The sequence below is a fragment of the Aquarana catesbeiana genome, linkage group LG02 (genome assembly GCF_042186555.1).
Source record: "Aquarana catesbeiana isolate 2022-GZ linkage group LG02, ASM4218655v1, whole genome shotgun sequence".
Classification (NCBI taxonomy): domain Eukaryota; kingdom Metazoa; phylum Chordata; class Amphibia; order Anura; family Ranidae; genus Aquarana; species Aquarana catesbeiana.
In genome coordinates, this window is record NC_133325.1 from 763706904 (window position 1) to 763995261 (window position 288358).

Sequence of the window (288358 nt, forward strand, 5' to 3'; positions counted from 1 at the left end):
TACAAGACAAACAATGAATTTAATCCTACAGAGGCTGAATCCTTCTTCTCAAAAATAACCTTACCTGAGTTATCTCAGAATCAAAAAAGCAGTTTGGATGAGCCTATAACTATAGATGAAGTTGCTAACGCCATAAAAGACCTAAAACTTAACAAAAGACCAGGCCCAGACGGCTACTCGGCTTTATACTATAAAACATTCTCAGAAATACTCTCTCCCATTCTCACTGAAACTTTTAACAAACTTCTAGATGGACATTCTTTTCGGCAAGAAACACTAATGGCAATTGTTTGTATGATCCCAAAACCCCTTTCTGATGATACTTCCTGTGTGAATTATCGGCCTATCTCTCTGTTAAACCTCAATATTAAATTATTAGCAAAAATAATAGCAAAACGCCTCAATAGCATTATAGGAAAATTAATACATAGAGATCAAGTAGGCTTCATGCCAAATAGACAGGCAGGCGATAATATATGCAGGGCAGTGTTATTGGCACATATTGCTAAAAAACGGAAAATCCCTTTATGTTTTCTATCTCTCGACATTAAGAGGGCATTTGACACAGTATCCTGGCAATATATGCAATATTCATTACAAAAATGGGGTTTTGGAGCCCACTTTTTAACATGGATCAAAGCATTATATAATAAACCCAAAGCCTATATAAAATATGCTGGATACAAATCTGAAGCCTTTAATATCGAAAGAGGTACCCGACAGGGTTGCCCATTATCTCCCTTATTATTTGCCCTTATACTCGAACCCATGGCCCAATACATCAGAACAAACCAAACTATAACTGGCATTGAAGTAGGAGGTATTACACACAAATTATGTATATTTGCAGACGATATACTACTTTTTCTATCATCACCACAGGTCTCTGGTCCTATCTTAATACCAGCTCTTGATGGATTTGCAGCCCTATCCGGCCTTATGATTAATCCTAAGAAATGCCTAGTGCTTAATATTTCACTCACAAACATGGAATTGATCCCGGCTAGGGCTGCACTCCCATTCACATGGGCAGAAAAATCAATCCCATATCTTGGAATTCATTTAACAGCATCTCATTCTGACTTATTCTCAACCAATTATCCTCCTGTATTAAGACAGATCACAAATCTAATAAAACAATGGTCGCAACTTCCTTTATCCTGGATAGGGAAGATTAATGCAATCAAAATGACTATTCTACCCAAATTGCTTTATCTATTCAGAGTCCTCCCTATTCCAATTCCTTCCTATTTTTTGAGAATAGTACAAAAAAGAGCAACTTCGTTTATATGGGGCTCTTCTAAACCACGTATACCTATACACACACTACATCTTCCCAAAAATAAAGGAGGCCTGGGATACCCTAATTTTACTAACTACTACAGAGCAGCACATTTGGCCAGTCTGTCCAAATACCATGCAAAACAGGAAATCCCATTATGGGTATTTATAGAGGCTTCAGAAAATGACCCTCTATTAATATCAAATTTATTATGGCTTGATCCTAAAGACCGCTTTAAAATTCATAATCCCATAACTAAACACTTCTTATCTCTCTGGGATAAACTAAAAACCAAATATCAGTTACAATCTCCACACAATCCTCTCCTTTCTTTTATCAGAAATCCGGCCTTTTATCCGGCATGGATCTACCCAAATTCTTTTAAAGCTTGGACAACATCAGGCATTCAGACACTAAATGACTTCATAGCATCTAAATCATTCCTTTCATTCCCATCGCTTAAAGAAAAATATGATCTACCAAACTCTGAGATATTTAGATATCTCCAAATCAAAAATTTCTATACACCATTCCTAAAGGGGGATACACCATTATCCCAATTATCCATTTTTGAATCAATCTGTACAAAAGATCCATTTGCTAAAGGTACAATTTCATCACTTTATAATCAATTATATGGAGTACCAAATCTTAATAGACCCTCTTACGTTCAGAGGTGGGAGGAGGACCTGGGACGAACTTTAGAAGACACGGACTGGTCTAACATATGGCTCACATCTAAGTCATCTTCACCCAACATCTTAGCACTGGAGACAAATTATAAAGTCCTAACTCGCTGGTACCTTGTACCCGCTAGAGTGGCAAAATATTCACCTAATACCTCAGCTCTTTGTTTTCGAGGATGCCCAGAAATAGGCACATATTTACACATATGGTGGACGTGCCCAGTAATCCAAACCTTCTGGAAGGAAGTCTTCGTGATTGCATCTAAAATATTTTAAAAAATAATACAACCAGATCCATATTTAACTTTACTTAATCTAAAACCGGAATGGTTAACACTCTCTCAATTCAAACTTATGATCCAACTAATAACGGCTGCAAAACAAACAGTGGCCAAGGCATGGAAATCTCCTACATTGGTACTAGCAGAAACAATTCACAGAATGAATAATACAATGTCCCATGCTAAGATGGTAGCCATCGATCAAAATCAAATTCCAAAATTTGAAAAACTTTGGCATCCTTGGATAAAACAACAGTTCCTGTCAAACTTCAATGACTCTGTCCTGTTGCCATGGTAACAGATTAAATGACTTACAGAGACACCCATTCTAAGGCTTCAAAGAGAACTAAAAAGAATAATAAACTGACGAGCGGGACAACCTTGTGGACCATACCTCTACCTTTCAACCCTTTTTCTTCTTTCTCTTTCCTTTTCTCCACCTTACGATTAAAGCTCATTATCAGAATTTATTTGACCTATATACACTCTACTTGTAAACAATATGTATAGTAGGTATAAATCATTTAAATACCTGCAAAAGTAACTAAGGAAATGATATATATCTTTAATTTAGGTTTACGTGAACCCGATGTTTAATATTTGAAATTTCATGATATTTACCTATATAAACCCTACTGTAAAACAATGAGCTTACTTTATAGATCCTTGTAAACTTACTTTATGTATCTTTATAACATTGTATACTCAATAAACTTCTTTTGACAAGGAAAAAAAAAAAAGAAAAAAAAAAAAAAATTGCATATCTGAAAAGCAAGCATGATAAAACATAACAACAATAAAACATTGCAGAATAGAATACAGTAAAAAAGAGCAGAACAATAGAGAGAGAATAGAGAGAGAACAATAAAACGACAACTATTTTTTTTTTATTTTATATTTTTGTTTGTGTTTTTTTTTTTTTTTTTTTACACTTTTTTTTGTAACTAACTTTTATAACTGTAACCGGTTCCAGGTTCGGGTCTCTCAAAATGCGATGGCATCTTGGGAGACCCTGTGAAAGTGCGCCTAGTCTGTGCAATGCTGTACCCTACGCTAATACTCAACTAATGAATGGTAGCGTTCAAAACATTCACCAATGCAAAGACCAGGATTGTCAGGACAGGAGGGACAATAATAGCGGGTGTCACGCCTATATCCGCGCTTGCTGCAGACACAACATCTTTTTTGGGGGGGTTCGTTGGGTAGGGGTACTCGGGATGACATAAAGAAAATGCCTCTCATGCAGCCGACTGCATTTGGTTGGGGATGTGAATGGGGGAAGTACGGGCGCTGCAGAAGTGGTGGGTTCCCAATTAGGATTGGCGAATGCAGCAGGAAGGGCACTATGGACACGACGGGCCTGTGTTTGTCTTCTTGGTGGCAGCGGGACACTACTTGTGCTTGCCACCTCACCAGCTTGAACTGCATTTATGGGACTCGCCACGTCACCAAGTGTTACTGCAGTGCTGGTTTGACTATGACCGGGGTGTACTAGGCTGCTGGTGCTTGCCAGTTCACCAAAACGCTACCAAAAAAACTGTTAGCGATCGCAGGGATCAGGCCTGACTCTGCGAACGCTGCAGTTATGCGTTTAGTGTTTTGTAAGTGTCAGTGATCGATCGATACTGCACTTGGGTGGGCTGGGCTGGGCCGGGCGGAGGGGCAAAACGCAGGTGCTAGCAGGTATCTGGGCTGATCCCGCTAACACTGCGTTTGTGGGAACCCTAAACTGCTGGGGACGCTAGTATAGATCTGATCAGATCAGATATTGATCCGATCAGATACTATACCACTAAGGGAGGTGTACGGTGCGTGCGTGGGTGTTAGCGGTACTGGCGCTAACCTGACGCTGCCTGGGGCTGGTGCTTGCCAGTTCACCAAAACGCTACCAAGAAAACTGTTAGCGATCGCAGGGATCAGGCCTGACTCTGTGAACGCTGCAGTTATGCGTTTAGTGTTTTGTAAGTGACAGTGATCGATCGATACTGCACTTGGGCTGGGCCGGGCGGAGGGGAAGAACGCATGTGCTAGCGGGTATCTGGGCTGATCCCGCTAACACTGCGTTTTTGGGAACCCTAAACTGCTGGGGACACTAGTATAGATCTGATCGGATCAGATATTGATCCGTACAGATACTCTACCACTAAGGGAGGCGTATGCTGCGTGCGTGGGTGTTAGCGGTACTGGCGCTAATCTGACGCTGCCTGGGGTGACGCATATCACCGCCGGGCGATCAGGGGGCTAAACCTTTATTAGGTAATAAACGGCGGGTCCCCTGACACTATAAAAAATAAACGAACTAACCAGCGTCACCCGTAACGGTTATACGGTGATCAGTGGTGAAAGGGTTAACTAGGGGGCAATCAAGGGGTTAAAACATTTATTAGGTAGTATATGGGGGTCCCTGTCACTATAAAACGCTGACGGGGAGCCTAAATATTTACGTTCCTAACTAGCGTCACCAGCGACACTAATACAGCGATCAGAAAAATGATCGCTTAGTGACACTGGTGACAGGGGGTGATCAAGGGGTTAAAACTTTATTAGGGGGGGTTAGGGGGGTATCCTAGACCTAAAGGGGGGTAATATTCACTGCCCTAACACTGTAACTGTCACAAACTGACACCATGCAGTAATCAGAAAAAAAAAAAAAAAATACTGCTTGCTGTCAGTTTGTGACGGGGGGGGGGGGGGGGTGATTGGGGGGGGATCGGGGGGCGATCGGGGGGGGATCGGGGGTGTAAAGTATGCCTGGCATGTTCTACTGTGTGTGTTTGTGTTGTGTGCACTTACATGTCTTCTCTCCTCGGCGCTGGGACGGAAACTGGCAAGCCGAGGAGAGATGACATCACATCCTCTGCCTGTGTGAAACTACACACAGGCAGGGGAGGATTCCGATTGGCTGGGAGCGATCGCGAGGGGGGGACCACGATCGGATGGTCTCCCCCTCGCCTCCCGATGCTCCCAGTCAAATGCCGACCGCCGCTGGCACCGGGGGGGTCCGATCGGACCCCCCGCCCGCGGGAGGCAGATCACGTACAGGTACGTGATTCTGCCTGCCCATGCCATTCTGCCGCCGTATATGTGCGTTAGGCGGTCGGCAAGTGGTTAAGAAGAACAAAAATTGACGCAAGTTCTGTGCAATATTATTTTTTTATTCATTAGGAAACATAGAAACCAGTGCTTATTACAAAACATACAGCAACAAAAGAAAATTATACACAGTTTATAAATTTATTTAAAGAAGAACTATAGGCAATTTTGGATAGAGAAAGGGAGCATTATAACAGCTCAGGTTTTTTTGTTTTTTTTGCCATCTGTGTCCTATTGGGGAGATTTACCTTCACTTCTTGTCCTACAATCAAAACAGGAAGTGGGGAATTCCCTGCAAATTAAGAGAATTCTTTGGGGACCCCCAGGTCTCCAGAACTAGTGTCCCCATTGGAAGATTTCCCTTCTATTACTTTTCTGGAGGCAACCCAAAACTTGGGATATTCTTTTACTTTCACTTTCAATGATAATAGTAACCATCACAAATAGTGAATCTCACTAACAGGGGCACAGACAGCAATGAAAACTGACAAGGGTTTTAATCTATCTCCAAAAACATTTTTTTTTTTAAAGAGTGACATGTTAGGTATCTATTTACTCGGCGTAACATCATCTTTCACATTTTACCAAAAATTGGGGTATATATATATATATATATATATATATATATATATATATATATATAGTGTTTTTTTTTTAATTAAAAAAATTGCATTTGAAAAACTGCTGCGCAAATACTGTGTGGTGTAAAAAATTGGAACAATCGCCATTTTATTCCTTAGGGTCTCTACTAAAAAAATGTATAATGTTTGGGGGTTTTAGGTAATATTTTAGCAAAAAATAAACAAATAGTGCCAGAAAAAGCCTGGTCAGCAAGTGGTTAATGCTCCTAGAGGACTTCTCCCGGCAGCAGCATTTTGGTAAAAAAAAAAAAAAATGCCTAACGCTTGTAAAAGTGTGTAATGCGGATAACCGTGTCAAGCGTCTGGGCAATTAATGCATTTCATTGTATAATGAAATAAATAAATAATGCATTCTGGCCATTGAAATACATTAACACTCAAGCGCTAAACGCGTCTAGCGTTAAAGTGTGTTTACACTAAAAGCTGCTAAAAGTTTATGTGTGCATGGACACCTAGGTTAACATGCAGGGGAGTTTAACCACTTGCCGACCAGCCGCCATCATTATACTGCAGCAGGTCGGCTCGTTCCCGCAAATCACTGTAGCTGTACATTGGCCCTCTCTCTACCCTCTGTCAGGATAGTAGAGAAAGAGATCTGCTGTTCCTAGTGATTAGGAACAGCGATCTCTCTCCTCCTCCAGTCAGTACACTCCCCCCATGCAGTACAAAAACACCTCCCAGGGGACACATTTAACCCCTTGATCGCCCCCTAGTGTTAACCCCTTCCCTGCCAGTGACATTTATACAGTAATCAGTGCAGTTTTATAGCACTGATCGCTGTATAAATGTCAATGGTCCCAAAAAAAGTATCAAAAGTGTCCGATCTGTCCACCGCAATCCCGCTAAAAAACGCTGATCGCCGCCATTACTAGTTAAAAAAAAAAAATAATAATATTAAAAATGCCATAAATCTATCCCCTATTTTGTAGACGCTATAACTTTTGCGCAAACCAATCCATATACGCTTATTGCGATTTTTTTTAATCAAAAATATGTAGAAGAATAGAAGTGAAATAGAATGTGGTGCTGCGCTAATCCCAATGAGATAGGCGTGTATTGGCTCTGTACTCGTGAGTATCTTATAGTGCACCCAAATTCAATCTTTGCAACTGTAACAGAGCAGTGGAAAGATGACCTAATGTGACAGTTGTATAAATTATGTGCTGATGGTGTATATGATCAAATAGTCGTAGTATAGATACACAATAAATACTAGTAAATATACCGTGCAAAGTGATTAGTGCTTGAACATCATGATAGCAAACATAAATATATGGGTGAATAAATATAACATGAATAAAAATAGCAGCTGGCTCAAACTATCAACAGTCGCCAACTAGCTTAATTAAATATAAATCAACACATTCATAAGTGCATATATAACCAAAGTGCATCCAGTGCAAATTAAATGTGGCTAAGTGCTAAAAGTTCATTAGTATGCATGCAATTGCAAAATATTATCAGGTGCAGTGCTCCTTGAAAACCAATTAATCAAAAGTCCATAGAACGTGTAATGACTTCCGTGCTAAACATGGCTGACAATGGTGGTCAGTCTTCATGCAACAGTGTGCACATTGGCGGGCAGTGGCCCCTTACCTGAGGGTAATGGGGTAATAGCCACTCAGAGGCATGGCGGCCTTTGTAGAGACCATGGGTATAATCTGCTATGGAGGATGGTAGAAATATGGTCCTATCCTGATCACTTCTCTTGTAGGGGCATCTGGTCCTATTCACAAGGCAGATATTTATGTACCAGCAAAACAAATCTTGGATCCAATTCAAAGTGGAGTAAATTTCAGATTATATTCACATTGCCGTTCTCTAAGGCCCCATTCACACTAGCGCGTTTTTTGATGCATTTTGCATTTTGCAGAAATGCATGGGAATTTTTTAACATGGGTTCCTATGGAACATGTTCACATCAATGCTTTTTTGTATCTCCGCGTTTTTGGAAAGGGTCGGGGACTTTTTCTCATGCAAAATGCAGCGTTTTGCATGTAATGGTTTTCAATGGACAAGCATCAAAAACGCAAGTGCACCTTTTTTGCAGCGTTTTTGATGCGTTTTTGATGCGTTTTTGGTGCGTTTTTGCCGGTTTTTTTTTTTTTTTTTTGTAATTTTTTTGTAAGACTGTAAAAAAAAATGAAAAAAAAAAAAAAAAAAAAAAACGCAAAACGCAAATCGCGGCAAAATCGCGGCAAAATCGCGGCAAAAACGCGGCTCAAAAACGCGGCAAGCATGAAAAAAAAACCTCCAAAAACGCTCAAAAGCAACATGCATAGGAGGTTTTTTTTTCATGCTTGCCGCGTTTTTGAGCCGCGTTTTTGCCGCGATTTTGCCGCGATTTTGCCGCGATTTGCGTTTTGCGTTTTTTTTTTTTTTTTTTTTTTTTTTCATTTTTTTTTACAGTCTTACAAAAAAATTACAAAAAAAAAAAAAAAATAAAAAAAAAAAATAAAAAACGGCAAAAACGCACCAAAAACGCATCAAAAACGCATCAAAAACGCTGCAAAAAAGGTGCACTTGCGTTTTTGATGCTTGTCCATTGAAAACCATTACATGCAAAACGCTGCATTTTGCATGAGAAAAAGTCCCCGACCCTTTCCAAAAACGCGGAGATACAAAAAAGCATTGATGTGAACATGTTCCATAGGAACCCATGTTAAAAAATTCCCGTGCATTTCTGCAAAATGCAAAATGCATCAAAAAACGCGCTAGTGTGAATGGGGCCTTAGAGAACGGCAATGTGAATATAATCTGAAATTTACTCCACTTTGAATTGGATCCAAGATTTGTTTTGCTGGTACATAAATATCTGCCTTGTGAATAGGACCAGATGCCCCTACAAGAGAAGTGATCAGGATAGGACCATATTTCTACCATCCTCCATAGCAGATTATACCCATGGTCTCTACAAAGGCCGCCATGCCTCTGAGTGGCTATTACCCCATTACCCTCAGGTAAGGGGCCACTGCCCGCCAATGTGCACACTGTTGCATGAAGACTGACCACCATTGTCAGCCATGTTTAGCACGGAAGTCATTACACGTTCTATGGACTTTTGATTAATTGGTTTTCAAGGAGCACTGCACCTGATAATATTTTGCAATTGCATGCATACTAATGAACTTTTAGCACTTAGCCACATTTAATTTGCACTGGATGCACTTTGGTTATATATGCACTTATGAATGTGTTGATTTATATTTAATTAACCACTTCCCGCCCGCCCTATAGCGGATTGACGTCCGGGAAGTGGTTGTGTTATCCTGACTGGACGTCATATGACGTCCAGCAGGATAACATGCCGCAGCGCACCCCCGGGGGCGCGCATCGCGGCGATCGGTGGAGGGGTGTGTCAGTCTGACACACCGCTACACTGATCTTGGTAAAAAGCCTCCGGCGGAGGCTCTTTACCACGTGATCAGCCGTGTCCAATCACGGCTGATCACGCTGTCAATAGGAAGAGCCGTTGATCGGCTCTTCCTCACTCGCGTCTGACAGACGCGAGTAGAGGAGAGCCGATCGGCGGCTCTCCTGGCAGGGGGGGTCTGCGCTGATTGTTTATCAGCGCAGCCCCCTCTCAGATCACCACACTGGACCACCAGGGATCGCCACTAGGACCATCAGGGAAGGGGCAACATGTGGATGGCCAGGTATGTACCCCATGGCCATCCACATGTGCCCAGTGTGCCAAATCTGTGCCAATCAGTGCCCACAAATGGGCACTGATTGGCACAATTATGTTGCAGTGATGCCCAGCAATGCCACCCTTAGGGGCATCACTGCAAACAAGCAATGCCATCAGTGCCACCCATCAGTGTCCGTTCATGCCACCTGTCAGTGCCCATCCGTGCCCATCAGTGCCCATCTATCAGTGCCCATCCGTGCCCATCTGTGCCAACTATCAGTGCCACCCATAAGTAACCATCAATGCCACCTACGAGTGCCCATCAATGCCACCTATGAGTGCCCATCAGTGCCGCCTATAAGTGCCCATCCGTGCCACCTATGAGTGCCCATCAGTGCCTCATACCAGTGCCACCTATCAGTGCCCATCAGTGCCACCTATCAGTGCCCATCATCAGTGCCCGTCAGTGCCACCTCATCAGTGCCACCTCATTGGTGCCACCTTATCGGTGCCCATCAGTGCCGCCGTATCAGTGCCCGTCAGTGCAGCCATATCAGTGCCCGTCATTGAAGAAGAAAACGTACTTATTTACAAAAAGTTTTAACAGAAACAAAGAAAAACTTTTTTTTTTTCAAAATTTTCGGTCTTTTTTTATTTGTTGCGCAAAAAATAAAAACCGCAGAGGTGATCAAATACCACCAAAAGAAAGCTCTATTTGTGGGAACAAAATGATAAAAAATTTGTTTGGGTACAGTGTAGCATGACCGCGCAATTGTCATTCAAATTGCGACAGCGCTGAAAGCTGAAAATTGGTCTGGGCGGGAAGGTGTCTAAGTGCCTGGTATTGAAGTGGTTAAGCTAGTTGGCGACTGTTGATAGTTTGAGCCAGCTGCTATTTTTATTCATGTTATATTTATTCACTCATATATTTATGTTTGCTATCATGATGTTCAAGCACTAATCACTTTGCACGGTATATTTACTAGTATTTATTGTGTATCTATACTACGACTATTTGATCATATACACCATCAGCACATAATTTATACAACTGTCACATTAGGTCATCTTTCCACTGCTCTGTTACAGTTGCAAAGATTGAATTTGGGTGCACTATAAGATACTCACGAGTACAGAGCCAATACACGCCTATCTCATTGGGATTAGCGCAGCACCACATTCTATTTCACTTCTTTTTAACTGGGGACAGGCTGTACCCCATTCGGTGTAGGCTGCTTTTCCTTGTTTATTGAGATTGGGTTCCCCTCCTCCTTTCTCCCTAACCCCGTTCACGATAGCGCAGGAATACCCCATAACTATTTTATATGTAGAAGAATAGATATCATCGGCCTAAACTGATGAAGAATTTTACATTTTTGGGGGGGGATATTTGTTATAGCAAAAAGTAAAAAATGTTGTTTTTTTTTTAAAATTGTCGCTATTTTTTTTGTTTATAGTGCAAAAAATAAAAACTGCAGAGGTGATCAAATACCACCAAAAGAAAGCTCTATATGTGGGAAAAAAAGGTTGTCAATTTTGTTTGGGTGCAACGTCGCATGACCGCGCAATTGTCAGTTAAAATGACGCAGTGACGTATCGCAAAAAATGGTGTGGTCATTAAGGGGGAAAATCTTCCGGTCCTTAAGTGGTAAAGGCAGAGAAAAAAATTAAAAACATCAGACGTCCCTAGGAGCAGCTGTAAAAATATCCTGTGTGCAGGAGATCTAAAGGAATTTTTTTTCTTTTTATATTAGTAGTATGTTCAGTACCAACAAATAAACATTCAAAACATATTTTATTATTTTTGTCATGTACATATGAATTCTTACAGATGAATTTTTCACATTGACCACATACAGTAAGAAAGTGGTGCGCTCCAAACAAGAGCTGCATTTAATTTTATAGCCATGTATAACAGACCTGAATGTCAGGGAGATCAGATTACACAGACGTCAAGGTGTGTCTCACAGGATGGTCGCACTCTCTTCCTTTCACCAAGCAGGGATAGGGCCAGCTGGATTGGTTAGTTTAAGGCTCCATTCACTTGTATGACTCCAAAGTTGCGCTGACTTTGGAGTGCGACGTACGACTTTGGTTTTGACCATTGATAAAGGACAACTGTTGAATTGAAGTCTATGGCCCTCAAGTTGCATGAACTGCTTTGAAGTCGCTGCAACTTTAAGTCGCACATACACTATATTGCTAAAAGTATTGGGACGCCTGCCTTCACACACACATGAACTTTAATGGCATCCCAGTCTTAGTCTATAGGGTTCGCTCATTCATCCATGTCCTTATGGACCTTGCTTAGTGCACTGGTGTGCAGTCATGTTGGAACAGGAAGGGGCCATCCCCAAACTGTTCCCACAAAGTTGGGAGCATGAAATTGTACAAAATGTCTTGGTATGCTGACGCCTTAAAACGGAGGTCCGCCCACCGCTGCAAAAATTAAAAGCCAGCAACTGCACATACTGCAGCTGCTGACTTTTAATGATCAGACACTTACCTGTCCTGGAGTCCAGCAATGTCGGCACCACAGTTGATGTTTCCATGTCGGGTGCATGCCGCCTCCATGGCCAGTAAGGGAACCCAACAGTGTAGTCTTTCGGCTTCACGCCAGGAACCCTACTGCGCATGCACGAGGCTCTGCTCCTCTCTCCTACTGGCCCGGCCACAGGGGGAGGAGGAGGGGTAAGGAGCGAGCCCCAGCCGTGGCGTCAATACCCGCGGCTGAGGCTCCCGGAAGTGGGAAAAGCATACCTGTGAAAGAAAGGTATGCTGCCCCCCCCCCCCCCCGAAAGGTGCCAAATGTGGCACCGGTGGGGGGGAGGAGTACAATGAGCGGATGTTCCACTTTTGGGTGGAACTCCGCTTTAAGAGTTCCCTTCACTTGAACTAAGGGGCCAAGCCCAACACCTGAAAAACAAGCCCACACTATAATCGCCCCCCCACCCCCTCCTCCACCAAATGATTTGGACCAGTGCACAAAGCAAGGTCCATAAAGACATGGATGAGTGAGGTTGGGGTGGAGGAACTTGACTGGTTCTAACCTCAACCCAAAAGAAAACCTTTGGGATGAATTAGAGTGGAGACTGCAAGCCAGGCCTTCTCGTCCAACATCAGTGCCTGACCTCACAAATGCTCTTCTGGAAGAATGGTCAAACATTCCCATAGACACATTCCTGAACCTTGTGGACAGCCTTGCCAGAAGAGTTGAAGCTGTTATAGCTGCAAAGGGTGGGCCAACTCAATGTTGAACCCTACAGACTAAGACTGGGATGCCATTAAAATCAATGTGAGTGTAAAGGCAGGGGTCCTAAAACTTTTCACAATATAGTGTATATGAATGGTTATCATTGGAGAACATGGGGAACGACTTGTCATTGTCATGTGAACTTGATGTCCAAAGTTGCATGACAAGTCCCACAAGCGTGAATGGAGCCTTACAGAAAGTGCTTTTACGCATGAAGACAGTGCTGATCTTGAGCCTAAGTATGCTTTACAAAGTGAACATTGTGGACGCAATGAGTACAAAAGTTTTTTAAAAAAAAGATTATAAACACATATAAAAGTACATCCAACATCAGCATTTAAGCTTAGTAAAGGAAGTAAATTCCAGGTAAACTTTCTGTCGATCATTTCACTGTGATGTATGATGGATAGTTGATTCTTTGATGCTGAATTGGACCAGGACCACATTTTACAGTCTCCTGATAAGTAATTTGTAGCTTTCAGTTACTGTGTGTTTGCACATGTATGCATCTGAGATCTCTATTTTTTTTAACTGTTAGAGACAGGTTATAAATAACAGTGCTGCATAAAAAAATGAAGATTCATTTGTTTGTAAGATGCATTTGCATGTGATTGCTTAACTGGAAGTAACCTTAGCACGTTTTGATGTGTTAATGTTAATTGAAACCCAAATCCACTTAAAACCCTTTTTTATGGGATAGAGTGGAAACATCTTTTGTGATGCTGGCTCTGTCCCTGCTAGGGAGATTTCTCTTAATTTCCTGTTGTGTCTGACACCCATCACCTTGATAGGACGTGAAGCGAAATCTCCCCAATGGGGACACAAAATAGAAAAAAAACATGAAGAGGTTCTCACTCTTCCCTTTTTTAAAGCCCAACTGAACTGAGTTTAAATCAGCCAAATATATCCAATGTGCATCAAAACAACAAGCTTTAACTCAACAGGTGGACTGTTGGTCCAATACCAGGCAACACAGTGGTTAACACATCCACTGAGCAGCACTAGAGGTGTCAGTTCAAATCCCAATCAGGACACTACCTGCCTGGAGTTTGCATGTTCTCCCTGTGCCTGCGTGGGTTTCCCCTGGGTACTCCAGTTTCCTCCCACACTCTAAAGACATGCTGGGAGGGTAATTGGCCCTAGTACTGTATATGTAAGTATGAATATGAGTTAGGGCGTTTAGATTGTAAGCTCCTTGAAGGCAGGGTGTGTATGTGTGAATGTAAAAAATATATGTAAAAAATTGTATAAATTGTCAGTGCTATATAAGTACCTGTATAAATAAGTAAACTAAAAAAACCCAGCATTAGTGCCAGTGGACAGAATAATAACCCCCAGCATTAGTGCCAGTGGATAGAGTAATAACCCCCAGCATTAATGCCAGTGGACAGAGTAATAACCCCCAGCATTAATGCCAGCGGACAGAGTAATAACCCCCAGCATTAGTGCCAGTGGACAGAATAATAACCCCCAGCATTAGTACCGGTAGACAGAATAATAACCCCCAGCATTAGTGCCAGTGGACAGAATAATAACCCCCAGCATTAGTGCCGGTAGACAGAATAATAACCCCCAGCATTAGTGCCAGTGGACAGAATAATAACCCCCAGCATTAGTGCCAGTGGACAGAATAATAACCCCCAGCATTAGTGCCAGTGGTCAGAATAATAACCCCCAGCATTAGTGCCGTTAGACAGAATAATAGTCCCAAGTATTAGTACCGGTAGACAGAATAATAACCCCCAGCATTAGTGCCAGTGGACAGAATAATAACCCCCAGCATTAGTGCCAGTGGATAGAGTAATAACCCCCAGCATTAATGCCAGTGGACAGAGTAATAACCCCCAGCATTAATGCCAGCGGACAGAGTAATAACCCCCAGCATTAGTGCCAGTGGACAGAGTAATAACCCCCAGCATTAGTGCCAGTGATCAGAATAATAACCCCCAGCATTAGTGCCGGTAGACAGAATAATAGCCCCCAGCATTAGTGCCAGTGGACAGAATAATAACCCCCAGCATCAGTGCCGGTAGACAGAATAATAACCCCCAGCATTAGTACCGGTAGACAGAATAATAACCCCCAGCATTAGTGCCAGTGGACAGAATAATAACCCCCAGCATTAGTGCCGGTAGACAGAATAATAGCCCCCAGCATTAGTGCCAGTGGACAGAATAATAACCCCCAGCATTAGTGCCAGTGGACAGAATAATAACCCCCAGCATTAGTGCCAGTGGTCAGAATAATAACCCCCAGCATTAGTGCCGGTAGACAGAATAATAGTCCCAAGTATTAGTACCGGTAGACAGAATAATAACCCCCAGCATTAGTGCCAGTGGACAGAATAATAACCCCCAGCATTAGTGCCCATGGACAGAATAATAACTCCCAGCATTAGTGCTGGTAGACAGAATAATAACCCCCAGCATTAGTGCCAGTGGACAGAATAATAACCCCCAGCATTAGTGCTGGTAGACAGAATAATAACCCCCAGCATTAGTGCCAGTGGACAGAATAATAACCCCCAGCATTAGTGCTGGTAGACAGAATAATAACCCCCAGCATTAGTGCCAGTGGACAGAATAATAACCCCCAGCATTAGTGCTGGTAGACAGAATAATAACCCCCAGCATTAGTGCCAGTGGACAGAATAATAACCCCCAGCATTAGTGCCAGTGGACAGAATAATAACCCCCAGCATTAGTGCCAGTGGACAGAATAATAACCCCCAGCACTAATGCTGGTAGACAGAATAATAACCCCCAGCATTAGTGCCAGTGGACAGAATAATAACTCCCAGCATTAATGTCAATAGATGCAATAATAATCTCCAGCACTGGTATGATTGTCCACAACATACACCCCCAGCACTGATGTCAGTAAAAACTAAAATAAAATCTTCCTGTGGCAGTAACATCAACCCCATACCTGGAGGTTAATGACAGTCATATTTACCCCCTTTGATTGGCGTCAGTGGAAGGAATATCAACCCCCCCCTTTAACTGGTGGCCAGTGGCACTGACATTAAATCCCCCTTCAATAGTGGTCAGTGTGACCTAAATAAATTCCCCTGATCTGCATTGCCAGTTAATTTAAACCCCTCCTTTCAGTGGTGTTCACTGTTGCTTACAAGGTCCTGGCTTCTTCTCTCTCCAATGACCCCAGGCCAGGACTATACTAACATCACTGGGCAGAGGTCAGGACAGTATTAGATTTTAGTGCTGGGTCTTGGAATGCAGAGAGCCCTCTAGCATCCAGCAAGTTCAATAACACATGGCAACTATGAAAGACATGTGCCTTCAAAATAATTCAAACCTGAATATGAAAAAAAAAAAAACTAACACCATGGTAAAAAAAAGAAATATCAAATATGTAAGAATATAAATATCAGGTTGAATTAAAAATAAAATCTAAATTACTACCCCAAATCAGTAATGAGAAAAAAAAATATTGTTTCAATGCTATATCATAATTGGCCACAAGAGGGCAATGAAACTGCAGTCTCCAATTTCAGTGTCAAAGCTGTAAATGTAATATCTGAATAATACTTGCTTAGTGCAAATTTTTAGACAGCAAATACAACTTTTTCACTACCCTAGGGTGTATTTAGGCTTTTTAGAACAGTCAATGTTTGCTCAGTTTTTGCTTTGCTTTTATTCCTCTATAAAAGTCAATAAGAATACATGGTAAACACAATGTAAATGCGTGGCAAATGCATGTTAGGAGCCAATGTACACTGGTGCTTAAAGCAAATCTTGCACCTCAGTGACACGGTCTGCTTATTCACTATGCTCCCTTCCCCCTAAACTGCTGGATGTAAGTGCTAAAAAAAGTTACATAGGGAAGAGGGGGGCTAAACCGAACGCCTAAAGTCTAAAGCCTACTTTACGATTGTCACAAGTCAAAGGGAGCAGTAACAGATCTGACTCCCCCCTTCCATTGACAGCTATAATATGTCCACACAGTTGAAGAAGTCAAGGTCTCTGTTACATTGTAGCATGGGATGCTTCCCAGACTCACACAAGAGGATTTGGATTTTCGTGGAAGCACATTTGGGAGTATCATTGATTTGAAGCTTGAACTATGGATTATTCAAAAATTAGACTTATGTCAGTAGTGTTGGTGGGAAAAAGAAAAAGAAACAGAAGGGATGAAATATTTTCTTTCCCTGGAGAATAATGTTGCTCCAGGCTCCTTCTGAGGCTGGTGGCATGGCTAAAACCCTTTGCAGTTTGTCACATGACCTTTGGTGCTGTCAGATTTCAAATGGGCCAATCCTCCCCTGTGGCAGAGATCACATAACCAAGCACCTAGGCATTTGCAGCTATGATCAGCACTGGAAGGAGCATGGAACAGCAATTCCTCCAGAAGAGGTATTTACACCCTTCACATACCAGATAAGTACCCCACAATTGTAATTGCTCAGTAGAGGTCCACTCTTCCCAGCTATGATCACCACTGGAAGGAGCATGGAACTGCATTTCCTCCAGGAAAGGTATTTACACTCTTGAGATTCCAGATAAGTACCCAATGAAAATGCAATTGGAATTGCTCAGTAGAGGTCCACTGTTCGCCCCTATGACCAGCACTGGAAAGGAGCATGGAACAGCATTTCTTCCAAGAAACGTATTTACACCTTTCAGATACCACGCAAGTACCCAACGAAATCTGCAATTGTAATTGCTCAGTAGAGGTACTGTATATTCTTCCCACCTATGACCAACTGACCAGCACTAGAAGGAGCATAGACCAGCAATTCCTCCAGGAAAGGTAGTTACATCTTTTAGATACCACGTAACTACCCAACAAAATTGCAATTGTAATTGCTCAGTAGAGGTCCACTCTTCGCACCTTTGACCAGCACTGGAAAGGAGCATGGATCAGCACTTCCTCCAAAAAAGGTATTTGCACCCTTTAGATACCAGATAAGTACCTAACGAAAATGCAATTGTAATTTCTCAGTAGAGGTCCACTCTTCACACCTACGACCAGCAATAGAAGTAGCATGGATCAGAATTTCCTGCAGGAAAGGTATTTACACCCTTCAATACCAGATAAATACCCAACAAAATTGCAATTGTAATTACTCAGTAGAGGACCACTCCTCCCACCTATGACCAGCACTAGAAGGAGCATGGATCAGAATTTCCCCTTAGGAAAGGTATTTACACCCTTTAGATAACAGATAAGTACCCAACGAAAATGCAATTGTAATTGCTCAGTAGAGCTCTACTTTTCGCACCCACTGACCAGCACTAGATCAGCATTTAATTGCTCGGTAGAGGTTCACTCTAAAATGTCGACAGGTTTGCTGTAAGACTGACTTTATTTGAAAACTTTTGGAAAGGTTGCAGAAACAAAAAACCCCTCTCAAGGCATTGTCATGGCAGTCTTTTGGGATACAAAAAGCATTTAGAAGAGCCTTCCTAAAGAGTCTTTATGAGTACAGGAGAGGGCCTTCACAATATCTGATGGGGTCTCATAGCGAAACCAGCCTCAGTCTCTTTAATCTGATGGGGTCTCATAGCGAAACCATCCTCAGTCTCTTTAATCTCCATCTCAAAAGTAACTTCTCATAATGATCGTACAGAGTTTCCAAAACGTCATTTAATTCTAATGTATTTGCCTAGTGCTGTTGCAGCTACCTGTATAAGTCACTGTGTAGGCAGACAGCTCTGGCAGTTACATGGTTTGCTTTGCTATAGCTACACTCTTGACACAGGATAACAAATGTAAAAAAAAAATGTGCTTGCTATACATGCCCATCAGGTGACATCTGCTTAAAAAAAAAATTCAGAGTATAGTTTTACAATAACATATCTCAATGAACTGTATTCTAATCAACAGATTTCTTAGATTTGTCTGGTATAGGATGGGTTTCGATTTCCTCACTGAACATATACAAATAACTACAGCTGCTATTGACGTGCCACATCCATAAATTGTACAAAAACAAAACCCAGGTAATGATTGGAATCTACCGATGCAGAGAGGAAGAACACATAAGTTAATAAAAAGTTTACATAAAGTTTATTACAAATTTTAAAACATCACAGATTAAAATATTCAAAATGGTGGACCCTTGTGAACCACATACAGTGCCTTGAAAAAGTATTCATATTCTAGGCTATGTTTGGGCAAAATAACAATAGTTGAAAAGCATACAGTGCGTTGAAAAAATATTCATACCCCTTGACATTTTCCACATTTTGTCATGTTACAACCAAAAACGTAAATGTATTTTATTGGGATTTTATGTGATAGACCAACACAAAGTGGCACATAATTGTGAAGTGGAAGGAAAATGATAAATGGTTTTCAACATTTTTAACAAATAAATATGTGAAAAGTGTGGGGTACGTTTGTATTCAGCCCCCCTGAGTCAATACTTTGTAGAACCAGCTTTCACTGCAATCACAGCTGAAAGTCTTTTTGGGGATGTCTCTACCAGTTTTGCACATCTAGAGAGGGACATTTTTGCCCATTCTTCTTTGCAAAATAGCTCAAGCTCTTTCAGATTGGATGGAGAGTGTCTGTGAACAGCAATTTTCAAGTCTTGCCACAGATTCTCAATTGGATTTAGGTCTGGACTTTTCTAACACATGAATATGCTTTGATCTAAATAATTTTATTGTAGCTCTGGCTGTATGTTTAGGGTCATTGTCCTGCTGGAAGGTGAACCTCCGCCCCAGTCTCAAGTCTTTTGCAGACTCTTAACAGTTTTTCTTCTAAGATTGTCCTGTATTTGGCTCCATCCTTCTTTCCATCAACTCTAACCAGCCTCCCTGTCCCTGCTGAAGAAAAGCATCCCCACAAAATGATGCTGCCACCACCATGTTTCACGGTGGGGCTGGTGTGTTCAGGATGATGTACAGTGTTAGTTTTCTGCCACACATAGTGTTTTGCTTTTAGGCCAAAATGTTCAATTTTGACTTCATCTGACCAGAGCACCTTCTTCCACATGTTTGCTGTGTCCCCCACATGGCTTCTCACAAACTGCAAACGGGACTTCTTATGGCTTTCTTTCAACAATGTCTTTCTTCTTGTCACTCTTCCATAAAGGCCAGATTTGTGGAGAGCACAACTAATAGTTGTCCTGTGGACAGATTCTCCCACCTGAGCTGTGGATCTCTGCAGCTCCTCCAGAGTTACCATGGGCCTCTTGGCTGCTTCTCTGATTAATGCTCTCCTTGGCCTGTCAGTTTAGGTGGACGGCCATGTCTGGGTAGGTTTGCAGTTGTGCCATACTCTTTCCATTTTCGGGTGATGGATTGAACAGTGCTCCGTGAGATGGTCAAAGCTTGGGATATTTTCTTTATAACCTAACCCTGCATGTCCACAACTTTATCCCTGACCTGTCTGGTGTGTTCTTGGCCTTCATGATGCTGTTTGCTCACTAAGGTTCTCTAACAAACCTCTGAGGGCTTCACAAAATAGCTGAATTTATACTGAGATTAAATTACACACAGGTGGACTCTATTTACTAATTAGGTGACTTCTGAAGGCAATTAGTTCCAGCAGATTTTAGTTAGGGGTATCAGAGTAAACGGGGCTGAATACAAATGCACGCCACACTTTTCAGATATTTATTTGTAAAAAATTTTGAAAATCATTTATCATTTCCCTTCCACTTCACAATTATGTGCCACTTTGTGTTGGTCTATCACATAACATCCTAATAAAATACATTTACGTTTTTGGTTGTAACATGACAAAATGTGGAAAATGTCAAGGGGTATGAATACTTTTTCAATGCACTGTATGCTATTCAACTATTGTTATTTTGCCCAAACATAGCCCAAGAGGTTGACGCATTTCACGTTATTTGCTTCTTCCGGACTTTGTATTCTTGGAGGCAAAAAGGAATATCCTAATTTCAAAAACAAAGATATAATCAATACATATATTTATGGAAAAATATTTTTCTAAGGCAGCAAAATCAATGTATATGTAAAAAACTCATTGTAATTGCACCACATCAGTGAGAACCTAGCCTTAATGTACCAATAAACATGTAGCACTAGTACTAGGTAGAGCACATAAGACCTTTCCCCAAGTTATTTTCTCACTGGTGTTGAAACAAAACACAGTTCCCTGGCCCGATCGATCCTGGTTGCTAGGGGCAACAGCTGGCAGGTTAACTGTGACAGGTGATCGCAGACGATGCCCCCAAATGTAGCCATGTCCCCGTAGGGGTTGCTGAAAGTTGTGGTTCACCCGTCACTCTGCCCTGCCCGATGTCCATCTTACAGTCATTCAGTAACACAGACCAGTCCATAGCTTGTTTTGTTTTGTTTTATTGAGGGGATTCATCTTGGATGGGTATTAGGGAATTATGGGATGCCCAGGATTTTAGAACAAACAATTGTGAATTGTAGCTCAATCAGTTGTGGATTGCAGAACAATCAATTGGGACTACTATTTACACTCCCTGTACATACACCTTAATCTTCTCTCCAGCACTTCCCTTGCTGCACACTGTTCCTCCTCCAGAACTTCATTTGCTGCAGACTATCACTCCTCCAGACCAGCTAGCACCACATGGGTAGGCCTGACACTGCCCCAGCCAGGCCTCAATGAACTGCCTTTTGCAGGCAGGGGCCACGGGCCCCTGTGGTGTAAAATAGTTCAGGTGCTAGCTGTCCTCTAAGCTCTTACCTAAAACCAGCTAGGTTGACTAGGGCTGGCTTTAAGGGTAGGCATTGCCGTAGACATTCACCAAACAGAACAATAATCTATTGCATTATCTTTCAAAACAATAGGTCTGTCTATGGACAGCTTATATTATCAAGGGCTCAAGGTTTCACACTATCCTTGATCCTAAGGTCAAAGTGAATGAGTTGTCTGTAAATCGTTGAACTGTCCACCTATTTAGATGGAAACATTTCACAGTTTCCCTGCAAAATATTTCAAGTACGGAACAGCTGGAAACATCTCTGTAGGTTCCTCAACATTGTTCATCTTGTGCATTGTGTAAGGCTTCCCAGTAGAGGACTATTTCCTGTGGTTTGACTTCATGAGATGTCACAAGGTTCTGAAAAGTACACAAAGAGAATGATAGCTTAGAAGCAAAAAATATAGGCTTAGTGTGTAGCTCCTGTAATGAGATCTTCAACCTCTCCAGACACATTCCTATGTACACATCCTCAAGTTTAAAAAATGGTATAGAAGATGAGATGTTGAAAATCCTTTGGGCAACATCTACTGAGAGCACATAGCCTGTACCTGAACAAAAGGGGGGGTATTTCTCACCATCATACTCCTTTCTACTTATGTACCACTTGCTAAAGGCATTACGTATAGGGGCGTCTTCTGGCTTTAGGAACCCTGTGAAGAAGTTTGAAGTCTGATTTTTACGCAGCAGAAGTTCTACAAGGTAATAGGTATTGACAAACATGTCTGCATCCGTTTTCATTACATAGTGGGTCTGAGGGCAATGATTCGCAATCCAGTCTAAACCCATTAAAGTTTTTATGGTCAAGTTGTAATACGTGTCTACAAAATCTTTTTGAATAATGTCTTTGTAGGTGTTCAACTCTTCGGATAAACTGTCGAGTTTACTGGGGTTCGTACCAAGAAGAAAGAAGGTCACCACTCGCTTTCCCTGAATGAGTTGCTCTTTCCCCCACGTTTTGCGGATTGCCATTCGCGCCTCTATCTGTTCATGTGCTGTAGTCACCAGGAGCACCAGAAATGGAGGGTTTTGTTTGCAGTTTGATTCAGGCAACTTCATGAAGTGGTTCTTTTTATAGTCAGTTTTAATGGAAAAACTGTTTTCAGGTTTGTGGAAGCAATAAAGGCACAAGTCAGACTCATAGTTCGTGATGAAGAACCCAAACATACCCAAACAAGGAAAAAACAGGAGTGCCACAAAAACCACCCTTTTCCGAGGCATCTGGGGAAAAAATTGAGAAATGGTGTCAATAACATTATTAATTATACAATAAGAACTAATCATTAATATAGTGCATAGAAAAAAAATGGAATCCAATACACTTAAAGTGTGAAAATATTAAAAATATTTATACAGGTCTATGCTTAAAGCATATCCAAACCCCGAACCAATTATATACTGTGTATATATAAATATATAGATATATACAGTGGGAACGGAAAGTATTCAGACCCCCTTAAATTTTTCACTCTTTGTTATATTGCAGCCATTTGCTAAAATCATTTAAGTTCATTTTTTTCCTCATTAATGTACACACAGAACCCCATATTGACAGAAAAAGACAGAATTGTTGACATTTTTGCAGATTTTTAAAAAAAGAAAAACTGAAATATCACATGGTCCTAAGTATTCAGACCCTTTGCTGTGACACTCATATATTTAACTCAGGTGCTGTCCATTTCTTCTGATCATCCTTGAGATGGTTCTACACCTTCATTTCAGTTTTCAGTTTTTCTTTTTTAATAAATCTGCAAAAATATCAACAATTCTGTGTTTTTCTGTCAATATGGGGTGCTGTGTGTACATTAATGAAGAAAAAAATGAACTTAAATGATTTTAGCAAATGGCTGCAATATAACAAAGAGTGAAAAATGTAAGGGGGTCTGAATACTTTCCGTCCCCACTGTATATATATATATATTGCAGCTTTCCAGTCTTTAGACATGGTGACTGCATTCATTTTTAAGCGTTTTATCCTTTAATCTTACCCGGTCATCCTGCCACACTTCTAGCCCTTGTATTTTTTTTTGGAAGGGCGCATGTGAGCGGCACAAGGCCAATCAGCACTGTCCAGATGAAAAGTCAGTGGCCATGCAACCTCATAGGACAGTTAGAGGAGAATGAAAACTCCTGGACACTGATAGAAGTCACAAGACTGCTATATACTGCTGATGAGAAAAGGTATTTAGCAGTTTATATTTACTAAAATAATTGCATGTCCATGCTCTGTGTAATTGTCAGGATCACTTAAGTGCTCCTGCTCCTCATTCCAGTATTCGGGTTTTGGCTGTTGCATTCTCCCTGTCTGTGTCCACCTGCAAGGTGATTGATGAGGTCAGTCACCTGTTATAAGCAAGCCAAACGCTCAGTCCCTTGCTTGTGATACCTGTGTTGTTCCTGATCAAGCTCCCTGTCTGTCTGCCCTGCTTTGCTAGTTTGGATTTCACTGTGTACGACTTTGGACCGGATTATTGGACTATTCCTTGAACTCAGCCTGCCATTTTACCTGGACTGTCATAGAACCACACTATCTGTCTGCTAACTGCAAGTATCTCTTTTCTTTGCTCAGTTTGCATCTGCCCTGATGTGGTGGCCAGGCATTATAGCATTGTGTATAATTCCTGGGGGTAACCAAGCACCGGTAGGTCTGCTTGCCTTAAGGGAAAGGGGGCTGCTATAGGTGAAGCACACAGTAGCTAGATATAGTGTCTGATCACCTGTGTTGGGATAGACGTGACATTATCACAAGCCTTTAACAAAAAAAAAATTCAGTGACATGCCAAGTCCAGGAACTGTCCATGCGTGTAAACAGACCTCCAGCTGTAACGCAGGAGCCAGAGCCCAAAGTAAACCGGACTGATCCTTTTTCTGGTGACCCCCATGTGTTTTCCAACTTTAAAAATAGTTGTATGCTATACTTTAAGCTTAAGCCACACTCCTCTGGTTCTTAAGCACAGCGGATCATCCTGATTATTACAGGGTTGTAGGGGGACCCCCAGTCTTGGGCGTTTAGCCTCCCTGCAGATGACCCAGTCAGGGGTTCAGTTGAAGCTTTTTTTCAAGGCCTTAGGTTTACTGCATGATGATCCTGACCATGCCCATTCAGCTGAAGCTAACTTTAGGTTATTACGTGAGGCTAAACGCACCGCTGAACAATACTGTTCTGATTTCCGCCGCTGGGCACCCGACTCAGGGTGGAATGACACAGCTCTCAGAAGTCAGTTCAGGTTAGGCTTATCAGACTCCATCAAAGACTCCTTAGTACACTACCCTGAGCCAAAGTCAGTGAATGAAGCCATGCAAGTAGCCATCCGTATAGACAGGCGTTTACGGGAAAGGCGCAATGAGAGGTTTGTTTCTTTGCCCCCTAGTACGCTGTCCACCTTTTCTTCATTTCCTGAGCCCTCTCAACTTCTCCAGGAGGATGAGCCCATGCAAATTGGAGCTACCCATTTATCCCATTTAAGGCTAGAAGGAGATCTCAGGGACTCTGCTTATACTGTGGCAACCACAGCCACTTTGTCGCCAGCTGCCCTAATAAGCCAAGAAACGCCAAGAGTCTAGTGCGGGTGGGGTCTGCTTCTATAGACAATACTGTGTCAGTTTCCCTCAGAGATAAACTATTTGTTCCTGCACAACTTAGTTCTGCCAAGTTTTCTCATCACCTCTCAGCTTTCATAGATTCTGGTGCTGCTAGCAACTTCATTGATAGGGACTTAGCACACCATCTACAGATTTCTGTGACAAAGGTGCACAGACCCTTTTCAGTCTTAGCTGTTGAAAACTCTCCCTTGTCCATGGGCCTGGTCACCTTGTGCACTGTACCTATTACTCTGACCATTGGGGATTTTCATTGGCAAACAATCATCTCCTGCCTATCCCCTTATCTTAGGGTATCCCTGGCTTAAACTTCACAACCCGCACATAGACTGGGCTGCAGAGGAGATTGGGTCCTGGTCCCAGAACTGCATTAAAACTGCTGACCAATTGCCCATTTATACCTCTTGTGTGGCTAATACCAGTCATATGCCTTTATTACAGTCTAATTTGGATCCTGATCACGACAATGTTTCCTAATGTGACTCCAGTTTGCATAACCATGTGTCCTTATATGACTGTTATAGCAAAAGACGCTGACAAGTCTATTAAATTCTCTACAAGCCACCTCTCCTGCCAATTATCACAACCTGAATCTTCTCCTCCTAGAAGCCAAACGTATCCGCTGTCTTGAAGCCTTGAGCCCTGTTTGGAAACTTCCTCTAAGTCCTCAGAAGTCAAACCCCCTGGAATACCCCTACCTTTGCCTGTCACTAAACTCCCTTGGACGCACAGCCAGGCTAACTTTCTGCAAGTTCCACAGTCGCTACACCTGGCAATGCGATTCAGGCAGTCGCTACACCTGGTGATGCGATTCAGACAGTCGCTATGCCTGGCGATGTGGCCCAGGCGGCACTGCACCAGGTATGCCAGTCTAGCCCATACCCATTAAGCCTACTGCTTTTTTTTATTCAGGACCTTCTGTAACCTGGCCTCACCCTACTTCTACTACATTCAAACCTGTCTAAGAGGTTCAATCCATCCTTTGGATAGACTGCTTCATTCGTGGTCGGCAACTTTGTTAAGGAAACTCAGCCTGGCTTGACCAGGATCCCGTAGCTTATCAGACCCTGAGCCTATTGGTAGGGACACCACATCCCCGCACAGGAAAGTTCCAGGGGAAGTTCCCGTTAGTTAGGATCAAAGCAATGTCCACGCCGGCACATTTTGTTTACATTGCTTTACTGAACAGTTAAAATAAACAAGGTTCTGTACATTCAGACACTCCTCAGATGTTGGCACAATAGCTCAGTAATGTATCGCAAGCAAAATTGCAACAAAGTCTTTAGAGAGAGAAGGGCTACTGAAAGCCTGAAGTGTCCTGGCCTCCGGGGGATAAAGTCCCAGCATCTGCAAGAATGGGGTATGCCCTTTGTCTTTACACCATGCAGGGAGAAGTCCCCAGGCTTCCCCCAGGAGAAGAAACATCCATTTATCACTGTAGGTTGCATCTCTTCTGTCTGCAGCCTAGCTCTTCCCACAGACTGGGCTGGCCATGCTACACCCAGGGGCGCATTTGCACATTTTCAGAGGATGCAGGGAGAAGCCCCTAGGCTTCCCCCAGGAGGGGAAACATCCATTTATCACTGTAGGTTGCATCTCGTCTTTTTGCAGGCTAGCTCTTCCCACATACCTCCCAACTTTTTGAGATGGGAATGAGGGACACCTATCAGCAAAAGTATGCAGTAATATGGCACACCCCTTGTCATGCCCCCTTAAAGGAGAATTGTACTAAAAAACAAGATTAGTTAAACCCACAAGTGCTTTTTTTTTACCACTACTATTCCTTTATATTGGCTTTTGGAATTTACAAATGCAGGAATTTAGAAGTCAGATGAAAGGGTTAGCACTGGGAAACACTTTTTGATAGATAAAAAGTGGATTTTATATACAACTATATAGATCAGACCAAAATGAGGGACAAATGAGGAGGAATGTGGGACAGAGGGACATTGCTCCAAATCAGGGACAGTCCCTCAAAATCGGGGACAGTTGGGAGCTTCCCACACTTATAAAAATGATTCTGTTGGCTTGTAATTTTAACATGACAATTTTTATAATTTTTAACATAAAAATAAATATTAATTAATTTACTTTGAAATTTTAAGTACCTTACTTAATTTTCATTAGTTCTTAAAACACACCTTTTACATTTACAAAAATAATGTATAATATTGAGTAATCTAGACAAAACTTTTAAGGTATGTGCATTTCCATATTCTAATTGAGTTACATTTACTTAAAAAAAAGTATCTTTTCATTTGACTGAAATTGTGGGACACATATGTGTGCCAAACGTTTGACGTCTTTTGGAACTTTGAAAGCCTGCACAAGGCAGTTCCCATACGTCTGAGACCCATCAGGACAAAAGAGCACCACCAGTGACAAGAATTTTTGCAAGTCACTAAGAAAGCTGATACTTTTTTTATTTGCACTAACATACAATTTTTCAGGATAAGTTTTCGGGGTATGTCCCCTTCTTCAAGGTCCAAGCAGTACTTATTGCACTAATACGGCTACAATCACTCCAAGTCACTTCAAAGCCATGCACTGCCATTGAAAGATAAGAGTGAACATTGAACAAATTATCGTTCACATGCTTTAATGTTGCTTAATATACCATCCAAGATGTTTATTTTATTTGCAGATTAATATATTTATAATAAATGGACATGCATCCGTTGTATACACCTATTAAGACAACTCACTTGTGCACACGCAAAATTTGCGCTTAATGCATGCGGCAGAACGCAACCAAGATGCAGGGTGAGGGACCGCCAGCTGTCAAGCTTCAAAACTATTTTGTGCCACAAAAATGAATGTTTCAGCCGGTTCAGTTTTTAAGCTATTGGAATTCATATTCAGATTATGTAACGACAAGCCCCACCCACTTTGCACCCAATGTTATTCAAATTTAAAAACAAAGATAGCATTCGTTTGCACTGCATCTGTGCCGATTTGTGCTGCAAAAACGAACGTATGTGCTGGTTTGGTTTCAGAGATATTGCGCATTATAGTTGATGAAACCTCTCCCAAGTTGCACTACATATTATTAGATTTTAAAAACAATTATACAATTTGTTTCTGCTGTGTTCGTGCTGATTTTTACCACGAAAACAAAATTTCTGTTTGGTTTTTGAGATATTGGACATTCACTGTTAGATTATGTAACCTAAGGCCCCGCCCACTTTGCACTATGTTATTACATTTCAGAAACAAATATACCATATTTATGCTGCATTGGCAGGAAAAACAAGCATATTGATATTGGGTTTTTTTTGCATATAGTACTCTCATTTTGTATCAGAAAGAATGATTATGGGACTCATTTATGCTTTTAGCCTGAGCTACCCTGAAAACCTAAAATGTACCTTTGAAGTTTTTCAGAAGATCTTTTTAGATCTAGATGTGGGGACTCTATCTCCAAAAGTTCACACTTTAACCGCTTGCCAACCAGCCACCGTCATTATACTGTGGCAGGTCGGCTCTCCTGCGCAAACAGCCATAGGTGCACATTGCTCTTTGCACAGGAGATAGAGGGAGTGCGTGCCCGCCGCGTGCCGCGAAAGGGGATTGCCTGCGGGTCCGGAGACCCACGATCGCGCTGTATAGAGGCAGAATGGGGATCTGCCTATGTAAACAAGGCGATTCCCCGTTCTGCAAGATGACATGTCAGATCTTCTGTTCCCAGTGATCGGGAACAGCTAGCTCTGTCATGTCCCTGGTAGCCCATCCACCCTACAGTTAGAACACACCCAGGGAACACATTTAACCCTTTGATCGCCCCCTAGTGTTAACCCCTTCCCTGCCAGTGTCATTTATACATGAGAGTATTTTTATAGCACTGATCAATGTAATAATGTCACTGGTCCCCAAAAAAAGTGTTATTTGGGGTCAGATTTGTCTGCCGCAATGTTGCAGCCCCGCTAAAAACCGCAGATCGCCACCATTATCAGTAAAAACAATAAAAAAGTCCCTAAATCTATCCCATAGTTTGGAGACGCGATAAATTTTGCACAAACCAATCAATATAGGCCTATTGCGATTTTTTTTTTTTTTTTACCAAAAATATGTACAAGAATATATCGGCCTACACAATTAATAAATTTGTTTTTTATATATTTTTTTCTGGATATGTATTATAGCAGAAAGTTAAAAAAAAATTTTTTTTTTTCAAAATTGTCTGTCTTTTTTTGTTTATAGCGCAAAAAATAAAAACTGCAGAGGTGATCAAATACCACCAAAAGAAAGCTCTATTTGTGGGAAAAAAAGGACGTCAATTTTGTTTGGGTACAGCATTGCACGACCGCACAGTTGTCAGTAAAAGCGACGCAGTACTGTATTGCAAAAAATTGCCTGCTCATTAAGGGGGTAAATCCTTCCGGGGCTGAAGTGGTAAAAGGCTTAAAAAAAAAGGTAATACATTCTGTAGTCTATGTTGTTTACAGATATACTGTGTATACATGTGTGTGCTTCAGTTTGATTTGTTAGCTGAGAAAGAGGCATTTTTTTCTTTTTTTTTTTTAAATGTTTACATTTACATTTAATGCTGCTTTAATAATATTACATTTGTGACACTTTATAAATAATAAATGTTAATTTGTTCTGAAAGCCTGTCTCATGAGACTATTTCTTTTTTTTTTAAATATTATTGTATTATTTTTATATAAAAAACCTTCAAATATATATCAAATACATTTGGAAAATAAGTTTTGCCAACTTAAAAAAATTGAGTAAGTTACAAGTTAATATCACTTGTAACTAAGTAATAGGACAGCACAGTGGTGTAGTGGTTAGCACTTTCACCTAGCAGCAAAAAGGCCCCGGTTCAAAATCCCAACCATGACACTACCTGCCTGGAGTTTACATGTTGTACCCTGTGCCTGCGTAGGTTTCCTCCCACACTCCACAGACATGCTGGTAGGGTAATTGGCTCCTGTGTAAATTGGCACTAGTATGTGTATGTATGAATGTGAGTTAGGGATCTTAGCTTGAAAGCTCCTTGAGAGCAGGGACTGATGTGAATGTACAATGAATATTTAAAGCACTCCTTAAATTAACAGTGCTATATACTGTAAGTTCTTGAAATAAATAAGTTAATGTATGTGTTCCTAACTTAAACTTTTCTATAAACTGGAAAAATTGAGTTAGCTTTACTTGAACCTATAGTCTATAAACTGGAAAATTGAGTTGGCTCATAGGCGTGCGCACAGGGTGTGCCGGGTGTGCCCAGGCACACCCTAATCCCCCCATACGCATTATTGTTATCGTTCTGTGTAGCAACAGGAACATGGGAAAGATCTCCCTCTTACCGGCTCTGCCATAAGAGAAGTGTTTATCCTTTTCTCTTTCACTGTGCCAGCAGGGAGATCAATGTGACGGGGTCAAATATATGTAGCTACATACACATGCATGTAGGCTTGAGCTTAAGGGTGCACACCCTAATGCATTAGGCTGCGCACACCTATGAGTTGGCTTCACTTAAACCTATGGTCTATAAACTGGAAAAATGTATTTGGCATTACTTAAACCTATGGTCTATTAACTGGAAAAATTAAGTTGGCTTTATTTAAACCTATGGTCTATAAACTGGAAAAAATTAGTTGTCTTTACTTAACCTATGGTCTATAAACTGGAAAAATTTAGTTGGCTTTACTTAAACCTATGGTCTATAAACTGGAAAAAATTAGTTGGCTTTACTTAAACCTATGGTCTATTAACTGGAAAAATTTAGTTGGCTTTACTTAAACCTATGGTCTATAAACTGGAAAAATTTAGTTGGCTTTACTTAAAACTATAGTTCCAGACAAGTTAAGGTATGTGTTCCTAACTTAAAACACTATGGTCTATAAAATGAAAAAAATTGAGCTGGCTTTACTTAACCGCTTGCCGACCAACTGCCGCAGTTTTACTGCGGCAGGATGGCACGGCTGGGCGAAACGAAGTTATCCTACGTCGCTTCAGCTTTTGGCCACTAGGGGCGTGGAGCTGATGCGATTGCCCAGCAGGCGCGATGACCGCTGGACTCCCGCGATCTATCGTGACAGAGCGAGAACCTGGGATCTGTGTGTGTGCAAACACGCACATTCCGGTTTTCAGGGGAGAGGAGAGAGATTGTGTGTTCATACTATGTATGAACACTGATCTCTCTCCTCCTAGACAGTCCCATCCCCCCCACAGTTAGAAACACACATAGGGAACACAGTTAATATCTTGAACGCCCCCTAGTGTTAACCCCTTCCCTGCCTGTGACATTTATACAGTAATCAGTGCATTTTTATAGCACTGATCGCTAATTGTCAAAGGTTATAAAAATGTGTCAAAAGTGTCCGATGTGTCCGCCATAATGTTGCAGTCCCGATAAAAATTGCAGATCGCCGCCATTACTAGTAAAAAAAAAATATATAATAAAAATGCCATAGATCTATCCCCTATTTTGTAGACACTATAACTTGTGCGCAAACCAATCAATATACAATTATGGCAATTTTTTTTTACTAAAAATATGTAGAAGAATACATATCAGCCTAAATTAGGGAAAAAATTTGATTTTTTGATTAAAAATGTGGGATATTTATTATAGCAAAAAGTAAAAGATATTGTGTTTTTTTCAAAATTGTCGCTCTTCTTTTGTTCATAGCGCAAAAAATAAAAACCGCAGAAGTGATCAAATTCTACCAAAAGAAAGATCTATTTGTGGGGAAAAGAGGACATCAATTTTGTTTGGGTACAGCGTCGCATGACTGCTCAATTGTCAGTTAAAGTGACACAGTGCCGAATCGCAAAAAATGGCCTTGTCATTGAGCATGACAATATTTTTTTACAGTGCATAGACTGGACTGGCAATGCTATACCCAGAGGCGCATTTTTGCATGTTCAGAGGATGCAGAGAGAAGTTCCAAAGCTTCCCCCAGGAGAGGAAACATGCATTTATCACTGTAGGTCACATATCTTCTGTCTGAAGCCTAGCTCTTCTCATAGACTGGACTGGCTATGCTACACCCTCCTAACCTTTTATGTGCCTCCTGCAGAAATAAAGTGGAAGCTGAAAGGGACCAGAGGTTCATTTTCACATGTTCAGAGTTCAGAGAATCTTCTGTGCATGAAAACAAATGCCACCTGGTGGATGGGCAATATAGCGTCCAGCAGCACTTAAAGCGGTTGTATACCTTTATTTTTAACTTTTACCTACAGGTAAGCCTATAATAAGGCTTACCTGTAGGTAAAAAAAATATCTCCTAAACCTGTAAGGTTTAGGAGATATTCCCCTCGCAATGAGCCGCTGACTGCAGCGGCGCATGCGCACAGGGGATTCTCGGCTGACAGCCCGGCAAACTCCGGAGCTTGCCGGGCAGAAGTCTCCCGCGCGAACATCGCGGCTCCGGCCACTCACAGCGCCGGAGCCGCGATACCCGGAAGACACGCCGAGGGGAGATGTCAGCTCCCTCGGCGTTGACCAGGTGAGATGCCGGCACCTTGTTCTAAGGTAAGTATCTCATAATGAGCTAGTATGCAGTGCATACTAGCTCATTATGCCTTTTCCCTTGCAGGTGTAGAAAAAAAAAAAAAAAGACAGCGGGTATACAACCGCTTTAAATACTGTAGCTGTGATGTAGCAATCCCAGGATGCAATAGGTCTGACCTAGGTTGGTCACCAAAAAGTGCTGCCTTGCAGCACAAAAAGCAACTAAATGGTAAAAATTTGAGTACATTTTGTTTGAATTTGTGTATAATCAATAATAAACCAATATTCAATAGTTGTTTGAGTTAGTTTAGCTCCACTTTAATGAAGCAGTGAGAATGGCAAGCACTCTGGGGGTGGAATAAACTAATAAAGGGCTGCTACCTCAACAATAGAGGTGTCACACACTGTTAGACTATTAAACCAAAAAGGTGTTGCGCTGTTCCATAAACAATTACAATAATAAAATATAAAAAACCATACAAATCATTATTGATGTAGCCAGTGGCGTATCTAAGGTATGGCAGCCATGGCAAGTGCCATGGGCGCCATGGCGGGAAGGGGCGGCAAAAAGCCGCCCTCTGCATGAATAAAAACCCCCCACCTATCCTCCCAGACTAATATAGCCCCCGGCGCCGCGGCCAGCCTGCAGGATCGTGGCGCTGGTGTTCTATCAGATGGCTGTCGGGCTCGGTTTAGGCTGAGGGAGGCTCTGTCAGCAGGGAGGGGCGGGGCAGGGAGCTCCACTGACGCTCTGACCCTGCCCTGCCCCGCCCCATGTACTCTGTATGTGCTCGGAGCACTGACATCGCCTCTCCTGGACCACGAATATTCCCGCCCCCTACCGCCGTAAGCCCCGCCCCTTCCATGGAAAGCTCCGCCCCCGGACCTCTGAGAGGTGAGCCCAGCTGGTCAGGTAGGTCTTTCTACCTATAGACTCAGTGTTACTAAACCCTCCCTGACAATGTTCTTTATCCTCCTGTATAGCTGTGCATTGCTGAAAGCTTAAATTTTAAAACTGGCTACTTGGTCATCTGCTGTAGTATGTCGCATTCGCAGTCTGGTCATCTCCTGTAGTATGTCACATTCGCAGTCTGGTCATCTGCTGTAGTCGCATTCGCAGTCTGGTCATCTGCTGTAGTCGCATTCGCAGTCTGGTCATCTGCTGTAGTCGCATTCGCAGTCTGGTCATCTGCTGTAGTCGCATTCGCAGTCTGGTCATCTCCTGTAGTATGTCGCATTCGCAGTCTGGTCATCTGCTGTAGTCACATTCGCAGTCTGGTCATCTGCTGTAGTCACATTCGCAGTCTGGTCATCTCCTGTAGTCACATATGCAGTCTGGTCATCTGCTGTAGTCGCATTCGCAGTCTGGTCATCTCCTGTAGTCACATTCGCAGTCTGGTCATCTGCTGTAGTCGCATTCGCAGTCTGGTCATCTCCTGTAGTCGCATTCGCAGTCTGGTCATCTGCTGAAGTCGCATTCGCAGTCTGGTCATCTCCTGTAGTCGCATTCGCAGTCTGGTCATCTCCTGTAGTCACATTCGCAGTCTGGTCATCTCTTATAGTCACATTCGCAATCTGGTCATCTCCTGTAGTATGTCACATTCGCAATCTGGTCATCTCCTGTAGTATGTCACATTCGCAATCTGGTCATCTCCTGTAGTATGTTGCATTCTCAATCTGGTCATCTCCTGTAGTATGTCACATTCGCAATCTGGTCATCTCCTTTAGCATTTTGCATTCGCAGTCTGGTCATCTCCTGTAGTATGTCGCATTCGCAATCTGGTCATCTCCTGTAGTATGTCGCATTCGCAGTCTGGTCATCTCCTGTAGTATGTCGCATTCGCAGTCTGGTCATCTCCTGTAGTATGTCGCATTCACAGTCTGGTCATCTCCTGTAGTATGTCGCATTCGCAGTCTGGTCATCTCCTGTAGTATGTCGCATTCGTAGTCTGGTCATCTCCTGTAGTATGTCGCATTCGCAGTCTGGTCATCTCCTGTAGTATGTCGCATTCGCAGTCTGGTCATCTCCTGTAGTATGTCACATTCGCAGTCTGGTCATCTCCTGTATTCGCAGTCTAGTCCTCTTCTGTAGTCACATTCGCAGTCTGGTCATCTCTTATAGTCGCATTCACAGTCTAGTCATCTCTTGTAGTCACATTCACAGTCTGGTCATCTCTTATAGTCGCATTCGCAGTCTAGTCATCTCCTGTAGTCACATTCGCAGTCTGGTCATCTCTTATAGTCGCATTCGTAGTCTGGTCATCTCCTGTATTTGCAGTCTGGTCATCAGCTGTAGTCACATTCGCAGTCTGGCCATCTCCTGTAGTCACATTCGCAGTCTATTTAAAAGTAGTACCTGCTGTTGCAGAAATCACTTTATTACACTTTTATTTCTGATATTTATGGCTATGCATATTAATTTAAACCATATTGAGCACCATATTTGATTGTGTGTATATGCCAAGCAGAAGCAGCCAATCAAATAGTGCTCAATATGGATTAAATAAATAGATATCATAAAGTTTAATAAAGTGATTTGTGCAACAAGCTCCTTAAACAGTCCACATCCAGTGAAAGTTTATGCAGTGCAAACTTTGCAGTACATGAACTTTCACTGAATGTAGAATGTTTAATAACCAGGGGCGAACTGATCCATTGGGCAGTTTATGTAGTACTAATCCATAATTTGTTAATAGAAAGATTAAAGAGCTTGACTTGTAGTTTTGTTAGCTGTTTTTTTTTGTTTTTTTTTTGACAGGGGCGCAGTTTTAGTGCTTGCCATAGGCGCCATTTTCACTAGATACGCCTCTGGATGTAGCAATCAAATATTAACAGTTCCGAATAAAAAGTCCCGAAAAGTGAGAGTCCACCAAGAAGTGAATATGTTGGGGTTGATTTATCAAAACTGGAGTGTGCAAAATCTGGTGTAGCTCTGCATAGAAACCAATCAGCTTCCAGGTTTTATTGTCAAAGCTTAATTGAACAAGCTGAAGTTAGAAGCTGATTGGTTTCTATGCACAGCTGCACCAGATTTTGCACTCTCCACTTTTAGTAAATCAACCCCATTACATCTTTGTGAATAAACGCCTCTCTTGTGCACCAGCTACCATTAATAAACAAAGCTGCTTACCAGAGATGCAGACCTCAAAAATGCAAGTGTGACAGAGCTTGAGGGACAAAACCCAGATCCCAAATGGAAGAATGGCTTCAGTATTCAATCATCAGTTGCATTAATTGCATAGTACACAATAACTTCTAGGAAGCTCTGCTTGGGTCTCCAGTGAAGGATGTCTCCAGTGAAGGATGTCTCCAGTGAAGGATGTCTCTCACTCTCACACCACACAATGCTTCCCACACATAGAGCAAGGAGAATCCACATAATGAAGTACATCCCAAATTAAATGTATTAAGAAATCAGCATAAACTCACAAGCAGAGACAAGTACAAGCGTGTGTAGGGATGGTGGACTACAGTTATAATATTGTGCAATTTCCCCGTCATTCTTTATCTATAGTTATATCCCTCTAGAGCTGGGCGTCAGTGACTGTCATCATATCTGTGAACCCAACCAAAAGGATTGCGGGACTAGTAGTCTTTAAGACTGGCAATTCCGTTGCGTGACATTACATCTGGACTACACATCCAAAGGATCCTTGCTACAACCTGAGGAGACTTCTGGGAGGAACTATAAAAGAGTCAGGAGATCCTCCCGTGCTCTCTTCTTCCTGGGCATTGCCAAGTGCACATCTCTCTGTGGCAGAGACAGAGAGGCTGCAGCCTACCACGCGGTGATCGAGTGATTCCATCCCAGCCCTGGAGGGCCTAACTCTGTTTGCTGTTCGTCAGACATCTATGCGGCACCAATCCAGAAGATCGACACTAGAAACGTCTGCACTGGTTCATCGCTGGTCGCTTTACTGAAGTACGTATCTTCCCAGGTCGCTGTCTGCAAGGCGCCTTGCCAGCCCAGTGGTGAGAGGGCAATTGCCCATCTTTTGCAATCCTTCCCTGGTTACTTTATTTGAACACTGTGTACGGACACCTTTACCTTGGGAACACTTTACTGCACTTCTATTTGAACACTGTACATAGACACCTTTACCTAAAACCACTTCAAGGAATACCACTAGCCTGTTTAAGCCATTCAGCTTGCTATTAAATCACTGTGCCTTATTGGATATAATCAACTGCCGGTGAAGACCTGCATCTTGGACATTGCTGTTGTTACTATTTAAATGTCCCTATCCTATCCCTATTCTGTCTGATCTCTCATTAGGATATAAAGGTTGAATAGCCTGGCCTGGGGTTCCCCTTTAGTGTGTGACTGCCTACATTAAATAGCTAACCCTTTACTGTCTTTACAGGTCACGCACCAGGTGGTGTTTCATTGTACATATATGTATATTGTACTCTTGTGCTGTTGAACTGTTTCTAAGCTGTTTTGTTGGGGAATTCTTCTCCCGAGTTTGGGCTGTTTTCCGGAGCTCGGTTGACCAATTACCCTCCTTTGTATATAAATACCACATTGTTTACTGTAGTAAAAGCTGAGATAATATAAACATATTTGACTTGTGTGACATGTCATTTAAAGGTGCTGTAAAAGATGTCTAAACCCAGAGTGTCAGGTGGGTTGGAATGTTCACAGGGTCATAGAAATGCAGATGAACAGGTAAATCAAAGCAGTCCCCAAGGGGGGCCGGGCTACACGTGGAACAAAGAAACCTCCAGTGCTATGGGTGGGCGTGCACCCGAGGACTGGTGATGTGTCCGTTGCACGCCTGTACTTGTCTCTGCTTGTGAGTTTATGATGACTTTTTAACCACTTCCGGACCTGCCGATATACGTCCTAACTTTGACAGGGGATATTGTTGTTATGGCAGCACCTAGCTGCCATAACCCCGGTATCCTCTTGTTCGGTCGGCGGTCCGGATCCTGATAAGAGTGGTCTCTGAGGTGGACTCACCGCAAGATCACTTTTATTGGCGCTACAGTGCCCTCCGCCGCTTACCGGATCCATCAACAGCAGTGGAGGTGATCGGATCTTCACCCTGGCTGGGCATGGAGACGAGTGAGGGGAAGATGGCCCCTACCCATCTCCATAATAATGCAGGGCGGAAGCAACGTCAAAACGTCACTTCCGCCAACAGCTCTTAATGGGCCATTTTTTTTAAATAATTTTTTTAAATGTCAATTTTTATTTTATTTTTAATTGCATTTAAGTGTAAATATGAGATCTGAGGTCTTTTTGACCCCAGATCTCATATTTAAGAGGTCTTGTCATGTTTTTTTTCTATTACAAGGGATGTGTACATTCCTTGTAATAGGAATAAAAGTGACACATTTTTTTTAAAAAAACAAAACAGTGTAAAAATAAAAAATAAAAGGTAAAATAAATAAGAAAAAAAAATTTCTAAACGCGCCCGTCCCGCCGAGCTCGCGTGCAGAAGCGAACGCATACGTGAGCAGCGCCCGTATATAAAAACGGAGTTCAAACCACACATGTGAGGTATCGCCGCGATCGGTAGAGCGAGAGCAATAATTATAGCCCTAGACCTCATCTGTAATTTAAAACATGCAACCTGTAGAATTTTTTAAACGTCGCCTATAGAGATTTTTAAGGGTAAAAGTTTGTCGCCATTCCACGCTCAATTTTGAAGCGTGACATGTTGGTAATCAATTTACTTGGCGTAACATTATCTTTCACAATATAATAAGAAATTGGGCTAACTTTACTGTTGTCTTATCTTTTTATTAAAAAAGTGTGTTTTTTCCAAAAAAGTGCACTTGTAAGACCGCTGCGCAAATACGGTGTGACAGAAAGTATTCCAACGACCACCATTTTATTCTCTAGGGTGTTAGGAAAAAAAATGGATAATGTTTGGGGGTTCTAAGTAATTTTCTAGCAAAAAAAACCCTGTTTTTAACTTGTAAACAACACATCTCAAAAAGGGGCTCGGTCCTTAAGTGATTAATAAATGTATTTTGGGATGTACTTCACTATGTGTATTCTCCTCGCTTTTCTCTATGTGTGAGAAGCATTGCGAGCTCTAAGAGCAAGAGCCATCCTTCACTGGAGACCTAAAGAGGAGTTCCCATTTAAAAAATAAAAAAAATTAAAAGTCAGCAGCTACAAATACTGCAGCTGCTGACTTTTAATTGGACACTTACCTGTCCCAGGGTCCAGCGATGCGGGGGATCGAAGCCCCGCTTGTCTCCCCCTCCATTTGGTGGTGACAGCATTGCAACTATGGGCGCCGGGCTGTGGCTTCACAGCTGGGCACCCACTGCGCATTCGCGAACGGCGCCGCGCGCCGTGATTGGCTGCTCAGTCATCTAGGACCTGTAATGGGTCCCAGATGATTGACAAGAGGGAGGGAGCAGAGCTGAGCCCTTCCTGTGCCAAGTGGAAGTGATGTCACCAGCCCAGGCACTGAAAGAGGCAGACTACGAGGGACCCCCTAGCAACAGGCATTTAGAGGTAAGTTAAAAAAAAAAATTTCCAAATGTTTTTTTTTATTTATTTTTTTAGGCACATTCATGCATTTTTTTTTTTAGGGTGGAACACCACTTTAAGTAGAGCTTCCTAGGAGTTATTGTGTATTATGCCATTTGGGATCTGGATTGTGTGATATACATAACAAATGCAAACATCAATAAATAAACATCCAACAGAGAGACACTAAAGGTCTGATCAATAATGTGCAATAAGTGACTTAGTGAAAAAAAGTGTCTGGTGCCTTTTCCTTCCCATTGTGGTGACACCTCTGTGCTCACAAGCCTCTCACCTTACTGCTGTAAGGTAACAGCATAGGATGGCTCTCTCTTTAAGATCCATGCGTCTTCACTTGTTTCAAAGGGTCCTACAGAAGTGTAGCCACCTTATACATGTTGACTATTGTATAACAGATGATCCATACACCCACCTGCTTTGCCCGGCCAACCCCATCTCGTAGCAGCCCCTTTATTAACAACTCACATCAAATTAAACATAACTGTTTAAAAACACATCTGTTACACCACCACCTGCCAGTCAAATAGTCGCGTTGGTCTTTGCAGGAACTCCCCCAGGATTGCCATATGATCATAACAATGCACTGCGGTACCTTTAACTGAAATAGGCCTCCAGCTGACATATTAGCTCGGAGACAACCGAACCATTGACCGCAGTGCACCTTTTAACCAAATTCCAGCTAAACCAACGTTAGCTGGAATACCACCAGCGGGCCCATACCATCGATGGGTCCCGCACTCATCCTTATCTGAGGTTTCCTCCTTCACCCGCAAAGACCAACACCCACCAACTGCCACGACATCAAAGGATCCAACCGCTCTGTGAAAGAAAATTGGTTACGAGAGACAACCCCAATACCTACTAGGGAGGGTGGGTGGGAAGCTCTCTACTCCGGCTAACACTGACGCTGGGGAGGGACCTTCGTTCTCCTAACTCCCTGCTGACTCCTGTTCTTCCTCCTTTTCCCACCCATCAAGGGATTTCTAACAACCCCTGCTCCTGTCCCCTGTTTACCCAGTCACGTAAGCCCTTCGTTCTATTGTCTTCTTTTATTTACTCCGGGCTTCTCTTGACTATTGTATAACAGATGATCCATACACCCACCTGCTTTACCCAGCCAACCCTAACTCCGTTATCCTTACCATTTTCTCATTAAATGGAGACCACAACATTCTGGAGTAAAATATTGGCCGTAGCAGCCCCTTTATTAACAACTCACATAGAATTAAACATAACTGTTTAAAAACACATCTGTTACACCACCACCTGCCAGTCAAATAGTCGCGTTGGTCTTTGCAGGAACTCCCCCAGGATTGCCATACAATCATAACAATGCACTGGGGTACCTTTAACTGAAATAGACCTCCAGCTGACATACTAGCTCAGAGACAACCAAACCACTGACCGCAGTGCACCTTTTAACCAAAATCCAGCTAAACCAACCTTAGCTGGAATACCACCAGCCGACCCATACCACCGATGGGTCCCGCACTCTTCCTTATCTGAGGTTTCTTCCTTCACGCGCAAAGACCAACACCCGCCACAGCACACAAGGGGAAAACTTTACCCTTGAGTGCTTCTCCAAACCATCAATGCTCACTTTATACCATCTTGTAATCCAAACGCCCACATGTCAATCCCCACCGCATTGAGGTGCACCCCATGCCCCCGAAGGAAAATGCCAGGTATCAACCTTCAGCTCCAAATGTCTGATAGCCAGCCCCCCCATTTCTGACCACAAACTTGCTGACATCCCTGTTAACCTTTTTCCTGGCCTTATTGAGCTAATCTACCAATCTAGTCAATCTCCACGTAGTCCGAGCAATTATGTCAAACCACACAATCAGCATCCCTGATCCCTGAAAGGCAATGCGGAGACGCAGGAAATCAAACTTAATATCCCACGTAATATCCAACATGGACGTCAGGCCTAAATCATTGCCACCCAAATGTAGCACTAAAATGTCGGGCGGCCTATCCAACCGTGCAAAACGATGCACTTCCGGAACAGTCCTGCTCCATAACATCCCTGGTACCCCCAACCACCGAATACAGGCTTCCTATCTAGAAATGCCCAACTGTCTACCCTCTGGCCTCCCATCTGCCCTCCTTGCACCCCAAAAGACATATGAATAGCCCAATATCCAGACCAGGCCCTGTGTTCCATCTGAAAGAAAAGAAAAACAACCCAAATAACAGCAAATCAGCACACCAAAACATACATTTCCCATGTCAACATCCCCCTTTAGATCCTGCTACACCGCCCACAGGTGGGGACGAATATATGACCTGAAGCGCATCGACTCCCACCTACCAATGAGTTTCACCGCCCCCTCATCCAACCCCCATCTAACCACTTCCGTAGCCGCCCCGATACAAAATGAATGAGAGGAAAATTTTGGGTCCCCTAAACCCAAAGCTGTCTAACTTTTCCGGAAAACCAAAATGAATTGAAATCTTGATAATGATACACCATCCTCATGCACTAAAAAGGATCCCGCCACATCCGGGCGAATCGCAAGGAAACCCTTAACCGCCACCACCGGGCATAAGGGCGAACCCAGTATCGCAAAAACCTGTACTTTTTTAGCCCGGCCCTCCTGATCAGTTTTAGACCTGCACACCAGCATGGATAACCTATCTTCCCCACAGCTGACCTCCGTAGCCCCTATCCCCCCTTTTACCTTCTTAGAAGGGCTGACCAACTCGCCAATTCGAAATGCCCCAAAAAAAGCCAAGGCAAACGTCGTTCTGAACAACACCACCTCATATCCCGATGAACAGATATCAACCAACTAAGCAAAGAGCCTGCCCAGTAGATCAAACGACACTGGGCGCCTGGCGTCCCTGCTGAGCTGAGAGCGCCGGTACCCTACATCACTTGCTGAGCCCAAAAATCCTTTGTGAAGTGCTGGTAACTGTGCAATTTGAACCAAGATGCTAGCCCCGGCAACACCGACACCCAGTCCTCCAGATTGTGGGGTACAAAGTACAAAACCAGCAACCTAAGATCCTGCCCCCCATCTGCACACCCCACCTGTTGCAACAGCAAACCCCATTCGCGCCATACCCTGCTATAGGCAGACCACGTTGCAGCGCTCACTGATCCGGAGACACTCCCAAGGCAATCCTCCACAGCCCCACGGGACAAAGGACCCCCGTGGATGTCCGCCGTCGGTGCCAACTCCCGGAACTTGTCCCACTGAAAGCGAGACAAAGCGTCAGCAATGACATTCTCCACTCGCGGAAGTTGCACAGCATATACAAAAACATTCAACTGCATATAGCGCAACACCAAGGGGGTTAATTACGAAAGGCAAATCCACTTTGCACTACAAGTTCAAACTACAAGTGCAAAGTACACTTGAAATTGCACTGAAAGTGCACTTGGAAGTGCAGTCGCCGTAGATCCGAGGGGGACATGTAAGGAAAATAAAAAACAGCATTTTATCTTGCACATGACTGGATGATAAAATCAGCAGAGCTTCCCCTCATTTCAGATCTACCCCTCAGATTTACAGCGACTGCACTTCCAAGTACACTTTCAGTGCAAATTCAAGTGCACTTTGCACTTGTAGTTTGCACTTGTAGTGCAAAGTGGATTTGCCTTTCGTAAATAACCCCCCAAGTGTCTTAGCAACCGCACCACCGGTGGGGATGACACCGACACCTTGTTGATGACCTGTACCACCCCCATATTATTCCCATGAAAGCGCACTTTCAGGTTCCTGAAGGATTCCCCCCATAACTCTACTGCCAGCACCACCAGAAACAATTCCAGCAATACCATGTTCTTCAAAAGACCTGCTGCTTTCCACGAATCCGGCCACAGCCCTGCACTCCACTTACCCTGAAAGAAGGCACCAAAGCCCATTGCGCTGGCCGCATCCGTGTAAAGCTCTAAGTCAAGTTACTAACAGGCCCAGACATCCACAACGCCCTCCCGTTAAAACCTGCCAGGAACGTGTGCATATCCTCCCTGTGTTCCTCTACCAGACACACAAAATGATTGGGTGACCTGCGCCATACATGCAGCCCGCCCCTGCAGAATACCCTCCCCATTGGTATAATGCGACACGCAAAGTTCAACCTCCCTAACAACGACTGGACAGTACGAATTTGCACCTTGCGCAATCCAATTAGCCCCTGAATCTCCACCTGAAGCGCTCCCAGTTTTTCCTCGGGCAGGCGACACTCCATGGCATCGGAATCCAAGATGATGCCCAGGAAGCTAATCACTTTAGTCGGCCCCTCCGTTTTTCCGGAGCCAAGGGAATGCCAAATCGAGCCGCAATGTGTTCCAACGTCGACAAGAGCACCGCTCAGATGTCGGACGAGGCCGGTCCCACACAAAGAAAATCATCCAAGTAGTGGATGATGGAATTCACTCCCGCAACGTCACGTACTACCGATTCCATGAAAGAAATGAATCGCTCAAACAAAGCACATATGGTAGAACAGCCCATGGGCAGGCAGCGATCCACATAGAATTCCTCTTGCCAATGACAACCCCCCTCCCCCCTTCCCCCCCCCTTCCCCATTCCCCCCCTTCTTCCATCCTCCCCGTCCGTCCCCCCCTCCCTCCCCCTCTTCCCCTTTTCCTTCCTTTCCCTCTTTCCACTTCACTCTTACCTGTTCATGCAGCCCATACCCCATATCTACTTTAACCCATCTTGTTATTATCATTTTTTATTATGTTACATACGTCCCCACATTGTCTGTTTTTTGCCGGGCCCCTGTAGGGTAGACACGTGTCCTTGAGTCTAGGGGATAGCCTCTTCCATTATTTCACTACATGGTTTGTCTATTTAATCTTATTTAAACACATTATACCAGGATGAATTATTTACCGTAAATGTATTGTTCATTACAGTATTCAATTCTGTGCTCCTGAAGAAGCGCATGTGGCGCGCAACATGTCGAGCCTATACAGAATCTGATTATCACCACTGCATAGCTTCTGGTTCAACGAAATGTAACTATACTGATCAAGATTTCTTGACTTCGAACACTGCTCTAACTACCAATTTAACCATTTAGCTATGTATGGAGTGTATAATTTGTAAAACTGTCTAACTATAAATTGAACTCTATTTGTCTTTTTGTTTTATACTCTTTTTTAATATTTTCTAAATAAACTAGAATTTTAATTATATATCTAGTAATTACTGTGCCTAAAAAGTCTTGCGCCCACAATTTTTCCATGTCCTCTAACCTAGTAAATGGAAACTTTCCGGATGAACGGGAAGCAGCCTGAATGCCGACTCAATATCGGATTTGGCCATCCTAGCCCCTTGTCCATATCGCAGTACCCAGAAAACTACCGAATTGAAGGAAGTGTATGAAACCGCGCACATCCCTGGGTCAATCGCATTATTGACCGACCCCCCCCTTCGGGAAGGAAAGGTGGTGAATCAGCCTAAATTTATTGGGCTCTTTTTTGGGCACAACCCCCAAGGAGGAGACCCCCTAATCTGCTTTGGGCAAAGAAGGGAAGTGGCTCCCCATGCGTCCCAACACCACTTCCTTCCGTAGTTTCTCCGAAACAACTTCTGGATGTCGCAAAGCCGATCACAAGTTCCGGGACACAGGGGGGGCAGTAACTAGGTTGGACGGGATCCGAAACCCCTCCAAAAATACCTTGTCCTAACAACCACGCCGAATCCCTATCCGGGTACCTATCTAGGAAAGGCTGCATCCTTTCCACCTTCACCGGCATTGTCCCTCAGGCTCGCCGGCACAACCTTTTCCTTGTTTAAAACAACGGGACAAGGGATGAGCCCCCCCACAGGCGGAGCATTCGTGCTTGTATCGGCAAGACTCCCCAAATTTGCAGGAACCTTCACTGTACTGCCAACAAACCCCCTTTTTCCTTGTGGCCGATTGTCCGAGGGTGGATAAGCCACCGGTCCCCCTGGAAAAAACTGACTCGGTGCCCTCGCCGACGTCATCAGGTGCATCCACAGGCTACCAACCTTTTGTATACCAATTAGTTGCCAAAGTTTTGTGAAAAGCTTTCCAATCTTTTAGAGGATGTCCCTATGGGTGCTTGGCCCCTGTTTGATGACATAGGAGGATGTTTAGTATAGTATACAAGATGATCTCTTACATATGCAAGTGGTACATTATCCCTGAAGAAGATAGATGAATGTAACAAATTCAAAACGCCTTGTATTTCTCAGCACATGGACTAACGGTTACTCAGAAAGTGTATGGTTGTACTGTAGAAACCAGTTCTGGGAGTACTTTTCAGGAAGTGAAAGACAGCTTAGCTAATTCAGATAAAGGGAGATGGCGTTGTTGGTGAAGAACAGGAAGAAGCTGAGTGTCTGGCTTCCATGAGACTTTCTAAGCTACACAATCAGCTAGCCAGAAAATGAATAATATCCAGCCGATTAAAAAAGTGGGCAAAAGCTAGTAGTATTGATCCAACCCACCCAGGTTACAGTGTGTTTGTCCCATTGCCATCAGGGAAAAGAGATAGGACACATAAAACGCACACAAATCGCTTAAAGTATAGTTTTTTCCCTAGGGCTGTATTGTCCCTAACCCCATTATAGGCTTACCTGTAGGTAAAAGTGGTAGTACAGGGTTTACAACCACTTTAAGTATCGTAATAAAATTACAAATATATACAGTATTTAAAATAAAAATAATATTTTAAAATAAAAACTCATAAAAAGTCTTCTGGTTGCCCTTAAAGTCCCATTAGAGGAATATAAAGGTTGATTTACTAAAGGTAAATAGACTGTGCACTTTGCAGTTGCTCCAGAGTATAGCCACTTGCCGACCAGCCACCGTACTGCGGCAGAATGAGCACGGCTGGGCGAAACGACGTTATGTAACATCGCTTCGCCCTGTGGCCACTAGGGGGCGCGCATGAAGCCGATGCGAGTGCCCGGCGGTCTCGATCACCGCCGGCCTCCCGCGATCGCCGCTTAGACAAGGAGAACCCGGAACTGTGTGTGTAAACACACAGTTTCTGGTTCTCTGAGGGGAGAAGTGACAGATCGTCTGTTCATAAAGAGTATGAACAGCGATCTGTTATCAACCCTGCACAGTCCCCACCCCCCTTCAGTTAGAACACACACTAGGACACACTTAACCCCTTCACTGCCCCCTAGTTTTAACCCCTTCACTGCCAGTGACATTTTTACAGTAATCAATGCGTTTTTATTTTTAATTAATGCCGATGGTCCCAAAAATGTGTCAAAATTGCTTATCGCCGCCATTACTAGTAAAATAAAAATGAATAATAAAAATGCTATAAATCTATTCCCTATTTTGTAGACGCTGTAACTTTTGCGCAAACCAAACAATATGCGCTTATTGTGAATTTTTTTTACCAAAAATATGTAGACGAATACATATCGGCCTAAACTGAGGAAAAAACATTTTTTTATTTATATATTTTTTGGGGATATTTATTATAGCAAAAAATTGCGTTTTTTTCAAAATTGTCGCTCTTTTTTTGTTTATAGCGCAAAAAATAAAAACCGCAGAGGTGATCAAATACCACCAAAAGAAAGCTCTATTTGTGGGAAAAAAAGGACGTCAATTTTATTTGGGTGCAACGTCGCACGGCCGCGCAATTGTCAGTTAAAGCGACGCAGTGCCGAATCGTAAAAAGTGCTCTGGTCAGGAAGGGGGTAAAATAGTAAATGAGGTACTTCACTTTGCAAAGAATACCCAATCATGTGCAGGGAAAATAAAATAAACAGCATTTTTGCTTGCACGTGATTGGATGATGGAAGTTAGCAGAGCTTCCGCTCATTTACTAAGCTCTGGAGCAACTGTTCTTGCGGAGTGCAACTACAGTTTACAAAGTGCACAGTCTATATGCCGTTAGTAAATCAACACTATAGTATTGGTTTATCTTTAATAGTAATAGTTAATTCTGTATTTGGCACAGTGCAATAGCTTCTTTTCATGAGATCTGGGGTGCAGCACATTCCCTGGGATCTCTCCAGAAATTATAGCCATGTGACCCTCACTTGGGCACCACAGATAGAAGCCACGGTAAAGAAGGTGTATTAACACATTGCCTACAGCAACTTATTGCCTAGACTTTCATTTTTATATTTTGCTGCAGCAATTTGGGATGGGGGGGGGGTGAAACAAAAAAGGTCTGCTTGAACCACTTGCCGACCGCCCCATAGTAGGCTTGCTGCTCCAGGGTGGCCGCGCTATGCAAGATCACGTTTATATATACGTGATCCTGCATATCCAGATATCGGACGTGCATGCGCGCTGCCGGAGGCTCGCTCCTGCTGTGCTTGTGCACAGTGCGAGCCAATCAGCGAGTCCTGCGGACTCAATGTCCGCCAGCACCCCGCGATCATTCATTACACAGGCAGAACAGCAGAGCTCCCAACAGTCCCTGATCTCGAGGGACTGTCCCTGATTTGGAGCAATGTCCCTCTGTCCCTCATTACTCCTCATTTGTTCCTTCATTTTGGTCTGATCAATACAGATGTGTATAAAATGCACTTTTTATTTATCAAAAAGTGTTTTCCAGCGCTAAACCTTTCATCTGATTTCTAAATTGCTGCATTTGTAAATTCCAAAAGTCAAAATAAAGGAATAGTAGTGGTAAAAAAAAGCAATTGTGGGTTTAACCCACCTTCTTTTTTTTTACAATTCTCCTTTAAGGGGGCGTGGCCAGGGGTGTGTCCTGTGCCTGCCTACTTTTGGTGATAGGTGTAAACATGGCAGATTTACATTCTGTCAGTGTGGAAGGCATTGCAAAGCAGGAACATGGATCATTGCCTTCCATGAGTAAAATCACCTACCCCACAGTAGTAAAACACTGGTCAGGCACACAGTTTACCCTCTGATCGCCCCTGATGTTAACCCTTTCCTAGCCAGTGACTTAACCCCTTCCTAGTACAGTGACAGTGCTTTTTTTTTTTAGCACTGATCGCTGTATTGGTGTCGTTGGTTCCCAAAAAAGTGTCAAAAGGGTCACCAATGCCTCGTACACACGTTCCGAATATCGTACGACTGTTCTCGCTTAATAGTCGCAAGTAGAAATTGAATAGCTAAATAAAGTCACCAAAATTCTCGTACGACAGACAAAAAAAATTGGAAGTGATGTCATGTGTTGTAATGTATTTGTGTTGTATTTTCGGACGACAACTGTACTGACTAAACGGAAATCGTACGATCTGGAAAATTTTCATGTATGTCCGATCTAATAATATCGGATTAACGTTCGTGACCGGCTGTCGAAAGTAGTGTACGCACGATCTGAATATCGTACGATCCTTCCTCGGATGACTGTTTTCGTACGATATTCGGTGTGTACGGGCCATTAGTGTCCGATTTGTCCGCTGCAATATCACAGTCCCTGCCATTACTAATAAAAAATATAAAATAAATAAAAATTCCATAAATCTATCCCATAGTTTGTAGATGCTATAACTTTTGCGAAAAAAAGAAAAACAATCAATATACGCTTATTGGGATTTTTTTTTTTTTACCAAAAATATGTAGCAGAATACATATAGGTTTAAATTGATGAAGAAATTAGATTTTTTTTAAATTTTTTTTACTGGATGTGTTTTATAGCAGAAAGTAAAAAAACATTTTTTTTTTTTTTAATTGTCGTTTTTGTTTGTTTATAATGCAAGAAACCGCAGTGGTGATCAAATACCACCAAAAGAAAGCTCTATTTGTGGGAACAAAACATATACATTTTATTTGGGTACAGCGCCGCATGACCGCGCAATTGTCAGTTAAAGTAACGAAGTGCCGTATAACAAAAAATGGTCTGGTCATGAAGGGGGGTAAATCTTCCGGAGTTGAATTGTTTTAAAAAATTTAATAATTGCAAGCAAAATCAAGAGCACTGCATGCAAATATTAAGCCTTCTATAATCACCTACAGACAGACGCATAGGACGGTGATCCAATTTTTACTAGTAAATAATTGTTCAGATAGATTTTTGTCATTCAGAGCCCTTGGCTTCTAATCATAGTGTAACCAGCTATGTAGATTCTAAGCCAACCATAGCAAAACACAAAAGAGATTTGTTTTCCTTTTTGTTTGCTCTCCTCGTTATCGCTGTTAGCTGTACCCTTCATACGACCGTCATTAATGGACTTTGGCAAGGAACAAAGGAGCAGCCTGTTAAAAAATGAATTCATTGTCAGTCCAAGCGCCTCCCCCCCCCCCCTGTTCCTCTATGGTTCACTTTCTGAATGCCATCAACTTCATTTACATGCAGATCATTCCCATGAAAGATCGCTGCGGACAATGGTGCGCCAACAGGGAGGTCCGTCCTTAGGGCCATAATACAGTTAGAAACCCGCTTACACACATACATGACCATTTTGTATTTAACCACTTCAGCCCCGGAAGGATTTGCCCCCTTCCTGACCAGGCCATTTTTTTTTTTTGATACGGCACTGCGTCGATTTAACCGACAATTGCGCGGTCGTGCGGCATTGTACCCAAACAAAATTTATGTCCTTTTTTTTCCCCACAAATAGAGCTCTCTTTTGGTGGTATTTGAACACCTCTGCAGTTTTTATTTTTTGCGCTATAAACAAAAAAAGAGCGTCAATTTACAAAATATTTTATTTTTTGCAAGTTTATACCGATACGTATTCTTCTACATATTTTTGGTTAAAAAAAATCGCAATAAGCGTATATTGATCGGTTTGCGCAAAAGTTATAGCGTCTACAAAATAGGGGATAGATTTATGTCATTTTTATTAATATTTTTTTTACTAGTAATGGCGGCAAGCTGCAATTATCAAGACTGCGACATTGCGGCGGGCAGATCGGACACTTTTGACACTATTTTGGGACCATTGACATTTATACAGGGATCAGAGCTAAAAATAGCCACTGATTACTGCATAAATGACACTGGCAGGGAAGGGGTTAACACTAGGGGGCAATCAAGGGGTTAACTGTGTTCCCTGGGTGTGTTCTAAGTGTGGGGGGGATGGGACTGACTAGGGAAGGAGAGAAATCGATGTTCATACTTAGTATGAACACACGATCTGTCTCCTCTTCCCTAAGAGAACCAGGATTTGTGTGTTTACACACACAGATCCCGGTTCTCGCTCTGTCACGAGCGATCGTGGGTGCCCGGCGGTCATCGCGCCTGCCGGGCACGCGCATCGGATCCGGGGACACGCGGCGGGCATGTAAGCGTTCTAGCTACGGTGATTTGCCCAGCCGAGGCAACCTGCCACAATATAACTGCGGCGGCTGGTCGGCTAGTGGTTAACCACTTCAGCTCTGGAAGATTTACCCCCCCTCCTGACCAGGCCATTTTTTACGATACGGCACTGCATTACTTTAACTGACAAATGCGCAGTCGTGCAACGTTGTCCCCAAATACAATTTATATCCATTTTTTCCCACAAACAGAGCTTTCTTTTGGTGGTATTTGATCGCCTCTGCAGTTTTTATTTTTTGCGCTATAAAGGAAAAAAATGCCAACAATTTTGAAAAAAAAAAAAATATTTTTTACAATCTGCTATAAAACATATCAAATTTTTAAAAAATGAACAAAAATCTAATTTCTACATAAATTTAGGCCAATATGAATTTTTCTACAAATTTTTGGTCCAAAAAATCCCAATAAGCGTATATTGATTGGTTTGTGCAAAAGTTATAGGGGTTGATTTACTAAAGGCAAATAGACTGTGCACTTTGCAAAGTGCAGTTACTCCAGTACTTAGTAAATGAGCAGAAGTACTGCTGACTTCCATCATCAAATCACAAGCAAGCAAATATGCAGTTTTTTTTATTTTCCTTGCTTGTGATTGGATATTCTTTGGTGGGCTATGCTTTGATTCAGCTCAAAGTGGAATAGTCCACAATACTTACTTTACTCCAATGCTCCGATGCCCACCCCGGTACCTTCTCCCTGGACTCTTCCAGGTACTGGTCTTTGGTCATCTTGATTGGCTGGCACTGGGATGATGTAAAAGAGATCGGTCATCCCGGCACACGGGCACCACACCGGAATATATACTGAGCTGCGCATGTGCAGATCAGTGTACATTTTAAAGAAGACTACAAATAGGCAGGTAGGGTTATTTTATTGCAGAAGAGACATTGGGGTTGATTTACTTATTTTTCCTTGCATGTGATTGGGTATTTTTTGTAAAGTGAAGTTTTACCTCATTTACTAAGTTCTGGAGCAACTGCACTTGCAAAGTGTACAGTCTATTAGCCTTTAGTAAATTGTCAGTAATGGAATGGGGTTGATTTACTAAAGGCAGTAGACTGTAAACTTTGCAAGTGCAGTTGCTCCAGAGCTTAGTAAATGAGCAGAAGCTCTGCTGACTTCCATCATCCAATCATACGCAAGCAAAAATGCTGTTTTTTTTGGCACTGGATTGGATGATAAAAGTCAGCAGAGCTTCCCCTCGTTTACTAAGCTCTGAAGCAACTGTACTTGCTAAGTTCACAGTCTATTTGCCTTTAGTAAATCCTAGTCAATGTCACTTCTACAATAAACAGCCTGCCTGCTCGCAATTTCATAAGGAACTCTAGTTCCGCTTTAATCACTTGCCGACCATATAACTTACATATACGGCGGAAAGGTGGTACTGCTGAGCCAGATCACGTACCTAGTATGTGATCTGACACTTCCGGGTAGGGGGCGTACATGCACACTGCCCGTGGCCCGCTCTCCCTGTGATTATACACAGCAGGAACTGATCTGCGGGTACCAAGGACTTGATGTCCGCCAGCACCAGCCAATCGTTTGGTACGGAGGCAGAATGACAGTCTGCCTATGTAAACAATAGGGACGGTGCCGATGTTCGAATCGAACGTAAGTTGGACTCGAACATCGGTTGTTCGTTTGTCCACAAACAAACTGAACATATGGGGCTTTCGTGGCAAATTCGAGCGCCGCAGCCCGCCCTATTATGTACTGCGAGGTCGCAGTGCATTGACAGCTGCTGAATGGCCAAAGCAGGCACCTGACGTGCATGATGCTTTGGCTAATCACAGCCTGATCTGCTAGGAGAGCCATGGTTGGCCAAAGGCAGGGTGCTTTTGGCCAATCATGGCTCAGGGGGCTAAGTCCACGCCCCACACTATATAAGGCTGCTTACACGGCGGCCGTATGTAGTGTGATAAGTTGGAGAGAACTTGAGTCAGATTAGGCAGGTTAGTGGTGTGCAGGCAGTTTAGTATATATATATATATATATATATATATATATATATATATATAGTGCAGTCAGTGTAGAATACAGTGCTTTCAATGTAGACTATATACAGTGCAGGCAGTCTAGTAATTATATATATATATATACAGTGCAGTCAGTGCAGAGTATATAATACAGTGCATTGCAGTGGTTAAGGGTGAAAGGAAATAGTAGGTATTCTGGAGGACCACCCGGTGACATAAACGGGTGACTCTGCCCCCTCTGACGCCTTCGGGAAGCCATCGTGTGTCAGGGGGGGGCGGGGTCACCTGGTTATGTCACCGGCCCCGCCCTCAGTTATATAAGAGCTGTCACAGCGAAGACGCGTCAGAGGACGGGAGCCTCCCATGGAGGCGGGTCTGTTGCGTTTTTTTTTTTCTCTTTTTCGGTCTTTCAGGCAGCGTGAACTTACACCGTGGGACATTTTTATTTTTTATTTTTTAATAAAGGGCTTGTCCCAAGCTGTTTCTTGACTTTTTTACGATTTTGACACTTTTTTTTGTGAAATGGTAGGGGTACATTTGTACCCTGTTACCAATTCACACAGGGGGGTGAGATCTGGGGGTCCCCTTGTTAAAGGGGGCTTCCAGATTCCGATAAACCCCCCGCCCGCAGACCCCCACAACTACTGGCCAAGGGTTGTGGGGATGAGGCCCTTGTCCCCATCAATATGGGGACAAGGTGCTGTAGGGGGCTACCCCACAGCACCCTCCCCATGTTAAGGGCATGTGGCCTGGTACAGTTCAGAAGGGGGGGCGCTCTTTCGCCCCACTTTTTCCTGCGGCCTGCCAGGTTGCGTGCTCGGATAAGGGTCTGGTATGGATTTTGGGGGGGACCCCTACGCCATTTTTCTTTTAAATTTTGGTTCGGGGTTCCCCTTAATATTCATACCAGACTGAAAGGGCCTGGTAATGGACTGAGGGGGGATCCCATGCTCTTTTTTTCAATGAGTTTTATCTAAATTGCCGAGACCCAACAATTCATTACAGCTGCGATCAGTTTTAAATACACAGGAAAAATGCGCCACTTTACAGGCATACTATAGACACCCCCCAGGCACGATATGTAAACTTTTGATTATTCATGTTCGTGTCCCTTAGACTTTAATGGTGTTCGTGTGTTCTGTTGAATTTTTTGCCTGTTCGCATGTTCTGCTGCGAACCGAGGGAGGGTGTTTGACTCATCCCTAGCATCGTCAATTACAATTAAAACAGTCCTTAAAGTCAGACTCTAACTGAAATAATCAAAATACCCTATACATAAATTGAAATGCTACCTTTAAAAATTTGTATCTGATCAGATTCCTCAAAAAAAAAAAGTGGTCTCTGCGGCGGATTCGCCGCGAGATCACTTTTATCTGTGGCGGGAGAAGGGCCCCCCTCCTGCCGCGATCCAGGGCCCTCCGCCGCTTACTGGAGCCGTCGGCAGCGGCGGAGGCGATCGCGTCTGTCCCCTGGGCTGACATGGAGACGAGTGAGGGAAAGATGGCCCCCACCTGTCTCCATGACACTGCAGGGCGGAAGCGACGTCATAACGTCACTTCAGCCCATAGCTCTTAAAGGGGCATTTTATTTATTTTATTTTTTTTTAAATGACAATTTTTTTTTTTTTTTAATTGCATTTTAGTGTAAATATGAGATCTGAGGTCTTTTTGACCCCAGAGCTCATATTTAAGAGGTCCTGTCATGCTTTTTTTCTATTCCAAGGGATGTTTACATTCCTTGTAATAGGAATAAAAGTGACAGATTTTTTTTAAAAAAAAAACAGTATAAAAATAAAAAGTAAAAGTTAAAATAAATTAGAAAAAGAAAAGAAATTTTAAACGCGCCCCGTCCCGACGAGCTCGCGTGCAAAAGCGAACACATACGTGAGTAGCGTCCGCATATGAAAACGGTGTTCAAACCACACATGTGAGGTATCGATGCGATCGGTAGAGCGAGAGCAATAATTCTAAACCTAGACCTCCTCTGTAGTGCAAAACATGCAACCGGTAGAATTTTTTAAATTTTCGCCTTTGGAATATTTTTAAGGGTAAAAGTTTGTCGCCATTCCACAAGCGGGCGCAATTTTGAAGCGTGACATGTTGGGTATCAATTTACTCAGCGTAACATTATCGTTCACAATATTAAAAAAAAATGGTCTAACTTTACTGTTGTCTTATTTTTTAATTCAAAAAAGTGTATTTTTTTTTTCAAAAGTGCGCAAATACGGTGTGACAGAAAGTATTGCAACGACCGCCATTTTATTCTCTTGGATGTTAGAAAAAAAATGTATAATGTTTGGGGGTTCTAAGTAATTTTCTAGCTAAAAAAATGTTTTTAACTTGTAAACACCACATCTAAAAAAGAGGCCAGGTCTTAAAGTGGTTAACATTCACTCTCCACCTCAGCAAGTCTCTCGGACTCGCTGAATATGTAATGAAAAAGCGGTGGCGAAGGAATGGTCGGCGGTTTGATCCCCTTTTTTCACCTGAAGCAACATAGTGCAAGCGGATATGTACCTCTGTGTATTGTGCTAAATAATACTTTGGGATAGGAGGAATCACTCAAGTAGTAACTTGTCCTTGTCCAAATCCGTGATTCAGTCCTCTTAAAGCACTACATACAGATGAGTACCCTACTCTGTCCCTCTCACCTGCCCACTTTAGCAACACTCTCCGTCTTGGCAGGATCATAGGACACATATCAACTACCTAACAATCCATTTGCATTCAGAAGAAAAAACAACTTATACTCTAAATTGGAATTCCAAGACAAGACGAAAATTCACATACACATAAAATTAAGTATTTCTCTCTATTAACTTTCCCTTACCTAATAACCAGTAATTCACAAGCTTCAAAAAATGCTACCAGTGATACCACTCGTGTGTTCCCTGCACACATACACACTCCAAAGCTCTGCTCTACAATACTTATACATTTAAGCTATGTTCGGGTTAACCTCTTAACACTTACCTTTCTCCAACCTTTATTATTGAATTATCAGAACACAAATGGCAATGTTATATGTGTTAAAACACTTGGTCTGTATTTGGCTAATCATTTAAAACAAGTAACAATTACTGAATGGCAAGTTCCCCCTTTTTTTTTTTTTCAGGCTGCAAAAAAAAAGAACTTCCTCATATTAAACTAGCTATCAGTCTAGACAGTCTTGACAGTTTCATGTAAGTCCTGACCATCCTTTGGTTCAAATATTTTTCATAATCAATAAATGCATGAAAATGAATTTTCCCACGATGCTTCAGCAAACATGGACACTTTGCCAGGATTGGTAGGCTTCACCAGTAATGCTCTACACTGTCCCTTTAACCGCTTGCTGACTAGCCGAGCCACACGGCAACATTGCTCGGCTGCGCGAATCGCCGTTATGTTACGTCATTACCTCTATGTGGCCACTAGCCCCCGGAGCCGATGTGTGTGCCCGGCAGTTTTGCTGACCGCCGGGCTCCCGTGATCGCTCGTAACACAGAGGTCCCGGTTCTCTGAGGGGAGAAGTGACAGATCGTCTGTTCATACAAAGTATGAACCGCGATCTGTCATCTCCCCTAGTCAGTCCCCTCCCCCCTTAACTTGCTTTACCCTCTACAGTCTATTTTGTTCTCTTAAGATATTTGTTGACAGTCAGCAAAAATATAAATATCCGTTCCAAATTGAAATCGCATAGCCAAACCCCCCTTTTTTCCATATGCACCACGGCGTATTCCTCTCTATATGGATTGAGGTTGATTATACGTATATATCTTACAGGATTATTACGCATCTGATGAGTGGACAAAATCATCCACGAAATGCGTCGAGCTACATTTGATGCCAGAACTTTATCCATTATACCTTGATGTCATTTTTTTAATAATATCATGATTATATCATTTTGTTATGTAAATTTATTATCAGTTACCGGATATGCCACCTCTGGCACCTATAGGCTATATGGTATTCTGTACCAACACTACTTTGATCACTATCTATTCAGTGTAACTATATATTCAACTGCTTGTACCTTTCCATCTAATACGCCTATAATTTTGTGATATATGTATGTGTATATATATATATATATGAAATTCTTTTACTATATACTTACTATTATTAATAAATTTACAATTTTAACCCTCCGCATTTCAAATCGCTTCATTTTAAGTCCCAAATCCCTTTTATATATATGCACCACGGCAACAACATTTCTTCATTTATTTTTAACACCTTAACCACTTCAATACGGCACGCCGTCATATGACGTCCTTGATTTGTGCGGGGATATCTGAATGATGCCTGCAGCTACAGGCATCATTCAGTTATCATTATTTGCAGGCGGCGATTCTGTGCACGATAAGAATGATCAAATCGGCAGTTCCGCTGCTTCTCCCCCCCCCCGCCGCCATCCGGTGCTTCTCCGGGCTCTCCCGTGCCATTGGGGGCCTGGAGAAAGAATCGGATGCTGCCGGATGACGACCATAGAGATTTTCAGTCACCAGATGTTCACCAGTCATCTCTATGACCGTCGGAGGACCGGGCACGATGTTATGATGTCACACCCGGACCTCGCATGAAAACAAAGCCGCGATCGTTGCTGTCAGCATGAGATCGGTGATTTTTTTTTTTCCGATCTCATGCTTTACAGCCTGGAGGAGAGATGTGGGGTCTTATGAACCCGCATCTCTCCATAAAGAGGACCTGTCACAGTAGATTTCTATTACAAGGGATGTTTACAGTTAAAAGTGATCAAAAAAAATTAAATGTAAAAAAAGTGTAAAAATAAAAAAAATTAAAAAAAATTAAAAATAAGTAAAAAATAAAATTTTTAAAATTCCCCTGTCCCCGGTAGCTCGCGCTTAGAAGTGAACGCACATGTAAGTCCCGCCCACATATGTAAACGCCGTTCAAACCACACATGTGAGGTATCGCCGCATGCGTTAGACCAAGAGCAACAATTCTAGTACTAGACCTCCTCTGTAACTCTAAACTGGTAACCTGTAAAAATTTTTAAAGCGTCGCCTATGGAGATTTTTAAGTACCGAAGTTTGGCGCCATTCCATGAGTGTGCGCAATTTTAAAGTGTGACATGTTGAGTATTTACTCGGCATAACATTATCTTTCACATTATACAAACAAATTGGGCTAACTTTACTGTTTTGTTATTTTTTAATTCATGAAACAGTTTTTTTTTCCAAAAAAAAAGGCGTTTAAAAAATGATTGTGCAAATACCGTGCTAGATAAAAAGTTGCAATGACCGCCATTTTATTCCCTAGGGTGTCTGCTAAATAAAAACATATATAATGTTTGGGGGTTCTGAGTAATTTTCTAGCAAAAAAAATCTGATTTTTACATGTAGGAGAGGAGTGCCAGAATAGGCCCAGTATTGTAATGACATACACACATTTGAATTTTCCCCATACCTTCTTTCATTCTTTAAAGAAAATTTAGCAGATTATATGAATCATACATACAAAAGCACTCACCACTCTCATGATATTTGGATATAAGCAAGGGAAATTTCTAATTTATTTTGTCCGTATTTCTGACTAAAATTCCTACCTACCTGATCAATCACCTTTATTCCCACGAGCCCCAAGCTTCCAATGGGTGTGTACACTTTTCCACAGCGTTCCCAAAACGCTTAAAGCCAACCTGGGCATAACATTATAGAAACCCCAAGCTGCTACAACAAAAAAATATCAGCAATCACAAGTTATCTTATTACTTCTATGCAACAGAAAGAGAAGCAAAGATTTAGCGGGCACTGTTGGTTACCTAAATACCCTTCCCAAAAGGATACTGAACAGAGTCTTAAATAAAGACTCGGGTCTCCCAGAGACCCTCCAATGTTACACTCCTGTGAGGGTGTCTATTAAGGTGTGGTCCGTCTTTCCTTTCCCTTTAATTTAAAAGGCTGATGCCGCGTACACACGAGCGGACTTTACGGCAGACTTTGCCCGGCGGACGGGATTTCGTCGGACAATTCGATCGTGTGTGGGCTCCAGCGGACTTTGCTCAAAAGTTGGACGGACTTAGATTTGAAACATGTTTTAAATCTTTCCGTCGAACTCGAGTCCGGTCGAAAAGTCCGCTCGTCTGTATGCTAGTTCGACGGACAAAAACCCACGCTAGGGCAGCTATTGGCTACTGACTATGAACTTCCTTGTTTTAGTCCGGTCATACGTCATCACATACGAATTCGACGGACTTTGGTGGATTGTGTGTAGGCGAGTCTGTTCATTCATAAAGTCTGTCGAAAAGTCCGCCGGGCAAAGTCTGCCGTAAAGTCCGCTCGTGTGTACGGGGCATAAGACTTTATTAGAGCCAGGGTAAGGAAGAATTCGTCAAAATAGACAAAGGTCTAACCAACATGGATGATTGTCTTACCCGGAAACGAGCCCCCATCTAAAAGGAGATAGTAGGCTGGATGACCACCAAAAGCACCCTCAGATATCTGGAGACACCATAAAACGAGAAGCAAGTTGTGCATTCGTAAAATGTCTGCCTTTATTTAGGTGCGTTGCAGCTTATGTATGGTTCAACATACCAATAGAAAGAGGGGAGGGGGGAGATGTTAGTAAATGATGTATTTGTAAAGAAATATATAGATATATGGTTATACAAGTCAGTAACCCCTTAACCACTTACCGACCGGCTCCTGTACATATACGTCGGCACTTTGAAGATGGATATCTCGGTAACGGCAGCAGCTGCTGCCACAACCGAGGTATCCATCTTTTCAGGAGCCGGTGGTGTTTACAATAATGGTGGTCTCTGTGGCAGATTTGCCACGAGATCACCGTTATTGGCTCTCCCGTGCCCTCCGCCGCTTACCGGAGCCGTCGGTAGCGGCGGAGGCGATCAGGACCTGTCATGTCTGTGGTATGGAGACAAGTGAGGGGAAGATGGCCCCCACCCGTCTCCATACCATAGGAGGGCGGAAGCGACGTCCATACGTCTTAAAGGGCCATTTTTTTGTTGTCATTTTTTCAAATGACAAGATTTTTTTTTTTTTTTCTGCATTTAAGTCCAAATATGAGATCTGAGGACTTTTTGACCCCAGATCTCATATTTAAGAGGACCTGTCATGCTTTTTTCTATTACAAGGGATGTTTACATTCCTTGTAATAGGAATAAAAGTGATCCAATTTTTTTTTTTTTTTTTAAACTGAAAAAATAAGTAAATTTTTTTAAAGCACCCCGTCCCGACGATCTCGCGCGCAGAAGCGAATGGATACGTGAGTAAACGGTGGTCAAACCACACATGTGAGGTATCATCGCGATCGGTAGAGCGAGAGCAATAATTCTAGCCCTAGACCTCCTCTGTAACTCAAAACATGCAACCTGTAGAATTTTTTAAACGTCGCCTATTGAGATTCTTGAGGGTAAAAGTTTGACGCCATTCCACGAGCGGGCGCAATTTTGAAGTGTGACATGTTGGGTATCAATTTACTTGGGGTAACATTATCTTTCACAATATAAAAAAAATTGGGCTAACTTTACTGTGGTCTTATTTTTTTATTCAAAAAAGTGTTTTTTTTTCAAAAAAAAGTGCGCTTGTAAGACCGCTGCGCAAATACGTTGCGAAAAAAAGTATTGCAATGACCGCCATTTTATTCTCTAGGGTGTTAGAAAAAAACAATATATAATGTTTGGGGGTTCTAAGTAATTTTCTAGCAAAAAAAAAATGTTTTTAACTCGTAAACACCCAATCCTCAAAATGAGGATACATTATTATGAGTTAACACGGGTCAACAGGCTATCTGGTTGAGCCATAAATCATGCATCCTGTCCCAGACAAACCAACCCACAATCATATATATCAGTGCTTGTGCAAATCATCTTTCTAAACATTGTTTTATAGTTGCAGATTTAAGCTATCTTGTATACTGGAATGGCAGAGCATATCAAAGCATATCGATCACAATGGTTAGGGCATATTACAACACAGCAGTGCGGCAGATGTGTAGAGGGGTGCAGAAGAGAAAGGAGGTAGATCGGTGGAACACATGAGCAGGGGGTTACAGTGGTGGGGCAGAAGAGAAAAGGGGGTTGCAGTGGTGGGGAAAACGAGCAGATAAGTTCAGTGTTAGGACAGATGAGAAGATGGTTCATTGGTGGAGCAGATGTGCATGGAGGTACAGTGGTGGGGCAGATCAGAAAGGTGGAACATTGGTGGGGCAGATGAGCAGGGGGTTACAGTGGTGGGGCAGATGAGCAGGTGTGTACAGAGGTGGGGCAGATGTGCGGGGTAGTTCAGTGGGGGGGCAGATGTGCAGGGGATTACAGTGGTGGGGCAGAAGTGCAGGGGGTTACAGTGGTGGGGCAGATGAGAAAGGGGGGATATTGGTGGGGCAGATGAGAAAGGGGGTAATTTGGTTGGGCAGATGAGCAGGGTTGTACAGTGGTGGGGCAGATGTATAGGGGGTTACAGTGGTGGGGCAGATGAGCAGGGGGGTTCAGTGTTGGGGCAGAAAAGCAGGGGGGTAGAGCAGTGGCACAGATGTGAAAGGAGGTGTATTGGTGGGGCAGATGAGCAGGGGGTTACATTAGTGGGACAGATGAGCAGGTGGGTACAGAGGTGGAGCAGATGTGCAGGGGGTTACAGTGGTGGGGCAGATGTGCAGGGGGTTACAGTGGTGGGGCAGATGAGCAGGGGGTACAGTGGTGGGGCAGATGAGCAGGGGGTACAGTGGTGGGGCAGATGAGCAGGGGGTACAGTGAGTGGGGAAGATGTGCAGGGGGGTACAGTGAGTGGTGGGGCAGATGAGCAGGGGGGTAAAGTGGGGGGGGCCAGATGAGCAGGGGGGTACAGTGATCCTGCGGTGCAAAGGTGCAAGGTGCATGAATTGGGGCTGATCTGAGGCGTGGGAGTGCAGGATGTTAATTTCTCACTACTAAAGTAGTTTACAGCATTTACTTTATAAAAAAATCCTTTTCGTGATTGAGAGTGTGAAGTTGACATTTTTTTGTTATCAAATCGGCACGCTCAATTTCTTTGAAAAAAAAATATGGCACACTGTGCTCAAAAGGTTGCCTACCCCTGATCTATCATGTTGTAAGTGTTTTTTTTAACCTTATCCTATTAAAGTCATCATTTTAATACTACACTTAAGTCGGCGCCTCTCCCTCCCTGTTTTTTCCTTACATGTCTTGCAGAGTTCTGGACACACTCTGAAGGATGGGTGCCTTCCTTTTTAACCCTTAATACCCCAGATTCCGATAAGACCCCGACAACCAATGGCCAGGGTTGTCGGGATGAGGTCCTTGTGCCCATTTACATGGGGACAAGGTGCTTTGGGGGGACCCCAAAGCACCCTCTCCATGTTGAGGGCATGTGGCCTGGAATAGTTCGCTCGCCCCCCGCATCCTGTCCTCCAGGCTGCATGCTTGGATAAGGGTCTGTGGAGTTTCCCTAAAGACTGGGGGGGGGGAAGGGGCATGCCGATTTTCTTCCCTTTTTTCCCATCTATATTGCCGTGAGCCGGCAATACATGACAGCCGCGAGCAAGTTTAAATGACATTTTTTCCTTTAGAAATGTCATTTTGCTGCAGCACTGTTCTACACATCACACAGATGTGCCACTTTACAGGCAGACTAGGGGGACACCCCAGGGAGGATATTTAAAGGAATATTTAATTTTTATTGTTTCACTTTAAGTATTATTAAAATCACTGCTCCTGAAAAAACTCTCATTTTAAAAGCTTTTTTTGCATTGATACATGCCCCTTACGGCAGTTCCCGGGTCCCCATACACTTTTTATGGCAATAACTTGCATATAAGCCTTTAAAATGAGCACTTTTGATTTTTCATGTTCTTGTCCCATAGACCGTGATAGGGTTCGCATGCATGTTCGCTCAATCTTTGTGCCTGTTCGCATGTCCTGGTGCGAACCGAACCGGGGGGGGGGGGTCTGGCTCATCCCCAGTAAACAAGGCAGATTGGCATTCTGTCAGTAGGGAAAGCATGGATACTGTGTTCCTGCTAAGCACCAGTGGCAGCTGGTCAGCCCGTGGCCCCCAGCCAGCCACCTCCCCCAGCCAGCCAGCCAAACAACCACCCCCTAATTGCTTTAATGCCACTTCGCTCGCCCCCGTCGTCTGCCAGGCCCCCCGCCAGCCCTGCACTTACCCAATCCAGGTAGTGGTTTGGGCGGCCTCCCACCTGCATCTCCTCCCGAGTCTTGGTGGTCGCTTCTCCTCCTGGCCAATCAGGACTTAGGACTTGCAGTCAATCGGGTCTCAGGACCCGCTCCCTGATTGACCGGGAGGAGACATTAGCGAATATTAATTTTTTTAAGCCAATTAGAGCCTCAGGCTCTAATCACGTGATTCACAAAAAAAAACCATTGAAATCCATGCGTCCGGCACCCTGCATGTAGATTAGGGGCCAGGCGAATGGATTAGGGGGGGCGGCGCCCCTGCGCCCTGCATGAGCGTCCGCCACTGCTAGGCACACAGTTAACCCTTTGATCGGCCCTGATGTTAACCCCTTACCAGCCAGTATCATTAGTACAGTGACAGTGCATATTTTTAGCAGTGATCACTGTATTAGTGTCACTGGTCCCCAAAAGAGTGTCAGTTAGCCTCCTGACTGTCCGCCGCAATATCACAGTCCCGCTAGAAGTCACTAATCGCCGCCATTACTAATAATAAATAAATACAAATTCCATAAATCTATCCTATAGTTTGTAGACGTTATGGGGCTGATTTACTAAAGGCAAATAAACTGTGCACTTTACGTGACCACGTCCTGTTGTGACGAAACGGCGTAGGGAGGAGGAGCTACGTCCCGACGACACCGCTATTCACATACCCGGAAGACACGGGTTACCTTGGAGCCGGCCGGCTTTCGCATATACGCTTTTTAACTACAATGGTTTTGTAAGTGCAACCTTTATTTTTACACTCAATAAAACGTTGGATTTTATGCTATGTGGAGCAATTTGTTTTTTACATGGGGATATTTCCATTTATGCTGATGTGAGTTGGAGAGAGTCCCTGGATTTGGACGCCAAGCGCCTGTTTTAAAGATCCCTGGCTGGGGTTGCAGCCATCCGCCCTTTAGGTCTCCTGTTAGTAAGAGACCAATTCCATCTGGTAAGAGGCAGCATTTTTATTAAGAGGTGGAGGTCTATCTGCGCACTCTACTGTCATCACAGCAAGTTTATGTTCCATTTTCACAGAGCACTTGGAGACAAACTTGGTTTCATGCATGTCATCTAGCATGGATGGACTTTAATCATTATTTTTTCATTTGAGTTATGGACTTTTTTTGGGTTTATTTTTCTTCATCTCTATATTGTTTTTATATATGAATTATGGTATAGTTTCCATAGATGTGTCACATTATCACTTTTTCTGTTATTTTGAGATATTCATCTGTTAGTGATTGTGTCACTTATTATTGATTACTCTTTTCGGACATAGTGGTCAATATCTGTGTCCCATCAACTAATTGTCATTTTCAGATTTATCTTTTATTTTCACAGTGTTTAATTACATTGATAAGCACAAAATTTTCTATTATTCACTCAGTGATCATCACTCACCCTCATATTTTTATGAGATTTTTTTGACACCTCCTGTTGTCACCCTCAGTTTCTAGCGCGACTTTTTGATTTTTATATGATTTATGGTTTACTACTTTCTAGTCGCAGCTTATGCCAATTAGTGTAAGCGCAGTATTTATTTTTAACTTTACAAAGTGCAGTCTATTTGTCTTTAGTAAATCAACCCCAATGTCACAATTAGGGATGAGCCGAAAACCCCCCGGTTTGGTTTGCAGCAGAACATGCGAACAGGCAAAAAATTAATTCGAACACGTGAAAAGTGCCAATTTTAAAGGCTTATATGCAAGTTATTGCCATAAAAAGTGTTTGGGGACCTGGGTCCTGCCCCTGGGGACATATATCAATGCAAAAAAAAGTTTTAAAAGCTGCCATTTTTTCGGGTGCAGTGATTTTAATAATGCTTAAAGTGAAACAATAAAAATTAAATATTCAAAAATAAATAAATACATTAAATATTCCTTTAAATATCGTGCCTGGGGGGTGTCCTTAGTATGCATGTAAAGTAGCGCATTTTTCCCATGTTTATAACAGTGCCACAGCAAAAATGACATTTCCAAAGAAAAAAATGTCATTTAAAAATGCTCGCGGCTATAATGTATTGTTGGATCCCGGCATAAAAATACCAAATAAAAAATGGCGTGGATGTCCCCCCCAAAATCCATACCAGGCCCTTCAGGTCTGGTATGGAAATTAAGGGGAACCCCAACCCAAATTTTAAAAAAAATGACGTGGGGGTCCCCCAGGCACTATATACTCTGAACAGCAGTATATATACTATATGGCCTGCCCTATATATAGTCTGCAGAAAATTGGGCCTTAGGTGTTGGTGGTACCAGAACACAGTAAGTCCTCACAGTTACTCTTGTTGGGCGCAGGAACGGGCCCTGCTGTGAAATACTATATCAAAAATTGTAATTACATGCCCCTGTTAAACAGGGGCAGAAAAATTGGGCCTTGGGTGGTGGTGGTGGTGGTGCCACAATACTGTAACCCCTAACAGATACTTGTGTTGGGCGATGGAATGAGCCCTGCTGTGAAATATAGTATGAAAAGTTGTAATTACATGCTCCTGTTAAACAGGGGCAGATAGATTGGGCCTTGGGTGGTGGTGGTGCTACAACACTGTAACCCCTCACAGATGCTCTTGTTGGGCGCAGGAACGGGCTCTGCTGTGAAACATGACTGTCCTTTCTTGTCCTTCTGTGGCACCCCCTCTCTCTAGGCTCAAGTTACCCCCTTCCTCAACCTGGGAACCAACATCCACCGTGCTGCAGCTCAGTTTCAGGGTCTTGGCAATCTTCTTATAGCCTAGGCCATCTTTATGTAGAGCAACAATTCTTTTTTTCAGATCCTCAGAGAGTTCTTTGCCATGAGGTGCCATGTTGAACTTCCAGTGACCAGTATGAGAGAGTGAGAGTGATAACACCAAATTTAACATACCTGCTCCCCAGTCACATCTGAGACCTTGTAACACTAACGAGTCACATGACACCAGGGAGGGAAAATGGATAATTGGGCCCAATTTGGACATTGTCCCCTAGGGGTATACTCACTTTTGTTGCCAGCGCTTTAGACATTAATGGCTGTGTGTTGAGCTATTTTGAGGGGATAGAAAATTTACACTGTTATACAAGCTGTACACTCACTACTTTACATTGTAGCAAAGTGTCATTTCTTCAGTGTTGTAACATGAAAAGAATAAAATATTTACAAAAATGTGAGGGGTGTACTCACTTTTGTGAGATACTGTATATATATATATGTATATATATATATATATATATATATATATATATATATATATATATATATATATATATATATATATATATATATATACACCACTTGAAGTGCATTAGAAACAGTACACCACAGAATGCACTGTAGATATAGGCTGCACTGGATGCACAGTATATATATATATATATATATATATATTTATATATATCAAATACACTGCCACCAACTGAATAACCTGCCTGCCTAATCCAACTCAAGCTATCTCTCTGTCCACGCCAACAACACTACACACCGCCGCTCTGTAAGCAGCCTTATATAGTTTTGGGCGTGGACTTAGTCCACCTGAGCCATGATTGACCAAAGGCACCCTGCCTTTGGCCAATTATGGCTCTCTCAGCAGAGCGTGCTGTGATTGTGAGGTGCATGCTTTGGCCAATCATCATACAGCAATGCACCACGATCTCGCAGTGCATCATGGGGCGTTCCGGAGCGCTCACATTTTCTGCAAATGCCCCATATGTTCGTTTCATTTTAGAACAAACGAACACTGATGTTCAACTCGAACCGTGGGCTCATCCCTAGTCACAATTAACAGTGCCAGCTGCTATAACGTGAGTTAGCCAGGGGTTCAGTTTAAAATTTTGCTATGTGGCCCCATAAATTCCTAGTTACCCCCTCAGTCTTACTTTTCTCTCCCAATTATAGCTTGCGAACATGTAAAATTTAATTGGTGTAAGCTTCTTTTTGCTGTTTGTGTCTATGTGCAGATATTCCCTCATGTCCTGTGAAGTGAAACCAACGCCATGATGACAGGAAGTGAGGGGAAATCTCCCTTGAGAGCATCAACAACCCAACAGAGGTGCTCATCTTTCCCCATTCTGTCCAAAAACTATAAAAAAAAAACATTTAGCTGGACTTACACCTTAACAGTATCTCCGATCCTCTGTGGATAACAGATCAGTATAAAGCATTTACTATGAAATTGTTACCAGGTATGACTGGAAGTTTATTGATAGTGAAAAAGGCTCCTGAGAGTTTGTACGCAAAGTTCATTTCAGGTACGGAGACCTGTCACCTAGGAGTTCAAGATTAACGGTATCAAGAGGACGACCATAGGGACCAAAAACCAGAGATGGCGTCTTAGCGTCTACTATGTCAGCCAGAAACTGCCAGATAGACTGAGGAGCTCAGCTCTGGAAATAAGGGAATCCATGCGAGATCTGTCCTGGATTCAGTCAGGTTTGCTCCACCATTGGTAAGGCTCATGATCCCTTAAAGGATAATTAACAATTTAAATTTAACAAAAAATATATATATATACATATTAACATATCGGGTATGGTGGCTGCATTTGTTTTATTTTTTTTTCAGGCATTTTTAGCTTAGAAACACAGAATAAACATTAGAATAACAACGACAAAAAACGACTAAGTGGTCAATCAAATCTGCCCCTTTTCTCCTTTTTTTTAAAAACCTTTTTTATCTGAGTATAGATCTATGTTTTTCTTAAGGTAAAATCTGGCTGGTTTAGTAAAACCTTAAAACACAGTAATGGCCATTTTCTAGGCTTATAGGTATGGGATTGTCAAACAAATGGCACGGGGGGCTGGGCACCGCCCCGGGGAACATGTACCAAAAGCAATGTACCTCCTACCTAGTGCTGTCTTAAAGGGGTTGTAAACCCTCAAGGTTTTTCACCTTAATGCATTCTATGAATTAAGGTGAAAAACCTCCTGTGATGCAACACGCCCCCAGAGCCCCCCTTTTACTTACCTGAACCCGACCTTTCCAGCGACGGAGACAAGCACACCAGCTCCAGCCGGTGACTCGGGTCCTGATTGGATAGATTGATATCAGCATAGCCATTGGCTCCCGTTGCTGTCAATTAAATCCAACGACGCGGGAACTGGGGGCGGGGACGAGTCCTGCTGTCTGTGTCAATGGAAGCAGCAGCAGGACACGAGGGCGCTCCCGCACGGTTGCCCCGAGTGAGGGTGGCTCTCCAGCAGGGCACTCAAGAAGAGGAGGAGCGCCGCTGAGGGACCCCAGAAGAGGAGGATCGGGGTCACTCTGTGCAAAACCAACTGCACAGAGGAGGTAAGTATGACATTTTTTTTGTTTTGTTTTTTTGTTTTTTTAAACAAACCTTTACATATCCTTTAATGAATAGGCACACCTGGGCACTGCCTAGGGGCCCCAGGTACATGAGGGGTCCATGATTAGGACCAGGAAAAGGGGGGGCAGGGGAGAGGAACGCTGGCGATTTGGCCGCTTGTGCTGCTCTTCTTTCACAGGAGTAACTGCAGTGTCACTCCTGTCAGAAGGAGCAGTGGCTAGCTTCTGCTAGAGAAAGGATTCACCTTTCTCCCTCTACTGCAGAGGGCGAAAGAGAGATGACAATGAGAATGAGAACTTACCTCAGTCTCAGCACAGGAGAGGAAGGACGAGCTGCCTTCATTGCAAGTGGGAACACCATTTGTGGCCTGTAAGTACAAGGGGGAGGACGAGGGGGGCACAACTCTGGTGTAAGGGGGCACTGTGAAGGGGGGACTCTACTGTATGGGGACACCTGCTGTATGGAGGCACAGAGATAGGGGACACCTGACGTATGGGGACACTTTGATGGAGGAAGCTGTTGTATGGGGACACAGTGATGGAGGAACCTGATGTAAAGGGACACTATGATGGGGACACTTGATGTATGTAGACACTCTGATGGAGGACCCTAATGTATGGGGACACTGTGATGGAGCCACCTGATGTATGGGGACACTTTGATGGGGAACCTAATGTATGGGGACAGTGTGATGGAGGAACCTGATGTATGGGGACACTGTTATAGGGACACTGTGATGGAGACGCCTAATGCATGGGGACACTGTGATGGGGACACCTGATGTATGGGAACACTGTGATGGAGGAACCTGATGTATGGGGACACTGTGATGGAGGAACCTGATGCATAGGGACACTCTTATAGGGACACTGTGATGGAGGAACCTGATGTAAGGGGACACTGTGATGGGCACACCTGATGTATGGGAACACTGTGATGCAGGAAACTGATGTATGGAGACACTGTGATGGAGACACCTGATGTATGGAGACACTGTGATGGGGACACCTGGTGTATGAGGACACTGTGATGGAGGAACTTGATGTATGGGGACACTGTTATGGGGACACTGTGATGGAAACACCTGATGTATGGGGACACTGTGATGGAGGAACCTGATGTATAGGGACACTGTAATGGGGACACTGTGATGGGAACACCTGATATATGGGGACACTGTGATTGGGATACCTGATGTATGGGAACACTGTGATGAAGGAACCTGATGTATAGGGACACTGCAATGGGGAAACTGTGATGGGGACACTGTGACTGGGATACCTGATGTATGGGGACACTGTGATGAAAACACCTGATGTATGGGGACACTGTTACATAGTTACATAGTAGGTGAAAAAAGACACAAGTCCATCAAGTCCAACCTATGTGTGTGATTATATGTTAGTATTACATTGTATATCCCTGTATGTTGTGCTCGTTCAGGTGCTTACCTAAAAGTTTTTTAAATTATTGATGCTTCCTGCTAAAACCACTGCCTGTGGAAGAGAATTCCACATCCTTACCGCTCTTACAGTAAAGAACCCTCTACACTAGTGGTTCCTAACTCCTGTCCTCAGGACCCACAAACAGGCCAGATTTGCAAGATAACTGAAATACATCACAGGTGATATAATTTGCTGCTTAGTGATTGTAGTATTCTAGTCTGCATTTCCCTAAGATAATACTTAAAATCTGGCCTGTTAGTGGGTCCCAAGGGCAGGAGTTGAGAACCTCTGCTCTACACAGTTTAAGGTTAAAACGCTTCTCTTCTAATTTTAGTGAATGGCTGGGTGTCTTTTGAAATTTGCAGAAAAGTTTTATCCCTATTGTGGGGTCACCAGTACGGTATTTGTACATTGAAGTCATATCTCTCTCAAGCGTCTCTTCTCCAGAGAGAATAAGTTCAGTGCTCGTAACCTTTCCTCATAACTCATGTCCTCCAGACCCTTTATTAGCTATGTTGCCCTTCTATGGACCCTCTCCAGTTCCAGCACATCCTTCCGGAGGACTGGTGCCCAGAACTGGATAGCATACTCCAGGTGCGGCTGGACCAGAGTCTTGTAGAGTGGGGGAATAGCTTCATCCCTGGAGTTAATCGCTATTTTAATGCATGACAATATTCTGTTTGCTTTGCTTGCAGCTTGCATGCCATTGCTGAGTCTATCATCTACTAGGACCCCCAGGTCCTTCTCCATCCTAGATTCCCCCAGAGGTTCTCCCCCCAGTGTATAGAGCGCATTCATATTTTTGTCACCCAAATGCATTATTTTACATTTTTCTACATTAAACCTCATTTGCCATGTAGTTGCCCACCCCATTAATTTGTTCAGTTCTTCTTGAAAGGTTTCCACATCCTGCGAAGAAGTTATTGCCCTGCTTAGCTTAGTATCATCCGCAAATACCGAGATTGAGCTGTTTATCCCATCCTCCAGATCGTTTATGAATAAATTAAATAGGATTGGTCCCAGTACAGAACCCTGGGGGACCCCACTACCCACCCCTGACCATTCAGAGTACTCCCTATTTATTACTAGCCTCTGAACTCATCCTTGTAGCCAGTTTTCAATCCATGTACTCACCCTATGGTCCATGCCAACAGACCTTACTTTGTACAGTAAACGTTTATGGTGAACTGTGTCAAATGCCCCTGTATCCAGTTTTCAATCCATGTACTCACATGGATGTCGGATTCTCTTTGTAATAAAAGTGCATCTTGAGGGGGGTCACACAATATCTGGTAAGTGGTGCATGAGAGTGAAGGGTGTCACCAGGCTTTCTCTAAGGATTCCTTTTCCATTACGGTTGTGGAATCACCAAAGCTGGAATATCCAGGCTATTTTAGGACTTTGTTGAACCCTTATCTTAGATGAGGGTTTGATATAGATGTTGATAGGGGACCTCCATATAAAAAAGAAAATATGGTGTTGGGATCCCCTAAAATGACATTACAGAGATGCATCCCTGATAACGGTCTGATATGGATGTAAAACATTTTTAAAAAATCATCGGGGACCCTATTTAAAAATCCATATCAGACCGTAATCCAAGCATACAACCTAGCAGTCTAGGAACGGTGGTGGTGGTGGGGGGGGCATATTACCCCAGTTTCTGAACTGTGTCAGGCCACATGACTAACATGAGGAGGAGAACACCTTGCCAGGAGGAATCCCATGTCCGCATTTTCATGCAGACAAGGGCATCTTCCCCACAACCCAGGCTTGGTGGTTGTGGGGGTCTGCAAGTGGAGGGATTATTTGATTCTGAACCCCTCTTTAACAATAAGGAGTTCCCCAGATACCAACTTCCCTCCCATGTGAATGAGGAAAGGGTACAAAACACACCCCTAAAAAGTTCCACAATTCGAATCTACCATCAATTATGTTGTCCAGTGATGCAGGTCCACGTCAATCATGATGAACTTTTCCTGACAACCCCTCCACAAGAAAAAAACCTGGTGACCACCAACAAAATCCATTCCCATTGCTTCACTCGAATGACATCTCCCAGTCACCAAAGCTGGGGTGAACAAAGAGGTACAATCGATCAGGTGACGTCATTGACCAAATATGGACAAATTTAGTTCAGTTATTTGTAGAACCTCAGAACCAAGAAAATTCAGTCCCTCCTGTGCTGGAAGTCTATGTCAATCAAGCACCAACTCCTCTTTCGGTAAATTAATACTTTCTAAGGTTAGTTCCTTCTGTAAGTTTGAGGTCCCTGTGTTCTTGAGCTCAGCTCCATATTGAAAGTACTAACCTCCTGAACCTTGATCAGACCCTTCATGTAAAGTTTCAATCATGTTCCTGCTTTTCTCAAGACTGTACATATTAGGTACCTGGACTCAACGAGTACAGAGACCTGTTGATCTTACCAGAAACTCTGTGTCCTTGTCATTTCTGTGTGCTGAACTAAAAGCAGGAACAATCTTATCTTTTTTCTGCAATCTACTTACCTCCCCACACCCCATGTAATGGAGAAGAACAAAGGCGGACATGTTTGAAGTGCAAATATAAGTAATACCCAGCACTCCCTAAACACTGTTGGGTGTACATATATGAAAGAAAAAAAAATCATGTAGCTCTGTTTTTAATACTTAGGTGTGTATTTGTAAGGCAGTTGCATAGGTGTTTATTGAACATAGATGGAAATTTGTTCTGTGCCAATGAGGGAAAATCCAATATCAAGGCAAATAGCTCTCGGGCTATATTCTTTGCAGATCGATTGTGTGAATGCAGAAAATACTGCATTATGGCCACTAGATGGTGCTGACTATCAGAGGAAATAAGTATACTCCTGAGCTCCATCTAGTGGCCATGATGTTGTATTTTCAACATTTACACGTTTAAACTGAAAAGAATATAGCCTGGGAACATTCCGTTTTGCCCATTCTCATGGGACAAATATTCATGCAGTTTTGATGAATGGACAGCTTTGCAAATTTGTTATAAATACAACCCTAAGTATTAAAAACAGTGGTGTAATTATCATCTAAGTGAAAGCCACACAGTCTCATCAAGGCCCCTGTGTATGCCTTGGTCCCTGCTCTGAGCTAACAGAGCCTTCATCCTGGGGCATAAATAGCATTAAACAGATTAACCACTTGCCTACTGAGCACTTTTACCCCCTTCCTGCCCAGGCCAATTTTCAGCACTGTCACACAATTGTTGACAACTGTGCGGTCATGCAACACTGTACCCATATGACATTTTTTATCATCTTTTTCACACAAATAGAGCTTTATTTTGGTGGTATGTAATCATTTATTTGTTTATTTTTTTGCTAAACAAACGAAAAAAAGACCGAACATTTTGAAGAAAAACAAAAACATTTTTCATAGTTTGTTATAAAATTTTGCAAACAGGCAACATTTCTTCTTCGCTGATGTGTGCTGATGAGGCTGCACTGATGGGCACTAATAGGTGGCACTGATGGGCACTGTTAGGCTGCACTGATAAGGTAGCACTGATGGGCACTGATAGGTGGAACTGATGGGCACTGATGAGACAGCACTGGTGGGCACTGATGAGGAGGCACTGATAGGCGGCACAAAAAAGGCACTGAGAGGTGGCACTCATAGGCGGCACTGATAGGCACTGGTGGGCAGCACTGTTGGGCACTGATAGGTGGCACTGATAGGCACTGGTAGGCAGCACTGATGGGCACTGATAGGTGGTACTGATGGGCCGCACTGATGGGCACTGATAGGAACTGGTAGGTAGCACTGATGGGCATTGATAGGTGGAACTGATGGGCACTGATAGGTGGAACTGATGGGCACTAATGAGGCAGCACTGGTGGGCACTGATGAGGAGGCACTGATAGGCGGCAAAAAAAGCCACTGAGAGGTGGCACTGATAAAGGGCACTGATAGGCACTGGTAGGCAGCACTGATGGGCAATGATAGGTGGCACTGATAGGCACTGGTAGGCAGCACTGATGGGCACTGATAGGCAGCACTGATAGGTGACACTGATGAAGAGGCTCTGATGGGCACTGATTGGCAGCACTGGTGGGACTGCACAGATAATCAGGGCACCAATAATCACTGATAATCAGTGCATCAGAACTGGACCACGGAGCAATGGAAGAAGGAGGCCTGGTCTGGTGAATTCAAGAATGGTTTTAGGAATGAGTTTGGTGTTGAGTTGGTCTCCAAATTCTCCAGACCTCAATCCAGTTGAGCATCTGTGGGATGTCCTGGAAAAATTAGAGCTCCAGTCATTTTTGTGTTAATTAGAAGTCACCAACTACAAAATGTGTAGATGCTGACTTTTAATAAACATGCACTCACCTGTCCCAGGATCCAACGATGTGCTCACCTGAACCGTCGCTTGTCTCCCTCTCCTCTCCCCGGCATTTCAACAGTGGGCACCCGGCTGTGACAGCTTGTGGCTTTACAGCCGGGTGCGCACTGTGCATGCACGAGTGGCGCTGTGCTACTTCCGTTTGAAACGCCTAGGTGATCCCAGCGAAAATGGAAGCAGGTACCTGTCAAAACTCTGTGTCCGCTCCCCCCTCCCCCCCCCCAAAAAATGACGTTCCAAATGTGGCAAGGGAGGAGGGGAGGGATACTTAAAGCGGAACTTCCCCTTTTGGGTGGAGCTCCGCTTTAACCACTTGCTAACTAAGCATTTTCTGGAACATTTTGTTTGCAGGTTGAAATCAGTATTTTTGCTAGAAAATTACTTAGAGCCCTCAAACATTATACATTTTTTTTTTTAGCAGAGACCCTAGAGAACAAAAATGAAGATCATTGCGCTATTTTATTTCATACTGTATTTGGGCAGCGGTCTTTCAAAAACAATTTTTTGGGGAAAAAATACACTTTCATGAATTAAAAAAAAAGCCCATTTTTTTATGTATGTCATGAACGATGTTACACCGAGTAAATAGATACCTAACATGTCATGCTTTAAAATTGCACATGGTCGTGGAATGGAGACAAACTACGGTACTTAAAAATCTCCATAGGTGACACTTTAAACATTTTTACAGGTTACATGTTTAGAGTTACAGAGGAGATCTAGTGCTAGAATTATTTCTCTTGTTCTAACGATCGTGGCAATACCTCACATGTGTGGTTTGAACACCATTTACCAGTGGTGGCCAATGGTAATTTTTTTTGGGGGGGCGGCAAACAGTGCCACCACCATCCCCCCTTGGTCGGTCAGTCGGGTCCGGAGCACTTACCCCATCTATTGGTGGGCAGCGCTACTCCTGGGCTTCACCGACGGCTTTCCCTGCTCTCCGTGGGCATCACGGTGGTGGCGGCAGCTTCCCCTTCCCCTGCTCTCCACGGCTTCCGTTTCCTCCCTCCTCCTCCTCGGCAGCCAATCGGGACACTTCTCTTTTCAGCCAATCGTGAAACAAGTCTCATACCCGCTTCTTGATTGGCTGGGAGGAGGATCAAATATTAATTTGCTTTTCTAACACACCTGGGTGGGCTGGTAGTGCAATGTTCTGCGTCCCGAGCCCACCCTATTTTGATGCCTATTAGAGCCTATGGCCCCGCCGCTGTAATTCATGCATCCGGCATCCTGAAAGGGGCCAGATGCATGAATAGATGGGGTAGCTGAGGATAGGGGGGGCGGCGCCCGGGCGCTCCTAATGGACGGGCCACCACTGACGTTTACATATGTGGGCACGACTTAAGTATGAGTTCACTTCTGATGGCGAGCTCGGAGGGATAGGGCGCTTTAAAAAAAAAAAAATGTATTATTTTTTTTTTTTACATTTTATTTTTCATTTTTACACTGTCCCTTTATTATTTATTTATTTTTTTTAATCACTTTTATTCCTATTACAAGGAATGTAAACATCCCTTTGTAATAGAAATAAGGATGACAGATCCTCTTTATTGAGAGATCTGGGGTCAAAAATACCCAAGATCTCTCATAAAAAAAAAAGAAGAAAAATCTTTTCTTCATGCCTGAGAACTGAAAGTGACATCAAAGGTCGCTCCGGTCCTCCAAGGGCATAGAGCACGACTTCCTGCCTAGCCATTGGCCGCATTGGATCGCTTCCAGATTTACCTACGGCTCCAGTAACGGGGGGAGGGGTTATGTTCTTTCTATTCCATTCTATTCTATTTTTTTTCTATTCTATTATTTTCTATTATATTCTATTCTTTTCTCTTCTATTCAAATTTATTCTAATCAAAATTTGAATTTCGGAAATATATTGTTATATTCTTTCTATTCTATTGTTTATTCTATTCAATTTTTTTATTTTCTATTCTTTTCTATTCTATTCAAATTCAAATTTATTTTATTCGAAATTCAAATTTCAGAAGATGGTTATAGAAGATGGTTATAGAATTTTATTCTATTCTATTCTTTTCTATTCTAGTCAGTTCTATTCTTTTATTTCCTATTCTATCCTAATCTATTATTTTCTATTCTATTCAAATTGATTTTATTAAAATTTCAGAAGATGGTTATACCCTTTCTATTTTATTCTATTCCATTGTTTTTTTTCTATTTTACTCTATTCTATTATTTTCTATTCTAGTCAATTCTATTCTTTTATTTTCTATTCTATCCTAATCTATTCTTTTCTATTCTATTCAAATTTATTTTATTCAAATTTCAGAAGATGGCTATACCCTTTCTATTTTATTCTAGTCTATTTTTTTATTCTATTTTCATCTGTTCTTTATTTTCTAGTCTATTTTGTTCTGTTTTACTCTATTCTTTTATTTTCTATGCCATCCCTATGCTATTTCTATTCTATTTTCTTGTATGCTTTTTTTTCTATTCTGTTCTGTTTTACTCTATTCTATTCTACTCTATTCTATTCTATTCTATTCTATTGTTTTTTATTCTATTCCTTTATTTTCTATTCTATTTTATTCTCTTCAGAAATTGGAATTTGATTAGAAAACGATTAGAATTGGAATAAAAAATGATTCAAATTCAAATCGAAAACCATTCGAGTCTCACCGAAAATTTGCTTTTGTTATTTCCGATTTGTTTATCTTCAGAGGTTCAGAGTTCAAATTGGCGCAAATCGCACTGCAAAGAATCGCATGCGATTTTAACAGGAATGCGATTCCTGTCTGAATTGCATGCGTTCTCCCCCACTACTCCTGTGTGTGTATAGAAAGGGAAAAGCACCATCTAGTGGGCAGTTTAAAAAAAAATGTTAGAACTCACAGTACATATCTGGCCACATGCAAAATAATCTGCATATGTGTATGCATTGACCGGTCCAGCCAATGATAGCAAATCAGAGCAGCTGGAGGTGTTCACAGAGCTGGAGGAGAAGTTGCGGGACCCCTTGGGTATAGGGCGGAAGCAATGTCAGCTTGGGGGCGGATTGCCTCTACATCTCCTCCAGCCCTGTGAGCATCTCCACCAGCCATGATTTGCTATCGTCGGCTGGACCGTACACCTATGCAGATTATTTTGCATGTGGCCAAGATATCTACTGTGAGTTCCAACATTTTTTAAACTGCCCACTAGATGGCGCTTTTCCTATTCTACACACACACACACAGGAGCAGTGGAAGAAATCGCCAGCGATTCGGACAGGAATCGCACGGCTTTCCTGTTCAAATTACATGCAATTTTTTTGCAGTGTTATTTATGCCCATTCAGTTTGTATTGACGCAAATCGCACTGCAAAGTATCGGTTTTGGCATCGGGAGCATTTGGGCTAGTACAAATACTCGTGCAAATGCTTGGTATTGGCGCCATTACCAGTAACGGTATCGGTGCATCCCTACTCTTATCCAATAAATTTAGGGGAGAGCTTGTTCTGTTGAAAAACTTACTGGCTGGATCACCAGGTAAAAGTAAAGAAAAGAAAGCCTAAAAAAGAAAATTAATGCAGAGACTGTGCATTCGGATTCGTGCACCCGCTCCTGCCTGCATGCCAGACTTTGACATGCAACTGTGTCTATGCAGCCTCTGCATCTACTTCTCATTGCCCCTGTGAATGAGCCTTATAGCTGCAAAGGCAGTGGACGGGGGGGGGGGGGGGGGGGGTCACATGCTGCAGTTGTGATGGTTTGCTTCACATCCACTGCAAATATTATTACTCCTCTCCAGTTTGGCATGCGGTATTTCCACCAAATGTGACCCATTCAAAAGAATGGAGATGCGCCCCAAGGGATCCGCAACTGCATGCAATGCACATGGTTGCGGTGCATTGGTGCTGCATTTATGGGGTTAAAACAGGTTCTGAAGAGACATCATAATCACCTCCTGTCAAAAGTCTCTGAAAGGGCCCTTTCACACGGACTTTCCGATCAGGTCCCCCTGTCAGTTTTTCAGGCGGACCTGATCGTTGACGCTTCATTCAGCCCTATGGAGTGGCAGATGTCAGCGGTGACGTGTCTGTTGACATCCACCGATATCCGATCTGATCCTGTCCGTGAAATCCCTATTTTCCATCCGTCTGGAGAATCGGATCAGATAATATTGGATGAGAACGGATAGGCAGTCCGTTTTCATCTGATCTCCATAGAGGACAGCGGGGCTTTGACAGGTACTTCTCTGCATAGTGAGCGTAGATGGACCTGTCATCCGCCAGCTCAGCGGGGATGAGCAGATCGATTCCTGCTGAGCAAAGCAGAGTCTGTACATGGACAAGCCAGTGTGAAGGACCCAAAAGCAATCTGAACACCATGCTCAGATATAGAGCAAAGAGTACCCCCCAGTACTATTGGGACTTTAACAGCAACATTCAAGACAATATTTAAAATATATACAGTATCTCACAAAAGTGAGTACACCCCTCACATTTTTGTAAATATTTTATTCTATCTTTTCATATGACAACACTGAAGAAATGACACTTTGCTACAATGTAAAGTAGTGAGTGTACAGCTTGTATAACAGTGTAAATTTGCTGTCCCCTCAAAATAACTCAACACACAGCCATTAATGTCTAAACCGCTGGCAACAAAAATGAGTGCACTACACTAGCCATTTCCCCTCCCTGGTGTCATGTGACTCGTTAGTGTTACAAGGTCACAGGTTTGAATGGGCAGGTGTGTTAAATTTGGTGCTCTCACTCTCTCATACTGGTCACTGGAAGTTCAGCATGGCACCTCATGGCAAAGAACTCTCTGAGGATCTAAAAAAAAGAATTGTTGCTCTACATATAGATGACCTAGGCTAAAAGAAGAGTGCCAAGACCCTGAAACTGAGCTGCAGCACGGTGGCCAAGACCATACAGTGGTTTAACAGGACAGGTTCGACTCAGAACAGGCCTCGCCATGGTCAACCAAAGAAGTTGAGTGCACGTGCTCAGCATCATATCCAGAGGTTGTCTTTGGGAAATAGATGTATGAGTGCTGCCAGCATTGCTGCAGAGGTTGAAGGGGTGGGGGGGGTCAGCCTGTCAGTGCTCAGACCATACGCCGCACACTGCATCAATCTGGTCTACATGGCTGTTGTCCCAGAAGGAAGCCTCTTCTAAAGATGATGCTCAAGAAAGCCTGCAAACAGTTTGCTGAAGACAAGCAGACTAAGGACATGGATTACTGGAACCATGTCCTGTGGTCTGAAGAGACCAAGATAAACTTATTTGGTTCAGATGGTGTCAAACATGTGTGGTGGCAACCAGGTGAGGAGTACAAAGACAAGTGTGTCTTGCCTACAGTCAAGCATGGTGGTGGGAGTGTCATGGTCGGGGCTACATGAGTGCTGCCGGCACTGGGGATCTACAGTTCATTGAGGGAACCATGAATGCCAATATGTACTGTGGCATACTGAAGCAGAGCATGATCTCCTCCCTTCAGAGACTGGCCTGCAGGGCAGTCTTCCAACATGATAACGACCCCAAACACACCTCCAAGACGACCACTGCCTTGCTGAAGAAGCTGAGGGTAAAGGTGATGGACTGGCCAAGCAGGTCTGCAGACCTAAACCCTATTGAGAATCTGTGGGGCATCCTCAAACGGAAGGTGGAGGAGCGCAAGGTCTCTAACATCCACCAGCTCCGTGATGTCATCATGGAGGAGTGGAAGAGGACTCCAGTGGCAACCTGTGAAGCTCTGGTGAACTCCATGCCCAAGAGGGTTAAGGCAGTGCTGGAAAATAATGGTGGCCACACAAAATATTGACACTTTGGGCCCAATTTGGACATTTTCACTTAGGGGTGTACTCACTTTTGTTGCCAGCAGTTTAGACATTAATGGCTGAGTGTTGAGTTATTTTGAGGGGACAGCATATTCACACTGTTATACAAGCTGTACACTCACTACTTTACATTGTAGCAAAGTGTCATTTCTTCAGTGTTGTCACATGAAAAGATAGAATAAAATATTTACGAAAATGTGAAGGGTGTACTCACTTTTGTGAGATACTGTAGGTTTATTTAGACATAGGAAAACAAGAAAAATGGTGTATAACAACATCACCAAACCAAAAAACAGCATTTGTAACAGACTGTAGTTGGTTCCGTGTAGTGTTCCAATGGGCCCAACGCGTTGTTGGATTTTTTTTACCACCAGGGTTGGAACGGACCCCAGACACATTAATTCACAATCTCATGTTACCAACCACGCCAACACTATTAACATTATCAATTTATCATACACTCTCCACTGAAAAAGAGGCTCTGCTTTCCAAGGGACTCAATTTTTGCCCCGATTTAAATGTTGACATCTTTGAGATGATTAAGGACCTCAACTTATTTGCTAGGAAACTCCTGTTCAAAGGTCTCTACTATAAGAATGCAGCAAAACAAACTACAACAAACATACAGTCTGATGAAGATCTAGATTATCTGCTATCACTACTGGAGGAACAAGATCCATCTAACTTGATTGATACCATAGATCTGGAAACACTTTTGCAAGAACATGTCACAACTGAAGCAACACCCCCACCTCAGATAGTAAAATTTAAAAATAAATCTGACAAATTCCACTCCCTGAATACTAACTCGAACCTGACTCTTGTAACAGCAGAGATCAAAAGATTTAAAACACATAAATCAGAGGGCAACCTCACCAGATTGGAATGACTTGCTCTTGAGAATTTGAAGAAATGTCACTCCCTTACGATTTAACCAGCGGATAAGGGAGGGAACATTGTCATTATGTCTAACGAACAGTACAAGGCTATGTGCAATAAGATATTGTCTAACAAGGAATGGTATAAATCTCAAGAGCAAGTATTTCCAAGTTTGATGCAGATTTCTGTGCACTAATAGATGGTGCCTTCTCGCAGGGTGTCATAGACCAGGATACATGGGAATTCCTGCATATTAAACATCCCAAAATTCCTACTTTTTACAGTTTACTGAAGGCTCACAAGAACCTCCACACACCGCCAAGGAGACCGATAGAGGATCAATTACAGAAAATCTTAGCAGATTTTTGGATGCACACTTAAGACCATTTGTCACTAATCGTCCATCTTATGTCAGAGATACCATCCATCTTCTGCAAAACTTGGAGGGTCTACACATATCTCAACAGACATTACTAGTGGCCATTAACATAGAAGCATTATATAGCTCAATCCCCCCCATCAGTTGGGGATGGCAGCTATCAGACATGTCATATCACAGACACACAAAGATGACCGTAAACTGAATGAATTCATTATCATGGCTTTGGAATTTGTACTGTGCCATAAGGTTTTTATTCTTTCGATGGCTCCCACTTCCTCCAGGTGCAGGGGGTGGCGATGGGGACATCTTGTGCCCTGTCGTATGCCAACCTGTACCTGGGGGAGTGGGAGCAGTCATTTGTGGCCGACGAATCGGCTATGCCCTTCACGCATCATGTAACTGCATGGTTCCATTACATTGATGATATTTTCTTGTTGTGGGAGGGCTCAGCAACAGAGTTGCAGCAATGCATTTCCTTCATGAATCAAAATACATTCAATCTAAAATTCACAATGACATACAGCGAGACAAACATTACGTTTCTAGAAGTCTCAATAACCAAAAACAACAATGGTAGCCTCTCAAGTGGACTATACCGTAAGTCCACAGCAGGCAGCACAATTCTGCATGCCTCCAGTTTACACCCACAGCCTTTTATACCTTCAATTCCATATAGTCAATACCTTAGAATTAAACCCAACTGTTCGAATCAAGAATTCTTTCTCCGGGTGGCTGGTGAGTTAAGGAGGAGACTCCTCATGAGAGGATATTCCCACACCTGCCTGAAGAAGGCATTCAAACGTGCTAACAACCAGGCAAGACGGGACCTATTATTCAGCAAGAAAAAAGCAGATGACCCCCATGTCATCAGAATCATCACAAAATATAATAAACAACACAAATTCATCAGAAAAATCACTGAAAAGTTCCGGCACCTCTTATGCATAGACCCCTACCTAAATAAACATATACCAGAAATTCCAGCAATCACATATCGGAGAGCAATGTCGCTAAAGGACCAGTTTCTCCAAAGTGAATTTGTGGGCAAGTATACGAATGACCCTTGTAAAAGATTAGGCACTTTTACATGTGGCGGTTGCTCTATCTGTCAATACACGAACGCCCGGCAGAATACCATACTCCCCTAGGGAAGGACACACAAACCTCAACACTTTTCCAATTGCAAAATTGAAGGGGTAGTTTACCTCCTGACATGTCAATGTAATTGCTTTTATGTTGGCAAGACAAAATTAGAGTTTTACAAAAGAGCATCTAGACATGTGACTTTTATGAAACTGGCCAATCCTGATCTCCCTCTGGGTAGACATGTTATTCACTGTCACCAGAGTAGATTTCCTAAAATACAATTTCTCATCTTAGACAGGATTCATCCAAGTCCCAGGGGTGGAGATTAGAACAAGATCCTGCTACTGCGTGAAGCACGCTGGATTGCGGATCTTGGGGCGACTTCACCCTTCACGGCCTTAATGAAAAGATGAGCTTCATGTTTTGCCTTGGGGGGCTGTGAAAAAGAGTAAGCCTTATAATTTCTCCTTACTATAACCCCTCATTGGTATATTCTCGTTATTATCATTATCACTCTCTGTATTTTGGTGCGTCCATATTTCCAGCAATGTTGAAGTATTATTTCTACAGTTGTTGTCATCGTGTGTTTGTATAAAACCCCCCGGTTCGATTCGCACCAGAACCTGCGAACGGACCGAAAGTTCGCGCAAACTTTAGAACCCCATTAAACTGTATGGGGCTCGAACGTTCAAAATCAAAAGTGCTAATTTTAAAGGCTAATATGCAAGTTATTGTCCTAAAAAGGGTTTGGGGACTCAGGTCCTGCCCCAGGGGACATGTATCAATGCAAAAAAAAGTTTTAAAAATGGCTGTTTTTTTGGAAACAGTGATTTTAATGATGCTAAAAGTGAAAAAAAAGTGAATATCGTACCTGGGGGGTGTCTATAGTATGCCTGTAAAGTGGCGCGTGTTTCCCGTGCTTAGAACAGTCCCTGCACAAAATTACATTTTTGAAGGAATAAAAGTCATTTAAAACTGCTTGTGGCTTTAATGTAACGTCGGGTTACGGCAATATGGATGAAAATCAGTGAGACAAACGGCATGGGTACCCCCCAGTCCATTACCAGGCCCTTTGGGTCTTGTATGGATATTAAGGGGAACCCCGCACCCAAATTAAAAAAAGGAAAGGCGTGGGGCCCCCAAGCCCTATATACTCTGAACAGCAGTATACAGGCGGTGCAAACAAGACAGGGACTGTAGGTTTGTTGTTAAGTAGAATCTGTTTGTAATTTTGAACTGGTACATTTTTAAAGTGTAGCTCCAGCCAAAAAAATCTATTTTTAGGCTTTTTGGAAAACATAGGGAAGGGTTATCATCCCTGTGACATTTGTTTTGCTGTCTGTGCACTTCTTCAGAATATTTCACCTCACTTTTTGTCCCAATGACAAATGTTTTTTGAAAATTTGAGGTTTTTAGTGAAACAAGGATTGGTGATAAAGCATCAGTGAAGGGGAAACACGTTTTTCCCATATTAACTCTTACAGGAGAGAATTTCCCTTCTTAGGGGTAGATTTCATCTCACTTCCTGTTGTCTCCTTCTGTTTGCAAGTAGGACTCGTTTGTAAGTTGGATGTTTGAAAGTAGGGGCCTGCCCTATATACTCTGCAGAAATTGGGGCCTTAGTTGTTTATGTTGCCACAACACTGTAAGCCCTCACAGTTACTCTTGGCGGGCGCAGGAATGGGCCATGCTGTGAAATAGTAGATCAAGAATTGTAATTACATGCCATTGTGGTAGAAAAATTGGGCCTTTGGTTGTGGTGGTGGTGGTGCTGGTGCCACAACACTGTAAGTCCTCACAGTTACTCTTGGTGGGCACTGGAACGGGCCCAGCTGTGAAATATTATATCAAGAATTGTAATTACATGCATTCGGTCCAGAGTCCTCTGAGTCACTAAGGATGACATGATTCGCAGCCACCTCCTCCCAGCCATGTACAAGTCCATGGATTTCTTCGGACTGTAAATGATCCCTTGAAGACTGCTGCTGATGCTGAGTGCCAGGCTCCACCTCCATGCTGACACAATCCTCCTCTTCCTCCTCGTCCTCTTCCTGTGTGATCGGCAGGCACGCAGGAACACTGTCTGGATAAAGGGGGCCTTGAGAGGTAAGGAAGTCCTCCTCTTCCTCCCTCTGTTCTGTCTCAAGTGCCCTGTCCATTATTCCATGCAGCGTGTGCTCCAACAGGTGGACAAGAGGGACAATGTCACTGATGCATGCACTGTCACTGCTCACCATCCTCGTGGCCTCCTCAAATGGTGACAGGTCAGTGCATGCATCCCTGAGCATAGCCCATTGGCGTGGGGAAAAAAACCCAAGGTCCCCTAACCCTGTCCTGGTGCCATAGTCGCATAGGTACTCATTGATGGCCCCTTGCTGTGTGTGCAGCCGCTGCAGCATGGCCAACGTTGAGTTCCACCTGGTGGGCATCTCACAGATTAGGCGGTTCTTGGGCAGGTTAAATTCCTTTTGGAGGTCAGCCAGCCGAGCACTGGCATTATATGACCTGCGGAAATGCACACAGACTTTCCTGGCCTGCCTCAGGACATCCTGTAAGCCCGGGTACCTGCCCAAGAACCACTGTACCACCAAGTTAAGGACGTGAGCCAAACAAGGCACATGGGTCAGTTGTCCCTGTCGGAGGGCGGAGAGGAGGTTGGTGCCATTGTCGCAAACCACCATACCTGGCTTAAGCTGGCGTGACGTCAACCGCCTCTGAACCTGCACCTGCAGAGCTGACAGAATCTCTGCCCCAGCGTGGCTTCTGTCCCCCAAGCACACCAGCTCAAGCACCGCATGGCATCTTTTTGCCTGCGTGCTTGCGTAGCCCCTTGAACACCTATGGAGCACCGCTGGTTCCAAGGACAAATCAGCACAGAAGGAGGCCATGGAGGAAGAAGAAGTGGAGGGGTGGAGGAGAGAGGTGTGGCAGAATCACCACTAGTAGAATTTTGGAGGCATGGTGGCAGAACAACCTCCAACACTACTGCCCCCTGTCCTGCATCCTTCCCAGCTGCCAGAAGAGTCACCCAGTGCGCGGTGAAAGATAGGTAACGTCCCTGTCCATGCCTGTTGGACCATGAGTCAGCAGTTATATGCACCTTACCGCTGACCGCCCTGTCCAGTGAGGCCAAGACATTGCCTTCCACATGCCGGTAGAGAGCCGGAATCGCCTTCCGTGAGAAAAAATTGCGTTTGGGAACCTGCCACTGAGGAACCGCACATTCCACAAACTCACGGAAGGGGGCAGAGTCTACCAACTGAAAATGCAGCAGTTGAAGTGCTAGCAATTTAGCCAAGCTAGCATTCAACCACTGGGCATGTGGATGGCTGGGAGCGAACTTCTTTCGGCGGTGCAGCAGCTGGGGCAGGGAAATTTGCGTCGGTGTACCGATAGCAGATTGCCCGCAAGTACTTGGCTGTGATACACCTAATTCTACACCTTCATTCCTCTCAGTACAGGTCTCAGACAGGACTGAAGGTATAGTGGGGTTGGAGATCCCAGCTGATGAGGAGCAAGGAGAGGTCCTCTTTGTTCTTTGGTGTGGGTCTTTTAGGTACGCTTGCCAATGAACTGCATGGCAGGTCAACATATGTCTGGTCAAGCATGTGGTGCCCAAGCAGGTGATGTTTTGGCCACGCAAGATACGCTTGAGACATATGTTGCAAATAGCAGTGGTGGGATCTGATTCACTCGTCTCAAAAAAGGCCCACACCAAAGAACTTTTGGAATAACGAGCAGAGACAGCAGCGCCCTGCACATGGGGAGCTCTGCAGTGTGATGCAGTCGGTATGCTGCCCTTAAGCTGGCCCCTGGAGGGCATCCTGTTTCGTTGGAGATGTGCCTCCTCCTCTCTGCTATCAGGCACCCACGTGAAGTCAGTGACCTCATCATCCCCTCCCTCCTCATCACTGGAGCAAACCTGGCAGTATGCTGCAGCTGGGGGAACAGGACTGCCAGACTGCTGTCCTTCTTGGGCACCCCCTCTCTCAGGGCTCCCGTTACTGCCTTCCTCTAGCTGGGTACCATCATCAGAGCCTTCAAAACGATGGGCATCCTCCTGGAGCATGTACCCAACACTGGGAAGAGGCTGCGTTGGCAGCTGCTTTGCCAGACAAAGTACTCTGAGCCTGGGTGAGAGAGGATGAGGAGGATGAGGACGGCTTGGTCATCCACTCTACCAAGTCTTTCGCATGTTGCGGCTCAACACGACCAGCTGCCGAAAAAAAGGACAAGCGTGTCCCACGGCCACGTGCTGATGAGGATGCACCATCTCCACAACCAGCACTGTTGCCTCTAGACACAGAGTCTGCTTGCCCTCTTTTATTGGCTTGTGACTGTCTGCCTCTCCTTGTTGGCCTTCCAGACATACTAATGGCCTGCAGTGAGATGTAGCTGCACAAAGCTGTGATGTATATATATACTGATACTGCAGCTAGCAGAATCAACTGCCTGCCTGTAGTATTATTAGTATGAGAACACCAGCAATTTTCTTCAGGTAGCCTTAGGCGCACACTGTGCAGAGGACACAGTACACTAACTGTAAATACTGCAGCTGCCTGCCTGTGGTATTAATAGGATAAGAACAACAGCAATTGTCTTCAGGTAGCTTCAGGTGCACACTGTGCAGAGGATGCACTACACTAACTGTAATACTGCAGCTGACTGCCTGTGGTACTAATAGGATCAGAAGAACACCGCCAATTTTCTTCAGGTAGCTTTAGGTGCACACTGTGCAGAGGACACAGTACACTAACTGTAAATACTGCAACTGCCTGCCTGTGGTATTTATAGGATCAGAACAGCAGCAATTGTCTTCAGGTAGCTTTAGGTGCCCACTGTGCAGAGGACGCACTACACTAACTGTATATACTGCAGCTGCCTGCCTGTGGTACTAATAGGATCAGAACAACAGCAATTGTCTTCAGGTAGCTTTAGGTGCACACTGTGCAGAGGACACAGTACACTAACTGTAAATACTGCAGCTGCCTGCCTGTGGTATTAATATGATCATAACAACAGCAATTGTCTTCAGGTAGCTTTAGGTGTACACTGTGCAGAGGACGCACTACACTAACTGTAAATACTGCAGCTGCCTGCCTGTGGTATTAATAGGATCATAACAACAGCAATTGTCTCCAGGTAGCTTTAGGTGCACACTGTGTAGAGGACGCACTACACTAACTGTAAATACTGTAGCTGCCTGCCTGTGGTACTAATAGGTTCAGAAGAACACCACCAATTTTCTTCAGGTAGCTTTAAGTGCACACTGTGCAGAGGACACAGTACACTAACTGTAAATACTGTAGCTGCCTGACTGTGGTACTAATAGGATCAGAAGAACACCAGCAATTTTCTTCAGGTAGCTGTAAATACTGTAAAAACACCTGCCTGTCAGTAGGAAGAGAATAACAGGAACGGATCTAGCTAAACTGAATACAGTGTATATATATATATATATATATATATATATATATATATATATATATATATATATACACATATATATATATATATATATACATATATATATATATATATATACACATACAACACCTAGGATGCATATATATATATATATATATATATATATATATATATACATACATAATACACTATAAGTGCAGCTGACTCGCCTGCCTACTCTAATGTAAATCAAATGACACTGTCTCTCTGTCTATCTCTCTGCCGCCGCAACACACTACACAAGGCCGCTACTCAGGTGTGTGGGGCGTGTACTAAACCCCCTGAGCCAGGGGGTTTAAATTCGAGTGGCGCGAAGGGCCCATAACGTTTGCAATTCAACGAACGGTCGAACAGGCGATGTTCGAGTCGAACATGGGTTCGACTCAAACTCAAAGCTCATCCCTACCTACCAGTGCCGATCAGTGCCCATCACTGCCACCCATCAGTGCCAGCTATCAGTGTCACCTATTAGTGCCCTTCAGTGTCGCCCATCAGTGCCACCCATCAGTGCCACCTCTCAGTGCCCACCAATGCCACCTATCAGTGCCCATCAGTGCCGCCTTATCAGTGCCCATCAGTGTCGCCTTATCAGTGCAGCCCATCAGTGCCCATCAGTGCAGCCTATCAGTGCCCATCAGTGTAGCCTCTTCAGCGTACATCAATGAAGGAGAAAAATTAGCTGATTGCAAATATTATTAACAAAATATAAAACGGTTTTGTATTTTTTTTTTTTTAAATGCGGTCTTTTTTAATTTTTTTAACAAAAAATTATTAAACCCAGAGGTGATCAAATACCACTAAAAGAAAGCTCTATTTGTGGGGAAAAAATGATAAAAATCTCATTTGGGTACAGTGTTGTATGACCGCGCAATTGTCATTCAAAGAGTGACAGCGCTAAAAGCTGAAAATTGGTCTGGGCAGGAGGGGGGTTTAGGTGCCCAGTAAGCAAGTGGTTAATATTATTTTCTTCCATCGTCCTTTGTACTTCAAGTTGTGTAATAGTCAGGTGGCTCTCCACCTAGGCAGATGCAAGTGCCAACTTTTTTCTTTACTATTTATATTTATTATTAACCTCTTGCTCACTGGGCACTTAAACCCCCCCCCCGGCCCAGACCAATTTTCAGCTTTCAGCGCGGTCACACTTTGAATGACAATGGTGCGGTCATACTACACTGTACTCAAATGAAATTTTCATCATTTTTTTCACACAAATGGAGCTTTCTTTTGGTGGTATTTGGGTTTTTATTTTTTGCTAAACAAACAAAAAAAGACAGAAATTTTTGAAAAAAAAAAAAACATGTTTCATAGTTTGTTATAAAATTTTTCCGTAATTTTTCTCCTTCATTGATATTCGCCGATGAGGCTGCACTGATGGGCTGCACTGATGGGCTGCACTGATGGGCGCAGATAAGGCAACACTTCTAGGCACAGATAAGACAGCATTGATGGGCACTGATAAGACGGCACTGATGGGCACTGAAAAGATGGCACTGATGGGTGGCACTGATGGATGGCACTGACGGATTTCACTGATGGGCACAGATAAGACGGCACTGGTAGGTGGCACTGGTAGGTGGTATTGATAGGCAGCACTGGTAATGACGCACTGATTAATTTGTAGGCGGCACTGTGGTCAATGATAGGCGGCACTGTGGACACTGATAGGTGGCACTGTGGGTAATGATAGGTGGCACTGTGGGCAATGATAGGTGGCACTGTGAGGTGGCACTGAGGGCACTGATAGGTGACACTGTGGGCACTGATGGGTGGTACTTTGGGCACTGATGGGTGGCGCTGGTGGGCACTGGTAGGTGGTGCTGGTGGGCACTGGTAGGTACCTCCACAATCAGGACCGATGTCTCTCTCGCAGCCACCGGTGATCGGCTTTTTTTTCCTCCTCATGTTATCAGCGCGAGGGGGAAAAATAGCTGATTACTGGCTCTGTTTACATCACTTGATCAGCTATCACTGGCTGACAGCTGATCACGTGGTAATGGGTCGGGATCTGCAGGCTCAAGCACGGGAGGATGTCCATGGACGCCCTCCCAGCAAATTAAGTCCACGCTGTAGCCGTCTTTCGGCTATAGCGTGGACGGCAAGTGGTTAAACAAGTGTGATTTAACTGTACTTCTGTCTCCGTCTGATTCATGGTTCCTGACACTCTGGCTAAGTTTTGACTACAGTTGTTCTATTTACTTTTATTATTAAACAAGTGAGATTTAACTGTACGTCTGTCTCCGTCTGATCTTATATCTTTATGGCCTCACCTCCTTATAACTGTCAAAGTAGATGTATCCATTTCCTTAAAAGTCAGGGAGTGTCTAAGCAGTTATACAATGAAATCATTAAAAGATCAGCTCGGTTGCTCTCTTTATCCCAATAATTCTTGTACCATTTTAATTCATTTATCATGTGATATGCAACAGTAGAGAGCCTCCAATCTAGAGCATTGGCCTCCAAACTGCGGCCCGGGGGCCAGATGCGGCCCTTTGCTTGCCTTTATCCAGCCCTCGGGGCAGTGTTTCATCCGTTGATACCAACAATGAGGCATTATTCCTCCCACTGACACCAATAAAGGGACTCAATTCCTCTCAAAGATACCAACGATGGGGCACAATTCCTCCCCAGTGACACCAACAATGGGGCCCAGCGACCCCAATGATGGGGCATGATTCCTCTTAATGACAACAATGGGGCCCAGCGACCCCAATGATGGGGCACAATTCCTCCCAGTGACAACAACAATGGAGCCCAGCGACCCCAATAATGGGGCATAATTCCTCCTATTGACAACAATGGGGCCCAGCGACCCCAATGATGGGGCACAATTCCTCCCAGTGACAACAACAATGGTGCCCAACGACCCCAATGATGGGGCATAATTCCTCCTATTGACAACAATGGGGCCCAGCGACCCCAATGATGGGGCACAATTCCTTCCAGTGACAACAATGGAGCCCAGCGACCCAAATAATGGGGCATAATTCCTCCTATTGACAACAATGGGGCCCAGCGACCCCAATGATGGGGCACAATTCCTCCCAGTGACAACAACAATGGGGCCCCCGCGACCTCAATGATGGGGCATAATTCCTCCTATTGACAACAATGGGGCCCAGGAACCCCAATGATGGGGCACAATTCCTCCTAGTGACAACAACAATAGGGCCCAGCAACCCCAATGGTGGGGCACAATTCCTCCCAGGGACAACAACAACTGGTTCCAGCAACCCCCAAATGATGGGGCACAATTCCTCCCAGTGGCAACAACAATGGGGCCCAGCGACCCCAAGGATGGGGCACAATTCCTCCTAGTGTTAAAACAATGGGGCACAATTCCTTCCAGTGACAACAACAATGGGGCCCAGCGACCCCAATGATGGAGCACAATTCCTCCTAGTGACAAAAACAATGGGGCACAATTCCTCCCAGTAACAACAACAATGGGGCCCAGCGACCCCAAAGATGGAGCACAATTCCTCTCACTGACACCACTGATAGGGCACATATTACTCCCACTGAAACAAACGATGAGGCATTATCTATGTACCACTGATGTTGGGACCTTTTCTACTCCCAATGACCACAGTCCGGCCCCGCTAAAGTCTGAAAGAAAGTGAACTGGCCCTTTGTTTAGAAAGTTTGGAGACCCCTGGTCTAGAGCAACAAGGTGAGCTCCTGTTGGAATTCTCATGCCCTTGAATTTACCATGAATGCAAGCAGAGAAAGCATTTCCTTCCTAGATGTAGAGATCATGGTACAGGATGGTCCTATGGCAATCAAATTGTACAGAAAAAAAACAGCCAAGAAAACAATCTTAACCCTTCCCGACCGGCCACCGCAGTTGTACTCTGGCAGGTTGGCTGCCCTGGGTGAAAGGACGCAACTGTACGATGGTTCGCATTTTGTCCACTAAGGGGTGCTCACAGGCACCACGTCGGAGCCAATGCGAGTGCCCGGCGGGCGCGATGACCACCGGGCACCCGCGATCACTCGTGACAGCGAGAACTGGGATCTGTGTGTGTAAACACACAGATCCCGGTTCTCTCAGGGCAGAGGAGACAGATTGTATGTTCATACTAAGTATGAACACCGATCTCTCTCCTTCCCTAGTCAGTCCCATCCCCACTACAGTTAGAACACACACTAGGGAACACATTTAACCCTTTGATCACCCCCTAGTGTTAACCCCTTCCCTGCCAGAGACATTTATACAGTAATCAGTGCATTTTTACAGCACTGATTGCTGTATAATTGTCAATATTCCCAAAAATGTGTCAAAAGTGTCCAATTTGTCCGGTGCAATATCGCAGTCCTGATAAAAATCGCAGAAATAAAAAATAGAAAAATAAAATAATAATAAAAATACCTATTTTCTAGACGCTATAACTTTTGCGCAAACCAATCAATATATGCTTATTGCATTTTTTTTTACCAAAAATATGTAGAAGAATACATATCAGCCAGAACTGAGGAAAAAAAATTTTAAAAATTGTGATATTTATTATAGCAAAAAGTAAAAGATATTGTGTTTTTTTTTTCAAAATTGTCGCTCTTCTTTTGTTTATAGCGCAAAAAATAAAAACCGCAGAGGTGATCAAATACCACCAAAAGAAAGCTCTATTTCTGGGAAGAAAAGGACATAAATGATGTTTGGGTACAGCGTTGCACGACCGCGCAATTGTCAGTTAAAGCGACGCAGTGCCGTATCGCAAAAAAGGGCCTGGTCATTGAGCAGCCAAATCTTTCAGGGCTGAAGTGGTTAAAGAGTATAAAAAAAAAATAATAATAATGTAGTGTATACAATTGCGACACAAGTCATATTGTAACTGAATGTTAGCAAAAAATGCCTTTCCTTTTCAATCTGCAGCGCTGTCATTTTCTGTAAAATGCAATATGGCAGCCTGGAAGATTTCTGTACACAGAATGTGTACAAAACGCTCCCCAGAAATGTAATTGCCTGCTTGTGTGATTGGCTCACTGATTTTCCCAGAAGTCTGCACTAAAATGCAAGTCAGATTTTGAGCATCCCCTGCAACAAAAATATCATTTTCGGTGAGATACTTCCAAAGGTAAATCACGTGTAAAGAGATTTAGACCCTGCCACTTTCCTCATTAGAACCCTGCAAGTGCACCAGCTGCTTGATAATTATAAAACCACTTCCATAAAGATTCTCTCAGAACATGGACACAAACGGCTATTTCTTCAGAATAATAAAAGGTGTGAATCTGCAACAAAGTTTGTTAAAATCCCTACAATGTACATAGATCACCCAGAGCCAAGTTACTCTTTAAGTGATTTGGTGACAGTTTGCAGGCCACAATCAAATATGGGGTTTTACTGCCCCCCAACCAGAATATGTAAATTAGCCCTTACTGCCCTAAGCTCCCTATATGGTTGCTTTCACATTGATGTGCAATTTCATCATACTTTCAGTGAGACATGCATATGTCTAAATGTCATGTCAGAGTGTTCCCAAGTATTCCAAAACAATAGCCGTTTACAGCCATTCTTATCTTATTAGCCTAAACATATTTTAGCAAGAACACACATTCAAAGTCAATCTTAGTTAATAGAAATATTACCAAAGTGACATGGAAATTTACAGAACAGACATCAGAAACACTATTAACCCTTCAGTTTACCTGCACCATGGTTGCTGCGCAGAGCATCTGCGGCTTTCCTACGTTTTAGCTGCACTGAGACAATAGGGTTGATTTACTTAGGGCAAATAGACTGTGCAATCACATGCAAGGAAAATAAAAAAACTGCATTTTTGCTTGCACATGATTGGATGATGGAAGTCAGCAGAACTTCTGCTCATTTACAAAGCTCTGGAGCAAATGTCCTTGCAGAGGACAACTACAGTTTGCAAAGTGCACAGTCTATTTACATAGTTACATAGTTAGTAAGGTGGAAGACACCAGTCCATCCAGTTCAGAGTGAGCGTGGGTACGTGTCTACAATTGTCCCTATCTCTGTACATTGTGTCTCATTAGGATTCTCAACTTTTATATTATTATTTTATTTAGGGTACCCATTAGGGATGAGCCGAACACCCCCCAGTTCGGTTCGCAGCAGAACATGCGAACAGGCAAAAAATTTGTTTGAACACGCGAATACCGTTAAAGTCTATAGGACACGAACATGAATAATCAAAAGTGCTCATTTTAAAGGCTTATATGCAAGTTATTGTCATAAAAAGTGTTTGGGGACCTGGGTCCTGCACCAGGGGACATGTATCAAAAGTTTTAAAAACAGACGTTTTTGCAGGAGCAGTGATTTTAATAATGCTTAAAGTGAACCAGTAAAAGTGAAATATTCCTTTAAATTTCGTACCTGGGGGGTGTCTATAATATGCCTGTAAAGTGGCGCATGTTTCCCGTGTTTAGAACAGTCCGAGAGCAAAATGACATTTCTAAAGGTAAAAAAGTCATTAAAAACTACTCGCGGCTATAATGAATTGTCAGTCCCGACAATACACATAAAAGTCATTGAAAAAAACGGCATGGGATCCCCCCTCAGTCCATTAACAGGCTCTTTGGGTCTGGTATAAATATTAAGGGGAACCCCGAACCAAAAGTTTAAAAAACAAAATTGCGTGGGGGTCCCCCCAAATTCCATACCAGGCCCTTCAGGTCTGGTATGGATATTAAGGGGAACCCCGCGCCATAATTTAAAAAATAAGAAGGTTTGGGGGTCCCCCTCAAAATCCATACCAGACCCTACAGGTCTAGTATGGATTTTAAAGGGAACCCCGCGCCAAAATTAAAAAGAAAATGGAGTTTACGTAAACGGGTTACCCCGTTTACATAAACTGGTGACCACGCCCTCTGTTATATAAGAGCTGTCACAAGAACAGAAGCATCACACAGCGGGAGACTCCCCTACCTCACATGATACCAAAGTGCCCAGGGTAGCCGTCCCTCCTGCCCACACCTTGTCCCGGGTCACCTACACTCAAAAACATTGATTGCCCTACACCTGTAAAATATCGCCGCACCCGCTCTGATGTCTCAGAGATAACCTGTCATAGTAAAATGCTATTATATAAGGAACTTTTGGTCCTCTATGTGATATAAATAAAGTTAAGTGAAAAAAAAAGCATAAAAAAATGAAAGCTCCACCCAAGCAATTAAAAACCCACCCTGAAAAATGTTGGGCCTGCCCCCATGTACCCACACATACAGTATAGATGTAAACACACAAATCAGGGGCACCTACACATGAAAACCTTAATTGCGCTATGCATCACATATGAGAGAGAGAGAGAGAGAGACAGAGAGAGAGAGAGAGAGAGAGAGAGAGAATTCTAGGGCCATTATGCATTGTCAACTCTAAACTGATCACCTGTAGGGGCTTTTAAAGCATCACTTATGGAAAATTCTGGGTGCCGAAGTTTGTGATACAACTTTAAGGCTTGACATGTATAGTATTTATTTACTCAGTGCAACCTCTTCTTTTTTATGTTACCAAAAAATTGGGTAAAATATTGTGTTTGTGTGCCCTAAAATTATCTGAGTTGAAGGGCGACTGATGCACTATTCTTTGTTGTCAAAGAGCTGTCTATCTTGTCCTTGCTGCATATAATTCATCCCATACTCCAGTTGCCCTCCACCCCATGCTCTGCATATATTTGCTTTTAACCTGGTCTTATTGTGCCCTCTGTGGCTGCGCAGGGCTCATTCCCCCTTTGGTTGGTTGGGCCCTTCTTGGCAGTGGTCCGCTCCGGGAGATTTGAAGCGTCAAAGTCACTTTGTGATTCGTATATCTCCTGATGAAGCTGAATTTAGGCGAAACATGTCGGGGCTAATATACGAATATGAATTTCCCGCTTTAATTGAACCCTCACCATATGACCACTTTCATCATGAAATGCTGAATACCTTTGAACAAATGGCTCTGTTTGGTTTTAAACTGTAATGGTTTCTATTATGATCTGTAAGCACCGTGATAATCCCCTCCTTCCTCCCTATTTGAAATAATTGCGTATTAATTGTATTTTTACTGAAAATTTGTGCTTGATAAACCATTGAACTGATATAGTGTGACATATACCACCATTTTATTCTCCAGGGTCTCTGCTTTCAGAAAATATTTAATGCGGAAGTAAACCCATCCTTAAAACAGTTTCATTTCAGACACGTGACTGAAATGTAACACTCCCATTGGTTGTGCTCTCAACCAAACTGTCAAACCATCCAATGGCTGGAATGGGACACACAGGAAACACGTGTTTTCTGTGTGTCCTTGAGGGGACAGATGTTTTACAATGCGGTCATTGCAAAATATGTGAATAAGCCCTTAAAGATTGTACAATAGCATCTTTAGGTGACCCCTGTATAAGAAGAAACATTTACGGATCCCAAGGTTGTGTCTGCTATAAATTATTTAGAAAAGGAAATAAGGGGTGTCATTTTTTTATTGGTTGTGTTGTATAAGTGTCTTGTAACCACAAAATGTAGAAAAAGAGTTGCGTAACAAATAAGAAAGGATATCACCCACATTTTTTTTAAAGAGGAACTGCAGTCTGCTCACATAATTTGTAGTAAAAACATCTTTGCCATTCTGAAGCTTCCCTCCAACCACTTTGCATATTATTTTATATATACTGTGATTCTGTACTTGCCAAATATGCTGCAGAAATCTCCCTCCACTGAGTCTGGCTGCATCCATTTTAACTGTGGGCAGCTGAAGCTGCTGCCTGTTCACTTCCTGGATTTACACAGACACACAGAGGCACACCTCCAGCTCTGCAGCTCTCATTGGCCCTGTTATAACTCACCCCCTCCCTTCCTGGCAAACTCCCATGAGAGAGAGAGCTGTGCATGATGTCATAAGCCTAGGCTAATGACCAGAAAAGAACGAGGAAGTGGGCTGTGTAAGGTATTTACTGGCAGAAAAAAATGTTTTACTATCCAAAGTTAAAACAACAAGAGCAGAAGATTTAATAGATGGAAAGATAAAAAAATGACTGAAGGTCCGCTTTAAAAGAAAAAAAAAATCTTGCAAAATTGTTACATGCCAATAAAATGTATTCAATAATAATACCTGGTGGGGGGAAAAGGTAATCACCCTGTGTAGCACAGATTCCCCCTACTGCCCTGGCTCCCCACTCCTTCCCTCTGCAGGACTTCTGGCTTCCCTCCTCTCCTCTCCTCTCTTGCAGGCTCTTGCTGCAGAGATGTTTTAGGATGAGTGAGGGAAGGTGCCGGTAAATATGTATTTATCAGCCCCTTCCCTTTCTGAATGAACATGGTGAGTGATGTGAGCAGTAGTGAGTAGTGTGTGTTGGAGCTTTGGTGGGCACACCCTAATGCAATAGGCTGCGCACACCTATGATGAAATGCTTTGCAGCACGTGATTTTGCGGCCCTTCGCTTGCTTTTATCTGGCCCTTGGGGCAGTGTTTCATCCGCTGATACCAACAATGAGGCATTATTCCTCCCACTGACACCAATGAAGGGACTCAATTCCTCTCAAAGATACCAACGATGGGGCACAATTCCTCCCCAGTGACACCAACGATGGGGCCCAGCGACCCCAATGATGGGGCACAATTCCTCCTAGTGACAAAAAACAATGGGGCACAATTCCTCCCAGTAACAACAACAATGGGGCCCAGCGACCCCAATGATGGGGCACAATTCCTCCTAGTGACAACAACAAAGGGGGGGGGGGTGAGTGTGGGTGCGTGTCTACAATTGTCCCTATCTTTGTACATTGTGTCTCATTAAGATGTTCAACTGTTATATTATTATTTTATTTAGGGTACCCATTAGGGATGAGCCGAACACCCCCCTGTTCGGTTCGCAGCAGAACAGGCGAACAGGCAAAAAATGTGTTCAAACACGCGAACACCGTTAATGTCTATGGGACACGAACATAAATAATCAAAAGTGCTCATTTTAAAGGCTTATATGCAAGTTATTGTCATAAAAAGTGTTTGGGGACCCGGGTCCTGCCCCAGGAGACATGTATCAATGCAAAAAAAAGTTTTAAAAACGGCCATTTTTTCGGGAGCAGTGATTTTAATAATGCTTAAAGTGAAACAATAAAAGTGAAATATTCCTTTAAATATCGTACCTGGGGGGTGTCTATAATATGCCTGTAAAGTGGCGCATGTTTCCCGTGTTTAGAACAGTCCAACAGCAAAATGACATTTCTAAAGGAAAAAAGTCATTAAAAAGTACTCGCAGCTATAATGAATTGTCGGTCCGGCAATACACATAAAAGTCATTGAAAAAAACGGCATACCCCACAGTCCATTACCAGGCCCTTTGGGTCTGGTATGAATATTAAGGGGAACCCCGAACCAAAATTTTTTTAAAAAATTGCGTGGGGGTCCCCCCAAATTTCATACCAGGCCCTTCAGGTCTAGTATGGATATTAAGGGGAACCCCGAACCAAAATTTTTTTTAAAAATTGCGTGGGGGTCCCCCCAAATTTCATACCAGGCCCTTCAGGTCTGGTATGGATATTAAGGGGAACCCCGAACCAAATTTTTTTTTTTAAATTGCGTGGGGGTCCCCCCAAATTTCATACCAGGCCCTTCAGGTCTGGTATGGATATTAAGGGGAACCCCATGCCAACATTTAAAAAAATGGTGTTTATGTAAACGGGTAACACCGCTTATGTAAACGGGTGACCCCGCCCCCCTCTGACACCACGGGGGAAGCCATAGGGAAGTCCCCGCGCATCAGAGGGGGCGGGGTCACCGGATGGCCCCGCCCTCAGTTATATAAGAGCTGTCACAAGAACAGAACCACCACACAGCGGGAGACTCCCCCACCTCTGACTAGCGCCTTGAGGCGATTCAGTTCGCATTTGCAGCGCTATACAAATAATTCATTCATTCATTCACCTCACATGATACCAAAGTGCCCAGGGCAGTCGTCCCTCCTGACCATCCCTTGTCCCGGGTCACCTACACACAAAAACATTGATTGCCCTACACATGTAAAATATCGCCGCACCCGCTCTGATGTCTCAGAGATAACCTGTCATAGTAAAATGCTATTATATAAGGAACTTTTGGTCCTCTATGTGATAAAAATAAAGTTAAGTGAAAAAAAAAAGCATAAAAAAATGAAAGCTAGACCCAAAAATAAATAAAAACCCACCCTGAAAAATGTTGGGCCTGCCCCCATGTACCCACACATACAGTATAGATGTAAACACACAAATCAGGGGCACCTACACATGAAAACCTTAATTGCGCTACGCATCACATATCACTGTGCTCGCCAGAGAGAGAGCAATAATTCTAGGGCCATTATGCATTGTTAACTCTAAACTGATCACCTGTAGGGGCTTTTAAAGCATCACTTATGGAAAATTCTGGGTGCCGAAGTTTGTTATACAATTTTAAGGCTTGACATGTATAGTTATCAAAAAATTGGGCAAAATATTGTGTTTGTGTGCCCTAAAATTAACGGAGGGCGACTGATGCACTATTCTTTGTTGTCAAAGAGCTGTCTATCTTGTCCTTGCTGGATATAATTCATCCCATACTCCAGTTGCCCTCCACCCCATGCTCTGCATATATTTGCTTTTAACCCGGTCTTATTGTGCCCTCTGTGGCTGCGCAGGGCTCATTCCCCCTTTGGTTGGTTGGGCCCTTCCTGGCAGTGGTCCGCTCCGGGAGATTTAAAGCGTCAAAGTCACTTTGTGATTCGTATATCCCCTGATGAAGCTGAATTTAGGCATCCATTTTAACTGTGGGCAGCTGAAGCTGCTGCCTGTTCACTTCCTGGATTTACACAGACACACAGAGACACACCTCCAGCTCTGCAGCTCTCATTGGCCCTCTTATGACTCACCCCCATCCCTTCCTGGCAAACTCTCACAAGAGAGAGAGCTGTGCATGATGTCATAAGCCTAGGCTAATGAAAAGACAAGAAAGAGGAAGTGGGCTGCATAAGGGATTTACTGGCAGAAAAAATGTTTTACTATCCAAAGTTAAAACAACAAGAGCAGAAGATTTAATAGATGGAAAGATGAAAAAATGACTGAAGGTCTGCTTTAAGGCTGGGTTCACACTGCTGCGATGGCAGACATCGCATGTGATTCGCAGCGCACTGCCGTTCACATCCTATCCAATGTCTCTGCGGTGCGATATCAGCCATACAGATAGTATGGCTGATATCGCACCGCATTCGGTCCAAACACACAGGACCCTTTTTTTTTTGTTCGGACCAGAATCAGATCGCATGGGTGTTCACACCTATGCGATCCGATTCATGTCTGAACTGTCAGTTCGCAGTGCGATATGCGAGCTGAACTGGGGGTGTCATTAACATTGTATGACACTCCCCAGCAGTTCGCATATGGCAGTGTGAACTCAGCCTTAAAGAAAAAAAAAGTTGCAAAAATGTTACATGCCAATAAAATGTATTCAATAGTAATACCTGGTGGGGGGAAAAGGTGCCACAACCAGATTGAACAGAAGCTAAATCACAAGACACCACACAAAAACACATTGTAAAATCATAAAAATCTTTTCTTGGCCTTTGATTATAAAATTCCATCATAAAAAATCCATATAGACATAAAAAGCCATATAGCATAAAATCACGTGCTGCAAAGCATTTCATATATCTTTATGGCCTCACCATCTTATAACTGTCAAAGTAAATGTATCCATTTCCAAGTCAGGGAGTATCTAAGCAGTTATACAATGAAATCATTAAAAGATCAGCTCGGTTGCTCTCTTTATCCCAATAACTCTTGCACCATTTTAATTCATTTATCATGTGATATGCTACAGTAGAGGGCCTCCAATCTAGAGCATTGGCCTCCAAACTGCGGCCCGGGGGCCAGATGTGGTTCTTTGCTTGCTTTTATCTGGCCGCTGATACCAACAATGAGGCATTATTCCTCCCACTGACACCAATGAAGGGACTTAATTCCTCTCAAAGATACCAACAATGGGGCACAATTCCTCCCCAGTGACACCAACAATGGGGCCCAGCGACCCCAATGATGGGGCACAATTCCTCCTAGTGACAAAAACAATGGGGCACAATTCCTCCCAGTAACAACAACAATGTGGCCCGGCGACCCCAAAGATGTAATAAAGTAGCAAGTATTAGGTAGGATATCGGTAAATGACAGTTGGACAAAGAACTCTGGTATGGGAGATTTTATTCCATCTTTCTGGCCAGAAAAGAATGGACACTCCTGACCCGACTCGTGTCTACACGTCAAGAGTCCCAGATACAGTGAATACAGTGTAGATATATATTTTCAGCATATTGCGTCACAAGCGAACAGGCGGTACATGTGTGTTTTAACAGACATTCTAACCTTTTAAAAATCAACCTATGCATCCTAAAACCAGACAAGCTCCGCAAAACCATATATATTTTTAGCTTTATACTAAACTTCCGTTTCTCTGCAGTATGCTATTGCGGTTCCTTCATCTGTCCTAAATGATGTCAGCAAGCAAGCTTTTTGCACAGAAAGAGGAATGTAGCAAATTTCTGTGATGGGGAAGTCACAATTAGCTTCAATCATGAAATACAAGAAATATGATTCTTAGCTGAAATTCTAAATCAGTCTTACTACACACATAACTATGGCCATATAAACTGACCCCCGTTCCTACTTCAGTAGCTCAATTCCTCCCAGAAACAACAACAATGGGGCCCAGGGACCCCAAAAGATGGAGCACAATTCCTCCTAGTGACAACAACAATGGGGGGGGGGGGGTGAGTGTGGGTGCGTGTCTACAATTGTCCCTATCTCTGTACATTGTGTCTCATTAAGATGTTCAACTGTTATATTATTATTTTATTTAGGGTACCCATTAGGGATGAGCCGAACACCCCCCTGTTCGGTTCGCAGCAGAACAGGCGAACAGGCAAAAAATGTGTTCAAACACGCGAACACCGTTAAAGTCTATGGGACACGAACATGAATAATCAAAAGTGCTCATTTTAAAGGCTTATATGCAAGTTATTGTCATAAAAAGTGTTTGGGGACCTGGGTCCTGCCCCAGGGGACATGGATCAATGCAAAAAGAAGTTTTAAAAACGGACGTTTTTCCGGGAGCAGTGATTTTAATAATGCTTAAAGTGAAACAATAAAAGTGAAATATTCCTTTAAATTTCGTACCTGGGGGGTGTCTATAGTATGCCTGTAAAGTGGTGCATGTTTCCCGTGTTTAGAACAGTCCGAGAGCAAAATGACATTTCTAAAGGAAAAAAGTCATTAAAAAGTACTCGCAGCTATAATGAATTGTCAGTCCCAGCAATACACATAAAAGTCATTAAAAAAAATGGCATACCCCACAGTCCATTACCAGGCCCTTTGGGTCTGGTATGAATATTAAGGGGAACCCTGAACCAAAATTTTTTTTATAAATTGCGTGGGGTCCCCCCAAATTTCATACCAGGCCCTTTAGGTCTGGTATGGATATTAAGGGGAACCCCACGCCAACATTTAAAAAATGGTGTTTATGTAAACGAGTAACACCGCTTATGTAAACGGGTTGACCCCGCCCCCCCTCTGACACCACAGGGGAAGCCATAGGGAAGTCCCCGTGCATCAGAGGGGGCGGGGTCACCGGATGGCCCCGCCCTCAGTTATATAAGAGCTGTCACAAGAACAGAACCGCCACACAGCGGTAGACTCCCCCACCTCTGACTAGCGCCTTGAGGCGATTCAGTTCGCATTTGCAGCGCTATACAAATAATTCATTCATTCATTCATTCACCTCACATGATACCAAAGTGCCCAGGGCAGTCGTCCCTCTTGACCATCCCTTGTCCCGGGTCACCTACACACAAAAACATTGACTGCCCTACACATGTAAAATATCGCCGCACCCGCTCTGATGTCTCAGAGATAACCTGTCATAGTAAAATGCTATTATATAAGGAACTTTTAGTCCTCTATGTGATAAAAATAAAGTTAAGTGAAAAAAAAAAGCATAAAAAAATGAAAGCTCCACCCAAGCAATTAAAAACCCACCCTGAAAAATGTTGGGCCTGCCCCCATGTACCCACACATACAGTATAGATGTAAACACACAAATCAGGGGCACCTACACATGAAAACCTTAATTGCGCTATGCATCACATATCACTGTGCTCGCCAGAGAGAGAGAGAGAGAGAGAGAGAGAGCAATAATTCTACGGCCATTGTGCATGGTTAACTCTAAACTGATCACCTGTAGGGGCTTTTAAAGCATCACTTATGGAAAATTCTGGGTGCCAAAGTTTGTTGTACACTTTTAAGGCTTGACATGTATAGTATTTATTTACTCAGTGCAACCTCTTCTTTTTTATGTTATCAAAAAATTGGGTAAAATATTGTGTTTGTGTGCCCTAAAATTAACTGAGTTGGAGGGCGACTGATGCACTATTCTTTGTTGTCAAAGAGCTGTCTATCTTGTCCTTGCTGCATATAATTCATCCCATACTCCAGTTGCCCTCCACCCCATGCTCTGCATATATTTGCTTTTAACCTGGTCTTATTGTGCCCTCTGTGGCTGCGCAGGGCTCATTCCCCCTTTGGTTGGTTGGGCTCTTCTTGGCAGTGGTCCGCTCCGGGAGATTTAAAGCGTCAAAGTCACTTTGTGATTCGTATATTCCCTGATGAAGCTGAATTTAGGTATCCATTTTAACTGTGGGCAGCTGAAGCTGCTGCCTGTTCACTTCCTGGATTTACACAGACACACAGAGACACACCTTCAGCTCTGCAGCTCTCATTGGCCCTCTTATGACTCACCCCCATCCCTTCCTGGCAAACTCTCACAAGAGAGAGAGCTGTCCATGATGTCATAAGCCTAGGCTAATGACCAGACAAGAAAGAGGAAGTGGGCTGCATAAGGGATTTACTGGCAGAAAAAAATGTTTTACTATCCAAAGTTAAAACAACAAAAGCAGAAGATTTAATAGATGGAAAGATGAAAAAATGACTGAAGGTCTGCTTGAAGGCTGGGTTCACACTGCTGTGATGGCAGACATCGCATGTGAAGAGTTTTTGCAAAAAATAGGGGTAAGTGGCGCTACCTTTTTTGGGGTATCTGGTGTGAAAAATAGTGGTAAGTGTGTCATTAAGAGCGAAACCGCTCTAAAGGTGATCCATAACTCAAATGAAATATAAATATATAAATATACTACTGCATAAATGTGTCCCCACCTATTTGTGAAAAAGGGGAATCTAATCTCCAGAGATCCCCTTTGAGAATATGTGTATCAAACCAGTTGGTTGATCATACGTGAACTAATATAAAACATGTATTTAATACCCTCCATCCATCCAAGGGCCTAATATGTAACCGATAAGAGGAGTATCAAATAAGTCAACAAACCAAATATTAAAAATAATTAGTGATACCATAAAGCATAAAAAGTCCTTATAAACTTAAAAGTCCAATCCCACATGTGAGGGAAAAAATGTAGGTTATATGTAAATATGTAAATATTCCAGTGGAAAAAAACTTTAACAGTCCCAACGTGCCAAAAAAAAAAAATATGTTCCAACCGAGAAGTGTATCTGTAGTGTGTTCCAGCAGTGTTCCAGCAGTATACTTTATAATTTGTGACTTTTGTGCAAATATTCAGCTGTCATCCAGTGACTTGCGGTGCTCCCCCTCAAGGGTCCCCACTCACCAGCTCCCTATACCCCTGCAGGGGTAATAGGCATGTGGTATTACACTCTGGTATAGACTCCAATGAGGTTGTTCCTGGGTCCTCCCGCTGGTTATTTTGTAGAAAATATTAAGGCACTGTAACATCCACAATTAGATGCACAGTGTCTATCTGTACAGATTAGGTGCATATAAGTGCCATATCCGAGAGTCTGGAAAAACATGTGAGTGTGCTCGCATCAGGGATCAACTGAACTCAGTTGATCCCTGATGCGAGCACACTCACATGTTTTTCCAGACTCTCGGATATGGCACTTATATGCTCCTGATCTGTAAAGATAAACACTGTGCATCTAATTGTGGATGTTACAGTGCCTTAATATTTTCTACAAAATAACCAGCGGGAGGACCCAGGAACAACCTCATTGGAGTCTATACCAGAGTGTAATACCACATGCCTATTACCCCTGCAGGGGTATAGGGAGCTGGTGAGTGGGGACCCTTGAGGGGGAGCACCGCAAGTCACTGGATGACAGCTGAATATTTGCACAAAAGTCACAAATTATAAAGTATACTGCTGGAACACTGCTGGAACACACTACAGATACACTTCTCGGTTGGAACATATTTTTTTTTTTTTTTTTTTTTTTTGGCACGTTGGGACTGTTAAAGTTTTTTTCCACTGGAATATTTACATATTTACATATAACCTACATTTTTTCCCTCACATGTGGGATTGGACTTTTAAGTTTATAAGGACTTTTTATGCTTTATGGTATCACTAATTATTTTTAATATTTGGTTTGTTGACTTATTTGATACTCCTCTTATCGGTTACATATTAGGCCCTTGGATGGATGGAGGGTATTAAATACATGTTTTATATTAGTTCACGTATGATCAACCAACTGGTTTGATACACATATTCTCAAAGGGGATCTCTGGAGATTAGATTCCCCTTTTTCACAAATAGGTGGGGACACATTTATGCAGTAGTATATTTATATATTTATATTTCATTTGAGTTATGGATCACCTTTAGAGCGGTTTCGCTCTTAATGACACACTTACCACTATTTTTCACACCAGATACCCCAAAAAAGGTAGCGCCACTTACCCCTATTTTTTGCAAAAACTCTTCAGTATTAGCTACCCTCTAGTAGGGTTGTGTAAGGGGAGGCTGCACACCTAAGTCTGTGAGCGCGGAAATCCCCGTATTTTATTTATTTAGACATCGCATGTGATTCGCAGCGCACTGCTGTTCACATCCTATCCAATGTCTCTGCGGTGCGATATCGGCTGATATCGCACCGCATTCGGTCCAAACACACAGGACCCTTTTTTTTTTGTTCAGACCAGAATCAGATCGCATGGGTGTTCACACCTATGCGATCCGATTCATGTCTGAACTGTCAGTTCGCAGTGCGATATGCGAGCTGAACTGGGGGTGTCGTTAACATTGTATGACAATCTCCAGCACTTTGCATATGGCAGTGTGAACTGCCGTGCGAGTCTGTGCAATGCGGGAACCCGCAGTAGATTTGCAGTGTTCCTTCACCGCAGTAGTGTGAACTCAGCCTTAAAGAAAAAAAAAGTTGCAAAATTGTTACATGACAATAAAATGTATTCAATAGTAATACCTGGTGGGGGGAAAGGTGCCACAACCAGATTGAACAGAAGCTAAATCACAAGACACCACACAAAAACATATTGTAAAATCATAAAAATCTTTTCTTGGCTTTTGATTATAAAATTCCATCATAAAAAATCCATATAGACATAAAAAGCCATATAGCATAAAATCACGTGCTGCAAAGCATTTCATATATCTTTATGGCCTCACCTCCTTATAACTGTCAAAGTAGATGTATCCATTTCCTTACAAGTCAGGGAGTGTCTAAGCAGTTATACAATGAAATCATTAAAAGATCAGCTCGGTTGCTCTCTTTATCCCAATAACTCTTGCACCATTTTAATTCATTTATCATGTGATATGCTACAGTAGAGAGCCTCCAATCTAGAGCATTGGCCTCCAAACTGCGGCCCGGGGGCCAGATGCGGCCCTTCGCTTGCTTTTATCTGGCCCTCGGGGCAGTGTTTCATCCGCTGATACCAACAATGAGGCATTATTCCTCCCACTGACACCAATGAAGGGACTTAATTCCTCTCAAAGATACCAACGATAGGGCACAATTCCTCCCCAGTGACACCAACAATGGGGCCCAGCGACCCCAATGATGGGGCACAATTCCTCCTATTGACAACAATGGGGCCCAGCGACCCCAATGATGGGGCACAATTCCTCCCAGTGACAACAATGGGGCTCAGCAACCCCAACCACGGAGCACAATTTCCTCTCACTGACACCACTGATAGGGCACAATTACTCCCACTGAAACAAACGATGAGGCATTATCTATATCCCACTGATGTTGGGACCTTTTCTACTCCCAATAACCAGGGTCCGGCCCCGCTAAGGTCTGAAAGAAAGTGAACTGGCCCTTTGTTTGGAAAGTTTGGAGACCCCTGGTCTAGAGCAACAAGGTGAGCTCCTGTTGGAATTCTCATGCCCTTGAATTTACCATGAATGCAAGCAGAGAAAGCATTTCCTTCCTAGATGTAGAGATCATGGTACAGGATGGTCCTATGGCAATCAAATTGTACAGAAAAAAAAACAGCCAGGAAAACAATCTTAACCCCTTCCTGACCGGCCACCGCAGTTGTACTCTGGCAGGTTGGCTGCCCTGGGTGAAAGGACGCAACTGTACGATGGTTCGCCTTTTGTCCACTAAGGGACGCACACATGCACCCGCGGCGCCACACCGGAGCCGATGCGAGTGCCCGACGGGCGCGATGATCGCTGGGCACCCGCAATCACTCTTGACAGCAAGAATCGGGATCTGTGTGTGTAAACACACAGATCCCGGTTCTCTCAGGGGAGCAGAAACAGATTGTATGTTCATACCAAGTATGAACACCAATCTCTCTCCTTCCCTAGTCAGTCCCATCCCCCCTACAGTTAGAACACACACTAGGGAACACAGTTAACCCCTTGATCGCCTCCTAGCGTTAGCCCCTTCCCTGCCATTTATGTGAAATTTATACAGTAATCAGTGCATTTTTATAGCACTGATCGCTGTATAGTTGTCAATGGTTCCAAAAATGTGTCGAAAGTGTCCAATTTGTCCTCCACAATATTGCAGTCCTGATAAAAATCGCAGATCACCACCATTACTAGTAAAAAATAAAATAATAGTAAAAATGCCTATTTTGTAGACACTATAACTTTTGCGCAAACCAATCTATATACGCTTATTGCATTTTTTGTTACCAAAAATATGTAGAAGAATACGTATCGGCCTGAACTGAGGAAATTTTTTTTTCTTTTAAATTGGGATATTTATTATAGCAAAAAGTAAAAGATATTGGGGGTTATTTACTAAAGGAAAATCCACTTTGCACTGCAAGTGCACTTGGAAGTAAAGTCGCTCTAGATCGCAGGGGGACATGCAAGGAAAATAAAAAACAGCATTTTAGCTTGCACATGATTGGATGATAAAATCAGCAGAGCTTCCCTTCATTTCAGATCTACCCCTCAGATTTAGAGCGACTGCACTTCCAAGTGCACTTTCAGTGCAAAGTGGATTTGCCTTTCGTAAATAACCCCCATTGTGTTTTTTTTTTTCAAAATTGTCGCTCTTCTTTTGTTTATAGCGCAAACAATAAAAACCGCAGAGGTGATCAAATACCACCAAAAGAAAGCTCTATGTGTGGGAAAAAAAGGATGTAAATTATGTTTGGGTACAGCGTCGCACAACCGCGCAATTGACAGTTAAAGCGACGCAGTGCCGTATCGCAAAAAAGGGCCTGGTCATTGTGCAGCCAAATCTTCCAGGGCTGAAGTCTTTAAAGAGTAATTCTACTTTCATGGGAAAAAAAAAAAACATTAAAAAAAAATAATAATAATGTAGTGTATACAATTGCGACACAAGTCATATTGTAATTGAATGTTAGCAAAAATTGCCTTTACTTTTCAATCTGCAGCGCTGTCATTTTCTGTAAAATGCAATATGGCAGCCTGGAAGATTTCTGTACACAGAATGTGTAAAAAACGCTCCCCAGAAATGTAATTGCCTGCTTGTGTGATTGGCTCACTGATTTTCCCAAAAGTCTGCACTAAAATGCAAGTCAGATTTTGAGCATCCCCTGCAACAAAAATATCATTTTCACTGAGATACTTCCAAAGGCAAATCACGTGTAAAGAGACCCTGCCACTTTCCTTATTAGAACCCTGCAAGTGCAGCAGCTGCTTGATAATTATAAAACCACTTCCATACAGATTCTCTCAGCACATGGACACAAACGGCTATTTCTTCAGAATAATAAAAGGTGTGAATCTGCAACAAAGTTTTTTAAAATCTCTACAATGTTCATAGATCACGCAGAGGCAAGTTACTCTTTAAGTGATTTGGTGACAGTTTGCAGGCCACAATCAAATATGGGGTTTTATTGCCCCCCCACCAGCAAATGTAAATTAGCCCTTACTGTCCTAAGCTCCCTATATGGTTGCTTTCACATTGATGTGCAATTTCATCATACTTTCAGTGAGACATGCATATGTCTAAATGTCATGTCAGAGTGTTCCCAAGTATTCCAAAACAATAGCCGTTTACAGCCGTTCTTATCTTATTAGCCTAAACATATTTTAGAAAGAACACACATTCAACGTCAATCTTAGTTAATAGAAATATTACCAAAGTGACATGGAAATTTACAGAACAGACATCAGAAACACTATTAACCCTTCAGTTTACCTGCACCATGGGTGCTGCGCAGAGCACCTGCTGCACTGCACTGAGACAATGTGGTTGATTTACTTAGGGCAAATAGACTGTGCAATCACATGCAAGGAAAATTAAAAAACTGCATTTTTGCTTGCACATGATTGGATGATGGAAGTCAGCAGAACTTCTGCTCATTTACAAAGCTCTGGAGCAAATGCCCTTGCAGAGGACAACTACACTTTGCAAAGTGCACAGTCTATTTACATAATTAGTAAGGTGGAAGACACCAGTCCATCCAGTTCAACCTGAGTGAGTGTGGGTGCGTGTCTACAATTTTCCCTATCTCTGTACATTGTGTCTCATTAAGATGCTCAACTATTATATTATTATTTTATTTAGGGTACCCATTGGGGATGAGCGGAACACCCCCCGGTTCAGTTCGCAGCAAAACATGTGAACAGGCAAAAAATTTGTTTGAACGCGCGAATACCGTTAAAGTCTATAGGACACGAACACGAATAATCAAAAATGCTAATTTTAAAGGCTTATATGCAAGTTATTGTCATAAAAAGTGTTTGGGGACCTGGGTCCTGCCCCAGGGGACATGTATCAAAAGTTTTAAAAACAGACTTTTTTTGGGAGCAGTGATTTTAATAATGTTTAAAGTGAAACAATAAAAGTGAAATATTCCTTTAAATTTCGTACCTGGGGGGTGTCTATAGTATGCCTGTAAAGGGGCGCGTGTTTCCTGTGTTTAGAACAGTCCGAGAGCAAAATTACATTTCTAAAGGAAAAAAAGTCATTTAAAAGTACTCACGGCTATAATGAATTCTCGGTCCCAGCAATACACTTATAAGTCATTGAAAAAAAACGGCATGGGATTCCCCCACAGTCCATTACCAGGCCCTTTGGGTCTGGTATGAATATTAAGTGGAACCCCGAACCAAAATAAAAAAAAAAAATGCGTGGGGGTCCCCCCAAATTCCATATCAGGCCCTTTAGGTCTGGTATGGATATTAAGGAGAACCCCGCGCCAAAATAAAAAAATGGCGTTTACGTAAACAGGGTGGCCCCGTTTACGTAAACGGGTAACCCCGCCCCCCCTCTGACACCACAGGGGAAGCCATAGGGAAGTCCCCGTGCGCCAGAGGGGAGCGGGGTCACCGGGTGGCCCCGCCCTCAGTTATATAAGAGCTGTCACAAGAACAGAACCGTCACACAGCGGGAGACTCCCAATGAGGCGGATCATCCGGAGGACGAAGCGGGGAAGAAGAAGCTGGAGGAAGATGCCGGAGGAAGATCAAGAAGACCAGAGGAAGAAGCAGAGGACCTGAGGAAGAAGCAGAGGAAGATAGAGGAAGAAGCGGGGGAAGAACAAGATGGAGGAAGAAGAAGAAAACCGAAGGAAGACCAGAAGAAGATGGAAGAAGAAGCGGGGAAAGAAGAAGACATTAATAAAGGAATTGTCAAAAAACGGCTGTTGTCTTTTTTAACATTTTTGACACTTTTTTTTGTGAAATGGTAGGGGTACATTTGTTAAAGGGGGCCTCCAGATAAGGGTTCTGAAGGATCTGGTATGGATTTTGAGGGGGGCCCCTACGCCATTAAAAAAAAAAAAAATTGGCGCAGGGTTCCCCTTAATATCCATACCAGACCTGAAGGGCCTGGTATGGAATTTGGGGGGACCCGCATGAATTTTTTTTTCATTTGGTTTGGGGTTCCCCTTAATATTCATACCAGACCCAAAGGGCCTGGTAATGGACTGTGGGGTATGCCATTTTTTTCAATGACTTTTATGTGTATTGCCAGGACCGACAATTCATTATAGCCCCGAGTACTTTTAAATTACATTTTTTCCTTTAGAAATGTCATTTTGCTCTCGGACTGTTCTAAACATGGAAAACACGCGCCACTTTACAGGCATATTATAGACACCTCCCAGGTACGAAATTTAAAGGAATATTTCACTTTTATTGTTTCACTTTAAGCATTATTAAAATCACTGCTCCTGAAAAAACAGCCGTTTTTTAAAACTTTTTTGCATTGATCCATGTCCCCTGGGGCAGGACCCAGGTCCCCAAACACATTTTATGACAATAACTTGCATATTAACCTTTAAAATTAGCACTTTTGATTTCTCCCATAGACTTTGAAAGGGTGTTCCGCGGCTTTCGAATATGCCATGAACACCCCAAATTGTTCGTTATTTGGCGAATGGGCAAACAGCCAATGTTCGAGACGAACTCATGTTCGACCAGAACATAAAGCTCATCCCTAGTACCCATATAGCGTCAATTTACGCAGCACTCCACACATACATCGCACACTCACATCAGTCCCTACCCTCAAGGAGCCCACAATCCAAGGTTCCCAACTCACATTCATATACTAGGGCCAATTTTGGACAGAAGCCAATTAACCTACCAGCATGTCTTTGGAGTGTGGGAGGAAAACGAAGTACCCGGAGGAAAGCCACGCAGGCACAGAGAGAACATGCAAGCTCCAGGCAGGTAGTTGGTGGTTGGGATTCTAACCAGCTACCCTTGTTACTGCTGAGACAAAAGTGCTACCCACTACACCACTGTTCCACCCATTGTTTGCCTTAAAGAGTAGGTCAGCTGAAAAAAAAAATATTAAAAGCCAGCAGCTACAAATACTGCAGCTGCTGACTTTTAATATATGGACACTTACCTGTCCAGGGAGCCCACGATGTCGGCAGCCGAAGCCGATCCATCCTTCGACTCTCGGCTGCTGCCGCCGACATCCTCGGTAAGGGAATAAGGAAGTGAAGCCGTGCGGCTTCACTTCCTGGTTCCCTACTGCGCATGTGCGAGTCGTGCTGCACGTCCTCTCTGGTCCCTGCTGTGTTCTGTGTCTCACAGAATACAGCAGTGGAGGAGAGTGTTGGCGCCGGAAGTGGTGTAGGTCACCGCAAGCACCACGGTGATCTATGCCAGGAAGTGGGAGCAAATACCTGTATTAGACAGGTATCTGCTCCCTCCTCCCCCCCTGAAAGGTGCCAAATGTGACACCGGAGGGGCGGAGGAATCCAAAAAGTGGAAGTTCCATTTTTGGGTGGAACTCCACTTTAAGTAAATCAAACCACAAGTGTCAAAAATAGGCTTGGTCCTTAAGTGGTTAAAATGTCACATTTTCTTTTGTATCTATCATGGTAGCACTTGTATTAGAGGATTCAAATACCCACTAGGAAGATTAATATTGAAAAAAAAAAATCTGTTTTCATGCAAAATGCATTCTGCTTTGGTCAGCTGAGTATTCCATAACCACCACACGGTCTGTGTAGGGCAGAATTATATTAAAAATCTAAAAGCAGATTATCAGTGTAATTTAGAATTTGCACACGAATGCACACGAGTCATTTTATGTGACAGATGGACCCCAGCAGATCATTCTGAGGACCCATTAATGGGTAATCCTGCCACTTACAGCTGTGGCATTATAAACCTTTAATCCTTTTGCTGCCAGAGTCAACTTTATATTATTTTGCACTTAAAGCAGAGTTCCACCCAAAAATGTAACTTCCGCTTTAAGGGAAGGTGACCCCCTCACATGCCACATTTGGCATGTCATTCTTTTGGGTGGGGGAGCGGATACCCTCTTTTACTCTTTTTAGAGGGTCCCAGCTCCCGCTTCCTCCCGGCACACCGCGGCACCAGAAGGGAGATCATCTCTCCCCCCTCCCTCTCGGCAATCATCTGGGACACATCACAGGTCCCAGATGATTGCCCGGCCAGTCACGGCGCGCGGCTGTACCCAACACATGTGTTTACAGATGTATTTATGTGCATGTGGGGACAAGGGGCTTTAAAAATGTTTTCTTTTTTTATTTGCTATTTTATTATATTTTATTTTTTTACTTTTTTTAACTAATAGCCTTCTATGTGATAGCATATTCCAAGTGACAGGTCTTCTTTATGTACTTGACCTCCGGAAGACCCTTCCTGACCAGGCTATTTTTTGCGATACGTCACTGTGTTCCTTTAACTGACAATTGTGCGGTCGTGCAATGTTGTACCCAAATAAAATTGATGTCCTTTTTTCCCCACAAATAGAGCTTTCTTTTGGTGGTATTTGATCACCTCTGCAGTTTTTAAATTTTTGCGCTTTAAACAAAAAAAGACTGACAATTTTAAAAAAAGAAACAATATTTTTTACTTTCTGTTATAAAACATATCCAATAAAAAAAAATGTAAAAAACCTAATTTCTTCATCAATTTAGGCTAATATATATTCTGCTACATATTTTTGGTAAAAAAATCCCAATAAGCGTATATTGATTGGTTTGCGCAAAAGTTATAATGTCTACAAACTATGGGATATATATATATATATATATATATATAGATATATATATATATATATATATATATATATATATATATATATATATATATCTATATATATATATAATATATATTTTACCAGTAATGGCGTCGATCAGAGACTTATAGCTGGACTGTGTCAATCGGACACTAACTGACACTTTTTTGGGGACCAGCGACACTAATACAGTGATCAGTGCTAAAAATATGCACTGTCACTGTACTAATGAGACTGGCTGGGAAGGGGTTAAACATCAGGGGCGATCAAAGGGTTAAATGTGTGCCTAGCCAGTGTTTTCTTACTGTATGGGAGGTGCTTCTACTAGGGGAAAGACACAGGATCCATGTTTTCTCTCCTGACAGAACAGCACTCTGCCTTGTTTACATAGGCAGATTGCCGTTTTGCCTGTGTACCGAATGATCGGCAGGTGCCAGCAGACATTGAGTCCTTGGTACCCACTGATCGGCTTCTGCTGTGCATAATCACAGCGGGAGCAAGCCGCCGGCGGCACGCATTCGCACCTTCTACCTGGAAGTGTGGTGTTATATATAGGGACATTATGAAAGATCATAAAATCCGTGAACAACGGGATGGGGAACATGATGACCCATGCGCCCAGAGGCTTGATCTAGGATGGGTGATAGTAGGCCAAGTATGCACTGACAAGACACGCAAGCCTGACAATGTAGAAGCCCTATGAACTTGCTGGAAAACGGTCTTGCATCTATCTTTAAGCCATGTCCGAACCACTTTCATGTTAAGGAGATCAAAGGGAGACATAGGCATGTCCTTGGAGCACAACGAGAGATTCTTGGGTTAGAGAAATGAACCAATAACCTAGGGTGCACAGTGTTCCAGACTACAAGGGACGATAACAAACAAGCACCTTCAATAGAAGATGGAGAATCCCTGAGGTTGATGGACAAGGAGCTCTACAAAGACAAATCAGGTAGCTGGGACTCCCCATTGCCTCCAGAAAGACAAAAAGAACGGGAAACGTGGAAGGATTCTTTGAAGGTCCTCGAACAATTTGAGATCCCACGCCCCTACTCGCTGACCTCTCTCACCGCTGTACACAGCAAAGAACTTTGTGTATTCTCGGATGCCTCAACCAAGGCAATAGCAGCGGTGGCCTACCTAAGAACTAAAGATGTGATAGGGAAATCCCAGAACTTAGGGGTTTCCAATAACATTTTGACTGCTGAACCACATTCAAAAAGATGTATTTAATATTCAAGCCTATAGTTTTAGCTATAGGCAGGGAGAACAATACAGTAAGTACATGGTGACATTGAATATGATTGTTCTGACTGAAGCTGGGGGCCTAAGTACATTTTATACTGTATACAAAGCTGGGGGCTGCCTTGTAAGTCTCTTTGAAGTCCTGATTAACTTGTTGGTCCTTTACATTGCTAAACAGATGGTCAATTAAGATGTCACTTCCCAAGTCACTTCCCAAGTCACTTCCCAAGTTCTGTGGGAAAGCCAGAGATAAACCTTTTCACAGCTGAAGGTGTGAATGGCATTTGACCACAGCCAAAACAGCTGTTACATCATATGACTTCTAACATATTGTATCCAATATATCTGGTTAATCAGAATCCATGTTTTGATAATCATAACTAAATGTTTGATAAATAAATAGCTATTCCATTTACCCTATCAGATGCAAGTGGTAAACACCATACCAGGTTCATCCTAGGCAAAGCCAAACTGGCACCACAACCCAACCATACCTTACCCAGACTTGAGTTATGTGGCGCAGTATTGCCAGTAGAGTTGGCAGAACTCATTGAAAATGAAACAGACTGTAAATTAGATGCTATCAGTTTCTACACAGATAGTAAAGTGGTGTTAGGTTACACATGCAATACGAAGAGAAGTGTGTATATCTGTGTATATGTGGCAAATCGGGTGGAAAGGATCAGGAAGTCTACCTAATCAAAACAATGGTACTATGTGCCCACAGACCAAAACCCTGCAGATATTGAGACCAGATCAGTGCCTGCAGCACATCTACAGAATACGTCGTGGCTCACAGGACCAACATTCCTAACACAGGTAGATGGTATACCATCAAACCTAATTAATGACTTTGATCTTGTATATCCTGAAAGAGACCTTGAAGTAAGGCAACAAGTGTCTGTCCTACTTGCCAACGTATTTGGTTCTCATCGTTTTCATCGCTTCTCAAGGTGGACGTCTCTCCTGCTAGCAATAGCGCACCTTAGACACATAGCCATCTCCTTCCGCTAAACGCTTGGTGAGAAAACAACCACCTGCCACAGTTGGCATATCAGAAGATTCTTTGCAATCATGGGACCTGTCAAAAAATACGTTCTGACCGTGGAACCAATTTCATTGGAATTTGGCATGTAAGGAATTACAAATAGACACGGAAGACATTGAAGATTCCAGCATCCAAAAGTATCTGCGTGATCAAGGGTGCATGTGGATATTCAACTATCCTCATTCCTCTCACGTGGGTGGAGCATGGGAATGCATGACCGTAGTGACTCTACACATTTTAGACTCTTTGATTATAACTACTAGTTTAGCTCGACTCACCCATGAAGTGCTAACCACATTTATGGCCGAAGTGTCAGTCATTGTCAGTGCAAGGCCTTTGATTCCAGTATCAACAGATCCAGAATCACCAAGCATTCTGACCCCAGCAATGCTCCTCACACAGAAGATAGGAGACATTCCCACTCCAGTCGGGGACTTCAATTAAAAAAAAAACAGTATAAACGCCAATGGAGTAAGGTGCAGTACCTCTCTAGCACCTTTTGGGACCGTTGGAGGCGCGAATATCTTGTGACAATTCAGGAACGTCACAAATGGCAAGCTGTCAAACAGAACATTCAAGAGGTCTCATCGTTAAATCCATCACTAGCACAGATGGGAAGGTCCGCAAAGTCGAAGTAAAAATTGTCAGACAAGGGGACTGTGAAAATCTTTACAAGGCCTATTACAGAAACTGTCCTTTTAATGGCCAAAGCGGACTATAACAAAGAAAAGGACTGAACACCCATTCTGGGAATCTTCAAAGGCATTGTGGCGCACTCAAGGATCCTGAACTGTGCACCTCGCTGGCCTCAATTGCTGGAAGGGACTTTGGAGAATTGATAATGCATTATTATGTGTACATGATGTTATGCACTGTTTTGTTTTCACATATGTACGACATAGTTAGTAATAGTGGTATCTCCAGATACCAGACGGGGAGTATCATGGAACATGAGTCCCTAGTTTGTTTGCCCTGTCTCTCTTTCTGCAGTGTTTACTTTTCTGGTCTACTAGAGTCTGGTTGCCATAGTAACCTTTCAATTCTCTGGTAGAGAGAATGGATTAGCCCACTCTCCCTGTCTAAATTCATTAGTTAGTGTCTCCCTGTTCCTTTTCCTGTTTAGCTTGACCTCATGGAAGGCTCTGTAAGCACAAGCTGGCAAACCCTGCAATAAGCATTGTGTTTTATAGCTCCTTCCCTGGATAAGCCCTCCACATAGAGAAGCTCTCTCTTAACACCCTGCAACATCTACAAACTCATCTACAAATTCTCTGCTGTTATTTTACAAATAAAGTTAAGAAAGTTAAAGGACTTTGTTTTGCTTTGATTGGAAGGCGAGTTAAGCTCTCTGGCCTTATTCATATCCTCGCATATGACACTGGAGTTGCAGAATACTTCGCGTGTTGTGATCACACTCCTTTTCACCATCCAGAATCCACCCAGTGTGTCCTAGCAGCTCCCCTCAGGTAAAGACCACAAGGATCTAGAAGCGCTTTTTAGTTCTATACAATCTTTCAACAGGTCACTGTATAATCTCCTCTCCTCCGATCACAAATCCAGAATAGAATAAATAGGGCAGTTATAGATGATCAGTAACTCTCCCACTGGGCTGTCATGTATCCTCCTCTCCTCCACTCAGTAAGTGCCATATAAAATGAAGGAAATCTCCACTGTGCAGTATTTAAAAAAAAAAGTAATTTAATCAACAGTAGTAACTCACATTCAATTAAAAGACATTCAGCATCAATATTGTATAAGAACTTCCGGTCTTGGCCGCGACCGGAAGTGACATTACCCGACTCCTACTGACGCGTTGCGTCACAGATCACGTGACTTTTTCAGGTCATATTTTTAGTTCATCATCATTACATATGGGGACACATTTGAATGTTGGCAGCCGCCTTGGTTTTATTCAATTAATTTGTTGGTTTGCGCACAAGTTTTCTATTCACTGAATCATATCATGTTGATTACAAAAAGAGATCCAAGCAAAACGTATTCATTTATTTACATTTTTTTTCCATTTATTTGTAAAACCGAATTTATTTTTAATTTTTTTCGGTTTACGAATATTTGAAAACTATATGATGTGGCCTTCGTACTGAAAAGTTTGGAAACCCCTGGTCTAAGGAAAGGCAAACAATACTTTGTAAGACAGCCGTGCCTGTACCCCCATCAAAAAAACCCTGCTTTTTACCTTTTATTGCACTTCCCCATGGTCCAAATAGCAATATGCAGTAGATCAAAAGATCGGAGACCACGCATAGTATAAAGTAATTTATAACTATGGACTAAAATCAAGAAAAAGCACTCACATGAAAAATGTGCAACTAAGCATCATGTATAATACATGGAAACCAAGGGCAGGCAGAGCACCTCCCTTCTTCCATTTCCCTTCATTCATGTATTAATCTTGCAACACTTGGGGTTAGGAAGAGAATTTTGGTTGATTTATTTATGTAACTTATGTTATTCATGTAACAATTGTTACTAAAAGAGAAGTATGGCCAAAGCTGTTTTGGTCATACTGCCCATGTGAGTTTTGCTCTCCTGTGACCCAGAATCAGCCAACAGCGGGCCAAAGTCCACTGTCTACTGAGGTTACAGAGCTGCTCCAATCTCTGGATGGATCCTGACAATAATGTCGGGATCCACCCAGATGCCTGCCTGGCAGCAGGTTCAGCCTCTCAGCGCACCGATGGAACCTGACCTATATATATATATATATACTGTACACAGTATATAGCACTACATTTAAGATGAATCATTTCCTTTTGTACCGGGGGGCTTGACACACTTCAAAGTAGCAGCTCAGGGTTTCCTAATTACACATTATTAATTTGAGTGTGAGCAACAAAACTTGCAGAAACTACCCTTGTAAATGTTTTTAATTCATGCTAAATATTTTGTTCTGCTACTTGTATTTTTCAGGGTGAATGTAATATTAATTTTGGCGAATCCTGCTTTTTCCATTTGCCAAAGCTAATAAAATTAGAATGTGTAAAAATATTATACATATTGTATGAATTTCTGTAGCGATTACAAGCAATATTGAATGCTGATTCACATTCAATCCTAAGAGAAAATACCCTAAAAACATTTAACCCCGAGAGAAAGCCACCCCCAGAATATTTGACCCTAATGCCCCATACACACAAGCGTAATTTCCGTCAGAAAAAACTTGAATGGTTTCTCCGATGGAATTCCGCTCAAGCTTGCCTTGCATACACACGGTCATACAAGAGTTCTCTGACCTTTCGACCGTCAAGAACGCAGTGACGTACAACACTACGAAGAGCCGAGAAAATGAAGTTCAATGCTTCTGAGCATGCGTCGAATTGTTTCCGAGCATGCGTGATTTTTTGCGCGTCCGAATTGCATACAGACGATCGCATTTTCGGATAGGAAATTTTTCCGACCGAAAAATAGAGAACATGCTCTCAATCTTTTGCTGGCTGGAATTCTGCCAGCAAAAGTCCGATGGAGCATACGCACGGTCGCAATTTCCGACCAAAAGCTCTCATCGGTCTTTTGCTGGCGGCATTTTCCCATCGCGTGTACGCGGCATAAGAGAGAAAACCTTAATACCATTTGATCCTAGGAGAAAACACCCTTTAGAGCAGGCAATCCTAAAAACATACCCTGGCATTCAATGCTAAGAGAAAATGCCATAAGAATAATCAATCAGAAAAAAAAAATACCCTAAGAACATTCAGTTCTAATAGAGAATAACCTCAGAACATCGACGTCAAAAGAAAAAATACACTACCAACAATCTGTGCCTCTATGGGAGCGAAATGTTCCCCCTCACTGGCTAATCTTTATATGGGGTGGTGGGAGGAAATGTTTTTCTTCACCTATAATAATTATAATCCATTCAAGTTGGATAATGCCTGGCATGGTCGCTTTATAGACAACTTGATTATGGTCTGGAAGGGCGCAGTTAGTACAGTAATTTGAATTATTTAATATTTGAATGATAACCACTTAAAGAGGAAGTAAACCCTGGTGGATTTTACTTCCTCTTTATTTCCCTGCAAAGGTAAAGCATAATGGGCTACTGTGCATCGCATAGTAGCCCATTATGTGTCACTTACCTGAAACCGAAGCCCGCGATGTCACCGCTGTCCCCACTAGCAGGGAGCGTCCATCTTCACCCCTCTTCCTTCCAGGGCCGCAAACTCCGGCTCTGTGACTGGCCGGAGTTGTGTGACGTCACTCCCGCGCATGCGTGCGGGAGCCGCCAGTCACGGCATGACCCCTATTAGAAACGGCACGATGTTCCCTTTCTAAAGTGCGCATGTGCCGTAGTCATCGGCACTCGGCTTTTTTCTAAATATCTCCTAAACCGTGGAGGTTTAGGAAATATTTCCAGCACCTACAGGTAAGCCTTACTATAGGCTTACCTGTAGGTAAAAGTGGTTGTACAGGGTGCACAACCACTTTAATTTAGTATTTACCTGTACCCACAATTCAGAATGTATTAATTACATCGATCTTACTCAGGACATGCAGACAATGGGGAGGTTACAACCAAAACCTATAGAAAGCAATGTGCCGGCAATTCTTCGTTATTGGCCTTTAGCTGTTATCCCCTGACACACCACAAAGTCCCTACCGACAGGAGAATTTATTAGAGCCAACAGGAACTGCTCCACATGGGGTGATTTTAATTGTGAGTAATTTCAGATAGACTAAGGCAGTGGTCTCCAAACTGCACCCCCCTTGGATGCAGCCCTTCGCTTGCCTTTATCCAGCCCTTGGGGCACTATTCCATCCACTGATATGAGACACAATTCTGCCAACTGACACCAACAATGGAGAACCATTTCTCCCATTGACACCAACAATGTTGCACTATTCCTCCCAAAGATAACAACAATAGGGCACTATTACTCCTACTAATACCAATGATGGGGCACTATTCCTCCCACTAATACCAATAATGAGGCAATATTCCTCCTACTAGTAACAATGATGGGGCACTATTCCTCTTACTTATACCAGTGATGGGATACTATTCCTCCCACTAATACCAATGATGGGGCACTATTCCTCCTACTAATACCAATGAAGGGGCACTATTCCTCCCACTAATACCAATGATGGGGCACTATTCATCCTACTAATACCAATGATGGGGCACTATTCCTCTCCCTACTAATACCAATAATGGGACAATATTCCTCCTATTAATACCAATGATGGGGCACTATTCCTCTTACTAATACCAATGATGGGGCACTATTCCTCTTACTAATACCAATGACGGGGCACTATTCCTCCTACTAATAGCAACAATGGGGCACTATTCCTCTCCCTAATAACAAATGTGCTTATGTTTACTTCAGTTTGCTACAGCCCTTCGCTTGCCTTTATCCAGCCCTTGGGGCACTATTCCTCCCACTAATACCAATGATGGGGCACTATTCCTCCCACTAATACCAATGATGGGGCACTATTCCTCCTACTAATACCAATGATGGGGCACTATTCCTCCCACTAGTACCAATGATGGGGCACTATTCCTCCTACTAATACCAATGATGGGGCACTATTCCTCCTACTAATACCAATAATGGGGCACTATTCCTCCTACTAATACCAATAATGGGGCACTATTCCCCCTACTAATACCAATGATGGGGCACTATTCCTCCTATTAATACCAACAATAGGGCACTATTCCTCTCCCTAATAACAAATGTGCTGATGTTTACTTACACTGATGCAAGGAAAATTTACACTCCCGCTGGCCACAGTCTGGCCCCTCTAAAGTCTGAAGGACAATAAACTGGCCCTTCATTTAGAAAGTTTGGAGACCCCTGGACTAAGGGAACAGGGTTACTAGACATGTGCACTGTTGAAAAATTTGTTAGTTTTCATTACATTCGTTTTTGGGATTTTTTTTTTTTTTCATTTTTTGGGTAATTCCTTATGATCGAAATTCGTTATTTTTCGAATAAATTCGTAACTTTGAAAAAAAAATTAATTTGTTATGTTCCATTAGTTTAGATGTGGCATTCGTAAATTTGAAAACTCATAAATTTGAAAATTTGGAAATTCGAAAATCCGAAAAAATAAATAAGTAATAAAAACTAACTTAAATTATAGGTATTGGAATTTCCTTTCAAATTTGGCTGTTTGTGAACGTAACGAATACGAATTCATCCGAAGTTACGAATTATTTGAAGCAACGAATCCCGCATCTAAATGGAACGTAACAAATGAATAATAATAAATAACATGTTTTTATTATTATTATTTATTATTAATTTGTTACGTTCCATTCGTTTAGATGCAGCATTCATTATTTCGGATAATTTAAGTTCATTAACAGCCAAATTTGAAAGGAAATTCCAATAACTATAATTTAATAGTTAGTTATTGTTAGTTAGTTATTTCAGATTTTAAAATTTTCGGGTTTTCCTTTTTTTTTTTTTTAATTTTTGGATTTTCATTCTTATTTTCGAATTTTCGGATTTCCGAATTTTCAAATTTTACGAATTTTCGTTTTCAGAAAAATTTGAGTTTTTCGTTAATTGGAATATTTCCGAATTAACGAATTTGTAGATTTGCGTCGAAAAAAGACTTCGGAACTAAACGAATTGCACATGTCTAAGGGTTACATCAGATTGCCACTAGCAGAGCTGCTGCTTTAGGAAAAGATCGGATGGAGCTTCTGTTACAAAGTCCAGACATTGTGCCTCTTCTAGAAACAATAAAACGAATTTTTCAACATCATGCTTATCAGAGTATAACCAGATTGTTAAGATTATTAAACAACATCTTCTCGTCCTCTATGCAGATAAAGACTTGCATAATATTCTTGAATGCGGATGTAATTTTTCAAACAGGAGGGCACCCAGGCTTGGCAATATGTTGTCCCCTAGTTTGTTTTGTTCCCGAGATCTTTCTAAATCATGTACCTGGTTGCCAATTGTGGTTTCCTATATGTGCAGACATTACACATGTAAGAGGCATAAAAATAGCACATCTGTCACTTCCTTTTCAACTAGCAAAACATATACAATTAGGCAGCACATTGACTGCAATTCTAAATCAGCTGTATATGTAATTGAATGTAGCACATGCAATGTCCAGTACGTTCGATGTACTATCTGCTCCTTAAAAATTAGAGTATCAGAACATTTTAATGATAACAACATTAATGCAAAAAAATATTTCCAACGTTTCGAAACACTTGCGTGAAATACAGAAAGAAAGTTTTGACACTTTATCTTTGTTTTGTCATTAAACAGGTTGCAAAACCTTTGAGAGGTGGAGATTGCATCGTATTCTACTACAACGTGAGGTGTGGTGGATATACACCCTTAAGACAAGGGCACCTCAAGGCTTAACCACTTCCCTACCCACATATAGTCATATGACGTCTACAGTTGGGATCTCCCATCCTGGGTGGATGTCATATGACGGCCTCGGGTTCCCGGTCGTCTAGGGGGCGCGCGCGCGCCGCCGCGTTGCCCGGGACCCGGTGCGTGTGCCCGGCGGCCGCGATGTCCGCCGGGCACCCGCGATTGCCCGCCGGGCACCCGCGATTGCCCGTTAACCGGGCCGGACCGTGGATCTGTGTGTGTAAACACACAGATCCACGTCCTGTCAGTTGTGAGGAGAGCGATCTGTGTTCCCAGTACAGCGGAACACTGATCGGTCTCCTCCCCTTGTACGTCCCCTCCCCCTACAGTTAGAAACACTCCCTTAGGAAACACATTTAACCCCTTGTGTCCCCCTAGTGGTTAACCCCTTCACTGCCTGTCACATTTACACAGTAATCAATGCAATTTTATAGCATTGATCGCTGTATAAATGTGAATGGTCCCAAAAATGTGTCAAAAGTGTCCGATGTGTCCGCCATAATGTCGCAGTCACGGAAAAAAAATCGCGATCGCGGCTATTACTAATAAAAAAATAAATAAATATTTTTTTTTTAAAAATGCCATAAATCTATCCCGTATTTTGTAGACGCTATAACTTTTGCGCAAACCAATCAATATACGCTTATTGCGATTTTTTTTACCAAAAATATGTAGAAGAATACGTATCGGCCGAAACTGAGGAAAAAATGTGTTTTTAAAAAAAAAAAAATTAGGATATTTATTATAGCAAAAAGTAAAAAATATTGTGTTTTTTTCAAAATTGTCGCTCTTCTTTTGTTTATAGCGCAAAAAATAAAAACTGCAGAGGTGATCAAATACCACCAAAAGAAAGCTCTATTTGTGGGAAAAAAAGGACGTCAATTTTGTTTGGGTACAACATCGCACGACCACACAGTTGTCGTTTAAAGTGCGACAGCGCTGAAAACTAAAAATTGGTCTGGGAAGGAAGGGGGTGAAAATGCCCTGCATTGAACCGGTGAAACAATAGAATGGACGACAAATTTTTTTTTTAAATACATTTTTGTAACATGATGTGTAGTGTTTGCAACTACTAAATAGATTCCATCATTGCGTAATATTAGATTTTGTTTATATATGAATTGTGCCACCTCCCCCTTTTCTTTGTGTCCCTCTGTTTTCTTTTTCTGTTTGCTCCTGCTCCATGTGATGGTAATTACTCTCATTGTTTTTAATTAATGGAATACTGCCTGTTTGGAGGATGTTTGTCTAACTATATATTAGAGCTGCACAATTAATCGTTAAAAAAATCGTGATCTTGATTCACCTCCCCTGATGATCTCTCCTGCACTGAGGTTGCCGATTCTTTCATATAAACAAGTGGAGAGACTTTATCTGCTCACTCAGCTGTCAAAAGAAAGCATTGGGCAGTCTGCCAAGTCTTTTAACTTGAAACATTGTAACTAATGCTGGCCATACACTATACGAAAAATCGGCCCGAAAAATCGTTCGTATAGACACTTCGTTCGTTTTTCGGCAAGTTAATGGGCACAAATCGATAATCGTTTGTGACGTTTTTGTGGGAAAAAACTAAACGGGAAGTTTGGAAAATTTCTGCCGAACGTACGATAAATTGCACGGTTAATGTGTTTCCCGTCCGAACTGTCTGCACTAGGTATATGTAAAAAAACGAACAAAAAAATATTTATTCATGTCCACTGAACAATTTATCGGTCATTACATGATGGCACGATCGTTTGCGGTCACGGTCGAACGTTCGTTTTTCGAAAATGTGTTCGGCCGATTTTCTGTATAGTGTATGGCCAGCATAAGCTTCCTTCTTAGATCAAAGGGATAGAACTTCTGTGTAAATAAATTTGCCAGTCTGCCAAGTTTTCAACAACCTGTAAATGCAGGAAGTTTAACCACTTAAAGTCTAAATCTTTTTCTGACACTTCTTTCTTAAGTTAAAATCAATATTTTTTGCTAGAAAATTACTTGGAACCCCCAAACATTATATATATTTTAGCAGAGACCCTAGGGAATAAAATGGCAATTGCTGCAATATATTATGTCACACTGTATTTGCCCAGCGGTCTTTCAAATGCAATTTTCTGGGAAAAAATATACTTCAAGGAATAAAAAAAAAAACGAAACAGTAAAGTTAGCCCAACTTTTTTTGTTTTAATGTAAAAGATAATGTTACGCCGAGAGAATTGTGATCTATCTTCTAAGCAAAAAAAAGTGATTCTCATTTTAGCCAGAATCGTGCAGCTCTACTATATATATATATATATATATATATATATATATATATATATATATATATATATATATATATATGTTCTTTTAAAACATATTTGTATGCTATGAGGAGGGATGCAAGGCCAAAACGCGTTAGCATATACTGCATTGTGTTTTTACACCTATAGCCAATAAAGCGAGGGTCAGCAACCTATCGATCGTGGTCTACCTGTTGACAGCAGGCAGGTGACAGGTAAACCAGGTAGACCACCTTATACTTCTAACTGCCGGTCCTTTTCTCTCTGCATCCAGCCTCCTCCGCCACACCTTTGGTCCTTCTCTCCCCACCCCCAGCCTCCTCCGCATTCTGAGCGTAATACACAGGTGAACCCTGCCTTCTGAGTGCAACCCACTCCTCAACCCTGCATTCTGAGTGCAATGCACTGGTGAACCCTGCATCCTGAGCGCAATGCACTGTGTGCAGCCTTTTGCATTAGGGTGTGCACCCCAAAGTTTAAACACACATGCTTTTCTCTGCAGCCTCAGCTGCACTGGGCAGTAAATGAATTGGAAGTGCTCTGTGCTGAGTGGCTTCCTGTTCATTCACAAACTGAGGCATAATAAACACAGTTTTCTATGCTTCAGTTATGAATGGACACAGTGGGCGAGTGTGTTCACTGTGTCCATTTTGAAAAGGAATTGGCCAGTAAATTACATCCATCCTGAAACATCTCCCTCAGCAACTCAGGGGAAAGGAGAGGAGGGACGCCAGCAGCACTGCGGGGCTGGGGGCTAACAAGAGGAGGGGCGGGAAGTAGGGGGAATCGGCAGCACACATAGTGATTAGGGTGTGCCCAGACACATCTTGCACAAACCCTGCACACACCTATGCTAAGGACATTCAATCATAAGTCAAAATACCCTAAGAACCTTCAAACCTCAGACAAAGTACCCTAAGAACCTTCAATCCTAAGATAAGGTACCCTAAGAAACTTAAATCCTAAGAGAAAAATACCCTAGGATATCCAACCCTCAAACAAAGCACCCTAAGAACTTTCAATTCTAACAAAATGTACCCTAAAAACATTAAAATCTTAAGAGAAAATACTATAGGAACATTCAACCCTGAGAACAAATACCATTAGAACATTCAATCCTAAGAGAAGATACCCTAAGAACATTCAATCCTAAGAAAAAGTACCATAAGAACATTTGATCCTAAGAGAAGATACCAGAAGAACATTCAACCCTCAGACAAAGTACCCTAAGAACCTTCAAACCTCAGACAAAGTAACCTAAGAACTTTCAATCCTAAGATACGGTACCCTAAGAAAATTAAATCCTAAGAGAAAAATACCCTAGGAATATTCAACCCTCAAACAAAGCACCCTAAGAACCTTCAATTCTAAGAAAATACCCTAAAACATGACATCTTAAGAGAAAATGCCATAGGAACATTCAACCCTGAGAACAAGTACCATTAGAACATTCAATCCTAAGAGAAGATACCCTAAGAACATTCAATCCTAAGAAAAAGTACCACAAGAACATTTGATCCCAAGAGAAGATACCATACCATTTAACCCTCAGACAAAGTACCCTAAGAACCTTCAATCCTAAGAAAAGGTACCCTAAGAACATTCAATCATAAGAGAAAATACCATAGGAACATTCAACTCTAAGAAAAAGTACCATTAGAACATTTGATCCTATGAGAAGATACCCTAAGAACATTCAATCCTAAGAAAAAGTACCCTAAGAACATACAACCATGAGACAAAAGTACCCTAAGAACATTTGATCTTAAGAGAAAATACAACAATAGCATTAGATGAGAAGAAAAAAAACACAAAGAACATTTAATCCTAAGAGTAAATACTCTTAGAACTTTTGATCAGAGGAGAAAAAAATCCCTATTAGAAGAGAAAATACCCTATAGATAGTCAATCCTAAACAAAATGCCTTAGGAACATTCAACCCTAAGACATAATACCCTAAGAACATTTAAACCTAAGATAAAGTATCCTAAGTACATTTGATCCTACAAGAAATATCTCAAATAACATTCGATCCTAAGAGAAAATACACTAAGAACATTAGATCAAAGGGAAAAAAAACATTAAGAATATTTGATCCTAAGAGAAAATAACGTAAGAACTTTTGATCCAAAGCCTGCATTCACACCTGAGCAAAGCCAACCACAGCTTATTCCATTTTTTTCCAGGTGTATTATAGCTGTTTTTGCATGTATATCAAACATCAGGAAGTTTATTTAATTTTTTTTTTATCCTGTGCCCGTGGAATGGGGTGGGAGCAGTCCTATAGGAAAAGAGAAGATTTTCCAGGCATAAAATCGAGCATAAAAACATGGGTATCGTGCATTTACAGGAGTTCCAATTGAAGTCTTTGGGAACAAAAACACCTAAATACACAAAAAAAAAGAAAAAAAAAAAGGTCATGTACTTTTTTGAACGTAGAGCGACAATTGTCAATAAGTATATTAAGCATAATTTGAAAGAATGAGATTCTGCATAACCAGCCGCAGTCAGACGAAACGAGCAGCAAACCGCTCAAGTGTGAGCTGGGGGCTTAAAGTAAAAACTCTAATGCCGCGTACACACGATCGGACATTCCGACAACAAAATGCGTGGATTTTTTTCCGACGGATGTTGGCTCAAACTTGTCTTGCATACACGCGGTCGCACAAATGTTGTCGGAAATTCCGAACGTCAAGAACGCGGTGACGTACAACACGTACGACGAGCCTAGAAATATGAAGTTCAAGAAGTTCAGTGCGGCTCTTCTGCTTGATTCCGAGCATGCGTGGAACCTTGTGCGTCGCAATTGTGTACACACGCTCGGAACTTCCGACAACGGATATTGTTGTCGGAAAATTTGAGAACCAGCCCTCAAATTTTTTGTCGACAACAAGCCCCCATCGAGCATTTGTTGTTTGGAAATTCCGAGTGTGTGTACGCGGCATAAGAAAATTTGTTTTTTCGAAATACACCAATGAGAACATGCTGGGTGATTCATACATGCAGTTTCAAAGAACAAATAGCTATCTTTTTTTTTTTTCCCCCCCCAGGTTGACCTATCCATTTTAGGAGGATTTTTATAGTTATCGTGTTATATTTTCTATGTTTCATCAATGTGGCAGGAAGACAGCAGGTGGGAGACTCGAAGTACAGAAGTACGCCAACACTGAGATCTCGACCACTTTGTGGTTCTTCAGATGAAAGCTGCAGTTCCTTGAGTTAATTTGCTCCCCCGTGCGCTTGCAACGCTTTGCTTTGCTCACGTCTCCTCCGAGGACCCCGAAAACATAGTACTGCGTTAAATGGATTCCAAGCAAAATGACGGCTATTACGGTGTACCTTATTAGATCGTTAACTTCTCCAGAGAGGGACTGCATTGAACTGTTCTGTTTAAAGCATCGCTGAATGTGTCAGTGCTACGTGGGAAACAACTAAAGCAAATATCAGTTTGGATGAATCCATCATTTTCGTAAAGTGCTGAGCAAACTGTGCTATATAAACCCTGTATAATAATAATAACAAAATATAATACATAATAAAGTATATAACTAAGGTGTGCTGAACACAAAAAAAAGATGGATCCAACGGTACGACATCACCTACCTTCCAGCCCTGCGGCAGCTTCATTTCCCTTAATGCTTGTTCCTTCATGTGTTTGCCATCAACAAATAGCTCAGATCTGCAGACAGTCCTTGTCCCTCCAGGGGCACAGTGTAGTCTTTAGGCAACTGCGGCGATATCAAGGGAGGCAAGTAAGGGAGTGTGTCTAAACTGTTACACGTTGTGAAAGTCAAGGGGGTGGGTAGAGGCACCAGCAAGAAGGCTGATGACAATAGATATATTTCCTGCTCTATTCATTCTCACCATTCAGACTTGTGCGAAAACAGATCTCAGGCTGTGGATTAGTCATGGTTAAAGTCAGCAGAAAGTCGTGGCAGGATGAACTGGGTCAATGTGTCAGTAAAAAAAAAAAAAAAAAACAAGAAAAATAAACAAGATAAAAAATATTAATAATTTAAAAAATAATAATATTATATACAAATGTAAAACATTAACATAATAATAATAATAATAATAATAATAATAATAATAATAATAATAATAATAATAATAATTAATAATAATAATAATAATTAATAATAAATTATTTTGATGTATTATTATAATTTTTGAATGATTTTTTTTTTTAATCCTTTTTAATTTATCTTGTTTGTTTATGTATTTATTTTTTAATGATTCCTTGATCCACTTCAACCTACCATCGGGCTTTTCCTGATCATTATATTGTTTACTATTTTTATGTTATTATTATTATTCTATGATTATTATTATTATAATTATAATAATAATAATAATAATAATAATAATAATAATAATTATTATTATTATTATTATTATTATTATTATTATTATTATTATTATGATTATTATAATAATCATAAAATAATAATAATAATAATAATAATAATAATAATAACATAAAAATAGTAAACAATATAATGATCAGGAAAAGCCCGATGGTAGGTTGAAGTGGATCATGGCATCATTAAAAAATAAATACATAAACAAACAAGATAAATTAAAAAGGATTAAAAAAAAAATCATTCAAAAATTATAATAATACATCAAAATAATTTAAAACATTAACATAATCAAATAATAATAATACATAAAAATAATAATAAAAAAAAAAATAACAAAGAAGCAAAGAAATTATCAGGAAAAGCCTTGTCAGGTTGAACTGGGTCATGGCATCATTGAAAATAAATAAATAAATACACAAGATAAATTAAAAAAAAAAAAGATTAAAAAAAATAACAATAATTTAAAATAATAACATTAATAATATTAATACATAAAAATGATTAAAAACATTAACATAATAATAATAATAATAATGCATAAAATACATAAAAATAATAAAAAATAACTAAGAAAAAAAAATTATCAGGGAAACAGATAGAAAAAATTATTTAAAAATAATAATAATGCATTAAAATTATTTAAAACATTAACATAATAATAAAAATAATAATACATAAAATACGTACAAATAATAAAAAACAACAAAGAACAAAAGCCATGGCAGGCTGAAAAACAATAATTTAAAATAATAATAATAATAATAATTATAATAATAATACATAAAAACAATTAAAAAAATTAACATAATAAAAAAAATACATAAAATACATAAAAATAATAAAAAATAACAAAGAAAAATAAAACAGGGAAATCCATGGCAGGCTGAACTTGGTCATGACATCATTAAATAAAAAAAATAAAAAAGATAAATTAAAACAAGATAAAAAAATAATTATTTAAAAAATGATAATAATATATAATTATATTTTTCTTTGTTTCTGTGATAACATTTTGCAAATTAGCAATTTTTCTTCATAAAAGTTGGCCATAATTTATACTGCTACATATCTTTGGTAAAAATAACCCAAATTAGTGGATATTATATGGTCGGTGTGAAAGTTATAGAAACTATAAGCTATGGTGAAAATCATAAAAAATTGATCACATCTGATGTACTGTACTGACGGCCTATCTCATTTCTTGAGAGCCTAACAAGCCAGGAAAGTACAAATCCCCCCCAAATTACCCCTTTTTGGAAAGTAGACATTCCAAGGTATTTAGTAAGATGCATGGTGAGTTATTTGAAGTTGTCATTTTTTCCCACAATTCTTTGCAAAATTAAGATTTTATTTTTTTTATTTTTTTATTTTTTTCACAAAATTGTCATTGTAATAGCTTATTTCTCCCACATGGAATGTGCATACCACAAATAACACCCCAAAGTACATACTGCTACTCCTTCCTGAATATTATGATACCACGTGTGTGAGACTTTTTCACTACCTGGTCACATACAGAGGCCCAACATGCAGGGAGCACCATCAGGTGTTCAAGGAGCATATATTACACATCTAACTTGTTGACTACCTATTACACTTTTGAAGGCCCTAGAGCACCAGGACAATGGAAACGCCCACAAAATGACCCCATTTTGGAAAGCTAACACCCCAACGTATAATCTATGAGGCATAATGAGTCTTTTGAATTGTTCATTTTTTTCTCGAAGTTTTTGGAAGATGTGGAAAAAAAATGAAAACGCATTTTTTTTACACAAAGTTGTCCGTTTATAAGATGCCCCATGTTGTGGAACAGGGGCAGACTTGTGTAGAAGTTGTCTACATACAAGTGGTATCCTTTGTCGAGTAGGGGGTATATGAGGTCCCAAACAACTTTCCTGCTTGATCCCAAGTAGTCCGGGCAATTAAGGGGGTGCAGCTGGATGTCCTTCCTTTCGTACACTATGAAGGCATATGTGTACCCTGTGGCTCGGTCACATAATTTGTACATCTTCACCCCATAGCGGGCCCTTTTGCTGGGGATAAATTGCTTAATTTTAAGCCTGCTGCTAAATTTAACAAGGGACTCAGGAGTAAACAAATGGGGGAATATTTCTTAAAAATAATTTTGTATTGGCCGAATTTTGTAAAGCCTGTCATAATTTATATATTTATCACTGAAATGTAGGAACCTCATGATCATGAGATATCTGGTTCTGGGCATTACCGCGGAGAAGATCGGCATGTGGTGATGGGGTGGGCTGATCAATAAAAACGCAATTATTTTTTTTTGGTGAGTCCCATACAAAATGTGAGGCCCAAAAAAACCTTCAACTCCTCCACTGTTAGGTCTCTCCACTCGTAGGGACGGGCATAATAGGATGTTGGATTATCCAAAATAAATTGTTGTGCAAACAGGTTGCACTGGGCCACAATTGACGCTAACATGTCCTCCGTAAAAATGTAATAAAAAAATTGATTGGGGAAAAATTCTCTGTGTCCACCTGGACTCCTGGCTGGGCAGTGAAAGGGGGAACGTTAGCTTCTCCTGAATTAGGAGGAAGCCACAAGGGGTTCTGAAGGGCATAGGGAAGGCTGGCATGGGTCCTAACCCTTTGGGGCTGAGGTGACACCCCACTGTTACTTGGCCTTTCTTGCCGAGGTACTGCGGTGCTGGTGGTTGGCACTGCGATGCTGGTGGATGCCACTGCCTCCTCACCAGAACACCTTTGGCGGGCAGAATATCTTCCTCCTCTGAGTCTGTCGGTGTTCTACTACTGAGGACTGGCTCATAATTTACGTCAGACTCAGAGTCCGAATTTGAAAGAGAATCCGAAAAAGAGAGCTCCTTGATGCTCTCGTCGACCATGGAAAGTATTTGGTATGCCTTCTCGATGGAGAAGCATCTTTTGGACATGGTTGCTGGTGGTGATGAGACTGCACAGATGTGTGTAATAAGCCTGCACTGATGAAGTGGCACAGATGTGTGGTAAGCCTGCACTGATGGGCACTGATGAGGTGGCACTGACGAGCACAGATATGCACTGATGAGGTAGCATAGATGGGCACTGATGAGGCAGCACAGATGGGCACTGGTGAAGCAGCACAGATGTGCACTGATTGATTGCACAGATGTGCACTAATGAGGCGGCACAGATGGGCACGGATATGCACTGATGAGGTGGCACAGGTGGGCACTGATGAGGTGGCACAGATGGGCACTGATGAGGTGGCACAGATGTGCACTGATGAGGGGGCACAGACGGGCATTGATCAACGATGGCACAGATGGGCACTGATGGCACAAATGGGCACAGGTGGGCACAGATGGCACAGATGGGCACTAGTTTTAGATGGCACTGATGATAATTGGCACCATGGTACTGATTGGGCACCGTTTGGGCACTTTATTTTTTTTTACTGTAATGATCAGGAATCACTCACGATTCAGCACAGAAGCTCTCCCTCCTCACACGCCGTCTCTGTGTGAGGTGGTAGAGCCGGCAATGAGAGATAATCTCATATGTATACATCTCTCATTGGCCACACTGATCGCGCAGTAAATGGCTGCTGTGATTGGCCATTTACAGCGATCTGTTATTGGCTGTGTCCAAGGGACATGCCCAACACAGATTTTCCCCGATGAGCGCTTACAAGAGCGTGCGGGGAGAGAGGAAAGGGGAGGACGTCAATAGACGTGCTCCTGGCAATGTAGGTCCACGCTGTAGCCGTTATTCGGCTATAGCGCGGATCTGAAGCAGGTAAACTCATTAGCAAACATTTATAATATTGCAGCATGCCAATTCTTAGGTGTGATGGCTGCATACGTTTTCTTTTTTAGGCTTTCTTTCCTTAATTTTACCTGGTGATATAGCTGGTAAGTGTTGTTTTTTTAACAGAACAACAGAGCAAGCTGTCCTGCAGATGTAACAGTTACACTGACAGGGGTGCTTACAATGAGCAGCTTTTATTTGTTTAAAACACTCTTACCTGTTCCATTGGGCTTCCTCGGCTATGAAGTATTTAGGCATTAAAATTACTCTGAACCCTTCTACAACTGCATTAACTCTCACGTGGTTCGGCAGGTACAACACCTTCAAAATGACGATGTTGCCCCAGATTTTAGATTTAATTCAAGCGCTACCCATTAAAACGAATCTAAATGCCTAAGCACAATTTTGCAAATTTGACATGTGTTAGTAAAACTGTACATATCATCACAACTACTTTGTGCATCCAGGTGGATTATACCTTGTTATTCTCAGGACAAATTATGCTTTCATTTGCTGGTATAATGGATATCTCCTGATTTTTTTTTTATTATCAAAGGAAAACTGGCCCAAAACGGTAAAATAAAACAGAACATTTCCTATCAAATACTTACCATAATTTTCCTTTCCTGATGGACTCCATGGCAGCATACGTAAGGGTTAACACCACCTCCTGTCCACTCCCATAAATGTTCCGAGCCAGAGGCCCAGTTCTGTAACCAGCCTACTCATGACACTGGGAGGGAACTGCCATGAAGTCCATCAGGAAAAGAAAATTACGGTAAGTATATGATAGGAAATTTTCTGTTTTCCTGACAGACTTCATGGCAGCATACGTATGGGAACTAACTAGCCATACACCCTATGGGCAGGCAATGTTGAACCAAAGGCTTTAATTTGTACCATCAACAGACAGGACCTTCAAGCCAAAATAAACAGAGGATAAAGAAAGAGGTTCTACACAATAATGAGCTATAAATGTATTGATTGAGGACCACAAGGCCACACTGCAGATTACATGCTGTGAAGCTGCCCAAGATGTAGACACACTCCTGGTCGAGTGAGCAGTCACTACCTCCAAAGGAGCCAAGCCCTCAGCTCTGTGAGCCTGTCGGACACAATTGTCCAAGATGAGGCACAATTTCCTGTGTTCTTTCCAGCAAAAAGAATGAACAGGGGTTCTAAAAGCCTGAAGGAAGCTGTAGCTTGTAGATCTAACTTCACAATATCTGAGAAATTCCTAGAACCAAAGAAAGGGCAATCTTATACGTAGTTCATGTGTGAACACTATTGGTCTAAGGCGGGAACCTAATATACACTTTGACACAGGTGTCTGTTTTTTTTTTTTGTATTTTCACATTTGTTTTACACTTGCCAAGTCACTCATAGTAGCACAGAAGTCAGATCACTATTTTGTAAGAGAAATGGCACTGCTGAGAGTCAAACTCAGGATTCCCAGTTTACTAGATAGGCACTTTAACCAACTAAGCCACAATACAACCTCTCCCACATCTAAAGGATGCATGTTAGGGCTCTAGAGGTTGACAGAACAATTTCTTGGTTCACCATGAAAGACTGATTATCCTTGGGAATTGATTCAAGCATAGGTAACAGCACCACTCGCTCTGGAAAGAACATTAAGAAAGGTTCTTCATGACCAATGCTTCAGTTTCTGAGGCTTTTTGTGCTGACGTGATAGCCATGAGAAAGGCGAACTTGACAGAGGTCTTTAATGGATACAGTCTGAAAACACTCGGCTCCATTTCCCAAGAGGGAGTCAAGACCAAGAGGGAGGTTCCATTTGTGAAGCATCTGCTTACTCCGAGGTCTGTGCCTAGTTGTTCCCTTACAGAATTGTTGGACAGGAAAAAATTACTAGATCTGGATAAACCTGTGAAGGCCGATAAAGCTGACAAGTGTACTCTGAGGGAGCTGACCAATAAGGCCAGATCTAAATCTGACTGGAGGAAGCCTAGAATATTTTGAACTTCAGGGTCCGTCAGCAGCAGACATGTATTGCACAAACTTTGACCAGATTCTCCTATAAACTTTGTTTGTGCTCACTCTCCTAGTATTCATAGGAGCGAATATGACTCTGGAGGAGTAGCCAAGGACCTCCAATCTCAATAACCAGACCATCATACACCACTGTGCTGGACATTGATGTAGAATTGCACCCAGTGACAGAAGGTCTGGCCTAAGGGGAAGGGGCTCTGGGTTCTGGTAGCTGGACTGTGGAAGCAAGGGGAATTTGGCCAATAAGGCACCACTGCTGCTGCCTCCACAACTTCTGTTCTGAGTCTTCATAGAACCCCAAGGATGACTGGGACTGGAGGATCCATCAGGGTATCTGTCCTGAAGCCTTGGAGATACCAGCCCCACGTATAATACTTCTCCAAGTTCTTCTTGCATGGGGAGGCAAACAAATTGACTTCTGGACTGACCCCCCCTAAGAACAAAATCCACTTGAAAACCTCCACATAGAGAGACCATTCCTTGTTGTCCAGTTGGACTCTGGAAAGAAAGTCTGTTAAAATATTCTGGACTCCGGGGACATAAGCCAATGATATGTTGGCTAGATTCTTCTGAGCCCAGGACATAATCGGCTTGTAGGGTGCCGAAGGCTGCCTGTAGTTTCAGAATGTTCAACACATTCTTGTGAAACTGACAGCCCCACCTGCCTTGAGCTATCCCCAATAGGCAGTAGGCCCCCCATCCCTTATTTCTGGCATCGGATGTGATTGTGAACCAGGTAATGGGGGCAATGGAATGACAAATGAGTAAGTTTCTCTGTTGCAGCCACCAGGGACTTTCTCTCATGACTGAGGTTATGTAGATGAGCTTCCTGGCTCCCACTGCTGGAGAAACCCGCTCTGAAAGGGCCGCATTCTCCAGAGCATTCACTTGACCACCGATAATTTTAGACACTGAAAGGCATGCAAGTGGGAAGAAGACAGGGCCAGGAGTATTCTGTTCCAGATCATCGGGATCCAGAAGCAAAGCAATGGTCCTCTTGATAATATAAAACTGAGCCCTAGGGTACAAAAGAGACTGAGTGGGCTCCAGGTGGCTGTTTCCAGATTCAGCAGCCAGCCGAATTTGAGGAGCATTGAAAAGACCTTAGCTCTGGGCTCCAGCAGCTTCCCTCTGTCTTGGGATAGTAGTAGAAGGTCATTCAAGTAAAGATGCAGGCGTATGCCTCTTGTTTTGGTAAACACTATAACAACCAACTTATGCCCTGTACACACGGTCGGACTGTCCGGCGGAAAATGTGCGATCGGAGCTCGTTGTTGGAAATTCCGACCGTGTGTGGGCTCCATCGGACTTTTTCCATCGGAATTTCCGACACACAAAGTTTGAGAGCTGGCTATAAAATTTTCCGACAACAAAATCCATTTGCGTAAATTCCGACTGTGTGTGGTAATTCCGACGCACAAAGTGCCATGCATGCTCATAATAAATTCCGAGACAGAACTGCTTGATCTGGTAAAATTAGCTTTCGTAATAGATATAGCAGTTTCGTCACGCTGCAATGTTTTCAATTGTTTAATGCAGCGCACTCTCTTCTTCTTTATAATGCTAGAAGAATAAAGTTGTTTTGCAGCTCATATTCACACAGATTTCTCATAAACTTCTTTCTTTATTATTTCTCGTGATTTCATGAATATAATATTTTTATTTGTCACATCTACCGAAAAAAATTTAGATTTTTTTATATTTATTTATTTTGTATTATTTGTTGTATTTTTTTTTTTAATCCAGATCTCCTGTTTTTTTATTTTTTTGGTGATCTCCAGAATTGTTTTGGGTGTGTTTTGTGTGTCAAGTTACCACAACATCATTATTATCTTGTCTTTTTTAATCTCAAGGAGGTTGGTTGTTGTTGGTGTCCCTTGTTAATTTCACATTGTACTTTGGAAATGTACCTGCCTCCTCACAAACAAACTGTCCTTTTTGAAGGAAAACACACATAGGCAAGTATTAGTTAAAAAAATACCTTTATTAAGAGGTCCTAACCAAATAAAGAGGGAGGCAACTAGAGAAACAGCAGAAATTGGCGAAGCCTTTGGCCCCCAGGGCACACATCAACTATTTTCAGGCAAAATTGGTGGCCTGAGGAGTCCTTATCTAAGGGAGTACAATCTGGTCCAGAAGTCCAAGAGATCATGAACAGCAGCAGATGACATCTATGTCCCCAGGTTGTGGTCATACAACAGCCTGCATCTTTTGTCAGACCAGACTGAACCCAGGCCATCACTTTCTTGTCTTCCTTCCACTCTTCCTTCCAGGCTGTGGCTGTGGTGTTGGAGGTGTGGCAGGAGGAGGAAGATGATGCAACTCACACAGGTGGGTATTGGGTGTGATTTGGGCCCTCAACCCCTTATTTAGTGTTTTATAAATTATTTCCTCACACATGAGGCGTTGGCCCTCCTCCATGTCCTGCCGTTTGGTGGCAGCCATGGAGGCAAAGTCCTCTTCACGAGTGGGGGTGGCTCTGAGGGACGCAGAAGCTTCCTGAATCAGCCTGAGCGATGACTCGTCCACGTTACTTCTCTTCCTAGGTCTTTTGTTTGGAAGGCAGAGGGGAGGAACCTGTGATTCTGTGAGGCTCCTACTGGGCCCAGCCACCTCCTGGCTGACACTAACCCCTGCCTCCTCCTGGCTGCCACTAACCCCTGCCTCCTCCTGGCTGCCACATTCCACAGCCTCCTCCTGGCTGAGGTCTTCCCGTGTATGAAAAAAGGACATAGTTTTAGTTTTTTCTTCATCAATCACACACAATTTTCATCTCATGACTGTTGAAAATTGAATGTTAATAAATAGAAAAGACTATCATTCTGAGCCCAGCATTTTTCATTCTTGTCCCAATTTTTGACCACTACTGTCTATTGATATGTAAACGCCTTTATTAAATCAGCAATTAGTGATCAATAATAACATCTAGGAAACATCATTTATGTGTTGCCAAGAAATCTGTAGAACAATGCTATACCTGACTCAAGCTGAGCTCCTCCATTTCTTCCTGGCTGGAAGTCCCAGGTTGGACATCGGAAGCCTCAGCTGGGGTGGAAGGAAGAGTGGAAGGTAGGGTTGAGAGGGATTCCCTGACTTCATTCTGGTCTGACAGAAATTGTAGTCTCTCATAGTACCACAGCCTGGGGACATAAACGTCATCTGCTGCTGCTCCTGATCTCTGTGAATCCTGGACTTTCTTGCGCTTCCTAAGATATGTGCTCCTCAGGCCACCAATTTTGGCTTTTAAATAGGGCATGGTTGCCGTGGGGACCACCGGCTTCACCAACTCCAGCAGTTTCTCCAGCGCTGCCTGCCTCTTGTTTATGATTACAATGCGGGTGTTTGACCTGCCACAGACAGGGCAGCTCCCTGTATTTGTCTATGAACAGGGGGAGGAAGTTGTGATCATTGAAGCCATCCATTTTGTCTCTGCAAGGAACAACACAAGACAAACCCTAATGTCAGGCTAAACTCTCCTAATCTTGTCCCAACATAGGCCTCAATCTATAAGCAGTATAGGCCCAAGGTAAAATTGTACCTTCGTTATCACGATCAGCGCTTCCGATACTCCTTCTTCCGCTCACAGATCGTACGTACGATGCACGCTTTATATACACTGCGCATGCATGAAACTCCGCCCGCCCCTGATGTTCTTTCTAGTCTATTCCCCACCCCTTCTCTTTCGGTGCAGTGGGTGAGAGCACATGGCGGAGACAGAGCAGGTGCATGATAATTCCAGCAACGAGGAGGAGGAAAGCCCGGAGCCAGAAACATCATGATCCCGGAGGAGATTTAAGGCCTCAAATATGGCCTTTGTAGAGCTGGTGGAGATGGTGGACATATTGAAAAGGGCCGTCTATGGTGGGAAGTATGGACCTTGCCCAAACCCAAATGTCAGAAAGGCCAAGATCATGGCTAAAGTTGTGAAGAGTCTGCACAGAAATTTTGGGGTACTACGATCCAAGGATCAACTGAGGAAATGGTGGTCGGACCTCAAATTAAGGGAGCATGATCAGTAAAGAAGGATCAGGAGAGTGCTGCAATAAAGTAAGTAGTTGTCCTGTGTTCCTACTCTTTCTCTTTATTACGTTCGTGCTGCTCCATGTGCTTTTCTTTACTGTTGTACAGTTTAAAATGGCAACTTTCATGTTTATGGGCACATTAATCGTTCGTGGGAAACATTGTTCGTTCGGCCACTAAAATACGATGTTTTGGCCAGATGCAGTTCAATACCGTTTTTCTGGCCTACTTCTATTAAAAAAAGTTTGATGTCTAGATGGGTTTGTAACTAGAATGAAATGCTAACTAGATTCTGTGTAAGGAGAAGACACACTAAATATCATTCGATCCTTGATACGATGTTTTTGGCAGATGCAGGTTAACTACATTTGTTCAGGCGTATTTGTATGAAAAGAAGTTTAGTACATTGTTGTCTAGATGGGTTTGTAACTAGAATGAAATGCAAACTTGATTCAGTGTAAGGAGAGGACACTCAGCAGCTGTTTACACATCTGGACGCTGGAGCACTAGTGTGGGACAAAAGAACACCCTTCTTATTAGGGTGTCCCACACAGGTGCTCAAGTGTATACTATAGGGGTGTCTCCATCTGTGAATCTTGCACAAAACAGGTAAGTATTCAAGCTTTGCAAAGGAAAAAAAAAATTCTTCAGCTTGGAACTCTGCCAAAACAGACAGACAATTGTACCCCACTTCCAAGCAATGTTTTATATTCCTATTTCTGCCATCAAATATCTGTGTGCTAAGTATACCTATTTTTGTTCACATAGGGGAGAAAAGACTTGGAGGACACCACTCATCAGAGGACACCAGGGACCCCCCACCTCAGGAAGAAGGGGAAATCCCCAAACCCAACCAGAGGACAAGGAGGGAGACGTTGTAGAAATTGTCACCACAACAGGTGAGTGTCTGCGAACATAGCCTCAGGTAATAGATGGATGCCTGCATATTTATAATACATGGGTGTGTTTTTTTGGTTTTTTTGTAGGTGATCGGGATGTTGTGGAAGAGGAATGACATTTCACCAATGAAAGTGCCTGGATCCTCATTGGGGAGATAATGGGGTGTAATAGAGATTTAGAAAACCTAAAGGAAAACATCAATGATGTTCAAAACAAAATGAAGAACATCATTGATGTTTTAGGGAGAATCTAAAACACCCAGAAATCCCTAAATTTCTTCAGCTTTTTTTGTTTTATGACTAATTTTTTTACGTATTTTAAAAGCCAAATTTAGAAGATGCACACAGTGTGTCAACATGTGCTATGTGCCATCACGGGAGATCAATGTACGTGTTTTGTGGGCGTAACCCCTTCCTCGGTAATAAAGTAGCTGAGAGGAAGGGGTTGCGCCCACAAAACACGACCATTGATCACCCATGATGGCAGCTAGCACATGTTAACATTAGGCAATTTGTGTGCATCTTCTAAATTTGGCTTTTAGAGGGGTGACTTCACCCCATCTGCTGAACGCAATATCAAACACAGTTTGTACATACTCATGTCTGATATTGCCTTTATAAAAGTTGAATTTTGTAAGTTCCAGAGTTGTGTATTGTTTTATGGTTTTAAACATGCCTGTTTTACCTATAAAAGGCCATTTATCATTAATGTGACTTAAAAAAATGTTATACAACAAACATGTTGGTTTGTTCAAAAACCCTTTTATGAACGCACATGTGATTGTGCTTTGATTAAAAAGTATGATAATCAACAATGTGTGGCTTCTTCTTTCAATGCTCAAAAGCATTTTTTGGAGTAAAGTTGGTGTTTTCAGTGGCAATGGGGGTTATTTACTAAAGGCAAATCCACTTTACACTACAAGTGCAGTTTCAGTGCAGTCTCAAGTGCACTTGTAGTGTAAAGTGTATATTCCTTTATTAAATAACACCCAACAGTGCTTTCTAATTTTACACAATCACGCCATTTTCATGACTCCCCAAATTTCGGTCATGGTGCTGAAAATTATTAATATTTTTGTCAGTAATGCATTACATACATTAACAACAAAAACTTTGGCCAGCCCCTCCTTACTTACACTATTGGCAGCCCACTGGACAGGTAAGAAGTGTCATAATACAAAAATATGAATACACTGTACAAATTGGAGCACAATTTTAACATTCTGCAATTACCTATCAAGATAATAATAGGATACAAAAACTTTAAACAGTACCATTTGAGTATTCAGGCAGGCCCTTGCACTACATGCTTTGGGGAAGTAATCCATAAATCTGACCACAAAAGAGGTAGGTATAGTGTGTATGGGTTTGGCAAAGTCAGCAGATAGAGGATTGGTATCGGTTGACTTAGTGGTTGGGGGGAGGGAGGGCTCCAAATGAGTTTGGGACCCAAAAAAAAAAAGCCTCTGGCACTCGGCCAGAATTTAAGAACACAAATAAAATTTTTACACATTTTAGGGGGTGTTTAGAGTAAATCACTACAATGGAGCTGACAAAATACATTGTGAAGTGACTAGGCGAGGTGGATATGGGCCCAGGAGAGCATGCTGGGGAGGTAAGTGAAGGCAAATATGTATGAAGAACAAAAAAAAAAAAGTTTAAAAAATCCAGCATGCATGAGGATAAAGGGGACATTCACAGCATATTACAATCATGGTAATTAGGGAATGATGAAAGAAATACAATATATTATCAAACATTAAATACAATAAAATGTGATGTTAAAGGATAAATCTTACCTTAATATAGTCCTTCTGCAGGACCTGTATGATGGCAGAACAGGTCTCCGGGATAATGATCCCCAGAGCCTGGGGGGAGATCGAGAACTTGAGGTCCTGCAGGCTTCTCCCCGTCGCCAAGTACCGCAACGTGGCGACTAGCTTCTGCTCCGGAGTGATGGCTTGCCGCATGCAGGTATCCTGCCTGCTGATATAAGGGGTCAGCAAAGCCAGCAAACGGTGAAATACGGTTCCGTCATCCTGAGAAAGTTCCTGAAATCGTCAGGATTATTCTCATGGAGCAAAGGCATGTGACAGAATTGGTCACGCTGGAGCAACCAATTCTTGGTCCATGAACTCCTCCCCACCCTTTTCATGGACTGGGCTTGTGTCAAAGTAAGAACCCCAACACCAAGCCCGTGCACAGCACGAACTCTACGATGAGTACGTACACGCAACATGGCTTCAAAACGGTTGGCTGGTCAGAACGAAGTAACAGAACGCACTGAACAACAGCAAGGCCTGTGAAAAGCGACCTGAAAATCAGTAACGAGCGGACAAGAACACACTGAATAAACCAATGGGAAATCACTGCACGCACTGAAGACCAGATACAAACCCACAAGCACAAACTGAACAGCAGAAAAACGATCTGAAAACCACGAGTCTGAAAAAGCGCGAATCGTCTCTCACCAAACTTTTACTAACACGAGATTAGCAAAAGGAGCCCAAAGGGCGGCGTGCTTGGTATTTAACTGCCCTTTTATAGTCTCGTCGTACGTGGCGTTCCGACAACTTTGTGCGACCGTGTGTATGCAAGACAAGTTTGAGCCAACATCTGTCGGAAAAAATCCGATGGATTTTGTTGTCGGAATGTCCGATCAATGTCCGATCGTGTGTACAGGGCATACGACTTTGAAAAACATGCAACAAACTCAGCTTCTGGAATACCCGAGGTCAAGTTTTTTAGCAGACGTTTGAGGGGATGGCCTCTTCACCAGCTCTTCCTAAAATCCTGAAATGGTCTGTAAAAGCATGCAATTCCCGCACCCTCTGAACTTCTGGGCGTTACTGGATGCTTAACATAGAATATTTCAGTTGCATTACTGCAAGTTTAATGCCGTATATTTCAGTGCATTACATGCCATTTAATGCAGTACATTTCTGGGCATTACTGCACGCTTAATGCAGTATATTTCAGTTGCGTTACTGCAAGTTTAACACCACATACAGTATCTCACAAAACTGAGTATACCCCTCACATTTTTTCATGTGACAACACTGAAGAAATTACACTTTACAACAAAGTAAAGTAATGAGTGTACAGCTTGTATAACAGTGTACATTTGCTGTCTCCTCAAAATAACTCAACACACAGCCATTAATGTCTAAACCGCTGGCAACAAAAGTGAGTACACCCCTGAATGAAAATGTCCAAATCGGGCCCAAAGTGTGAATATTTTGTTTGGCCACTATTATTTTAAAGCACTGCCTTAACCCTCTTGGGCATGGAGTTCACCAGAGCTTCACAGGTTGCCACTGGAGTCCTCTTCCACTCCTCTATGACGACATCACGGAGCTGGTGAATGTTAGAGACCTTGCGCTCCTCCACCTTCCGCTTAAGGATGCCCCACTGATGCTCAATAGGGTTTAGGTCTGGAGACATGCTTGGCCAGTCCACCACCTTTACCCTCAGCTTCTTTAGCAAGGCAGTGGTCGTTTTGGAAGTGTGTTTGAGGTCGTTGGAATACTGCCCTGCAGCCCAGTCTCTGAAGGGAGGGGATCTTGCTCTGCTTCAGTATGTCACAGTACATGTTGGTATGTATGATTCCCTCAATGAACTGTAGCTCCCCAGTGCCGGCAGCACTCAAGCAGCTCCAGACCATGACACTCCCACCACCACGCTTGCTTGACTGTAGCCAAGACACATTTATCTTTGTACTCCTCACCTGGTTGCCGCCACACACGCTTGACACCATCTAAGTTTATCTTGGTCTCATTAGGCCACAGGACATGGTTCCAGTAATTCATGTCCTCAGTCTGCTTGTCTTCAGCAAACTGTTTGTAGGCTTTCTTGTGTATCATCTTTAGAAGAGGCTTCCTTCTGGGACGACAGCCATGCAGACCAATTTAATGCAGTGTGTGGCGTAGGGTCTGAGCACTGACAGGCTGACTCCCCACCTCATCAACAATGCTGCTGCGCTCATTTGTCTATTTCCCAAAGACAACCTCTGGATATGATGCTGAGCACATGCACATCCTGGTTAACTGCTGTGAGGTTTTGGCCACCGTGCTGCAGCTCAGATTCAGGGTCCTGGCAATCTTCTTATAGCCTAGGCCATCTTTATGTAAAGCAACTATTCTTTTTTTCAGATCCTCAAAGAGTTCTTTGCCATGAGGTGCCATGTAACACTAATGAGTCACATGACACCAGGGAGGGAAAATGGCTAATTGGGCCCAATTAGGCCATTTTTTCACTTACTGGTGTATTCACTTTTGTTGCCAGCGTTTAGACATTAATGGCTGTGTGTTGAGTTATTTTGAGGGGACAGCAAATTTACACTGTTATACAAGCTGTACACTCAGTGTTGTCACATGAAAAGATATAATAAAATATTTACAATGTGAGGGGTGTACTCACTTTTGTGAAATACTGTAGTTCTGTGTGTTACTGCAAGTTTAATGCCATACATTTAATTGCGTTACTGCAAGTTTAAAGTGACACTAAAGGTTCGATTTATACTTTTTAAAAATAACAAACATGTCATACTTGCCTCCACTGTGCAGCTTGTTTTGCACAGAGTGGCTCCGAATGGCGTTTTCTGGGTCCCCCGGCGGCTCTCCTAGCTCCTCCCTTTCTCAGATAACCCCCTGGGAGAAGCGCTCTCCTGGGGGGTTACCTTGCAAGCGCGCTCCCGAGTCCTGCATTCGGCGTCCATAGCCGCCGAGTGCAGAACTCAGCCCCGCCCCCCGTGTCATTAAATTTGATTGACGGCAGAGGGAGCCAATGGCTGCGTTGCTATCAGTCTATCCAATGAAGAGTCAAGAAGCCCGGACAATGATCGAACGCTGGATTGGGCGTGGGACTTTCGAGGGCTCAGGTAAGTAAACCGGAGGGCTGGGGGACCGGTAATCATCAGATATTTTTCACTTTAATGCATAGGATGCATTAAGGTGAAAAAAACATGAACCTTTACAACCCCTTTAATGGGTGTAAAGCTAGAGAACTACTAGTTTCAATTCAAGTTGCACCTCTAAGACATTCAAAATTGAGCCCTTTGTTACATGCTCTACTGTAGAGGTGGTCTACATTCTGCAGTGCCCATGTGGACTGCAGTATGTGGGCAGGACTAAATGTCCCCTTCAAGTGCGCTTGAATGAACACATTGGCAATATCCGGAGAGGATTTACCAAACACTCTGTATCAAAACATTACCTTATGGTTCATAATAGGGACCCTAGGAATACTATATTCTTAGGGATTGATAAGTATAATCCACATTGGAGGGGCAGTTCCCTTGTTAGGAGCATCTCCAAGTCTGAGATGTCTTGGGTTCATAAAATCAAGTGTTATACCCAGTTTGGCCTTAATATTGATGTTGATATCAATTCCTTTATGGATAAGTCTTAGGGGTATTGTTTAATTTAGGTTCTTTCTCATTTTCCCTTAATATGTATGTTACATAATAATTTTTTTGACTTTTTGAATGTATTTGAACTTGATCTGAGTCTTGGATAGCTGCTGCTGTCGGTCATTTTTGGCACTCAACTGACCGTTAGTGCCTTTACTATATACATTTTGGCTTTTCTCATTGAGTGGTTTCTTTACCACTTCATTTTTATTTCATTTTTCCCTCTGGTGGGTGACTTCATTGTCGATCCACTGGAAAGTATTGTGATATCATTGCCCATTTAGGCATGATATCATGTACTATTTCAAATGTATTTGTAGTATGTATCTATGTTGGATGTTCATTTTTTGAGTTTCCAACATGGATGCCTTATATGGGTCACATGCGGATTCACTGTACTGTGTACCCATTGATTATATTTTTTTGGCACAAAAGGTTGTGTCTATGTTGTTTTTATATTAGCTTGCAGGTGACATTAAGTATTGTTATCTATTTATGTTTCAGGTTTGTCACTTGCAACCTGGAACTTTTTATGCCGCGTACACACGAGCGGACTTTTCTACCGGACTGGTCCGACGGTCTATCCGACGGACTTTCGGCGGACTTCCAACAGACTTTCTGAATAAACGGACTTGCCTACACACGATCACACCAAAGTCCAACGGATTCGTACATGATGATGTACGACCGGACTAAAATAAGGAAGTTGATAGCCAGTAGCCAATAGTTGCTCTAGCGTGGGTTTTCGTCCGTCGGATTAGCATACAGACGAGCTGACTTTTTGATAGGAACTGGGTCTGGTGCAGTTCCGACGTAAAGACTTGAAACATGTTCCAAATCTAAAGTCCATCAGATTTTCGACCGCAAAAAGTCAGCTGCAGGTCCGATGAAGCCCACACACGGTCCGTCGGACCAGTCCGGTCGAAAAGTCTGCTCGTGTGTATGCGGCATTAGAGTTATTTCTTTCCCACATTGCTCATTACTTAGGGCAGTTGTTGTGTTTATGTCTGACAAACATTGTGTGGCTGGTCCGTTATCATGATTGATTTCGCCCCATGGTGTTTGCTTGTTTTGTCCTCTTGCTTTCCCTTTTTCAACATGGCATTGACAGCATCAGCTGCTCAAGGCTCAGATTGAGGCTTGAGTGGGAATATTTATAGCGGTGCGTCAGTACGCCGCCCGTGCCCCAGAACGACGTCCGCCGAGTGACGAAACGCGCAGGGAGGAGCGACATGCTGACGTCACCGCGCTGTTTTTCACGTTCCGCCTGCACGGGCGTGTTTGTACTCTTTCTTGGCTGGCTTAGCTTGTTTTATGGAACTTTTACCTATCAGTCTGCTTGTACAGACTTTTTTATACATGAACATCACCTGTTTTTACCGATGGCAAACCATTTTTGTCTTGTTTTACGGGTTTAACTTACCTACTGAGGATACATTTGTGGCCACTTGATCGAATTGTTGGTCATCCATCAAGTCTGCAGAAACGCCCGCCTCGTCAGCCACTGGAGTGTCGGGAGGATATAAAGGCCCTGGCTTGGTATTAGCCACAAGCTGTGACAGCTTGTATAGCTATAAACCTTCAATTCATGTGGTGGTGGAATAACGGTTTTCTTTGAATATAGAAGATCTTTCACAGGGTGTTTTCATCACTTATTCCCCATTGGGCAACATTATTGAAGAGACTTTAATTTTTATTTTTATTTTTATTTGTATATTTATTCTATTATGTATTTGTTGGCTTATTCAATCCTTTTTTTTTCATTTATGATATTTATATATTTGTTGAATAGTTTTTTCTGTTTTACTCAATCGGCTATTTGTATTTGTTACCACACTGGATTTATTTATTTATTGTATGTCACTGCATTTGTATTTGTGATCACCCTTTTTCAGCTCATCACTGTAGGGTTTCCCTTTTTTTTTCAATAGTTATTTTTCCATTTTTATTGTATTTGTCAATTTAATTCACAGGATCATTTGCTTATTAGATCAATTTGCTCATCTCATTTTATTAGTGCAACTTCTTTTTTGCTTTTTTACTTGTTTGGTGTGTATTTCACTTTTAAGTTGCAGCTTTTTTAGTTGTTTCACTAGCGCAGTTTTTTCTTTAATATAATTTTTCTCTGCCTGAGAAATTTTTTGGGAGAACGCACATGGTTGACGTCTCTTCTCAAGGAAAGGTGGTGAATAAGCCTAAATTTATTGGGCTCTTTCTTCGGCACGACCCCCTAGGAAGACATAACCAAATTCGCTAAAGGTAATGAAGGGAAAGGGCCACACATGCAGCCCAACACAACTTCCTTCCGTAATTTATCAGAAAATACTTCCAAATGTTGCACGGCCAAGCGCAAGTTACGGGACACTGGAGGCGCCGTGTCCAGAGCACAAGGTATGCAAAATCCCTCAGAGAACCCCGCGCCCAATAACTGTGCCGCCTCCCTATCTGGGTATCTATTGAGGAAAGGCCGCATCCTTTCCACCCTCACCAGCGTCATCACTTTTGTTAGCAGACTCACCAGCACAACCTTTTCCTTGCTTGAAGCAGTGGGACAAGGGGTGGGCACCTCCGCAACCGGAGCACTCGTGCTTGTACCAGCAAGCCCCCCCAAACTTGCAAGAACCCTCCTTGTACTGCCAATAGACCCCCTTCTTCTTTCTGGCCTATTGTCCAGGGGTAGAAGTTCCTCAGGCCCCCCCCTTAAAAAAACTGATTCGGGGCCCGTGCTGAGGTCATGAGCTGCATCCACAAGCTAATGTCCTTGTGGTCCCACCTCAAGGACGGGTGTATCACTCTCTGCTGCCGGAACTGTGCAGTGCCATGCAGTGCCCCCGTCCGCGGGATCAGTCTGTACCGCCTCTTCTCCTCGTCCTCCTTCTTGGCCTCCTCTGGCTTGACCCTAACCAGATTGAACTTTTCTAGCGGCAGTAGTGAGAATAGTTCCACATACTCACCTTTCCACATTTTTTCACAGACCTCCGGTTTAAGGTGTGCTCCTAGGAGCCCCTCAAAGCACACCTACACTTCACATTTTGCAGAGTCGGCTAATCTAATGGCCTCTTGTTTGCTAGCAGGCTCCCCCGCATTCCCAGCCTTGTCCCCCGCAGCCTGCCCCTGCTCTGCAATCTCCACAAAGGCGGGTACCGCCCCTAGGTCAGGGGGGAGCCCCTCCAGACCCGGGAGCCCCTGTTGTCACCGCCCACCCCCACCTGCGGAACCCAGGCTGCCGACGGGCTGACTTGTGCGCTCGTCCCAGGTTCAAACCACTAGTTCCTTCAACCCCACCAGGAACTCCTGCAACCCTGTATCAGCCCCGGCAGCGGCATGACTGCGGACCAAACTAGCCTGGGGGGACCCCGCGGGCGAACTTGACCGTGTGTCTGACCCCTCCCCCGTGACCTAGGCCCACCTCTAGTAACCACCTCTTCTTCACCCTCAGACTGCACACAACTAGAAAAGTTTAAAATTGATGTACCAGGCTGCCTAGGAAGGGTCCCACCAGCCGAAGGTCCTGCCTCCATCACTGTTGACCGCCTGTGGGGCTCCTCCTCCTCTTCCAACACCGACAGTTTGCCCTCCGACCTTTCCGCCGACATTCCGCCATCACCCGCCGACAGCTGTCCAGGGGAAGCATCCCTGGATGCCAAGGATCCGCGTCTGCTGGCCCCGCCTCCTCGTGCCAGATCCGCCCACTGACTTCTGCGTCGCTTTGCCCAGCCCCAGGGGGCTCTCAGCAGTCATCCTTCCTGTCTTCCTCGGCGGTGTAGTGCTCGGTGGCTGCCGACTGGTATGTGTAGAGCCGCCAGCCATGGAAGTGGAGGGCCCGGTGGCCGCAGCTGAATGGTTCCCCTGCCGAGGCTCTGCCCCTGCTGAGGCTGCCCCTGCTTGCACATGCCTTCTCCTGCTGTCTAGCTCAGTCTGTGGGGGGATTCCTCCCAGGACTTCCACCCGCGAACACAGTGGAACGCTTCGCGGGTGGTCCCGAAGGGGCCCGAATGGGACTCCCTCCATAACACTGAGCTCTGGGGGAGGAGTCCGGGGAGAAGCACTCCAGAGGCCTGGACCTTTGAGCTTGCGAGGACTCCCACCCCCGGTACCGGAACCTGAGGCCTGCTCGCCCAGCATCGGCGCTAGTTGTGCCTGAAGCCATCTAGCTGCCCTGGTTGGCGCCTCAGCCCGCATTTGAGCCAATAAATGCTCCACGTTGGCCATGAAGCTTGTTCCTGCGCGCTGTAGTGATGCTGGGGAGGGGCCAGCTCCTTTTAACTAACTGTGTCCCCTCCTCCCCCAATTGAGTGAGCCCCCTCATTTTTAATGTACCCTGTTTCCCCTGTCATGCCAGCCCTCCACTATTTTTATCTTTATTTATTTTTTGCTCCGGGCTTCTCTCACTCTTCTTCTCCGGCATATGCACAGTGGACGCTCTTCTTCTGTGGCACACACACAGCACACACTCTTCTTCCCTGGCACATGCACAATGCATGCTCTCCTTCCCTGGCACACACAGCACACGATCTTCTTCCTGGCACATGCATAGCGCATGCTCTTCTTCCCTGGTACACGTACAGCACACGCTCTTCTTTCCGGACACGTGCAAAATGCAAGCTCTTCTTCCCTGGCACATGCACAGCACACACTCTTCTTCCCTGGCACATGAATGAGGTACACTCTTCTTCTCCGGCATATGCACAGTGGACGCTCTTCTTCTGTGGCACACACACAGAACACGCTCTTCTTCCCTGGCACATGCACAGTGGCACACTCTTCTTCCCTGGCACATGCACAGCGCATGCCCTTCTTCCCTGACACAGGCACCCTAAGAGAGGGTTATAAACTATGTTTTTTAATGCCATCTGGGGAAATTTGCCTTCAATTCCTGTTTCATAGCGAAAACAGGAAGTGAGAGAAAATCCCCCTAACATTAGAGATTCCCTGGTTGTCACCATTAGAAGATATTCCTGTTCTGGTGGCAGCCCAAAATTTGAGATTTTCTTTCACTTTCAGTCTTGGTGATAACGGTCACTACGTTAGGAACAAACAGATAGGGTGAATCTTCGTAACAAGGGGCACAGACAGGAGTAAAAACCTGACAGGAGTGTAAGGGACCTGGATTGGACTGTGTTTCCTGCAAAGCTGACCAAGGTCTCCTCCCTCTTCTTCCCCAGATGGGATACTCACATGCCTGTCTTTTGGGAGAAACTCCGCCATATTGCATCACTCATGCTCCCGGCCTGTGGCCCACCTTCTTGCATATTCCCGGTCAAGGGCTTGTTTCCTGGAATAAAGAATGTCTACTTGAGATACTTTTCAATAGTTTACTGTAACATCGTGCATAACTGGCGACTGCACAGAGATTGATATAATAACTTCACTATACTAACAGAGCATAGCACATCAGTTCAGATACACATCTTAGAGAACAACAGCCACTTTCCCAGGCACTCTAGCATGAGCTCCTCTTCCACGAGTCCTCTTTTACAATGTACTTGTAGCGATATGGAATGTTACCAGAAAGCTTCGTACCTTTCAGTGTTTCTAGACATTAATTGTCCCTTTGGGTATTCGTGTGGCCAGTGACCTCATATTTGTGTGCCCAACAAAGTCAATTATGGGGCGTATAGTTCTCTTTCAGCCTACTGTTATGCTTCCAGGTACCCTAAGACTACACATCCCAGGGATCCTTACGGTGGCATGAAGGTTGCCGGGAGTGATGATAAAAGGAGCTAGAAGCACGCGCAAAGCTCTCTTCTTCCTCCTGGGCCTGACGCAAGACAGACCTCTCTGCGTAACAACGACCACGCGGAACGCTACTTCTGACCCGAGGCCTAAGAGGCTTAGTTCTTTTATCCGCAGTTGGATATCCTGTTACTAACATCATTTGGATCGCCTGCCCATTGGTGTGGGTGCGCGGGGCCAGTCACTACGGAAGACAGAGGACCACTAGGACACTACACGAGTGTCGCTACACATGTTCCTGTCCAGAAGACCTCAGATCGATTTGGGTCCTTGGTGAGAGGGCAAGCTGCTCAATCTTTTATCTGTTCACTGCCACCATTACAGAACACTGTGCACTCACATTTTTACCCAAAACACTTTACTGCATTGCTGGAACACTGTGCTCAGATGCTTTAGACCTTCACCACTAGGAACCTATTGTTTCATCTACAACGGATTACACTTAACGAACCCCAACTAGCTAGCGAAGAACAACAGATCTGCAACGTGGAACTCTATTGCCATTACTTACAGAGAAGCTTATAGAGAAGCCTATATATATATATATATATATATATATATATATATATATATATATATATATATATAGTGGGGACGGAAAGTATTCAGACCCCACTAAATTTTTCACTCTTTGTTATATTGCAGCCATTTGCTAAAATAATTTAAGTTCATTTTTTTTCCTCATTAATGTACACACAGCACCCCATATTGACAGAAAAACACAGAATTGTTAGAATTGTTGACATTTTTGCAGATTTATTAAAAAAGAAAAACTGAAATATCACATGGTCCTAAGTATTCAGACCCTTTGCTGTGACACTCATATATTTAACTCAGGTGCTGTCCATTTCTTCTGATCATCCTTCAGATGGTTCTACACCTTCATCCGAGTCCAGCTGTGTTTGATTATACTGATTGGACTTGATTAGGAAAGCCACACACCTGTCTATATAAGTGCATGTCAGAGCAAATGAGAATCATGAGGTCAAAGGAACTGCCTGAAGAGCTCAGAGACAGAATTGTGGCAAGGCACAAATCTGGCCAAGGTTACAAAAAAAAATTCTGCTGCACTTAAGGTTATATATTATATATTTCAGAACTTTATATTACTGAGATGTTTGATTCTTGCTTCATAGTGCTAACAGGATGTCTGAACCCAGAGTATCAGGTGGGTTGGAAGGTTCACTTGGTCATGGGCGTGCAGATGAGCAGGTAATTCTCAGCAGTCCTCAAGGGGGCCGTGCTACATTCTGTCGGAAAAAGGCCCAGAAGGACCTCGCACTCTTGTCTACAGACCTGCAGAATGAAGGTCAGGGGAGGCTGACTTGCTTTTGCATCCCCCAATATGAGTCCCCCTAGCTTGGGTCCTTTCTTAGGCCTCATATCAGTCCTGCCACTTTGAGCCCTCTCTCTTACACAGGTCACAGAACTTCATGTTGTGGTCAGGGGTGACCTGCTCCCATGCTCCTTTCTGCCTGGGACCCCACCCACTGTTATAAAAAAAAAAAAAAAAAAGACTCCACCCTCTCCATCACCAGGAGAGTGCCATCACTAAAAGGGACTACACCTGCCAACACCCCCCCCCCCCCCCTGTTAAGTATGGTGCGTCCCTGGTGTGTCCCTGTGCCAGTGGGTACCAAACAAATGGGACAAGTGGATGCATACAATAGCAATGGATTAAATAACACCAAAATCGAGGCATGTGAACCTCGTACTTGGCACGGTACTTAAAGTGGAACTTCAGTCATTTTTTTCATGTTTCCATCTATTAAATCTTCTGCCCTTTTGATTTAACTTTGCATAGTAAAATATTTTTTTTCTGTCAGTAAATACCTTATACAGCCCACTTCATGTGGTCATTAGCCTAGGCTTATGACATCATGCACAGCTCTCTCTATCACTCTCATGAGAGTTTGCAAGGAAGGGGGGGGGGGGGTGAGTCATGAGAGGGCCCATGAGAGCTGCATAGCTAGAGGTGTGCCTCTATGTGTCTGTGTAAATCCAGGAAGTGAACAGGCAGCAGCTTCAGCTGCCCACAGTAAAAATGGTTGCAGTCAGAATTAGTGGAGGGAGATTTCTGCAGCATATTTGGCAAGTACAGAATCACACAACCCAAGTGGCAAATATGCGCTTACTCCCGAATAATAATAAGCCGCTAACACAGCACTAGAAAATTGCACATATATCAAATGGAAAACAAAACGTGTAGCGCTAAATAAAGACAAAAGGAGAATAAAACACCTACACTCTGATAAGGTATGGAGCCAGTATCCTACAAACAGCTAAACTGAGACACAGTTGGATTTCTCACAATATGTATGAATCAAAATACAGTACGGAGTCCGTGAGTGAGAAATAAATGGAATAATGCTTGTAAGTGATATGTGAACCACCTTCACCAGCATGGGATCCTATAGTCTCTGAATAGATGCTAAACACCAGATAAAATTCAAGTTCCAGATTAGATGATGTATGGAATGAATCAGCTCTAGAACGTCACACCACAGTGTCTTCACACACGTGCAAATCACTCTAACGGTAAAGTTGGTAAAATTGGAGGCTTACCGGAGGGTTTGAACCCAAAACAGTGTATACTGTGAGGGTCAAACCAGCTTTTATTGCATAATGGCAATGGTGGGAAGACCTTGGCAGCGTGAAGGGATCACAAGGGGTTCATAAAGATGTATCTTCTCCAATCATGACATAAGATCTCCCCGTTTGCAGCTCATAGAGAATATAAAAGAGGCCACATAGTGTGATACCATAAAAACCGTAGTTCATTTAAAAGGAAATACACTTACATGATAAAGTTGTTAAAAAAGCGCTTGTACATAAAAGAAGGCAGCAGTGGAGTCCTCCCGACGCGTTTCGTCTCAGTATATATACAATAATGTGCAAAGTGGTTGGAGGGAAGCTTCAGAATGGCAAAGATGTTTTTATTACAAATTATGTGAGCAAACTGCAGTTCCTCTTTAAGCAGTTACTAACCAATAACAAGAGCACATACATAGTATCATAGCTCTCAACTGTCCCTGATTTCAAGGGACTGTCCCTGATTTGGAACATGGGTGTGGGTATATTATGTAAACTTAGGGGTGAGGTTTTAATGTGCATGGCTAAATAGAATCAGAGCCTATGCACTGGATGCAGCACATACTTTTGCCACACAAAAAAAAAAAAATGCTGGCAAAGAAAAAGCCTGAAATAAACAGCATTGCCCCCCCCCCCCCCTAACGAGCCCTTTTAAAAAAATTGCATGGGGTCCCCCCCAAAATCAATACTAGACCCTTATACCCTTATACTAGCACACAACCTGTCAGGTCAGGAAAGGGAAGGAGGGCTTGACAAACAATACTGCTGTGCAAGGGTCACCTCCATTGGCTGGGTCCCTGGCTTGGTGCCTGCTGAAGTTTCCCAATTCTTCACCATCCCCGGTTGGTGAGAACACTGCTCTGGTATTTTCTTCAGCTACTCACAGTGGCCCCGGTACAAGGTGGATGGTACCTTAGTGGTGACAGCTTCCCCTCTTCCTCCGACCAGGACAGGTTCTCTGGCCGGCAGAACCGTCACTTCTAGTTGGACTGCAAGCCATAGTCCCAACCCTACGCTGCTCTGTTGCTTCTGGATAGGTCCCTCAGACAGCCTATTAGCCAGATGCCCCTGGGATAGGCCTCAGGTCTCTGGCCTAGCAGCCCAAGGCAGTACAACACACGTCCACCCAGACGGCTGCTCAGGTGGCACAGAAAAACCCTGATCACCTGACTCCACCCAAATAAATAGGCTCTCCCAGCAGGCCAAGTGACCCAAGAAAATCCCTGCCCAATGCCTGAGATACCCTATATACTCCTAATCTGTTCTTGCAATGCCCTTGTCCTATCTAATGCCTCCAGGTACCTGGCCACCCAGCGACAGAAGAGAGAAGTGCAGCAATTCCAGAATTAGGGCGAAGTCATTTGACCTCCTAGCAATTGGCCAAGGCAACTATCACTCTGCAAATAAATTTAAGAGCAACCCTGTGTAAACATCAGGGTCCTACACGTTTGTGGGACACAGCATGTAAATTGTACCCCTTAAAATCCCCTAATTCGCCAGCATTTTAGCTTTCAGATGATTGGATAATAAATTCAGCAGAGCTTCCCCTCATTTCAGATCTACCCCTCAGATTTACAGCGACTGCACTTCCAAGTGCACTTTCAGTGCAATTTCAAGTTCACTTTGCACTTGTAGTTTGCACATGTAGTGCAAAGTGGATTTGCCTTTTGTAAATAACCCCCTAAGCCTTTTTCTGACACTTGTTGCTTACAAGTTAAAATCAGTATTTTTTTGCTAGAAAATTACTTAGAACCTCCAAAAATTATATATATATATATATATATATATATATATATATATATATATATATATATATAAATATATATTTATTAGAGACCCTAGAGAATAAAATGGCGGTTGTTGCAATATGTTATGTCACACTGTATTTGCGCAGCGGTCTTTCAAATGCAAATTTTGGGGAAAAAAATACACTTCAGTGAATTAAAAAAATAAATAAACAGTAAAGTTTGCCCGTTTTTTTTGAATAATGTTTAAGATGATGTTACACCACGATGAGAATCGTGATCTTTATTCTAATCAAAAAAATTGTGATTCTCATTTTATCCAGAATCGTGCAGCTCTAGCCTGTAGTAAGGCTTACCTGTAGGTACTGTGAATATCTCCTAAACTTGCACAGGTTAGGAGATATTTAGAGTGCATGCAGCCGTTGGTCTGGCATATAGTGTGGGGCCTTCAAATTCCATGCTGTAAATGGCATGACGTCATGGCGTAAGTGACGTCATGGCGTAAGTGTCGTCTTCGTGCCCCTGGCCACTGATGTAGCCGGAGTACGCAAACCCGGAAGGAAGACCGGGGGAAGATGTCAGCCCTCTCAGCGCTGGAGGGCTTTGTTCTAGGGCAAGTGTCTTATAATGTGCTAGTATGCAATGCATACTAGCACATTATGCCATTGTCTTGCAGGGGATTTTTTTTTTTTCATCAATGCGGTTTACTTTCATTTTACTTTAATTTAGCTTTAATTTTACTACTATAGATGTTAACCACCTGAGCTCCAGAAGGTTTTACCCCCTTCATGACCAGGCCATTTTTTGCTATTTAGCACTGCGGTACTTTAACTGATGATTGCACAGTCATGCAACACTGTACCCAAACGAAATATAATTTGTTTTCACAAAAATAGAGCTTTCTTTTGGTGGTATTGGATCACCACTGGGTTTTTTTTATGAAAAAAAACAGAAAATTTGGGAAAAAAAATAACATTTTTTACTTGCTATAAAACATAAAAAAAAATGATTTATAAATTTAGGCCAAAATGTATTTTGCTACATGTCGTTGATAAAAAAAAGAATCCCAACAAGTGTATATTAATTGGTTTGTGTGAAAGGTATAGCGTCTACAAACTATGGTATATATACTGGAATCTTTATTTTTTTTTATACTTATAATGACAGTGATCAGCGACTTATAATTGGACTGCGATAGTGCGGTGGAAAATCTGACACTAACTGACACTCCTGGGTCGGAACTGACGAACTGCCACTGACATCCCCAGTGACACCAATACAGTGATCAGTGCTAATACTATACACTGTCACTGTGCTAATGACCAGTGTCAGGACAAGGTCATCCAGCACCCAGGGCAAAGATGCCAAACTGCGCCCCCTCCCCTCATTAATGATGTGCAAGCTTAGGGGGCCCTACGCTGAGCAGTCACTTGCTTGGTAAAAATCACTGCCGCTGTTACTGCTCCTTTCAGCCTTGTAACAGAAGGATCCCTACAGTAAACCATTGTGCCCAGGGCAGCCATCCCTCCCTCTTCACACCTTATCCCGGCCCTGCTAATGACACTGGCTGGGAAGGGGTTAACATTTCAGGTAATCAATGGGTTCAATGTGTGCATAACAATGTGTAATGGGTGCTGATTTTTTACTAAAGATCTGTTTGTTTCTTCTCCCTGATTCGCAGGGAGAAGAAACAGAGAGATCCTTTCCTCTGTACAGAACTTTGGGTTGATTGCCAACACAGGGCTCTGGGCTGTGTTTGGTTATTGATTAACTTGTGCTTATGTAAGCATTCAAAATGTTATATTGAAACAGATGGTATCCTGGAAAAACAATATATATATATCCACTCCAGGAACAATATCCGTTACCAGCGGACTAGCAGAGTTCACAGATTTAGTTGAACACGGTCATATTTTAGAAACATGCCATTATTCTGGAATAAACAATACCTGATTAAAAAGATAACATAGGTTCACAGATGAAATAGACGGATGACATAGATAATATGATAATATACCATAGACAGATGATTTTTCCATGACACCATGGAAAAACACACAAGTATTGTAAAGTGCACCAAAACACATCACTGAGATGGAAAATAAAGGGATATTTCCCTTTAGTAAGGACACAGCAAAAAAAAAAATAGAAAATAAATAAAGTTTCTAAGCCTCCTTTGTTACATCAAAAACAAAAGTTTGGGCTGGAGTTACATATTTTTTAAACAATTTATTTTACATTGGTTTACATAGTAACAATTATTCTCATGCCCTACTTTTATGTAATTTTTCTGTGTTTTATCGAATTGTTCTGTAGTATGCTGACATCTTGTGGTGGTTTAGGGCCATTACAACTTAATTACTTATGTGATTTGGTATCTTCCCATGTCCTACCCCCCCTTCTCTTTTAAGTGCTAGTCAGTTCGACCCTATCTAGACCCTCCCTGTTATTCCATGCTCCCTCAGTCAGTGAAATGGGGGTTTGGTTATTTGAAGTGTCTCTGCTTATTTGCAGGGACACTTTAAGCCCGGGTTCACACCTATGCGAATTAGAGGTGCGGAAACGCACCTCTAATTCGCATAGCAGGAGAATGTGACTGGCTCCCTATGGAGCCAGTTCACATATCTCCGGGGCGGCTGCGGTGCGCACTGCACAAAAACGCTGTGCGTCTTTGGCTGCGTTTCAGGGCCGAATTCAGGTATAGAATCGGCCCTGATTCGTCCCTGAAACGCAGCCAAAGACGCACAGCGCTCCTGTGCGATCCGCAGCCCGTTGTGGTGTGAACCCGGGCTAAAGGAATGGAAAACCAAAAACCAAAACCAGACTTCTGTACTGCAAGCAGCTGAAGTCAATGGCATTCGATTTGAAGTCTGTGTCTTCTTGAAGAGTAATGCCCTGTACACACGGTCGGACATTGATCGGACATTCCAACAACAAAATCCATGGATTTTTTAGACGGATATTGGCTCAAACTTGTCTTGCATACACACGGTCACACAAAGTTGTCGGAAAATCCGATCGTTCTGAACGCGGTGACATAAAACACGTACGTCGGGACTATAAACGGGGCAGTAGCCAATTGCTTTCGTCTCTTAATTTATTCTGAGCATGCGTGGCACTTTGTGTACACACGATCTGAATTTCCGACAACGGATTTTGTTGTCAGAAAATTTTATAGCCTGCTCTCAAACTTTGTGTGTCGGAAAATCCGATGGAAAATGTGTGATGGAGCCTACACACGGTCGGAATTTCCGACAACAAGGTCCTATCACACATTTTCCATCGGAAAATCCGACCGTGTGTACGGGGCATTAGGCTGCCTCTCGATGGTGCCAAGTCAGCAGGTGCATACCTCCCAAGTTTCTGAGATGGGAAAGAGGGACATAGGCATAGGACACACCCCCTACTACGCCCACCTAGGAGAATTGTACAAAAGAAATTGATTGTTTAAACCCACAAGTGCTTTTTTTACAACTACTAATTCCCATTATATTGGCTTTTGGAATTTACAAATGTAGCAATTTAGAAATTGTATTGGATGAAAGATTTAGCACTGTAAAACTCTTTTTTACTAGATAAATAGTGCATTTTCTATACAACGATATAAACCAGACCAAATGAGGGACCAAATGAGGAGCTATGAGGGACAGAGGGACATTGTTCCAAATCAGGGACAGTCCCTCGAAATCAGGGACAGTTGGGAGCTATGCAGGTGCCCATACTGTCTAGACAGACTGAGTCTAAGGAGCTATGTCAATGCATAATGTGGCATTTGAAACAGAACAAATAGCGCTTAGTTATTAAAGTGTTACTAAACCCACAACAGTAAAATCAGTCTGTATAGCAAAGCATGCTTCTTATACTCACTGTGGAACCCAAGGAGTTAATCCTCTGCATTGTGTAAAAAGGCTATTTGATCCTGTATGCACAAATTCTCCTCTTCTTGCATTGTCTCCAAAACATGTTTGCATACCTCCCAACTTTTTGAGATGGGAATGAGGGACTCCTATCAGCAAAAGTATGCAGGCATAGCACACACCCCTTGCCACGCCCTCTTAAAAGAGAACTGTACAAAAAAACATGATTGATTAAACCCACAAGTGCTTTTTTTACCACTACTATTCCTTTATATTGGCTTTTGGAATTTACAAATGCAGCCATTTAGAAATCAAATGAAAGGTTTAGCACTGGAAAACACTTTTGATAGATAAAAAAATCTATAGAGATCAGACCAAAATGAGGGACAAATGAGGAGGAATGAGGGACAGAGGGACATTGTTCCAAATCAGGGACAGTTGGGAGCTATGGTTTTTGAGTAAGACAGTGTAAATGTAGTCAGGCTGCACATGCTCAGTTTGGTGTGTATTGCCAGAGAGTTTTTTTTTTTCTTGGGAGGGTGCATGTGATCAGCACAGATCCAATTAACACTGCCAGGCAGAGGGTCAGAGGTCCTGCATCCTGATAGGACAGCCAGTGCAGTATGAAAACTCCTCCTAGATGTTTTAACCAGACACTGATAGAAGTCACAAGACTGCTATGTACTGCTGATGAGAAAAGGTATTCATCAGTTTATATTTACTAAAATAATTACATTTCCATGTTCTGTGTACTGTGGGAGACCAGATATAGTGAATGCAGGGTCCTGGGTTTAGTAACACTTTAACTGCTTGCTGATCAGCCGGCGTCATTATACTGCGGCAGGTCGGCATGATCCCGCGAGCCGTCGTAGCTGTACGTCGGCTCCTTTAAGCGGGATAGCAGGCGTGCATACATGCCGATGGCCTTCAGGCCACCAGGGCACCAGGCCTCAATGATACCACGTCTTTCAGACCTTTTTTAGAGGGTTTTACTTCGGGGGGGTCTGAGTGGGAACCCCCCGATGTAAATACTCCCCTTTTCCTGTAGAATCATTGGGAATTGGTTAGATATGAGCCAACAATAATTTGCAATTGGATGGGGACCGTGATAGAAGTGAGCTATAATCCCATTTGTATGTTACTATCAGTGTATTTTTTTTTTTTTTCCATCATTAACTGGCTGGAGGCTACACTTATGCCAAAAATCTCGTTTCTCTCCTTCTTGTTGCAACACATGCTCTCAGCCATAAGTCATGTCTGCATTGACATTTTGCTTTCATTGTCCTTCATGTGTGGCTATTCATGGGTTAACACTGTGGTACTCCGCTTTGTCCTGGGGTCTGGGGGGGCGTGTGTGCCATCGGGGATGTGGGTCTGGGAGCGCCGCTGCGTGTGCGACCTCGTCTGCCGGCACTCGGATCCGACACTCGGCGCACGGGGGCCGAAGCTGCCACTCTTATCTGGCAATGCTCGGCCTCCTTACATACGATCGCTCATGACAGGGACTTGTTTATCCCGTTGTCATGGCGATCTGCGCGCCGCGGGTGCCTGACGCGGACGTCAGTCCCCTCCCAGCACGGGTCCTGTCTTCCTCCCAGGGTGTGATACAATCCGCTCCTGGATTGGACCCGTGCGTAGGGCGGGGGGGCTGGTCTGCGCGCCGGGGACTCGGGGGGCGGCTCCTCCTGTCAGCAATGACGCTGCTCCCAGTGGAGTCAGCTGCTTCATATATGCTCTTAATTAGGAGCACTACTTAAAACCACACGAAGACTGTCAGCTCATACCCTGGGAGGACACAGAACTGAAGATGCTGCTGCTATGATATGCTCAAGGTAAAAAATACAACTTTTTTCTTTAGACCCATAATTAAGACTTACTCGAAATTAATTATGGAGCTGCAGTGTGCACATACACACTGAGCACCAGCAGGGCCTATGGAGCTGTAAGATATGATTACAACTTACGCTCTTTGTTACTCTTAAGAGCCTTTATTCTTTTACTATTAGGATATATATTCTTTCTGTTTGTATCATTTTAGCCGCTGAACATAGACGCTCTTCTGCCATTTTTCCCTGGAGTGTGGTATCTAAAATCTATCAGCCACTATAGACAACACCTTTGTGCGAATCAGCACAGGGATCAACCCTTCATTATGAACCAATAGGTATGTTCACCCCTGTGGATGCGTGTTTACAGGAGAAAAATACTTACTTGAGTAACACCTTTTTTTTTTTTTTTTTTCCGTTTTCTGATGCTGACTCATAGTATCTCTCACACCTGGGGTGTTGTCAGTTGCTATATACCCGCTCGAGGAGTCAAGGCTTAGATAACCCTAGTCCTCTGCGTCAATAGGTATGTACAACTCTATACTTACTAGAGTCCCCCGTCCCAAACCCACTAGGGGGAACCTTCCATATATCAAAATAGCAAAATCTTGTTCTGGGACCTCTGTGTCCCACTTATATAAACCCTCCCCTCTCCTTTTTGGTCTCTAGCTGACAAAGAGAAATTACAACACAGCTGACGGACGTGACGCCCTCTGTGTCTGGTCCTAACTTGCTGGCGGTCCTGGTTTTGCGGCGGCGGCGCTGGTATTCGGATCTGGGCCCCGGTGGTCCACCGTTCTCCCCTTCCCCCCCGTCTGAGGTGGATGCCATATGGTGTTGACCCCGTAATAGCATGGTTAGGATATATTTTTTGTAACTACATTACAATCTGATTATGTAAATAGTTGTATATATGCATGATTTTTGACATATAACAGTCCTCATTGTGTGTTTTTTTTGTCTCTTTTTTTGTAACAATGTTCCGCAGACAGATATACACCTTACCTCCAGCCCCTCAAGAAGAGGTCGTAATCCTTATATAAAGCCTCGAAACGCGTTGGACCTGCACTGTCAATTGGCTCCTTGCTGATGCAGCCTCTGTGGGGTTTTGTGTAGCTCTGTCGACCTGTCGTGTATATCTTGGTTGTATTTTTCATTATTTGTTAATTCTGGCATCCATTGTTGTGTTTATTTATTATTCCCACCTTAGCACATGTCTTACTGTTAAATTTGTGATATAATAAAATTTTGATAATTTTTTACATTTTTTGTTATATTTTTTGAGACTTCCGCCCTTTAAAATCCCATCTAAGAGGAAAAAGCATCTACTGTATATGCTCGTGGCGGTGGTCACGATGACAGCCACAAGCAATCGCGGGCATGAGAGGCAGAACAGGGATGTGTGTGTGTAAACACACACATCCCTGTTCTGTTCTGTGAGGAGAGACAGATTGTGAGTTCCTAATAGATAGGAATCACGATCTGTCATTTCCTCTAGGTCAGTCCCCTCCCCATTCAGTTAGAAACACACACAGGGAACACAATTAACCCCTTGATCGCCCCCTAGTGTTAACCCCTTCCCTGCCAATGACAATTTTACAGTAATCTATGCATTTTTTTAGCACTGATCGCTGTATAAATGCCAATAGTCCCAAAAATGTGTCAAAAGTGTCCGATGTGTCCACCATAATGTCGCAGTCATGATAAAAATCTCAGATCACCGCGATTACTAGTAAAAAAATAATAATAATAATAATAAAAATGCTATAAATCTATCCCCTATTTTGTAGACGCTATAACTTTTGCGCAAACCAATCAATGTACGCTTATTACGATTTTTATTACCAAAAATATGTAGAAGAATAAATATTGGCCTAAACTGAGAAAAAATTTGCTTTTTAAAAAAAAAATGGGGATATTTATTATAGACAAAAAATAGAACAAAGTTGCTCTACCAATGAAAAACAAAAAAATAGCAGCCAGCATCAACAATGATTGGAATTGTGAAAGAGTGAAAGAAATATAAGAATATAGCGATCCAAAGACACCTTTGGGAGGAATATTCATTGGGTGTACTAGTGAAAGTGAAAGAGTACGTGAGTATGTTAGAACATATTCATAGCATATATAAAAAAAAGGGAAAGGAGAGGAATCTCATGGGAACACATCACAGTCACCCTTACTGGACAGATGCATAAAAGTCAATGCAGTGACTACACCCAAAATGTAAGTCCATTCAAGGTAGGTCTGCTCAATAGATCAGCATGTAATAAAGTGACTAGATGTCAATATAGTCTCTAAATCGATGATAAGTCAGTGCAATCCTCCTTAGAAGCACAGATAACAGATATGCATAGTGGGCATGACTTCACACATGGTGGTAATAGATGAACATCAAACATCAGGGAAAGGTAATGGATACTCTTACCCCAGGGTGTTGACCCACACACCAGCGGTGGTGAGTCGATCAAACATGGAACAATCCTTCCCGATGAATCGTCAAACCAGGATTTCTGCAAACTAGACGGTGCGTAGCAGTATCAACAGTCAGGAGTTTCCATAAGAAGTAGTCACCATCCAAACTCCAGAGAGAGAAGTATGTTACCTCTTCACACCTGATCTGGTGTCTTCTGCAGGTTCCCATTCATAGCAGAACACAGACAGGCAAAGCCAAACCCCTCCAGACCAGCCAAGGTCAGACCCAGCAATCAGATCCTCCTAAAAAGTTCCTCCTTGGAAAATTACTCAGGTAATTTTCTATCTCCTGCAGGATATGTGCAATTCACAAACTGAAGAGGACAAGCTGACTCCAAGTGTGCTCCAAGGAGGAACTTTTTAGGAGGATCTGATTGCTGGGTCTGACCTTGACTGGTCTGGAGGGGTTTGGCTTTGCCTACTTAGTTCAGCTACAGCGTTGTCACCCTTTCTAGAACTCTTCTGGACTACGAGCAACCATTTCAAAGTAGGCAGTGCTGGCACATTCTGCTGTAGTCCCCCGCAGTAAAACTGTTGTTCATTTGCTTCTGCAGCATGGATGCCTCCACCAAAGGGGTTCCTGCAAAGAGCCAACTGGATGTGCATAGTACAGGAAAAGAAAAAAAATAAGGAAAGGAAAGCACGCATAGATAGATAGATAGATAGATAGATAGATAGATAGATAGATAGATAGATAGATAGATAGATAGATAGATAGATAGATAGATAGATAGATAGATAGATAGATAGATAGATAGATAGATAGATTTTGTTGACCAACAATCCAATCGTGTGTACGAGGCTTCAGAGTCTGCAAAAGACTTGAGACTGGAGCGGAGGTTCACCTTCCAGCAGGAAAACGACCCTAAACATACAGCCAGAGCTACAATAGAATGGTTTAGATCAAAGCCTATTCATGCGTTAGAATGGCCCAGTCAAAGTCCAGACCTAAATCCAATTGAGAATCTCTGGCAAGACTTGAAAATTGCTGTTCACAGACGCTCTCCATCCAATCTCACAGAGCTTGAGATATTTTACAAAGAAGAATGGGCAAAAAATTCACTGTCTAGATGTGCAAAGCTGGTAGAGACATCCCCAAAAAGACTTGCAGCTGTAATTGCAGTGAAAGGAGGTTCTACAAAGTATTGACTCAGGGGGGCTGAATACAAATGAACGCCACATTTTTCACATATTTATTTGTAAAACATTTGGGAAACCACTTTTATCATTTTCCTTCCACTTCACAATTATGTGCCACTTTGTGTTGGTCTATCACATAAAGTCCCAATAAAATACGTTTACGTTTGTCATGGTTGTAACATGACAAAATGTGGAAAATGTCAAGGGGTATGAATACTTTTTCAAGGCACTGTACAGTGCTCTACAAGCTCTACATGCACCACACAGGGAGAGCAAAAAAAAAAAAAATAAGCAAGTAAAGAAACAATAATTAAGAAGAAATATCACCAGATATTAAAAAAAAAGATATTAAAAAATCTATGAGTTATGAGTAAAGTTCCACTTTAAGAACCTTCGTTCATTTTTCTAATTATTAGTGGGGTCAACTTGACGTTCGTTTTCAACCACAGTGATGAGAAATTTGAAGGAGCAGGGTGGAAATTTTTTTTTTTTTTGGCTGAATGAATTTTTAACAATGAATGTGGTTTTTAATTGGGAAATGACCTTCATTTCAAAACTGAATGTTATAAGAAAATGAAAATTTTGAAGTGTATTCATTTAGTCATCAAATGTATAAGTGTTTATACAAGCATTTGTTTGGAAATCTACTAGTGTATAGCCAGCTTTAGTAAAAGATCATTCAGTGCTGTTGGGGCTGTGCGATCTACAAGGCCGGCGCTACCTACCCTGTTTCCCCGAAAATAAGACCTGATTAAGCGTGATTGTCGGTGATGGCTGCAATATAAGCCCTACCCCCCAAATAAGCCCTAGGTCTTAGGTCTGTAGGTCTTATTTTCAGGGTAGGGCTTATTTTTGGGTAAACAGGGTAGGGCTTATTTGGGGGGTAGGGCTTATAATACAGCCATCACTGACAATCACACTAGGTCTTATTTTCGGGGAAACAGGGTATAGGCAAGGTAGGCCCAGGGCGCACATCAGTCAGAGGCACCGGAGATGCCTCCTCCTCAATGGCCGACTGTGTGGGTTAGGGACAACCTGAGAAGGAAAGGGGACTTCCTGACATTCCAAACAGAGCACAGTGCAGGCTGAAATGGCTACTGGAGTGAGGAATTTGCCCCACTTTCTCCAGTTTCGAGACTGGATCTCCTCTGGCTACCAGGCTGTTGTTGTGTGTGTCTTCTCATTACATGGTCCCTGCAGAGGGCAAAAATCTGCATGCCTGATAGACCCTGCCAAGGAGGGGGTCCAACACGGAGGGTAAGAGTCCACCTTTATCACTTTCTCACTTATTGGAGTCACCGCCAGTGGATTTGCACCATCCTGCACATCTCTCTCCTTTGTCAATCCACTCATAGGGGGATTAGTTGCTGCTGAGCTGTATAGTGGATGGAAGCTTTTTTTCACTGATGAACTTTTTATATTTGAACCCATGGACTGAGTTTGTTTGATTTTCAGATTTTCACGCTATTAATATCATTGTATTTCACATGTACACATTTTTTGTTTCTTCTTTTTATTTGAGTTTTTTATGTTTTGCACTTATATATTTTTACCACTCATGGAGTCATTTACTTGCTCTCAGTAGATTGTGGTTTTTACTACTACCCACATGTATTCACATCTATGTGTGTATTTTCATATAATTAGCGCACTTTATTTATTTTTTATTTTTGTTGTTGTGTGGGCAGGATGGGGATGCAGTAAGCTTTGGAGATCCCGCCCACCTAAACTGCCTGCTCGCCCGCCCACATGCCTGAAACTGCCCGCCTGAATCACCTGACACCCATCCGCTTGGCTGCCCGTATGTCTGAATCTTCCACTCGCCTGCCCACCTGTCTGCCTGCCCGTCCGGCCACCCGCCGGAACTTGGTGGGATATGTTAGCCGACCAGGAGCAAGTGTGTGCTGAGGTAAGCTCAGCTGATAGTACCTAAATGCCAGAGCACTAGGGGGATGGGACTGGAGCAGGCTGGAAGTGAGGAAGGAGTTAACATTGCCGTGTCCACCGATGCAGGTGGGGGATGTGAGGAGTCAGTGGCAGTGAAAAGTACCCCCCCATCTCCCACCTTGCATTGTCCTAATGGTAGTGACATTTTAACCCACCTCCCCCCTTCAATTTGTGGTAATGTTAGTATTACTAACCCCCTCCCCCCACATTGGTGACCAAGGGTGGGGTTAAATTTCAATGCCACTGACCACCAATGTGGGAGAGGGGGTTAATAATACTGACACCTGTGCTGGGGGTTAATAATGCATCCTCTGATACCAGTGTTTGGAGTTATTAACGCATCCACTGACACCAATGCTGGGAGTTATAAATGCGTCCACTGACATCAATGCTGGGGGTTATCAATGCGTCCACTAACATCAATGCTGGGGGTTACTAATGAGTCCACTGACACCACTGCTGGGGGTTATAAATGCGTCCACTGACATTAATGTTGGGGGTTTTTAATGCATCCACTGACATCAATGCTGGGGGGTTTTAATTCATCCATTGACATCAATGCTGGGGGTTATTATTGCGTCCACTGACATCAATGCTGGGGGGTTATAAATGTGTCCACTGACATCAATGCTGGGGGATTTTAATGCATCCACTGACATCAGTTCTGGGGGTTGTTAATGCGTCCACTGACATCAATGCTGGGGGTTATTAATGCGTCCACTGACATCAATGCTGGGGGTTATTAATGCGTCCAATATTAAAGCTGGAGGTTATTAATGCATCTTCTGATACCTATGTTTGGAGTTATTAATGCGTCCACTGACATCAATGCTGGGGGTTTTTAATGCATCCACTGACATCAATCCAGGGGGGGGTTATTAATAGAAGTGCACTAAAATCTCAGCCGCTGAAACATATTGGCCGAAAACAGTGTTTTTGGCATTGGGCCGAAAGAAGAAAAGGTACTGATAAAGGTCCACCCCGGTTCTGCACATTGCGGGGGTGTCATCCGTCCTCCCCTCCTCCTTCCTCCTCCCCTCCCTCCTCACGCAGAGCGACAATCTCCCTGTGTCATGGAGCTGAATTGTCCAGGCGGCCACAGTAACAATGTTCTGCCTCCTGTGATAGATGGCACACTGATGCAATGCTGGTACATTGAATCAGTGTGACGTATCACAGAAGGCGGGACATTGATACTGCGGCCGCCCGGCTCTGTGACACAGCGGGAGATCGCCGCTGTGATTCGAGTACTGGTGAGGCTGCATCTGACAGGCACCGGTGGGGCTGCATATGATGGACACTGGTGAGGCTGCATTGATCTCTTGTATCATGTCTGCAGTCTCTGACCATCTTCTGTATCATGTCTGCTAGAGGTGCACTGAATTGAAATTTAAATTTTGCTAATACTATTAGCAGTGTGTTTAACCACTTGCCGACCGCCGCATGACTATATACGTCGGCAGAATGGCACGGGCAGGCAAAAGGACTTACATGTACGTCCTTGCTTGCCCGCGGGTGGGGGGTCCGATCGGACCCCCCCCCCGGTGCCTGCGGCGGTCGGCAAATGTCCCCCGGCGATCGGAGGTGAGGGGGAGGCCATCCATTCGTGGCCCCCCCCTCGCGATCGCTCCCAGCCAATGGGATCATTTCCCTGCCTCTGTATTGTACACAGAGGCAGAGGAAATGATGTCATCTCTCCTCGGCTCGGTATTTTCCGTTCCGGGCCGAGGAGAGAAGACTGAAATGTGAGTGCACAACACACACACACACAGTAGAACATGCCAGGCACACAAAACACCCCGATCCCCCCCCCGATCGCCCCCCGATCCCCCCCCAATCACCCCCCCCCCCCCCCTGTCACAAACTGACACCAGCAGGTTTTTTTTTTTTTTTTTTTTTTTTTTTCTGATTACTGTATTGGTGTCAGTTTGTGACAGTTAGTGTCAGGGCAGTGAGTGTTAGGCCCCCTGTAGGTCTAGGGTACCCCCCTAACCCCCCCTAATAAAGTTTTAACCCCTTGATCACCCCCCGTCACCAGTGTCGCTAAGCGATCATTTTTCTGATCGCTGTATTAGTGTCGCTGGTGATGCTAGTTAGTGAGGTAAATATTTAGGTTCGCCGTCAGCGTTTTATAGCGACAGGGACCCCCATATACTGTCTAATAAATGTTTTAACCCCTTGATGGCCCCCTAGTTAACCCTTTCACCACTGATCACTGTATAACCGTTACGGGTGACGCTGGTTAGTTTGTTTATTTTTTATAGTGTCAGGGCACCCGCCGTTTATTACCGAATAAAGATTTAGCCCCCTGATCGCCCGGCGGTGATATGCGTCGCCCCAGGCAGCGTCAGATTAGCGCCAGTACTGCTAACACCCACGCACGCAGCATACGCCTCCCTTAGTGGTATAGTATCTGTACGCATCAATATCTGATCCGATCAGATCTATACTAGCGTCCCCAGCAGTTTAGGGTTCCCAAAAACACAGTGTTAGCGGGATCAGCCCAGATACCTGCTAGCACCTGCGTTTTGCCCCTCCGCCCGGCTCGGCCCAGCCCACCCAAGTGCAGTATCGATCGATCACGGTCACTTACAAAACACTAAACGCATAACTGCAGCGTTCGCAGAGTCAGGCCTGATCCCTGCGATCGCTAACAGTTTTTTTGGTAGCGTTTTGGTGAAATGGCAAGCACCAGCCCCAGGCAGCGTCAGGTTAGTGCCAGTAGCGCTAACACCCACGCACCGTACACCTCCCTTAGTGGTATAGTATCTGAACGCATCAATATCTGATCCGATCAGATCTATACTAGCGTCCCCAGCAGTTTAGGATTCCCAAAAACGCAGTGTTAGCGGGATCAGCCCAGATACCTGCTAGCACCTGCGTTTTGCCCCTCCGCCTGGCCCAGCCCAGCCCACCCAAGTGCAGTATCGATCGATCACTGTCACTTAAAAAAACACTAAACGCATAACTGCAGCGTTCGCAGAGTCAGGCCTGATCCCTGTGATCGCTAACAGTTTTTTTGGTAGCGTTTTGGTGAACTGGCAAGCACCAGCCCCAGGCAGCGTCAGGTTAGTGCCAGTAGCGCTAACACCCACGCACGCACCGTACACCTCCCTTAGTGGTATAGTATCTGAACTGATCAATATCTGATCCGATCAGATCTATACTGGCATCCCCAGCAGTTTAGGGTTCCCAAAAACGCAGTGTTAGTGGGATCAGCCCAGATACCTGCTAGCACCTGCGTTTTGTCCCTCCGCCCAGCCCACCCAAGTGCAGTATCGATCGATCACTGTCACTTACAAAACACTAAACGCATAACTGCAGCGTTCGCAGAGTCAGGCCTGATCCCTGCGATCGTTAACAGTTTTTTTGGTAGCGTTTTGGTGAACTGGCAAGCGCCAGCGGCCTAGTACACCCCGGTCGTAGTCAAACCAGCACTGCAGTAACACTTGGTGACGTGGCGAGTCCCATAAGTGCAGTTCAAGCTGGTGAGGTGGCAAGCACAAATAGTGTCCCGCTGCCACCAAGAAGACAAACACAGGCCCGTCGTGCCCATAGTGCCCTTCCTGCTGCATTCGCCAATCCTAATTGGGAACCCACCACTTCTGCAGCGCCCATACTTCCCCCATTCACATCCCCAACCAAATGCAGTCGGCTGCATGAGAGGCATTTTTATGTCCTCCCGAGTACCCCTACCCAGCGAACCCCCCAAAAAAGATGTCGTGTCTGCAGTAAGCGCGGATATAGGCGTGACACCCGCTATTATTGTCCCTCCTGTCCTGACAATCCTGGTCTTTGCATTGGTGAATGTTTTGAACGCTACCATTCACTAGCTGAGTATTAGCGTAGGGTACAGCATTGCACAGACTAGGACACACTTTCACAGGGTCTCCCAAGATGCCATCGCATTTTGAGAGACCCGAACCTGGAACCGGTTACAGTTACAAAAGGTACAGTTACAAAAAAAGTGTAAAAAAAAAAAACACAAACAAAAATATAAAATAAAAAATAATAGTTGTCGTTTTATTGTTCTCTCTCTATTCTCTCTCTCTCTATTCTCTCTATTGTTCTGCTCTTTTTTACTGTATTCTATTCTGCAATGTTTTATTGTTATTATGTTTTATCATGTTTGCTTTTCAGGTATGCAGTTTTTTATACTTTACCGTTTACTGTGCTTTATTGTTAGCCATATTTTTGTCTTCAGGTACAGCATTCACGACTTTGAGTGGTTATACCAGAATGATGCTTGCAGGTTTAGGTATCATCTTGGTATCATTCTTTTCAGCCAGCGGTCGGCTTTCATGTAAAAGCAATCCTAGCGGCTAATTAGCCTCTAGACTGCTTTTACAAGCAGAGAGAATGCCCCCCCCCCCCCCCATCGTCTTCCGTGTTTTTCTCTGGCTCTCCTGTCTCAACAGGGAACCTGAGAATGCAGCCGGTGATTCAGCCAGCTGACCATAGAGCTGATCAGAGACGAGAGTGGCTCCAAACATCTCTATGGCCTAAGAAACCGGAAGCTACGAGCATTTTATGACTTAGATTTCGCCGGATGTAAATAGCGCCATTGGGAAATTGGGGAAGCATTTTATCACACCGATCTTGGTGTGGTCAGATGCTTTGAGGGCAGAGGAGAAATCTAGGGTCTAATAGACCCCAATTTTTTCAAAAAAGAGTACCTGTCACTACCTATTGCTATCATAGGGGATATTTACATTCCCTGAGATAACAGTAAAAATGATTAAAAAAAAAAAAAAATGAAAGGAACAGTTTTAAAATAAGATAAAAAAGCAAAAAAATAATAAAAAAAAAAAAAAAAAAAAGCACCCCGTCCCCCCTGCTCTCGCGCTAAGGCGAACGCAAGCGTCGGTCTGGCGTCAAATGTAAACAGCAATTGCACCATGCATGTGAGGTATCACCGCGACGGTCAGATCGAGGGCAGTAATTTTAGCAGTAGACCTCCTCTGTAAATCTAAAGTGGTAACCTGTAAAGGCTTTTAAAGGCTTTTAAAAATGTATTTATTTTGTTGCCACTGCACGTTTGTGCGCAATTGTAAAGCATGTCATGTTTGGTATCCATGTACTCGGCCTAAGATCATCTTTTTTATTTCATCAAACATTTGGGCAATATAGTGTGTTTTAGTGCATTAAAATGTAAAAAAGTGTGTTTTTTCCCCAAAAAATGCGTTTGAAAAATCGCTGCGCAAATACTGTGTGAAAAAAAAAAATTAAACACCCACCATTTTAATCTGTAGGGCATTTGCTTTAAAAAAATATATAATGTGTGGGGGTTCAAAGTAATTTTCTTGCAAAAAAAAATAATTTTTTCATGTAATCAAAAAGTGTCAGAAAGGGCTTTGTCTTCAAGTGGTTAGAAGAGTGGGTGATGTGTGACATAAGCTTCTAAATGTTGTGCATAAAATGCCAGGACAGTTCAAACCCCCCCCCAAATGACCCCATTTTGGAAAGTAGACACCCCAAGCTATTTGCTGAGAGGCATGTCGAGTCCATGGAATATTTTATATTGTGACACAAGTTGCGGGAAAGAGACAAATTTTTTTTTTTTTTTTTTGCACAAAGTTGTCACTAAATGATATATTGCTCAAACATGCCATGGGAATATGTGAAATTACACCCCAAAATACATTCTGTTGCTTCTCCTGAGTACGGGGATACCACATGTGTGAGACTTTTTGGGAGCCTAGCCGCGTATGGGACCCCGAAAACCAAGCACCGCCTTCAGGCTTTCTAAGGGCGTAAATTTTTGATTTCACTCTTCACTGCCTATCACAGTCTCGGAGGCCATGGAATGCCCAGGTGGCACAAACCCCCCCCAAATGACCCCATTTTGGAAAGTAGACACCCCAAGCTATTTGATGAGAGGTATAGTGAGTATTTTGCAGACCTCACTTTTTGTCACAAAGTTTTGAAAATTAAAAAAAGAAAAAAAAAATTTTTTTTTTTGTCTTTCTTCATTTTCAAAAACAAATGAGAGCTGCAAAATACTCACCATGCCTCTCAGCAAATAGCTTGGGGTGTCTACTTTCCAAAATGGGGTCATTTGGGGGGGGTTTGTGCCACCTGGGCATTCCATGACCTCCGAAACTGTGATAGGCAGTGAAGAGTGAAATCAAAAATGTACACCCTTAGAAATCCTGAAGGCGGTGATTGGTTTTCGGGGTCCCGTACGCGGCTAGGCTCCTAAAAAGTCCCACACATGTGGTATCCCCATACTCAGGAGAAGCAGCAGAATGTATTTTGGGGTGCAATTCCACATATGCCCATGACCTGTGTGAGCAATATATCATTTAGTGACAACTTTGTGCAAAAAAAAAAAAAATAAATAAATAAATTGTCACATTCCCGCAACTTGTGTCAAAATATAAAATATTCCATGGACTCAACATGCCTCTCAGCAAATAGCTTGGGGTGTCTACTTTCCAAAATGGGGTCATTTGGGGGGGGTTTGTGCCATCTGGGCATTTTATGGCCTTCAAAACTGTGATAGGTAGTGAGGAGTAAAATCAAAAATGTACGCCCTTAGAAATCCTGAAGGCAGTGATTGGTTTTCGGGGCCCCGTATGCGGCTAGGCTCCCAAAAAGTCCCACACATGTGGTATCCCCATACTCAGGAGAAGCAGCTAAATGTATTTTGGGGTGCAATTCCACATATGCCCATGGCCTGTGTGAGCAATATATCATTTAGTGACAACTTTTTGTAATTTTTTTTTTTTTTTTTTTTTTTTGTCATTATTCAATCACTTGGGACAAAAAAAATGAATATTCAATGGGCTCAACATGCCTCTCAGCAATTTCCTTGGGGTGTCTACTTTCCAAAATGGGGTCATTTGTGGGGGTTTTGTACTGCCCTGCCATTTTAGCACCTCAAGAAACGACATAGGCAGTCATAAATTAAAGGCTGTGTAAATTCCAGAAAATGTACCCTAGATTGTAGGCGCTATAACTTTTGCGCAAACCAATAAATATACACTTATTGACATTTTTTTTACCAAAGACATGTGGCCAAATACATTTTGGCCTAAATGTATGACTAAAATTGAGTTTATTGGATTTTTTTTAGAACAAAAAGTAGAAAATATCATTTTTTTTCAAAATTTTCGGTCTTTTTCCGTGTATAGCGCAAAAAATAAAAACGGCAGAGGTGATCAAATACCATCAAAAGAAAGCTCTATTTGTGGGAAGAAAAGGACGCAAATTTCGTTTGGTTACAGCATTGCATGACCGCGCAATTAGCAGTTAAAGCGACGCAGTGCCAATTTGTAAAAAGTGCTCTGGTCAGGAAGGGGGTAAATCCTTCCGGGGCTGAAGTGGTTAAGTTTAAGTAAGAGATTGCAGACATGATACAAGAGATGTTTAGAGACTGAGGACATGATACAAGAGATGGTTAGGGACTGAGGACATGGTACAAGAGATGGTTAGAGACTGAGGACATGATACAAGAGATGGTTAGAGACTGAGGACATGATACAAGAGATGTTTAGAGACTGAGGAAATGATACAAGAGATGGTTAGAGACTGAGGACATGGTACAAGAGATGGTTAGAGACTGAGGACATGATACAAGAGATGTTTAGAGACTGAGGAAATGATACAAGAGATGGTTAGAGACTGAGGACATGGTACAAGAGATGGTTAGAGACTGAGGACATGATACAAGAGATGGTTAGAGACTGAGGACATGATACAAGAGATGTTTAGCGACTGAGGACATGATACAAGAGATGGTTAGGGACTGAGGACATGGTACAAGAGATGGTTAGAGACTGAGGACATGATACAAGAGATGTTTAGAGACTGAGGAAATGATACAAGAGATGGTTAGAGACTGAGGACATGGTACAAGAGATGGTTAGAGACTGAGGACATGATACAAGAGATGGTTAGAGACTGAGGACATGATATAAGAGATGTTTAGCGACTGAGGACATGATACAAGAGATGGCTAGAGACTGAGGACATGATACAAAAGATGGTTAGAGACTGAGGACATGATACAATACCCTCAGTTCCCAAAATTCTGGGAGAGATTCCTGGATAATAAACTTGAGTGAAATTTTTAATGCTCCATATACAAGGACAGAATGGTTATTGTAAAAGCAGGGTGGAGAGATCAATTTTGTTCAGCCAACATTTGGGGTCCAAATGGCCGCATAGTCCAGATTCAAGATCCTTACTTTTACGGGTGAAGCCAGACTTTCCATGACAGAATTGAACTATTGCTCAAGGTAGGGAGTAACCTACAATTTAAAAGCTTTGCTCTCTGCTGCTTGAAGATCACAGAGGGGATCCATTGCCCCCTTGCCATGTTAATGGGTATGAAGAAATTTTCTTTTTGTTTGTTATGAGCAACGTTTTTTTTTTTTTTTTTTTTTGAAGCGAGGGTTTCTGCTTTTCTTGCTGGAACTGCCCGATCTCCAAAAAAAATAAAAAAAATAAGAGGCAAATTTTGTCAAAATTTGATTGTTTCTATATTGTGGATATGAACTATGGGGCCTGTTGGACTTTGGTGCTGTAAAGCCAACATAATATATTTTTTATACAGTGCATTTAAAATTTAATCCCATTGGACTTTGGAATAGCAGAGCCAGTAAGCTAAATATGTAAATGACTATAAATGATAGGAAATTTAGTATTCTTGCCTGCATTCTTGTCCCTGGCAGGGGTGTGGTCCTGCCCTGCAGGAATTGTAGATATAGTATAAAGTTGTTTCAATTAGACAGGATGTATCTCTCTGTTTTATTCCAGGGCACTGGAAGATAACAACGGGTCAAGATTACCACATTTGTTGTAGATATTTTGAATACATTCTGTGAGCATATCTATGACCACCAGCGATGTCATGGTGCCTTAGGCCTCTCGGTGGGGAGGGAGTGAAATAGTTTGTAGACTTTTATAACTTAGTATTATAGGCAATAGGAAAATCTATGGATGGAATGTAGGTTGTTGTGCTTTTTTTCAGTAGAAGGGTTATCTCTGAGGAGATGATGCCTTTAATCTTGATTTTGAGGCCTCATACACACTGGACATTATAACAACTCCAGTAGCGTTGGCTGTAGAATGAGTTTTTCAACCTTTGTGCTCTAGCTTTTTTTTAGCTTCTTTTAGCTGTAGTGTTTTTTAGCTGTTTTTTTTTTAGTGAAACTAACCTCCCACACAAGATTAAGGCTCAAAAAGGCTGATAAACGCAGAATAGCCAAGTATTTCAGCGTTTTTCAGCTTTTATTTAGAGCGTTTTAACAGCTGAAAAACTCCTCTTAAAACCCACTAATTCTGGGGGTTTTTCCCAGCCAGGAAAACGCCGCTGCCAAAAAACGCTGGTAAAAGCCTATGAGTGTATGGACACATAGGATAACAAGCACCCAGAGCCAGAGAACAGTCCATGGCTTTGTTTTTGTTATTTATTAGCGGTTAATAACTTGGGTAGGGATGGGAGGTTATGAGGTGCCCACTTAACTTCAACAACTTCAAGGACAACTTCCTATATACATCTAGATACAGTGTCTTCCTTATTTCTTCCTGCACAAACACCTGCTTGCTCCAACTGAATAACCCTTGAGTTGATCGAACAGGCTCCCGGTCAGATTTAGCAACAGCCCATTACAGGCAACAACTCGCAGCCCCTTTAAGTGTAGCTCAGATATAGTGAAACATGTAACTTCTCTGTGGTCACTGATCCCAGCACCACCTCTTCAGGCACTGCCAATCCACCTGGCTGCAGATGCCACTTTCACCAGCCCTCCTGACTGTCTCTCTACACCAGTCCACCCAAATGACTCTTCCCCAGCCCACCTGAATCTCAGAAGATCTCTCAGGGAAGGATGAAGACTTAAGCACATCACTGTCTTCAAGGGAGACTGGCTACATGAGGCAAGCTCCCCCCTTTGTTAGTCCCCAACAGTGTTGCACTACTCACTCTGTCCTCTCTTGCTCCCTTGCCTCCAGGAATACTTCCTCCTCTGTGTTATAACAGGATCCTTCAAGCACCTGAGCCCGGCCCAAGGCAGGATACCCCCCTCAGACTAGGGGGCACCCCTGAGGGCCACCGATAGCCTCCTCAACACTGTATCTCCACCTTCCACCAGACTGCCCCTGCTGGCATGGTTCGTGTCTTTTTATAAGGTATTCTCTGCCCCCTGCCAGCCCATTACTGGGGATTGGCCGAGGCCCCATAAATATGCAGCTCCTCCTAACCCCTGCCCTCTAATTTTAGAAGATTCTCCAACCTTCTACACCAGTCGGAGGCATCGGGGAGCTGCCAAGATGAGTCATCCCGCTCTGGACTATAATGAACAATGACCCATATTCCATGGCTCAGGCTTAACCCTGAGCCAAACTATATTTTACCTATACTAACTTCTAGCACACACTAGAGGGTGCTATAACCAAGTTGATCGATCAATCAACTTGGGTACAACCAGCCTGCCAGATTCACTTGCAATTATTGCTAGTGGCTGCAATAGCCACTAGCATAGCTCCCAACTGTCCCTGATTTCGAGGGACTGTCCCTCATTTGGAGCAATGTCCCTTTGTCCTCCTCATTTGTCCCTCATTTTGGTCTGATCTATATAGTTGTAGATAAAATGCACTTTTTATCTTTCAAAAAGTGTTTCCCAGTGCTAAACCTTTCATCCAATTTCTAAATGGCTGCATTTGTAAATGTTAAAAGCCAATATAAAGGAATAGTAGTGGCAAAAAAAAGTCCTTGTGGATGTAATTAACCTTTTTTTGGGTTAATTCTCCTTTAAGGGGGTGTGTCAGGGGGCGTGTCCTATGCCTACATACGTTTGCAAGTAGGTTGTCCCTCATTCCCATCTCAAAATGTTGAGAGGTATGGCCACTAGCAATAATCACTTTCTTCTCTCGGGCGGATGAGCAGGGAAAGATGTCCCGCTGGGAGCAGACAGTGATCATTGCTAGCGACTATTGCTAGCAGACAATTACTCGGCAGGAGGGATTCCTCTGTCAGCTCTGTCTGTGTTGATGGGAGAATCATGCAAATTTCTTTCCAACCCGTGGTCTATGGCCTGCCTAATAGCAGTATACTGGCTGTGCACTGAAGCAGACTTGATCTGAACAAGCTGTCCAATTGCAAAACAGGAGCTAGGTTTGGAAACATGTGTGCAATCAAATGCTGTAAGTAGGAAGGAGCAGTCCACTGTAGTAATGTATTAGCTGTATATTAAATATACAGCGGGTAAAATAAGTATTGAACACATCACCATATTTCTAGGTGAATATATTTCTAAAGGTGACATGAAATATTCACCACATGTCAGTAACAACCCATACAATCTATACATACAAAGAAACCAAAACAAATAAGTTCAGAAATGATGTTATGAGTAATAAAATTGAATGGCACAGGGAAAAAGTATTGAACACATGAAGAAAGGGGGGTGCAAAAAGTCATGGAAAGCAAAGACACCAGCTGAAATCCATCAGTAATTAGAAAGCAACTGATGGCCTAAAAAAAACAAGAAACATCTCACGATGGGTAAAAGCAAAGAGCTCTCTCAAGTCCTTCCCAACATTATTGTTGCAAAATATACTGATGGCATTGCTTACAGAAGTATTTCTAAACTTCTGAATGCTCCAGTGAGCACTGTTGGGGCCATAATCTGGAAGTGGAAAGAATATAATTTCACCATAAACCAGCCATGACCAGGTGCTCCTCGCAAGATTTCTGACAGAGGAGTGAAAAGTGAGACCTGGAGGAGAAAATGGACGGAAGGGCGGCATGACTAAGGGAGGAACAGGGTCAGGGAATGGTCAGCTAGGTCAGTGTGTTTGGTGGGGGTATAGCCCTTACCTGATTGGAGGCAGAGGTTGAAGGGGCAGGGTTCTGATGAGATGGTCTTTGCGGTGAGGTAGTTCTCTCACATTCCAAGGAGTCAGGGGAAGTGGCAGCTTACCACCCACCCTCCCTGGTGTTAGGGGTTAGCGAGGTGGATAGGTAAGTGGTTGTATTTTTGTGTCTAAAGTTTTTATCGAGTTTATACCAAAAAAAAAAAATAATAATAGTAAAAAAAATATATATAATGATAATTTACTAAATAGTGTACAGTATGTTGCTCATTTTGTCACAGCAGTCGGTGGGTCAAGGGATCTTTGGGGGATCAGTAATTACATGATTACAAAAGTGTGGGGCCCATCTAAGGAATGGCGCTTCCACTTGGTTAGCTGTGGTTCTCCCAGGAGCGAGGTCTCCTGGGGGAGGGTAATATGGAATTATGTGTGATGTCGGAACGTCTTCGAGTCGGTTTGGGTGCGGCTGAGGACATGGACAATTCCAGTTAAAATTGTGCCTTAAAGAGGGAGTCCACCTAAACCGCCAAAAAAAAAAAAATATTAAAAGCCAGCAGCTACAAATACTGCAGCTGCTGACTTTTAATAAATGGCCAATTACCTGTCCCAGGGTCCAGCGATGTCGGCAGCCGACGCCGAAAACCCGCGCGGTTCTCTGCAGCTGCCGCCACCATCCTAGGTGAGGGAATCAGGAAGTGAAGCGTTGTGGCTTCACTTCCCGGTTCCCTACTGCGCATGCGCGAGTCGCGCTGCGCATCGTAACTGGTCCCCGCTATCTCCTGGGACCTGTGTGTTTCCCGGGAGACAGCGCGGAGGGACAGAAAGAGGCATAGACTCCCATGGGAGTCTATGCCGGAAGTGGGTGCAAATACCTGTCTTAGACAGGTATCTGCACCCCCCCCCCCCCTGAAAGGTGCCAAATGTGACACCGGAGGGGGGGAGGGTTCCGAAAAGCAGAAGTTCCATTTTTGTGTGGAACTCCGCTTTAAGGACACCCAAAGACCTCTTGTTCTTGGGCATTACATTGTTGAATTTGCACTGATTGGTATGTTTTAAGGTTATGTTATTTTATTCTTTGGTTAAAAAAAATTGGCTGCTGTGGCCGTATAAAACCCATGTCACTCAGTCCGTGTCTTTATTCTAAATTTGTAAGGACTTAGGTTGAAGAATCCTTTAGTCAAGAATTATCAGATGGGTTGGCCAAGAGCCAAGGGCAACTTATGGAGAGCTTCAGAAAGACCTGGAATTAGCAGGTACAATTGTTTTAAATAAAACAATTAAGTAATGCACTCAACGGTCATGGCCTGTATGCAAGCTCACCATGCATTGCTTAAGAAAAAGCATGTTGAAGCTCGTTTAAAGTTTGCTGCACAACATTTAGACAAGCCTGTGAAATGCTGGGAGAATGTAGTCTGGTCAGATGTGACCAAAATTGAACTCTTTGGATGCCATAATACACATCATATTTGGAGGCCAAATGGTACATCACCCCAAAAACACCCCCCATACCATCAGTGAAGTATGGAGGTGGGAATATCATGGTGTGGGGCTGATTTTCAGCATATGGTACTGGCAAACTTCACATCGTTGAAGGAAGAATGAACGGAAAAATGTACCAAGACATTCTTGATAAAAATCTGCTGTCATCTACCAGGATGATGAAGAAGGAACGAGGGTGGACATTTCAGCAAGACAATGATCCCAAACACAAAGAAAAGGAAACTCTTAAAGTGGTTGTATAGTCATTTTTTTTTACTTTTACCTACAGGTAAGCCTATAATAAGGCTTACCCGTAGGTAAAAAAAAATATCTCCTAAACCTTTATGGTTTAGGAGATATTCCCCTTGCTATGAGCCGCTGACTGCAGCGGCGCATGCGCACAGGGGATTCTCGGCTGAAGGCCGGCAACTGCCGGACCTTGCGCGCGGGAGTGACGACATCGCGGTTTCAGCCACTCACAGCGCTGGAACCGCGATACCCGGAAGACACGCCGAGGCAACATGACAGCTCCCTCGGCGTGGACCAGATAAGATACCGACGCCTCGTTCTAAGGTAAGTATTTCATAATGAGCTAGTATGCGGTGCATACTAGCTCATTATGCCTTTTGCTTTACAGGGGTAGAAAAAAAAAAAATTTTGCGGGTATACAACCGCTTTAATTGGTTTCAAAAAAAGAAAATAAAGCTGCTAGAATGGCCCAGCCAATCACCTGACTTGAATCCAATGGGAAATCTATGGAAAGAAGAACTAAGGATCAGAGTTTATAGAAGAGACCCACGGAACCTTCAAGATGTGAAGACTGTATGAAAGAATGGGCTACAATCACACCTGCGCAATAATTGCGACTAGTTTCTCCATACATGAGGCATCTTGAAGTTGTCATTACCAACAAAGGATTTTGTATGAAGAATTAAAGCGGAGTTCCACTCGTTTTTTAGTTTATTAAAAGTCAGCAGCTACAAAAAGCATAGCTGCTGACTTTTAATAAACCGACACTTACCTACCTCACGGTCCAGCGATGTGGCCACCCGGAGGCTAGCTCCTCTCCCCCACCTTTCCTCTGTGCCGTCATGGCAACTGTGGGCACCCGGCCATGACAGCTTACGGCGTCACGGCCGGGCACGCACTGCGCATGCGCGAGTCACGCTGCGCTCTCCTATTGGCCAGCCGATCTTCTGGGGCCTGAGTTGTGTCCCAGAAGATTGCTGGCAGGGAGGGACAGCCTAGGCGGCCGAAGATAGGAAGCAGGAAGTGGGACAGGAAGTCCCCAAAAAAAAAGGGTACACACCCCCCCCCCCACCAAAAAAATGACATGCCAAATGTGGCATGTCAGGAGGCGAGGAGTGCTTAAAGTGGAAGTTCATGCTCTGCTTCAGAATGTCACAACATGTTGGCATTCATGGTTCCCTCAATGAACTGTAGCTCCCCAGTGCAACACTCATGCAGCCCCAGACCATGACACTCCCACCACCATGCTTGACTGTAGGTAAGACACACTTGTCTTTGTACTCCTCTCTTGGTTGCCGCCACACACGCTTGACACCATCTGAATCTTGGTCTCATCAGACCACAGGTGATGGTTCCAGTAATCCATGTCCTTAGTCTGCTTGTCTTCAGCAAACTGTTTACAGGCTTTCTTGTGCATCATCTTTAGGAGAGGCTTCTTTGTGGGATGACAGCCATGCAGACCAATTTGATGCAGTGTGCAGCGTATGGTTTGAGCACTGACAGGCTGACCCCCCACCCCTTCAACCTCTGCAGCAATGCTGGCAGCACTCATATGTCCAGGGCTTTTTTTCAGGGGGAACTTGGTGGAACTCAGTTCTACCACCTCTGGCTCAGACCCTTTGGTGCCTGCTTACCACAATCACTTGTAAACACAGAAGTCTGGTTTCTGTGTTTACAAGTGACAGCTCTACACTCTGTATGTAATGCAATCCTGGTATTTAATGCCCCTTTAAGACCCTCCTACTGTTTTCGTGAAATTTGACTGGATACACCCACTATTTGATATGATTTGGAGGGTGTGTGTAGGGGGAGGAGTTTTGTGGGGCCGTGGTTAAGTTCCAGCACCTATTGTTTGAGAAAAAAAGCCCTGCATATGTCTATTTCCCAAAGACAACCTCTGGATATAACACTGAGCGCGTGCACTCAACTTCTTTGGTCAACCATGGCGAGGCCTGTTCTGAGTGGAACCTGTCCTGTTAAACCGCTGTATGGTCTTGGCCACCGTGCTGCGGCTCAGTTTCAGGGTCTTGGCAATCTTCTTATAGCCTAAGCCATCTTTATGTAGAGCAACAATTCTTTTTTTCAGATCCTCAGAGAGTTCTTTGCCATGAGGTGCCATGTTGAACTTCCAGTGAAAAGTATGAGAGAGTGAGAGCGATAACACCAAATTTAACACACCTGCTCCCCATTCACACCTGAGACCTTGTAACACTAATGAGTGACATGACACCAGGGAGGGAAAATGGCTAATTGGGCCCAATTTGGACATCTTTATTTAGGGGTGTACTCACTTTTGTTGCCAGTGGTTTAGACATTAATGACATGTTGAGTGTGTTGAGTTATTTTGAGGGGACAGCAAATTTACACTGTTATACAAGCTGTACACTCACTACTTTACATTGTAGCAAAGTGTCATCTCTTCAGTGTTGTCACATGAAAAGATATAATAACATATTTATAAAAGTGTAAGGGGTGTACTCACTTTTGTGAGATTCTGCAAGTCGCTATCAGCGACTTATAGCGGGACTATGATATTGTGGTGGACAGTCGGGGCACTAACTGACAGTTTTGACACTTTTTGGGGACCGGTGACACCAATACAGTGATCAGTGCTAAAAATGTGCACTGTCACTGTACTGATGACACTGGCTGAGAAGGAGTTAAACATCAGGGGCATTCAAAGGGTTAACTGTGTGCCTAGCTGGTGTTTTTTTACTGTGTGGTTTTTACTAGGGGAGGGCATTGATCCATGTTCCTGCTTAGCAGGAACACAGGCTCAATGCCTTCCCTACTGACAGATCACCGCTCTGCCTGTGTACTAAATGATCAGCAGGTGCTGGCAGACATCAGGTTTGTGGTACCTGCTGATCAGATCCCGCTGTGTAGACTCACACCTGATACCTGGAAGTGCAGGATCATGTATATATATGTGATCCTGCACAGCACAGTTCAGTAGTGTATTTAGGTTTTGTGCTGCCCTAGGCCTGACTAAAATCATGTACACCCTAATTTAAATATGACACACCCCTTCCTGTCAAGGCCACACCCCTTGCTGTTTAAGACCTGCCCTGAAATTTTCGAGTGGGGACACTAGTTCTAAGGGCCTGGGGGGGGGGGGCAATGGATTCCCTTAATTTGCATAGATTTCCTCTCACTTCCTGTTTGGCAGGAAGGGGCAGGAAGTAAAGGGAAATCTCTGCAATGGGACAGGGATGGTAAAAAATAAACTGACAGGGGCTATAACCCTCCCTTACGCTATCCAAAATGAAAATAAAAAAGTCTTGCCTATAGTTCTACTACTAAACACAAATTTCTGATAATTTTATGGAGAGGACTAAGAAGATATAACCATGCCAATGGTGCAGCAGAAAACATATAGCACAGTGAGGAAGGTTTGTGGACCAGGGTGATAGTACAGTCAAAATTAAAAGCAGCGGCGCCCCCCCCAACACCCACCCACCCACACACAGTTGCGGAATTCCGGCCGCCTGCATACCAGAAGCAGTGCGACCGCTTTATGGGGGCGCTAGACTAATTTGCCTCTTAGCCCAGTCCACCCCATAAGACTGGCGCTACACTAACAGTGTAGCGCAAGCCAGCGGGGACACTCTCCGTGCTGCCCCCCTGAAAACTGCTGCCCTAGGCCTGGGCCTTGTCAGCCTAGGCCAGGTTACAGCGTTGGCACAGTTGCCCTGTAGCAGTAAAACTGCTATAGGACGGTTGGCAAGTGGTTAAGGCACATGTATTGATTGAGGCGCCAAAATGGAATGCATGAATCAACAAAGTTGTGGCCTTGTCTTTCTATCTCAAATAGTGTTTACTGGGTGGGGTAAGGTGAAAAGTACCTTTATTTTGGTTAAGTGTTAATACGTGTGTAACCTGGACTGTAGCTGTTAACTGTCATGAAACCTCTTCCTTTGTTGCTGTTGCATTATCCTCCTGCAGTGTGAACACAGTTAAACTGAATATTTATTAAAGCAGTAGCCATCATTAAAGAGGAACTTCAGTCAGCGCCGGTTCACATTAGAAGCGGCACGACTTACAGGTCGCCTCACCGAGGCGACCTGCACACGACTGCCGCGGCGACTTGCAAGACGACTTCTGTATAGAAGTCTATGCAAGTCGCCCCCAAAGTAGTACAGGAACCTTTCTTCTAAGTCGGAGCGACTTGCGTCGCTCCGATTAGAACGGTTCCATTGTACAGAATGGGAGGCGACTTGTCAGGCGGCTACTTTAAAAGTTGTAGAAAAAATACATGCAGCATGTAAAAACCTTGATAAGGTGATTTATCCACTTTATTGTTCCAAATCTGCCCTTTTTAAGTGTAAAAAGTAGTTTGTAAACACACTGACCATAAATGTCATGGCGGCCATTTTAGCTGAAGCCAGCGCCCTCAGTCTTCTGGGGAATTCTCTGCGGAGCACAATGAGTTTGCGCATGCGCAGTTCACATCAGAGTACGAGCTTGCGCAATGCACATTCCCTCTGTATGTCATTGGTCTGTCTCCGACCATCTCTGCCTGTCCTCTGCCCTCCTCCAGCTCTTCTCCGTGTCTCATTCAGCTTCCCTTCGCCCTCCTCCAGATCTCCTCTGCCCTACTCCAGCTCTTCTCTGTCCTCCTCCAGCCCCCCAGCTCCCCTCCACCCTCCTCCAGCTCTTCTCTGTCCTCCTCCAGCTCCCCTCCCCCAGCTCCCCTCCACCCTCCTCCAGCTCTTCTCTGTCCTCCTCCAGCCCCCCCCCCAGCTCCCCTCCACCCTCCTCCAGCTCTTCTCTGTCCTCCTCCAGCCCCCCCCCAGCTCCCCTCCACCCTCCTCCAGCTCTTCTCTGTCCTCCTCCAGCTCCCCTCCCCCAGCTCCCCTCCACCCTCCTCCAGCTCTTCTCTGTCCTCCTCCAGCCCCCCCCCCCCTGCAGCTCCCCTCCACCCTCCTCCAGCTCTTCTCTGTCCTCCTCCAGCCCCCCCCCCAGCTCCCCTCCACCCTCCTCCAGCTCTTCTCTGTCCTCCTCCAGCCCCCCCCCCCCAGCTCCCCTCCACCCTCCTCCAGCTCTTCTCTGTCCTCCTCCAGCTCCCCTCCCCCAGCTCCCCTCCACCCTCCTCCAGCTCTTCTCTGTCCTCCTCCAGCCCCCCCCCCCCAGCTCCCCTCCACCCTCCTCCAGCTCTTCTCTGTCCTCCTCCAGCCCCCCCCCTGCAGCTCCCCTCCACCCTCCTCCAGCTCTTCTCTGTCCTCCTCCAGCTCCCCTCCCCCAGCTCCCCTCCACCCTCCTCCAGCTCTTCTCTGTCCTCCTCCAGCCCCCCCCAGCTCCCCTCCACCCTCCTCCAGCTCTTCTCTGTCCTCCTCCAGCCCCCCCCCCCCCCTGCAGCTCCCCTCCACCCTCCTCCAGCTCTTCTCTGTCCTCCTCCAGCCCCCCCCCCCCCCCTGCAGCTCCCCTCCACCCTCCTCCAGCTCTTCTCTGTCCTCCTCCAGCCCCCCCCCCCAGCTCCCCTCCACCCTCCTCCAGCTCTTCTCTGTCCTCCTCCAGCTCCCCTCCCCCAGCTCCCCTCCACCCTCCTCCAGCTCTTCTCTACCCGCCAACAGTTACCCTCCAGTTCTCCGCCACCCTCCTCCAGCTCTCCTCTGCCCTCCTCCAGCTCTCCTCCCCTCAGAAAAAAAAGCTTTAAGACTCCTGGGATTGCTGACGAAAATATCCCTGGAGTTAACAGGAGTAGAGTATTGACATCATTCACCTACAAGGGGAAAGCAGGAGGTGAAGAGGAACGATTAATAATTTTTTTTTTTCATCCATTGGTATTCAAAGAGGGGGAGAGAATGTTATTAGAATGATGTTTAAAAATAGACTGAAGATCCACTCTAAGCAGACCACTCTGCAATGCTCATCTATGGAGTGTCTCCAGTAAAGGGGGGCTCATCCTAGCTAGGTTTGATTTGATCCTGGAGGACGGTGATTGGATGATGAAACAATGGAAGAGGAAGTGGGTCTGCAGGCTGGAGAGGAAAGAGGAGAGGGCAGTCTTAAAGAAGATAGGGTGAGAAAAAGAGACTGGACTGAAGGGAACCCTGGTGGAGCTGACCAATTGGGTGAGACCCCAGGCTGCTTGTGAGCGGGGTCATCTGCATCCAGGCACGTGGGGTAAATCTTGCTCGGAGCACTTATCAATGCCGGGGACCAGGCGGGGGCGTCAGTCATGTGAAGAATCCAACATTAAGACAGTTCTCCAACTTAAAGATGAGCCACTACCCAATGTAACTTTTATGTTGCATTAGGTGCTGCGCCTTCATCCACTCCAACAGTCCAGTGTACCTCTGTTACCTCACTGCCAGTAACAGAATGGGGTCCCGCTGAGCACTTATCATGGACCTCTGGTGTGCTCTCACTTAACTCTTTCCTTCCTACACCTTGTGACCTGGTCGTAGATCTCTATAACACTAGTCTGCTCCCGGAAGAGAGATCGCTAGGGAGGGAGCCAGACATTGGCATCCTTGCTACAGGAGGACCTGTCACCTTACAAGGTACCTGCGCCTAACAATTGGTTGCTTGTGGCTTGTTCATTTGCTAGGTTACCCAAAGCAACTACAATCCCCCACTTATGTCCTGCCAAGTTAACCCTCTTGTAGTTGTGTTGCTTCATAAGACATGGTGCAAATACACACTCAGGTTCTTTTGAAATGAGCCAGAACCAACATGCACCCCTTTGATTAACTGACCAGGCTCAGAACGGTTAATGCAACTTTATTGTTGAAATGCAGCATGACAGTACAAAACAAATATTGTCCTTTTGCCCTAATCCTAACTAAGATAGAGTAGTGGCCCAGGCATATCATAGTGAGGTCCGAGTTCATAATGGCAATGTCCATGGCTTGGATGCTGTACTTGATTCCCGGTCTCTCCAGTGCCACATTTGTGCCAACAGGAGAGTCTACGATACACCTATACACACGTCCTGTTCCCCGGCTCCTCTATCTTAGCTATCCCCCTTTATATATAACAGGTGGGCCCACCAAAACCAAAAGCCCTGGAACTGAGCCAAACATGTTTAACTGTTTCCCCAGCCTGGGCTGGCGATGGGACAGCAAACTATATTCACATTTCCAACCTGTCTACTTGCTGATCGCACAGGACGTTGTCTCAAAGATGGGGACTTCTCCCTGGGAAGCTGTGAGGTATAGGAATGAAATTGTATGTACTGTAAGGAATGAAAAGGGGGACTATCTCAGCAGGACTGAAAAAGAGGAATCACAGTGACTCCTATTTCTGTACGAGGCCTTGAACCAGAGCCGATGTCCGGAGACCCAGAAGAAGGCGCCCTGGGTCTGGCAAGAGACTAACATCACACAAGTTAATCTGTTGTCTGTTGAGAACTGTTGTGCTTCCTTCAAGGGCCCCAACTTTGCCGGCTATTTTTTTTTTCTTTTTCTATTTTATCTTTCACCGGCCAGTAGGATAAACTTTTGGATTGTTTTTATATACGATGTCACCGGCTGCATCCTGTGTCAATATTTCCTAAACAGTGCAAGTTTAGAAGATAGTCACTGTAACTACAGGTAAGCCTTACTATAGGCTTATCTGTACGTACAAGTTAAAAAGTGGACTTTACTTCCAATTTAATTATCAAATCTGATCTCTGCCCATAGTTGAAGATGTCTTCTCTCTCCAGTGGTGCTAAGCTGCCCAGTTAGGAGGGCCTGGAAGGTAAGCTTAGTATAGATTCACCCACCCACTGGAAAAAATATTTTACCAGCTGAACCTAAAACTGGCGATGGATTATTTTTGGAGGTACAAAAAGCCGTCTTACATTGAACTATTTTTTTGGAGAGGAATAAAAAATAAGCTTCCTGCGGAAGAGAAACAAATCCTTTACAACTGTGCTCGGTCTACATCGGCAAATTCCTTTTATTGTTTCTTTGTTACGCCATGCTTTCTGTATAAACAGTTTCTATTTGTTTTATGAAAAAATGGTTTCCAATGCTTATTTATTTAATATTATAATTTTTTAAATGACTGTAGCAGTGTAAATATCAGTTGATTGTGCAAACTTACGAGTTAAAATGCTTTGTGTTTAATCAGTAGAAGTTCAGCCCAAAACTAAAACCTCTACATCTACTTGCAGCCACAATCTAAGATGAACCTATCTAGCCCTGTAAAGCAAAAATCGCTATATATACACCTTTTCCGTCCCCCCAGATTTAAAAGCCCCTGCCCACAACCCCCCCCCCCCAACACAGCACATATATAGGCTACATTCACACCAGCGATTTAATTACCTTTGCTTTTCTGCACACGGAAAGATATCACTTTGATAGTTTGAGACTACCTCAAAAAAGAACTTCAATAAAACCAACAACCGAGAAGTGGAACACTTTGGTATACAAAGAGAATTCCTTAGATAAGCCTGATAGCTTAGGTCTGGCAGCTGTCCATAAGATAGGGGGCCCCTACCGAGCCGGCAAAGATCAAAAGTATATAATTGAGTCCTTTGATTGATGTGTTCCAGGGTCTTTACTCTGAGTTCATTAAACACTGTTTTCATGTGTCATTAAATCCACACCATAAAAAAACTATCACTAAATGGTGTATTACATGCTATTTATACTCACTCAGTCACTATGAGATTCGTTTTCTGTATTCTGCAAAAAAACCTGGTTGATCCTGCTGCTCTCTATCGCCACCTTCTGTCCATGTCCCCAATTCAGCTAGGAATTTTGCAGCTGTGTTGGCAGTTCTGCACATGCTCAATTTTCAGTGAGTTTCTATGCTCAGCATTTCCTTCCTATCACATCTGAGCAGCCAATGTGACTATAGAGTCACACTTGTGGGCGTATACACAGTGGTAAATAACAGCCCACTCCCTTCCTCCTCCAAGTGATTGTAAAGTCTCGTTTTTTTTCACTAAAGATAATAAACATGTTATACTTACCTGTTCTATGTAATGATTTTGCACAGAGCAGCCTGGATCCTCCTCTTCTCGGGTCCTTTTTTGGCACTCCTGGCCCCTCTCTCCTGTCGAGTGCCCCATAGCAAGCAGCTTGGTATGGGGGCACCCAAACCGAGTCACAGCTCCTTGTGTCCATGCAGACAAGGAGCCCCGCCCCTCTCTCCTGATTGGCTAACTGAATTTGACTGACTGTGTCTCAGCCAATCACGAGGAGAGTCCCGGGTGGCCGAGGCACCTGTGGACATCTCTGAATAGAGATGGACCTTGTTGTAAGTATTAGGGGGGCTGCTGCACACAGAAGTTTTTTTTATCTTAATGCATAGAATGCATCAGGATAAAAAACCTTCTGACTTTACAATCACTTTAACCAGCTAAACACAATGGGCATGGGGTATTACACATAGATTGATGGAGGCTTCATCTCCCTCTTATTCTAAGACACAGGCTGGAGGGGTGTGACACAGCCCGTGACGGGCAGAAATCCACCCACACCATGTTATTGCCAAAAAAAAAAAATAAAGATTTAATTTCAAATATATATTGATATGACAGTTTAAAACAGTTTATTGATATTAATTATTTATTTTTACTCTGTATCCCAAAGGTTGTTTTTTTTTTAACATCTGACAAGCAGCAGAGGACTAGAAGCTCCTCCTGCTTATCCCTGCAGACAGGCTGGAAAAGATCTGGGTCATGTGCAGGGGCAGACTGACCAGTCAGTCCATTCGGCCGTGGTCCGAGAGCCCCGCCGCTGAAGGGGGCCCACCAGCACCACCTGCTGAGACCGGTCCGGGGTCCAGGGACATAAAACTTGTGACAATCTTTTCAGGCCCCACTGTCTGATAAAAGGGAAATCCCCGCTCTGTGTGATCCGGTGGCTCTCCGATGGCTCTCCTCTCTAACCTCCATACACTGGTGAGGCTGCATGGAGGGGACACTGGTGAGGCTGCATGGAGGGGACACTGGCGAGGTTGCATGGAGGGGAAACTGATCAGACTGTATGAAGGGGACTCTGGCGGGGCCCCTGCCCACAACCCCCCCCCCCCAAACACAGCACATATATAGGCTACATTCACACCAGCGATTCAATTACCTTTGCTTTTCTGCACACGGAAAGATATATCACTTTGATTGTTTGAGACTACCTTAAAAAAGAACTTCAATAAAACCAACAACCGAGAAGTGGAACAATTTGGTATACAAAGAGAAGTCCTTAGATAAGCCTGATAGCTTAGGTCTGGCAGCTGTCCATAAAATAGGGGGCCCCTACCGAGCGGCAAAGATCAAAAGTATATAATTGAGTCCACAAGTGACCAACTGGAAAACAAAAAGGTAGCTAGCTGCTCTGCTACAAACCCAAGCGTTCACATACTGAATATCATCCTAGCTTTGATGTATGTGTTCCAGGGTCTTTACTCTGAGTTCATTAAACACTGTTTTCATGTGTCATTAAATCCACACCATAAAAAACTATCAATAAATGGTGTATTACATGCTATTTATACTCACTCAGTCACTATGAGATTTGTTTTCTGTATTCTGCAAACCTGGTTGATCCTGCTGCTCTCTATCGCCACCTTCTGTCCATGTCCCCAATTCAGCTAGGAATTTTGCAGCTGTGTTGGCAGTTCTGCACATGCTCAATTTTCAGTAAGTTTCTATGCTCAGCATTTCCTTCCTATCACATCTGAGCAGCCAATGTGACTATAGAGTCACACTTGTGGGCGTATACACAGTGGTAAATAACAGCCCACTCCCTTCCTCCTCCAAGTGATTGTAAAGTCTCGTTTTTTTTCTCTAAAGATAATAAACATGTTATACTTACCTGTTCTATGTAATGATTTTGCACAGAGCAGCCTGGATCCTCCTCTTCTCGGGTCTTTTTTTGGCACTCCTGGACCCTCTCTCCCATCGAGTGCCCCACAGCAAGCAGCTTGGTATGGGGGCACCCAAACCGAGTCACAGCTCCTTGTGTCCATACAGACAAGGAGCCCCGCCCCTCTCTCCTGATTGGCTAACTGAATTTGACTGACTGTGTCTCAGCCAATCACGAGGAGAGTCCCGGGCGGCCGAGGCACCTGTGGACATCTCTGAATAGAGATGGACCTTGTTGTAAGTATTAGGGGGGCTGCTGCACACAGAAGTTTTTTTTATCTTAATGCATAGAATGCATCAGGATAAAAAACCTTCTGACTTTACAATCACTTTAACCAGCTAAACACAATGGGCATGGGGTATTACACATAGATTGATGGAGGCTTCATCTCCCTCTCCCCTGGGTCATGTGCAGGGGCAGACTGACCGGTCAGTCCATTCGGCTGTGGTCTGAGAGCCCCGCCGCTGAAGGGGGCCCACCAGCACCACCTGCTGAGACCGGTCCGGGGTCCAGGGACATAAAACTTGTGACAATCTTTTCGGGCCCCACTGTCTGATGACAGTGGTCGCTGGGTAAAAGGGAGATCCCCGCTCTGTGTGATCCGGTGGCTCTTCGATGGCTCTCCTCTCTAACCTCCATACACTGGTGAGGCTGCATGGAGGGGACACTGGTGAGGCTGCATGGAGGGGACACTGGCGAGAATGCATGGAGGGGACACTGGTGAGGCTGCATGGAGGGGACACTGATTAGACTGTATGAAGGGGACTCTGGCGAGGCTGCATGGAGGGAACACTGGCAAGGCTGCATGGAAGGGACACTGGCGAGGCTGCATGGAGGTGACACTGATCAGGCTGCATGGAGGGGACACTGATCAGGCTGCATGGAGGGGACACTGATCAGACTGTATGAAGGGGACTCTGGCGAGGCTGCATGGAGGGGACACTGGCAAGGCTGCATGGAAGGGACACTGGCGAGGCTGCATGGAGGTGACACTGATCAGGCTGCATGGAGGGGACACTGATCAGGCTGCATGGAGGGGAGACTGGTGAGGCTGCTTGGAGGGGACACTGATCAGGCTGCATGGAGGGGACAATGGAGGGGACACTGGTGAGGCTGCATGAAGGGGACACTGGTGAGGCTGCATGAAGGGGACACTGGCGAGGCTGCATGGAGGGGACACTGGCGAGGCTGCACGGAGGGGCTGCATGGAGGGGACACTAGCGAGGCTGCATGGAGGGGACACTGGCGAGGCTGCATGGAGGGGACACTGGCGAGGCTGCATGGAGGGGACACTGGCGAGGCTGCATGGAGGGGACACTAGCAAGACTGCATGGAGGGGCTGCATTGAGGGGACACTGGCAAGGCTGCAGGGTTGGGCTGCATGAAGGGGCCCCCGGTGAGGCTGCATGGAGGGGACACTGGCGAGGCTGCATGGAGGGGACACTAGCAAGGCTGCATGGAGGGGCTGCATGGAGGGGACACTGGCAAGGCTGCAGGGTTGGGCTGCATGAAGGGCCCCCAGTGAGGCTGCATGGAGGGGACACTGGCAAGGTTGCATGGAGGGGCTGCATCGAGGGGGACATTGGTGAGGCTGCATGGAGGAGACACTGGTGAGGCTGCCCTGAAGGGACACTGGTGAGGCCGCATGGAGGGAAAACTGACCAGGCTGCATGGAGGGGACACTGGTTAGGCTGCCCTGAGGGAACACTGGTGAGGCTGCCCTGAGGGGACACTGGCGAGGCTGCATTGAGGGGACACTGGCGAGGCTGCATTAAGGTGACACTGGCGAGGCTGCATTGATGGGCACTGATGAGGCTGCACTGATGGATGCTATTTCTTGACTCTCAAATAGACACAGAGAGGACATGCACACAACGTCATTATTTGTTGCTCCGCGCACCTCCGCGCATTGGGCCTGCTGCAAACCTTCTCGTTCTACCGTCCCGGATAGGGCAAAAGCCACCACCTCCCTCACCTCGGAGATAGCTGTCTGATTGGACGCTGTCACCCTATGTGACTCAGTGGCCATCTTGGGTTAGGCAGAGTCTATTTAGGCCTCCGGCTCCTGGGTTTGGCATGTTTTATGCGAGTGGCTAGCTTAGGGACAGGATCCCGTCTGACTGGGACAGTGTTTAGAGAAAGGTTCCAGAGGAGTAGGCACAGTGCAGGGACTACGTCTACCTCTCTTCAAGAAGCCTCCCCTTTGAGTGTGGACTGGCCAGTCCGCATTCCGCTCCTGATTGCTGATGCTTCTGGCATCTTCAAGTGTTCAGACAGCTGTTACTGCTCATAAGTGGCACTAGATGAGTGTGCCTACCCACCAGGCTTGAATAAATTGTGTTCAAACCTTTTTTACAATATAACTTTGTTGCTTGACCTGGACTGTGTGTTTTCTACCTGCCACACCATGCTGCACCTTGCTCACAGGCTGGTCAGCAGGCAGATGATCAACAGAATTAGAAAATCCGGGTTGGTAACTCATGGTCAAATCAAGTGTAATTACCTAGGTAAAGCTTAGTTGGAATTCAGGCCAGAGTCAGTAATGGATGAACAAAACGGGAACAGAAGGAGCAGGCAGAAGTGTAGTCCAAGTGCAAGCCAGAGTAGTCAAGGCTGGGTTGATAACAGATAGCTAAATACAGAGAAGCAGATAGCAGGTTACACAAAAATGATGTAGACAAGACAGCACTGGTTATTTGCAGATCAGTTTAAATGGTCTGCTTGGGGCCAGCATTAGTGACAGACGCACGCGCACATGGTTAGGTATACAATTTCGCACACATACATTTACCTTTGTGCACATATGTCTGACTATGTGCCATGTGCACAGACATTTGTCCCAATGCACTATTCTGTATCCTGATATGCCCCTCCTGACATCAAATCTTTTTATATATGTCTTTATTGTTAACTAGTTGCAGAATTGAACCAGAAACAAGGAAAGAGAGAGGTACAAATATTTATTTTAAAAAGAAATTACACTCACATTATCATAAAATAAAAAGCAGCCCTGAAATGATATATCTTCGCTATCACTACATTGCTCACACTGCTCCATTCTGAAACTGCACACAAGCCAATCACTGAAAGCACTATCATGCATCCTCTAACCTGCTCTGATGGCTTGCAGGATAAGCCGTGAATGCAAGCTGCTTCACAGCATACATAGACTCCTTCCAACGCGTTTCATGATGTAGAAAACCAGAAGCGGCACTCCAAACACCATAACCTATGTGCCTACTGACTCCAAATACCGCAGAGTGCCGCGTCCAAGGGGTCCGTCCAACCCTGTAGAAATATCTGTCAGACAGTAGTACTGGAGTGCACCCCAGCAGACCGTCCGGTCCCAGTATTGAACAGATCGGCGTCAGCTCTTCTCCTCCTGAAGCCACATCCATCTAACACATTTCCACCCCTATGCTCTATGATTAAGCCAGTGGGAGGTAGGAGGGGTGGGGCGTTTTGGCAGGAGACGAACTGAAGCCAATCTGTTAATGTAACGTACCTGTTGATGGAGCCCGAAGTGTAGAGGAAGGCCTCTCTTACAGCTCTGGCTCAGGAGCTTTAGTAGAGTAACAGGGAACACCAGAGCATAGAGTAGCAGGAGTGTCGGATGAAAATTCTGCAGGAGCAGCTGGCTGGTGACACGTTGGCAGAAGAGCAGGAACCGATGTCAGGTACAGCTACAGCTGGATCAGGTGCAGGAAGATGTACTAAGGCAAGGTCAGACAGTCCAGGTCAGCAACTAGCAGGCAGAAGAGTAGTCAGGAGTCAGTGCAGGGTCTGTAACAACAAGGCAGATGAGCAGAAGGGTAAGGCAGAAGTGTAGTCCAGAGGCAAGCCAGGGGTCGGCAGAGTTCAGGCAAAATCAGCAGCAGACTGGGTCGGCAACGTAAGAGCAATACAGGAACAGATAAACAGATGCTTCAGAAATGTAAAAGACCAAACAGCACTGACACAGGGAACTAGTGCAGTTTAAGTAGCTTTCATAGTGCCAACGCGCATTCACAAATGTGGGAACTTGTGTACTCACACGCGCCCCGGCCAAACGGCCACAAACGGGGATTATAGAAACCATAGTTACATAGTTAGTCAGGTTGAAAAAAGACACAAGTCCATCTAGTTCAACCAATAAAAAAAAAATTTAAAGAAATCATAAAATCCGATATACACAATCCTATACCCACAGCTGATCCAGAGGAAGGTGAAAAAAACCAGAGGAAAGCAGGATCCAATTTGCTACAGCAGGGGAAAAAATTCCTTCCTGATCCCAGAGAGGCAATCAGATTTTCCCTGGATCAACTTTACCGTTAAATGTTAGTACCCAGTTATATTGTGTACATTTAGGAAAGTATATCTACTGAGCTCCTTAGTATTGATCGTAAAGTGAATAAGTGAAAAACTCAATACCAAGTTCCCTATATGGACCCCTTATATATTTGTACATGGTGATCATATCCCCCCTTATCTCCTTCTCAAGAGAGAATAAATTCAGTTCCTCTAATCTTTCCTCATAGCTGAGCTCCTCCATGCCTCTTATCAGTTTGGTTGCCCTTCTCTGCACTTTCTCCAGTTCCCCGATATCCTTTTTGAGAACTGGTGCCCAAAACTGAACTGCATATTACAGATGAGGTCTTACTAATAATTTGTACAGGGGCAAAATAATATCCCTCTCTCAAGTCCTTGGAAACCGCAGCTTGGCATTGAATGCTATTAATAACCACCTACCGCCTGCGCTATAGCCAAATGACGGCTGCAGCGCAGGCCTTAATTGCCAGGAGGCCGTCATATGACGTCCCCCCATGCATGAGCTTGTTGCACGGCACACTCTGTGATTACCGAGTCTATGAGACAGTGCTGCCAATCAATACCCATCAGTGCCTCATCATCAGTGCCACCGATCAGTGCTGCCTATCAGTGTCACCTACCAGTGCCCATCAGTGCCACCCATCAGTGATCATCAGTGATCATCAGTGCCGCCTATCAGCGCCCTTCAGTGCCACTTTTTAGTGCCCTTCAGTGCTGCTCATTAGTGCCAACCATCAGTGCCACCTCTCAGTGCCTATCAGTGTCACCTATCAGTGCAGCCTTTAGTTGCCCATCATTGCAGCCTATCAGTGCCCATCAGTGCAGTCTCATCAGTGCACATGAATTAAGGAGAAAAACTACCTGTTTTCAAAATTTTATAACAAACTAAAAACTGTGTTTTTTTCAAAATTTTCGGTCTTATTTTTGTTTGTTTTTTAGCAAAAAACAAAAAGTCCAGTGGGGATTTAATACTACCAAGAGAAAGCTCTATTTGTGTGAAAAAAATGATAAAAAATTTCACCTGGGTACAGTGTTGTATGACCGCGCAATTGTCATTCAAAGTGTGAGAGCGCTGAAAGCTGAAAATTGGTCTGGGCAGGGGGGGGGGGGGGGGGGTTTAAGTGCCCAGTAAGAACGTGGTTAACCTTATGATCTACCAGAACCCCCAGATCCTTCTCCACTATGGATCCCCCCAGTTGTACTCCCCCTAGTATGTATGATGCATGCATATTCTTAGCCCCCAAGTGCATAACTCTACATTTATCAACATTTAACCTCATTTGCCACTTAGTTGCCTAATTAGACATTGAGTGCATTGAGGTCAGCTTGTAAATTAGAGACATCCTGTAAGGACGTTATTCCACAGCATAGTTTGGGGTCATCTACAAACTCTGAAATGGTACTTTTAATCCCATACGCTTCTGCACATGCATGCATCTGACAGTTAAAAAGTTCCCAGGTACGCCGATGCACTAAGACGGAAAGATCACAGTTATAAATGAAACACCAATATCACCCTGCGGTGACCGGCACTTTACCGCCAGTCACTGCTAGGACACACAGAAAACAATTGTTTTTATGTGTCCTATTCATACTGAAACACACTGGACATGATTGCATGTCACTATACAGCCGTAACTCATGTGTACTTGGTCAGCAACAATGTCTAGACAGGTGGTACATCCACATGAATGGCAGGACCCAAGGGTTCCCCAGCAGAACATTGCCCAAAGCATCACCCTGCCTTCACCCTATACTGCATCCTGGTGCCGTCTCTTCCCCAGGCAAGTGACGCACATGCACCCGGATGTGGAAATGGGTCAGCGTTGGCACCCTGACCTTTAGCCTTTACAACCACTTGAACCCCTTCCCGCCTGTGCTATAGCCAAATGACGGCTACAGCGCGGGCTTACTTTGCCGGGAGGGCGTCTATTGATGTCCTCCCATGATCGGGCTTCAGACTCACAGATTGGGGTAGAGGACCAATCACAGTGGCCCTTTACCACATGATCAGCTGTGTCCAATGACAGCTGATCACGGATGTCAACACAAGCCAGTTATCAGCTTTTTAGCGTGAAGAGAGAAGAAGTGAGCTGATAACCTGCTTGTGTTAAAGGGACATCGACACTGATAATCAGGGCACTGATTATCAGTGTCCTGATTATCAGTGCAGTCCCAACAGCGCCCACCAGTGCTGCCAATCAGTGCCCACCAGTGCTGCCACTCAGTGCCCACCGGTGCTGCCAATCAGTGCCCATCAGTGCCTGCTCGTCAGTGTCACCTATCAGTGCTGCCTATCAGAGCCCATCAGTGCCAGCCGCCTACCAGTGCCCGCCGCCTAGCAGTGCCCATCAGTGCCGCCTATCAGTGCCCATTAGTGCCACACATCAGTGTCACCTATCAGCGTCCATCAGTGCCGCCTATCACTGCAACCTCATTAGTGCCTCCTGATCAGTGCGGATTCATCTGTGCAGCCTATCATCGCACATCAGTGAAGGAGAAAAATTTCCTATTTGCAACATTGTATAAACAAACTATGACATTTTTTAAATGTTTTTTCAAAATTTTAGTTTGTTTAGCAAAAAATTTAAAACCCGGAGGTGATTAAATATCACCAAAAGAAAGCTCTATTTGTGTGAAAAAAAAGATAAAAACTTCAATTGGGTACAGTGTTGTATGACCGCGCAATTATCGTTCAAAGTGTGACAGCGCTGAAAGCTGGAAATTGGCCTGGGCAGGAAGGGGGTGAAAGTGCCCAGTAGGCAAGTGGTTAAAGTCAATGAGAATTAGAGTGGGTGCAGGCCTATTAGCAATCCTCACAACTTTTTAAGACAGGAGCAAGAAACACCTCTTAGCAAACGTATGTAGACATGGGACACACCCCCTGCCACACCCCATCAAAGATGAATTGTACAAAAAAAGAAAATGATTTGTTCAACCCGTAAGTGCTTCTTTTACCACTACTATTTCTTTATATTGGCTTTTAGAATTTACAAATGCAGCAATTCAGAAATTGGATGAAAGGTTTAGCACTGGGAAACACTTCTTCATAGATAAATAGTACATTTTACATACAACTATATAGATCAGACTAAAATGAGGGACCAATGAGGAGGAAAGAGGGACAGAGGGACATTGCTCCAAATCAGGGACAGTCCCTCGAAATTAGGGACAGTTGGGAGCTAGTAACGCGGTTTACGAGTGTTTTGCAATATGAGCTATTTTTTCTTTTTTTAAAAATCCTGAATCGATTTGCGAGCATTGTCTCAAAAGACGAGCAGGATTCAAGCCTCTGGGGTGTGCAGTACCGCATGTGGCCAGAGGTGCGGGGGTACAAAGTATTGAGATGAACTTTTGATATTGACCAAATACTTATTTTCCACCATAATTTGCAAATAAATTCTTTCAAAAATCAGACAATGTGATTGTCTGGATTTGTTTCCACATTTTGTCTCTCATAGTTGAGGTATACCTATGATGACAATTACAGGCCTCTCTCATCTTTTTAAGTGGGAGAACTTGCACAATTGGTGGCTGACTAAATACTTTTTTGCCCCACTGTATATCCGTTCCGATCGACTGACTTGAAATACATTTTTGTGCATATTCTTAAACTGAGCTCTGTAGATTAAAAAAAATATTTTATTTTCATCATCCTCACATGAACCCAATCTACCTATACTGGGTTTGAGGCATTGCGAGTTTGCAACATAAAAGATACCAAGATAACAAAATATAGTTTCAGTATTCTTCTGCAGTTGTTCCCTATGTGACAACAAGGGGGTAAACTGAGTTGTATTATCTTCATGGACCAGGAATGTAAAGTTGGAAAGACATTTATGAAGGTGAGATCGATCTGTACTGAGCTGGTTACTGCCAATTATAATATATATAGTAAGGTATGTAGTTTTTCTTTCTGTTCCTGAAAAGAGAGGTTGAGGAAAGGAATTAAGGTCCACACACAAAGAATTACATTTACCATTTGAGTGCCAGCCTATATATTGCCCTTCACTACCAGGCCATTTTCCAGCTTTTAGTGATGTGATAGTTGGACAGATAATTACTCCACCATTCAACACTGTACCCAAATCAATTTTAAATATTTTTTTTCTCGACAGCTAGAGTTTTCTTTGGTGGCATTTATTTACCACATGCCAACCCGCCTATAGTAAAAATACGTCATTACTGTGATGTTTAATACCGGGGTTATGGCAGCAGCTAGCTGCCATAACCCCAGTATAATTTTTACTATGGCCGGTTCTGCGTCAGATAAAAGTGGCAGATTAATTGCGGGATCACTTTTAGAAGCGGGGGGGGAGGGGTGTGCACCCCCCATTGGACCCATTGGTAAAGCCCAGGAGTGATCCAATGCGGCAGGTTACATAGTTACATAGTAAGTCAGGTTGAAAAAAGACACAAGTCCATCTAGTTCAACCATAAAAAATAAATAAATAAATCAAATAAAAAATATATTATCCTATCCTATACAATCCCAGATACACAATCCTATGCCCACAGTTGAAAGGCGAAAAAAAAAAACCCAGAAAAGCATGCTCCAATTTGCTACAGCAGGGGAAAATGCCTTCCTGATCCCAGAGAGGCAATTGGATTTTTCCTGGATCAACATTACCTATAAATGTTAGTACCCAGTTACATAATGTACATTTAGGAAAGAATCCAGGCCTTTCCTAAAGCAATCTACTGAGCTGGCCAGAACCACCTCTGGAGGGAATCTATTCCACATTTTCACAGCTCTTCCTGTGAAGAAACCTTTCCGTATTTGGAGATGAAATCTCTTTTCCTCTAGACGTAAAGAGTGCCCCCTTGTCCTCTGTGATGACCGTAAAGTGAATAACTCAACACCAAGTTCACTATATGGACCCCTTATATATTTATACATGGTGATCATATCCCCCTTATTCTCCTCTTCTCAAGGGAATAAATTCAGTTCCTCTAATCTTTCCTCATAGCTGAGCTCCTCCATGCCTCTTATCAGTTTGGTTGCCGTTCGCTGCATTTTCTCTAGTTCCCTGATATCCTTTTTGAGAACTGGAGCCCAAAACTGAACTGTATATTCCAGATGAGGTCTTACTAATGATTTGTACAGGGGCAAAATGATATCTCTCTCTCTGGAGTCCATACCTCTCTTAATACAAGAAAGGACTTTGCTCACTTTGGAAACCGCAGCTTGGTATTGCGTGTTATTATTGAGCTTATGATCTACCAAAACCCCCAGATCCTTCTCCACCATTGATTCCCCCAGTTGTACTCCCCCTAGTATGTATGATGCATATTCTTAGCCCCAAAGTGCAGAAGTTTACATTTATCAACATTAAACCTCATCTGCCACATAGTCGCCCAATTAGACAGAGCACTGAGGTCGGCTTGTACATTGGAGACATCCTGTAAGGACGTTATTCCACTGCATAGCTTGGTGTCATCTGCAGGTTGCTGGGCAGGAAGTCGACTGAGGCCAGGGTGGCCGCCACTTGTCTCTATGCCCTTGGAGGACAAGAGCAATGTCTGATGTCACTTGCGATTCTCAGGCCAAAACAATTTTTTTTTTTTTAAGTTAAAATACAAAAAAATTCAATAAAAATGTTCTTTTGCTTTTAAAGGTAAATTAGATATTTGGGGTCTCTTTGACCCCAGATCTCTCTATAAAGTGGACCCGTCATCCTTATTTCTATTACAAGGGATGTTTAGATTCCTTGTAATAGAAAGAAAGGTGATAAAAAAAAGGGACAGTGTAAAAATAAAAAGTAAAATAAATAAAAACAATTGAGATTTTTAAGTACAGTAGTTTGCCACAATTCCACGAAAGTGCACAATTCTAAGCATTGCATGTAATGTATCTATTTACTCAGCGTAACATCATCTTTCACATCATACAAAAAAATTGGGGTAACCATTGTGTTTTGTATTTTTTTAATTCAATAAAGTGTAATTTTTCCCAAAAAATATGTTTGAAAGATAGCTGCGAAAATACTGTGTGACATAAAATATTGCATGGATCACCATTTTATTCTCTAGGGTCTCTGCTAAAAAAAAAATATATAATGTTTGAGTACGCTAAATAATTTTTATTTTTACTTATATTATTTATTATAAATATTATTTATTTATTATTTATATTTATTTGTATTCTTATTTTATTATTTTTAATTTTAATTTTATTTTATTTTTGTTTTCATTTTGACTTTCGTTGTTATTTATTTTTATTTCAATATTTTGTTACTATTTTGTATTGTGCACAATCAAATTATAACTGCATTTTAATAAAGGTACTACATACTGTACATGTATTTATTATTTTTAATATGTTTTTGATAATGATGTTAATAATGTAATGTTCCACATGGATTGAGGTCCGTTGGATTAATTATTATATACTAATGGGAACCAGCCTAATTATGTGAGGAACTGTCATCCAACCAATATAATGGCCGCCTATTTCCCTTATGGGAATCAATCATTCAGTGGAGGAGACATGTTTGTCTAACCGGTAAAATGGCCACCACAATTCTTTCCATTGGCTGAATAAGGGGGAGGTGACCACCTTCCTGTATTTAAAGTCGGCATTTCTAACCTGATATTAGGTCCCTAATGACACCCTGTGGGAGGGCAAAATGCGTTGACGCAATTTCTGGTTTCGAGTCCAAACTATGTCATGTCATACTCACTTTTGTTGCCAGCGGTTTAGACATCAATGGCTGTGTGTTGAGTTATTTTGAGGGGACAGCAAATTTACACTGTTATACAAGCTGTACACTCATTACTTTACATTGTAGCAAAGTGTCATTTCTTCAGTGTCGTCACATGAAAAGATAGAATAAAATATTTACAAAAATGTGAGGGGTGTACGCACTTTTGTGAGATACTGTGTATATATATATATATATATATATATATATATATATATATACACAACACTCGCAAACCGAGTCAGGATTTAAAAAAAAAAAGTTGTTTGTCTTTCAGAACGCTCGTTAACCACGTTACTCGTAAACCAAGGTTAACCTTAACCTTAAATGTTGCCCGATAACCCCCTTTTTTATCATTATTACACATTCTAGTAATATATAACTTTCGTCTATATATATATTGTTGTTTATTTCTAGTGATATCAAGATGTTATCTCCATTATATAATGAATTTTGTGTCAACTATCTCTGCAGTATCTGTTGACGTCAGTTCTGGTGTCCCCCTCACCCTGATATCCAATAGCCCATAGTGCCGTTATTTTGTGATATATATATAAAAAATCTTATTTTAATCTATATAGGCTTTTGGAACGGCTCCCGCTGTGGATCGCCAGTCTCTCTAGATCTCCTATAGTCTTTTTATTGTTTTTTAACCTTTTTTTAAGTATTTATTTTAATGTCTCTAGCAAAACATCTCCATACAACCGTTCTTTTAGCAGCGGACTACTAGAAAATGGCCGCGATATTCGCTATGTAAAAAATCAGTCTAAACATGGCCGCTACATTACTTCTCTATCATTGAGCTACAAGAAAATGTCCGCTCATTTGATTCAATGTTTCAGACTATTTAAAGACATTTCCAGTGCCAGTCTTTTCCGCTGATGAAGTCACGTAAACCTTAACGATACGCATTGGGACGGACAGACATCGGAAGTGACGTCAGCATACGAGCTCGCCGCTCGTGGTGTTTTGATTTTAACTTGTAAAGAAATGTGAGTACCTTTAATTGCTTTTAACAAATAAAAGCATTGTCTTCAAAATACTACACTATCCGGAATCTCCCCTTTCTTCTTCCTCCATATTATATATACATCCATTGGGAGAGAAATATTACTGCCTTTAAAAGGGAACAGATCTGCGCCATTACACTGAGAGTATGTTATCAAGGAGCCAGCATTGTGAACACCATTGATCTTCACTATTATACATACATTCGTTTGCCTCATAACCGTAAGTTTGAAGTGTGTTGCACAGAAGAGGAGAAATCACTTTTTGCACTTTGCATATTGCATTTATTTACACAACTTTTTTACACTTTAAGGATAAGTCACTTTATATGTTATATTTACACTCAGCTGGAGAGTGTACACATCACCTTATTTTGTTTTCATCTATAAGACTGTGGTCATCTATTTATTTGGGAAAATCTTTTTTCACATATATACTACTACCTTTAGCATTTGAATGTATGCTTCATTGTTTGGATTTTCTTTAACATATATTGCTCAGGTAGTTTTAGTTTTAGTTCAGCTTTTCATCTTTAACCTGTTCAACTTCAACCTGTTTATAAAACTCTGTATCTGTTCCTGTTCTTTATACTGCACAATATCAATTTATTAGCATTTTATTATATAGTATATAAATAATTAAAAATCATACATACATACCAGTGTAAATCTCTGAACTGGTGTTGCGATCCCCTCCAGTATCCACAGCTGCTGTCAGGGTGTAAGGTAGTATGACAGCCAAGAACCATATAAGCCGACACAAGTGAATCCAGATGACAGCAGGGGGGGAACGCAGAGGATGATGTCAAACGCTGAAGGAGGATAAGGGAGCGTGGCCAGGCATTTTGAGGCTGCAGGCTTCTTTCTCAAGCCTACCCCACCTACCCAAGAAGTGCTATTTCAGGAACCAAGTGGCCACATCCTTAACCAGTTGCCGACCGCCTCACGACGATATACGTCGGCAGAATGGCACGGGCAGGCAGAATCACGTACCTGTACATGATCTGCCTCCCGTGGGCGGGGGGTCCGATCGCCCCCCCCCCCTCGGTGCCTGAGGACTTGGCATTTCTCCCCCGGTGATCGGAGGTTAGGGGGGGGCCATCCATTAGTGCCCCCCCCTTCCCGATCGCTTCTGGCCAATGAAATCATTCCTCTGCTGCTGTATAGTAAACAGCAGCAGAGGAAATTATGTCATCTCTCCTCGGCTCGGTATTTTCCGTTCCGGCGCCGAGGAGAGAAGACATCCGAACATGCCAGGCACACATTACACCCCCCATCACCCCCTGATCACCCCCCGATCACCCCTCCCCCCCACCCCCCCTTCACACTGACACCAAGCAGTTTTTTTTTTCTGATTACTGCATTGGTGTCAGTTTGTGACAGTTAGTGTGGTAGGGCAGTTAATATTAGCCCCCTTTAGGTCTAGGGTACCCCCCTAACCCCCCCAATAAAGTTTTAACCCCTTGATCATCCCCCGTCGCCAGTGTCACTAAGCGATCATTTTTCTGATCGCTGTATTAGTGTCACTGGTGACACTAGTTAGTGAGATAAATATTTAGGTTCGCCGTCAGCGTTTTATAGCGACAGGGACCCCCATATACTATCTAATAAATGTTTTAACCCCTTGATTGCCCCCTAGTTAACCCTTTCACCACTGATCACTGTATAATGGTTACAGGTGACGCTGGTTAGTCAGGCAGCGTCAGGTTAGCGCCAGTACCGCTAACACCCATGTGCACACCGTACACCTCCCTTAGTGGTATAGTATCTGAACGGATCAATATCTGATCCGATCAGATCTATACTAGCGTCCCCAGCAGTTTAGGGTTCCCAAAAACGCAGTGTTAGCGGGATCAGCCCAGATACCTGCTAGCACCTGCGTTTTGCCCCTCTGCCCGGCCCAGCCCTGGCCCACCTAAGTGCAGTATCGATCGATCACTGTCACTTACAAAACACTAAACGCATAACTGCAGCATTCGCAGAGTCAGGCCTGATCCCTGCGATCGCTAACAGTTTTTTTTTGTAGCGTTTTGGTGAACTGGCAAGCACCAGCCCCAAGCAGCGTCAGGTTAGCGCCAGTACCGCTAACACCCACGCACGCACCGTACACCTCCCTTAGTGGTATAGTATCTGAACGGATCAATATCTGATCCGATCAGATCTATACTAGCGTCCCCAGCAGTTTAGGGTTCCCAAAAATGCAGTGTTAGCGGGATCAGCCCAGATACCTGCTAGCACCTGCGTTTTTCCCCTCCGCCCAGCCCAGCCCACCCAAGTGCAGTATTGATCAATCACTGTCACTTACAAAACACTAAACTCATAACTGCAGCGTTAGCAGAGTCGGGTCTGATCCCTGCGATCGCTAACAGTTTTTTTGGTAGCGTTTTGGGGAACTGGCAAGCACCAGCGGCCTAGTACACCCCGGTCGTAGTGAAACCAGCACTGCAATAACACTTGGTGACGTGGCGAGTCCCATAAGTGCAGTTCAAGCTGGTGAGGTGGCAAGCACAAGTAGTGTCCCGCTGCCACCAAGAAGAAGACAGACACAGGCCCGTCGTGCCCATAATGCCCTTCCTGCTGCTTTCGCCAATCCTAATAATTGGGAACCCACCACTTCTGCAGCGCCCGTAATTCCCTCCATTCACATCCCCAACCAAATGCAGTTGGCTGCATGAGAGGCATTTTCTTTATGTCCTCCTGAGTACCCCTACCCAACGAACCCCCCAAAAAAGATGTCATGTCTGCAGCAAGCGTGGATTTAGGCATGACACCCGCTATTATTTTCCCTCCTGTCCTGACAATCCTGGTCTTTGCATTGGTGAATGTTTTGAACGCTACCATACACTAGTTGAGTATTAGCGTAGGGTACAGCATTGCACAGACTAGGCGCACTTTCACAGTGTCTCCCAAGATGCCATCGCATTTTGAGAGACCCGAACCTGGAACCGGTTACAGTTACAAAAGTTACAGTTACAAAAAAAGTGTAAAAAAAAAAAAAAAAAACACACAAAAAAATATATAAAATTTTAAAAAATAGTTGTCGTTTTATTGTTCTCTCTCTCTCTTTTCTCTCTCTATTGTTCTGCTCTTTTTTACTGTATTCTATTCTGCAATGTTTTATTGTTATTATGTTTTTTTTTTCAGGTATGCAATTTTTTATACTTTACCATTTACTGTGTTTTATTGTTAACCATTTTTTTTGTCTTCAGATACGCCATTCACGACTTTGAGTGGTTATACCAGAACGAAGCCTGCAGGTTTAGGTATCATCTTGGTATCATTCTTTTCAGCCAGCGGTCGGCTTTCATGTAAAAGTAATCCTAGCGGCTAATTAGCCTCTAGACTGCTTTTACAAGCAGTGGGAGGGAATGCCCCCTCCACCGTCTTCCGTGTTTTTCTCTGGCTCTCCTGTCTCAACAGGGAACCTGAGAATGCAGCCGGTGATTCAGCCAGCTGACCATAGAGCTGATCAGAGACCAGAGTGGCTCCAAACATCTCTATGGCCTAAGAAACCGGAAGCTACGAGCATTTCATGACTTAGATTTCGCCGGATGTAAACAGCGCCATTGGGAAATTGGGAAAGCATTTTATCACACCGATCTTGGTGTGGTCAGATGCTTTGAGGGCAGAGGAAAGATCTAGAGTCTAATAGACCCCAATTTTTTCAACAGTTTAAAAATAAGATAAAAAAGCAAAAAAATAATAAAGAAAAGAAAAAAAAGCACCCCTGTAGCCCCCTGCTCTCGCGCTAAGGCGAACTCAAGCGTCGGTCTGGCGTCAAATGTAAACAGCAATTGCACCATGCATGTGAGGTGTCACCGTGAAGGTCAGATCGAGGGCAGTAATTTTAGCAGTAGACCTCCTCTGTAAATCTAAAGTGGTAACCTGTAAAGGTTTTTAAAGGCTTTTAAAAATGTATTTAGTTTGTCGCCACTGCACGTTTGTGCGCAATTTTAAAGCATGTCATGTTTGGTATCCATGTACTTGGCCTAAGATCATCTTTTTTATTTCATCAAACATTTGGGCAATATAGTGTGTTTTAGTGCATTAAAATTTAAAAAGTGTGTTTTTTCCCAAAAAAATGCGTTTGAAAAATCGCTGCGCAAATACTGTGTAAAAAAAAAATGAAACACCCACCATTTTAATCTGTAGGGCATTTGCTTAAAAAAAATATATAATGTTTGGGGGTTCAAAGTAATTTTCTTGCAAAAAAAAATTTTTTTTCATGTAAACAAAAAGTGTCAGAAAGACATAAGCTTCGAAATGTTGTGCATAAAATGCCAGGACAGTTCAAACCCCCCCCCCAAATGACCCCATTTTGGAAAGTAGACACCCCAAGCTATTTGCTGAGAGTCATGTCGAGTCCATGGAATATTTTAGATTGTGACACAAGTTGCGGGAAAAAGACAATTTTTTTTTTTTTTTGCACAAAGTTGTCACTAAATGATATATTGCTCAAACATGCCATGGGAATATGTGAAATTACACCCCAAAATACATTCTGTTGCTTCTCCTGAGTACGGGGATACCACATGTGTGAGAATTTTTGGGAGCCTAGCCGCGCACGGGACCCCGAAAACCAAGCACTGCCTTCAGGCTTTCTAAGGGCGTAAATTTTTGATTTCACTGTTCACTGCCTATCACAGTTTCGGAGGCCATGGAATGCCCAAGTGGCACAAACCCCCCCAAATGACCCCATTTTGGAAAGTAGACACCCCAAGCTATTTGCTGAGAGGTATAGTGAGTATTTTGCAGACCTCACTTTTTGTCACAAAGTTTTAAAAACTGAAAAAAGAAAAAAAAATGTTTTTTTCTTGCCTTTCTTCATTTTCAAAACCAAATGAGAGCTGCAAAATACTTACCGTGCCTCTCAGCAAATAGCTTGGGGTGTCTACTTTCCAAAATTGGGTCATTTGGGGGGGGTTTCTGCCACCTGGGCATTCCATGGCCTCCGAAACTGTGATAGGCAGTGAAGAGTGAAATCAAAAATTTACACCCTTAGAAATCCTGAAGGCGGTGATTGGTTTTCGGGGCCCCGTACGCGGCTAGGCTCCCAAAAAGTCCCACACATGTGGTATCCCCATACTCAGGAGAAGCAGCTGAATTTATTTAAGGGTGCAATTCCACATATGCCCATGGCCTGTGTGAGAAATATATCATTTAGTAACAACTTTTTGTAATTTTTTTTTTTTTGTCATTATTCAATCACTTGGGACAAAAAAAAATAATATTCAATGGGCTCAACATACCTCTCAGCAATTTCCTTGGGGTGTCTACTTTCCAAAATGGGGTCATTTGGGGGGGGTTTGTACTGCCCTGCCATTTTAGCACCTCAAGAAATGACATAGGCAGTCATAAACTAAAAGCTGTGTAAATTCCAGAAAATGTACCCTAGTTTGTAGACGCTATAACTTTTGCGCAGACCAATAAATATATGCTTATTGACATTTTTTTTACCAAAGACATGTGGCCGAATACATTTTGGCCTAAATGTATGACTAAAATTGAGTTTATTGGATTTTTTTTATAACAAAAAGTAGAAAATATCTTTTTTTTTCAAAATTTTCGGTCTTTTTCCGTTTATAGCGCAAAAAATAAAAACCGCAGAGGTGATCAAATACCATCAAAAGAAAGCTCTATTTGTGGGAAGAAAAGGACGCAAATTTCGTTTGGGTACAGCATTGCATGACCGCGCAATTAGCAGTTAAAGCAACGCAGTGTCAAATTGTAAAAAGTGCTCTGGTCAGGAAGGGGGTAAATCCTTCCGGGGCTGAAGTGGTTAAATAGTGTTTTATTGCATAGGAGGGGTATGCTTGACAAAGAAGCCAGTGGCTTCAAAATATGTAGCCATGCTCCCTTGTCCTGCCTCGAAATGTGAAGTTATCCCCATTGTTTTCCCGCTGTCATCTTGACCCACTTGCATCCGCTTCTACTGCTCACACTAGCAATCCTCCCTTACACCCTGACAGCTGCTGTAGATACCAATTCTGAGAATTACATTACCTGCCCTTTTGCTCACCAGCCTTGTGTGTAACCATTTGTCTTTTCTTTTATAAAAACATGTGTCTATAATACTACAGTTAGATTTCGCCCTCTAGTGTCTTTTTATTATATTGTAAATTGGAGGTGTCCCACGATCTCAGAGAGGAGCTGCAGCAAGTGCAACTGGATGGAGCCCTGCTAAACCCTGATGTACAAGCCTTGGCATTGGGTTCTCTAGACCAGGGTTAGGCAACCTTAAAGCGGAGGTCCGCCCACCGCTACAAAAATTAAAAGCCAGCAGCTGCACATACTGCAGCTGCTGACTTTTAATAAATGGACACTTACCTGTCCTGGAGTCCAGCGATGTCGGCACCGCAGCTGATGTTTCCATCAGCTGTCGGGTGCATGCCGCCTCCATTGCAAGTAAGGAAACCTGGCAGTGAAGCCTTACGGCATAACGCCGGGAACCCTACTGCCCATGAGCGAGGCTCTGCTCCTCTCTCCTACTGGCCCGGCGGCTGGGGGAGGAGGAGGGAGCCCGGGCGGTGGCGTCAATAACCGCGGCTGATGCTCCTGTGTGTGGGAACAGGATACCTGTGAAAGACAGGTATTCACCCCCCCCCCCCCGGAAGGTGCCAAATGTGGCACCGGAGGGAGGGAGGAGTACAACGAGCAGAAGGTCCACTTTTGGGTGGAACTCCGGTTTAAGGAGGTGGAAATCTACCTGAACAACAAGGGAGAAGTCAAAGATCACCGGGCACAGTGTCACCTCCTCACACCTGATTTAAACCTCTACTTGCCATACTATTGTGTCACAATCATGTTCACTGCACGGCAATCATGGGTTTAAATCAGGTGGTAAGGAGGCAACATATCGCCTCCTCACCACCTGTCAAATACACTCGGATCGCTTTTCAGAGTCCTTAGTTGCATTCCGCAGCGGCATTCCTAGGGCTTGTTCACACATAAAGTTGGGGAGTAGTAAAACCCTGCGGTTGAGTTTACCATCCCCAATCCCTATCCATGACAGGAGCCAGCACTACAGAGGAAGCATTGGTTTATGCGGCTCTTGCTCCCTACTACAGCTCCAACTTTACAAGTAGTCCCTCTGCATTGCACTTGGTTTGATGCTCTGGGATGGCGGGTCAGCAAGTGAAGACTGTGATCTACCAGTCACCTGGTCACAATCTACTGGTAGATCATGATCTACAGATTGCTGACCCCCTGCATTAAAGACTGTATTTATTTTTAGGCCCTGTTTTTTATGATTGTGATCAACTTTGCGCCATTTACTGTACTATTCCTTTAGTACATCAAATTTGGCCAATTCTTGCTGAATCAGCACCACTCAGCTTAAATGCAGTGGAGAATAGTGAGATTACTGACTAGGCTGTGCTGTTTGTCAAAGGTTTCTGGATCACAAGATTGGCTGAGCTGTATTTTAAGTAACTTAGTTTAAGCAGTTCAAATAAAAATGGAACCATTCCAAGTTGTATGTATGATATTGTTCTAAAAAAAAAAAAAAAGTGTCACTGAGAATTCTGCCATAATTTTCTTGCTTTGACACTTCATGTCACAGGCCAACAATGTCATTAGCGTTATTTAATATGCTTACTTTTCCCGTTTTTTTCACCCATGACATGTAGGCAAGATTCTTTGTTTCTGGTGAGGTCCCAGGGAATGCTGAGTACTAGAGTTGGGCGAACAGTTTGAGCCAAGCAAAAGTTTGGCCCCAATATCACCTGTTCACCCGTTCAGGGAACACCTCAAATTTGTGGGGCGCTCGGCAGGATGCTCGCCAAACGCCCCACAATGCACTACGCCCCGCCCTGCTGGTCAGGTGCAAGGCTTTGACCAATCAGGGCACAGAGCACAGTCAGAGCCAATCATGGTTTAGTGCTTATACTCCCACCCCACACTATAAAATGTTCCTTCCCACAGAAACCTTTTGCAGTGTGTTATTGGGGTGAAGATAGATAGAGCAGGGCTCAGTTTGTTACTAGTTAGTGCGTTATTGTGACTCTGAGTGTAGAATGTCAGTGTAGTGTAAGTGTAGTCTGAGTATAGTCTGAGTATAGTGCAGTGTTAGTATAGTGTGAGTATAGTGTGTCAGTGTAGCGAGGTCCCAGGCCTCCTTCAGTCTAATGAGAACCTCCAGGGCCAGAGATAGCTGACATTCTTCTGTATATGGTGGGTTGCAAGGCATATTGTGTGTAATATGTCAAAAATAAGGTATATAGGAAATCCGCCCACTCCTATACTCCTAACGCTGCGCTAATGGAAATGAAGCATAACTGAGCAGCCACTTTAGTATACTATTTGTTTTCACTATTGGTAGGGGTTAGTTTTATGGTGAATCAAATTTTTGTTCATATAGTGGGTGTAATGCAAGGTAGATTCATAGGCGCCAGACACTCATTGAATGCAAAGAGAGTTTATTTCTCTTAACAGAACTTTGGGAGAGAGGGTTAGGGCCAGGACACTCTTAGATAGCTGCAATGTTAATTGGCAGACCCCAAGACTTTCTACAGGTAGACAAGCAGGGAAAGGCATCCAGCAAGACGCCACATCTGCATGTGTAGGAATTCTGTCTCCTACAGCAAAAGTCTTTAGCAGTTTCTAACAAAGTGTAACAGTTCCTTCGCTTCCACTACAGTCATTTCTTGTAGTTCTTCAGCCCGCGGAGCTGCCAGTCTCTCACTAGACTAGATATTTCACTGCCACTGAATCCCTTGAGCTCCAATCTTCACTGTAGTATCTTCCACATGTGTCACCCCCGCCTCTCTGCTGGGTCCCTAGCTTCACCCCACTGGCCTGCTCGGTCCCTGGCTTGACACACGAGGCTGCTCTGCAAGCGTCACCTCCGCTGGCTGGGTCCCTGGCTTGATACTCGCTGAAGTTTCCCAATTTTTCACCATCTCCGGTTGGTGATATAGAGTGTATATAAGGGCGCTCTGAATAGCAGGACCAGGCAGATAATGTCTATGATGAGTAGAGGTATTCAAATGTTGAGGTCTTCAAACACTTAGGGCAGAACTCAAAGGTCATTGGCTTGAAAAAGGAACCAATCAGCAGTTCCGAAACATATCCCATTTTGATGACCTACTTTCGGTTTGTGGTCCACGCTGGTTGTCGTCCCCTCCCGCTGATGTCATTTCCGGGATTCACGTTCCACACTGACTCTGACAGCGCGATTGCTCCACCAGTGCTTCCAGAGCTTGTGGCTTCCATCTGCAGGTCACCCTGGGATCTTCTGCTGCTGCATATCGACACCCCTGGAAGCCTATAACACACTGGGAACTTCCTGATGCCTGATCACCTGCCATAAAAACACGTGAAATGCTCCCTTCATTCTCATATCCTGTAAGTGTTTTTAATCCTTTTTGGGGATAATAAAAGTTTTAATTCTGCACTTAGAGGCCCCTTTTCTTCTGTTTGTCCCTGTTGGTGAGAATACTGCTCTGGTGCTTGCTTCAGCTACTCACTCTGTTCCCTGGTAGCAAGGTGGTTGGTCCCTTAGTGGCGACAGCTTTCCCTCTACCTCCAGCCACGACAGGTTCTCTGGCTGGCAGGACCTTCACTTCTGGTTGGACTGCGAGCCGCAATCCCGACCCTGTGCTGCTCTCTTGCTTCTGGTTAGGCCCTCAGACAGCCTAGCACCCAGATGTGCCCAGGAGAGGCCCAAACTCTGGCCTAGCAGCCCAGGCAGTACAACACATGTCCACCCAGAAAGCTGTCCAGGTGGCACAGAACACGGATCACCTGACTCCACTCAAATATATAGGTTCTCCCAGCAGCCCAAGGGATTTAAGAAAACCCCTGCCCATTGGCTGAGACACCCCATTAAACCATAATCTGACCTTGCAGTGACCTTGTCTTATCTAATGCCACCAAGTGCCGGCCACCTAGTGACAAAAGAGAAAAGTGCAGCAATCACAGACTAATGCCCTGTACACACGATCGGACTTTCCGACGGAAAATGTGCGATCGGAGCTTGTTGTCGGAAATTCCGACCGTGTGTGGGCTCCATCGGACTTTTTCCATTGGAATTTCCGACACACAAAATTAAAAATTTTCCAACAACAAAATCCGTTTGCGTAAACTCCAATCGTGTGTAGACAACTCCGACGCACAAAGTGCCACGCATACTCGGAATCAAGCAGAAGAGCAGCACTGGCTATTGAACTTCATTTTTCTCAGCTCGTCATACGTGTTGTACGTCACCGCGTTCTTGACGTTCGGAATTTCCGACCAACTTTGCGTGACCGTGTGTATGCAAGACAAGTTTGAGCCAACATCCGTCGGAAAAAATCAGATGGATTTTGTTGTCGGAATGTGCGATCGTGTGTACAGGGCATTAGAGTGAAATCAATTGATCCTCAACAATTAGCCAAGGTAACTATACATGGCAGGTAAATTTAGGAGCAACCCTGCCTAAACACCAGGGTGCTACATCAGTATAGTGTAGTGTAGTGTGAGTATTGTGTAGTGTGTCAGTATAGTGTAAGTATAGGGTGTTAGTATAGTGTGTGGATAGTGTGTTATAATGCTAGAATAATGAAGTTGTTTTGCTGCTGATATTCACACAGAGTTCTGACAAACTGATTTCTTTATTCTTTCTCGTGATCTCCTGAATAATCTTTATGGGTTTTTTTTGCCATTTCTCCAGAATAATGTTTAAATCTTTTTTTTTTTTTTTTTTAATCAAAGTCTCCTGATTTTTTTTTTTTTCTAGTGACCTCCATAATATTTTTTGTCGTTTTGTGCCAAGTTGCCACAACACCATTATCTTGAATTTTTTAACCTCAGAGGTTGGTTGGTGTTGATGTCCCTTGTTAATTTGACATTGTATTTTTGAAATGTACCTGCCTACTCACAAAAATAGAAATTTATTAGGGGTCATAACACAATAAAGAAGAAGGCAACACTGGATAAACTGTTGAAATCGGTGAAGCCTTTGTACCCTAGGGCAGACATCAATTATTTGACAGGCAAAATTGGTAACCTGAGGAGTCCATTTAATAGGGAGCACAATACGGTCCGGGACTCCGAGAGATCGGGAGCAGCAGCAGATGACATAAATGTCCTGAGGCTGTTGTCTTACAACAGCCTGCGTCTTTTGCCAGACCAGACCAAACCCAGGCCTTCACTCTCTTGACTTCCTTCCACGCTTCCTTCCAGGCTGTGGCTGTGGTGTTGCAGTTGTGGTAGGAGGTGGAGGAGGAGTATGGTCCAACTCACAAACGTGACTTTTCTTGGTGAGTTCGCCCCTCACCCCCTTATTTAGGACCTGAAATATGAGTTCCTTACTAATGAGGCGTTGGCCCACCTCCATTTCCTGCATCTTACTGGCCGTCATACTTGCAAAGGCCTCCTGGGGTGGTTGTGAGGACCGCAGTAGCCTGCCGAATTAAACCAAGCGCTGACTCCTCCACGTTCCTCCCCTTCCTGGGCCTTTTTGTTGGAAGGTGGAGGGGAGGAACCTGCGATTCAGTCAGGCTACTGGGCCCGGCCACCTCCTGGCTGCCACTTTCCCCACCACCTCCTGGCTGCCTTTCATGGAAGAGATGCCTAACACAGGCATCCAGCACAAAGTAAACAGATCAGTGGGCTGCACTAAAGGAATCAGGCACAAAGGTAAGTGAAAATATATATATTTATTAAGATAAAGATTCACATGCAAAACCAAACACAGCAAACCATGAACAAGCAAGAAATACAAATAATACACAGCAACCCCAAACACCTAATCTAACTAACTATATATATATATATATATATATATATATACACACACACACACACACACAAGGAAAGGGAACATATATACATCAACAAGGCAGGGACGAGGGACAAGGGGAACAGCAGGCCAGATAGAGGGAGCAGAAGCAAGGGGGAGCTGGAAGCAGGAATCAGAGGATAAGTCACAGGAACAGGGTACAGGAAACAGAGTCCAGGACAGGGCAGGAAGCGGATCAGGAACAGGTTTCAGGCAACGGATCAGGTCAGGCAGGGACAAGGCTTGCAGAGGAAATACTGAAGCCCTGAGCCCCAGTGAAGGGCGGGCTTATATACTCCCAGAAGCTCACATCAGGTGCAGATTGATCAATGAAAAAGTCCATCTACTGGGAGACACCTGCTGGTGGCCACCAGAATTACACCCTTTGGTGCTGAAAGCAATAGTGCCACCAGCAGGTGACCTAGGCAATAACACTGATCATGACAGTTCCCCCCCACAAGGAGTGGCCTTCGGGCCACTCCATTCTGTCCATGACCCGGCAGTGCATTTAGGTGCGGAAAAGTCCCTGTGACTGTGGACTTCTTTGCACTTTTTCAGCCAGAGTCTCTTAATCTATTGGGAGACGTGCCACCTGAGTCCAAAAATGGAACATGCACCCCATCACCAGGGTCGGGAAGTTTGGATCTGGAGATGACAACAGGCAGGGCAATGTGCATGAACCTATCGGGGGTAGACATAGTTACATAGTTACATAGTAGGTGAGGTTGAAAAAAGACACAAGTCCATCAAGTCCAACCTATGTGTGTGATTATGTGTCAGTATTACATTACATATCCCTGTATATTGCGGTCATTCAGGTGATTATCTAATAGTTTCTTGAAGCTATCAATGCTCCCCGCTGAGACCACCGCCTGTGGAAGGGAATTCCACATCGTTGCCGCTCTTACAGTAAAGAACCCTCTACGTAGTTTAAGGTTAAACCTCTTTTCTTCTAATTGTAATGAGTGGCCACGAGTCTTATTAAACTCTCTTCTGCGAAAAAGTTTTATCCCTATTGTGGGGTCATAAGTACAGTATTTGTAAATTGAAATCATATCCCCTCTCAAGCGTCTCTTCTCCAGAGAGAATAAGTTCAGTGCTCGCAACCTTTCCTCATAACTAAGATCCTCCAGACCCTTTATTAGCTTTGTTGCCCTTCTTTGTACTCGCTCCATTTCCAGTACGTCCCTCCTGAGGACTGGTGCCCAGAACTGGACAGCATTCTCCAGGTGCGGCCGGACCAGAGTCTTGTAGAGTGGGAGAATTATCGTTTTATCTCTGCATTTGATCCCCCTTTTAATGTATGCCAATATTCTGTTTGCTTTATTAGCAGCAGCTTGGCATTGCATGCCATTGCCGAGCCTATCATCTACTATCCTAGATTCCCCCAGAGGTTCTCCCCCCAGTGTATAGATTGCATTCATATTTTTGCCACCCAAATGCATTATTTTACATTTTTCTACATTGAACCTCATTTGCCATGTAGTCGCCCACCCCATTAATTTGTTCAGGTCTTTTTGCAAGATTTCCACATCCTGCGGAGAAGTTATTGCCCTGCTTAGCTTAGTATCGTCTGCAAATACAGAGATTGAACTGTTTATCCCATCCTCCAGGTCGTTTATAAACAAGTTAAATAGGATTGGTCCCAGCACAGAACCTTGGGGAACCCCACTACCCACCCCTGACCATTCTGAGTACTCCCCATTTATCACCACCCTCTGAACACGCCCTTGTAGCCAGTTTTCAATCCATGTACTCACCCTATGGTCCATGCCAACGCACCTTATTTTGTACAGTAAACGTTTTTGGGGAACTGTGTCAAATGCTTTTGCAAAATCCAGATACACCACGTCTACGGGCCTTCCTTTATCTAGATGGCAAATCACCTCCTCATAGAAGGTTAATAGATTGGTTTGGCAAGAACGATTCTTCATGAATCCATGCTGATTACTGCTAATGATATCATTCTTATTACTAAAATCTTGTATATAGTCCCTTATCATCCCCTCCAAGAGTTTACATACTATTGATGTTAGGCTAACTGGTCTGTAATTCCCAGGGATGTTTTTTGGGCCCTTTTTAAATATTGGTGCTACATTGGCTTTTCTCCAATCAGCTGGTACCATTCCAGTCAATAGACTGTCTGTAAAAATTAGGAACAACGGTCTGGCAATCACCTGACTGAGTTCCCTAAGTACCCTCGGATGCAAGCCATCTGGTCCCGGTGATTTATTAATGTTAAGTTTCTCAAGTCTAATTTTAATTCCGTCCTCTGTTAACCATGTAGGTGCTTCCTGTGTTGTGTCATGAGGATAAACACTGCAGTTTTGGTTACTGAAGCCCCCCGATTCACTCGTGAAGACTGAGGAGAAGAATAAATTCAATACCTTTGCCATCTCCCCATCCTTTGTAACCAGATGTCCTTCCTCATTCTTTATGGGGCCAATATGGTCTGTCCTCCCTTTTTTACTGTTTACATACTTAAAGAATTTCTTGGGATTTTTTTTGCTCTCCTCCGCTATGTGTCTTTCATGTTCTATCTTAGCCATCCTAATTGCATCCTTACATTTCTTATTGCATTCTTTATAAATTCTGAATGCTGAGGATGATCCCTCAACCTTGTATTTTTTGAAGGCCTTCTCCTTTGCTTTTATATGCATTTTTACATTGGAGTTAAGCCATCCAGGATGTTTGTTCGCTCTTTTAAATTTATTACCCAATGGGATACATTGGCTAATGCCCTTATTTAATATGCTCTTAAAGCAAACCCATCTCTCCTCCGTATTCTTTGTTCCTAATATTTTATCCCAATTTATGCCTTTTAGCAAGGTTTGTAGTTTAGGGAAGTTGGCTCTTTTGAAATTCAGTGTCTTTGTGTTCCCTTCATGTTTCCTATTTGTGTGATTTATACTGAAACGAATTGACCTGTGATCGCTGTTACCTAAATTGCCCCGTATTTCCACATCTGTTATCAGGTCTGTATTGTTGGTAATCAGTAGATCTAGTAATGTTTTATTTCTAGTTGGTGCGTCTACCATCTGACCCATAAAATTGTCCTGCAAGACACTAAGGAACTGGCGAGCCTTAAATGAATGCGCAGTTCCCTCCGCCCAGTCTATGTCTGGATAATTAAAATCCCCCATTATGATAACACTTCCCATCCTTGCTGCTAATCCAATTTGTGATAGGAGATCTGTCTCCACTTCCTCCCTCAGGTTAGGGGGCCTATAGCATACTCCCAGTATTATTTTCCCCTTAGCTTCATCCCTTTGGAGCTCTACCCATAAAGATTCCACCTCCTCCCTAGCCCCTCAGTGATGTCATCTCTCACATTCACTTGTACATTATTCTTGATATATAGGCATACCCCTCCCCCTTTTTTACCCTCTCTATCCTTGCGGTATAGGGTATACCCTTGAATGTTTGCCAGCCAATCATGAGAGCTGTTGAACCAGGTCTCTGAAATTCCCACAAAATCCAAATCCTCCTTGTACAACAGTATCTCTAGTTCACCCATCTTGTCTGCCATGCTCCTGGCATTGGTGAACATGCCACATAGTTTAGACCGGTCGCATATTGTCCTCGTATTGGTTGTTTCAAGATTGCAACTAGGACTTGCTACTATACTCACCTTGTGTTTTTGTGCTTTGGTTAACCTACCACTAATGCCCCCAATACTACCCTCTGGAATATCTTCCGCCCTGGCTATCACTGTCTCTGGACCCTCCCCCCCATCGCCTAGTTTAAAAACCCCTCTAACTTTTTGGCCATCTTCATTCCCAGCAGATCTGCACCCTCCTCATTTAGGTGCAGTCCGTCCCTTCTATAGTACCGGTTACCGACTGAGAAGTCGGCCCAGTCCTCCAGGAACCCAAACCCCTCCTTACTACACCAGCTCTTCAGCCACTTGTTTACTTCCCTAATCTCCCTCAGCCTTTCTGGTGTGGCTCGATGTACCGGTAGTATTCCTGAGAACACTACCTTGGAGGTCCTTTTGTTCAATTTAGCTCCTAAGTCCCTAAAATCGTTCTTTAGGACACTCCATCTGCCTCTGACTTTGTCATTGGTGCCAACGTGCACCATGACAGCCGGGTCTTCCCCAGCCCCTCCCAGTAATCTGTCCACAAGATCCGTGATGTGCCGAACCTGAGCGCCCGGTAGACAACATACTGTTCGGCGCTTCAGGTCTTGGTTACAGATTGCCCTCTCTGTCCTTCTAAGAATTGAGTCCCCTACCACCAGAATCTGTCTTTCCTTTCCCTTTGCTGCCCCCCACTCTCACTGGAGGAGTTCTTCCCCTGGCAGCTAGGAGAGTCCCTCATCTCCAGCAGTGCTGGTCCCTGACTGGTTTCACCAATGTCACTCAATGGAGCGTACTTATTGGGATGCTCCAGTCCTGGATCGGCCTCTCTGGCACTTCCCCCTCTACCCCTCCTGACTGTCACCCATCTACTCTTTGCTAGTGCCTGCACCTCTTTGTCTCCACCCGACTCTGTGCTGGCCCCTGCCGGCAACTGCCGTGTACGTTCCTGGCTCACCTTTAGTATGGAGGGACTTCTCAGTGCTGACAGTTGCTTCCCCAGATTCAGAACCTGGGCTTCCAGGGAAACAATGTGCTTACATTTTGCACAGCAGTATTCGCCCTTGATCGGATGATCAAGGAACGCATACATGCGGCAAGATGTACAAAGAGTCGCCTCTCCACACCCGCCGGGCATCGTACCTATTAAATTTAGTGAGGATTTGGGGATTTTACCCTGTCCAAATTACCTAACAGTTAGCTTCCTGGCACTAATACTCAAGACAATACACAGGTACACGACAATACACAGGTACACAACAAGACAATACACAGGTACTCACAGACCTACGTGCACTCGCAATACACAAGTACACAATACACAAGTACTAACGATCCACACACACTACTCAGACAACACTCAGATACTCACACTACACAGGTACTATGACCCCTGTTATAACCTCCTGTTTTAAACTCTGGTTTTTAACTCCCACTTATTTCAGCTCCACTTACACCAAGCTCCACAGCTTCAGACTGAGCACGCTCAGACTGAGTCCTACAACCAGTTAAATAGGCACCTGTGAGCAATTAACCACACCCCTTAATTGATAGACTGATGAAACCAGGAAAAAAAAAAAAAAAAAAGCTATTTAAAAAGTGACAGCAAAAGGCAAATTAAAAACTAAAAGGAAAAGCCCCAAAAATGCAACCCAGCAAACAGACAGCAAACAGACAGCAAACAGCAAACAGACAGCAAACAGACAGCAAACAGACAGCAAACAGCAACAGACAGCAAACAGACAGCAAACAGACAGCAAACAGCAACAGACAGCAAACAGCAACAGACAGCAAACAGCAAACAAACAGCAAGACTTGTATACTCTAACTCTGGTTTTAACTCCCACTTATTTCAGCTCCACTTACACCAAGCTCCACAGCTTCAGACTGAGCACGCTCAGACTGAGTCCTACAACCATTTAAATAGGCACCTGTGAGCAATTAACCACACCCTTAATTGATAGACTGATGAAATCAGGAAAAAAAAAAAAAGCTATTTAAAAAGTGACAGCAAAAGGCAAATTAAAAACTAAAAGGAAAAGCCCCAAAAATGCAACCCAGCAAACAGACAGCAAACAGACAGCAAACAGCAAACAGACAGCAAACAGCAAACAAACAGCAAGACTTGTATACTCTAACTCTAACAACACGAGAGCATCACAGTCAGGCTGAAAATCAAACAGGAGAGAATCAGCGGCAAGCTGAGCACCAGGAACTGGTTTAGTAGGTACCATGACAGCAGGCTGGGCAAAGGGCACTGGATCATAAGGCTGGGCAGCGAGCTCCGGGCCATCAGGCTGGGCAGCGGTAAAGGAACCACCAGGCATGGTATCAGGAATGGGACCACCAGGAACTGGATTGTCAGGCTGGATACCAGGTACGGGTTCACTAAGCAGATCAGACATCAAATCATCAAGCAAGACAGTGGGCGCTGGGACATCAGACTGGAAAGCGGGCTCCCCAGACTGGAAAGCGGGCACCTCAGACTGGAAGGCAGGCACATCAGACTGGAAAGCGGGCACATCAGACTGGAAAGCGGGCACATCAGACTGGAAAGCGGGCACATCAGACTGGAAGGCAGGCACGAGACATCAGACTGGAACTGGATTGTCAGGCTGGATACCAGGTACGGGTTCACTAAGCAGATCAGACATCAAATCATCAAGCAAGACAGTGGGCGCTGGGACATCAGACTGGAAAGCGGGCTCCCCAGACTGGAAAGCGGGCACCTCAGACTGGAAGGCAGGCACATCAGACTGGAAAGCGGGCACATCAGACTGGAAAGCGGGCACATCAGACTGGAAAGCGGGCACATCAGACTGGAAGGCAGGCACGAGACATCAGACTGAACAGCAGGCACAGAGACATCAGATGGGGCAGCAGGTACTGGAACTTTAGACTGGGCAACAGGCACATCAGACTGGAAGGCAGGCACATCAGACTGGGAAGCGGGCACATCAGACCGGAAAGTGGGCACCATGACATCATACTGGAAGGCAGGCACATCAGACTGGAAGGCAGGCACATCAGACTGGAATGCGGGCACAGCAGACTGGAAAGCGGGCACAGCAGACTGGAAAGCAGGCACTGAGACATCAGACTGGAAGGCAGGCACAGCAGACTGGAAAGCGGGCACGGGCAGACTGGAAGGCAGGCACCGAGACAACAGAATGGACAGTGGTCACCGAGACATCAGACCGGGCAGCAGATACTGGAACTTCAGACTGGGCAGCAGGCACATCAGACTGGGAAGCAGGCACATCAGACCGGAAAGTAGGCACCGGGACATCAGACTGGAAGGCAGGCACATCAGACTGGAAAGCGGGCGCATCAGACTGGAAGGCAGGCATATCAGAATGGAAGGCAGACACATCAGACTGGAAAGCGGGCACAGCAGACTGGAAAGCGGGCACAGCAGACTGGAAAGGGGGCACAGCAGACTGGAAGGCAGGCACCGAGACATCAGACCGGGCAGCAGGTACTGGAACTTCAGACTGGGCAGCAGGCACAGTCACATCAGGCAGAACAGCAGGTGCATCGGACTGGATAGCAGGTACTGGAACTTCAAACTGGGCAGCCGGTACTGGAACTTCAGACTGGGCAGCAGGCACAGGCACTGGCACAACAGGCAGAACAGCAGGTACTGGCACAACAGGCTGAACAACAGGTACATCGGACTGGACAGTAGTCACTGGAGCATCAGACTGGAACATGGACACTGGGATGTCAGACTGAGCAGCAGGCACTGGGACCTCAAACTGGACAGCGGGCACAGGCATTGGCACAACAGGCTGAGTAGCAGACACTGGCACATCCGGCTAGGCAGCAGACAGTGGCACATCAGGCTGGGCAGCAGACAGGAACACATCAAGCTGGGCAGCAGACAGTGGCACATCAGGCTGGGCAGCAGACAGTGGCACATCAGGCTGGGCAGCAGACAGTGGCACATCAGGCTGGGCAGCAGACAGAGGCTCATCAGCCTGGGCAGCAGACAGAGGCTCATCAGCCTGGGCAGCAGACAGTGGCACATCAGGCTGGGCAGCGGACAGGAACACATCAGGCTGGGCAGTGGACAGTGGCACATCAGGCTGGGCAGCGAACAGAAACACATCAGGCTGGTCATCAGGCACCACAGGCTGGGACACAGGCACCAAGACATCAGACTGGACAACGGGCGCATCAGATGGAACAGAGGGCACTGGAATGTCAGACTGGACAACAGGCAGAGACACTGGCACAACAGGCTGAACAGCAGGCATCGGAATATTGGGTAGGCAGGATTGGGTGATGGCAGGATGGTATGGGTTGGGAAAAATTTCCGCTTCTTTTTGGTTTTAGCCATTGAAGATTTGAGGGCACAGATTTTGAAGGGGATTTTGGTGGAACTGATGGAGGCGGCCGAGAAGAAGCAGAAGGGTTAAAGGCAGGGTAAGTGCAGCAGGAGGAAACAGGGTACTAGTACTTCATTGTTAGCAGGGTGTATTGGTCAGCAACTGTGGTAGTTGGGGGAAAAGGAGAGGAAGCAGAGTTGCCACCTCATCCCTTTAAACCCGAACACCTTTGAATTACACAGGTTCTGAGGCTAATTAAATGCAGATAAGGCACCAAGTGAGTTTAATTACCACCGTAATCAGCCACAGAACCTGTGTAATTAATATGTGTTCGGGTTTAAAGGAATGAGGTGGCAACCATAAGAGGAAGACATCCCAGCAGGCTGGTGTCTAGACACAGAAATGGGTGGTTGGGAGCTGTACAAACTTGACCAGGCCTGTAATAATGGTTGCACAAAATCAGGTTTGCACGCTGCTTGTCTGAACAGAGACTGCACTGATTCAATACATTTTGCAAGCACCTGTTTAGGACAAGCTGAGTACTGCTTAAAGAAAAAGGCTGAGTCATCTTCCAACAGCCACACCAAAGACTCTACCTGAGCTGCACTAAATAGGGGTGTAAAGTCATCACCTCCACTAGAGGCATCAGACAGGGCCAACTATGTACAGATCCGAATCAATGGCTGCACGTCCTCAAACAGAAAACTGCCCTGATCAACAAAAACATGGGCTATACAGATGCATTCCAGCAGCTGCTCTCTAGTGTATACACTTAATGACTGATGACAAAAATCTCTGTCATCTGTTGCCAGGAGCGAAAGATACAGAAAATCTTCCAGATGCCTTTTTTTTTTTGGGCAATAGCAATTGCCCAGACCCAATTCCTAAGTACAGCCGATCTGTTTGTATGGGTCAGTATTCTGTCATGGAAGAGATGCCTAACACAGGCATCCAGCACAGAGTAAACAGATCAGTGGGCTGCACTAAAGGAATCGGGCACAAAGGTAAGTGAAAATATATATATTTATTAAAGATAAAGACACACGTGCAAAACCAAACACAGCAAACCATGAACAAGCAAGAAATACAAATAATACACAGCAACCCCAAACACCTAATCTAACTAACTAACTATATATATACACAAGGAAAGGGAACATATATACATTAACAAGGCAGGGACGAGGGACAAGGGGAACAGGAGGCCAGATAGAGGGAGCAGAAGCAAGGGGGAGCTGGAAGCAGGAATCAGAGGACAAGTCACAGGAACAGGGTACAGGAAACAGAGTCCAGGACAGGGCAGGAAGCGGATCAGGAACGGGTTTCAGGCAACGGATCAGGTCAGGCAGGGACAAGGCCTGTGAAGCCCCAGTAAAGGGCGGCTTATATACCCCCAGCAGCTCACATCAGGTGCTGATTGATCAATGAAAAAATCCATCTACTGGGAGACACCTGCTGGTGGACACCAGAATTACATCCTTTGGTGCTGAAAGCAATAGTGCCACCAGCAGGTGACCCAGGCAATAACACTGATCATGACAGTTCCCCCCCCAAAGAGTGGCCTCCGGCCACTCCATTCTGTCCATGACCTGGCAGTGCATTTAGGTGCGGAAGAGTCCCAAAAAGTCTTCCCTGTGACTGCAGACTTCTTTGCTCTTTTTCGGCCAGAGTCTCTTAATCTATTGGGAGGCGTGCAACCCGAGTCTGAAAATGGAACATGCACCCCACCACCAGGGTTGGGAAGTTTGGATCTGGGATGACAACAGGCAGGGCAATGTGCATGAACCTATCGGGGGTAGACAACACAAGAGCATCACAGTCAGGCTGAAAATCAAACAGGAGAGAATCAACGGCACGCTGAGCACCAGGAACCAGTTTAGCAGGTACCATGACAGCAGGCTGGGCAAAGGGCACCGGATCATAAGGCTGGGCAGTAAGCTCCGGGTCATCAGGCTGGGCAGAGAGCTCTGGGCCATCAGGCTGGGCAGTGTGGTCCGATCAGATCAGACATCAAATCATCAAGCAAGACAGTGGGCGCTGGGACATCAAAATGGAAAGCGGGCTCCCCAGACTGGAAAGCGGGCACCTCAGACTGGAAGGCAGGCACCTCAGACTGGAAGGCAGGCACCTCAGACCGGAAAGTGGGCACCGTGACATCAGCCTGGAAGGCAGGCACATCAGACTGGAAGGCAGGCACATCAGACTGGAAGGCAGGCACATCAGACTGGAAGGCGGGCACAGCAGACTGGAAGGCAGGCACCAAGACATCAGACTGGAAGGCGGGCACATCAGACTGGAAGGCAGGCACATCAGACTGGAAGGCGGGCACAGCAGACTGGAAGACAGGCACCAAGACATCAGACTGGAAGGCGGGCACATCAGACTGAAAGGCAGGCACATCAAACTGGAAGGCAGGCATATCAGACTGGAAGACAAGCACAACACACTGGAAGGCAGGCACCGAGACAACAGACTGGACAGTGGGCACCGAGACATCAGACCGAGCAGCAGGTACTGGAACTTCAGACTGGGCAGCAGGCACATCAGACTGGGAAGCGGGCACATCAGACCAGAAAGTAGGCACCGGGACATCAGACTGGAAGGCAGGCACATCAGACTGGAAAGCATGCGCATCAGACTGGAAGGCAGGCACATCAGACTGGAAGGCAGACACATCAGACTGGAAAGCGGGCACAGCAGATTGGAAAGGGGGCACAACAGACTGGAAGGCAGGCACCGAGACATCAGACCGGGCAACAGGTACTGGAACTTCAGACTGGGCAGCAGGCACAGGCACATCAGGCAGAACAGCAGGTGCTGGCACAACAGGCTGAATAGCAGGTGCATCGGACTGGATAGCAGGTACTGGAACTTCAAACTGGGTAGCTGGTACTGGAAGTTCAGACTGGGCAGCAGGCACAGGCGCTGGCACAACAGGCAGAACAGCAGGTACTGGCACAACAGGCTGAACAACAGGTACATCAGACTGGGCAGTAGTCACTGGGGCATCAGACTGGAACATTGATGCTGGGATGTCAGACTGAGCAGCAGGCACTGGGACCTCAAACTGGACAGCGGGCACAGACACTGGCACAACAGGCTGAGTAGCAGACACTGGCACATCTGGCTGGGCAGCAGACAGTGGCACATCAGGCTGGAGCAGACAGAAAGACATCAGGCTGGGCAGCAGACAGAAACATATCGGGCTGGGCAGCAGACAGTGGCACATCAGGCTGCAACAGACAGTGGCACATCAGGCTGGGCAGCAGACAGTGGCACATCAGGCTGGGCAGCAGACAGTGGCACATCAGGCTGGGAAGCAGACAGTGGCACATCAGGCTGGAGCAGACAGGAAGACATCAGGCTGGGCAGCAGACAGAAACATATCGGGCTGGGCAGCAGACAGTGGCACATCAGGCTGCAGCAGACAGTGGCACATCAGGCTGGAGCAGACAGGAAGACATCAGGCTGGGCAGCAGACAGAAACATATCGGGCTGGGCAGCAGACAGTGGCACATCAGGCTGCAGCAGACAGTGGCACATCAGGCTGGAGCAGACAGGAAGACATCAGGCTGGGCAGCAGACAGAAACATATCGGGCTGGGCAGCAGACAGTGGCACATCAGGCTGCAGCAGACAGTGGCACATCAGGCTGGAGCAGACAGGAAGACATCAGGCTGGGCAGCAGACAGAAACATATCGGGCTGGGCAGCAGACAGTGGCACATCAGGCTGCAGCAGACAGTGGCACATCAGGCTGGAGCAGACAGGAAGACATCAGGCTGGAGCAGACAGGAAGACATCAGGCTGGGCAGCAGACAGAAACATATCGGGCTGGGCAGCAGACGGTGGCACATCAGGCTGCAGCAGACAGTGGCACATCAGGCTGGGCAGCAGACAGTGGCAAATCAGGCTGGGCAGCGGACAGGAACACATCAGGCTGGGCAGTGGACAGTGGCACATCAGGCTGGGCAGCGGACAGAAACACTTCAGGCTGGTCATCAGGCACCTCAGGCTGGGACACCGGATCTTCAGGCTGGGACGCAGGCACCAAGACATCAGACTGGACAACGGGCACACCAGATGGAACAGAGGGTACTGGAATGTCAGACTGGACAACAGGCAGAGACACTGGCACAACAGGCTGAACAGCAGGCATCAGAACATCAGGCTGGAGTGGGGTAACTGGTGTGGAGGCAGGATTGGGTGATGGCAGGATGGTATGGGTTGGGAAAAACTTCCGCTTCTTTTTGGTTTTAGCCATTGAAGATTTGAGGGCACAAATTTTGAAGGGGATTTTGGTGGAACTGATGGAGGCGGCCGAGAAGAAGCAGAAGGGTTAAAGGCAGGGTAAGTGCAGCAGGAGGAAACAGGGTACTAGTACTTCATTGTTAGCAGGGTGTATTGGTCAGCAACTGTGGTAGTTGGGGGAAAAGGAAAGGAAGTAGAGTTGCCACCTCATCCCTTTAAACCCGAACACCTTTGAATTACACAGGTTCTGAGGCTAATTAAATGCAGATAAGGCACCAAGTGAGTTTAATTACCACCGTAATCAGCCACAGAACCTGTGGAATTAATATGTGTTCGGGTTTAAAGGGATGAGGTGGCAACCATAAGAGGAAGACATCCCAGCAGGCTGGTGTCTAGACACAGAAATGGGTGGTTGGGAGCTGTACAAACTTGACCAGGCCTGTAATAATGGTTGCACAAAATCAGGTTTGCACGCTGCTTGTCTGAACAGAGACTGCACTGATTCAATGCATTTTGCAAGCACCTGTTTAGGACAAGCTGAGTACTGCTTAAAGAAAAAGGCTGAGTCATCTTCCAACAGCCACACCAAAGACTCTACCTGAGCTGCACTAAAAGGGGGTGTAAAGTCATCACCTCCACTAGAGGCATCAGACAGGGCCAACTATGTACAGATCCGAATCAATGGCTGCACATCCTCAAACAGAAAACTGCCCTGATCAACAAAAACATGGGCTATACAGATGCATTCCAGCAGCTGCTCTCTAGTGTATACACTTAATGACTGATGACAAAAATCTCTGTCATCTGTTGCCAGGAGCGAAAGATACAGAATATCTTCCAGATGCCTTTTTTTTTTTTTTTTGGCAATAGCAATTGCCCAGACCCAGTTCCTAAGTACAGCCGATCTGTTTGTATGGGTCAGTATTCTGTCATGGAAGAGATGCCTAACACAGGCATCCAGCACAGAGTAAACAGATCAGTGGGCTGCACTAAAGGAATCGGGCACAAAGGTAAGTGAAAATATATATATTTATTAAAGATAAAGACACACGTGTAAAACCAAACACAGCAAACCATGAACAAGCAAGAAATACAAATAATACACAGCAACCCCAAACACCTAATCTAACTAACTAACTAACTATATATATACAAGGAAAGGGAACATATATACATTAACAAGGCAGGGACGAGGGACAAGGGGAACAGAAGGCTGGATAGAGGGAGCAGAACCAAGGGGGAGCTGGAAGCAGGAATCAGAGGACAAGTCACAGGAACAGGGTACAGGAAACAGAGTCCAGGACAAGGCAGGAAACGGATCAGGAACGGGTTTCAGACAACGGATCAGGTCAGGCAGGGACAAGGCCTGTGAAGCCCCAGTGAAGGGCGGCTTATATACTCCCAGCAGCTCACATCAGGTGCAGCTTGATCAATGAAAAAGTCCATCTTCTGGGAGACACCTGCTGGTGGCCACCACAATTACACCCTTTGGTGCTGAAAGCAATAGTGCCACCAGCAGGTGACCCAGGCAATAACACTGATCATGACACTGCCACTTTCCCCCACCACCTCCTGGCTGCCACTTTCCACGGCCTCCTCCTGGCTGAGACTTTCCTGTGTATGAAAATGGGACATAGTTTTATTTTTTTGGTCATCAATCACACACAATTTTCATGACTGTTGCAAATTGAATGTTAACAAATAGAAAAGACTATCATTCTGACCCCAGCATTTTTCATTCTTGTCCCAATCATTTTTGGCTACTATTGTCTATTGATATGTAAACCACTTTGTTAAATCAGAAATTAGTGATCAATAATAACATCTAGTTAACATAATTCAATTTTTGAAAAGAAATATGTTAAACAATGCTATACCTGGCTCAATGTCATGAGAGGGTTTATCCGTTGGTGGCGCTATCGGTCTCTTGGATCGCAGTACCAGTGTCCATCAGCAGGTGTCTTCCAACACCTAGGACCTGCAGTAAGAGGTCTTTCCTGCTGGTGGCACTGTTGCATCCTTGGGCCGTAGTACCGGTGTCAACCAGCGGGTGCACTCTGGCAGTGTGGAGCAAACAACACACACTGCGCTCAGCTGTGACATGAGGTCAATTACCACAGCCTTATAAATACCCGGCAAGCCCTCATAGGCTTGCCTTGGTATCTCTCTCCCTGCGTTCTGACCTTGCTGCCTGTTATTTTGACCTTGAGCCTGCATCTGCCTTGTCCTGATCTGATCCAATCCCTATCCTGAGGCCTTCCTAGTCCTGTCCCTTCTGTTCCTGGTTACCTTGGATCCCTGCCCTGAACCCCATCCATCCATCCTCTCCCTGTCCTGTTCAGTTTCCCGTCCTTACCCATCTGCTGACTTCCCTGTGTATGACCTTGGCTTGGCTTTGTTTACGATTACGGTATCTCCATTTTCTTGTATATATTGTTGTTTGTAGTGGTTTGTTGTGTTGGTGTTACACTGTTTATATTCCTTTTACTTATCACTTGTTAATAAACACCATTATTTCACTTACATGTGTTTCTGGTCTCCTCTGTGCAGTCCACACAGTCTGGTCTACTAGTCTCCTGACAGTATACCAAGGCCATCCCTGACCAGACGTGGCTGCATTGAGGAAACCATCCTGGTGTATTGGATCTGCTAATATGGATTTCGATGAAATCATTTATTATTCTCTGCTAGCAGAAGAGGATGGTGAATATTGTCGCCAGATTCTAAAAGGGTGGACTAGTGACCAGCTGATGGAAACTATCCGATCAGCTCATTCCCTAGTGGATCAGGGTTATATGTCTTTTGAGGATGTTCAGCCCCTGATCCAGTTATGTGCAAAACCAGCCCTGTCATGTATTCCCAAGGGAAGTGATGATTTTTCGCCCCCCTTCAATTATGGCCAAGTTGAATCCCTGGTTTGGTTGTTAGAGGATGATCCAGCCTATTTTATGGAACATTATTCCTCTCGTTCCCAGCAAGTGTTGTCTAAATGCATTCAGTCAGTGCAATCCTTGATTAGTCAGGCTGTGTGTGAATCAGCGTTTGTTCAACCTGTGCTGCAGGCATGGTCAGATCTCCTGTCTTTAGCTAAGCCACAATGTTCCAGCCCTGCCATTAATCATCTGTCTTCCCAAAAATGTATCTCCCCGTCGCCTATGACAACCTCAGCTACAGCCCAGTTTACTCAACCCCCTACCAAATACTACTACCCAGTCTCCAAGTGTAGCACCTATCCCGCCTTCAATCCACCTGTCTCTTCTCCTCCACCTGTAACAGTCCCACAAAACCCCTCTCTAGCTACAGTTCCTTGGTCTTCCTTCGATCCAGCTACGTTCTTTTCTTTCAGCCCTGCACCTACATACAAAACTGCACGGGCTAAACCAAAAAAGAAACAAAAATTATTTCCTACCCACACGATCCTGCCAGTAACCCAACCTGCTTCCACACCAACTAACCCACCTGATTCTGTCAAACCTCAGCCTGCTACCCAGCCTGACAGTCCAGTGCCTGCTACCGAACCTGATGTGCCAGTGTCTTCTACTCAACCTGTTGTGCCAATGCCTGTGCCCGCTGTCCAGTTTGAGGTCCCAGTGCCTGCTGCTCAGCCTGACATCTCAGTGCCCATGTTCCAGTCTGACGCTTCAGTGACTACTGTCCAGTCCGATGTACCCATTGTTCAGCCTGGTATGCCAGCACCTGCTGTTCTGCCCGATGTGCCAGCGCCTGTGTCTGCTGCCCAGTCTAAAGTTCCAGTGCCCACTCCCCAGTCTGATGTCTTCATGCCTGCCTCCCAGCCTGATGTCCCGAAGCTTGCTTTCCAGCCTGATGTCCGGGTGTCTGCTGCCCTCCAGCCTGATGTCCGGGTGTCTGCTGCCCTCCAGCCTGATGTCCGGGTGTCTGCTGCCCTCCAGCCTGATGTCCGGGTGTCTGCTGCCCTCCAGCCTGATGTCCGGGTGTCTGCTGCCCTCCAGCCTGATGTCCGGGTGTCTGCTGCCCTCCAGCCTGATGTCCGGGTGTCTGCTGCCCAGCTCAAGTGGTTCCTGTCCGCTGCCCAGCCCAATGACTCTGACATGCCAGCCGTCATCTCAGACGTACCCACCGTCCAGTTTGATGTACCCGATGCCCGGCCTGATGTGCCCTCATCTGTTCGGTTGGAGGCCATGAACTTTGGACAGATGCACCTTGTTGGAGCGTCCGGAGGCCGCTCCTTTAGGGGGGGTACTGTCATGAGAGGGTTTACCCGTTGGTGGCGCTATCGGTCTCTTGGATCGCAGTACCAGTGTCCATCAGCAGGTGTCTTCCAACACCTAGGACCTGCAGTAAGAGGTCTTTCCTGCTGGTGGCACTGTTGCATCCTTGGGCCGTAGTACCGGTGTCAACCAGCGGGTGCCCTCTGGCAGTGTGGAGCAAACAACACACTCTGCGCTCAGCTGTGACATGAGGTCAATTACCACAGCCTTATAAATACCCGGCAAGCCCTCATAGGCTTGCCTTGGTATCTCTCTCCCTGCGTTCTGACCTTGCTGCCTGTTATTTTGACCTTGAGCCTGCGTCTGCCTTGTCCTGATCTGATCCAATCCCTATCCTGAGGCCTTCCTAGTCCTGTCCCTTCTGTTCCTGGTTACCTTGGATCCCTGCCCTGAACCCCATCCATCCATCCTCTCCCTGTCCTGTTCAGTTTCCCGTCCTTACCTATCTGCTGACTTCCCTGTGTATGACCTTGGCTTGGCTTTGTTTACGATTACGGTATCTCCATTTTCTTGTATATATTGTTGTTTGTAGTGGGTTGTTGTGTTGGTGTTACACTGTTTATATTCCTTTTACTTATCACTTGTTAATAAACACCATTATTTCACTTACATGTGTTTCTGGTCTCCTCTGTGCAGTCCACACAGTCTGGTCTACTAGTCTCCTGACACTCAAGCTGGGCTCCTCCACATCTTCCTGGGTAGAAGGCCCAGGTTGTACGTCGGAAGCCTCATCTGAGGTGGAAGGAAGTGTGGAAGGAAGGGTTGAGAGTGATGGTCTGGGTTAACTCTGGTCTGACAAAAACCGCAGTATGTCACAGTACCAGAGCCTGGGGACATAAATGTCATCTGCTGCTGCTCCTGATCTCATGGAATCCTGGACCTTCTTGCCCTCCCTATTATATGTACTCCTTAGGCCACCAATTTTGCACTTCAAATAGGTGATGTCTGCCGTTGGAATCACCGGCTTCACCAATTCCAACAGTTGATCCAGCGCTGCCTTCCTCTTTATTTTGTTATTATAAAATGGGTGTTTCACTTGCCACAGACAGGGCAGCTTTCTGTACTTATCAATAAAGTTGGGGAGGAAGTCATGGTCATTAAATGTATCCATTTTCTCTGCAAGACACAACACAAGACAAACCCTAATGTCAGGCTAAACTCTCCTAATCTCGTCCCAATATAGGCCTCGATCTATAAGCAGTATAGGCCACTAAACCCTGATGCCCCAAGTTAAAATGGTACCTTCGTTTGCACGATCGGTGCTTACGCTACTCCATCCTCCGCTCACAGATCGCGTGTTACACTTGATCTACACTGCGCATGCGTGAAACTCTGCCCCTGACCTTCTTTCTAGTATATTCCCCGCCCCTTCTCTTTCGGCACAGTGGGAGAGCACATGGTGGAGAGACAACAGGTGCATGATATTATCAGCAACGAGGAGGACGAATAAAGCCCGGAGCCACAAACGTCCCGATCCAGGAGGAGATTTAAGGCGTCAAATATGTTCTTTGTAGAAATGGTGGAGATGGTGGACATCTTGAAGAGGGCCGACTATGAGGGGAAATATGGACTGTACAGCAACCCAAATGTGAGAAAGGCCAAAATCATGACTAAAGTTGTGAAAAGTCTGCAGAAGAATTTTGGGGTATGACGACCCAAGGAGCAATTGAGGAAACGCTGGTCAGACCTCAAACTGAGAGAGCAGGATCAGTAAAGAAGGATCAAGAGAGTGCTGCTTAAAAGTAATTATTTTGTCGTGTGTTCCAATTATTATTACTTGCATGCTGCTCCATGTGCTTTTTTTTACTATTGTACATTTTAAAATGGCGTGGGGACAGTAATCGTCGTTCACAGGAAACATCGTTAATTCACAGTAAACATCGTTCGTTCACAGTAAACATCGTTCGTTCACACTAAATATCATTCGACCCTTGATACGATGTTTTTGGCAGATGAAGGTTAACTACATTTGTTCAGGCATATTTGTATGAAAAGAAGTTTAGTACATTGTTGTCTATATGGGTTTGTAACTAGAATGAAATGCAAACTTGATTCAGTGTAAGGAGAGGACACTGAGCAGCTGTTTATACATCTGGACGCAGGAGCACTAGTGTGGGACACCAGAACACCCTTTTTAGGGTGTCCTATGCAGGTGCTCCAATGGATACTAGGGGTCTCTCCATCTGTGAAACTTTAATAACAAAAAAGGTAAGTATTCCAGTTTTAGAAAGGGAAAAAAACATGTTTTTAGCTTGGAACTCTGCCAAAGCAGACAATTGTATGACACTACCAAGCAATGTTTTATATTCCTATTTCTTGCCTCAAATATCTGTATGCTAAGTATACCTTATTTTTTCTTCACATAGGGGAGAAAAGACTCAGTACATCTGAGGACATCAAGAACACCACACCTCCTAAAGAAGGGGAAATTCACACACACCCTGAAAAAGATGTGGAGGGAGGAGAGGTTCAGGAATTGGGCGAAATAGTGACCACTACAGGTCAGTGTCTGAGACCACAGCTTCAGGTAATAGATGTATGCATGCATATTTATAATACTTGGTGTGTTTTTTTATTTTTAGGTGATGTGGTGGATGTTGTGGAAGAAGAAACTCATTTCACTAGTGCAAGTGCACACATCCACATCTGCCATCACGGGATATCAATGTCAGAATCACTGACATGTTTCGGAGGCCAAAAAGAATTATTTTTGACATATGTGTGTCCTTCTTCAAGGTTAAATAGAAAAGCAGACTATTCCATATTCTATCAAGAACAAAAAAGGAAAAGAAGGGGGATATTGTATCAGTATTGTGAATAAGTAGTTTACAAACAATGGGTTAAAGCATGGTAGTATTGTAGCACATGTAAGATTTAAATATAATGTCTATTCGTACGTACAGATGTATTTTCAAATCTTAGAAACATGTACATCAATAGATGAAACGTCAGGCCAAAGGTATTTCACTCAACTGTGCCTCAAAGCTTGATCTGTATGATTTTAATGGACAAGGAAATAAATCCCATGAGAAGTAAATGAGTCCCATAAGTAAGGTATGAGCTTGGACAAACTAAAGCCAGGCTCAAAGAGGGGGGGGCAGGTATGGTGCTTGTCCTGAAGCAGTCCACCAATGCTCACGAGGATACCACACAAGAGAGGGGGGGAGGGATATCTAAATGTATGATAGAATGTAGGTATCAGAACAACAGGCATGAAGGTGTATAAATGAGCCAAAAAATTGCAAAGAAAACGTATCAATAGTAGAGCATTTATGCCATGTTTGTATTACCTGGGGTGCAGTAAGCAGAGCTTGCTTACAGGAGTCTCTGGCGTTTCCTGGCTGTGCAGTAAATGGTGCTGTTCACATCCAGCATATATACGCCCAGAGATTAGGTGGATGCAATAATGGCAATTAGTAATATGTAAAGGTCAATATAGGAGGGGGAGGAGGGGGCGGAGACAGGTGCTGTGGAGCGTTAGCTGACCGCTCCCTCAAACACCCATCACGTCATCCCGATCCATACGTCTGCCTCCCAACGGCATCCCCCGGCCGATGCGGCGTCCGGCGTCACCGCATCAGACGTCGACACGGCCGCCGACAAGGAGGTGGGCAGATAAGCCAGGTGATGTAGGTGCCCAGTGCGCATGTGCGGAGAGATACTGTCCACCCTGGAGTCTCCGCCAGTGCAACCCTGGGGGGGCCCCACGTGTCGGGGAGCCTCGGTGGACCACCAAGGACAGTAGACCCCACCTAAACTAGCAAAAAAGTAACACAAGTATGGGCACAGCTTAGATTTTAACCCAGGTCATCGGTTATCATCCGTACAGCAAGATTTGTTGTTACTACAGTATCTGTAATAGACAAGAATAGTATATGATGATTAATATGGTATAATATTATAAAGGATAACAAGCAAAAAACAAGTTCATATGCTCATTGGTCAACAGACATGTGCCATCAAAAATAGTGGAGAGGAGAAGAAAAAAAGGGAAAAGAAAAGAAGAATGATGAAATTACATATCTTTATCAAAGGAGCCTGAGGTAAAGCCTGGTAGGAAAGACCTGAAGCTAAAGGCCTCATTGAGGCCAGGGGGCGAGGTGGCATTGAGATGGAATATCCACCTGAGCTCCCGTTGGAGGAGGAGTTTGTCAAGGTCCCCTTCACGGGTGCCCGGGTGTACTCTATTCAATACCAACACTCTGATGGTGGGGCAAATGCCACTGTGGACCTGTGCCACATGTCTACCTAGAGGTACATCAGGGTTGCTGGTTTGCATGGCCCTGATGTGGCGATATAATCTTTACTACAATTTCTGTATGGTCTTGCCCACATAAAAACAATTGCAACTGCACATCAGGAGATAGACAACCGCGGTTGTTTGGCAGTTGGAAAAGTGCCTGGGCATATAGCGCATTCCATTAGGTAATTTTTGATTTTTTGATTTTTGATTTTTGATTTTTTGATTTTTGAGATAAGGGTGAAGTTCTTTTTAAGAGGGATTTTCCTTCATTTCTTCTCCCGCTGACAATATTGTCACGCGAACAGAAAATAAAGGTAAATCTCCTGAATGAGGTCACAGTTAGCATTAATGCCCCAAACCAATACCATTATTGTTCCAAACGTTCCCCGCTCTGTCCAAAACTAGAAATAAAATACATTGTGATCAGAATAACACAGTGCAAATAGAATCTCTGAAAAGTTCACTGTATTTATACATGGAAAAGAAAGTGGGGTTGATTTACTAAAACTGGAGTGCTCAAAATCTGGGGCAGCTCTGGATAGAAACCAATCAGCTTCCAGGTTTTATTGTCAAAGCTTAATTGAACAAGCTGAAGTTAGAAGCTGATTGGCTACCATGCACAGCTACACCAGATTTTGCACTCCCCAGTTTTGGTAAATCAACCCCAGTGCGTCTTAACAGTCTTCATCTATATCTCTTTGCATGGCGACCCAATAAAGTGTAATTTCCTTTGGCTGGACCCTATGTGACATCACAAGGTTCTGATAAGTACACATAGAGAATGGAGGCTTAGATGCAAAAAACACTGGCTTTTTGTGAAGTTTCTGCAATGTTATGTTTAATTTCTCCAGACACATCCCTATGTACACATCCTCCAGTTTAAAGAATGGTATGGAGGAAGATATGTTGTAGATCTTGTGGGCAACATCTACCGAGAGCACCTAGCCTGTACCGAAACAAAATGAGGGATATTTAATATGATCAAACTCGTTTTTACCACTTGCTGTTTTTATCACATATAGGGGCGTCGGTTGGCTTTAGAACCCCTGTGAAAAGATTTGAAGTCTGTTTTTTATGCACGAGTAGTTCAACAAGGTAAAACGTATTGACAAACATGTCAGCGTTCATCTTCATGATGTAGTGTGTCTGAGAGCAATAGTGAGTAATCCATTCCATGCCCATTATTGTTTTATAAGTCAAGTTATAATGTGTCTATAAAATCTTTTTGGGTGATGTCTTTGTAGGTGTTAAGTTCTTCTGATAAAAGTGAATTCTTCTCAGTACTAGGAGAGGGATTGGTGCCAAGAAGAAAGAGGGTCACCACTCTTTTCAAATGGATGGGTTTTTCCTGTCTCCATGTTCTCCTAATGGCCATATGCACTGTCTTCTGGTCATGTGTCGTGGTCACCAGCAGATCCAAGAATGGAGGGTTTTGTTTGCAGTAGGCTTCAAGCAGCTTTTTGGAGGGGTTCCATTTGAAATCCTCATTGTAAATTAAATATCAAAACATGCTCAAACACGGAAAAAAATTACGAATGCCACAATGATCACCTGACAACTAGAGAAGGCGAAGCGTCAGTCAATTTTGTGTCACTAATTTTACATTAAAGTTGAATCTACAGTAGATTTAGCTTTAGATTGAGTGTGAAAAGGTTAAGAGTGCCGTGTAGACCCCTGAAGCTCAATGTTTGGTTTTATCTTGGATTTCTATGATGAAATAAATTGTACTGCAAAGTGTGACTCTCAGAACTGTCACGGCTGATTCACAAATCTGCAATCCAGTTCTTTGTAGATAAAATTACATTATGAATTAGAGAGATCCCACCAACACTTCTTAGGAAACAAAGTAAACCACCCATAGCTTAAAACCATTTAACCAAAAACATTTGTTGTCAAAATTGCACTTACTCTTCATTAGCTTTAAAAACAGCACTGTCAGTATTGCAAACTCTGATATTCCAAGATCATAGATGGCCACTGTCCAGTGCGCATATGAGGTGATGTCTGCCTAAGTGCCTTCCTACGCGTTTTGTCACATATGACATCATCAGGGAATGAAGCAGTTTGCTTTTTTCCCTATGTGTTGCACATTCCCAAATGTGACTGAGGAAGCCAGTAGCAACGCTGATGTCCCAGTGATTCCTTGCCGCATGATGCAGAGAAGTTGGAGGAGGTGTGTGCTATGGATTTATACACATAAGTACTATTGACCGCTCTTGATAAGAGGGTCAACATTATTTGGTAAGCCTCCCTGGAGCACTGTGTGGGGTGAATCACTGGAATCCTGGCTGTTATCATTCCCTATCTAAGAAGTGTTAGTGGGATCTCTCTCATTCATCATTTCATTTCATCTACAAAGGACTGTATTATGGACTTTATTTCTGAGCACATGAGCCTTTGGATATTGAATATTGTTTGCTCATTGACTTATACATGTATTTATTTATATGTTATTTTTAAGTATTTTTAAGTATTTTGAAGTTATTTAATCAGTCTTGTTATTTAACCACTTAAGCCCCAGACCATTTAGCTGGCCAAAGACCAGAGCACTTTTTGCTATTCGGCACTGCGTCACTTTAACTGACAATTGCGTGGTTGTGTGACGTGGCTCCCAAAGAAAATTGACGTACTTTTTTCCCCACAAATAGAGCTTTCTTTGGGTGGTATTTGATTATCTCTGCGGTTTTTATTTTTTGCGCTATAAACAAAAAAATGCGACAATTTAAAAAAAAAAAAGCAATATTTTTTACTTTTTGCTATAATAAATATCCCCAAAAATATATATATAAAAACATTTTTTTCCTTAGTTTAAGCCGATATGTATTCTTCTAAATATTTTTGGTAAAAAAAAACGCAATAAGCGTTTATTGATTGGTTTGCGCAAAAGTTATAGCGTCTACAAAATAGGGGACAGTTTTATGGCATTTTTTATTGTGACTGCGACATTATGGCGGACAGATCGGACACTTTTGGTGCTATTTTGGGACCATTCACATTTATACAGCGATCAGTGCGAAAAATGCATTGATTACTGTGTAAATGTGACTGGCAGTAAAGGGGTTAACCAGGAGGGGGCGCTGCAGGGGTTAAGTGTGTCCTAGGGAGTGATTCTAACTGTGGGGGGGGATGGGCTACTACGTGTGACACGACACTGATCACCGCTCCCGATCACAGGGAGCTGTGATCAGTGTCAGTGTCACTAGGCAGAATGGGAAATGCTTGTTTACATCAGCATTTCCCCGTTCTTCCTCTCCGTGAGATGATCGCAGGTATCCCCGCAGACATCGAGTCCGCGGAACCCGCGATCACACTCACAGAGCTCGCGGCAGGGTCACGCACACGCGACCACACAGCGGCAAATTTAAAGGGACGTACCTGTACACCCATTGGCCTGTCCGTGCCATTCTGCCGACATAAATGTTCGTGCGGCGGTCGGCAAGCAGTTAATAAGCACACCTCAAACTTATATCTGGATATCTTTTTAGCAGCTACAAAAGGATTTTGAATAGTTTTGTGGGCACTGAGCAGATATTTTTGCTATATTATTTGATTCACAAGTCTGTAACTCGTCTGCACCTGGCCCCACCTAGTCATATCCACTTCTTTCTGGGTTGAAAGCACTACCTCTGTTGCTCAAACCCTCCCAACGTGAGCTGCAGTGTCTGGGAGGGAGAATGTATGAGACACAATTGACAAAATGACTAAGAATGGGGGAAGTATCTTATGGGGGCTTTAAATTACTGTTGCGTTACTTCCTGTTGCGTTACTGTTAACCACTTAAGCCCCGGACCATTTTGCTGGCCAAAGACCAGAGCACTTTTGCAATTTGGCACTGCGTCGCTTTAACAGACAATTGCGCGGTCGTGCGACGTGGCTCCCAAACAAAATTGATGTCTTTTTTTTCCCACAAATAGAGCTTTCTTTTGGTGGTATTTGATCACCTCTGCGGTTTTTACTTTTTGCGCTATAAACAAAAAAAGAGCGACAGTTATGAAAAAGCGCATTTTTTAAACATTTTTTTACATTTTGCTATAATAAATATCCCCCAAAAAGATATAAAAAAAAACATTTTTTTTCCTCAGTTTAGGCCTATACGTATTCTTCTACATATTTTTGGTAAAAAAAAATCGCAATAAGCGTTTATTGATTGGTTTGCGCAAAAGTTATAGCGTTTTCAAAATAGGGGATAGTTTTATGGCATTTTTATTAATAATTTTTTTTTTTACTAGTAATGGCGGCGATCAGCGATTTTTATCATGACTTTCTGAAAAGTAGTTTCTGTACTACTTTTGACAACTTCGGGTGCGATTTCAATTGACAATCTTTGCAGGAACCTACACAGATGTCTCTGAAATCGCCCCTGAAGGTGATTTCCTCGATTGATGATTTCAATCCCGCAGTCAGTGTGAACCTGGGCTTAAGGACACTTGCTAAAATCTGATTGAGCCCTATTGTATTGTCAAATCACCTAATAGGGTGCCAGCTGGTCCTGGGAATGTTGTGTTTCAAGCAAGTGTTGTGCTGGAGGAGCTGAGGAGTGTAAATAGACTATACAGAAGAAGTTGTCCATGAGAAGTTCTGCTAAAGTCAAGTGGGCATCCCTTAACCCCCGCCAAGTTCAATACCCTTAATAAAACAAAAAAGAACCAAAGCTGCAAAGACTGTTTCTTGACTCCAGCGTGCTGTGAAAATTTGGTGTGCCTGGCTGTGAAGGGTGGGGGGGTCCCTATTCACTAGTGTATTGTGCATGGATAGCGCTACATGCAGCTTATCAGTCCTTAGATGTGGTGTCTGCATTTGTTTTTGTTTTTCAGGCTATTCGCCCCTTTACTTTCCCCCGGAAATCCTGCAATAACACACTTCCTGGCTAGAGATGACCTCAGGTGTTCTCCAAACTCAACAACAACCCCAATTCTGAACTCCAATGAGATGGGGGCTGGGTTATCCCCTGTTCTGCAGCTCACAAAATGTGTGGGGTGGGGAATGTCCCAGCCCTCAGCTCATTGGAGTACAAACAGGGGGAGTTTAGAGTTTGAGTTGATCTCTACTTTTGAACTCCTGATAAAGAAAATATACAGGTGTATCTCATAAAATTAGAATATCATCAAAAAGTTAATTTATTTCAGTAATTCCATTCAAAAAGTGAAACTCCTATGTATATATTATATAGATTCCTTACACACAGAGTGATATATTTCAAGAACTTTTTTTTTCATTTTGATGATTATGGCTTACAGCTAGCCAAAACCCAAAATTCAGTATCTCAGATTAGAATATTACATAAGACAAATTAAAAAAAAGGATTTTTAATACAGAAATGTTGGCTTACTGAAAAGTATGTCCATGTACAGTATAGCATGCACTCAATACTTTGTCGGGGCTCCTTTTGCACGAATTACTGCCTCAATGCGGCGTGGCATGGAGATAATCAGCCTGTGGCACTGCTGAGGTGTTATGGAAGCTCAGGTTTTTTTGATAGCGGCCTTCAGCTCATCTGCAGTGTTGGGTCTGGTGCCTCTCATCTTCTTCTTGACAATACCCCACAGATTCTCTATGGGGTTTAGGTCAGGCGAGTTTGCTGGCCAATCAAGGACAGTAATACTATAATTTTTAAACCAGGTATTGGTACTTTTGGCAGTGTGGACAGGTATAGAGGAGTGCCATAACAATACTATATTTACTTATGGTACCTTTGTCTGACAATGTAAAGTACAGATTGGAGAGAGGAGACTAGTATGGACTTTGATGATACCGTATACCAACTGATGATAAACAATCATGAATAAAATATTTACAAAAGTATATTACAAATTATCTATCTATCTATCTATCTATCTATCTATCTATCTATCTATCTATCTATCTATCTATCTATCTATCTATCTATCTATCTATCTATCTATATCACATTTTACATTTGCATATTAAAACCAAACACAAACATTCGGTTCTGTAGTTGCACCACAATGTGATGACTGGAACAAAGATACCATCTGTATATTGGTTGCTCTACATGTTTCGCAGATCACATTAACCGCTTCTTCAGGAGATTTATTATACAATTAGATGATGATTAAAAGATGATTATCACATAACTATGAAATAAAGAGACTATATATTAGTCACATAAGACAATTTTTTTTTTTTAAAGTTGCATATTATACTAATGTAGAAAAAGCATCTGCTGTGAGTACCCCCTGAAACAGCTGTCTTACCAGGAACGTCGGCTTGCCAGGGGCCCATAGGAGGATGACCCACCCCGAAGTTCACGGGAGCCCCTTGGGAGGCACAGGACACAAAGGTGATGGTCTATTTAGAATATAAAACATATTCATCACCATTCAAACCATATTGGTAAATGTAGTGAAGAGTAGGAAGGGTTATTGACCGTAAGATTTCATACCAGAGGGGCTTGACCATAGAAGCTCCAAAGTTGCTGAGGAGGTCCCTATAGGATGTTATTTATCTATAGGGTAGAGATAGATACATTTTCATATTAAATTCTGCATGGGTGTATTTATTCAAGGGCGTAGGGAAGAAGATTCATATATGTGTATAGCCAAATAAGTATATGCACTATATGTACTATACCTCAAGATATATAATAGCCACAGGTGCATCTTGATTGGAGATGGATTCACAGTGATACCTATAAACAGAGTGGTATAGAGATATCAGTACATATGACCATAAGGTTGTGTACAGTACTACTATGTAGCAAAGTCCATTAGGTATGATTATCTCACCTTGACAAATTCTTATTAGCACCCACAGAAAATGTAATATAAGAGACAGGGCAAAAGATACAGGTATCCACCAGAAGTTGGTAAGAATAATGAACCCGCCTGGAAGTAGAACATAAAGGGCATATAAAAAATTCCATGTAAGTATCAAGCAAAGCTTGGGAGGATTCAGTGTAGGAAGGATAGAGCCTGAGTGCATTCAGTCTACCTGAAAGCCAGTACTGCCCCAGAGAACACAGAGATGATGAGCATGTCATAATCTCTATTTATGTTCCTGTGCCAAATGGGCTCCTATCCGGCGATTCCCATGACGTCTGACGTCACCAGACCCGGACCCGAAGTGCGCATGCGCTTTGTCCAAAAATGGCACATAGCATATTACAGCGTGTGTGCATTGCCATCAAGAAACGAGGCCCCAGCATTGCCAAAAGCAACAGCTCGGGCCCCCCTCCGGGGCCGCATACCCACCGGGGAGAGCCATAATACCGCATAGTTCCCAACTGTCCCTGATTTTGAGGGACTGTCCCTGACTTCGAGCAATGTCCCTCTGTTCCTCATTCCTCCTCATTTGTCCCTCAGTTTGGTCTGATTTATATAGTTGTATATAAAATGCACTTTTGATCTTTCAAAAAATATTTCCCAGTGCTAAACCTTTCATCCAATTTCTAAATTGCTGCATTTGTACATTTTAAAAGCCAATATATAGGAATAGTAGTGGTAAAAAAAGCCCTTGTGGATTTAATTAATTTAATGCCTACTTATATTTGTTAGTAGGTGTCCCTCATTCCCATCTCAAAATGTTGGGAGGTATGATATCGGGCCACCATGCAAATACCATGCTTCAAAGCAGTGAGTCAGGGGCAGCCATGTTGGAAATGGGCATGGCCATGATCTATACAGCAGTAACGGAGGGGCCCCCTGGTGAGTAAAAAAAAATGACGCTCTGGAAACCGACAAAATGACCCAAAAAGGGAGCATAAAAAGCACAGCAGAGGCCTGTCATAAGCATATCACTAAAATAGAGATACATACATTAAATCTTAAGACATCTTTAATAAACATATTATTTACATTGATTTGAAACTGTCTGCAAAGTGACCGCCAAAGGTCCCAAAAAAAAATAATTTTTGGGACCGCCGTAATTTTTGGGAATTCCGTAAAAAGAAATTCTTATATGCGTCCTCAAATAGATGATATTACTGAATCTGATTCTTCTACTACTCCTTCTATGTCCTCACAGGTTCACTCACGATTATCTAATTCTCAAGCATCACGAGCACGCCAGAACAAAAGATCACGTAATTAAGGTGGTGGATATTCACCTACTGAGAATGAAAAAAGAGCACACTCTAATGTGTCGCCTCGAATGGGGGATCAAGGTAAAGAGCAACTTTACACCAGAAATACAAAGTGTGTTAAACAAGGGCACAGTTGAGGTGCCAGCCAACACTAAACTTCCTACTGATCTTAATTTTTTAGATCCGGCTCTGGCAGAAGCCAAAGTCCAAAGCAATTTGAACACCTTTGTGGTAAGAGCTCCACAGACAACAAATCCTCATCTTCAATATAATCAACCTCACAAATTTTCATTTGACTGACAGATATCTGTCCTTTGAATGGGTCTTGGGTTCTGTCCCTCTCATGAGATCGACGTAATGGAAACAATCAAAGATCTATACCTATTTGCCCTTAACGTAACATATAAATATATGTTCGATCCAGAACGTAAAGTTAAGAAAGCTGAAAGAGGATGATCAGAAAAAGTTAAGGGTTTTACCATGAGAGACTTTCAAGCTCTAAGAGACTTGATGATTCTATATGATGAGGGAATTCTATGTGATGACACCTCTGAATCTAACTTGCACAGGGTGAAAAAATTTAAGCCAAAATCTTGTCACTTCCCAGAACTGTCTCTTTGTCCAAATGTCTGGATGTTCCTCCAGAAATCCATTAGGGTCCTCAAGAATGTGCAATGGCCATCCCATTCTTCTCTATCCTCTTCTAATCTCTCTGATTCACAATTACTTGCACTACAACAACTCAAAACACAAACACAAATAGTCATTAAACCATCAGACAATGGTTGATGTCCCACCTACAGTACCAACGTATGTGTTATGACATATTAAATAATAGGGAATGGTATTGCCCTATTGATTCGTAAACGGTGTCCTTCATTTGATAGTGGGTTTCGGGGTCTCTGTCATCAAGCCCACATGAAAGGATTGATTGACAAAGACACTTTGGAGTATCTGGTCAATCTCTTCCCACATACCCCTACATTCTATACTCTGCCCAAGGTCCACAAAAATATAACATGTCCAGCAGGAAGACCTATTATTTCCGGTACTGGATCTTTATCCGAATGTGCAAGTAGATATGTTGATTAATTTCTTCTTCCACATGTAACTAGTCTGCCATCCTTCATCAAGGACACACCTCATCTGCTCAGACATGTGGAGGGCACTCATGTCCCTCTGGGCGCCCTGCTCATTGCCATTGATATTGAATCTTTGTATTCGAGTATCCCGCAAGATCAGGGCATCCGAATGAGTCCTTCCTCATGGAAGAAGATAGACATTCCTGGCCACTTAATCGCTTCACTCTAGATCTATTGTCTTTCATCTTGACCAAAAATTACTTTGTCTTCATGGACCAATTGCATTTACCGGTGCAGGGAGTACCCATGGGCACATGTTGTGCTCCATCTTATTCCAATCTCTATTTGGGGGATGGGAGAGAGAGGTTTTCTCCAGCGATATATATGTGCCCTGGCTCCCCTGCATCCTGTGTTGGTTCAGGTATATTGACGATTTGTTGGTCATTTGGACTGGCACGGAGGGGGACCTACACGCAATTATGGATCATTTGAATTCCAACAGTTACAACCTAAAATTCACATATATAGTGAACGAGTCAAGAATATCTTTTCTTGACCTCAACATTTCAATCGACCCAGAGGGTTATATACAATCCGATCTCTACCGTAAGCAGACTGCCGGCAATACCCTACTTCATGCCAGCAGCTCATACCCAAGCTCGCTGATTCCAAGCATTCCATATGCCCAGTACCTCCGTTTACGAAGGAACTGTACCTCTGACATAGAGTTTAAAAAACAGACAGATCTATTACGGGAAAGGCTCCTGGCACAAGGGTATTCCAGCACACTTCTGAGACACATTTACAACAAGGCATGGACCAAAACGAGAGGGGCTCTACTGTACAATACTCTAAACGTAATAATCAAACTGTGGTCCTGGTCACAAGGTTCTCTACTCATGAACCGCAGCTGCGAACACTTATTGCAAATAACTGCCATTTCCTCACTGAGGATTATACCATTTCTAAATATGTAAGACCCACTACATTATTGATCTTTAGACGAGTTGCCACTCTACGAGAACAACTGACCTCTAGTCACTATGTACCATACAGAGACAGTAAATCCCTACCACAAGGGACTTATCGGTGTGGCAGTTGTCCACACTGCCCACGGATTAAGGAAGACCAGGGTATTAGACTACCAAATTGTTAATGGCATAGATCCAAAACCTTTGCCAATTGTTCCACAAAAGGAGTCATATACATCATGTACTGCAGATGCGGTGTATTCTACATCGGCAGGACAAAATGTAAAATTTAGACAAAATTGTTACGCCTGTTACTAGACATATAGACCTGTACCACAAATCCCATATCAAAATGGTCTCCTTCTTTGTTCTTGAGGTAATCCCAATGAACCCTGGGGGGGCAATTGGGACAAACTCATACTCCAATGTGAGACGCTTTGGATAGAGAGTCTCAACGCAATGACTCCGCCGGGCCTGAATGTGGCCAATTCATATAAACCCTTTTGTAATACATGCCTCTGTTTTGTGTTGTATATGTGTATGTACTCCTTTTTTGTCTTTCTCTTTTTCTTTCTTTCCTTCTTCTCCCATGATGAACAATTGTTGGTTGTTTTTTTCATTTGGGACCTTTGTCGGTCACTTTGCAGACACTTTCAAATCAATGTAAATAATATGTTTATTAACCGGTTCCCGACCGGCGCACGACGATGTACGTCGGCAGAATGGCACAGCTGGGCAAATAGGCGTACCTGTATGTCCATTTGAATTCACCGCCGTGCCATTGCATGCACGCCGCCGGCGGCGCGCGCCGGCCGGGAGCTCCGTGAGTTGGGTCGCGGGTCCCGTCTCACTGAGAGGACGAACGGGGAGATGCTGATGTAAACAGCATCTCCCCGTTCTGCCTAGTGACAAGTGTCACTGATCACTGCTCCCTGTCATCGGGAGCAGTGATCAGTCTAGTGACACATACAGCCCCTCCCCCCTACAGTTAGAAAACACTCCCCTAGTACTGATTAACCCCTCCCCGCCCCCTAGTGGTTAACCCCTTCACTGCCAGTGTCATTTACACAGTAATCAGTGCATTTTTAATCGCACTGATCGCTGTATAAATGACAGTGGTCCCAAAAATGTGTCAAAAATGTCCGACATGTCCGCCATAACATCGCAGTCACAATAAAAATCGCTGATCGCCGCCATTACTAGTAAAAAAACAGTTATTAATAAAAATGCCATAAAACTATCCCCTATTTAGTAAACTATAAAACTTTTACGCAAACCAATCAATAAACGCTTATTGCGATTTTTTTTTACCAAAAATATGTAGAAGAATACGTATCGCCTAAACTGAGGAAAAAAAATGTTGTTTTTTTACATATTTTTGGGGGATATTTATTATAGCAAAATGTAAAAAATAATGCGTTTTTTCAAAATTGTCGCTCTTATTTTGTTTATAGCGCAAAAAATAAAAATCACAGAGGTGATTAAATACCACCAAAAGAAAGCTCTATTTGTGGGAAAAAAAGGACGTCAATTTTGTTTGGCAGCCACGTCGCACGACCGCGCAATTGTCAATTAAAGCGACGCAGTACCGAATCGCAAAAAACGCTCTGGTCAGGAAGGGGGTAAATTCTTCCGGGGCTGAAGCGGTTAAAGATGTCTGAAGATTTAATGTATGTATCTCTATTTTAGTGGTATGCTTATGACAGGCCTTTGCTGTGCTGTATATGCTCCCTTTTTGGGTCATTTTGTCGCTTTCCAGAGCGTCATTTTTTTGACCCACCAGGGGGCCCCTCCGTCACTGCTGTATAGGTCATGGGCATGCCCTTTTCCAACATGGAGAGTGGTATTTGCATGGTGGCCTGGTATTATGGATCTCCCCGGTGGGTATGCAGCCTTGGAGGGGGGCCCGAGCAGTTGTTTTTGGCAATGCTGGGGCCCTGTTGTCTTGATGGCAATGCACTCACGCTGTGACGTGCTATGTGCCATTTTTGGACAACACTCTGATCTGGCGCATGCGCACTTCAGATGTCATGGGCGTCGCTGGATAGGAGCCCATTTGGCACAGGAACATAAATAGAGATGCTCATCATCTCTGTGTTCTCTGGGGCGGTGCTGACATTACAGGTGATCAGGTAGGCTGGATGCACTCAGGATCTATCCTCCCTACACTAAATCCTCCCAAGCTTTGCTTGATACTTACATGGAATTTTTTATATGCCCGTTATGTTCTACTTCCAGGGGGTCCATTATTCTTATCAACTTCTGGTGGATAACTGTATCTTTCGCACTGTCTCTTATATTACTTTTTCTGTGGATGCTAATAAGAATTTCTCAAGGTGAGATAATCATACCTAATGGACTCTGCTACATAGCAGTACTGTACTCAACCTTATGGCCACATGTACTGATATCTCTATACCACTCTGTTTATAGGTATTGACTTCAGATTCTCAACAATAGCATCACTGTGAATCCATCTCCAATCCAGACACACCTGTGGCTAATATATATCTTGAGGTATAGTATATATAGAGCATTTACTTATTTTGATATACACATATATGTATGTTTTTCCATAGTCCCTTGTATAAATACACCCATGCAGCATTTAATATGAAAATGTATCTATCTCTACCCTGTAGATGAATACCATCCTATAGGGACCTCTTCAGCAACTTTGGAGCTTTTATGGTCAAGCCCCTCTGGTATGAAATCTTATGATCATTAATAGACATGTGCATTGGTTTTCGTCTAAATGCATTTTCGTCCGAATTTCGGGTATTTTTGTTATCGTTTTAACAAATGATAACGAACGTGCAAAATCCGAAAACCGAAAGATCCGACATAAACAAATGCTTTATTTTCGTTTTCGTTGCGACAACAGTTCGGAATAGATAGAAGATTCGACATGACGCTAACAATAGTGATCTGTGTCCATCAAACCTGTGGTCGAATGTGCCTAACCTTAGCTCTATTATTGCAAGATTATTCTACAAAGAGAGAAAAGATTCGACATGAAGATTCGAGGAAGCAGTCGCCGCGAGTGGACATGTATGGTTAAATGCTCCGCCCATAGGCTATAGAAGAATTCTAATGTTGGTTGACTAGTAATAATAATTAATAAATATAATTATTACTAGTGTCATACAACATTAGAATTCTACTATAGCTTGTAGGCGGAACATTCGACCGGAAATGTACGATTGCGGCATCGTACAGTTTAGCTGCTCCGTCGAATCTTCTTAGAACAATCGACAGACACCGTAAGCCTTCAATGACAGATTTAGACTAATGCATTTTTTAACGAAAAGAAATGACTAAAAACGAATTTCGGGATTAACTAAATAAATCTATTTTTTGGACGAAAACGATATTCCGAAACGAAATATTTCAGTGTGCACATGTCTAGTCATTGACCCTTCCTATTCTTCACTAAATTTACCAATATGGTTTGAATGGTGATGAATATGTTTTATCTTCTAAATAGACCATCACATTTGTGTCCTTTGGCTCCCAAGGGGCTCCCGTGCCCTCCAGGGTGGGTCATCCTCCTTTGGGCCTCTGGCAAGCTGACGTTCCTGGTAAGACAGCTGTTTCGAGGGGTACTCACAGCAGATGCTTTTTCTACATTAGTATAATATGCAACTTTTAAAAATCAGTTTTTTGTGACTAATATATATTCCCTTTATTTCATAGTTATGTGATAATCATCTTTTAATCACCATCGAATTGTATAATAAAGTTCCTGAAGAAGCGGTTAATGTGATCCGCGAAACGTAGAGCCACCAATATACAGATTGTATGTTTAGGATGTTGGCAGTCCAAACACAAATATATCCCATTTCCTATTTCCTCTTCAATATACAGATGGTATCCTTGTTCCAGTTGTCAGTGTGGACAGGTGCCAAGTCCTACTAGAAAACTAAATCAGGATCTCCATAAAGCTGGTCAGCAGAGGGAAGTATGATGTCCTCTAGAATTTCCTGGTAGAGGACTGCGCTGACTTTGGACTTGATAAAACACAGTGGACCAATACCAGCAGATGACATGGCTCCCCAAACCATCAGAGAGATAGCAGCAACATTAGGAGTGGCCAAATCAACAGCTTGGTACATTCTGAGGAAAGAAGAAGGCACTGGTGAGCTCAGCAATTTAAAAAGGCATGGACATCCACGGAAGACAAAAGTGGTGGATGATCGCAGGATCCTCTCTAGGGTAAAGAAAAACCCATTTACAACATCCAGACAAGTGAAGGACACTCTCCAGGAAGTAGGCGTATCATTGTCAAAGTCTGCAATCAAGAGAAGACTTAACGAGAGCAAGTACAGAGGGTTCACCACAAGGTGCAAACCATTCATAAGCCTGAAGAATAGAAAAGCCAGATTAGACTTTGCCAAAAAACATCTAAAAAAGCCAGACCAGTTCTGGAAAAGCATTCTTTGGACGGAAGAAACTAAGATTAATCTGTACCAGAATGATGGGGAAAAAAAAAGTGTAGAGAAGGCTTGGAACAGCTCATGATCCAAAGTACACATTATCTGTAAAACATTGTGGAGGCAGTGTGATGGCACTGGACTTCCAGTGGCTCTGGGTCATTAGTGTTTATTGATGATATGATAGAAGCAGTCGGATGAAGTCTGCAGTGTTTAGAAATATACTGTCAGCCCAGATTCAGCCAAATGCAGCAAAGTTTATTGGAAGCTTTTAAGGGAAAAGAAGTGGAATAGTCTGCAATAGCCAAGTCAATCACCTGATCTCAATCCAATTGAGCATGCATATCACTTGCTGAAGGCAAAACTAAAGGCAAAAAGACCCACAAACAAGAACAATTGAAGACAGCTGCAGTCAGAGCCTGCCAAAGCATCAGAAAGGGGGAAACCCTGTCTTTGGTAATGACCATGGGTTCCAGACTTCAGGCAGTCATTGCCAGTAAAGGATTTTCAACAAAATATTAAAAATTAACATTTTATTTATGATTATAATTATTTGTCTAATTCATTCAGAAGACTGCTTTTTAGTTGAAACGTGCGTCGGGTGGACCCACATACATATACCGCTTTTTTGTTTTTTTATCTATCGAGCCTAATTGATGATCCTCTAACATGTGAGTGTATTACCTTTCTTTTAAATAAAACTTATTCAAACGGTATCATGCTATGGGAATTTTTCATTTACCTCTGCATGACCTTTGAACACCGAGTTTTCACCTATTGGAATGTTACCTTCAATCTGATGACCTCTAACGTCTATGTTAAAGTCGGCTTTTCGATTCAAGATCTGCTGCGCCAGCCTAGTCCGGTTTACCCATCAAGTCATTTGACTTGCAAGCCTATATGACCTAGGGGGAGTAAGCCTTTCCAGGTCATCGACATTTGGAATATCTACGCCGTGTGAACACATGTTTAGCAATTTTGGACTTTTTTATTTTATGTTATTTATGTGCCAATTTTTGGTCTTCATATGTAATACTTGCTGTGGTATGAGCTTATTCGTGCACCTAGCTATCATTCACTGATCTTATTAGTTTTTCTACTTTTTATTTCAATCTTTCCATCTATCATGTTGCTAATGTAACATGGTTTGTTTGGGTTTTAGTCACTAACTCTAATCAAAGTATTTCTTTCTGCACTTTATGTATACCCCTCCTTTCCATGCAGGAGGGTACTCTTCTAATGCCCCGTACACACGGTCGGACTTTGTTCGGACATTCCGACAACAAAATCCTAGGATTTTTTCCGACAGATGTTGGCTCAAACTTGTCTTGTATACACACTGTCACAGTGACGTAAAACACGTACGTCGGGACTATAAACGGGGCAGTGGCCAATAGCTTTCATCTCTTTATCTATTCTGAGCATGCGTAGCACTTTGTCCGTTGGATTTGTGTACACACGATCAGAATTTCCGACAACGGATTTTGTTGTGGGAAAATTTTATATCCTGCTCTCAAACTTTGTGTGTCAGAAAATCCGATGGAAAATGTCCGATGGAGCCCACACATGGTCGGAATTTCCGACAACGCGCTCCGATCGGACATTTTCCATCGGTAAATCCGACCGTGTGTACGGGGCATAATTTGTTATATTTGTATTAGCGCTACACTTTTATACACCAATTCATTTTGATTCCCTGAAAATGGGGAGACTGTGTATAAAAATGGTTGCAGTTCCTAAAATTTGTACTTTATATTTATCTTCAACCCCTTGAATTAAAGCTGAAAGTCTGCACTTCAAATTCATTTGGATTGTCTCGTTTTAATTTTATTCTGGTAGCGGCATACAGAGCCAAAAGTATGAAAATTGTGCCTGTGTCCACCTGTGCCCGACTGTATAATATATGAGTTTGACTTTTTTAACTGAATTACTGAAATAAATGAACTTTTTGATGATATTCTAATTTTATGAGATGCACCTGTATATTTTACAGTCTATCAATATAGTTACTTGCAAAAAAAAAAAAAAAAAGTTGCTACACATGTGCAAAGTCCTAGAAATATATTTATATTTACATGCGCCTCACAATCTTATTAGAAATAAGCATCACCACTGTGCATAAATGAGAAAGTCCAGTATGGACGCAACGCGGCAGATGGGAGAAGCTTTATGATGTAATCACGGTGGGGGGAGCCCAGATGCCACCTTTGATCACTGGCTTGTTAGTCTAGATCTGCTTATCTGAGAGCGATTTTAAAGCGATATTTTGTGAATGTATACTTTTTTTAGTATAATAAAATTAAAGGATTTTACACTATGGCATTTCTCTACTATGAGTACTACATTAAAGCGGTTGTAAACCACTGCACTTTTTTTTTATTGCCTTACCTGCAAGGCAAAGGCATGCTAGGGCAGTAAATATCTCCTAAACGATGCACGTTTAAGAGATACTTACACTAGCTATAGGAAAGCCTTATTATAGGCTTATCTATAGGTAAAACTTAAAGATGGAAGCTTACTTGCTCTTTAAAAAGATCTATGTGTGAGGAAGTTGATGACGTTAAAGTTTTAAAGGAACACTCAGACAGTGCGTCAGAACATATCTTAAATGCTGTTTTGACCTCTGTGTAATGTAGTAAGGTCAAACTCCTATGGTGAGATCACACCCTTTTATGCATTTTTTTGGGGGGGGGGCGGCAAACAAGCCTCCCTCCTCCCCTGCTGGTCGGCTGATCAATCAGTCGAACCCCCTATATCCCCTCCCCATCGCTTGTTAGTCCGCCCACCAGCCCCGAACTTACTCCATCTAGGTCGCGGGTAGCTTCGGCTCCTACCTGCGTCTCCTCTTCCTCGGCGGCTTCACCCTGTGTCTCCGGCTTCACGGCGGCTTCCTCCTCGGTGGCTTTCCTCCTCCTTCCCTCAGTGGCCAGTACGTTTGCTTCTCCTCTCGGCCAATCGGGTCTTAATACCCGCCACCTGATTGGCCAGGAGGAGAATCAGGAAGACAATAGCAAATATTAATTCGCTATTGTCACACAACTGGGTGAGCTTAGGGTGCAGTGCTCTATGCCCTGAGCCAACCCTTTTTTGAAACCAATTAGAGCCTCAGGCTCTAATCACGTGCTTCTAAAAAAAAACCCCATTGGAATCCATGCGCCCGGTGCCCTGCATGACAATTAGGGGCCGTGCGCATGGATTGGGGGGGGGGGCGCCCCTGCGCCCCGTATAGTGGCAATGAAGAGAGGGAGTGTTGTTAAAGCCTTCTTTTTGTGATGATTTAGATGGTGAAATAAGACATAGAGGGCAGAACTGAACACTGATACCAATGCTGAACATATAGATTAACCTACACAGGGAGGTACTAACCTAATACACAGGGAGGGAGCCACCTATACGGTGAGGTACTAGAGCTGGGGGCCAGGTAGGAAGGTAGGAAAGAGTGCAGATGTGAGGGCTGTAAAGGAAGATTTATGCAGAGGTGGGGGATGGGAGGAGAGTGGTGGGTGCAGAGGTCAGAACCCAGGAGGAGGGGTGGAAATGAGATGTTGCACACTGTGCATAGCATACTCCTGAACCCTGCACTCTTTACGTAGCGCACCCCTGAACCCTGCACTCTGTACGTAGCGCACCCCTGAACCCTGCACTCTGTACATAACACAACCCTGAACCCTGCACTCTGTACATAGCGTACCCCTGAACCCTGCACTCTGAACTTAGACCACCCCTGAACCTTGCACTCTCTACGTAGCACAACCCTGCACTCTGTATGTAGCGCAACCCTGAACCCTGCACTCTGTACCTAGTGCACCCCTGAACACTGCATTCTGAACTTAGTGCACCCCTGAACCCCGCACTCTGTACGTAGCACAACCCTGAACTCTGTACGTAGTGCACCCCTGAACCCTGCACTCTGAACGTAGCGCACCCCTGAACCCTGCACTCTGTATGTAGCACAACCCTGAACCCCACACTCTGTAGGTAGCGCACCCCTGAACAATGCACACTGTACATAGCACACCTCTGAACCCTGCACGTATTGTACCCTTAAATTCTGCATTCTGTACACAGTGCACCCCTGAACCCCGCACTCTGTACGAAGCGCACCCCTGAACCCTGCACTCTTCACGTAGTGCACCCCTGAACCCTGCACACTGTACTAGCGCACCCCTGAACCCTGCACTCTGTACATAGCGCACCCCTGAATTCTGCACTCTGTACGTAGCGCGCCCCTGAACCCTGCACTCTGTATGTAGTGCACCCCTGAATTCTGCACTCTGTACGTAGCACAGTAATGAACCTACACTCTGTACATAACGCACTCCTGAATCCTGCACTCTGCACGTAACACACTCCTGAACCCTGCACTCTGTACTTAACACACCCCTGAACCCTGCACTCTGTATGTAGAGCACCCCAGATACAACCGGCACTTTGAAGGCAGCCATACTGCTAATGCAGCCCACCTTTGTTGGCAGATGGTATGTTTACTAAACATCTAAGACCCCTTTCACACTGAGGCGTTTTACAGGAGCTTTTGGGCTAAAAATAGCGCCTGTAAAGCGCCTGAAAAATGGCTCCCCTACAGTCTCAGTGTGAAAGCCCGACTGCTTTCACACTGAGGAAATGCGCTGGCAGGACATTAAAAAAACTCCTGCAAGCAGCTTCTTTGGAGCGGTGAATGAGCGATGCATACACCGCTCCTGCCCATTGAAATGAATTGGTAGTGCCGCCAAACCGCCGGCAAAGCGCCACTGCAGTGCTTTGCAGCAACCCGCAAAGCTGCAGCGTCGCTTTGAGGGTCGTTTTAACCCTTTGTCGCCCGCTAGCAGAGGGTTAAAAGCGCCCCACTTTTGGTCGAAAACCTCATCAAAAACTACGGTAAAGCGCAGCTAAAAATAGCGACGCTTTACCACCGACCCCGCCGATGCCCCAGTGTGAAAGCAGCCTAAGTCAATGGCAGAATATCCAAAGAACTTTTTGCATTGAGTATGCTGGGTGTATTTCCTAATATCTGTTCCTATTCTGTATGTGGGAACACAGTAGCTCATTTTTTATGCTGGGTGTCATTCTCAGTATCTATTCTCATTCTGTATGTATGAACTCTACACAGTAGCACTTCTCTTGTCCTGTATACTGGGTGTAATTCACAGTATCTGTCCTTATTCTGTATGTGTGGACACTGCATAGTAACACTTCTCTTGCCCTGTATGTTGAGTAATTTTTCACATTACTATTTCACTTTCTCTCTGCATGCTGAGTCTAAGGGCTGGTTCACACCACATGTAGTCCATTGCATTTTTTTTCTGCATCAGAAACACATAGATAATAGGTTATATGGTTTTCAGTGGCATAGTTCACATCAGTGCGGTCAGTTACAGTGCGTTCCAGGAAGTAGAACATGCTGCATTTTTTCCTGAAATGAACCGCACTGGAACGCACACAAACGTGCTGGAATACACACGTCCACATTTAAGGTGAAGATAAATAGAGGCGGAAAAAAGCACTGGAAAGCATCAAAAACGCACCAGAAACGCCTCAAAAATGCATCCGAAACGCATCCGGACTGCTCTTCTATGGTGTGAACTGGCCCTTAGTCTAGGTTCACATCTATGTGGTTGCGGCTGATGTGGTTTTTAGGCGCCTTTTACGTTTTTAAACCCGCATTTTTTTACACTTTTTTGTATGCATTTTGCGTTTATTTTTTCTCTTTAAACACACTGTGTATAGCTGGTTGCAAAGGAGCGGCCTAGGAAGCTGGCCACTGAGTCATCAGCTGCCAGCGGGCTTCCCCCCTAACAGCTGAATGTAAAATAATAGCATTGCCGGCAAAAAAAAAAAATTGTGAAAAAAACAATGTGTGCCCCCCTCAAATCTATGCCAGTCCCTGTACCTCTCCAAAAAATAACACAGATGGGAACTACATCCATAGCAAATCATGTTTAATGGACTGTAGTGCGTTTTTGAAAAACGCACCACAAACCGAATAGGCGTGAACGTAAGGTAACTCAGTATCCTTTGTTATTCTGTATTTATGGATGCTGCATATTGTTTTGCATTCTCAGTTTCTGTTTTTATGGACTGCACAGTAATGCCTTGTACACACGATCGGACATTCCGACAACAAAATCCATCTGATTTTTTCCGACGGATTTTGGGCCAAACTTGTCTTGCATACACACGGTCACACAAAGTTGTCGGAAAATCCGATTGTTCTGAACACGGTGACGTAAAACACGTACGTCGGGACTATAAACCAGTAGCCAATAGCTTTCGTCTCTTAATTTATTCTGAGCATGCGTGGCACTTTGTGCGTCGGATTTGTGTACACACGATTGGAATTTAAACGATCGGATTTTGTTGTCGGAAAATTTGATATCCTGCTCTCAAACCTTGCGTGTCGGAAATTTCGACGGAAAAAGTCCGATGGAGCCCACACACGATCGGAATTTCCGACAACACAATCCGATCGCACTTTTTCCATCGGAAAATCCGACCGTGTGTACAGGGCATAACAGTTTTCATGTGCTGTATGCTGAGTGTAATTCTTAGTATCTGTTTTTATTCTGTATGTATAGACTCCATCCACAAGATGGAAATGGTGGATGTGTTCTATTATTGAACTTTAGACTTGCAACGCTGGCAGATTTAGTCTATGCGAAAAAGAAAAACTAAGAGAATAAAGTTCAGTTAAGAGGGCAAAAAACCGAAGATTATGGGGAGTACAAAAAGCTTGCTTTATTAATACAAAAATGTATACACCACACTAATAGACCTAAAAAAAGGGGAAGGCACAGATAAGTGACTAACACAAACCAATTAAAATGATGACAACGTTGTCAAATTAAAAACATTAGGAGCCGCGGCTACACATCCCACATTCATACCACAGTCACCACTTGCAAACTCTAATGAGGCTAGCTGAGAATAAGAGCTGAACCTGGAGGTTTGGGCCAAAACAGGGGGAGTGCTGAAGGCTGAAAGAGCGCATCCATATACATGCAATTATGAAATAGGTTAATGCATCTCTCACAATCTAGGTGGTATGCATCGTCCTCCTATAGCGTTACTCTTCCCCTGAGGACTAGGAACGCCAGTCCATATATAGCATAACTGTATTCGTGCCAAGTAGGATTATCCCTTGCTGTAAGCTCGTTACCTCAGGTATGATGCCGCAAGCACAAGGAGAATGAGCCGGCTGTCAGCTGTTCGTTCCGAGCTGACAGTCAAGCACACTCCATTGCTTCAATGAGCGCGTGGCTCCGGAGTGACGTCACACTGCTGACGCGTTTCACCAGCCAATGGACGCTGGTTTCTTCAGAGTGGCTCTGTCAGCACGGAACGAACAGCTGACGGCCGGTGTTCTGACATATAGTGTCTTCCTATCAGATAGTGTCCGCCCCGTACTGCGCAGGCGCAGCGCCTGCGCAGTACGGAGCAGCAGGAGATGCCGAAAATGTCCGAAGTTGATCAGCTGACCATCAGCTGTACACGGCGCTCGGGCACCTGTTAGCGATGGCTGTGTAAGATGTCCACTTGGATAGTAGGGAATGATCCTGGACATAGGGTAAGAATAAATGCGCAGGCGCCGTGTACAGCTGACGATCAGCTGTTGAACTTCGGAGACTTTCGGCGTCTCGTTTGTCCTCCGTACTGCGCCTGCGCAGTACAGGGCGGACACTTCTGGATAGGGGACTGTATTCGACAAGACACCGGCTCGTTCTCCTTGTGCTTGCAGCATCATACCTGAGGTAACGAGCTTACAGTGAGGGATAATCCTACTTGGTAGGAATACAGTTATGCTATATATGGACTAGCGTTCCTAGTCATGAGTCCTCAGGGGTAGAGTAACGCTATAAGAGGACGATGGATACCACCTAGATTGTGAGAGATGCATTAACCCATTTCATAATTGCATGTATATGGATGCGCTCTTTCAGCCTTCAGCACTCCCCCTGTTGATACTCGTATTAAAATCTATCTGTATGCCATTGACCTGCTGAATGTCACCTGTTAATCTTTGAACATTCAAGTCAAGCTGAACATTACATTTTGTGTAATCCTGTCTATCCATGATGGTCTGTGTCTCTATTATTGACAGACCCCGCTGATCTGATACACTCAAGTAATCTTAACCATCACAATCCAACTATCCATCCATCCACTCAGTATACTACGTTTATGGCTGACACCTGAAGGAACTTATTTATTAGGAGTCTACATTATCAAAATCATTTGTTTTGGCCCAAACCTCCAGGTTCAGCTCTCAGCTAGCCTCATTAGAGTTTGCAAGTGGTGACTGTGGTATGAATGTGGGATGTGTAGCCGCAGCTCCTAATGTGTTTAATCACTTTGACAACGTTGTCATCGTTTTAATTGGTTTGTGTTAGCCACTTATCTGTGCCTTCCCCTTCCCTTTTTTTAGGTCTATTAGTGTGGTGTATACATTTTTGTATTAATTAAGCAAGCTTTTTGTACTCACCATAGTGTTCGTTTTTTTGCCCTCTTAAGAGAACTTTATTCTCTTAGTTTTTCTTGTATGCTCATAGGGCTACCTGAACTGCATCCTACGCATGGGCGTCCGCAGGTAGGGGCAAGGGGGGTCAAGTGCCCCCCCCTGGAATCAGGGATTACCCGTGTGCCACCCGCCAGTGGGGTGACACCATCAAGGTGCTGTCAAGCCCCCCCATCAGTGTAGTGTGACTTCGGGCTCTTTTCCCTGCTCAGTCCAGCAGAGAACTCGGCAGCGCTGTGACAGGAGGAAGATGAGCTGCCGGCTATCAGAGGTTTCCCCCAGTCGCCCCCCCCCCCCCCTTTCTCCTGTCAGGCAGAAGAGACGACAGCTCTCACCAGGTTCCCCACCCAGCTTCCTGCCCACTCCGTTCCTTCCCTATTGGCCATAACTAAGGGCCAATCAAAGGAGACTAGGAGAGGAGAGCATCATGAGACATGTAGTCCCAAAGATTGGCGGCCCCATTTTCCACAGGGAGGAGGCTACAGCTTGATCAAGGGAGAGATTGAGAGACTGCAGCCTGGAAAAAAGCTGAGGGAGAGAGTGCTACAGGACAAAGAACGAAGAGTGTGCTGGGCAGAAGCCAGAGAGAGAGCCACGCTGCCCAGCGCCACCAGCAAGAGAGCTACACTGCCCAGCGCCACCAGAGAGAGCCATGCTGTCCAGCACCACCAGAGAGAGAAAGACTGAGCCACTGCCAGCGTACAGACATGCTACACTACTGACCAGAGTCGCCCCTGGGGGAACCCAGAGTGAGTGATCGTCCATCCAGAGGGATCACTGCTGTAGTTTCTCTGGGTCTGGTAAGAGGGCCTGTTGGCCATTATCCATTACTTATCCTAGGGATTGTACTACATCTGCAGTCTCTGACCATGATAATGTGATAATGACATTGTCGAAAAGGGGCGGCGCATGGGTGACCCTAAAATTATGCCCCCCCCGAAAAAAGTTCTGCGGACGCCCATGATCCTACGTGACCTGTTTGGATGAATGTGTATATACACTTGCTATTATCCTCTATAACTTCAATATTCATGTAGGTTGATCCAGGCAACTAATTATTATTTGTGAGATTTAGTCTATGCCACAACCGGTGCCCTTACTATTGCTGGAAAAAAGAACTACCAGACCCAAAGTACCTTGAGAAGCCAGAGAAGGATGGTATAGATCAAAAAGTCTGGGAAGGAAGGAAGGAGGGGAGTCAGAGATTGCCACCAACCAGAGAGGTGTATGTTGCCAAGAGTGAGAAGAGCTGTTTGTGGTTTTGTTGCCAGAAGTACCCAGCAGGCTTGCACTGTTCAGAAAGCTGCTGGATTTCTCTGCAGATCGATGAACTGAGTTAGTTTGGGTTCACTCTGCTGACTGCTTCGGTCATCACTTGAAGCTGTCAGATGGGGAATCTGTCTGTACCGTAACACCTAGAGATCTGGGCCGCTGCTGACCAAGGGCTGCTGCAGGAACGCAAAGGGTCTGCCACCATTCCAACCTGTACCCTCTTCCTGAAAGACAGCTGGAGAACACAAGGAGCACTGTACACAAAGAAGGGCCCCTCCATCTACACAGTTTGTTACTGAGGAATAGCAGAAGGAGGGTGGTAAGAGGAGTGGTGACTAGGGTTGCCACCTCTTCCCGTTAAACCCAAACACATTAATTACACAGGTTATGAGGCTAATTTATTGCAGGTAAGCACCAAGTGAGTTTAATTACCACATTAATCAGCCACAGAACCTGTGTAATTAATATGTGTTCAGTTTTAAAGGGATGAGGTGGCAAGCCTAGTGGTGACCATTATTCTGTTGCTGACATTGACTATCCCCCTTTTTTGAGCAACTTGTGCTTCACCAGAGAGTCCCGGAGCTAAGGACAGGAGGGAAATGGGCGCAGGGACGGCATGACAGTGCTGGACAGCACAGTTGCCATTTTAAGAATGTAAAGTGGTGTTCCCCCTTTAATTGAATAGGGGGAGGGGCTGGGTGAGGGCGGCGCTCGAGCCTGTGAGAGGAAGGGAGAAGGGGGAAGTGACGTCAGTTCCAGAGCGGAGGAGAAAGCGATTGGACGCCTCACCCTCACCGCTCCAGGTCCTCTTCTTTTCACAAGGCAGTAAGGCGGCATGGAGGGCTTTCCTACTCAGCGTAGAGCGGCGGCTGCGCACTAGAAGCATGCAGGCTGTGTGCCCGGACCACAGCTGGAGCGGCTGATAGCGGAACGGTGACAGGGGGGGGGGCGACACCTCGTGGCGGCACGGCCTGCCGGTAAGGTTTTACCCGGCTGCAGGCTCTGGAGACTCACAGAACAGGCTGCATGTAGCAGAGAGGAGTTAACCCCCTAAACCCCAGGACACAGTGGAGCCAGAGTATTGAGCACAGGGAGGAGAGTGGCACTCAGCGAAGAGGCAGGGATGCGGCGGGGGGGGGGAGCCCTGTACAGCGTACGGCTCTGCTCCCCTGGCTTGTACAGGAGCACAGTGAAAGTGGCCAGCCGGCCCAGCGAGGGAATACCTAACTACAGGAGGGGAGCCAGACAGCTAACACGGCCCACAGTCACACGCAGCCCGGAAGAAGGTCCGCGCAGAGCACAGGGTTGTGGGGAGAGCGACAGCTGAGGCGGGTGACGAGGACCCAGTCTAACAGGAGGCGCAGGTGCCAGTTACGGGGGGGCCAACGAGCGGGTCTGGCGGGACCGGTCGGAGGACAGAGTGAGAGCAGCGCCACAGACCCAGGTCCATCGAGGATGCAGCCTGCGGTCGTTCGATGACAACGGGCAGCAACAGGCATGGAGGTGAATGGTCCGGGTCGGAAGGTGGCGATGGACAAGGACATCCAGCAGCGGTGGTTCCCGGAGTGGCGGTTGGTGGGCTCTGGCCTGGGCAGCCTGGTGAGTGTACTTCTTTACTTTTCTTTATACTTTACTGTATATTTGGTTGGGTCAAGGTAGTCAACCGAGGTCTTTAGGTTTAGGGGTAATTTGGGGGATCAGGCAGGGGCACACCTCCGGCAGGGGGCACCCCCAGGGTTGCGGGAGATGAGGCTGCGAAAGCCACGGGGACGGCCACGGCGGTCGGTGAGTCTCTCGGTTTATCAATAATAAGCTCCGAATAGCCTGGGCAAGAAAGGGGACGAATCAGCGGACTCGGTCAGTTTGGGGGATTCCGCAAAAGTGGTGCACATCTGCTTTGAGGGCCTCCTGGAGCCCCACATGTGCAGACAGTAATACCAACAATATTAAAAAGGTGAATGTGTAGCGATATTCACGTATGGCATTTGGTGAAGTTCTACCGGCCGGGTTGAAGCCAGAATAGAGCAAGGACGATTAGGAACAACGTAGGTATTGGTTGAATCCCCTGTATCGCTGCCACTTAGATACAGGCGGTCGCCATATGGGCGAGCGTAATAGAGGAAAACAACCCCGAACACTGTTCGGCTCGGTTGGTTCACGTGCAGGCGTTGGGTCAGCACACTGGATTTCATGGCTTAGGCGGGATGAATAGTTTTGGCAGTGGAGGGCCGTCCGACTGTCACTACGCTGGGCCCAGAAGGACATCAGCCGGGGGAGGAAGCTGCATCGCAGCGTCGTGGGCACCTAATCAGTTTCAGGCTTGTGTAAATTTGGGACTAACTATCGAGTAAAAACACATGGGGTGCAGGTGAGTGGGATCCCTTTAACTGTCCACAGTTTTTTGAGAACAAAAAAGTACATACGTAGGTTTTTGGTAGCAAGAGGTACTACGCCGGGGCGGTTGGAAAGGATGCTTTCTTTCCTCGGTAGTTACCCGAACCGTGCAGCGGCGCACATGTTAGGGGCCGGTTTAACTGAGGGTTTGATAATACGGGTTGGGTTGAAGACGGTCCCGCCTGGGAGCTGACAATTTACGGGTGGCCCTGGTTCATTCAGCAGTGGTTTTTGAAAAAACTAGGGAAGGAGGTTGTTTTAGGGCTCATGCCAGCCATCTTTAGCAGGCGGCTTCCAGGGAGGGTGGTCTCTCCAGTGTAAGTGGTTCCCCAGATAGAGCCCATCAAGCTCGGATTGATTCATCACCTGCCTATCGGTAAGGTGGGCTGGTCAGTGATTCAATTGCTCCGGAAGAGGGGGGGCTAACGTACACTTCTTTCTATGGAGCGGTTGCATAAATGCGGCGTTATGGGTAGGGGTCATTGTTGGCCCAACCAGACATTATATGGGTTTTTTCACCTGTTTCGGTACATCCGGGCAGCTTGCGGCTGCTGAGCGGCATAGGGAACAGGGCACAGTAGGTGGAGCGTTGACCGTTGATGGGTTGCTTCATTTAGTGTGCCTTCTTCAAAACGTTTAGCTCTTTCTTATATGGGGCAGTTTGGGATGTTTTGGGTATCGAATCTGGTGTGCATTGGATGGGTCAGTTTGTTAGGGTTGGTCCAGTGGGTTACAATATCTACGCAGTCTTGTTGAAAGTTGCGACAGTTGGCGGTATGTTTCGGGGTTCCTTTAGTTCCCACTGCAACATTACATTCCTGTGAATGGCAAGTGTTTCTTTAGGGATGAATGCGGGCTACCAAGGGTCAAGCCAGGGAGGCTAAAAGACGAGGTGCAAGGGACCTTTAGAGCAAGCAAGGTGCAGTTACGTCAACTACAATATTTGCAGGGTAGCTGAGCGTGGCTTGCTGCAGCATAATCCCCATGGGCAAGGTTTATTCTTGCCTTTGGATGGCGGCAGTGGCTAAGGGAGCATGGGCTCCTACTCACGTTTTAGCCGCAAAAAGGATTACAGGGAGGACTTGTGGGTTAGGCAGGATTTCCTAGAATCGCACAGCGGGCATGTTTTGTATGTCATGTCCCGTCAGCGATTTTGACTTGGAACTAGTAACGCATGCTGCAGGCTCCACGGGGATGTAGCATTGTTTCAGGGGAATATGGAGTGCAGCTCGGTTCCCCCCCCCCCCCCTCCCCAGCTGGTTGCCGGCCAGGTTTGCTGCAGAAACTGTCTTAGGGCGGAATTGTTCTAATTGTAGCGGCCTTGAAAATTCAAGGGGAACCCTTCAGCAACCAAAAGGTCTGAGGCAACCGGGTCGATTTGGGGGTGGTACAGGTGGTTTATCTATTAACAGCGACATATGTGCCGGTGGTCAGATTCTTGCGACATTAGGCACTGCGTGGCTTACAAGGGATGCATTCATCTATGCTGTACTCTTATCAGGGTGTGATAGCAATTTTTCTGACGCGTTGTCCCGTTTTCAATGGGACAGGTTACAGGAGTTGGGATCATGAGCAGGTATTATATGGGGTATGTAACAAAGGGTATCAACCAACTTGTGCGTATGGCTATTTGGTATGCCTAATCAAATGATATGGCAGGAATGGTTTGCTTTATTAACGGGATTGTCAGGGCCCCAGAAGGTCAGTACGCAGCCTATGCGGTTATCTTAGTTTTTCAACGTGGCAGGAGACGGGGTGTCTCAGCAGCTGCTTTTGACCACGGGTTGGCGGGTTTGCCCTTTCTTTTTAAGTGTCAGGGCAACGTTACCACGCCAAAGAGTTTAGGTTAAAAACGAACGACGTCAGGGTACAGGATGGGTACAAGTAAGGGTATGGGAGGCGCCCGGTCTCCTGTAAGATGTTACAGGTTTTTTTTTGTATCCCAGTTTGGAGAAGGTCTACGTTCTCTTTATGCAGGGGCTTTATTACGGGCAGCATTTGCATCAGCTTTCTTTGGTCAGGACATGCGGCCTGGGGTAGGAGTCCTTTCAATATGTCAGGACAGGTGCGTCCTTATCACATTTACAGAGGGTAACGGTGTCTGCAGATGTGTGTGTTAGTAGCTGGGTACGACCAGAAAGTTTCTCTTGTCAGTCTTTTGGATGGGGGCAGACAGGTAGGCGTTCATGCCGGGCCTTAGACAAGTATTGGTCTGGCGCATGGGTAGGTATGACTCGGAGAGATGTTCAGTTTTACATTTCCCACATCCAGGCTGTTGCAGGTCTCACATGAATTTGGGCTGTTGTTATATGGTACTTGTGATCGATACTTTATGTGGTTGGTGCGGTCAGGTATTTTTCGTTCACAGGTCGAGAGGCGGGCCTGGTGGTTTATACTTGGTTATTCCTAAGTTCATTGGGGGGCCTACGGGCGTAGGTTCGGCCGAACGGTAGGCAATCACGTAACCCCAGGCTGTAGGCTCAGGCCGGTTCATGGGGGTCCTAGGCATGTGGGGTACAGGGTGTTGGGTGAAGTACGCAGGTTTTTCCTGTTTATACAGTTCCCCATATGGTTTTTTGCTGCTACATGCGGGGGGGAAATGGTATGGGAGCCAGATCTATGTGGCACCTCATTCATGATTTAAAAAGGTATTTGTTATGTTTGAGTGAGCTGGTTTGGTTTTCATCAAAAAACGGGGGTTGGCTATATACGCCACGGTGAGCTGTAGGTTGATCCATGGAGGGATCTGTGTAATCGTGGTACATCTTAATGGTGTGGGGACCGTTTTGTGGGCATTGGACCTTTCAGGAAGGCAAACAGCGAGGGCTGAGGGTGTGGGGGCGCACGCAAGGGTAAGGGGTTACCCCTTTCGTGCTGTGGCAGTGTTGGGTCGCTGGAGAAGGAGAAGATAGAGGTTACATTTATGGAACATGTTGTACCCATCCATGGGATGGGGGTTATTTCTGGTACCCATCCATGAAAGGATAGGGGTTGTTTCTGGTACCCATCCATGAAAGGATGGGGGTTGTTTCTGGTACCCATCCATGAAAGGATGGGGGTTGTTTCTGGTACCCATCCATGAAAGGATGGGGGTTGTTTCTGGTACCCATCCATGAAAGGATGGGGGTTGTTTCTGGTACCCATCCATGAAAGGATAGGGGTTGTTTCTGGTACCCATCCACGAAAGGATGGGGTTGTTGCTGGTACCCATCCATGAAAGGATGGGGGTTGTTTATGTACTTCCAGGTTACGAGGGGTTAACCTGGAAGGGTTAATAAGGGTAGGCCACTGCGAATGTTGGGTACCGCCTCCGAGTCAGGGGTTTCCGACTGGAGGCCTAAAGTTTAAAAGAAGTTGTTCGCAGTGTCCAGTGGTATGTTGTTTCCCTATATGATAATAAGAAAGTATATTAAAAGTTTAATGGTTATCTATGAAAATGTTATTTATTGAATTTTATAATTTGTTTAATAAAAGGCCGTCAAGGCCATTTACTCCAAAACCTGGTCAAGTCATTTGTGAAGGGGTTTGGAGGAGGGGAAGTTTTGGGGGATATAAGGTGATCAGGAGACTGGGCTTAAGTCCTACAAATGTCAAGAGAGTCCCGGAGCTAAGGACAGGAGGGAAATGGGCGCAGGGACGGCATGACAGTGCTGGACAGCACAGTTGCCATTTTAAGAATGTAAAGTGGTGTTCCCCCTTTAATTGAATAGGGGGAGGGGCTGGGTGAGGGCGGCGCTCGAGCCTGTGAGAGGAAGGGAGAAGGGGGAAGTGACGTCAGTTCCAGAGCGGAGGAGAAAGCGATTCCCACCCACCCGCCCTGAGTTGGTTAAAATAGGGGACAGGTCAGGATGACCGGCAGTGTTGGGTCGCTGGAGAAGGAGAAGATAGAGGTTACATTTATGGAACATGTTGTACCCATCCATGGGATGGGGGTTATTTCTGGTACCCATCCATGAAAGGATAGGGGTTGTTTCTGGTACCCATCCATGAAAGGATGGGGGTTGTTTCTGGTACCCATCCATGAAAGGATGGGGGTTGTTTCTGGTACCCATCCATGAAAGGATGGGGGTTGTTTCTGGTACCCATCCATGAAAGGATGGGGGTTGTTTCTGATACCCATCCATGAAAGGATAGGGGTTGTTTCTGGTACCCATCCACGAAAGGATGGGGGTTGTTGCTGGTACCCATCCATGAAAGGATGGGGGTTGTTTATGTACTTCCAGGTTACGAGGGGTTAACCTGGAAGGGTTAATAAGGGTAGGCCACTGCGAATGTTGGGTACCGCCTCCGAGTCAGGGGTTTCCGACTGGAGGCCTAAAGTTTAAAAGAAGTTGTTCGCAGTGTCCAGTGGTATGTTGTTTCCCTATATGATAATAAGAAAGTATATTAAAAGTTTAATGGTTATCTATGAAAATGTTATTTATTGAATTTTATAATTTGTTTAATAAAAGGCCGTCAAGGCCATTTACTCCAAAAACCTGGTCAAGTAATTTGTGAAGGGGTTTGGAGGAGGGGAAGTTTTGGGGGATATAAGGTGATCAGGAGACTGGGCTTAAGTCCTACAAATGTCATGCATTTACACTCAATTAGCCTAAAGCACTGCTTGTTCTGTTGACTAGGCCCAAACTACCAAGCTGATTTGCAATCCAGCCCTCTTACATAGAGTCTTAAGGACTCCTACTACTTTCAAGCCTTTCTCACTGGGTGCAGGACTACTGACACCTATATACATAGAAATATCTGTCACGTGCTCCAATGTCAATAAGCATATATTTATTGGTTTGCGCAAAAGTTATAGCGTCTACAAACTAGGGTACATTTTCTGGAATTTACGCAGCTTTTAGCTTATGTCTGCCTCGTTTCACGAGGTGCTGAAATGGCAGGGCAGTACAAACCCCCCAAATGACCCCATTTTGGAAAGTAGACACCCCAAGGAAATTGCTGAGAGGCATGGCATGGTTATATGTGGAATTTCACCTCAAAATACATTCTGCCGCTTCTTCTATGAGGATACCACATGTGTGAGACTTTTTGGCAGTCTAACCACGTACAGGACCCCGAAAACCAATCACCGGCTTCAGGCTTTCTAAGGGCGTAAATTTTTGATTTCACTCCTCACTAACTATCACAGTTTCGGAAGCCATGAAATGCCCAGATAGCACAACCCCCCCCCCCCCCCCAAATGAAGCTATTTGCTGAGAGGCATGTTGAGTAAAGTTTTGAAAATTGAAAAAAGAAAACAAAAATAAATGTTTTCTTTTCTTTCTTCATTTTCAAAAATAAATGAGAGCTGCAAAATACTTGACATGCCTCTTAGCAAATGCCTTGGGGTGTCTACTTTCCAAAGTGGAGTCATTGGGGTGGGGTGGGGTTGTGCTATCTGGACATTTCAGGGCCTCCGTAACTGTGATAGGTAGTGAGGAGTAAAATTTTACGGCTGAAGGCGGTGCTTGGTTTTCGGGGTCCTGTACAGAGCTAGGCTCCCAAAAAGTCTCACACATGTGGTATCCCCATACTCAGGAGAAGCAGCAGAATGTATTTTGGGGTGTAATTCCACATATGCTTCAAACTATGCCATGTTTGAACAATATATCATTTAGTGACAACTTTGTGTAAAAAAAATAAATAAAATTGTAATTTTCCCAAAACTTCTGGCAAAATATCAAATATTCCATGGACACAACATGCCTCTGAGCAAAAAGCTTGAAGTGTCTTCTTCCCAAAATGGGATCATTTGGGGGGGGGGGGGGGGGGGTGCTATCTTGACATTTCAGGGCCCCCAAAACTGTGATAGGTAGTGAGGAAGTGAAATCACCATTTTTTGCCCTTAGGAAGCCTAAAGGCAGTGATTGGTTTTTGGGGTCCTATACACGGCTAGGCTCCCAAAAAGTCTCACACATCTGGTATCCCCGTACTCAGGAGAAGTAGCAGAATGTATTTTGGGGAGTAATTCCACATACATGCCCATGGCATGTTTGAACAATATATAATTTAATGACACCTGTGCAAAAAAAAAAAAAATTTGTAATTTTCCCGGAACTTGTAGAAAAATATAAAATATTCCATGGACTCAACCCCTTTCTGACACTTTTTTTTTTAGATGAAAAAATATTTTTTTTTTTTGCTAGAAAATTACTTTGAACCCCCAAACATTATATATTTTTTTTAAAGCAACGACCCTACAGATTAAAATGGTGGGTGTTGCAACTTTTTTTCTCACAGTATTTGCGCAGTGATTTTTCAAACGCATTTCTTTTTGAAAAAAAAAACACTTTTTTTCAATTTTAATGCACTAAAAAACACTATATTGCCCAAATGTTTGATGAGATAAAAAAGATGATCTTATGCCGAGTACATGGATATCAAACACGACATGCTTTAAAATTGCGCACAAATGTGCAGACTGTGCCCTTACCAGAAACGGTGGACCTCCTAAAGAGCAAGATCTTACTCGCAGGCAGATACAGCCCTCTGCAGGGACAGATGGACCTCCTATGCGTCTGTATCCTTGAGCATCTGTAGCGTTCCAGTGGCAAGCAGACCCGGAATCCCGATCTGGAAAGAATACTCATTGGTCGGGGAGACCGTGGGTGTAAAAAACGAAAAGGACTCCAATGGTGTAGTAGGATAAATAAAAAGCCTTTATTGCTCAAGGAAAAAGGGCGGGAACACTCTCCACCGTAAAAACACAGTAAAAGGTAAGCCGGCAAGTTAAAACAATAACAAAAACCCGTGTACCAAGAGAACATGGGGCATAATAGCGTGATGGCGTATAGTGCGTAGCCACGCCCTACATGTTTTGTCATAAATGACGTCTTCAAAGGGGCCCCAGCCTAAGACGGTAATCTACAAGCCGCTGGGGTAAGCCCCGGTGATTAGATCGCATGGTGCCATATGTGCCAATTCCGTGATTAAACAAGTGACTAAAAAGTGGCACGCTCGTGGCATAATTGTCAACATATAAGTGGTACCCCTTTCCAAATAAGGGTGACACCAAGTCCCACACAATCTTACCAGTGCTCCCTATGTAGTCTGGGGAGTCTGGGGAGTTCTCCGGCTCTTTGTAACTATCTCTTCCCTCGTAAACCATAAATCTATATGAATAGCCTGTGGCCCTGTCACAGAGCTTATACATTTTGAGCCCATATCTGGCACACTTGCTGGGAAGATACTGTTTGAATGACAAGCAGCCAGAAAACCTAATCAGGGTCTCATCAACGCAGACAACTTGATGGGGAGTAAACAAGGCTGCAAACTGTTGGTTGAAGTGGTTTACAAGGGGCCGAATTTTGTAGAGCCGATCAAATCCAGGGTCACCCTGATGACGACAGAGTTCATTATCATTGAAATGCATGAACCGCAAGATCTGCTCATATCGTGTCCTGGTCATGGAGGCAGAGAACACGGGCATATGGTGAATTGCGTCAGTGGACCAATATGACCGCAACTCAATCTTTTTAGTTATGCCCATGAGGAGGGATAGGCCCAGGAAGGTCTTCAATTCAGAAACCGTAATAGGTTTCCAGTCTCTGGCAAGGGTCAGCTGGGGATTAGCGGTGATTAATTGACCAGCATATAAATTGCTTTGGTCCACAATAGATCTATAGAGATCTTCAGTGAAAAACAGAGAATAAAAATCAAGTGCCGTAAAATCAACTGTTTCCACCTGAATTCTGGGTTGGCCAGTGAATGGTGGGTTCCCAATTAGGATTGGCAAATGCAGCAGGAAGGGCACTATGGGCTTGACGAGCCTGTGTTTGTCTTCTTGGTGGTTGCGGGACTCTACCCGTGGTTGCCACCTTTACAAGCTTGTACTGCACTTATTGGACTCGCCACGTCACCACATGATACTGCAGTGCTGGATGTACGACCAGGATGTACTATACTAGTCCGCTGGTGCTTGCCAGTTCACCAGAAGGATGAGCGCCACTAGTACTGGCTCTCTGCGCCATACGAGAGCCCTGCGGTTCTTGCACCTCAACGAGAGAAGAAGAAGATCGGGGTTGGGTACGCCTGACCTTGGCAGGGACCATCCTGACAGATAGCTCTGACCGTCGTTAGAGCTATCTGTCAGGGTGCCGCTGCTGTCTACAGGTTTGTATTCTGAGCCTGAATCTGACAGATGAGTGCCTTCCTCTTCACTATCTGTCATGCTCAGAAACGTGTAGGCCTCTTCACTAGTGTACCTTCGATTTGACATTTTGGTTTCTAAATTTACTGGTACAGTAGTGAGACTCACAGGTAAAAAAGCACCTGACTGTCAGCCACTGATTTAAATGCTATCAAAAAACCTGTTAGCGTTCGCAGGGATCAGGCCTGACTCTACGAATGCTGCAGTTATGTGTGTTGTGTTTTTGTAAGTGACAGTGATCGATTGATACTGCACTTGGGTAGGCTACGCTGGGCTGGGCAGAGGGGCTAAACGCAGGCGCTAGCAGGTATGTGGGCTGATCCCACTAACGCTGCATTTTTGGAAACCCTAAACTTCTGGGGACGCTAATATAGTTCTGATCAGATATTGATTTGTTCAGATACCATACTACTAAGGGAGGCGTATGGTGCGTGCATTGGAGTTAGCGCTACTGGCACTAATCTCACGCTACCTGGGGCTACGCAGACCCTGACTATCACTAAAACCTAACTGATGTCACCCCCCGGGTGATCAGGGGGTTAAACCTTTATTGGGCAATATACGGCGGGTGCCCTGATGCTATAAAAAAATATCTAGCTAACCAGAGTCACTTGTGACACTAATACAGTGATCACTGGTGACAGGGGGTGATCAAGGGGTTAAACCTTTATTAGGGGTGGTTTGGGGGGGTCCCTAGACATATCTGGGCCTACACTAAGTACACTAAGTACCCTAACACTGATTAGTGTCACTAATGACACCAGTACAGTGATCAAAAAAAATATGAACACTGCACTCGGTGACACAATGACAGGGAGATAAGGGGTTAACTGGGGGGGAGGGCGATCAGGGGGTGATTGGGGGGTGAAATATGTGCCTATGTGTACTAATGTCAGTGTAGTGTTGGTGCAACTCACGGTTAGATGTTATCTCTCCTCTCTCTGGAACGAAAAGACTTCCACGAGGAGAGATGAAATCGCTTCCCCTGTAGTGTTTACACTTACACATGCAGGGGAAGGATCTCATTCGCGAGGAGCGATCACCAGGTCCCGGCCAGATATCATTGGCCTGGGAATGAGAAATGATCCGTTCTGGATCGAATCCGGTCATCGCGGCCGCGGAAGGGGGCATGACGCCGATTCGCCTAACCGTGCCATACTACCGCAGTCAGACTGCGTCGGATGGTCGGGAAGCGGTTAAGAAACATACATGGTTTATTTGTGATTGGGGTCATCAGCATACTAATCTATACTCTTGTCCACAGACCTAGGTTTATCCGTTTCATTGCAGGAACCCCCAAGTGATTTAGCTTACAGCCAAGTTGATACTCAACTGTGTCACTTGCTGTGGCTCATTTTATGATGAGGGCTATAGTTTATGTTATGCCGCTTGAGGTTACAGTTCTTGCTGGGATTTTCATAGAAACACTGAATGCATTGTTTATGCTTTTATTTCTCCGTTGTAACGCTTGACCAGTGTAGTCAAAATGACCCCCATGAATTAACTGTTATGCACCTAAACTCCAACCCACTTTAATATCCATTTATAATAATTGAGTCCACACCTTGTTTTGGAGTATAAATGGCCATAACAGCTTTTATTAGACAAACCAACCAGATAACTCCACTATCAAATCAACATAAAACCCATACCATAACATTTTACCCCAGTCCGTTGGTCTCTGACGGCGACTCACCTTGTTTACCAAATATGTATACCAAAAATATATATACCACCACGCACTGCGGGTACCATTTTGAAAACCGTTAGGCCTCCCGCTGTAGCCGCTCGGAGACACCCCCTTTCCCGCAGTGCCACCATCTCCTTATTCCATCCACCATGATGGAATACACCGGAGGGGCTGATCTTGCCGATGAGCCCCCCACCCCTTTTGGATTACCAACTTCTTACTGCCACCGTCAGAGACCAACAAGCAACTCCGCCACCCTCTGTAAACACCCCTTATTTGCTGTTATGACGACCGTCTTCCACCTGGAATACAAAAAGAAAAATCACAACAAACACCCAACATAAATTGTATACACTTCTGATTTTATATATATCTATATATAGGGAGGGAGGGTGGGAAAACTGCCTCCTCCTGTGTCTTCTTTCTCTCCACTGCCCCTTCCTGGCTCCACCTCTCCCCTTAAGTAATGCCACTCCCCCTTTTACAAGTTCCTATCTTCCACCACCCTTCCTAGACACTCCCATTCCCTATTTCTAATTAACCCCTCTTGTGTCTCCTTCTCCACACTGTCATGCCCGGCCCTCCTTTATCATTCCTTCCTCATTTTCACTCCGGGCCTCCCTTGACCAGTGTAGTCAAAATGACCCCCATGAATTAACTGTTATGCACCTAAACTCCAACCCACTTTAATATCCATTTATAATAATTGAGTCCACACCTTGTTTTGGAGTATAAATGGCCATAACAGCTTTTATTAGACAAACCAACCAGATAACTCCACTATCAAATCAACATAAAACCCATACCATAACATTTTACCCCAGTCCGTTGGTCTCTGACGGCGACTCACCTTGTTTACCAAATATGTATACCAAAAATATATATACCACCACGCACTGCGGGTACCATTTTGAAAACCGTTAGGCCTCCCGCTGTAGCCGCTCGGAGACACCCCCTTTCCCGCAGTGCCACCATCTCCTTATTCCATCCACCATGATGGAATACACCGGAGGGGCTGATCTTGCCGATGAGCCCCCCACCCCTTTTGGATTACCAACTTCTTACTGCCACCGTCAGAGACCAACAAGCAACTCCGCCACAGCCTGAAAGAGTGACCAACTTACTCTTGAAGGCACCTCCACACCCACAGGGCCCTTTGAATCCCTTCCTGCAAGCCCAGACTAGAGGTCAATCCCCCATCTGAAAGATGAACTCCATCCTTTATCCAATAGAGCCCAACATTGGTCTCTAATTCTAGATGCCCAATGACTAAACCTCCATTATTAACCACAACCTCCCCACCATTTTGTTTATGCATATGCGTGTTTTCTGAATGCTAGTCACTAATCTAGCCCGTCTCCAAACTGTCCGGGCAAATATGTCCGACCATAGCCGCAGAGTACCCGGAAAATCAGCCTTTAACTGCAGAAAATCAGCCTTGATGTCTGTGATCAGCTCCCTGACCGGACGTACCCCCCAAACCACTAACCCCTGCATGGATTACCAAAACATCGGGAGGTCTGTCCAAATTTCATATCATACCACTTCCCGAACTACTCTCTCCCACCTCATACCAGGCGTACCCAACCACCGCAAATAAGCTTCTTTCCGCGAAATGCCCAATCCCAGCACACATAGAAATGACCGAGGATCCAAATGAGGCGTGTGGAACCTCCATCTGAAAATGAGGCGTGTGGAACCTCCATCTGAAATGAGACGACAAAACATCCAAGGTAGCAATACTCCAGCATATCCCCACATACTGACAACCTCATTTAAAACACCCCGTAAATCCGGTTTACCTCCCCCTGTTCTCTTTCTTTAAAATTGTATTTTATTTATTTATTTATTTATTTTTTTTTTTTTTAAATGCGGAATCTCCTTGATTCCCACCTCCCGTTCCTCCACACCGCCGCCTCATCCTACCCACACCTGGCAGCTTCAGTAGCCGCCCCTATGCGGAAGGAGTGTGAAGCGTATTGTTCCCCCTCCAAGCCTGCCCTGAAAAGGCATTTGCTGAACACCGACATAAATTGGAATTTTTGATAAATAGGACCCATCTTTATGCCTTAGTCATAAAATGCCAGCGAAGATACCGCAGTAAAACAGTAAGACCTCATAGCTTGAGATACATACTGAACACAACATCCCACATATGGCCCTCAGACTGGCAAACGTGACAGGCCGTCTCATAACCAATTTCATGTGACCCCTCCGGAAAACCCCCCCTTTTTTTTTTTTTTTTTTTCTAAGCCTGTTTCACCCAAACTCTTTTGTTGCGTCCTCCTCCCCCATCAGTTGTAAAATCATGACAGGCCTGCCATCTTCCGCTCAATGGCAGAGACCAATCCCCCACGTTCCATGTTCCTAGACACAAAATACAAAACCCACAACCTTACCTCCGCCCTGTCCTTACCAATCCTGGCCTCCTGTACCATTAACAACCACTCCTTCCATACCTTAGTATAATGCGCCCGCGTGGCTACACTCACTGACTGCCGAATCCATCCCGCGGCGACTCCAATGCCAGCTCCCACATCCAATCTGTGTAAGGGACTCCCTCCTGCTCTGCGCCCGGGGTCAACTCTCTGAATCTGTCCCACTGAAAGCGAGACCGTGCATCAGCCAGTGTATTATACACTCCAGGTATGTGACCAGCATACAAGAAAATGTGCAATCCCAAGCACCTCAACACCAACCTACGCAATAGCCTTAGTACAGGTGGTGATGACGCCGACATGCGGTTGATCACCTGGACCACTCCCCTGTTGGCACAATTCAGTCCCGATTTCATATTCCTACAAGCCTCACCCCCAAAGTTCCAACGCCGGTACTACTGGAAAGAGTTCCAGTAACACCAGGTTACGCGAACCCTGCCTCCACCCATACTTGCGGCCAAGGACCCACACTCCACTGCCCTTGAAAAAAACGCCCCCATAACCCTTAGCCCCTACCGCGTCTGTAGTTAAATCCATGTCACCGGGCCCGACATCCACAACGATCTGCCGTTGTACGACTCCAGAAACTCATACCATACCTTCAAGTCCTCCCGGTGTTCCCTATTAAGCCCGACCAAATATGTAGGTGCCTTGACCCCTACCGTTGCTGCCGACAGCCGTCGACAGAACACCCTCCCCATTGGGATTATCCTACAAGCGAAAGTCAACTTACCTAGTAACCACTGCAAAGCCCTCAACTGGACTTACCACAGTCTGTGGATCCCTCAAATTACTTTGTATAAGTTCTCCAACTTACCTCTGGGCAGGCGACATTCCACTGTTTCCACATCTACCACTATCCCCCCAACAAACTGAGTTCCGTCGTCGGGGCTTCTGTTTATCCTCTGCTAAAGGCACTCCAAAAACCTGCCCGCGAAGTGCTGCAACGTGGCTAGCAGAATCGCACACACGTCGGAGGCAGTAATGTATGACCGAATCTAGGCCCGACACATCCCTAACCACCCACTCCCGAAATGAGCTAAATGCTTCAAACATGGCACCATAAATGAAGCAACCCATAGGTAAGCATTTGTCTACATAAAACTGTTCTTGCCAATAACAACCCAACGGCCGGAAACTATCCGGATGCCCCGGAAGCAAGCGGAAGGCGGATTCTATGTCCGACTTGCCATCAATGGCTCTTTTGCTATACTTCCTCACCCATCATACTGCCACGTTGAATGACGTGTAAGACCCAGTGCATGCTTCCGGATCGATAAAATCATTCACCAAACTCCCTTAGGAAATGACCAATGATGAATAAGTCGGAACTTGTTCGGTTCCTTCTTAGGCCCCACCCCCCAAGGTGAAACAACTAAATCCTGTATAGGTATTATCCACAAACGGCCCCCCACTCGACCCAAAGCCACTTCCTTCGCCAATTTTTTCCCCCCCACTAACCTTCTAATTTCTTGTCAGTGGTGGAACCACTGCCCATGAACATGGTATACGAAAACCTTCCCCAAACCCCGTGACCAATAGCCTCATCGCTACCTAGTCCGGATACCTACTTAGAAAAGGCTTCTTCCTTCTCACCTTTCCGGCGTCGTCCCTTTCATGTGCAGGCTCGTTGTGACGCCTCCCTTTTTTTTTTTTTTTTTTTTTTTTTTTTTTTTTTTTTTTTGAAGCACTCGTGCTTAAACTTACAGGACCCCCCAAATTTACAATTTGTAAATGTCCGCGGAATCAGCCTGTACCTCTTTTTTCTTCATCCCCCCTTCTTGGAATTATCCGGTTTTACCCTATCACCGGTTAAATTTTTCCAGCGGCAATAGGGAAAAATATCTCCACATATTCACCCTTGACAATATTATCCCGAACCTCCTGCTTTAAGTGTGTTCCCAGTGGACCCTCAAAGCACCCATATACCTCGCCCTTCGCCGCATCCGCAATACTCACCACCTCCACTCTGGCCGTTGTTGCCGCCCCCTCTGTAGCCCCCCTTTTTTTCTTGACCCGCTCCTTCTGCTGCCGCCCCCGAGGGGTCCGGCACCCTCTGCACCCTTACCCTAGTCGCCATAGCACCTCTTTCCCCCCCGGTTACCGTTCCCTTCCAAGGGCCACCTGCGGCAGCTGTTCCTGTCCCAGTTCAAATCTACCCACCAAATTCTGCAATCCTTTCGATAAATCCTTCAATTGCGCCCCTGATCCAGAACTGGCCAGCCTTGGAGCCGCCAATTGCTGATCAGGCGCCCCCCCCCCCTTTATCCCCACTGTACCCGCTGTTACGACCCCTAATAAGTCATGTAATGCCTTAATCACAGATAAATCATTGCTGGACTCACCGGGCTGTCTGGGAGCACGCCCCCACCGCCTCCGATTGGTCTCTCCTGCTGGCACTTGTTGTTCTTCGCTGTCGGACACCTCACCTTCCGAGCGATCGTCCTGCTCCCTGACAGTTGGCGTTGTCAGCCCCCCGGGTGAAGAGGCCCCGGAAGCCGTGAAGATCTGATCATATAAGGGCCGACTCTCTCCTGCCGCTATACTTCTTCCTGAACCGCCACTGGGAGTCGCCCTGGCTGCACCGATCGGCCTGCTTGTGACCACCACCGCCATCCTTCTGTCCATGTGCCAGTCTGTTGGCTAAGCCCCGCCCACCCACAGCCTTGCTGACCACTCTAATCCCCCTCCGGTAGCCACTGTGTCCTCACTACTCCCCCCCTTAGCCCCCCTGCCTGTTCTGCCACCCCCCATGTGTTAAACCCTCACTCTGAGGCCTGTGAAACTCTGGCGGTGAAGCGGCGCCATAACGGCCCGTGGCCCCGCCCCCCGGAGTAGGCCTGCGGCGTGCAGACCGCCCGGGCCCTGAGTTATCCTGTCGCTGTGTCCGCTTCACTGGGGGCGCTGATCGGCCCCCCCGAGGGCTCCCTGTCTGCCGAGCAGGCCGCGATGGCGGCCCTGGTGAAAAACACGCCGGAGGCCGCGACCTCCGCACGTGATGGGTCTCTTCCACTGTCCACGATCCCTCCTCATCCAATATCAGTGCCCCGACTTGCCTCTTCAGCCAGTCCACTCCTCTCGTCGCCGTCGCAGCCCTCAGCCTCGCCAGGATGGTGTCCTGTCCTCCATGCTGATGCTGGAGGAGCAGTGAATAAAACTGCCTCCTCCTGTGTCTTCTTTCTCTCCACTGCCCCTTCCTGGCTCCACCTCTCCCCTTAAGTAATGCCACTCCCCCTTTTACAAGTTCCTATCTTCCACCACCCTTCCTAGACACTCCCATTCCCTATTTCTAATTAACCCCTCTTGTGTCTCCTTCTCCACACTGTCATGCCCGGCCCTCCTTTATCATTCCTTCCTCATTTTCACTCCGGGCCTCCCTTTACCTTGATTGACCATAACCTGCTAATATACTCTACTATTTACTATAAAGTTTTGAGTCTAATTTCTGGGTGACACTAACATATTGAGAAAATATTACTCTATGGGGCTGATTTACGAAAATGTTGGTGCATTTGCGCGTGCAGGAATAATTATTGGGACATGGCACATGCTTAAACAAATAGAAAACAGCTGTCGACTTGCGCTGGATTAGCGGAATCGCAGACACATTCTTAAATATAGAACAGACATCGGGCACGTGCTCATTGTAATGCTAATTATGTTAATGAGCTTTTCCTTATCACATGGAGAATATCGCTTCCACTTTTATTCCATTCACTTCTTTTTAAAAACAACTCAATAATCATTCTAGAAATCTTCCTCCTATCGACAACTGTGCGGATCTTCCCTGGACTAGTAATTGTGCATTTTATGGTGATCGTCTATAGTCATTGGTGGAGCCGAAACTTCCATGAAAACATCTTCTTAATACATGTCTATGTATTGTGCGTTCTGGACAATTCATTTCCCCAAACGGTGTGCAATCTAATTGGATGACGCTTAAATCCACTCATTTGTCTGAGTAATTCTTTCCCCATACACTGTGCAATCTGATTGGATGACGTTTAAATCCAATCATCTTTCTGAGCAGCTAAGTTTCCTACATGAAGTTAGACAAACTAAGGGACGAATTTTTATTGCGCAAGTTGCGCATCAATAAGCAGCATGTTAGAACATTTTTTTGCACAGGTGCGCGTGTTTGCACCAAAAACCATGTCCTATGTTTTATATATATATATATATATATATATATATATATATATATATATATATATATATATATATATATATATATATGAGGTGCTTGCCACCTAGCCAGCTTGAACTGCACTTATGGGACTTGCCACGTCACCACGTGATACTGCAGTGCTGGGTGTACGACCGGGGTGTACTAGGCCGCTGGTGCTTGCCAGTTCACCAGAAGGATGAGCGCCACTAGTACTGGCTCTCTGCTCCATATCAGAGCCCTGCAGTTCTTGCATCTAAACGACAGCAGAAGAACGGGGTCGGGTATGCCTGACCTTGGCAGGGACCACAATTCTGTCGTCAGAGCTATCTGTCATGGAGCGAATAATTCTAAGCAGCTAAGTTTCCTAAATGAAGTTTGATAAACTAAGGGATGGATTTTTATTGCGCATGTGCGCATCAATAAGCTGCACGTGAGAACGTTCATTGCGCAGGTGCGCGTGTTTGCACCAAAAACCATGTCCTATGTTATATAAGGGGGAATGTGGTTTGTGCAGATTTGCCCAAAGTAAGGCCACCTTGTTGTGTGTATACTTTGTTATGCAGGCATCGATTTTATTATTGGTTAGAGTTTAGATTGTTTTTAGTAACTATTCAAAATATATGCGAATCACGGTTCTTTTATTAATAAGAATTGTTTACTAAAATGTTTTCGGCTGTTACCTATTTTGACCTTAAATTTTTTATAAAGTGTAGCGCGATACACACAAGACAGGGAGGTCTATGTATGTAGTTGGAGGGATGCGTGTATAATGACTTGCCTTTTTCTTTGATGTACTCACTTAGCTGTATGAAAGTTTATGCAATTGTCTTAATTTTGTTATCAATGTCCTAAAGATTTGTCTGTCCTGAGTGTTCGCTCTTTTGTATGTGGTGTGTTTTGTTTGTTTTTCTGTGCATAGGCAACCTTCACATGATTTTTCTAAGGCCAAGTAATTACTTTCACAGTGCTGTTTATTTGACTTTATTTTATCTCCCTTTTTTTTTTGTGAACTTTTACTGTGTTTCTCAAATAAATCTTTAAAATGCTTTGCAGTGCTTTTTCTGTGTGATTGGGTCTTTTTTCATGATAAAGGTGAACTCAGATATTAATCCCCATAGCATGTGTTCATTTATTTGCAAACAGATTAGATATTCCTTTTTAAGTTCGAAACGATAAGACTTTCCCTGTTTTTGGTTATCTTGGGTTTACATTGAGGGGAGTTTACACGCCACAGATTGTACATGAAATGTTTGTATTGGTTGCAGTCTCCAATGTTTTGAGGACGAAAAAAGCCAAAAATAAATGTAGCACTTACCCCCCTAAGGAGCTGCTGGTAATTAATCGGGCCTGTACTCCGCTTTTCCACCCCCAATGAATTGGCTCAACCCACTTGACACAGCTGTGTAACAGCGTTGGTGTAAAACCCAATAACATGGAACAACCCAACATTAGCAATATACATATATTGTTACCTGGGTATCCGTTGCTCCACTTGCTTAGATAATAAACAAAACCTCACGTCAATTATATTTTAACCAGACTGAAAGTTTACTGAAGGCTGGTTTAAGACAGTAATTACAAAAACTATTCTGGTACACAAATTCAGAACAATAATAAACTAGATGCACGTAAATAATTGTCACTCAAAGATTACCTGAATGATGCATGCAGGTGTGCCTCCAAGTGGGACTAGTGCTCAGGGTAATAAGACCTTGACACTGGGCACCTTCCCACTTCCAGTGCGACCACGCAACACACACCGGACTTGCAGCACACTATTCAGTGCTAGAAACACACTACAACACAGTATAAATGCCAAAGAGCTCCCCCTGCGGTGCAATACAGCTCCTAGAGCATGTAGCGGAAACACAAGGCCTTGCAATGAATGGTATAGTCTCTTGTCTTCTTTCTTCAGCTAGCCATATTTTACTACAGTATTTGTATTCCAGTGAGTTAGCAGATGACAATGTAATATAAAGTGGTAGATAACGGTGAACTAAATTATACAACACACTTCTAACTTTCTTCTGTGAGAATGCAACCGGACCGTCAGTCAATGTCTATTGGAGTACAGACTTTGAGGCCTGGTTAAACACAGTCTATTAGTCTATACCGTGTTAAGTGCTCTGTAAATCTTGGGCAACAGCCCTCTCACCAAGCCCGGACAGCTGTACTGCTACATCTCTGCAATCTCAGTCTGGCTTCCAGTGGGGTCTGGTACACCGCACCGCTCCATCTGTTGAACGATGGCTGTTGCATAGTTGCCAACATTGTAAAAAAAAAAATTAGGGACACTTTTTTGGCTGTAGGCGGAGTCTTATTATAATTAGGGGGCAGGACATGCGTTTTTAGGTGTGGCACAGGGGAAAAGTAAAACTGCTTCGCACGTAGCGCGCCGCAGTGGAAAATGAGCATGCTTTACGCAAAATAGTGGGCGTGTCTTAAATAGGCGTGGTTCAAAGCGGGTGTGGTTAGCGTCTGAGATGCACGAGGGATGGAGGGAGAGGGAGGGAGGGATGGAGGGAGAGGGAGGGAGGGATGGAGGGACAGCAGCCCCAGATCCTTCACAACAATAGAAATGTGTATTCCAGAAAGTTTAACAATCAGCAGATAAAGATACTCCAAACACCTGGTGTTAGCACTTCAATCATCCCGGCACCATGGTTGTTATGGTGTCAGGATGATTGAAGTGCATTATTTCTATTATTACTTTGTAATATAAAATTAAATCAGTCAACACACCATAATGCCGAATCAGTGGGATCCCTGAGCGTGTCACCTGCCATGTCGCCTGCCACCAGCCGTCCGTCAGGTGCCCCCAGCAGAGTCCATCCTTGCATCAGGTGTCCCAGCAGAGTCCGTCCTTGCATCAGGTGCCCCCAGCAGAGTCCGTCCTTGCATCAGGTGCCCCCAGCAGAGTCCGTCCTTGCATCAGGTGCCCCCAGCAGAGTCCGTCCTTGCATCAAGTGCGCCCAGCAGAGCCCGTCCTTGCATCAAGTGCCCCCAGCAGAGTCCGTCCTTGCATCAAGTGCCCCCAGCAGAGTCCGTCCTTGCATCAGGTGCCCCCAGCAGAGTCCGTCCTTGCATCAGGTGCCCCCAGCAGAGTTCGTCCTTGCATCAGGTGCCCCCAGCAGAGTCCGTCCTTGCATCAAGTGCCCCCAGCAGAGTCCGTCCTTGCATCAAGTGTCCCCAGCAGAGTCCGTCCTTGCATCAGGTGTCCCAACAGAGTCCGTCCTTGCATCAGGTTCCCCCAGCAGAGTCCGTCCTTGCATCAGGTGCCCCCAGCGGAGCCCCCCTCACATCAGATGTTCCTAGCGGAGCCCCCCCTTACGTCAGATGTCCCCAGCAGGGCCCCCCTTACATGAGATGTCCCCAGCGGAGCCCCCTTACATCAGGTGTCCCCAGCGGAGCCCCCCTTACATCAGGTGTCCCCAGCGGTGCCCCCCCTTACATCAGATGTCCCCAGCGGAGCCCCCCTTACATCAGATGTCCCCAGCGGAGCCCCCCTTACATCAGATGTCCCCAGCGGAGCCCCCCTTACATCAGATGTCCCCAGCGGAGCCCCCCCTTACATCAGATGTCCCCAGCGGAGCCCCCCTTACATCAGATGTCCCCAGCGGAGCCCCCCTTACATCAGGTGTCCCCAGCGGTGCCCCCCCTTACATCAGGTGTCCCCAGCGGTGCCCCCCCTTACATCAGGTTTCCCCAGCGGAGCCCCCCTTACATCAGGTTTCCCCAGCGGAGCCCCCCTTACATCAGGTTTCCCCAGCGGAGCCCCCCCTTACATCAGGTTTCCCCAGCGGAGCCCCCCTTACGACAGGTTTCCTAGTAGGTCTCCGCCGGCCGCGTGGTTACAATAGAACGGGGCGGATTGGGGCGGGGGGTGGTGGGAGCGAAGCGGGTTAGGGGGGCAGGCGGGGCGGAAGGTGGGCGGCAAAACAGGAGCTCCGTCTAGCTGCCCAGCCGTGTTCCTGGTCTTCTTAAAAATGGCGGCCGGCGGAGACAATGTCTCTGCCGGCCGCGGACCTCTAGCGGCGGCAAATCGTGGAGAAACCGGATTTCTCGGGACATTTCCCAGGAAGCAATACATTCGGGAAATAGTCTAAATCCCAGAAATGTCCCAGGAAATTATGGACAGTTGGTAAGTATGAGAGAGGAGATTGGGGGCGGCTGACAGAGAGGAGGGGGGGCGGCTGACAGATAGGAGAGGGGGGGCGGCTGACAGAGAGGAGAGGGGGGGCGGCTGACAGAGAGTAGAGGGGGGGCGGCTGACAGAGAGGAGGGGGGGCGGCTGACAGAGAGGAGAGGGGGGGGCGGCTGACAGAGAGGAGGGGGGGCGGCTGTCAGATGAAGCAATAGCCCATTACAGGCAGGAACCCGAGGCCCCTTGGTTGTGTAGCAAAATACAATGACAAACTTGTACTTCTCCTCATTTGGCTACTGGTGCCAGCACCACCTCTTCAGGCACTGCCAACCCACTTGGCTGCAGCTGCCCCTTTCACTAACTTTCCTCTCTAATACTCCACACTGACTCTTCACCAACCCACCCGGCTGACTCTGCAGGAGATCTCCTGGGGTAGGATGAAGATGTAAGCACTCTGCTAAAAGTAAGTGCCCAGTAGTGCTGCTCTACTCACAATGTCCTCTCTCTTGCTCCCATACCTCCACGAAGGGCTTGTGTTGTGGCAGGATCCTTCCAGCACCTGAGCCCTGGCCCAAGGTCACCCCCCCCAGACTAGAGGCCACCCCTGAGGGCCACCGACAGCCTCTTCGGCACTAATGCTCCATCTTCCACCCGACTGCCCTATTGGCATGGCTCATGCCTATTTATGAGGTAAGCTCTGCCCCCTGCCAGCCCACTACTGGGGATTCACAGAGGCCTCCAGGCAGCTCCTCTTATCCTCCTGCCCACTAGCTCTAGAACACTCTACAATGTTCCAGAAATGGGGAGGCACCAGAGGAGCTGTCAGGATGAGTCATCTAGCCCTGACTCACTGAACCCTGACCCAGATTCAACAGCTCAGGCTTAGCCCTGAGCTAACTAAATGTACCTACACTAACAGACCTACACCAACATCCTACACTACGTCTAGCACACACTAGAGCAGGGGTAGGCAACCTGGGGCCCTCCAGCTGTTGCCGAACTACAAGTCCCATCATGCCTCTGGGAGTAATTGTAACTGCCAGCCTTGCAATGCCTCATGGGAAATGTAGTTCCACAACAGCTGGAGGGCCCCAGGTTGCCTACCCCTGCACTAGAGGTTGCTGCATATGCAAAAATATCTATACTTGGAATTCAGCTTTAAAGTGAATGTAAATGATTACCTTGTAAAACAACCATTCATTCAATTTAAAGTAGAAATGAAAATGCAAAACATTTTTGTATAAATATAAAAAACATTATAAATACCTTTTTTCCCTTTTTTATAAGTGATCACATTCCCTCTGTTTTCAGCTGCATAAGAGCTGGGGAGGAGAAGCAGCAGCAGCAGCACACTGAGCTTCCTAGTGAATGGCTGTGCAGCGGGGGGGTATCGGGACAAGTCTGATTATTGGAGGAGATTATACTGAGTTTCCAGCATAGCTAAAGAACTGACCACGCTGTGCTCTCCTGCTTAGCGTGGTCAGTTTTTAATAGGAAAGCAGAGGGACTGTCATATTGCTTCCAGGTATGGCTTCCAGGGATTTCACACAAAGGAAGCAATACAAAGAGATCAGGATACTTTCTCATACATGTACATGGTACAGCAGGCACATATCAGGAATATGATGTGTTGGCATAACAAACGCTTTACGTTTGATGTACCCTAAGGTCAAGGTATACCTAGAAGGGAGCCCCCATTTTTGCTTGTACATGATTGGATGATAAAATCAGCAGAGCTTCCCCTCATTTCAGATCTTCCCCTCAGATTTACAGCAACTGCACTTCCAAGTGCACTTTCAGTGCAATTTCAAGTGCACCTACCCCATGCCATGTTCTGTGCCCCCTTGCCCTGCTGTCTGCCTCATGTCCTGCTCTGTGCCCCCATGTCCTGCTATTTGCCCCCATGCTCTGATGTGTGCCCCTATGCCCTGCTGTCTGCCCCATGCCCTGCTCTGTGCCCCCATGCTCTGATGTCTGTGCCCTGCTCTGTTCTCCCATGCCCTGCTGACTGCCCCATGCTTTGCTCTGTGCCCCATGCTATGATGTCTGCCCCCATGCCCTGCTCTGTGCCCCCATGCCCTGATGTCTGCCCCATGCCCTGCTCTTTGCCCCCATGCTCTGATGTGTGCCCCTATGCCCTGCTGTCTGCCCCATGCCCTGCTCTGTGCCCCAAAGTCTGCCCCATGCCCTGCTCCATGCCCCGACACCCTGCTTTGTACCCCCATGCCCTGATGTCTGCCTCATGTCCTGCTCTGTGCCCCATGCTCTGCTGTCCGCCCCATGCCCTGCTGTGTCTCCTAATGCCCTGCTGCCTGCCCCCATGCCCTGCTGTGTGCCCCGTGATATGCCCTACTGTGTGCCCTTGTGGTGTGCCCCATGGTGTATCCTACTGTGTGCCCCATGCCCTACTATGTGCCTCACTATGTGCCCAATTATCTCCTGTGGGCCTTGTGATGTGTCCTGAGCCCTACTGTATGCCCCATGGTGTGCCCTGTACCCTGCTGTGTGCCATATGATGTGCCCTGCTGTGTGTCCCCTGATGCATCATTCAGTGCCCCATAATGTGCTCTGCTGTGTGCACCATACTGTGCCCTATATGTGCCCTCTTGCTCCATGTAATATCCCCTGTTGTGCCCCATAATGTATCCTCTTGCCCCCATGTAATATGCCCTGCTATGTCTCATAATGTGCCCTGCTGTGCCCCATAATATGAGATTTTATCCCTCCTAATGTGTTCTGCTGTCCCCCTTAATGTGCCCTCATGTAATATGCCCTGCTGTGTCCCATTATGTGCCCTCTTGCCCCCATGTAATATGCCCCACCCATAATGTGCCCTCATGCCCCTATGTAATATACTCTGCTGTACCCCATAATGTGCCCTCCTGCCCCATGTAATGTTCCATGCTGTGCCCCATAATGTTCCCCTCTGCCTCCCCCCATGTAATGTGCCCTATAATGTTCCCTGCTGACCCTCCCCCCCCGTGATGTGTCCTACTGTGCCCCCCCAACCTGTAATGTGCCCTTGTGTGCCCCACAATGTGCCCTGCTGCTCCCCATGTAGTGTGCCCTCCTGCCCTCCATACACACATATTGTGCCCTCCTGACCCCTGTGCTATGACCTGCTGACTTCTATACTTTTCCATGGTTCCCCCATGCTTTGCCCTGGTGCCCCCTGTGTACTGTGCTTGCTTGACATCCCATGCTCTGCCCTGCTGCCCACTGTGCACTGTTTATCTCAGGTTCGACCCAGAATTGAGGCGTCCACGCAGTGCAAGCTGGGGGGGTGGGGCTTTGTGTGGGTGTGGCTTGAGTGTGGGTGGGGGCACAGGGGGCCTCATGATCTCCTGTTGCCCAGGGGCCCCATGAGTTGTCCGTCCGCCCCTGCTTGGAAGCCCCATGAAATTAGAGCAATCATGACAGATTTACAGAATCTTGAAAAATGTCCAAAAAAGTGGTATTAAAAGATAGTATGGGTACAAAAGACCCACCATGCTACCTATGGGAATATATGCGGATTTTAAAAGATTGTGCAATGCCAGAAAAGTATGTGGATGTCTGGAATGTGTTTGCCAAAACTAAGGATGCTTATGAACAAGGAATAATAAAGAGAGATGAGTATGAACTAAAAATTGATAGATTAAATTTAATTTTAAAGGAGTAGGTAGCTAGTACGTTTGACAAAGGGCAGGCTATGTGAAAGTTAATGGATGTTGTTCAGAAGAAAGGAGAGGATGTGTTATGCCGTGTACACACGGGCGGACTTTTCGACCGCACTGGTCCGACGGAACAAATCCATCAGACAATCCGACCGTGTGTGGGCTTCATCGGACCTTCAGCTGACTTTTTCTGTCAAAAATCAGACGGACTTTAGATTTTGAACATGTTTCAAATCTTTCCGACGGACTTGAGTCCGGTCGAAAAATCAGTTCGTCTGTATGCTAGTCCAACGGACAAAAAAGGACGCAAGGGCAGCTATTGGCTACTGGCTATGAACTTCCTTATTCTAGTCCCTTCGTATGTCATCATGTTCATACCAACGGACTTTAGTCGTGTGTGGGCAAGTGTGTACATGGCTTTTGACTACTGGAATAGATTTAAAGATGCGATTCAGAAGCATATTGATTGGATGGTAGATGATGATGCTGATATGAAAGGGCCTGAATTAGTGAATGTTCTGGTAGGTGAAATGTTGCCAGTGTGGTAGCGTGGTACCCCACCAGTGTATGGGTCCAGGATTCTCACCCAGGCAGGTTGAGGGGCTCTAGTGTATTTGCTTGTGTAGCACTGGTAGATTTTCAATCTACTGTTGATAGGTAAATTTAGTGGGTTATCTGTTCATACATAGTCAGATTTGCCTCTGTTCCAGCTTGGCTGAGTTGCTTGTAGTTTCACACTGTGCCTGTGGGTGTCGTTGTTGCCATGGGTCGGTGTTGGAAAGGCAACACGCTGAAGCGTATGAGTGCTCCTCTGTCCCGGAGATAACTCGGTGGAGGTGGTCCTCCGAGTTGCATTCTGGGGGAGGGTATTTATGGGACAGACGCCATGTTTTGGGGTTCGTTTCGTTCCACCTGCTGGCCCTCCTGGTCGACAGGTATGTGCTAGGAGTACTACCTCGTGGTCCTCCGTCCGGGAAGCCCACGTAGCTGCAGCGTGTGGGTGGCCCAGAAGCCTGTCTGGGGCCTACCACAGCGGCAGAGGAATGGTCCTGGGCTGTCTGTCCTAGAGGGAAGAAGCTGGACAACTGAGAAGACCCGTCATGGAAGGATCATGCAGAGTGCTGGTCTGGAGAGGGGCCTGGTGACTTGGAGGACGTATCCTAAAGTAACCCTACTGCATAGTACTGCCGGGTCGGCTTAAAGGTTCTAGTGCTGTGTTTGCTGTTCATCTTAAACCATTACATCCTGTGGCAGAGGATCGTACGGGTTTTGTTCCAATCAAGTATGTGGCAGAGACTTTTGTTCGTGCTGTGTACTGGCTGCTAGGTTAGTGAGAGAAACCTATCCAGGCGGGCAAAGATTCAACTATAAAGAGAGAGTACATTCATCCACAAACTCTCAATTCCTAATGCTACACCAAGAAAAGGTATTTGAACTTCCCTGAAACTCTCCTTCTATCTCTTTCCTGCTACTTCCTACAATTTACGTTTATTAAAGCATTGGAAAAGATACCCAAGTGTCCGGTGCCTACATTGTCCGGTGTTAAACTCAACGGGACCCTAGACCCGGTTCTGGTGAAATAGAGGTAACGAAGGTGATGGTAACAGCCCGCTTTAAACCAGCAGCTCCACCAAGAGTAATTGCTACATGTGGGGGTGTCGTCCGGGATTGTTAGCCGTCAATCTCCCACAACCCTGAGAAGTATTTCACCAGGAGTTTATGTTGGAACAAATTTCTGGACTTTGTCAATTTTTGGAGAGAGGAAGGGGTTAAAGTGCAGGACTTTATTTCTGACTGCGTAGGCTGTGGGTGAGAAGTAAAAGCCCGGGAGCTACGTGATCAGAAGAGCAAGTGGGAGGAGCCTAATCTACTTGTTGCCGCGTGGGACGCATGTGTGTGTTTGGCACCAGAGGAGAAGAGAGGCCTCGTGATCGTGCTGAGAAGATCAGAGTGCGGCCATGTCTTCTTTTTCGTTGATACCGCCAACTATGGGACCTAAGATGTTCCCTACGAGTACCGCTGCGGGGGCTATGTTGACCGGAACCCTGCTGACAGATACCGGCATTCGTCTGAAACCGCAGG

The 288358-nt window shown here is 44.2% G+C and overlaps 1 protein-coding gene, 1 long non-coding RNA gene and 1 pseudogene across 3 annotated transcripts; all 3 read right to left on the reverse strand.

Annotated features, from left to right (window-relative positions):
• Positions 1 to 20606: 20606 nt before the first annotated feature.
• LOC141129291 (beta-1,3-galactosyltransferase 5-like) lies at positions 20607 to 128644 on the reverse strand. Of its 2 annotated transcripts, none has more exons than XM_073617232.1 (2): positions 128365 to 128644; positions 20607 to 22762 (listed from the first exon to the last, which is right to left on the reverse strand). In XM_073617232.1, the coding sequence occupies exons 1-2, from the start codon at positions 128410 to 128412 to the stop codon at positions 21815 to 21817; spliced, it is 996 nt and encodes a 331-aa protein (XP_073473333.1). In that variant the 5' UTR covers positions 128413 to 128644; the 3' UTR covers positions 20607 to 21814. The 2 variants fall into 2 exon arrangements, with proteins under 2 accessions (XP_073473333.1, XP_073473334.1); XM_073617233.1 differs by lacking the exon at positions 128365 to 128644 and adding an exon at positions 55254 to 55388.
• A 107374-nt stretch (positions 128645 to 236018) lies between these two features.
• On the reverse strand, positions 236019 to 242339 carry LOC141127721 (beta-1,3-galactosyltransferase 5-like; annotated as a pseudogene).
• Positions 242340 to 272252: 29913 nt separating this feature from the next.
• LOC141129292 (uncharacterized) lies at positions 272253 to 277656 on the reverse strand. Its single transcript, XR_012241802.1, has 2 exons — positions 277365 to 277656; positions 272253 to 273576 (listed from the first exon to the last, which is right to left on the reverse strand). It is a non-coding gene; the product is annotated as an uncharacterized lncRNA (long non-coding RNA).
• Positions 277657 to 288358: the final 10702 nt, after the last annotated feature.

Bases quoted from the DNA above. Each gene is read 5' to 3' on its own strand.
- LOC141129291 (XM_073617232.1), bottom strand. From the start codon at position 128,412: ATGAAGGAACAAGCATTAAGGGAAATGAAGCTGCCGCAGGGCTGGAAG. The intron at 22,763-128,364 runs GTAGGTGATGTC...TTTTTTCCCCAG, and splicing joins AGCTGCCGCAGGGCTGGAAG to ATGCCTCGGAAAAGGGTGGT.